The following is a 288,358-nucleotide window of genomic DNA, read 5'->3' as shown; positions in this document are numbered from 1 at the left end:
CCGACCACACACCAGTGGTCCGTGGTACAGTGACAGACCACACCAACTGGTCCGGACCATTCACTTTAGCACCCCCAAGTGGTACAGACCAATGCTCTGTACAGACCACTGAAATGGCTACAACCCCTGCTGGTTTTTACGCAGCGGCTCTGCTCCAGCTGCCGATATAAATCTTGGCGGTGATCCAACCCGTGATTTTCCGACATTGTTACTCCTCCTGATTTACCGACCCTTTTCCAGCGTGAGTCAGTGAGGCTGAAATTCGACTTTCTTAACAGAGCTACTTTATAATAATGGAATATGCTGAGAAAAAGTGTGAGTGCACCGCACACAGACCAGCCCCAGGCGCATAGACTGCGTCAAGGCAGCCAGAATGTAAGTAGGTCATCTGCTTTAGCTCTTTCAAAATAAAGTCCTCGTTGTAACGTTCACATTTTGAGTAATGCTTTACAGCTTCACTATTATGTAATCTTAAGATCAAAACAAGTATTTTGATACAATGCTTGCTGCTTCATTTGTTGAAACACCTTTTTCCCCTCCAACATCAGTGAGGCTACTTGTTTAAATGACATTATGAAACTTTTACTCAGAAGATACCCGAGAGACTGTGAATAATATGCTTGTTTTGTACAAGGATAAATGGTCTGTTGACTTATGGGATAAACCAAAACTAAGAACCTATCATCACATAAAAGACAGTTACGGTGTGGAGCCCTATATGTGAAGTTTGACTTGGACAGACGAAAAATATCTCTGTGTGCTCGCAGTTACGCTCTGAAACCGTTCCCTTAGCAATAGAGACTGGTAGGTTTAATACTACCCCTGAAGAAAGTACTGTAGACTGTTTACTATGCGATTTAGATGAAATTGAAAATGAGACTCACTTTTTGCTCTATTGCACTCTATTGCACTAAAGAAGAGGTTCTAAAGCAGGTGGAGAAATTCCTTGATCACCTGCAATTTGAATACAGGTCTGGCAGAGGTGTAGATGATGCAACTACTCTATTGCATTTCCTGTATCACCACACCATGAGGGGGCAAAAACTCGGTAACGCTTTACAATACTGGTGCAAACATGTGCATGAATGCATGCTTAACTCATGATGAATTAAGCCATTAATTGATGCTTACCGCATCATCAACTAATGAAAGGTATGTTTGATGAACACACCGAGTCATATATGAATTACTATTAATTAAGTAGGCTATGCCTATATCATCATAGTTAATTCCTCATCAACACATACATTAACACACTGTGTTCAATAATACCGTAATTCATGTGTTAATTACCACTATTAATGTCACTTTTCCCCAACCAATCTGCATTTTCCTTCCTTCTTAGCTATGTTTTATTCCTGCTGTAATTTGCCCTGTTTTTAATATATGTTCTTATTACGTGAAACTGTTTTTATATGCACTGTAAGGCGACCTTGGGTGTTCTGAAAGGCGCCTCCAAATAAAATGTATTATTATTATTATATCGACATCCAGCTCCCTGCAACCGGAACTTTAGCATTACCAGACCGCAATGCCGATAGCCCACATCTAGTCTGGGCACCTTCCACCCCGCTTTTTGTCATGGGGGCGTAAACCCCGGACCCAGAATTAACACCGGATGGCAATGCGCCTAACAACGTCTTTGTTGCCGTTAGCCTGACGCGGTGATGTTACCTAAACTAGAGTCTGATCAAAACAAAGCTAGCGTTACATAAAACAAAACGTTTATGCAATATGGCATCTCCGCCACCACCGCCTGACACACCGGTCAAAACGGTGAAAGAGGATTCTGATACTTGGGTCAAATTGTCAAGTTAACGTGAAAGTTGACGAGCTAGAAACGCTGCCATCCGGTCTAGGGCGGGCTCTAGGCCGGACCCAGTAGGGTGACAAAATCAATTGTGGGCAGGAGCCAGGCTCTTTCTCGCCGAGAAGAGCCTGGTGACGCGAGGTTAGCCCACATCAGAACCAGCTGAGCGAGGCGGTGTGCAGCATGTCAGGGACCGGCTGGATCTAACCTCTCCCAGCCATTAGCTTGTTCATCATGGGCATTCCTTCCTCTTCGAAGCTTGGTCCACTGCAGGGACGCAGAACATGTGGCCGGTGTTTTGTGCCTATCTTACCGGGTGTCTACCGCGTTGATACACGTACCAGCGGTGGAAATGGGCCATGCACGACCCAGCAGGCCAGCCACCCTCTACCACTACCCAGGCTAAGAGCCTCTCTCCCGGCCCGACACCCAGGGCAGCCCCCCTACTACCACCACCCATCCAGTCGCCTGCACCCGGGAAATCGATTGAGTTTCCCCCGTTGCATAACGAAGACGGGGGCCCCTATCGTTGCATCGGCGCAGTTTCTAGGCCGAGCGGCAGGCGCAGATCAAAGCAGTGGGCGTGGAAAGGCGCACTTGATATCGTCGTGCTGGCGCTAGATGCAGCCCAAAGCATTACAACCACGCCTTTTAGGCGTAAAATTATGCACCGTCATGCTCATTGGATAAGTGCAATAAACGAATCGCACGCTTGCCTTTTTAGCTCCAATTCCAGTGATCCCGCAAAACCAGACGAAAGCCAAACGCTCTGCCCCCCCCCCCTCCCTTCATCCAGCCTGTCTGTCTGCATTATAGGCTATTATTCCATATTATTATGCTTCTCAAACCAATCTAACTGCAGTTTCAATACTGCAAGCATGTAAATACGCTACACTATAGCAAGATCAAAGTGAAAATAATGTTCTATGCATCAGCTAGAAAAATATAGCCTATTAGATTGGTGAAAGTTTGTCCAGAAAGATATAATTTTCTCTCGCCTGCTGCAGGAAGGATGATGCACATAAATATACCCTACATTATGTCAAGTCATTGCATAAATGTGTTTTTATTGTAAAACTAAATGTGAAATAGGGCCAAGTTATTGGACTCGCGTTCCGAAGCGCGTTCCGCTGTTACTTCTCTAAATCACGTTAACTCGACAAGGGGTATATATATGCCCAGGAGGACATATATGTTTCACATAGGGTGGTGTTTTCATTTCGAGGTTTTATTTGGTCCAATATTGAAATGTTGACAATGGCAGGCTGTGTTACCATTACACATTAATTTAGAACTACCTTTTATATCTATTTTGGCTCATTTGGTGGCTATTTAGTAGCGAAATGAAGAAACACAATGCATGCTGGGAACTCAGAGAGAGAGAGAGAGAAGGGTGACAGAGAAGAAGCAGTGAAGGCAAAGAATAGGCCTGCTTTTCAAAAGCGCAAAGCGCTAAATGTAGGCCAGCTCCCAAGATATGACTAGGCTGGTATTTAGCGCCGACACGCCCACTTTGGGACTGCGCCACGCCCATTCGGCCTAAAGCGCATTTGGCAGCCTAAAGCCTATTGCTATCTTGCCGAAACAGGCGCAAGGCACGTTTTTTTGCGGTTAAGGCCCGTAATAGCGCCGATGGCCTGTGGGAGAATAGAGCCCGGGATGCGCTAGCCACGCTCCTCCTTGTCCGAGCTAGCCTGGTAAACCAAATGAAATGTGAGTTCACGTGACGGGCTGGTTTACCATGCTATGTCCGAGCGACATCTCAGGGAAAACATACTCGACTTCGGGGAAAGAGAGTTCTCTTTGTTTGACCGGTGCCTAGCTGGCTGGAAAGAGAGGCGTTCGGGGTGCAGCGGAGTCGCCTCTGCTGTTTACGGTAGTTTGTCAGTGGTGGTGGCCTGGCGGAGACACTGGCGCTATATGTATGACTGGGAAGCGTGTGTTTATGGGCGAACTGTGCTGTAGTCTATTAGATACTATCAGTAGGCTATCATTCTGATTACTTGTTACTAGTGTAGTAGTGTAGGCTACGCTATTTTATGGAGGTTCCTCTCGTGGCTCAGGCTGATCGAGTGATTGATGCTTGGTGCTCATGGGTAAACTCAAATTGACAGTAGCCTAAAAGAGCCCATGTGTTTACCCAATCTGTCATCCGCTGCATGTATCTTTGGGATTTGCCCCTGGTAATCCGAAATAGGCTAAAAGCGCACTGTGAGCGTGCTATTTGTTTGACATCCTGACCTGCAACATGTTCTCATATCAGACACCATTGTAGCTGGGCCACTGTCAAGGTAACCACGAGAAAACATGTTGTTTCCGGCCAAGACTTTCAGAATAAAAGTCGAAATTCATGTTGTAACCAGCTACGCAGTACTGAGCTCTGCGTGCTTTTATTTTTGATGGCAGGCTGAGGCAACGGAAGTAATTGTTTGTGTGCCATGTCTTTCTTGACACTTATCCTCGTGGTCGAGAGCAACTAGCTGGGTTGCACAAGGTGGTGTTCGTTTTGCAAATACCAGCTGCCTCCGTGTTCTTATTCTACAAAGAGTACAAACTGCAAAGCCTAAAAGTCGGTCACAGTGGTGGTGGCAGTGTCGAATGGATACCAATCGCAAGAGGAACGAGCGGGTTTGTTAGAGTTTCAGGTAGCTAGCCGTAGCAATTTAGCTAACTTGTTTGTTGTGTGTGCGTGCATGGTGGAGACCTGTCGCTACAGTCACGTTGGTTCGGGAAGTGAAGAGCAACACAAGTGAAAAAGGACGAGAGCTGGACCCGCCGGAGAGATCGAGCAACGCGGGCCGTGGGGAGGAGAGGGGAGAGGCCAGACTGTTTCCCCCAGCTGATACAGACAAGGGGCACTGGAGAGCGAGTCCTTGCTCCAGGGCAGACTTTGGGGGGACATGTTCACAAACTTGATAAATAAATGTGCTTTTATAACTCCAATGATGGTCTTCACTGATTACCTATATATTTTGAATTGTTCACATGACTATACTGTATAAAAGTGATTTCATGATCAGCATCAGCTAATGATTTGTGAGGATATCATTATGTCGTGACTTTACATTATGTGGCACAAAACTATTAATTAATACATAAGTATGTCGTGACTTTACTATTTGTGGCACATAACAATTAATTAATACATAAGTATGTCGTGACTTTACTATATGTGGCACATAACTATTAATTCATACATAATGATATAGGCACTTGTGAGGCACAACACTTAACTCATACATATATATGTGGTTCTTGGCATATAGGCCCCTATCGTTGCATCGGCGCAGTTTCTAGGCCGAGCGGCAGGCGCAGATCAAAGCAGTGGGCGTGGAAAGGCGCACTTGATATCGTCGTGCTGGCGCTAGATGCAGCCCAAAGCATTACAACCACGCCTTTTAGGCGTAAAATTATGCACCGTCATGCTCATTGGATAAGTGCAATAAACGAATCGCACGCTTGCCTTTTTAGCTCCAATTCCAGTGATCCCGCAAAACCAGACGAAAGCCAAACGCTCTGCCCCCCCCCCCCCCCCCCTCCCTTCATCCAGCCTGTCTGTCTGCATTATAGGCTATTATTCCATATTATTATGCTTCTCAAACCAATCTAACTGCAGTTTCAATACTGCAAGCATGTAAATACGCTACACTATAGCAAGATCAAAGTGAAAATAATGTTCTATGCATCAGCTAGAAAAATATAGCCTATTAGATTGGTGAAAGTTTGTCCAGAAAGATATCATTTTCTCTCGCCTGCTGCAGGAAGGATGATGCACATAAATATACCCTACATTATGTCAAGTCATTGCATAAATGTGTTTTTATTGTAAAACTAAATGTGAAATAGGGCCAAGTTATTGGAGGGACATCACAGTATAGCAGATGCCATTAGAAGCGCGTTCCAAATCACGTTAACTCGACAAGGGGTATATATAGGCCCAGGAGGACATATATGTTTCACATAGGGTGGTGTTTTCATTTCGAGGTTTTATTTGGTCCAATATTGAAATGTTGACAATGGCAGGCTGTGTTACCATTACACATTAATTTAGAACTACCTTTTATATCTATTTTGGCTCATTTGGTGGCTATTTAGTAGCGAAATGAAGAAACACAATGCATGCTGGGAACTCAGAGAGAGAGAGAGAGAAGGGTGACAGAGAAGAAGCAGTGAAGGCACAGAATAGGCCTGCTTTACAAAAGCGCAAAGCGCTAAATGTAGGCCAGGTCCCAAGATATCACTAGGCTGGTATTTAGCGCAGACACGCCCACTTTGGGACTGCGCCACGCCCATTCGGCCTAAAGCGCATTTGGCAGCCTAAAGCCTATTGCTATCTTGCCGAAACAGGCGCAAGGCACGTTTTTTTGCGGTTAAGGCCCGTAATAGCGCCGATGGCCTGTGGGAGAATAGAGCCCATAGAGCCTACAAGACATACATCCAGTGTTTGATGTCTGTTGGAGATGCACAGTGGATACAACGTCAGAGAATGTGTTGGAGTTGGTCTGGTTCGGGGCTACTACACGCATAGCCTATATCAGAGCAGCAACATCGGAATGATAGCTACTACAGCTGCTGAAATAGCCGTACCCGGCTAAGAGGTTCTGAAGGGGTCTCGGCCGGAGGTGTGGGACCCAGGCAAGGTGAGGGGCAGGGCGGGTAGCGGTTGGGTGGTGGTAGCCTGGGTAAACCCAGCCCCCAGTGACCTCGACCTGCTCTCAGACAGACCCTGGGCTGCCCTGGGTGTCGGGCCGGGAGAGAGGCTCTTAGCCTGGGGGTGGCTGGCCTGCTGGGTCGTGCATTTAGACACCCGGTAAGATAGGCACAAAACACCGGCCACATGTTCTGTGGACCAAGCTTCGAAGAGGAAGGAATGCCCATGATGAACGAGGTAAAATGGCTGGGAGAGGTTAGATCCAGCCGGTCCCTGACACGCTGCACACCGCCTCGCTCAGCTGGTTCGGATTGTGGGCTATCGGCATTGCGGTCTGGTAACGCTAAAGTTCCGGTTGCAGGGAGCCAGATGTCGATAGTGGTAATTAACACATGAATTACGGTATTATTGAACACAGTGTGTTAATGTATGTGTTGATGAGGAATTAACTATGATGATATAGGCATAGCCTACTTAATTAATAGTAATTCATATATGACTCGGTGTGTTCATCAAACATACCTTTCATTAGTTGATGATGCGGTAAGCATCAATTAATGGCTTAATTCATCATGAGTTAAGCATGCATTCATGCACATGTTTGCACCAGTATTGTAAAGTGTTACCAAAAACTCTGTTCATTGACTTTTCTTCCGCTTTTAATACTATCCAGCCACATCTTTTAGCAGAAAAGCGAATTCATTTTTTTTTTAAATATCTGTTTATTTTTCAAATAGGCACGTGACAATAACAGTTAGATTCATAACAAAATAACATTAAGCCCCACTTCCAATCAGATTCCCGTCTCGCAATTGCTGTTTGCGCGAGGCATGCAATATGCTGTAATTCTCTCCATGCGTAAATTATAGAGTGGATTCACTCGTGCCGAGGAAAGAGAGAGATGGAGAGAGCTTATTGACAGATCGTCTGTGGTGCCAACAACCCTCCGGGTTATGAAGGTGAATAGCCTATGTCTATTGTCCAACAAGTTTTCTCAATTAATTTCCCTCTTTGCGATGTGATACAAGTTTCTCAGTGAGTTATAGTTGATTGCTTCACTGAATTATCTGCTAATACCCAATTTTAGCAGCATAATTTGATGTCCTGGCATTGCAAGGCTGTGCGTAATGACATATCCAAAAGGAATTTTACTTTGCACTGCACTGCGCTGCACGGAGATTACGATGCGCTCCCACCGCAGCGAGGTATTTAGCGCGTAAAAGGTCTTAGCGCAAAGTAATTGCGCGCTGCTGACGATAGGATAATGCCATCTATCCCCACATTTTAGCGCTGAAACGCCTGCTTTGGCATGTGGCATGCCTATGCCCAGTACAATTATAACAGGCATGCGCTTGTGCCCGGCCCCAATTTGCATTGCGCATGGCGTAAAAAGACGCTAAACACTAAATTACCGCTTTTGCGAAGATAGGGCCCTAAGCTTTCTTTTCAGGCCCATGTGGAACACCTTACCAAGAAGCTGAGGAGAAAATTTGGTTTTCTGTATAGGAATAAGTCTTGTTTTTAATTCTATATAGAATTAAATATATATAGAAAATCCATTGTACAGTTGCTAATAATGTCTGTTTTTGATTAAGGCAATGTTGTGTTACAAAAGGTGAGTCCAAAAAATAGTGAATGGGTTTGTCCATATTATTTAGGTCAGAGCTCACACAAGCATTAAATGACACAAAGAGAATTCTACTCTCCAAGTCTCTTTTATTACAGAAAATTTCCACCACAGTTGATACTTTCATCATGTTTCGATAGCACATCCAACTCCCCTATCATCACACAGGCAATATCGTTTTACATAATATGGTACGTTTAAGCATTATCACTGCGTGGTATTAGCATATCTAAAGTCCACATGGCTGTATCTAAAGCATTAGTGGTGGCCAGTGGTGGGTAGAAAATCTGATATTAAAAAATAACTCCTGTTATCCTGGAGTAAAGAGGTGAAGTAGGCCTACAGTTTGAAAAGGAACATGAAAAGTTCCTTAATAAGCACTTAATTTTCTAGTTGCATTACTTAGCATGTGATAGGCAGAGTCAAAATCTGGTCTTGTTGGAAGCTCCAGTGGAACTCTAATAGTTCCATTTTCACCACATTCATTGGTGAAGAAGATCCCAGCAGGTCCAGTCAGCTTGTTGCCAGGAAACATGGTCTGGACATCGGCACCTGGGTTACCTTGGCACCAGTCCCAAGCCTGGCCGGCGATGAGGAGGCCACCACCCCCGGCCACGAAGTGCAGCAGCCTCTCCACCTGTAAGTAGGGATGGGCATCATTCATTTTGATTGACATTGATACCATTTTCAAACCTGCTTAACGATCTGAGTCTTTATCGATACCACCATCGAAACCCTTCTATTATTTGGTGGAAAGACGAGACGACTATAATTTCTTAACATAACTGGTATTGCTTTTATAAAGAAGGTAAATAAATAAATAAATAAATAAATAAATAAATAAATAAATATATATATATATATATATATATATATATATATATATATATATATATATATATACATATATATAGCCAGGACCCAATAGTCTTGATAGCAGTATCGATAAGCTCCCCATCCCTACCTGTAAGCCATTGTTGTATGCATCGCAGCAGAACACGCCCACTGAGTCATCATACATGGGCATGGACTTGACCTTGGTCCCGTCGCTAGACAGGATACCCTCCAGGCTCTCCAACCCGCACACGCCCACGCACGCATTTTCGTGGGGCTTCAGCCAGTCAATGGCATTTTGAATAAAACGGCCAGTGGCTGGCATAAAGCCCTGGGAGAGGTAGGTCTCATGGGAGATCACCACAATGCGGCCTCTGCCATACTGGGCGGCAGCGAGCAGCACGGAGCCTTTGGGGCTGATGGCGATGGGCAGTGCACGGGAACTCGTCAGCCTCAGGGGACCGGGCAGTGCTTTCCCCACAAACTTAAACTCGTCTATCCCCTTCACCAGGGTACGGTACACTTCATAGTTATCCATCTCTCTGCGGGCTGGACGGTACCCTTGGAAGTTCTCCATCTCTCTCCAGAATGGACGGTACCCTTGGTAGTTCCCCATCTCTCCCGAGGATGGACGGTACCCTTGGTAGTTCCCCATCTCTCCCGAGGATGGACGGTACCCTTGGTAGTTCCCCATCTCTCCCGAGGATGGACGGTACCCTTGGTAGTTCCCCATCTCTCCCGAGGATGGACGGTACCCTTGGTAGTTCCCCATCTCTCTCCAGGATGGACGGTACATTTGGTAGTTCCCCATCTCTCTCCAGGATGGACGGTTCATTTGGTAGTTCTCCATCTCTCTCCAGGATGGACGGTTCATTTGGTAGGAATCCATCTCTCTGCAAGTTGGATGACCTGTCAGAATATATCATAAAGTTTGGCTATGTAGCATAATTCAAAGAGGTCATCAGAAAACAAAGAAAGCAGTGTCTCCATGTTGAGCCATGCTTGAGGGCAGAATCAAAATCATTATTGGATTCATTACAATATGACAACATTCAACATTCAACAGATTGTGCAAAAAAAGTCTGTGAGTCTAACTGTAACCTATCCTGTGCAACATTATCAAACAACCTAATTGCTTTCAAACGAACAGCGGCATTATAGAAATTCAGTTCTTGTACATACAAGGGCTCATGAAAATAACATAATAACATGGCACTATTGAATAATATTTGGGAAAATTAACAAGCTGAAGAGCAAAGTCTTTGTTTTGAGTGCAAATATGCTTCCACAAATATATAATACAGCCACAAGCGGGGTCGAGGGTGGGCCCCGACCCGCCAGAACAGCACCCTCTCTGTGTTCCGGCACCTCTTCATTTACAAATTAAGCACCGGTGGCGGCCACCTTGGATTTCTCAATTTTGAGGCATTATTGCCATTGCCATTTTTGAGCTGGCCTACATCAGATTTGATTTCAGCACCAATTTCAGCACCAATATACATCAGATTTGCATTCAGCACCAATATGTGAAAACCATATTAGGCCAGTAAATCTGTGGGGAGAAAACCCACCTAACCGAGAACAAATTGATACAAAAGGGTTTTCAATTAATTCTGTTACCATTGGGCATAACATACTAAAAGTCTACCAAAAGGAAAATTCAGGAAACGGGTCATTTTCAAGATTGCGTCCGTGATGGCTGCCAAAATGGCCATCTCAATTACTATTCAACCTAGGAAGGTGGTTTTGGGGTCTAACCCTCGGTTTTATGGCTCAAGGAATACAGCTGAATCAGTGAAATGACCATCAGTTAATTATTTAATGGCAACTCCAAGATGGCGTCCCAAGAGGGGGCCCTAAATTCTGGTGAATAGGGTAAATTTTAGGGTCAACTATTAGATACTGTATCATCATGAAAGTTCCCCAGTTGATTACTTACATTAAGACATTATTTTTTCTACTAAAAGTTTTCTGAAATGTTTTGTTTAAATATGCAAATTTGCAGAAAACGAACCCATTATGCCAGTCAATATATGAAAAAAAAGAGCACCTAACCCTGAACAAATTCATGCAAAAGGGTTTTCAATGGATCCTGTTACCATTGTACATGTTAAATAACATACTAAAAGTCTACCAAAAGCAAAATTCACGAAACGGGTCATTTTCAAAATGGCTATATTTTATTTTACTATTCAACCATCATGAAAATGACCCCTTTCCCGAATTTAGATTTTCCTAGATTTTAACATGCCGAATAGTACCAGAATTGATTCAAAAACCTTTTGCATCAATTTGTTCAGGGTTAGGTGCTCTTTTTTCATACATTGACTGGCCTAATGTGTTAGTTTTCTGCAAATTAACAAGTTTGAAAAATACATTGTCTTAATGTAAGTAATTTCTATGATGGTACATTAGTATGGAAACTCACCTGTTTGCGTGATGTGTTGTCTGTAGATAGCTGTGTAGACTCAGCAGATGAGGATCTGGTCTGGTACAGAGGTCTGTCCCACGCCTGTATTTATTGTCCAGGACACTCCCACTCATGGGTAGCCCTGGGCATTGGGGGCGTGTTTTATGATTGATTGATTGATTGATTGATTGATTTCATTTGAAGGGTGCCCAACCCTCCAGGGTTTACAAGACACACACAAAAATCCAAAATACAATTAACACACAAGTCGCAAGTCTACTGCTCAAACAACAGAACAGATCATTGCATCACTTTCTAAAAAAAATGTTTTGTCTTTGCTCCCATGCCTGACAAATAAAATTTGCTATGAAGAAGGTTCCTTTAAAAAGAAAATACAACTCCAGTTTCTCATAATCATCCAACTGAAAAAAGTCAACATAAATAGAGGACATTTTACTAAAGAGTACTTCCCTTGCATCATCATATGAACTGCAATAGAACAACAAATTAATCTCGTTTTCAATTTCACATAATTCACATAGTAAACAGAATCTACCTTCTTCAGGGGTAGTATTAAACCTACCAGCCTCTATTACTAAGCGAACTGAGTACACAGAGATATTTTTCATCTGTCCAAATCAAACTTCACATAGGGCTCTACACAGTAACTGTCTTTTATGTGATGATAGGTTCTTAGTCTTGGTTGATACCATATGTCAACAGACCATTTATCTTTAGACAGATAAATGGGTATCACGTATCACATAATAACCTGTTGTGAAAAATAAATGAGAAATCGTTCGAATAAAATTCAATTCATTTGCCCAGGGATGACTATGGTCGATGTCCCAATTAAATATATTTTTAGTGAGTCTTTGGTCTAATAAAATAAAGGCTTTGGAGCTCCCATACGGCTGGATCGGGACAGTGAGGTAACACACAAAACACAGGGAGGAGGTGTGTCTTTACATCAATCAAATCACAGGGAGGAGGTGTGTACATCAATCAAAACTCAGGAAGGAGGTGTGTCTTAACATCAATCAATCAAATCACAGGGAGGAGGTGTGCAGCTTTACATCAATCAAAACGCAGGGAGGAGGTGTGTCTTTATATCAATCAAAACACAGGGAGGAAGTGTGTGTCTTTACATCAATCGAAACGCAGGGAGGAGGTGTGTCTTTATATCAATCAAAACATAGGGAGGAAGTGTGTGTCTTTAGATCAATCAAAACATAGGGAGGAAGTGTGTGTCTTTACATCAATCGAAACACAGGGAGGAGGTGTGTGTCTTTATATAAATCAAAACACAGGGAGGAGGTGTGTCTTTATATCAATCAAAAACAGGGAGGAGGTGTGTGTCTTTATATCAATTTATAACACAGGGAGGAGGTGTGTCTTTACATCAATCAAAACGCAGGGAGGAGGTGTGTCTTTACATCAATCGAAACGCAGGGAGGAGGTGTGTGTCTTTATATAAATCAAAACACAGGGAGGAGGTGTGTCTTTATATCAATCAAAAACAGGGAGGAGGTGTGTCTTTATATAAATCAAAACACAGGGAGGAGGTGTGTGTCTTTATATAAATCAAAACACAGGGAGGAGGTGTGTCTTTATATCAATCAAAAACAGGGAGGAGGTGTATCTTTATATCAATCAAAACACAGGGAGGAGGTGTGTGTCTTTATATAAATCAAAACACAGGGAGGAGGTGTGTCTTTATATCAATCAAAAACAGGGAGGAGGTGTGTCTTTATATAAATCAAAACGCAGGGAGGAGGTGTGTGTCTTTATATAAATCAAAACACAGGGAGGAGGTGTGTCTTTATATCAATCAAAAACAGGGAGGAGGTGTATCTTTATATCAATCAAAACACAGGGAGGAGGTGTGTGTCTTTATATAAATCAAAACACAGGGAGGAGGTGTGTCTTTATATCAATCAAAAACAGGGAGGAGGTGTGTCTTTATATCAATCAAAACACAGGGAGGAGGTGTGTCTTTATATCAATCAAAAACATGGAGGAGGTGTGTCTTTATATCAATCAAAACACAGGGAGGAGGTGTATCTTTATATCAATCAAAACAGTGAGAAGGTGCGCAAAAGACAGGTGAAGGTCTGGAATGATGATTCCTCCCTTGCCCTTGCAGGGGTGCATTGATTGCACAGATTGGTCTGTGTTTCCAGGATCCTCAGACAATATTGATGAACTAACAGATGAAAAATGCTTTTAATGAGGGCAATCTGTCTGAGGTCAAGGGAGCTATAATAAGGAGATGAGGTCAAAAAAAAAGCCCAAGCTCAGGTACAGAGACAAAATTAAAGCTGAGCTGAGCAGCAACAACCTAAGGGAAGCATGGAATCTATGACTGGGTCTAATGATAAAGGCCATAAGCACATCTCCATGTCTGGTTTTAATTCAGATGAACAGTTGGCTAATGAGCTAAATAATTTTTATTTCAGATTTGACAATCGTGATTTTACTGATAATATCAATGCATTAAAGACCCTGGAAAACTAAATAAAAAAAAATGTCTAACTATGTAATTTAGGGTCTTATGTGAGTACCGGTAATTATAAGCATCGAAAAGTTTGAGACATTAGTTTCAACCCAAATCCTAAATATCGGCATTTCAATATTTAAACTTTTTCGTGAGGCAGCTTTGAATTGGGCGGTGCTGAACTGCTTCGAATTCCCCTCATTAGGACATTAAATGACTGCAGGCATGTTGCTTTGACTTCTTTAATCATGAAATCTCTAGAAAAGCTCATTAAAGAAGAGGTTCTAAAGCAGGTGGAGAAATTCCTTGATCCCCTGCTATTTGAATACAGGTCTGGCAGAGGTGTAGATGATGCTACTACTCTATTGCATTTCCTGTATCGCCGCACCATGAGGGGGCAAAAACTCACGCCAGGCTGTTGTTCATTGACTTTAGCAGAAAAGCTAATTCATTCTTTTTTTAATATCTGTTTATTGTCATTTTTCCAAATAGGCACTTGACAATAACAATGAGATTAACAACAAAATAACATTAACCCCCCCCCCCCCCCCCCAACCACACATCTGACCTCAATATCCTCATATCAAAAGGGAAGAAAATCCAGGAAAAGAAATATAAATTTAAATAAAATACATCAACATTAAAAAATGAGGCACGCTGTAAACTCCAACACCAACTCAATAGTCTGCTCCAAAAGTCAACCCTCCCACCTCTATACACTTTCAATAGGTAAGAAAAGGGGACCATGTTTTCCAGAAACTTTCCGTTCTTCCTCTCAAAGTGAACTTGATCTTTTACATTTTTAAATGAAACATGACATCATTAATCCACCTAATGTGGGAATGGATCCTCACAAAGCTTTCCAACAAGCACGTGTCTGCATGACCACCACAGCATTCAGACTGTGATTTTTGCCAGAGGGCAAGATTTGCAAGATTGTCATCACTAGTGCAGTGCCTGTTCGCCTCGCTCTGTTGTGTCACTCATTCACCGGGTCAGTCTTTCTGTTCGCTCCTAGTCTCGACGCCAGACCCATGAGAGTTCTTACGCTGATACACTACGTTGCAGCATGTTGCAGAGCTCTCTCTGGGTCTGGGACACTTTCCCTCAGAGGGCTGGTTATGGGAGGGAACCGTTCACTTGGCCAGTCATATGCCAGTGATGGCTTCAGTCCTCTCCAATCAGTAACGACTTTGCGATCAGACAACACGGGAGGCGCAGCCCATTTGCTCTCTCATCGGTGCTACGACCTGTCACTCATTCAATCTCAACCCGCCTTCAAAACCAGCAGTGGCTGTTAACTGGCACAGACTCACTTACAGTATGTAGTATGCGGAGTGCAGCGATTCAATGTAATATTTGAGTCTGGGGAGAGACTAGTTCGCTCATAACAGAAAAACGTTGAAAATGACCCCTTCGTCGACAGAGAAAAAGTAGGATCAGGCGGAACAGTAATAGTATCGCTGGCAATCTTACACCTGCCATGTTGACACTTTCCTACAGATTTGCTGCCACCGCAAATTACTCACAGGCAGGTTTTGCTCTGGAGGACAGAGATCCCATCTCAATAGAGCTCAACAGTGACCACCCACTTTTTCTCAGCTCCCGTTTCATAACATCATAATTAACCCTAACCCTAATTCCCCAATTATTTTCTCCATAGATGTGTTGAAAAATCCTTATATAGAGTTTTAGCTATCATTTGTTTTCTCAGAGGTGGAGAGAGGCGGAGTGTTTCGGGGATGCGGCTCTAAGCTGTGCTATACGCTAAATATACCGCAGCTGTGTGAACCAATCAGATTGCTTGATTTGAGAGAGCTGTTTTATAAATGTATTCATACAACAGTTAGTTCCGGCCGAGCAATTTGATTGGACAAGAGCCGTGCTGTTTTAGTATATCATCACGGGCGCTTCACCGATGTTCTAAACGTTTCCTTGATTAGGCTGTGTTCAAACAGCGCTCGCACCCAGGGACAGCGATATGGATTTATGAATGGTAAGCTGAAATCGTCTGTGCTAACCTCAAAGTAGCTAACATTAGCTTAGCTAACTTGCAGTCGGGAAACTGCAGGCAGCAAGTTTACCCGTTGTTGCGTTTTTTTTTCTATTTTAATGTCCTAAATGTATCTATTACATGATTTTACTGCGTGTAAAGTGACTTTGAGCACTTAGAAAAGCGCTATATAAATTGAATGTATTATTATTATTATTATTATGATGTTGACATAGATTAGAAAGACAGACATACATGTAATAGATCTTTGCAAAGTATAACATAGGTAATGACTATGAAAAACAATGCCTATAAATAAAATGTATTATGTTGATCAGAATCTCTGATGAGCATTTGTTAATTTATCATGACAGACAGAACCACTCTGCTATACAGTTGGCAATAAAAAGAAAAATTCAGATTTTGAATCTTCATGCTGCACAAGGGTATACTGCACCATTTCTCTTATTTCTTTGTTAAGCATGGGGGTAGAGCAGGTCAGAGTGGTTTATCTTGGTGTAGCACAGAGGCGATAAGGTTTGGGACAGTGAATGACTCCCAACTTGAAGTCCAGACTGGGCTCCTCTCCACTGGGTGCAGAGAATGAGAACCTCTGGAGGAGGGAGGTGAAGAAGAGGAATAACTCCATTCTGGCCAGTTGTTCCCCAGGACATGCACGCTTACCTGGGAAGACATAATACCGTACCGTACTCTAGTTCAATTTGATTCACAAATGTTTCAATAGGATCCAATAAGATTCTACAAAAGCAAAATGCATCCCCCCAGCCTTGGGCCATATCAATTCATAATGGACCACCATTATAAATATACAATTCATGGCCAAACTTTGTTCAAACAGAACTTTATTTTCAACCCCCCCCCCCCCCGTGGGGGATTCTTTGGGAGTCAAGACTCATTGGTGGTGGACTGGGGAGGTGGGTGAGGCGAAACGACAGCTTCAGAGGAGATGATGAACAGCCGTGATGCCGGCTGCTGCTATGATCCGCCAGAGAGGGAGGTGACGTAGAACCCTCGCTATATACATTAGGATGAACTGACGTCATAACTGATGTCATACTTAAACTTGACTGACGTCACGGCCCACGGGCTGATCAGGTGATGCAAATATGGCGGCCTTCTGATTGAAATTTGGTATGAAACCTCACAAAATGAACAAAACATCTAGATTCCCCCATTGTATGTAGCCTAATGGTAGAGCCATAAAAAATCTTGAGTTTTTCACTCAATATAAGCGTGCTAGAACTTCAATGAAGCGTTGCAACAAGCAGATGGGATATACAGTATGTGACATTGTCAAAACAGTATGGAAATATGTATTTTCTAACTTTGAAGCTACTTAAGGGGGAATTTAGGTTTAACTCAGAGTGCACAGGGTTTTAAGTGTAAGGATCCACCATAGAACTGAAATGAATAAAACAATCACAAAAATATGATTTATTATTATTATTATTATCATCATCATCATCATCACTTGGTTAAAACAGCATGTAATTGACTTTTGGCTGAAACTACTGACCGGCTGAAAAAGGAAGGAAGGCCTCTCTCTTCCTAAATTTGCCATCCTGGTCCAGGAAGTGTTGAGGGTTGAAAGAGTGTGGAGTTTCCCACACAGACTCATCATGTAGAACGGAGTGCAGCATGGGCACGATCATGGTGCCCTGAGTTTAGAGCATTAATCAAGAAAGCAAATCAAATCTCAACATGTTGCTGTTTACAAAACAAGATGGTTATAAAGTGTCTCAGAAACAACAATAATTAAAACAATGGAGAAATAAACTAACAACGCCATACCTGCCAACATTGGGCTGTGAAAAAGAGGGAGATTTTCTGTGGTATCGCCGAATGACCTACCCTCAATGCCCCCGTAGGCCTATATAACCCTACACCACAAATTAATAGAATAAATACAAGGATGTAAAGTAAACCACTTTTAAATTAGTCTTAAATTCATAGCTCACAGTAAAATACTGATACAATTAAATTAAACAAACATACAAAATGTACACAGGATGTGATCAAAACTCAGCATCTAAAATTCACATCACAAAAAATTAAAAAGATGTTCTTGGCGACTATATGGCCATTTGCCTTGACACACCTCTCATGAGGAACGTGAATAGGCTATTTGTTAGCAGTTCCCCTCTGTGCTTCCACGGCTTGTTTGTGTTTGGCATGTTTAACGCGAGCATGTTTGTTTGCTAACGTCATTTCCCCCACCGTGTTCTACGCTAAAGTCGGCCCGACATACTGTAGCTTCTAAAACGCATGAGATTTGATGATGTGGGTAGTGTGTTCTTGCGTTCTTGTGTCCCTGTGAAACGTCATCAGTCGCAGCCCAAGTACTGTTCCAATACAAAGTTCACATTTCGCCAAGAACGATTAAAATTCCCGGATGTGTTCTTGACATGCCCACTTTACCAAGATGCTCTGGGTGGTGACTTGTGTCAACTTGGCAAGGCACATATCCCAGCATTCATTTCGGCATAAGTGGAGGCAGAATGCAGCAGAGAAGACGCCATAAGCTCCGGGAAGTTTTTTACAATTTAAAGTTTTATTTCATCACTAAAATAAGTGCCACTTTACGAACATTTATGGCGAAAAATGGCAAAAAGTTCCAGAGCACAATTGGCTGCATCTACATCAGCTGAGCTTTTTATTTGTGTAGTACTGCAGGCGGCCTCTGAGCTGGTATTGCGCAATACCCTCAAGAACGCAGTCTCAAACTGCCAATAGCGTCATGTGTGCTTGTGACCTCGCAAGTTCATTCTTCCAAGAACGACTAGCAAGAATGTTCTCCCCAAGAACACAAGAACAAGAATGCATTCTTGGTATTGAGAAACGGCCCTAGACAACAATCCTTATCACCTTCTTTCTCACAGGTGAATCATTTACCTTTGGGATGGTGTACTTGCCCAGCGTGGTGTTCTTGGTTGCCGCATGGGCCACATTCAATGGCAAGATGTTTCCCTTTCTCTGGATCTCATGGATGACTGCGTCAGTATAGGGCATGTCTTCTCTGTCGGTCACAGAGGGCTGCCTGGATGAACCAACTACAGTATCGATCTCAGCCTGGACCCTCTCTGCACATAGAAAGAACAGGAAACAATGTCTGATTTGGTGTCCATCATACATGGCTGTGGAGAAAATTAAGTCTATGACAGCCTAGTCTGACTTGACGGATGCAGGCTGCTGGACTAAGCTCTGCCAATGGTGCCGAGTCGACCATTGGCAGCGGAAGAAAATCCTTTTCCGCTCCCTGCAAGCTCTGCCATTGGCTCCGACTGCTCCCTGCATGTCAAATCTGTTGATCTCAAATGCCTCCGCCGCTGTGAAACAACAATGCTAGCTTTTTGCTATACACCCTGAAAATGGCACGTTTTTACGAAGATTTGGATTGTGCAATAAAGCAAGCTTACTTGGTACTTTTGGTTAGAGTTCTCAGTTCCAGCCCGAGCCCGATGGGACTCAACCCAGCCCGGGTTCTGGGTGACAATTTCTGCTAATTGGTCGGGTCGGGCTTCGAAACGGAGAGTCTGGCAAGCGAGACTAATGACAGCCACACGCAATATTGAACCTGCCACCCTACACTCACTCTCTCTAACACACACACGCACGCACCGGGGCCGGTTCCAGAACAAGATGACTAGGGATGCATCCTAGATAGGAAGGGGTGCACATGCACGGGCCGCCCGAAAAATGTGACATGTTATTTTACTAAAAATAATGCATTTTACCATCATTTCAAGTAGAATGATACCAGCCAAGCAAGAATATTTAAAATGTTTCAAGTGTTTTACTGAAATATTTGGACCATATAATGACAATACAATTATCTCAACCTTAAAAGGTTACATGTAGGTGCCAAAAAGCCATAAATTCACTTTAAAGAACAAAGAAAAACAACAATTATTATTCAAGTTTAAACAGTAAGTGTGCAGCTGCAGCATTTATATATAAAAAAACAAACATTTTACCACTCTTTTCAACTGAGCATGCAGACAATTAAAATAAGGGTGCAATGCGTGCTTTTGCACCCCTGTAAAACCGGGCCTGGCACGCACGCAGGCAGGCAGGCACGCACGCACGCACGCACGCACGCACGCACGCACGCACGCACACACGCACGCACACACACACACACACACACACACACACACACACACACACACACACACACACACACACACACACACACAACCTTGTATGTGTGGGTAGTAGATCATGTAAAGCAGTCCCCAGTATAGAGTAGTGGTTGTGGTCTCAGTTCCACCACCTAACAGGTCCAGGGTGCAAAAAGCCAAATTCTCCAGATCAAACCCAGAATCTGGATCCTCCTTCTGCTGACAACACACCAAAATTAACAACTGGCAGAATCAGTGGCTTGTCAACATTCAGAACCATTTCATTAGAAAATGCACAGAGGACAAACACACTATTTTAAGCCCAATACATTTCCTCACACGCTGGCAAATGCACACACACCTCTCCCATTTCTGAGAGGAAGCAGTCAATGTAGTCTCTTGGCGATGAGGGGTCATAGTCTTCTCTGTGTTCTTTGATCTTAGTTTTCGCAAAGGCAACCAGCTTATTTGTCAGAAAGAATATCCTCTGGTGATCTCCAGGGAGCCACTTCATCAGCCAGGGCAGCATGTTGTAAAGCTACAGAGCAAACACACAGACAGATAGTCCATCTTATTCTTGACAATATCAGGCTTTCAGATAGATTCATAACATGTAGCTGCTGTCCACCCTTTCGTTCCATCAATTCTTTTAGGGCACAGGATGATCAGGTTCAACATCACCTTCAGCCTCAGACTTGTGACAGATTTGTGATGAAGAACTCTAACATATCTGGTAGTTGCCTATATTCAGTAGCCACTACTGTCACACTGAATGGAAAATGGACCATGTTCGTAAAGTTACTAAAGTCAACCTCTTGGATAATGTCTGTCAGTCCACCCAGCCAGGGGCGGACTGGGATCATAATTCAGGCTGGGCATTAGATACCAAGCAGGCCAGGCCGATAGGGGCTGATGCGCGTGCCGCGTCGCCGGCGAAAAATTGGGGCCGTTTGAAGCCCAATTTGGGCCGTTTGAAGCCCAATTTGGGTCATTTGAAGCCAGATTTGGGCCGTTTGAAGCCCAATTTGGGCCTTTTGAAGCGCAATTTGGGCCGTTTGAAGCCAGATTTGGGCCGTTTGAAGCCCAATTTGGGCCGAGTCCAATTTTACAATGAGATACACCAATTTTAACCCTGTATAAAGTAAACCAGTAGGCGGCGCCTGGCCTGCTGTTCAGTGAGTGGCCTGACTGCGGGCACCAATTTTTTTTTTTTTTTTTTTTGCAGGCCAGGCCAGGCCAGGCCACCGGGCATTTGCCCGACGTGCCCGATTATGCAGTCCGCGCTTGCACCCAGCCCATCTCTCTTCTTAATATTTTTTCCAGTGCTAATTAGTGCTCATTTTAATTTATTTATCCTGGTTGCTGCTCCACCCTCTGCCGATCTGGGAAGAGCCAAAACTGGCTCCATGCTTCCTCCGAGACATGGGCAGTAGCCAGCTGCTTCTTTCCACCTGACAGGGGAAACTTCACCGGTAGGACATAGCACGTGAGAGGATCACGCTATTCCAACGAGTTCCCCTCCCTCCGAAAGGGCGCCCAGAATGACCAGAGGAGGCACCACTTCAGCGGTGCAATCCAGGATATTGCATGTTTTGGTGAGGGGTTCCTATATGGGGGAGGCTTCCAGGGGGCAGCATGCAGGCTCCGCACGGGGGGGGCCCTTTTGACGACCCCACCCGGGCGGTGGGCACTTGAGGGCATGTGGATGGGCACAGCTCCTTCAGCGCTCACAGTGTCCCAAGTGGGAATCGAACCCAGGACCTTCTAGCTGTGAGGCGACAGCGCTGCCACTGTGACCCCCACCACCCAGCCCATCTCTAAGTGAAGTATTTCTGGCTAAATGTGTGTTGAGGAATTTGTTTGTTCAAATTACACATTAGAATAAATTACACAGGTAGATTCTCTTGTGCCGTTGAAGTGGCTGTCTCTCTCAATTCTCAACTCGTATGTGAACAACCTACAGGGTCATCAGAAGAGGAAGCAAGGACCCTGGTAGACAAGCTGCAAGCACTCCTGGCAGGAGGGGATTTTGAGCTGCACCAGTGGGCAAGCCATCACCCACCATGTGTCAGCCATTTTTTTTTTTTTTTTTTTACCTTTATTTATCCAGTTTAGCCTCATTGAGATTAAGAATCTCTTTTTCAAGAGGGACCTGGCCAAGAAAAGCAGCATACAATTACACATCTCATAACATTACAACACTACATGGTACACACACATTCAGTGATTCATAAAAGCAAGTTAAACTATGAAGAAAAAAAACAGTTGCAACTTTCACCGTCCTCCCTACCTTTAACCATTGTTTTAAAAACATTTAATGAGACCAGCTCCTGCAATTTCAGGTCCTTCTGGAGCTCATTCCATGCCATCGGTGCTGAGAACTGAAACGCCTTTTTTTTTACCATACTCTGTGTACGAGCCCTTTTCACATTCAATAAAAAAAAAAAAAAATCCCTCAACCGCTGGTCTGACAGTGCAAGGTCCAGATAGTGCAGGCCGAGCCATGTTCAGGAGTCGGCACTGGTGCTTCCTTGGCACTGTCCATCTGACACTATCATCACACAATCTCAGAACCATTAGCTTCCCACAGACCACTCTGCACACATCATATTAGCCCGTCAATACGATTCCCTCGGCTAGCTGGTGCCCTTCGATATCTTATGGCCCATTTCCACCGCTGGTATCAGCGCGGCCCCGCCCAGCTCGTCTCGCTTTTTTGTCTCATTCCACCGATCAAAAACGTGGACAGCCCGGGTTGAGTCGGGGTTGAGTCGTGCTAGTTTTGGTCCATGCTTTGTTGAGGATCCAGCGCTGTGAACCCGGTACCATACCGTGACGTGAAAACACTGCAGACGACTGATTGGTCAGGCAGAATTGGTGAGAGGCCGCCGGGGTAGAGGCTTCCCTTCTCCCTGTAGCGCAACTCCCGTCCCCCGCGCAGTGCATGCATGTGAGTTTGAGTAACAACAAAGTGATATCCATTCTCCTAGCCAATTGTCACATTTGCCCATGTACACTGTAGGTCATTTAGAGGCACCAGTATTTCATAAACAGTTTAAAAGTTCTGTGTATGGATTTAATTTTAAGGTTATACGTTATAGCCTACTTCGGCTATGGGCGGAGGGCAGATATGCGGTCGCTATGACGACCAGGTGTGGGCGGAGGCGAGTAAACTTGCTATGGAAACAGAGTCTATATCAAGTAGAGACGAGTAAGACCAGGTCGAGTAGAGCTGTACTGTGCTGTTATATGTGGTGGAAATGAGCCATTATACCGTACATTGTGCACCTTATACCTTGTGCACCTTCTATTGTCTTTGTGTACAAAATGTGCTATATAAATAAACTTGCCTTGCCTTGCTTTCCCTGTAACTTAGAGACTCACCTGTGCCAATGCCCCTCCTTGTAATTCCACCACCTCATTCAAGTCCTGAAGGATCAACTGGTACTGCTTGTCACTGTACTCAAAGCGATCACCAAACACCAAGCAGCAGATGATGTTGGATACCGCATTGTTTAGCAGCAGCTGGACATTGAAGGGCTCACCTGAGAAATTAACAGATAATGCAATGCCAAAGGCGGAATTAAGTAAAGTCGTTGATGGGCTTTGGCAATGCTGTGTTGTTCATTGTTAGTTGTTCTACTTCAGGTTATTGCTCGTGTACGTTCAGAGGAATTTAAAAGAGTCAGTGGTGGTGATGGGGTATCCGTTTATGTGTATGGGTATTTTGGGATTTGGCATGTGTTGGAAGTACTGTATAAAGAATTTGGATGGAAGATTGAAGCTCACTGAAATGTACTTTGTTTGCACTGTGGATGAAATTTTAGTGAGCCTCAGTCAGCTTGTACATACAGGTCACCCCATTGACCTTGCATTCGTTTTTGCACAAACTTCCAGAGCTACTATGAGGAACAGCATGGATTGTGCTGAGAAAGAACTCTACCAATCAACATCATCACTGGTAAGTACCAAATACGGCTAGACTTTAAAAAATGTGAACTATCCCTTAAAATCATTGTCAATACTTATTCCTTATTCTTACTCAAGTATTTTATTGTACTTTGGTTGCATTTAAACCCGAGGTTTCCTTTACACTCACTTGTCAATTGTTTGCCTACAGTATATAGACTCACATTTACTTTCATTAATTTTAGATCCTGAATGATCACTATATTCTTTTATTGTTTTCACAAGTTCTAGGAGTTAAGGAGAGGTAAGATATAAGATGACATCATCGGCATACAGGGCTAATTTGTGACATTCCTGACCTAGTTTAGTTTAGTTTATTTTGTTTAAAAGGATAGTGTGCACACACATTTATCATTTGCAGATCCTATAGTTAGCCCCTTTGTTTGATCTTGCTGTCTAATTGCTTCAGCAAGTGGTTCCATACATAGAGTGAATGAGTGCAGACAGTGGGTCCACTTGTCTGGTCCCCTTATGGAAGCGTCTTGATAAAGTACCGTTAACTCTCACTTGTGAAACTGGCTTTTTATACACTAGAAATCTTGCACGCTATGCACGCTCAATTTCCTTTCCCCCTTAACTTACCCTTGTCCTCTTCTCCCTACTTCTTCTTCTTTTTTTTCTTTTTTTTGTAAATAAAGTTTTTATTTATTTACACACATAGACAGCATAAACATAAACAAACATTTTTACTTTCACTTATACATTTCCAGGCCTGTAATAAATTAACATACTTGGTTTCATGATATATTCACAAGAAAAAATAAAATAATTTAAGCAATATAATATAATATAGCCACATCACAGTGTCCCAGTCGTGCTATGAGCAAAGAAGCGGTCCCATGCAATTTTGAAATCCTCATTTCTATCATTGACTCTTGCCAACATGTGTTCATATGATACTATTTCTAACATGAATTCTACCCACTTTTTTAAATCTGGAGAGGATGTACTTTTCCATAATCTGAGAATCATTCTGGCAGCCGTGACCACGCCTACATTTATCACTGCAAAGTCGTACTTCGATATATTTGGCACTTCTGTTTGGTCCCCCAACAGGCATAACCTTGGTGACACAGGCACCTCCGAACCCAACCATTTCCCTATGTATTCTATTACGTTTTCCCAAAACGGGTAAACCAGTTTGCATCACTCCCATATTGGATGTAGAAACGTTCCCGTCTCTGCCTGACATTTCCAACATAAATTATTGGCCATCAAACTCATCCTGTGAAGCTTAGAGGGCGTAAAATAAAACCTGTGTATTAACTTATATTGAGTAAATTTCCCCCTCGCCTCCTTTATATATTTCCCCGTATTCGCTAATATCTTTAACCATTCTTCCTCACTGATATCACACCCCAAGTCCCTCTGCCAGATGATTCTCAGATTATTACAAATATCTGTTTGCGATAGGTTTAAAGATTTGTAAAATATAGATCCTACTTCTTCTTCGAATGGATTGCCGGCAGACTGGAAGCCTTGCGGCACATTACTGCCTCTCACAGAATATCACACAAATTCCAGACTCGGGGGTCCACCCCCTCCTCAATGTTCCTCTAGTTAGTACCTTGCTGATGAGCGATGGCCTCATTCAGATAGTGGCACTCCTGCTGGATGGATGGTTCGAGGGTCTTCTTGCCCACACCAAAGTTCCTGAGTGTATGGAGAGCAAATCTCCGCTGCAGCTTCCACTGATAGCCATTTGACATCACTATACCTGTTGGCAACATAAAACAGCATATAGACTGAAAGCAACTGGAACTGACTGAAAGCAACAGTGTTTAGGCTTTTCATCCCCTTTCATTGCACAAAAGAGGTGTTAATATGCAACAGTACTCTTGAGATGGCCTCAAAGGCAAGGCAACTGTTTTCCTAGACATGCACAGACATTACTATGCGCACTATACCTTTATTCCCAAACATCTCACGAAACAGCGGTATGTCAGGGCGTTCTGTGTAATCCTCCCCTCTTTCCACCAAGGCTTCTCTGACAAGCTTGTATCCATTGATTATCACAATCCTTCCTCCAAAGAGTCGAAGGCTGAAAGGGTTTCCATATTTCTCTGCAAACTGAGAGAAAAACAGCAGATTGTGGGTTTCCATATTTCACTGCAAACTGAAACAGCAGATTGTGGTCCAACATTGAGCGGCCTGTTCACATTTTAGAGCTTTGTAGAGCTCACTGGGAAAATGGGGTCGATGAGGAATATGAAAGGAATAATGTTAGATAGTATAACGCCAAGGTTAAGTAGTGATATGCTGGAAATGTGGGTTATACTCCATGAATGTTGGGTGCCATGCATTCATTGCCAAATCCACCACTGATTTTGGGATTTGTGATCAGATTGTTCTCACTCCTACTGTAACTTGTCAAATTCTCCTGTTCAGTTAGGAACCCTTCAGATAATCTCATTAGAAATCAACATTGCGCGGGCAAGGCGATCTAGTCACATGTTTAATGTGACAACAGTACCCTGTCTCGTCAGGGTAAGGCAACCACCAGCGGTCTTGAAAGTGACGAAAGTCTGATGTTGATGTAGGTCGCTGTTTTTTGTTTTTTTTAGGGCCCCTTCACACTGAGGGCACCTGTCCAGGTTGCCCATATGGTAGATCCAGCCCTGTATACTGGCAATGTTGTAAGGGTTACTTTTCAAATGTATTCCACTACAGATTACTGAATACATGCCCTAACATGTAATTTGCAACATATTCTATTAGATTACTCAAGTTAAGTAACATATTCTAAATACTGGATTACTTTTGGAATACTACAAAATTGTCTTACTGAGCACATTTGTCTGGGTCACTCTGAATGTATAGTTGACAATTGCTTAGATGGATAGAATACCGAATGGGCCAACCAGGCACAGACCCAGGGGCACAAGAGCAGGCCCCCCCTTCCCGACCCAGAGTCATACGTGATGATTATGCCTGTCACTAAGTTACATTTACTACCCTACAGTCAAAGGACGCATTTATGTATTTACTAAAGCCAGCAAAAAAAAACATAATTAAAATATTTGTTTTGAAGGTAGCCAATAGAGGTACACGGCCCTGCTGAAATGATCTGTTTGATCTATTTTATAATGCATGCCCACTCATACCTTGGTTAAATCCAGGTGTAGTTCCTTGGGTTTGATGCGATGAAGGTCACCAATCAGAGGAAGAGACCATGGTCCAGGAGGAAAGTTTCTCGGGGCTCTGTTCTTCAAAACATCAGCAAACAACAAGAAAACACACACAAATATCAGAACACTCCACGCATCCATCCATTCCAGGGCTATTACGTCATATAATGTTTCCATTTGGTCTTTTTTCAGGAGCAGGACACGCCAACTGTTTGTTAAGTTCTAGTACGAGTGGTGCTCGACTCATCTGGTCAATTTCTTAAGAAGGCGTGTTGGGGTAGTGTCATTTGTGTGTGTGTGTGTGTGTGTGTGTGTGTGTGTGTGTGTGTGTGTGTGTGTGTGTGTGTGTGTGTAGTGTGTGCGTGCGTGCGTGCGTGCGTGCATTTTTGCATGTGTGCAGCTAAATTTATGTATTTTGAGGTTGTAAACTGTTTGCTTACATTTGTAATGTTCATAAACACTGGAGTAATGGCTCAATATTTTCCATCTACAAGTCAAAATCTTCACAAATCAAATCTGCATGAATTGGTTAAATATTTGCTAACTGGAAGAGGTCAAGGTCCAGGCTTGTTTTCAACTTCACCAGTGTTACATAAGATTGTCTTTTTTTAAGCCTGCTATTTAGGCTCCTCCTCTCCTCAGAGGTTGTGGGCTTCAAGAGATGAATGAGACAACGTGCCAGCAGGGTTGTAAAATAAACTACATTATACATATCTGATGACCACTCAGAATCTTCAGGTCTCGCACTAAATAAACCAATAATAACGTGTGGCTCAATGGAAATATTATAGATGTCACTTAATTAGGGACTTAAAAACTGACACCCAGAATGGCTGGTTCACATTTACACCTATCACAAATGGGGTTGGTGTTCAGATCTTAACCAGTTTTTTTTTTTAGTAAAGTAGAGACGGTGGACAACCTTAAACTGAATAAGTCCATACCTACTACATGACATGCAGGAATGCACCTGTTCCAGCAACCTATCCCAGACATAATCTGAGAGGTGCTCACCCAGTTCCTGTTCCCAGGTAGCCCTGAGGTGATTTACACACTGGATACTCATATTGCCTATCCAGGCCCAGATTAACACAGTGTGATGCACACACACACCACACATTTAAGACACAATCTTAAATTGTTTTTTTTATCATTCTCACCTATCACTTTCTACATTGCTTCTGCATAATCAGCAGAGCACCTTACTGAGTTGATGTAGTATTTTATGTTGCACTATACGTTGGGATCTGGCATGGTTGCCATTTGTGATGTTGTGGTTCTATTTGGAGGCAGTGTCCTCATTTTTTACTTGAGCTGACCGCTCTCCGAGTTATTGTATTATCAGGGGCGGAGCGACCCTATCAGCCGAGAGGGGGCGAAGCTTCTAGGGGGGCCCACGCCGCCGGCCTTGAAAAATTTGCCTTTTTTGCATGTTTGAATCTGTTTTAGCCATATGTAGTGGAATCTCATTTTAAACACACCAATGTTATGGTCTATTGATTGAATTCCTCTCACACTCACACCACTGACTTTATTAAATAAAGTCATTTTAAGTCATTTTTTCACAACTGTAAAATAGCTGATAGCCCCTATATCCGAAAACACAATTTGTCACTCATTGAGCCAAGTAATATTATGTCCAAGAAAGCCTACAGTGAAGCCACTTTACAGACAAGCTTGTTCTGAAGAAGAAAAAGAAAAACACAGGTTGCCAGCCAGGCCTCTTCAGATGTTTCAGCACCGAGGCACAGCCCTCGGTTCAGCACCACCGCAGATGGACAGCGACAGGCTGTCACAGACAACACCCTGTCTGCCCCTGTCTCCCTCTCACACACAGACAGGCACGGACTGCATAATCAGGCACGTCGGGCCGATGCCTGGTGGCCTGGCCTGGCCTGGCCTGCAACAAAAAAAAAAAATTTGATGGGGGCTCACTGTGGAGTGGGCCCGGGGCAGGTGCACCCTCTGCCCCGGTGTACCCTCCGCTACTGTGTATTATAGCATATTATGATGCTTGTTATTGTCAGTGTCTTTTGTCTTGCAGTGTGCCTGCTGCAAACCAAATTTCCTTCCTATCAATAAAGTTGAAGTTGAAGTATGTTTAATATTTAAATGATGAAACACATGGCAGTGTTGGAGAGGTGCTGACCTAGGGTGACCATATGTCCCGATTTGTGCGGGACTGTCCCGCATTTTCACGGTTTTTCACGCGTCCCGCAAATTGAGACGTTGTCCCACATTTTGATTGGCAGTCTCCAGTTTTCACATGCGCGTTTATAAAATGTGGGTTTTATGAATTGGTTATGTGGAGAAGGAGAGGGGGCGGGCTGTGTCTGATGTCATCATGTCAATCAAACTGGAGTACACGGGGGCTGGGATCAAATGCACGTTAGGCCCACCGAATGCTGCAGATTTGACGGGGAATATTATGAAACATGAAGGAGGAAAGGGAGGAAACTGCGACAGCAGCAAAGAAAAGGAGATGCAGGCTGCATCATGCAGCTACAACAAGGACTGGGAAACTATCCGTGGGTGAAGCCAGTGCAAGGCGATTCTCAAGAGAATTTTTTGCGACATTTGCCAGAGTCAGTTTTCAGTTTCACATTGAGGTGAATACGACGTGAAACGACACAAACAATGCGAGACTCACAAGAAACGTGTTGCTCAAAAGGAGGCTTTCCAGTCTATGGATACATTCCTACTGAAACCCAAACAAGATTCCAACACAGATAAGGTAACAGCAGCTGAAGTAACTACCATTTTCCACACTGTGCAACACTCACATTAACCACTCCCAAACCATTCCAGCTGTCTCTGTGAGATGGGTTGTCTGCACTCCACAACTCAGTGACAAAAACAACACTTCTCTTAAGCTAGGGGTTCTCAAAGTGGGGGTCCCCCAGGGGTCCTTGAGGGTCTCCAGGGGTCCCCAGCAATATCTATATATATATATATGGAAATGTTTATTTTTTAAGTTAGATAGACGTTTATATCAATATCTTAGACTACCTCGATGCACGTGTCCCACATTGTCCCACACAAACGTACTCTTTGTCCCACATCTGGTTAGTTGGGATCTGGTCACCCTATGCTGACCACGGTGTGAGAAAATGGTTTAGGATACCCTGAACAAGACACTTGTGGAAACATTGGTATTTTAACATAAACAAAAATATTTTGCATATAAATATAAGTTAACATATATATAAGTTTGCGACTGCCTTCTTACACACATCATATTTAAATTGCGAAATGAATAGCCCCGATTAATGTTTTTATGTGCTATCATGTGTCATGGTTCCTGCATGTTCTAACAATCTGCAAAACACTTTTCTGACATGATAGTTTTCTGACAGCTTCCGACAGCATAGCCTTCTGACAGCATAGCTTTCTGACAGCATAGCTTTCTGACAGCATAGTTTTCTGGCAACAGTTTTCTAACAGCATAGTTATATGTTGTCACTAACGCCGATTGAATGGGGTGACAACAGTCGTACGAGAGAGACTGAGGGAGAGCGAGAGAGAGGAGAGGGAGAGACAGAGGGGGAGAGACTGAGGGAGAGCGAGAGAGAGGAGAGGAAGAGACAGAGGGGGAGAGAGAGCGGGAGAGAGACTGAGGGCACAGAACAAAAGCAGAAACGCCCTTATATAATTACACCCCATCATGTCTATAAGCCTGGCTATTTTATTGCATAATTGATCTAAATTGAAAGCCAATTGGTCCCGAATGCTGTCAGGGCCGAGCCTGGTAACCAGCCCCAATGAATCCTTCATCACTACTTTGACGATTCTGCGCCAAAGAACTTAAATTGATAAGAACTGAAGGTACAGTAATAACTTGTTCCACCGATTATTCCACTGCAGCCCAATGACAGCGGTCTGGTCCAATACCGGAAACAGTTACCGGGCGGAAACAGCCGCCATGACAGTCTCCCCACATCCATAAAAATGTTATTTTAGAGCCACAATATTGTTCTAAATATCAACAACTAGCCAACAGATATCAAAGCTGGTGGGCTTTATGGAAAGAGCATGACTCGAAATGGTTGATAGTTATATCAAACTGGTCATTCAGTGGCGTTTTACTGCCACACAACTAACGTGCTAACAGCTAGCTAGCCTAACATACAGGTGTGTTGTTGCAGCGCTCTGTAATGCGTTATCGGTAACATTAGATTAATTATTCATCTACCAGCCAATCTAGGTGTCCCGGACAGTACAGTATCTGTCCCGAAGAAACGCAGTGGATGGCCGTGGGTCCAGACCCATATGAAGAGTGATGACAACTGAGATTCATATGGGGCTGGATACCAGGCTAGCAGGGCTGGGTTGTGGCTGAACATCGTGCCTAATTCTTAGCATTCAAAGTGGATTGGATGAAATCCATCAGACATTCGCCCTTTGTAGAAAATAGTTTAGAAAATAATTTTCAAATTATCTGTTGCTGAAAACAATTAAGTATCTGTTTTTTGCACACACAAAAACGTATTGACAAGTGAGCTCTAATACCGTATTTACCTTACCTTTCTCAGTTGCCATTGTTTAATTGTCCCGTCGTTGCTCTGAGAAAGCCACATGAGTATGATGGTGCAACACCTTGCGTAACCCAATGAAACAAGTGCAGAATTATCTGAGCTGTGGTGAGATAATGTGAAATATATTTCAATCAACTAGACCCATATTTAAAACATGACAGTCTAGTTGAGAGGAAATGTGGCATTCAATCAACTAGACCCATATTTTAAATGACAGTCTAGTTGAGAGAGAATGTAAATATGGCAGTCTAGTTCCTGTTGGGCAAAAGAAGGCTGAAAGCAATGTTATGAATGAAGTGGTACAAGTTTTAATAGTATAGGTGATTTCCCAGGTCCTCATACTGATGGGTGCATGTGTGTGTGTGTGTGTGTGTGTGTGTGTGTGTGTGTGTGTATTGTTAGGTGTCTAGCTATCAAGCTAATCACCATGTTAAATATCATAGGTTTACCTTAACTTACCTTAACATCGACCCAAGCGCGCATAGCACGCCAGATGCCTAGTTAATCAAAATAACAACATTTCGATCCAGGTGGATCTTCGTCTGGTCAAACATTTTAAAAAACTGTTCTTACATTCCTTATATGGACATATCACCTGATGAATATCAGTCACAGGGTAGACACAGGTGACGTTCCTCAGGTATCAGGCACAAATTGGTTGCAATTATACAGAAAAATTACATATATCAGTGATGTCATCCGTGATGATGTCACCAGATGATGTCATCAGTGATGATGTCACCAGATGATGTCATCATTGCTCAAGGGACATCACTCAGGTAATTAGGTCAATCATTAGGTAATTAGGGCAATTAATAAGCCCTTCGAGAGCATTAAGCAGGCACAGAGCAGGCTGTGCCACACCGGCAGCATGGAGGTACGTTAGATCGCTCTTATCTCGTTCTCTCTCTGATATAATAAGCATAAGAGCGACTGTGTGTCGGAAAATAAGCCATTTACAAGACATAAATACAGGCATTTCACATGCCCTGTTTTCCTCGTTTTCAGGTCGCAGTTCAAACTGATTATCGTTTCTGCTGATGCTAATCAAACCAAGTTGTCAGGGTGACTTAAACATAAAGCTGGAAATAAGGTCCAGGGTGTGAAAAACAGGAATTATCCTTTAACAAAAGGCATACCTAGTGATGATATTCAGCATTTTCTGTTAAGCACATCAGTGTGTAGTCTGTTTTTAGAAAGATCCATTCATTTAATGGTTGTGTAGGTTGTTTTATTACTAAATAACATTAATGGTTTTGAATGCAGCATTTCATTTAGCAAGAGATTTGGGGGGTTTGCATTTTGTGTTTGTGGTTTTGAGAAAATGAGCCCTAGTTTCAAAACATGTTTAAAGCACTTGTGAAAAATTGTAATCCTAAAGCAGACACACAGATACAAGCACCTATATAGCTCTGAGTGACACTCATGCACATTGAGGTGTAATTGAATGAATCCCATGGACAAAGTCAAGCAACATGGAGTTACCACGTCTATAGAGTGCCAAAGTCGCGCCCTCCTCCGGGTTCGGCATGGGACCTAAGGGATTTCAGTCCCCATTAATTTTTCCGTAGACCTTTCCAAAAGAATCCAAATAAATATAGTGTAGCGGGTTGGGTTTGTGTGCTACTGTTCGTGTGTGTTATACTGTTCTGTGCATGGGGGTTAACTGTGGGATTGAAATGTCTGTGGGGATTTACGGGGGTCTGTGAAGGCGACATATAGCCAGTGGGTGGGGTGAGAGGGGGGTTCACCTGTGATTGGCTGGGGGGAGGGGAGCTGTGGGCGAGAGGGGAACAGCTCGGGGAGTTGGAGCGTGAGCCTGAGAGAGACGGCTGTGTTTTGGGGAGAGCTGAGAGCTAGGAGGGAGCTAGCGGGGTTTGAGTGTGTGTTGGGGGTTTGTTTTGGCGTGGGCTACGGCTGACAGTAGCCCTGGAACCTGTATTACAGAATAAAGTGCGGTAAACTAGATCCTGACTCACCGACTGGTTCCTGACAATGCTACAATAGGTTTACTTTGTCAAACCAAGTGATTCCGAATCAGGAGAGACCATAGAACATTTTACTCAGACCAAAACAAAAAAAGAGCGACCCCCACCATTTCCCACAGTTTTTTTTACGCTTTAGTTTTGGTCTGAGTGAAATATGTTATGTTCTCACTCTCCCCTGATTCTGAATATCGCTGAATTGCTTGATTTGACAAAGTACACCTATTTTTATAAGGCTTTTTCTAAACGTCTATGGAGAAATGAATGGGGAATGAAATATCTTGGGTCCCATGCCGAACCTGGACTTTGGCAATTAATATGGGTTTATTATAGTGTCGAGGAGTGTGTTGAGGTGTGTGTCTGTATTGCAAGGCAAACAGTGGTATGTGTGCAGCACCTATTGTTGATGAGGACAATTGCATGGTTATGGCTATCTTCATGCATTCAAAACCTGACAAGGTTACCATTACTAGTGAAGTCAAGCATGTACAGCAAGTTCAGGCAGCCACACATTGATTGGCAGTTTTAAAATGTTTATTAAAAAAATAAAATAGAGAAAAATTATATGGTACATAAAAATGTTCAAAACAAAAGCCGGGCAGTGGTTACCTCCGGCCACTGCTATCTAGGCAGCCACTTTGTGGCAGACAGCAGTACAATGCACACGTTTCAGCACGAAGCCTTCTTCAGCAGCGCGAGGACATTTTTTAGAGTGTTGTCCTGTTCCTTTTTTACTTATGATTTGTTTTGGCCTTGCACCTAAGTTGAATGTTGAGATTGAGTGTGCTCGCTATTGGTGAGTTTGGAAGCCACTTTGAGGGCCACTGCTCAGATGAATCAGCCAGGACCACCTTTCTCTAAGAGCAGTCGCCAGTTTACAATCCCTCATTGTATTGCAATGGAGGAGTGTATTGCATTTACATGTACATGTGTATGCCAGAACCTCAGCAGTCCCAGCCGCTCTCTGTCTCTGCCTGCCCTCCAACACCAAAGGCAGACTAGTACTGTCTCAGGTGAGAAGGAGCCAAGAGGGAACGACGTGGAGAGAGCCACCTAGGACCGCTGAGATGTACAGAGATTTCCGTATACAGACTTCTTAGGATACTGCATGTCAGTCTTTAAGCTCTCTGTCCAATGGCAGGTAATATATGACTGCTTTTTTAAGACCCTTTCAATTATTTGAAAGGGATATTATTATCAGCTATAGGGGTGTAAATCAGAAGTTTCATCACGATACAATATTGTATAGATTATTTGATACAATATTTGCTGATATTATAAAGTCACAATACAATTTCCATTCAATTCAGGGGTCTTTGATCGATATGAAACAATTTCATATGCCCATTTAACAATCAGAACAATAGCTACAAAATTTAAATCAGAATCAGAATCACTTTTATTGCCACATTTTTTTGGATGGGTTTGTCCATATTATTTAGGTCAGTGGACACAACACAGAGCTCACACAAGCATTAAATGACACAAAGAGAATTCTACTCTCCAAGTCTCTTTTATTACAGAAAATTTCCACCACAGTTGATACTTTCACCATGTTTCAATAGCACATCCAACTCTCCTATCATCACACAGGCAATATTGTTTTACATAATATGGTACGTTTAAGCATTAAGCACTGCGTTGTATTAGCATATCTAAAGTCCACATGGCTGTATCTAAAGCATTAGTGGTGACCAGTGGTGGGTAGAAATTCTGATATAAAAAAATAAGTAAAATTGAGACACTGGAGATATACAGTTTGAAAAGGAACATGAAAAGTTCCATAAAAAACTACTTTCGTAGCATTACTCTAGGCGCGTTATGCATACTCCAACCCTGGTCTCGTGGAAGCTGCGCGTTATGCACACTCCAACCCTGGTCTCGTGGAAGCTCCAGTGGAACTCTAATAGTTCCATTTTCACCACATTCATTGGTGAAGAAGATCCCAGTAGGTCCAGTCAGCTTGTTGCCAGGAAACATGGTCTGGACTTCGGCACCTGGGTTAGCTTGGGACCAGTCCCAAGCCTGGCCGGCGATGAGGAGGCCACCACCCCCTTTCACGAAGTGCAGCAGCCTCTCCACCTGTAAGTAGGGATTATTCTAATTGGTTTATTGGGTTTTTCAGTTCAAACATACTACATATATACAGTGACATAAGGAAAAGCAAGGCATGAAGCACCAAAAAAAAAGAATAATAAAAAATACTATAACATTTACAATACAGAGTTTGCAGGGGATACACTAAGTGCTGAGGATATGTTATCTGGCAATCACTGTCAAGAGCTTTGCTATCTCGACACGGCAGATACTATATTATAACATCCATAATACACAGTTATCATATCCATAGTGTCAAACCCTAGACAAAACCAAAAGCCAACACTTGAATCACTGAATCTCAATTAGGCAGTATTGGGAGGAGAGAGGTATTTTTGATCAAAGTACTCCAGAAAGGGATCCCACACTCTAAGACATTTCGGAGTCGAACCACCTATAGTGTATTTCAGTTTCAGCTTGAGCACCAGAGATTGTAACTCCCGTGAGGTGCTACACCAAAAATGGCAATGGCAGGGTCGGGATCAATGTCCTTCCCACAGATGTAGGATCATTTTTCAAAGATAGAGGACCAAAAAGGGACCAGGGACGAGCACGACCAGGACATGTGATGTAGAGTGGCTGGGGCCCGTTTACACCTACAACATGTCGAGCCCAAGCCGGGGTACATCCTGGCAAGCCTACTTTTCGATAAGTGAAGTCTGAGATTTCATTTGTGAAATCTTGCTCCCATAACTCCTTCAGATGATCAAGGGTGGGCGAAGTTACCATTTGGCATTTGAATCATGCTATATCATCTGGATATAAGGCCTCTGCCTATAGTGGATCGAAAAGTATACACTCTTCTATCCAGCTATCAGGTGGAGACGATGGGGATGGGACCTGCAGATATTTAAAAAGATGTGTTCCTGGAATGTCATATTCCCTCTTTAGTAGGGATGGGCATTGTTAATTTTATTGACATTGATACCATTTTCAAGACTGCTTAACGATCTTTATCGACACCACCATCAAAACCTTTCTATTATTTAGTGGAAAGATGAGACGACAATAATTTCTTAACAGAACTGGTATTGCATTTATAAAGAAAATAAATAAATAATATATACTGCTTTGGCATGTTTTAGTCATCCTAGCAAGCATCAAATTGAGAAATGATGTGACCGAAGGCCATGAGGAAATTCAATTCTTCTTTGTTGAGTTTAATGATGGTTATTGAGAGGAAATTCAATTGAATACAAATAAAAACTTTAGACAAGAGATGTATGTTTGTGCACCAGTGATTTGAAATGACAGGACTCTCATCTCTTGAGACAATGAGACATAATGCTATATTAAGTTATAGCCAGGACCCATTAGTCTTGATAGCAGTATCGATAAGCTCAGACCTTATTGATTTTGAGAAATGTGTTAGCGGGCCCGGGTCTCGATCTCCATCCCTACCTGTAAGCCATTGTTGTACGCATCGCAGCAGAACACGCCCAACGAGTCATCGTACGAGGTCACGGACTTGGCATTGGTCCCGTCTTTAAACAGCATATCCTTCAGGCTCTCCAACCCGCAAACGCCCACCCACGTCTTATCGTGGGGCTTCAGCCACTCAATGGCATTTTTAACAAAACGCCCAGCGGCTAAGAAGGCCTGGGAGAGGTAGGCCTCATGGGACAGCACCACAATGCGGCCTTTGCCATACTGGGCGGCCGCGAGCATCACGGAGCCGTTGGGGGTGACGGCGATGGGCAGTGCACGGGCACTCGTCAGCCTCAGGGGACAGGGCAGTGGTTGCCCCACAAACTTAAACTCTTCTATCCCCTTCACCAGGGTACGGTACACTTGGTAGTTCTGCATCTCTCTGAAGACTGGACGGTTCACATGGTTCATGTAGCTCTCCATTTTTCTGCCGGCTGGACGACCTGTCAGAATATATCATAAAGTTTAGCTATGTAGCATAATTCAAAGAGGTCATCAGAAAACAAAGAAAGCAGTGTCTCCATGTTGAGCCATGGTTGAGGGCAGAATCAAAATCATTATTGGATTCATTACAATGTGACAACATTAAACATTCCAAAGTGTAATGAGAGCCATACGTAGGGACACTGGGGTTACTTCCGTCTGTTGAAGCGCAAGAACAGACCGGAAGTAACTTCCGGGGGCCCCGTGCTGCCCGTTCCCCGTGAGTGTCCCTACAATATGTTTTCATCAATGGGATTTATTAGATTGTACAAAAAAAGTCTGTTAGTCTAACTGTAACCAGATATGGCAATGAAAAGGCAATGAAAAGGGTTCAAGCCTTTTCTGAAGGGTCGAAGGTGGGCCCCGACCCGCCAGAACAGCAGCCTCTCTGTGTTCCGGCACCTCTTCATTTACAAATTAAGCACTGGTGGCGGCCACCTTGGATTTATCAATTTTGAGGCATTATTGGCCATTTTTGAGCTGGCATACAGCAGATTTGATTTCAGCACCACTCAATACCTGTGAAAACCATATTAGGCCAATAAATCTGTGGGGGAAAAACACCTAAGTAAGAACAAATTTATACAAAAGTTGTTGTTGTTTTTTACGGTATCAGCAATTGTAATTAATACAATTCTCTTTGTTTGTTAATTGTTTAATTCATATAGGCTACCCATAGAATATACAAAAGGTTTTTCAATGGATTCTGTTACCATCAGTTAATTATTTATTGACAAATCCAAGATGGCGTCCCAAGAGGGGGCCCTAAATTCTGGTGAATAGGATAACAAATTTAACTAATAGATATTATCATGAAACTTCCCCAGTTGATTACTTATATTAAGACATTTTTTGTATTACAAGTTTTCTGAAATGTTTTGTTTAAATATGCAAATTTGCAGAAAACAAACCCATTAGGCCAGTCAATATATGAAAAAAGAGCACCTAACCCTGAACAAATTGACACAAGCGGTCATTTTCAAGATGGTGGCTGCCGGGAGCTTAAAATAGCTATATCTCATTTTACTATTCAACCATCTTGAAAATGACCTCTTTCCGGAATTTAAATCTTTCTATATTTTCACTATGTTATTTAACATGCCGAATAGTACCAGAATCCATTGAAAAACCTTTTGTATCAATTTGTTCAGGGTTAGGTGATCCTTTTTTTCATACATTTACTGGCCTAATGGGTTAGTTTCTACAAATTTGCATATTTAAACATACCATTTCAGAAAACTTGTAATACAAAAAAAGATTGTCTTAATGTAATTTATTTCTATGATGGTACATTAGTATGGGAACTCACCCGTGTAGTCTGTAAATAGGCAGCTGTGTAGACTCAGCAGATCTGGGTCTGATACAGAGGTCTGTGCTCCACACCTGTATTTATCGTCCAGGACACTCCCACTCATGGGCGTGGCCTGGGCAGGGCTGTTTTATGATTGATGGATTGATTGATTGATTGATTTCTGTGTCATGCCCAACCCTCATGGGTTTACAGCACACACACAAAAATACAAAATACAACAATAAACCAGCGCTAGATAGAATGGTACATTTAAGTTAACACACAAGTTGCAAGTCTACTGCTCAAACAACAGAATAGATCATTCCATCACTTTCTAAACAAAATCTTCTGTCTTTGCTCCCATGCCTAACAAATAAAATTGGCTATGAAGAAGGTTCCTTTTTTTCAAATACAAATCCAGTTTCTCATAATCATCCAACTAAAGACAGTCAACACAAATAGAGGACATTTTTACTAAAGAGTACTTCCCTTGCATCATCATATACACTATAATAGAACAAAACATCGATCTTCTTCCGGGGTAGCATTAAACCTACCAGTCTCTATTACTAAAGGAAGAGGTCCAGAGCATAACTGAGCACACAGAGATCTTTGTTGTCTGTCCAAATCAAACTTCACATAGGGTTCTACACAGTAACTGTCTTTTATGTGACAATAGGTTCTTAGTTTTGGTTTATATCATAAGTCAACAGACCATTTATCTTTATACAGAATAAACATATTACTCAAAGACTCTCGGGTATCACATAATAAACCTTTTCTGAAAAATAAATGACAAATCGTTCGAATAAAATTCAATTAATTTGCCCAGGGATGACTATGGGCGATGTCCCAATTAAATATCTTTTAGTGAGTCTTTGGTCAGACATTCTCACAAGTCTATTCCAGAGTCAAAGCATTTTACTTTTGTGTCTGATGCTTGGGGATTCCCAACCCATATCACCACTAGTGGCCAGAACTGAAGTGAATGTATGACCTTGATTCTAGGTCATACAGGTCATACAGGTCATACTCGTCCAGCGTCAAGCCCAGATATTTATAATGATCCATATAGTGCTAATGAACCCAAATTAAATACAAAAGAGCTCTCCCTTGATGTGCGTCTAAAATTTACTATTTGTGTTTTGTCTTGATTTACTATGTCTCCATTTTCAGCACCATTCGACAACAATGTTCAACATGATCCGCAGGTCATTTTCGTGTTTAGCAAGTAAGACTATGTAATCCGCGTACAATAGTATGCCCACAATCTGGTCGTCAAAATGTTTTATGAATAGCCCCGCATCTTAAAAATAAATAAATGAATAAATAAAATAAATAAATCAGTAAATAAATTAATAAATTAATAAAAATCTGCGGTATTACTGTTTTTCAAAGGCTGTGGCGGGCTCACTTTTTAAAGCTAGCTGCTAGCGTGATGACCACACAAAACTACAACCCCTACAGAATCCATTGTTAGCAACCATGTCTAAAAAGGGGTCTAAATATTCTAATGTGTCTGCCCTGCTGGGAAATGTACATAAACGGCTTTGGAGCCCCCATACGGGTGGATCGGGACAGTGAGGTAACACATAAAACACAGAGAGGTGTGTCTTTACATCAATCAAAACACAGGCAGGAGGTGTGTCTTTACATCAATCAAAACAGGGAGGAGGTGTGTCTTTACATCAATCAAAACAGGCAGGAGGTGTGTGTCTATATCAATCGGAGATGGTGCAATAACTTCACCCTGCAGTTATGCACGCCTGATATTGTCCATCTAAATTAATCCAAAAGCCAATGAGGATGTCGCAGCGAACACCATTTTCAGAGCGGTGCAGACACTGCAATCTACCTCCCCTGATGCCCCCAATATTATATTAGGAGACAGTTTTTTTTTTATCAATACATCAGCTGCCACACACGCCACAACAAAACTCTGGACTGCTATGGCTCCATAAAGGGAGCATATACTGTAAATCTGAGGCGGGCCCTGCCCTTGGATCTTCTGATCATAATACTGTGCATCTTCTACCCATTTACAAGATGGTGATGAGGAGGGAGACGGTGCACAAAAGACAGGTGAAGGTCTGGAATGAGGATCCCTTTCTTGCCCTGCAGGGGTGCATTGATTGCACAGATTGTTGTGTGTAGTTATATATCTGAGGGGGCAATTGCCCTCCCCCTTTTTTTTGCCTAATTACCAAATTCTTAGCATTCAAAGTGGATTGGATGAAATCCATCAGACATTCACCGTTATTTGTAGAAAATAGAACATGAAAATACAATCATTTTCAAATTGATTGATTGATCTGTTGCTGGAAAACAAGTATCTGTTTTTTGCACACACAAAAGCTTTTTGACAAGTTTGCTCTAATACCGTACTTTACCATTCTCAGTGTTATTTGTCTCAACGTTGCTCTGAGAAAACCACATGAGTATGATGCTGCAACACCTTGCATAACACAAGGAGAATGTGAAATATCTTTCAATCAACGACTCATATTTAAAACATGACAGTCTAGTTGAAAGGAAATATGTCATTCAATCAACTAGACAAATAATTTAAATTACAGTCTAGTTGAGAGAATGTAAATATGGCAGTCTAGTTCCTGTTTGGGCAAAGGAAGGCTGAAAGCAATGTTATGAATGAAGTGGTACAAGTTTTAATAGTATAGGACTATAGGTGATTTCCCAGGTCATATGGGTGCATGTGTGTGTGTGTGTGTGTGTGTGTGTGTGTGTGTGTGTGTGTGTGTGTGTGTGTGCGCACACGCGAGCGTGTGCGTGCGTGCATGTTAGGTGTCTAGCTATCAAGATAATCACCCTGTTAAATATCATAGGTTTACCTTAACTTCAACTCTATACAGGCCCAACACACGTACTGTCCGGCAGAGAATTGTAAGACAATGTACTAACCTAATGTGAGGAGTTGTGACAATCATTGCTGTATAGGCAATAATGGCAATGAACTGCCTTTCGTATCATTATGTCTTCCTTATAAACTACTACTTACTTATGTACAGTATTACGCTACTTTTTCCATTACTTTCACCAAAATAACCGCAGAATGACACCGCCATGCCGTAACATCTCGAAAAAGAATTCCAATCATCCTAAAGTCAGTGTCAACTGTCCAGGATTCTAAATGTTATTCTTTTCCTTTGTTATTGTCATCTATAGTGGTTATTTGCCTAAAAACACACAATTTGATCAGGAAATGATTGTATCTTTATTTAAATATACTTTGATTAAAAACAATGTCTTGGTATTAGTCATTTTTTAATTATTATTACTAGTGGACCCATGGGAGTTAGACGACCCTGGGAGTTAGACGGACCCCCTCTAGTCTGGAACACAGTGGTGTCCAAAGCCTCTGGGACACACTCAAATTCATCACCAATCACAGATGATATCACTTACCCTGTAATAAGAATGAGAAGTTTCTGTGTGTGTGTGTGTGTGTGTGTGTGTGTGTGTGTGTGTGTGTGTGTGTGTGTGTGTGTGTGTGTGTGTGTGTGTGTGTATGTGTGTTGGTGTGTGTGTGTGTGTGTGAGAGAGAGAGAGAGAGAGAGAGAGAGAGAGAGTGAGCAGAATTTTGTTCAGTCACAGCTATGTCATTTTACGTGCGATCGGGCTGAAGTCAGGAAGTGTAAAGAGCACCCATGTTGGGTGACCCAACAGAAAATTTAATCTGGCTGTTTTTTTGTTTTTGTTGTTGTTGTTGTTGTTGTTTTTTTAAGTGACTGAGCCCAGTTACTTTTTTGCCCCCCCCCCCCTTTTTTATGTTATAATTATGGAGTATCACACAATCCAAAAATGAATTCACAGATTGAGGGTCAAACTATACAACAAGTAAAAACAGTGTAGGACTTTGGCTCGACTGTACATTGTCTTGGTCTGATCACCTCAACAAATTAGTTGCCAAGATGGGCAGAGCAGTTCTAACATCAGTATTGTTTCGCCAAATTGTTTGTTCATTGGTTTTATGCCATCTGGATTATTGCTCGGTGGTGTGGGCATCTGGGTTACTGTAGAAAGTTACAGGTAGTACAAAACAAGGCAGCTAGACTGGTCTTGGGCTGCCCCCTATAGGTCTAGTGTAGCATGCATGCACGTCTCTCATGGCTTAGTGTTGAGGAAAGGCTTTCGGCCAACCTACTTATATATTTTCATAGAGTTATTCAAACTCAGACTCCTAAATTTCTTTACAATAACATAATTTATAGTTCAAATATTGATACACACTTCACCAGAGGAGCAATTGGTGGACAGATTACCTTACCCCGACCAAAGTCTAACTACATGAAGAAGGCTATAATATACAGAGCTATCGCTATCGCTGTCGTGGATATATATATATTATATATATATATATATGTTTGTTATATTATGTATATGTTATATACTATGTTAGTTGTGGGCCCACCACATGTGAATTAGAGCATACAGAGGAGAGAGAAGACCATCAAGAGTATAGAAAACCGACCTATTGAACTTTGGCCGTGATGAACAAACTATTGTAGTATGCAGCAGTGGGAGGACTTTCATTGATCTACAATATGGGTTAAAGTGATGCGCAGTTATTTTGCGTGCACTGCAATTAGGAAGTTACTGACCCGCCTTCAACAGCCAATATAGCCAGTTTAATTGAAAGAGAATATTCTGTTATACACACATGTGTATTGTACAATTCATATAGTCCAGATTCAAGATACAACATTCTACTTCTTCTCTGCCCCCGCGGTGCCGGAGCAGCCGAGCCAGTACTTGCCGATGGATCTGGGATATGCAGGGTCAACTTTCTTGGTCTTCAGGTCCACTCTGTAGTACTTATCTAGAAAGCAAACACAGACAATAAACCTGACCATTTGTTTTCAGTGCGGGGAAGACTTGTGAGTAGCAGTGGGATAAGCAGTGATATGTCACGGCTGCTATCCTTGTGTTTTTAGCAAGAGTTGTTTTGGAGGAGGAGTAACTCCTCCTCCAAAACAACTGTCGTCAAAATGTGATTGGCCAAACCTCCAATTGGTCCAACAGCACAAGACTGTGGTTGGTTGCACTGGGAAAATCCCAGTTAGGATCAGCAAACCTCTGGATGAATACTCATAGCTTAACAAGGAATAGTAGCTTGGAACTGTCATCACTGTATTTTTGCTGGTATAGATACCTCCCAAAACTCAAGCTGTCAGTAGTTGCATTTACAGTACATGCACACTTTTTCCTCAATCTGATTTAAATCAACCGGTTTAAAGATTTCGGGTCAACTGTTTGAGCCAGTTACACATCCTTTGCATCGAGCAGGCTACCTTAAACTGAGACCAGTAAAGCAGTAGCAGGCTGGTAGCAGGGCAGTGGCAAGGTGGCCTTAGGGATCTCAGGGCATCACGGCCAGAGGGAGGGGCAACGGAGGCCACTGGCCTCCATGTAATTCCCGCCCTGCTGCCAACTCTAGCTCGCATTGACCATGAGATTCCATCAATTTATTGTCACTTCTCACACACTCTTAACACCACAAGGGCATTTTCTCACAGTGAAAAATAAATTCATACTGTAATTATACTGGTAGCCTAAAGCGTGAATTATGCCAGATGGACTGTCGCATGGAAAAAATAGCCCCGGCGCCCAGATCTTTTCATCTGTCATTGATGTTTTAAAACCCTCATAAATAACATGATATATGACATAGTTGATCAGAAATGCAACAATTTGCCTCTCTGTGTGCTATATAGAAGGAAGAGACATCACCACAACGTTTACATTTTGCATTGGGGCTAGATTGGGGCTAGACTTTGGGGACAGTTATATTGAAATGAATGGGTAAGTAACTCCCCTGTAAGTAATGTTTGTGTAGATGGGCCATTGTATTTAATTGAGCAGTATTCTGCATGTGACCTGTATGCAGAATATATATTATGTGGGCCGACATTTATTTTTTGTATCATTGTAAAGCAACAGCACAGTAAAGAGGATATTAATCTAACATGATGTCTGTAGTTCTTTATAGATCTAGCCTCTTAATTTTGCTCTCAAAGTGCACCAGATTGAAGCATTTTACTTTAAAATGGACACGATTTTCTAAACGGAGGGGCACAGCCCCCCCTGGACCCCCCCACGCCACGCTAAAATGACCTCGGTATTTCACAAACCCTGGCTACGGCCATGCTGACGAATCAACTGTCCTTTCCATACTGCATTACCTCCTTTAAAGAAGAAGACACTCTGTAGGGGCTGGCTCCTCTGGATGAACTCCCAGTGGCTCCTGTCATCTCTGTTTCTGGAGTCGTAGTTGTCGCGGACGTTTTGCCGATCCATCCGTCTGTCCTGATCCCGGTCCTGATCCCTCCGTCTGTCCTGATCCCGGTCCTGATCCCTCCGTCTGTCCTGATCCCGGTCCTGATCCCTCCGTCTGTCCTGATCCCGGTCCTGATCCCTCCGTCTGTCCCAGCCTCGTCCGAGCCTCTCCTCCATTACCAGCCCCCTCTCCGCCAGCGTCAGCCCCAAGTCCATCCCTCTGTCAGCGAAGCCCTGGCCCATGCTCATCCCCCGCCCAGCCAAGGTCTCCCAGGAGGCGGCCCTCCTGCGGCGGCCCCACTGTTGCCCATACTGTTGGCCCCATTGCTGTCCATACTGCTGATATTGCTGATATTGCAGTTGCTGTTGCTGTTGCCGTTGCAGTTGCAGTTGCTGTTGCTGTTGCCGTTGGCCTTGATGTTGACCCCACTGCTGGTCAGGCCGGTAGTCATTGCGGGGTGGTGTGGAGCTCCAGGGGCCGACGTAGATCCTGCCAGCCAGGACAGCATCCACTGGTGACTTGATGCCCTTCCAGTCCTTGTTAATGAAGTGGTGGCCGCTGTGATGCTGGGGCACTGAGGAAGAGGAGAAATGGATCAGTCCAGAATTGACACAAGACCCACAAGACCCGTTCCTTGAAAACACCTAGAGAAACAGTGGTGGAAAAAGTTCTCAAATCCTAAAAGTAGCAATACGGTATGGAGAAATACTCCATTACAAGTAAACGTTCTGCATTCAAAAGTTTTCTTCAATAGAGCAGAACAGTCACGTGACATCTCTTGCCCCGGAAGTGAGTTTCCCATTCATTTTCTCCATTTTCAGCTCTATAAAGTATAGAAGTATTAGCAGTAGAATGTGCTTTAGTATCAAAAGGACTCATTCAAGAATGGTCTTTTTCAGTGTTAAATTACTGCTGCATTAACATGTAAAAACTATTTGAATGTTTTGGGTCTAACTACTCCATACAATGTTGGGAGTTTAAACTCTAGCACTGCTCATATTTTATGAGCTTATCATGCTGTATGTGTTGCAGGTAAAAACCTTATTTTGCAGCCAGATGTATGTAGTGGACTAAAAAAAGTACAATATTTCCTTCAATATTTCCTTCTGAAATGTAGTGGAATTCTCACCAAATGGAAATACTCAATAAAGTGCCAGACAGTACCTCAGAATTGTACCTAAGTTCGGTACTTATACTCCCCGCCTCTGCAGATACAAGCGATCTATAACAGCACAACTCACTGTCGGAGAAGAGCTGGCTGAAAAAGTGCTCATAGTTGTCGTAGTACATGTCAGTGTAGCGCCTGAACAGCGTGGAGGGGGACCTCGCTGACATTCTGATGCACTCTTCATGGGACGGTTGGTGCAGGAACTCATACTGGTAATACTGATCGTCTGCATGGTGAAAACAACAAAGTGTTACAAAATAAGAATCTTGTGAAGTTGTGATATGCAAGTGACTATGTAAAGTCAACGATGATCATCACAAGATTTGAGTTTTCGCATCATCACATGGACAAAACTTCCATAATACAGCAATGACTAAATGCACAGATAAATGGAGACGTTAAGCTTAAGACCTGGCTGTACCTTTGAAAAAATAGACCTTCTCTTTGCCATGGTGACTAGGGGCAGGAAGGGCAAATGCTGCGTCCACATAATCGGGAATCTTGTCAAAGCCAACATTGATTTGTCGAGGATAGTCATCGTCCAGCACACCGTCGTCAAACCTCCAGTACTTGTTTCCCTGTTGAAAGTTTGCCATGATTGTTAGCATCGCTGAATCATTACATTCTTCTCAGAGCAGAGATGGACTTAATTGGTCTAATTCATTTAAATTCATCCACAGGAAGAGGAGTTGTGTCTCGCTTCAGCGCTGCATCCCCACCTTAAAGATATAGGTCTTGCCCTGGCAGTTGACCCGTGTGAAAGCAGCATCAATGGGTCCTTTGATGCCCCACACATCCTTTATGAGCTTTGGATAACCAGGACGCACCGACTTCTGATCCAGTTCAAAGACGTACTCCCCTAGCACACACGCAACAGCAAGATGTACCAATGATTATACACTCCCAATCCGCTCCAACAGAACGTACACAAGTAAACTCTATCGAGGAACCCCAAGTTCTCTCAAATGTCAAATTTCTACAAATACAACATGCTCCCTTGATAAACCAATCGCAACATAATATACTTGTATTTTCCTCCAATCACTTACCCCTGAACGCGTAGATGGAGCCGTTTTTTATCTGCATGAAAGAGTCAAACGGCCTGCCGCTGCAGATCTCGGCATCTGGGTCAGGAGCCTCAGTGGTGGCTGTAGTGACCGGGGGAGTAGTCGTGACGGGTACTGTCGGGGTCACAGGGACGTCCCGTGCGGTCGGGACCTTCTGCGTGGTGGGGCGGACGTCCTGTTTGACGGGGACTCGCTGTGAAACGGGAGTCATCTGTGTAACAGGGACTCTCTGAATGATGGTGTCCACGAGTACCTCTGGGGCTGTGCTTCTTTCTGCTGTTGTTGCTGGCAGATCCTGCGGTGTAGAAGCAGAGGTCGGGGCGGGGTGGGGTGTGGGCTGTGGTGTAGAAGCAGAGGTCGGGGCGGGGTGGGGTGTGGGCTTGCGAGGGCTAACAGAAAGAGACTCGTCAGGCACTGTTGGACGGCCAGCGGTCGGTGTGGGAGTGGCCCCAACTAGGCCATCATCATCATCGTCATCCTCTGCAACGACAAACGTGTCCCCACGAGCTGAGGGGAAAGTGCAGTGATATCAATGGCTACACTTGTCCCTCCATTATCTTTACTGGGTCACAATCAGTGTTGGTCAAGTTACTTTCAAAATGTAATATACTACATATTACTAGTAACTTTAATTTGAAAGTAATAAGTTACTTTACAATATTAGTTTCTGTGTAGAGTAACTCGTTACTTATTATTACACTACATTTGCATTACTTTTACCAAAACAGCAGCAGCAGCAGAATGACATCACCGCCCCGGAACATCCCGAAAAATTATTTCAACCGCCTTGAAGTCGGTGTAAACTATCCAAAATTCTAAATGTTATTCTTTCCTTTGTTATTGTCATCTATAGTGGTTTTTAGCATAAAAACACAGTTTGATTAGGAAATGATTGTATCTTTTTTAAATATGTGCTTTGATTTAATAAAATGTAACTCAATTTGTAACTTGAGTTACTTGACAAAGTAACTGGTATAATATTACTGAAATCCTATAAGTAATAAGTTATATTACTGAGTTACTGCTAAAAGTAATACATTACATGTAATGTGTTACTTTTGTAATGAGTTACCCCCAACACTGGTCACAATATGAGTATTACTGACATGCTAGTAGAGAGAAGGCTTACTGTTGCTGCGGCAGATTGCCTCATAGTCGAAGCAGCAGCTCTGGTAATACTTGCACATAGAGTCACACTGGCACTTCTTCTGAGAGTCGAAGCCATTCTCACAGCGGTCCATACACGACTCTTGAGATGAAGTGCCAGAGTGGAGAGAAATGATCAAGCAGCTGGCAGTGCAGTGTTGCTACTGATGGAAATGTTAATATACATACTTATGTGTTGTGGTTGGGTACCGAAATCTGAACTTTTAAGGGAATACCGAATTACATCGGTACTGCCAAGTACCGATTCAAGTAAAACCTCTCTGTATGTACCAAATGTAGATACCTGCTGAGAGAGCATCTGTGTGGAAAATGTTCTATAAATAACAATGTTGAAATGTATAAGTTGGGGATTAAAAACAAACAAACAACTGAAATATGAATTATAAAGTAGCGAAAAAAGACACCATTGGGTACCGGTACCAAATTCCAGATAGCCTACCGGAACCTGTACCGGTATCGGTTCAAATGTGAACGGTCCCCAATCCTACTATGTGTGTACTACAGTAACATTACTCTATGTGTGTGCTTATACTGTTACAGTAAATCAATATGCACAGTAGATAAACTGTTGCTTCTTTAGTTTTCCCAAATACATGATATACAGTATAACAACCAGCAAAACTTTACTTTTCTTATATTATTGTTATTGTTTCTATACATAACGATAAAATGGATTTAAAAAATGAGTACTATACCTTCTGCAGCAAAAGCAACAGCTAGCAGAGCTAGCAGCCGGACGGCCCATAGCCTCATCCTCTCTCTGCGGATGTGTGAGTGGACTGAGTGGGAAAGTAACGGCTGTGTGCTACCAATCATTAGAAACATGCGCCCTCCACCCTCTGTCCGTGTTGACTTAAACCTGTTAGCAAATGTGAAACAGAGAGAGAGAGAGAGAGAGGGGGGGGGAGAGAGAGAGAGAGGGGAGAGGGAGAGCGAGAGGGAGAGAGAGAGAGAGAGAGAGAGAGAGGGAGAGAGAGGGGGGGAGAGAGAGAGGGAGAGGGAGAGAGAGAGAGGGGAGAGAGAGAGCGAGCAAAAAAATGGTTACTTTCAAACTGGACAAGTTGAGCAATACTACACTTCCATCTGTTATCCTCTGACCACTTGCATTGCAAAACAAAGGGGTTACTCATGTAATGTAGTCACAGAGCAGTGACCTTTCTCTCTGCAGTCTAATTCTATCAGTCAGCAACATCCTCCTGTATTGTGATTGAAAAGCTCTTTAATTTGATCTAATTGCTCACAAAAGACAGGCAGAGACTTGAGTTTAGATGTTAGTGTGGCGTCACTGAGGGGCCTCAGGGCAAACAGAAGAGCAAAGTACTAAAGGCTAGTGTGCTTTACTCAAAATGACAGAAAAAGCCCTGGACCCCACATGTTGTATGTTCAAAATCTGTGTGTGTGTGTGTGTGTGTGTGTGTGTGTGTGTGTGTGTGTGTGTGTGTGTGTATGTGTGTGTGTGTGTGTGTGTGTGTGTGTGTGTGTGTGTGTGTGTGTGTGTGTGTGTGTGTGTGTGTGCGCGTGCGTGCGTGCGTGTGCGTGTGTGTGTGTGTAATAAATGAGCAAACCTCCCTGCACTCCGTCTGTATGTCTGACACCATCGGCCTGACAGCATTCATATTTGGCACGGGTACAGGCAGTTTTTTTTATTAGGTCATTGGGGCCGACTAAATGGGCAAAAATGGCTACTGGCTAAAATGAGTGAACACAGGTTCAGCACCATGGAGAGCTCCATTTGTTAGCTAGTGATGGAGCACATCTGAGGGGAGTTAGAATCAGCCATGGACTTTGAAAACCCTCTGGGGGGAGAGAGAGGAGAGGCTGCATGCCAACTCTGTGTGCTCCAGTGGGTAGCCTATCAGAACTAGTAGTTTAGATCAATCCTCAATGGAAATGCACAGTCATACTGGTTTAGAAGGTAACACTGCCCACAGCTTCATCATTTCTTTTGGACAATATTAACACACATTTGGAAAAGAACATTGTGCTGTCCTTCCTACACATGGGGATCCCCCATTACACAATGGGGAACACAATGGGGAATTGAAACTTGCTGGGCAATCACATTTCTCTATGATTACTGATGACACAATTCTCTATTTCAAGTTTCAAGAGTTTTTCCAGTGCTACTCAATGTGCATAATTTTAAGCTTCTTACCTAAAAAAGACACAATTTAGAGTAGACTTAACTTTGTTAAATCTCGCCCTGATAGGAAACCTGAGAATTCCTTCTCTCCACATATGCACTTCATCTGGTGGTGGAAAATGCATACTCGTTTAAGACCTTGATGAGGTTGCTTAGCAGCTGATTTCCTCCGCCTGTGTAGATCTGAGTGCAGCCTTTGACAGAACAGTTGGTTGGGGTCATACAGTACCTGAAAGGTAGAAATTTCAAGTTTTAACTCTGGAAAACATGTTATAATCTGTGGTGTTTCACAAGGGCCAATTGTTGGACCCCTCTTATTCAATCTGTAAATGTTCTTTCTTGTTTACGCAATATGGAAAGATATCATAATTATTCAAATGAATCACTGGTCTCTGAGTATTTGAGTCATCTTAACTTGCTGAGTGATTGTAATTGTATGTGGATATCCTATCGTTTTATTCTGCTCAATAAAGATTGGACTGAATGACTTGTTACAGAAAATCTCTTTTCCCTCTACAGTGCACTGAGCAGGTTAGAAGCCTTGGTGTGATTATGCATGCCGGCCTGCATTTCCAAAGTCATATTAAGATCATAATTGTCCATCTAATAAAAATACTTTTAAAGTCAGATGTTCTCTGAAAACGTGTGCATGCCTTTACAAGTAAAAGAGGGCTTTATAATAGTCTAACCGTTAGACTATTGTAAAATATACTCAGATTATGGGAAAACCTAATACATTAAACATTACACTACTGCACTGGCTTCCACGGCACTAAGCTTTGACCTTAAGAATTGTCTGCTTGTTTACACGGCTCTACATGGCCTGGCAACAATACATTTCTGACTTGTCTGAGCCAATTAAGTCTCTCAGGTCATCTGGCACCGGCCTCTTAGATGTTCCAAGGATTAAATCAAACGCTGGTAAAGCTGGTTGTATAGTAGCTATAATGCTACAAGGTGCGGATAGCCTGTCTGTGGACTTGAGACATTAAGAGCTAGCCAAAAACATTTGACTTCTCCAAAGCCTTTGACGTGTGTTTGTTTGTGTGTGTGTGTGTGTGTGTGTGTGTGTGTGTGTGTGTGTGTGTGTGCGCGTGTGTGTGTGTGTGTGTGTGTGTGTGTGTGTGTGTGTGCGTGTGCGTGCGTGTGTGTGTATGTGTGTGTGTGTGTGTGCGTGTGTGTGTGTGTGTGTGTGTGTGTGTGTGTGTGTGTGTGTGTAAGAGAGAGAGAGAGAGAGAGAGAGAGAGAAAGAGAGAGTTGCTATTCTAAACACCCACTGTACTTTACCCCACTAAAATAATACTAATACTAATACTAACACTAATACTAATACTAATACTACTACTACTACTACTACTACTACTACTACTACTACTAGCCTACTAATAATAATAATAATAATAATAATAAAAATAATAATAATAATAATAATAATAAATGTTATTCTTACGCCAAGGAACAATAGCTAAACAAGTGATTACTGAGCATGAGTGGTATTTTTCACTTAGTGCATTCATAAAAGCAGTCATAAGTTATCAAAGCCAGTGAGGGTCTGACTCACAGGATTTTTCCTGCATCCCCACAAGAGGGCAGTCGTTTGAAATCCCTGGAGATGATGACGCTGTGAGGGGGGTGGGGGTCCTTACAGCTCTCCGCCAGTAGGCGTGTCTGTGGAGCTGCAGCCGGTGGGCGGTGCAAACCCCGAGGATGCAGCCGATGCAGCTGGCAGATGCTGATGATGCTGACCAACGGATGAGAAGGCTATTTTGGGATAAATCATATTTTCAATGGGCTACAAGTAGAAGGAACCACTGGGCTATATAGAGCGACGAATGCGGTGCATGGGAAAAGCTTACTAGGTCGACATATTTCAACAACAGACCTTTGTCTGGACAATTAATGCAAGCGGAGGAACAGACACCTATTGTCTCTTCCACCCTTCTGGAAAAAACAATGGTTTACACTGTGATAGATAGTTTGTAGCTGCTGGGCAGAGATTCAGTGGTGACTCGATGAGACTTTTTAGACCCATTGCAGAAATGTATCTGGGAGGCTCCGGTGAGTTATGAAACTTGTCTTATAACGGGCATTGCTAAAGAGAGACAAAAGAGCGCCAGGGCACGGCAAAGGACGCAAAGCGCACAACACCGGCTCATGACGCGACATGCGCGATTGTTTATCCGCTTTGCTCCTGGAGATGACAAGGAGAGGTGATGTAATTTGGTGAAAGCTGTCTGTCACTTCTGATGGGATATGCTAGCGGCCTGCTTGACGCATCGGGAGGACGCAAACAGCACTTAGGTTTGGAGGCCTGCTTTGTAAACAAAAACATATTTGTAGGCCTATTTGTTCATTGCATTGATTAGGCTATATTGAAGGCCAATGCGTACCGCACTGGTGATATATCATAGCCTATAGCCGATGTCTTGTTGAACTAGATCTGCCTCCAGCTTTCTCTGCCTGCTCGGAGTTTGTCGGTAGATGCTCATCTCTCTGACGCTCCTACTGTGGAGGCTCTATCGACATATCTCCATCATGTTCAGCTCGGACAGGCTCACTGTCCCGGAGTATGTCAGCCGACTCCAGTCCCGGAGGAGCGGCTCTGCTGCGGAGCCCAAGGCGGTCTCCCCGGGCATCAACGCCGACGTGCAGGCCGTTTTGGATAGCTCGCTCCCCGCCCTGCGCTCCGCCATGAAGACGCTGAAGTCAGCAAAAGATACCTGTGACGTAGATGATACCCGCAGGGCCATCGCGGAGACCTTCCAGCTGGTGGAGGAGGCATGGATCCTGCCCACCGTGGGCCGTCAGGTGGCAGAAGAGATATGCAACAGGATCCGCCTGGACGGAGGCCTGGAGCTGCTGCTGCAGCTGCTGGAGATACCTGCTGTGGAGATCACCTATGAGTCTGCAAAGCTACTGGAGCAGATCCTGGTGTCAGAGAACAGGTATGTAGCACTCATTAACACTCTAACACTCATTTACAACTTTGGTGTTATCAAGACACATATTATTTATGCCCCCATGATTGATAATAACCTCTGTCACTGTCTAGCTAGCCAATTAGGCTTTAGTTTTACTGGAGTTAATTTGCAAAAACTGATATCTCCATAAGTATTTTATAATTTTCTACTATATATTTATGTATTTAACGCTATATTACCTGTATAATATTTTAGCATATTTTATCTATTATAAAATGGAGCAAGTGGGCAATGTTATCTGTTTAAATTTTTGTCCCGGAAGTGAGGCTAAATCACCAAATATTTTGTATGTGCACTCCAGGGAGTATCAAACAGGTGTTGTTTATACATTTTATGAATGGCATTAGTCTGTTTTTGCAAATGAACTCCATTTTCTACACACTTCTCATATCCAATATACAAATCTCATTATGTACGTCGCTTTGGATAAAAGCAAATGACAAATTGATAGCCACTCCATTTAGACTCAGGAGAGACCATAACATTTGTACTTCTGTTGACAGAGATTATGTGGCACGCATGGGGCTGGGGGTGATCCTCAACCTGACCCGAGAGCAGGAAGACGCCCAGCTGGCACGCAGTGTCTCTGGGATCCTGGAGCACATGTTCAAACACACCGAGGAGACGTCAGTCCAGCTCATCTCCCACGGCGCCCTGGATGCCCTGCTCTTCTGGTGCCGAGGGACAGACCCCACTGTGCTGCGCCACTGCGCTGTGGCCCTGGCCAACTGTGCCATGTATGGAGGCCACCGCTGCCAGCGCTTCATGATAGAGAAACAGGCGGCAGAATGGCTCTTCCCGCTGGCGTTCTCCAAAGAGGACGAACTCATTCGCTTCTACGCATGCCTGGCTGTCGCCGTTTTAGCCGCCAACCGAGAAATCGAAAAGGAGGTGGTGAAATCTGGCACGTTGGATTTGGTGGAGCCATTCATAGCATCTCTGGATCCGGATGACTTTGCCCGGAGCTTATTGGACAGTGCAGACTGCATGCAGGGCAGGACAGCAGCTGACCTCCAGCACCTGCTGCCACTGCTGGATGGAGCAAGAGTGGAAGGGAAGTGCATCGCTGCCTTCTACCTCTGTGTTGAGACCAGCATCAAGTCCCGCCAGCGCAACACTAAGGTACTGCCACTGTCCACTTGACATATCACTCCTGTTTTCAGGTCAAATAACTGCTGGTTTTATTGTGACTTAGCCTGAAGGTCTCCTGGGTTAGAAATGAACTAATTATCATGTGTCCTCCTTCCCAGATATTTCAAGAGATCGGCGCAGTGCAGAGCCTAAAGCGAATCGTCATGTACTCCAGTAACGGCACAGCCTGCGCGCTTGCCAAGCGGGCGCTGGGCATGATGGGTGAGGAGGTGCCAAGACGGATCCTGTCTTGTGTGCCCAACTGGAAGAACTGTGAGGTCCGGACTTGGCTCCAGCAGATTGGCTTTAGTGCCTATTGTGACCGTTTCCAGGTGTGTAACATCAAAGATCTTGCACAGTAACCCACCAGCAGTTCAAATGGGGTCCCCAGCAAAATGAGGAATTGTTTAAATTGTTTCACAATTATTTCACTCATATGCTGGTTGCAAATATAGGTATAGATAAATTGAATGAATAAGGATGATGCCTATGTAACCAAGTGAATCAGATTTGTGTCTTGAGTGGTAGTAACAAGTTGTTGGTTAAACTCACTCCTGTTGTGGAAAAAACAGTAACCTCAGCAAACGAGCAAGTCCAGAGAAGAAAATGTCACATAGCACTCTTGAAAGTAAATGAAGTATTTATTAATCTGCAGATTGAGCAATCTCATTGAGACAACTTAAAACAGGTTGCTTGTCATTGAGAGAACTGCCTCCTCCTCACAGGGTGAGACTTTTTATACAGTAAGCAGGCTGGACCTTAAAATGGGGAAGTCCTCATGTGTACGTGCAGTCCTGCACACCAACAAATAAAGAGATGAAGAATCAGTTGTTTCATGACGTCTCTCTAGGACATGAAACCGAAAACCAGACAGGTACATACAGTATCCTTGTTTTAAACAGGGGCCTCTTGGTAGTCTGATGCTTATGGGTAGTTTCACATAGAACTGAAACTCCTGTCTGGGTCCAAAACATCCGTTAGCGTAGTTGGGCAAACATCTTATAGGTCACACATATACACATGTCTGTATTGTGAACGGTGATGCCATGGAGGCAAAACAAATTTCAGTGTGAGCTGACAATAAAGTTGTATCGTATCTTATCATTACAAACAATTTTTCCATCACACTCCCCAGTATAAAGCCCTGTTAACCCGCTCCGCCAAAGGAGTTAGCCAGTTGGCATTGCAGTTAGTGTGTGCACTTTGCAAGCTGGCAAACCTTAAGTTGGGTCATTGTGCAGACTGTCAACACAACGCAGGTTGCACCCATATGTTTCATAATTTTGTACTAAAAATGTAATCAAACAAAAATCTGAGATGGGTCTTACAAAATCTTATCAAATGGGGGTCTGCATCTGTTATATTTAGGAGTCCTTGATGAGAACCCCCTGATATATATGACCATATATATTCGTTAGTAGAAACACCGTCTGCATCTAGATGGTCCGGCTTGGACACATCATCAGTGATGATTCCAATCGTCTTATAATGTAGGAGCTCCAGGTGGATGGAGACCTGCTGCTGAACATCACAGACCAGGATCTGAGCACTGACCTGGGCATGACTACAGGCCTCACCCGCAAGAGGTAAGTGATAAAGATCTGTCAAGACGAGGGTTCAAAGTAAAACCCAGTTCATTCATTCATGTATTAAACATCGCCTCCGCTTTGCCTGGTCCTCCAGGTTCCTAAGAGACCTGCGTGTGCTGAAGACCTACGCCAACTACTCCACGTGCGACCCCACCAATATGGCTGACTGGCTCGCCGAGGTGGACCCTCGTTTCCGCCAGTACGCCTACGGCCTAGTCCAGTCAGGAGTGGATCGCAATAATGTCCAGACCCTGACGGACCAGCAGCTCCAGTGCGACTGCCGCGTTGAGAACGGGGTCCACCGGGCCAAGATCCTGGCTGCTAACCGCAGGCCCTTCAAGCCCTGCCTCACGGACTCCCAGGCCCCAGGACCTGACGTGTTCATCAGCTACCGCAGGACAACCGGCTCCCAGCTGGCCAGGTCAGAACTGAGGCGGGGTGAGGGGCCTGAGTCAGGGAGGGGAGGAGGGTGAAACTATGGGCATAAACGGGACAAGGTGAACAGTACAGTGGGTGGGAATCACCACACGACTGAGTCCACACAATGTGATATTATCAGGATACTTACGTCACAATACAATATTATTGCTATTTAAGAAATTTAGCAATATATTACCTTTTTTCAACTGCAAAGGAAAACTTGGTCAACATCTGTTTTATCTAATAAGATAAAGTTTCCAGTCACTTCAATAGTTTTTATTGCAGCAAAATGGAGTTGTCAAGCAGTCAGATTGATCACTTTTATAAAAACCTGTTATAAATGTTGCATTCACTTGACAATTTACATATATATGTGGATAACTCAGTTTTGACACCCTTATAACTCCAAGCCGAGGATTTGTTACTGACTTTCCTCTTCTCTCTCTCTCTCTCTCTCTCTCTCTCACTCTCCAAGCCTCCTGAAGGTGCACCTGCAGGTCCGAGGATACAGCGTCTTCATAGATGTGGAGAAGCTGGAGGCCGGCAAATTTGAGGACAAGCTGATTCAAAGTGTCCATCGCGCTCGTAACTTCATCCTGGTCCTGTCCGCCAACGCGCTCGACAAGTGCATGGGTGACACTGCCATGAAGGACTGGGTGCACAAGGTCAGACGTCTTCTATTCTCTAGACAGTATTTCAGGGATTCCATGTTGAAATATCAGGCCTGAGTATAGTAAGTATAAAGAGTATAATCTCCTCTTTAACCTTTCACTCCCCACCACACCGCACCCCCTCATCCAGATATTACAAATTCATGTTGATAACGATAATAAAATTAGGTATGAATGAGTGAATGAATGAACTTATTAGGTAAATAGTACAATGGCTGATAGTTGGAATAGATCAATTTCCATACTGCATACTGCATGTATACTGTACATTGATTTGTGTTTGGATAGTAATTTTTAGTATAAAAAAATTGCCTTAGTTTAACGACTGGGGCTGATCAAATCAAATCTGTCAATGTTGTTGCAACTCCTTGGTTGCCGATGCCAATCAGAAACGAGTATTCATCCAGACCATGGAACAGCCTTATCACTTCTGTCTCAAATTCATATTCCATATCTGAGCATATATGTTGGATTTGAAAGATCAAATATAGAGGTCAAACCGGAATCAAAGGACAAAAATACTTTTCGGCCACGGATGATTCTGGTGGGACCAGTCTGTCTAGATGTTACATTTCATTATTTCAGTGACTGACAGGATTTCTCCTTGTTCTTGCAGGAGATAGTCACAGCCTTGGGCGGTAAGAAGAACATTATTCCTGTCACAGATAAATTCATGTGGCCAGACCCCACGTCTCTGCCGGATGACATGAGGTCTATACTCAACTTCAATGGCATCAAGTGAGTTCATGATCATACTCTAATGTTAAAAGGCACATGTTGTCATTTTGTCAAGACATTACTATCTAATTGTGCTTAATTCCACCACATCGCTGTTTTATGCAATACAAGCGTCTAATAATCTGATTGTGTCACAATAAATTTAATTATCACAATCTATAACTGCCTACAACAACAACAAGAATAAACAGATTCATCAGATCTGGGAGGGCTGAATATTTCACAAGAGAAAAGATGGAGAAATATTTGTTTGATGTACAGCTTGATCTGTGTTTGAAGGAGTCAGACTACACAGTCCCTTTTTAAACCACCATTGTTAATATTTTAAAACCCCGTTGTTATGCTTCATGAATCATTAATGTCTACAAAGGGTTACATTTCATTGTTTGCGACATGCCACGTGCTTAGGAAACATTGCTTGGTGGACCGTTGGCTTGCTTGTAATGCACCTCTTCGAATGCCTGTGGCCTTCTCTCTGAACACAGATGGTCCCATGAGTACCAGGAGGCCACGATTGAGAAGATACTGCGCTTCCTGAAAGGAAACCAAGACCAGCCAGACTGTCCAGAGGACTCCAAAGGGCAGAAGAATAAACAGAAATAAACAGTTTGACCTCAGCTATTTACTATCTACCAATGATGCCAAATACAACATCGCCTATAATACTCAACTGGCCGGTGGCTTTGTACTTTGCTCCAATGCATGTGAAGATGAATTTGATGAGTTATGGTCAAATTATAATGCTAAGGACACTGATACTCACAACAAGACCATAATACTGTATAAATCTAATTACACCTAGTAGCTGAAGTAACACCATGGGATTCCAGCCAGAGATGGGGACTTGGACTTGTGACTTGGACTCGAGTCACACTTAAGTTACACACACACACACACACACACACACACACACACACCACCACCACCACCACCACCACACACACAGAGTGACTTGAAACTTGACTTTTTTCCGACGCATTAACATTAAGGAAATGTCTACTAATAATATCAACTAATCAATCCTGACACTGTATGCTAATACATGCTTTGAATTGCATAGTTTTAGCTATGCCTTTTTCTAAGCAGACCAGATGGCATCCAGCAGGTGATGGAATGCTCATCCATAAGAGACTTGATTTGTGACCAAAGACTTTAGACTTGACTTGGACTTCAAAAAATGACTTGTGAGCATTGCTGATTCCAGCTTGTAAGTAATAAACTCTTTACCTGCAGTCCCCTCATACTACTGTACATGTGTTATCAGGTTCCTTCTGTCTTTTTCTCAGGAAAATAACTGTTATTAACGGTCTGTCTTTATGTTTAAATTGAATCCAAAATGTTTGTTTTTTTTGTTATGTTTTGGTTGTGATAGAAATGGATTTATGTCCAGTGGATGCAGTGATTTGTTCCTGATGAGTGCAACAGCAGTGGGTTTAATGAATCCAAGGTCAAGGGATGACCTATTGTACAGGACATTATGATGTACAGGACATGATGAGCTGTGAGCTGAACATAACCCTTCTCCCAAATCTAACCAGACCTCAGTATGCTTCAGGCAGTCAACAATACCTGTGCAGTATCAAAGGTTTCTGATGTTAAAGTGGATAAAGGAAATGATATATGTTCGGTTCCAAAAAGATGCAATTTCACTTATAGTATCCATTTAAATCTGTATTTTAAGCTCCTTGAAAATGATTTCATGTGTTTCTCAGAATGCCTTGTCGTTGCAACATGCGGTAATATCTTTAACACTGGTGACTTGTGTACAGTCAAATGTTGAATACTTCTTCGGCTGCTTATGTGTGTATTCCACCACTGTGAAAAGCCGACAGAAAAAAGAAAAACGAACATCCTGCTTCATTGCTGAGATCAATATGTGATGATCACACAATTGTCAGGTGTTGCAAACTGACACTGGAAGTCGTCGAGATCGAAAGATTCATATGAATATTTATTGTTCAATAAAATGACATTACAGCTTGAATGAGATGCTTGTTCTGCAGCATTATATCTATAAGGCACACAGTTAATACTGTTGGCCTGTGTTGCTCCCCTCTTAGAAAAGGACCATTTAAATGTGCGTCTTGGTTACATTTCTTTTTATTCAAGTACTTAGGATTTCATTTGTGATTTTATGAAAAATGTTCTCAGTCACACATAAATATTTCAGTCCCTTAAAAAAAACAAGAAAACAATAAAAGTGTTGTACAAAAATTAGAAAGTGAAAACTTTCATTTAAACTTCACTTGAATTAAGCTTATCGTGTCAATAAGACTGAATTTTACAGTCCCCAAAACAAAGAACACAAACCGACCCTGCAGTTTTTTCTCAGGAAATGAATGAACTTATAAATACAATTATGCTATTTATCATGACAAAATATTACATAAATTACAAGATTGCACAGCTGAAGAATGGCTTTAAACTTATGATTCGACCCATTTGGAGCCCAGTGTCAAACGACGGGTCAGAAATACTCCTAACGCGGATACATTTGCAGTAGCAGAGTTTAATACTTCACTTAACCTGTGATCTTCCCTTTGTGCCTTTTAAAGCCGTCATGGCAGCTCTTGTTCCCTCACTGAACGACTGTGACCTGACCTCTGCATGTCTGCTGGCCGCGGCCTCGAGCTCCGGGACTATCCAGTGTTGTTCGTTCGTGGAGGAGGGAGTCTTCAGGGAGTGTGGACTTCACTGTCGGTTATATTGAGTAGGGGGTGGTAGAGGTGTAACTAATCTTTCTGTTATATTGAGTAGGGGGTGGTAGAGGTGTAACTGTAATCTTTCTGTTATATTGAGTAGGGGGTGGTAGAGGTGTAACTGTAATCTTTCTGTTATATTGAGTAGGGGGTGGTAGAGGTGTAACTGTAATCTTTCTGTTATATTGAGTAGGGGGTGGTAGAGGTGTAACTGTAATCTTTCTGTTATATTGAGTAGGGGCTGGTAGAGGTGTAACTGTAATCTTTCTGTTATATTGAGTAGGGGGTGGTAGAGGTGTAACTGTAATCTTTCTGTTATATTGAGTAGGGGGGGTGGTAGAGGTGTAACTGTAATCTTTCTGTTATATTGAGTAGGGGGGGTGGTAGAGGTGTAACTGTAATCTTTCTGTTATATTGAGTAGGGGGTGGTAGAGGTGTAACTGTAATCTTTCTGTTATATTGAGTAGGGGGTGGTAGAGGTGTAACTGTAATCTTTCTGTTATATTGAGTAGGGGGTGGTAGAGGTGTAACTGTAATCTTTCTGTTATATTGAGTAGGGGGTGGTAGAGGTGTAACTGTAATCTTTCTGTTATATTGAGTAGGGGCTGGTAGAGGTGTAACTGTAATCTTTCTGTTATATTGAGTAGGGGGTGGTAGAGGTGTAACTGTAATCTTTCTGTTATATTGAGTAGGGGGGGTGGTAGAGGTGTAACTGTAATCTTTCTGTTATATTGAGTAGGGGGGGTGGTAGAGGTGTAACTGTAATCTTTCTGTTATATTGAGTAGGGGGTGGTAGAGGTGTAACTGTAATCTTTCTGTTATATTGAGTAGGGGGGTGGTAGAGGTGTAACTGTAATCTTTCTGTTATATTGAGTAGGGGCTGGTAGAGGTGTAACTGTAATCTTTCTGTTATATTGAGTAGGGGGTGGTAGAGGTGTAACTGTAATCTTTCTGTTATATTGAGTAGGGGGTGGTAGAGGTGTAACTGTAATTCTGTAAATTCTTGGCTTTCGCTCTGTCTGCTGGGCGATTACTGATGGTTGGGTCTGGACACGTGTGAAAGGCTGATCTATCTGCTTACAGGGTCATACTGTGATTCTTTGATGCTGCCTTGCATATTTGCTGAGTAAGCTTATTTTTCTGCTTGCTCATCAACAAAAACACAGCAGCATGAGGGTTCAAAGTCCTGATGGTTTGAACACATTAATTTATATTTACTGAGATGGCCCATATATGTTTGAGTAATGTTTATTATATACCTTAAAGTCGAGCTGAACCCAAAAATGACTTCTTTTATTTTTCAAATACCTGGGTATGCAGTGCACCTATTTACGGTAATTATGTATGCCAAAACAAATAACAAAAATCTTTTTTTAGTTTCACTTTTTCACATCAAAAGTTCATTTTTCAAGATTTCATTCATAACAGTAATCTACAGTTTGCTGACATCACCTAGTACGATCAAATCTCTACCCCATTCAACCAATCATATCACGACATGGCAGCTGTCAATCAAATCTTCATTTCAGGATCATTTTCTCTTCCAAATGAAGGAGAAAATGGCACCTATTGCCTGTCATCTGGCAGAATTTCTAGCCCATAAACTAACTACTAACTTGGCCAATTGTATGGAACATACTAAATAAATCGGTATTTGTCTGAGAATGCAAAGAAATGTAACTGGCTCATTAAAACTCGCATTCCAGGAATATTGTATTTACCGCAATAGCGATAATGGCGCGCGCCTGAGAGCCTGGTTGTCAGGGGTCGCCCCTCGGAGATTCCAGGCGGGCGGGCAGCACCCATGCATCGGATTGTCCGCTTGTTCCACACAGAAGTAGCTGGCTGCCTGGTACTCGGCAGATCCCACTCGCGTAGCATGACAATCCCACTGATTTGGGGGTGGAACACGCCAGGATTGGCCAATGCCAAAGCCAGTCCCTAGAATTGTCAAATCAAATCATCGACATGCTACTATGACCCGCCTCTCAACCTGTCATCTCAGACAAGTTATGTTTTCAGTCTGAAACGGACTCCGACCCACGCGCCACTACGGGTTCAGGTCGACTTTTTTTTAATTACTTTTTTTATTACCCTTGTAATAAAATTGGTAATAATTGATAGCATAGAGAGCTTCCGACGATGCACATTATCTTCATGAAATCAGCTACATTTGTGTAATGAAATATCGGTAATATAGCTATGGCTTAACTTATGTTTTTTTAATACCAGCAAAGCCTCCTCTGTCTCCTCGTGCGACAGGGGAAGCTGTTCAGTAATGTCAGTCATGGGTTTGATACTTGGTCCTTTGGTCTTGATCCCTGATGGGAGTGGTGGAAGAGTCCCTGTGCTGGCTAACAACAGTCAGCTGCCCCATCACTGCATTTAGATTACAAGTTTGTCATCACAGACAGAGACAAAATGGCTGTCTGTCTTTGAGAGGCGCTAACCTCATAGACTACAGGATAAACCTTGACCCCTCTGATAAGATACGGCTCTCTTCCTCGGCTCAGATCAGGGCGCTGTTGAGTCTTTTCTCTCTCGTCTGGTCTTCACATTCCAGGAACCTAGACAGACAAACATGTAAAAACATTGTTGTGTGTTCATAGAAGAGTATTATGGACCCTGGCGTTCTGGTGCCAAGGGCATTTTCCAGTTTAGTGCTTGTTGTTTAACAACATTACTGAGAATGTCCTTCACTTGTCCTGACCGGCTGAGGAAAAAGTGTTTGTCACAGCTGTAAAGATGGCTGAGCGACGAGCCATAGAATTGAGGGGGTCATCCCTATGTTCCCCGGGTCCTATGTTCCCCGGGTCCTATGTTCCCCGTTTTCCCAAATGGTGTCCACCCGCTATGCCGACCACCCACAATGCCGACCTTAGGTTTAGGCGTGGGGGTGGGAGAGGTTAGGTTTTGGGTTAGGGTCTGGGGGAGGTTAGGTTTAGGCATGGGGGGAGGTTAGGTTTGGCGTGGGGGCTGGGAGAGGTTAGTGAAAAACGGGGAATATAGAACCCGGGGAACATAGAACCCGGGGAACATAGACATGATCCCGAATTGAGGAATAAGCACGCAGAGTGGCAGCAGGAGAGAGCTGGGCATCCACTCACAGTATGTAAACAGCTTTTATGTGGGCTTTCAGCTATGACTGAAAAAGTCTCATGGTAAGCAATCTCTGTACAGGCCGAAAATGTAATAATTGACCATGATGTAATAAAACCAAATGTAATAAATCCAATAACGTGAGTACGGCAATAAAATCGTCAACCCATAACATAATAACTTCTTATGTTATTGCTACTTCATTATTTTACAGGCGTGATAACAATATTTTTGCTAAATAATATATTAACATCAGCCAGTATTAACATATAAAATAACATAAATTAAAATGTATTTTAATTGTATTGTATTTTAACTATGTTGTTCTTTTTGGTGTAGAATTGTTTGTGCTTTGGGGTCGGCTCCCTTTGTGCACATTTTATGTGGTGTTGTGTAGTGTCCTCTAGAGAGAGAGTGGCGTCAGCGGAAGGACCAAAATGAGAGACCCATTAGCCAATGAACAGCCAGGAATGGGTCTCGCGCTACTTTTGCATGCTAAAATAAAGCTGATAATGTACCATTTGATTCAAGGGGGAAAAAACCCTTTCAGAGTACAACACAAACTGTCTATTTTGCTGCAACTCGACAGTGCTGCTTAATCCAGGACCTTGCTTCCTGGAACTCTTGAGAGTAAAAAACTGGTCCATTGGAGTGAATGGAGATGTCGGAACTCTTCTATTATACGGCTCTGGTGTTGTGGTTTGCTTCATGCTGCTTCTCATAATTCCCAGTATAGCTTGTGATACTTTGCTGTTTTCAGTGACACTCTCTGGTGCTGTTAAAGGAAGACTTCTTGTAACGTGCATTGTGGCATCTATGATCATGTAAAATGGTCAGTAAAGTGAGAAGTTACATCATGGGCCAAAATGCTATTATGACACAGGTTCAACAGGGTCAGGGTTCTGATCCGATTCACAAAATTCGATATCGTAGCAGACTGGAGTATCGGCCTTGGCGGAGGTCTGCACTGTCCAAGTGCACTTCTACTTTTATTATGTTTTGCGGTCTTCACAATTTCCATTGTAAATTCCTGTCTTACTCATTTGTAGACTTGAAGGGAACTCTTGAAGGGGAGCTCTTGAACATGTGTGGCTTTTCTGTCTGGAACACACTGTTGCATCAAACAACATGACAGGCCGAGGCCACGGAGCGGTGCCGAGGTCACGGAGCGGTGCCGAGGTCACGGAGCGGTGCCGAGGTCACGGTGCGGTGCCGAAGGCCACGGCGGACTCACCCGATGATTCCAGCAGGGAGGAAGAGGAGGATGGCACCAAAGAGGAAGGGGAAGCCCTTCATGAAGCTCAGAGTGGCTGGGTAGAGGGAGTTGAAGAGACTACTGCCCACCAGACTGCACAGGCCCTCCACACAGGCCACAGCGGCAAACAGGACACCTGGAACAAAACCACACACACAAGTATGTAAACAAGTGTGAATTCGCAATCGCTGTGACCACATTATGCAAATTTCCAAAATGCAGGATGGCAGGGCCCCTGAGCAGCCCACCCTACTCTGCCTCTGCCACCCTGCATTTTGAAATGTGTGCACCAACACCCCCTTTTAGTCAATTGGCATGAACACACCTTCACACACACACACACACACACACACACACACACACACACACACACACACACACACACACACACACACACACACACACACACACACTTGACCTCCATGCCAAATTTCAGCCCTCTGCCCCTGCTACCCTGCATATAGAAATTGCCTAAAAAAATCCCATATGGTACAATTGTACTCTAAGGATTTTGTTTACCATCTGAAAATATGAGTTCTGCCTGTGCTGTGCCTACTTGGTGCTTGTCTACAAACTGTATAATAGTGCTGTCATCGTTAGGTGAATGGGGGAAAAATCTAAGTGAACTTGCTTGATTAACCAATACTCTGTGGAGGGCCACATATAGTATTTTGAGAGAGAAGCCAAGGGCCACATTAAATCGGTTGTATGTAAACACACATTCCAATCATTCCATTCAGTAAATTCAGATGAACATTCTTGTGTAATGTTTGTTGTTAGGCTACTATTTATCATTTAATTAGTAGGTCCCCTTTCCCTCTTTGCTACTCTAATGCTTTGGGCATTGGGCCTGTCATATTTTATATAAAAAAGAGAGATAATTGATAGGAGCCAGGTACATGCAGAGGACCCTTATCTAAAACAGCAATGTCTAAATAGTGCAGAATCAAACAAGTAGGCTATCCTTCTTTGCCTTGTATATTTTCTTCATTTTGTCTGCTTTTTGCAAGTTGTATTTTTTTTTTTTTTTTTTTTTTTCAATTGGCCACATTTTTCTCTGTACTGTATATTCAAGAAAAAATAGCTCTGGTATATCGGAATAATATCGGTATCGGCAGATATCCAAATTCAGGTATCGGAATCGGATCGGAACTGAAAAGATGTGGATCGGCTCATCCCTAGTCCCAGATTGTCCAATTTTTATTCAGCTGTGCTTACAGCCAGTACACAGTGGTAACACACTGAGCCAGTACACAGGGTAACGCACTGAGCCAGTACACAGGGTAACGCACTGAGCCAGTACACAAGGTAACTCACTGAGCCAGTACACAGGGTAACACATGGAGCCAGTACACAGTGGTAACACACTGAGCCAGTACACAGGGTAACACACAGAGCCAGTACACAGGGTAACACACTGAGCCAGTACACAGGGTAACACACAGAGCCAGTACACAGGGTAACACACGGAGCCAGTACACAGGGTAACACACGGAGCCAGTACACAGGGTAACGCACTGAGAGCAAACTCATTTCCAGATGTGCTCTGGAGCCTGTTGCGTAAAAACAGACCTGACCTTAAGTCAAACTTGCTACAGTATAGACTTGATTGTTGTAAATCTGTAATGGGTTGCTTCTGTAGGCTCTTTCCAAAATCAAAGATTTCCCATTTTTTATGAAATAGCGACAGTTTTTAATTAATTTAAATTGTCTAAATCATTAAGTAAAATTCATCCGGATCCATGTACTTGTGAGGCTGTCATACAGAGTGTGACTGACCTTGCTCTGATGGATCCACCAACTTGGACAGCTTCGACCTGAGCACAGGAGCTGTAGTTATGCAGAGGAAAAGCGCACCGTATCCTGGAGAGAGACCAAACACACACACACACACACACACACACACACACACACACACACACACACACACACACACACACACACACACACACACACACACACACACACACACACATTTTCATTTGGACAAACTGCGTGGAGCTCAGAGGGGTCGAAGCCCTTCGATTATATATTTCTTTTTTGGGGGGGGGGGTTATATTTTTGCTCCCGTTGTCTTCCCAATTGTGCTTGGCCAATGTCCCTCTGCCGATCTGGGAAGAGTTGTAGACTGGCACACGCTTCCTCCGATACATGTGCAGTGGCCAACCGCTTCTTTTCACCTGATAGCGAGGGCGAGGTGTTTCACCGGCAGGACGTAGCGCGTGGGAGAATCAAGCTATTCCCGACCGACCAGAGGAGGCACTAGTGCAGCGACCGGGACACATACTGTACCCTTACCCGGCTTCCCACCCGCAGACACGTCCAATTGTGTTTGATATATATCTCATTTTTGAAAAGTCAGCACTTCAATCTCTAAAATATACATACAAGTGTTGTCATTTTGTCAACTAAACATTATTTAACAAGTACCACAATTTGATTGAAGTTTTGCTGTTAATCATCCTGTAATTGTAGACGTCACACATTCACATGTCGGAATGAAACTCTACACTCTAAGCTCGGAGCCTCTTGTAATCATTAACATGATTAACCACAATAATGTTATTGTGCAACATATAACCACCTGTTTTGAAACAGGTGTTTGTATAATAACAGATTGCCACTACATTAGTAAATGCAAATGTTTTACAATCCCTGAGAACTTTACTACATGACAGAGTACAATTTGTGGTCAATGTTAATTATTACCTGAGGCTGTGAGCATAGAGAAAATACAGAGGGGAGAGAACAGCTGAGGTTTCCCCCCCTGATTCACCTGCTGTGAGATTTTTTAGAGGTCGACCGATATGGGGTTTTTTCAGTGGCCGATGCCGATATCTAGAGAGCAGGGTGGCCGATGGCCGATTTCTAATGCCGATTATGCATTAGATAAAATACAATGATTTAAATATAATAATGAATGAGAGTATTTGGGTAAAAAAAAACAAGGAGGCTATAATTCCATTCCACTGCAGGCCAGGCAGTGAAATTTGGGCACAACATTAAAACGAACGGCTCTCAAATAGGACTCGGTTCCCTTCGTTCATAGCAAAGAGCCGTTCAATAGATTCGGATCGTTCGCGAACGTCACATCACTACCTCTTTCAACTGTATTATTCTATTAACAGAGAGTATGGGAGACGAATAGTCTTGCAAACACAGTGTTTGGGAGAAAATTTGTCTTGAGTATAAATTGTCACGCTACTTGTTTTTAGCCTGCTGTAATAATCGGCCTTGTGAGTGCAGGCAGCGGCCGATGCTGATTAATTAAAAATGCCAATAATCGGCACCGGTCTACCTCTAGTAAGTGCTGCCTATTGTCTTGCCTCATGCATGCAAGTAATTAAAAAAACGCAATTGAAGTAAAGGACTTGACTTAAAGGAGCTTGTCAGCACAAGCCTAATTCATTTCTAATTAATTAACGAATTGATTTCTATGCTACAGTAAGTAGTGTGGTAATCAGAGACTTGTGAGTCATCTTAGTAGCATTATCCTGTTTTTATTTTTGTGTATGAATGTTACCCCGAAGAAAACTTTTGACATGCGGAACCTATTTCTTTAACCATGCGAGTAAATTAATAATCTGTGCAAGGTGCGGCCAAAGCTCTGGTACCCAGTAACTCACCTGTGAACATGAGCAGGGTGGTGTCGGCCACAGAGATGACCACCAGCCCGGCGATGCTGGAGGCTATGCCCACCAGAGCCACCCAGGAGTCCTGCAGGCAGCACTGGAGGAGCCGCAGCCCCAGTAGACTGCCAGGAAACGCTAGGTGTAAAACCGCCGATCCATAGCCGATCAGCGCCGGGCCCCAGCACAGCGGCGCGCTCAGCTCATACAACACATACAGATCTCGGCAGCCAAAGTGGACGGTCAGCAACAAGAATAAGCACAGCGTGTAAAGACGCAGCTTGCACCTGTGAATAGGGATTGGGATTGAGACCCGGTATCGATAAGTATGGATCGATAGTTTCTCAAAATACGAAAATCAATAAGGTCCGAGCTTATCGATACTGCTATTGAGACTAGTCCTATAATGCGTCTCGAGAGACGAGTCATGTCATTTACCATTTATCACTGATGCACAAACGTACAGTATAATTGCAATTAAAGTTTTTGAATTGAATTACCTTTCAACTGCCGTTAACTAAACAAAGAATTTAATTGTCTCACCAGGCTAGGCAAATTTTATTGTGTTCAATTTTATTGAGTCACAGGCTCACAGTTAAGCAATAAAAGCAATACCAGTTATGTTATCTCTGGTACAGTGCTGAAGCAGGAAGTAGGCGGTCACTTTGCCTCTCTATATCAATAAAAATTGACGATCACCATCCCTACCTGTGAAACTTTCCACTGCCCTCGCTGGCACTGCTTCCTTTAGAGTAGAGGTGCCAGATGGCGCGGTGGTGACGGGTGGTGAAGAGCCTGGCACTGGGGTCTGGGACGACGGACTCCGGGACAAACAGGTAAGTGTACAGAGCCGCAGCCAGGTTGGTGGCCAGGACCAGCCAGAAAGGGTTGATGTAGCTAAATACAGGAGGAAACTGGTCGGCCAATAGCAATAAACCATGAAAGCCTCCATGAGATTAACTCCCATTACTTTTACTCCCGGAAATCAGTGTATCTTCAACGGTGATCTCATGCCACACCAGTAGGCCTAAATAAAAAACCCAACCAATAAAATCATCACAGATATTTGTACTGTACAGTCCTGTCTCTCCGCCTCTCTCATCAAATAAAACTGTCTCTCTCCCTGACTGATATTGGTTTACACTTTTGAATGACCCTTCACTGTGATACAGTATGTCCTGGCCCAACACCCTGTTTCAACAGGAAGTACATCAAATCAAGGAAGTAAAGTTGCTGATTTATTGGGGTCTTCACCGTGGTCTTAACGGATGTTTGTACTGACTGCGTTTACATGGACTTGAGTATCCCGGTTACTGTCGGGGGTTTTGGAGTATCCCGTTTTTGTGTTTGCGCATGTAAACATCATATCCCGATTTCAGAAACCTGGATAAGCCCTTATCCCGGTTTTGAGAAACCCGGTTGTGCTAGCTGGAGTACTCCGAAAGAAACCGGGATACTGCTGCATGTATACATCTTATCCTGGTTTCTGACCGGGGCTGACTACCTGCGCAGGCGCGGCTTCAGCCAAGTGACGTGACGTAACAGATCTCCCACCAGTCACGGCTGTGTATCTTCATCCACTGCCTCCTTGTTCTACGCGGTGGCAGAGAGAGTCTGACACCTGTCAAAGTGGCAGACACGTTTAATATTTCCTGTCGCCTTCTTCTCCCATTGTTGGCGATATTACGGTAGATAAGCCAAAGCTGCAAGGCGATGTTGGCATTCAGGTATAGTGCTAAGCCCGCTATTACCCAAAGTAGCCTCATTTTCAATTGCCACAGTCAACTTTTAACACAAAGAAGTTGTGAGTAAAGCAGCGCAGTGCAGTCTTGGTCCAAAATAGGTGAATGAATGACGTGCAGATAGCCTGTAGTAATCAGTAACCGAGATACTGGTATTTATCATGTATACAGGAATATGAATAAGTTGCTTTCTCTGTGTTCCATGTAAACACCATATCCCAAATATGATCAAAACCAGGATAAGCCTCATAACCGGGATACTCAAGTCCATGTAAACGCAGACATTTTTCATTTTGTGCAAAGTGCACATACATGAATAGTTCTTCTAGGAGCTGTAACTGTAGAACAATAACCGTTTCATGTCATACCCTTGTGCCCGCCGCCACTCCCCTCCGATGATGCTGGCCAGCATGCCTGCCACACCCAGGCACGCCTCCAGCACCGCCACCCTGAAGGTGCGGGACGTCCTGTCGCTGGTATCGGCCACGTAGGCAAAGCAGCCGGCCAAGACGAGGTTAAAGTCGCCCGTCAAGCCGCTGAGAAGCCTGCCCAGGAGGAAGCCGACCACAGGCAGCTCCAGATACATCACCAGGAGGTAAACCGCCGCCTGCAGGGAGAGGCCCAGGCTGGCCAGCATGAGCACCGGGCGGCGGCCTGCGATGTCGCTCCAGGAGCCCAGGAGGGGCACCACCAACAGGCCCATAGAGAAGCCCCCCAGGTTGATGTACATGCTCCAGTGGGCCGTCAAGGTTTCCACCTCCTGAAAACAGAAAAGATTTAGTCTGTGTTCATTCTGTTCAGTCCTCTGCACCAAGACCAGGGTTTTTCCCTGGCTCAAAATGAGACAGATGTAGTACTAGAGGCCCGACCAATATGGGATTTTTGAGACCGACACAATATTGTTTATTGTTTATTATGGATCCCCATTAGTCTGACTATTCAGACTATTCTTCCTGGGGACCCCGCAACATACAGAAAATACAAAACAAACAATACAATCTGGGGGGTGGGGGGAGGGTAGATCACATAAATATCTAAATAACATCAGTACTGTATGTATGTGTATGCTACCAGTCACGCTGCAGAAGGTCGTTATCAGCGATTCGTTATCAGTCATAGGTTTACGTTTGAACACTTTTTGGTGCTTAATTCTAACCCTAAGCCTAACCCTCACCCTAACCCTTACCCTACTAACCCTAAACCTAACCATAAGTTGTTTTATTTGCCTAAATATAAAGTTGTTTGATAACAGCCATTGAAACCTACTAGCAGGTTTATCAGCGATAGGAATGGGGCTGATGACAAACTGACTGAATCTATGGGTGACAACAGTCCGATCGAATCTATGGGTGACAACAGTCCAATCGAATCTATGGGTGACAACAGTCCAATCGAATCTATGGGTGACAACAGTCCGATCGGGTAGATTTGATGGGCGCCAAGGCCCTGTTCTTCAGATCCGGGTGATTCGATGGGTGATTGAATCCCACCCAGGTCTGCACAGGGCCACTGGCTGTCGCCTGTGTGTATGGGGGAAGGGGAGGGGACAGGGTTGTGGATGGTTCCTGCAACATGAATAAATGACAACAGGGGAGCAAGCCCAAAGGAACTACACTTTAGAAACATGCCCCTCCAAAAAATACAACCTGCATCCGCGACTACACACACACACACACACACACACACACACACACACACACACACACACACACACACACACACACACACACACACAAACACACACACACACACACACACACACACACACACACACACACACACACACACACACACACACACACACACACACACACACTACCCACCCACCCATATTTGTAAGCAACTTTACAGAAAAACAAGCCCAAAGTTGCTTATAAATGGACTTGGCAACTGTGCTACCAAGTGCAACGCTTGTTAGACAATAGTGTTTTCACCCGTCAGAGCTTTGTCGAGAGCTGGAGGCAGGACGGAATTTGACGGAGACTGCCGTACCACCTCGTAATTCTCTGTGCAGGAAAAATCCTGAAGACTGCTTCTCTACCTCACATTTTTCTTATTTTAGGGCTGCAACTAACTATCAATATTACTCCAAATGTACATGTGATGCAGTCAAATATGAATGTTAGAAGGCTTTTATTCTGAAATGCTACATCACTTTGCTCTGAAATTTTCTGGGTGACCCCCCCGGGGTGGAGTAGTATGAGTCTGAAGTGGAATGGTTCAATGATAACAGGTAGTTTTCTATCAATATTACTCCAAATGTACATGTGATGCAGTCAAATATGAATAGTTAGAAGGCTTTTATTCTGAAATGCTACATCAGATTGCTCTGAAATTTTGTGGATGACACCCTGGGGGTGAGTACTATCAGTCTGAAGTATAATTATTTTGTAATAACAGGCAGTTTCCTTTAACAATCCATTTGAATGTTCAGAAAACAGTGAAAACAAAAAAATAGTAGGCTTTTACTTTGAAATTGTACATCAACTCTCATAGCGTGCAATTGTAATTATAATATGTAAAAATTAGAACATTTAATTAGTATAGATTTGTTCTGGGAGTGCGCTTTTATTTTGAAATCAGTTCTCGCACGCTTTTACAGTAATGCCTACATGCACCACAAACCAAGTGGAGGCTAGAATGACAGTGCTTTCCGAGGTGAGGGCTGGCTTGACTGCAGTTAGTAAACAGTCCATGTAGTAAACACTGGTTACCTTCTGAAGAGGGTCATGGGGGACTGAGCTGTTCCCGCACCCCCCGCCCTTGGCGCCGTTGTAGTCCAGGTCTTGGCTGATGCGGTCCCACAGGTACTGCGTGGACAGCGACGATTGCAGGACTAGGGAGAACATGGAGAGGAACAACACCGGCTCCACCGACACGGCGCGCCTGGAACAGGCCACCGAGCGGACGGTCCCGTCTCTCTCCTTACGGCCAAGCAGGGGCACGTCTTCCCCGGTACATGTGAGCCCATCGTCGGGAAGGATCGCTGCGGTGTCCGGCTCATGCATGTCTTCGAGCAAACTTAGCTACTTTTGTTGACAGTGTAACGAAACATGCACAAACAAACTATTAACACTCCATATTGGATGGTCGCCTTTCTGCAATGCTATGCCGGTGTTCATTTGAGGTTTTAATTCTATTCCAATATTTACCCAACGTTACTTGTGAAGATAATGCAACTTCAGCAAAAGCAAATAACGTATAATGATAAGAACAGAAGTATTGTGTAGCTGTGGGGGCTCTGGGTAGCTGCATTGCAACATCTGCATCTGATTGGCTGCCATGGTTCTGTGCTGTTGTCCCATTGGCGCAACGATGCGTTTTCAGACCAAAATGGCGGCAGGCCGGTTGTAAAAAGACGTAAGGGTTCCAGCCATTTGTCTTCTTTACTCTTTGGTAAGCAGTAAAGTAAGCAGTTCATAAAGTTGTGCAGCGTGAATAGAGCGGCCCCACCTGGACGAGGATGTGAGCTGCACCTTTGTTTATACAGTGATTCTCAACCCTTTTCATATCAGGGAGCCCTAATTTAGTCCACGTTCTAAATTACGTTCATATGTAGTTACATTGTAACAGACCTGTAAAGTGGAGTGAGTCTGTTCAACTGTAGTTCATATGTAGTTACATTGTAACAGACCTGTAAAATGGAGTGAGTCTGTTCAACTGGTTTCAAGAGTTTTTATTTTTGAACGCACAAGCCTCAAACTTCCGGTGTTGCTTTGGTTTTCTCTGACTGACTTGACACAGTTGTGGAAAAGCGGGTTTGCTGGCAGGCCAGATTCAGCCCTTATTTCCCAGCCTCACTGCGCCATCTAGTGGCTCAGCCGCAGCAATGCCGTCAAAAGACATGCTGCCTTCAAGGCCTCCTGTAAACTCGTTTGAGGTCAAAGGTTATGTGTGAATAAAAACGACCTGTTTGTTGGTGCATTCAAGTAATACTTTTGATTGAATATGCTAACAAAAAAGACTAACAACAGCATTTTTATGTCAGTTGTTTCATTATTATTATTATTTTTATCAAGTGACAGAGTTATTTTATGCTGCAGAATCAGAATCACTTTTATTGCCACAGTATGCAAGTTACATACGAGGAATTTGTCTTAGTGTCTGTATGCAGCGTAGCGGTCCCATCAATATACAGAGATAGAAGTAGGAAGATAACTAAAGACAATCACAAGTTGCAAGTGCAATCAAATCGAGTAAATATATACAATATGTACATGAGTGGTGAAGTGTTCTGTGGATAATAAATATGAATTTATGTTGAATTTACATGAGATTCACAGACTGAGTTAAATAGGCGTTAAATAGGCAGTGGATTTACATGAATTTACAGTCAGAGTTAGATAAGAGTTTACATTGAATGTACATGAAATTTACAGGCTAAGTTAAATAGGCATTAAATGTGCAGTGGATTTACATGAATTTACAGTCCCAGTTAAACATTAAATTAGGTAGTGTGTCTGCGGGGGGGGGGGGGGGGGGGTGTTGTTGTTGTTGGTGAGGTCCTTGGTGGAAGGGGTTTCCGGGCTTGTTGGTGAGCCTGATGGCGGTTGGGAAGAAGCTGGTCTTGTGGCGGGTGGTGACCTCAGTCTCTTGCCGTGGGGGAGCGTCTCAAAGAGTTTGTGGCCAGGGTGGGAGGGGTCGGCCATGATCTTGCGAGACCGCTTCAGTGTCCTGGCTGCATGCAGGTCCTGGAGGGATGGCAGGCCGCATCCGATTATCCTCTCAGCGCAGCGGATGATGCGCTGAAGTCTGCCAATGTCTTTGAGAGTGGCAGCAGCATACCAGACGGTGATGGAGGAGGTGATGGAGGTGTAGAAGTGCATCATCGTGGCCTTTGGCACTTTGAATTTCTTCAGCTGCCGTACAAAGTACATCCTCTGCTGTGTCTTCCTGGTGAGAGCTCCGATGTTCAGCTCCCATTTTAGGTCGTGACTGATGATAGTGACTGATAGAATAGTGACAGTCGGGATTGACTACACTACACATCTCAAAGGTTTGGTAAGGGCTAGGAGGGAGGATTTAATCAAGATTCAAGATCAAGATTCAAGATTTTTATTGTCACTCCATGGTACAAGTACCACGTGTGAAATTCTTGTGCAGTGGACTCCGTTTACGACATAGTACAAATAGGCAACAAGCAATGAGTAATAGGCAATAAGAAATAGGCATCAATAAGCAATAAGACAGCAATAAGAAAAATAGGCATCAATAAGCAATAAGACAAGTCGGTGGCTTATACGACAGTGGCATATTCATTGCACATAGGTGCACGTGTCATGTGCATACGTTAGACGTGTTCAGACATTCCAAATTCGACGTTTTATACATACATGTGCAAATAGCATGTACCTTATTAAACATACACTTAAATTTACAATTAAACGTTAGGCACCTTATTAAACATACACTTAAATTTACAATTAAACGTTAGGCATCCGTAATAGTAGCAGCTGCAGTACAGTACGGTACGACTACTGCACTATTTTGTGCATATTAAGGAGTCTCGTGGCCTGCGGGAAGAAACTGTTCCTCAAGCGATTTGTGCGTGTTTTTGGAACCCTGTATCTCCTCCCTGAGGGTAGCAGGGAGAACAGGCTGTTGTGGGGATGGTTTGTGTCTTTGTCTAATCTAAGTGTGGCCAGGCCGTGGCAAGGCCAGAATTCACCTTAAACTGTTTACGGTAAACTGTCCCTTTAACACTCAAAACCAGATAAAAGCGCACAGAGCCTCATGACACGTGACCATAAATGATGCACTGAGACAAGGATTCCCCCAAGATTACAAGATTTATTGGCTCTCTTCAAGGTAGTAGAACACATTAAAAACAACACGATTATTCTAATATGTTAAGAACTGTAAAAGTATCCATGAAACTATACTCTGTAATATTATTTACAATATTAAAACAGTGCTGAATAACATGAATGGGGCGTGGCCGTTGGCAGTGAGCGGCACAGAATTCCCACACATGGGCACCCTTTTAAATATGGTCCACATCACACACATAGAGGGCGCAAAGAGCTTCGTGCACCTTATCTTTCTGTTGGCTGATGGACTTTTTAACTGAGCGGTCAACATGTGAGAGTGAATGGCATCCTATCAAATGTTCTCTTTTCCTCCACCGGATCTCAGGGGTGCATCCTCTCACCTCTTATTGATTTGATACACTCATTTCTGTTGAAGCCATTATGACAAGCGCCATTTTATCAAGTTTGCAGGCGACTCTGTCATAGGGCTGTGTTCCAATCTGCTAGTAGTTCCCCTTTGAAGTGGACTGCAGTGGACAGGGTATTCAGCCATGTGAAGTAATATGGCTGTATACCCTGTGCAGACAACTTCACTGGGAACTACTAGCCGATCGGAATGCAACCGCGTCTCCCTGCTTAGTTATGGAGCTCAACAGGCACGTGACTTTTCGTGACGTAATTTGAAGTTCCGCGCCATTTTCTCTATAGACATCTCGATCAATCCAAATATAACAAGTTTTAAGGCTCGAACCAAGCCAAAAAGTCTTGCAGAGAATCTTGAGTGACCAGAAAACAATCGGTTTAAGCGAGAACAAAAAATAACGAGGGGGGGAATGATATTTTCCCCCCGTTGTTATTTTTTGTTCTCCCTAATAACTGCATGCATCAGTTGGAATGGTCTCAAGTAGGGCCATATGTACGCAAAACAGAAAAAAACTGACGGAATCATGGAATTTGGTAATTACCCATGCACAATGTTGTTATCCAACGATAGGGACCAAGAGTATCACAAAATATTACAGTTTTACAATACAGAGCCCTTATTCACATGCCAGAGCCAAAGCTAAATCTCAAAAACAGTCTTCTTCGGCTGTGTCATTTCTGGTTTCAACTGCTCCACAAGCTCAGTGGTTGGGAGGGTGTACTGCACTGTTTACAATTTTGTTGCTTAACCTTCAGCTCTGGCATGTAAATAAGGGCTCGGTATTGTAAAACTACGTAATATTTTGGGATACTCTTGGTCCCTATCGTTGGATAACAATATTGTGCATGGGTAAGGTACATTTTTATTGTGATGGACGTTTAAGTCGCTTGAGACCATTCCAACCAATGTGTGCAGTTGACTGAGGACTTGCTACGGCGAGACTCAACCTGAAGAATGAAGGCTGAGTCTCGCGTTGAGGTTAAGTCAAGGTGTGCGGCAAAATGGCTCGCACTACCTTAAGTGATCTTCCTAACCTAACCTATACAAGGTTAGGTTAGGTCCTTGAGTAAGGCTCAGTCTATCCTGGCTGACCCTATCCATCTCCTGTCCTCAGTTTAAGTTGCTCCCGTCTGGCCGCAGATACAGTACAGTGTTTCCCATACCATTCTACAGGCCTGGCAAGCCAGCCAGGCCATCGACGCCCCCGCCAGGCCAGAAAAAATCATATATTTTTAAAATTATTTTCCTGCTCTCCCCAAACTTTCAATAAACCTTTATGGCATATTATTACAATACAACAATACTGGTGTTGACAGTAATAGAAGATGCCAAATCATTCAAAACAATAAGCATTTTGCTTTTAGGAGCATCGTGCCAGCGTGCGGCGCTGTTCCAATTTACAAAACGTGTCAACATGTGTCGTTGCCTGGGAAACGCACATCGCATCTCATAATAGTATGATGATACTTGGATGCCATTGCGAACATAGATGCGAACAGGTTAGCTAAAAGTTTGGTGTCGCCAGCCAGGGCCCCCACCGTTGCGGTCGGGGTACGTTTCGAAATGTTTCTCGGGGAAACACTGCAGTATGCCAAGATGGAAGACCAATAGACTTCAAAAGTCATTTGTTCCTGCTGACATTGGCTTTTTAAACTGTATGTAACTTTCACCTTGTTGTATTTCTGTGGTTTGATGATTTGTTTGATTGTTTATATGTTGTTGTTACTGCTGGATGTACCACAAATTGCCCCTCGGGGATAATAAAGAGAACCTTGAACCATGTTCATGGATACGATTTCAAAACTTTTCCATGACTTTTCAAGGTGGATCAATAATAGTATTTCCATGTAATGTGAGGCGGTGACTCTGAATCAATACTAGAAATGATGACCTAGGACAAATAGGACACAGCTGCTCTTTATATGGCTTTTTAGTGCTTTAGTGTCACTGCATCATAGAAGCTTAGCTATTGAACTAAAACAGGAATTTTCAATACAAATATTAATATAAAATACAAGAAGAAGCACTAAATTCAACACTTAGAGCTACATTATGTCAACAGCTACAGAGAATAAATTTGCTGTTATGTTACATTACGTGGAAGGTTATCCACATGAAGATTACTGTCACAATTTCATTACAGACAACACAATTTCATGACTTTTCAAGGTGGATCAATAATAGTATTTCCATGTAATGTGAGGCGGTGACTCTGAATCAATACTAGAAATGATGACCTTGGACAAATAGGACACAGCTGCTCTTTATATGGCTTTTTAGTGCTTTACTGCATCATAGAAGCTTAGCTATTGAACTAAAACAGGAATTGTCACTACAAATATTAATATAAAATACAAGAAGCACTCAAATCAACACATATTAGAGCCACATTATGTCAACAGCTACAGAGAATACATTTGATGTTATGTTACATTACATGGAAGGTTATCCACGGGAAGATTACTGTCACAATTTCATTAGACAACACAATTTCATGACTTTTCCTAAACTTCCAAGGATTTGACTAATTCCATGACTTCCCAGGTTGTCCATGGCCGTGGGAACCCTGAATTAATGTTTACTCTCCTGCGTGGATTTTCATGTGTCTCTTTAAGTTTCCTTTACGACCAAAACCTTTACCACAGACAGAGCAATTCAAATATTTATCTCCTGTGTGGACTACCATGTGTTTCTTCAAGTATCCTTTATGACCAAAACCTTTACCACAGACTGAGCAATTAAATTGTTTCTCACCCGTGTGGACTATCATGTGTGTCTTCAAGGATTCTTTTTGACCAAAACCTTTACCACAGACTGAGCAATTCAATTGTTTATCTCCTGTGTGGAGTATCATGTGTGTCTTCAAGTATCGTTTTTGACCAAAAGCTTTACCACAGACTGAGCAAGTAAATTGTTTATCTCCTGTGTGGACTATCAGGTGTCTCTTCAAGTCTCCTTTTTGACCAAAACCTTTACCACAGACTGAGCAATTCAATTGTTTATCTCCTGTGTGTACTATCATGTGTGTCTTCAAGGATCCTTTTTGACCAAAACCTTTACCACAGACTGAGCAATTAAATTGTTTATCTCCTGTGTGGACTATCATGTGTGTCTTCAAGTCTGCTTTTTGACCAAAACCTTTACCACAGACTGAGCAATTAAACGGTTTATCTCCTGTGTGGTTTATCATGTGTCTCTTCAAGTGTCCTTTTTGACCAAAACCTTTACCACAGACTGAGCAATTAAATTGTTTAGCTCCTGTGTGGACTATATTATGTCTCTTCAAGTCTCCTTTATGACCAAAACCTTTACCACAGACTGAGCAATTAAATTGTTTATCTCCTGTGTGGTTTATCATGTGTGTCTTCAAAGATCCTTTTTGACCAAAACCTTTACCACAGACTGAGCAATTAAATTGTTTATCTGGTGTGTGGAGTATCATGTGTCTCTTCAAGTCTGCTTTTTGACCAAAACCTTTACCACAGACTGAGCAATTAAATGGCTTCTCACCTGTGTGGACTATCATGTGTGTCTTTAAGTGTTTTTCATTACCAAATCTTTTACCACAAACTGAGCAGCTGAAGTGTTTCTTCCCAATAACTCCACTGTTTTTCTGTGAGTATAAACCTGACTGAGGTTCACTAGTTTCGATCCATTCATCACTGTCTTCAGTCTCAGAAGAGTCTGAAGTCTTGTCTGGATAGAAGTTCCTGGCTGGTTCTGATACTCCACAGTCATCTCCATCAGCTTCTGTTTTCATCTGTTCAATTGAGCTGCTGGCTAGAGGCTCCTCTCTGTTCTCCTCAGTTTGGCTTTGATGAAGCTGTGAGGACTGAGGTTGCTCTTCCTCATCTTCACTCTTCACAGGAACAGCAGTGAATGGGAACTTTGTGATATCAGCCTCCTCCAACCCTTGCAGCTCTTCTCCCTCCTGACTGATCCAGAGTTCCTCCTGTTCCTCTTTAATGTGTGGGAGCTCTGGGTCCTCCTGAAGCTGCTCTCCCTCCTGACTGGTACAGAGTTCCTCCTGTTCCTCTTTAATGTGTGGGAGCTCTGGGACCTCCTGAAGTTGCTCTCCCTCCTCACTCGTACAGAGTTCCTCCTGTTCCTCTTTCATGTCTGGGGGTTCTGGGTCCTCCTGGTGCAGACTGGGGCTCCACTCCTGCTGCTCAGCGGGAACCTCTTCTTCTTTCATGACCAACAGCTGCTGGAGTCTGCAGGCAAGGCTTCTCTGTGTAACCGCACACAGCGTGCAGCAGTTTTCCCTGTCTGTCGACCTCCTCTTGTGGACGAGTAGCTTCCTCCTCGTACTCTGCTTTCGTTCTATCAAACAGCCGAAATATCTCTTCAACAGCCACAGTTAGGCGCTGCTTCACCACCGCCCTCAGCTTCTGGACTTCACTTTAGACATTTTCATTTTCACACAGTGACTTTACTGACCAACTTTATCCTTCAAAGCTCCAATAGCTTCACAGCTAACGTTAGCTTCACAGCTAAACCATTCGAGTCCATAAGAGGAGCTTCTTCTTCCTCTTGAGTTAACGGAGCCCCGGTTCCACATATTCGTGATAATATCATCCACACATACGAGTCTTCTGTTTGTAAATTAAACTTATGAAAGGATATAAGCAGGAAATAATACGCTACTGCTAACCTTACTCTCGTTATTCCTCCACTCTTCATTCCAATCCCACCAAATTCAACCAGGAAGTAGGCGGTGCGTCTAACCCTACTGTAGGGTAGCCCAGGAGGGACATTCACTACCTGCTACAACAAACCCGACTTCCGGGGGACTCTGATGTCTGTGCGTGTGCGCCAAACAATTACGTTAATATCTTAAAAATGATGGCTACATGACATTGCTTATGTTTTGACATTCAGAGTGAGTGCAGAATTAGCTCAAGAGTTTGATCCATAGACGCTCAGAACCAATCACAGTGCGGCGTCGTTGTGACACCCGAAATGACGTCATTTGTGGTGGGACCATGGACAGTACAGGTGGGACCCATTAGAATGCTCTATGCAGAACCAATTACAGTGCGGCGTCGTTGTGACACCCGAAATGACGTCATTTGTGGTGTCATCATCTTCGCGGCTCAGGGCTATAAATATACTGGAGGTTGCATACTCACGAGTCTATCAGTCTACTACACAGTGACCTAAAAACCTTCAATCTACTACTACTACTACTACTACTAGCTACTACTTTCATTCCTGCAGTGACATGGGGGCCAACCGGTTCGAGCGGTTCGAGCAGATGTCCGAGGTGGAGAGACTGCAGTACCTGTCCAAAAAACTGCGCAAAGAAAAGCAGGGCAACCAGGAACTTCTGCAGAGAGAGAGGAGCAGGGTTGCGGTGTTGGAGAAGGAGAAGGCAGACCTCGTACAGGACAACAACGACCTCTACATGGTAATCCAGGCACTCACAGAGAAGCTGGAACACCAGACTGCACTCACAGAGAAGCTGGAACACCATGCTGCCCGTTGCCACAAACTGACGCACGAAGGCAGAGAAGGACAGACTGAGTCTAAAAAGAACAATGACCTCTACATGGTAATCCAGGCACTCACAGAGAAGCTGGAACACCAGACTGCACTCACAGAGAAGCTGGAACACCATGCTGCCCGTTGCCACAAACTGACGCACGAAGGCAGAGAAGAACAGACTGAGTCTAAAAAGAAGTCTCCCCTACTGAAGAGGGTTTTGCGATGCCTAAACTTCTTCAAGAGAACTGTACCAGCATCAGCAGCACCACCTCTGAAAATGGCTGTACCATCAACTGCGGTCACGCCATCAGCACCACCTCTGGAAATGACCACACCGGTGGAAGAGCTGCAGCTGCCACCACCACCTGCTTATGCATCGTTATACCCATTATTGTTACAATAAAAGTCCTTATATCGTCCAATATGCCTTCCTCGTCCTCTGTTTCTGTAAATGAATTGTATGTGGCAGTGGCACTATCTAGTCAACATTAGCATACCGGTAGCAGGGTTTAAATTCTGAGTAGGAATGAAATGGTGGTCCCCATGAGGGCTGAACCTAAAATAGTTTCGGGAACTTTTATTCCTACCAGTATGCAGAATGTTGACCTATTCACAGGAACAAACATACTGTCAATGTTTTGAGGAGTATTCCATATCTATATGGCCTGCAGTCCAAGATCTAACCTTTTCCCTTACAGGATGTTTTGATAGCACTGCTTCAAAGCTGAAGGTGCTGCAGACAGTCTAGGCTGCTCTAGTCTGCTGACAAGTCTCACCCAACTGCAAGAATGGCAGTCAGTGCTCAAAGATGGGAATCATGTTAGTGTAGTGGCAGTGGTATTTGGGTTTAAGCACAGAGTAGGTAGACAAGAAAGAAAGAAGTAGACATTCTTTTGACCTCCAGGATAGTTTATGCATTTGTTTATGCAGTTTATTTTACGTCACAAACATATGAACCAGCACTCATACAAGTGAGGGTTGTTGATAAGGAGGAAGATAGAGAGAGGAATATGCCTAATCATGAAAGTGTGAATTGTTAAACCAAGTTGGATTGGGATGTGTTTCACGAAAATTGGGAATTCTTCTGGTTCTGGAATCCAACGGCTGTATCAGGCTGGTAAAGCCATCCCAAGGTCCTGCAGTGTAGGGTGGGATAGGATAGGAGTTCTGTTGGTTAGGTTAGCATGCTCAGAGTCTAAATGCAGTGTAAAGTAAGCTATGCTATTATATAAATGTAACCGAGCCAGGTAGACTCGGCCAATTGTATTAAATGTTGACAACGCCACCTTGGGACTTTCACCCAAAGACTATATAAAGATCACTGTGTGACCACCTTAAAACCCAACAGGGTATTATTTACACCCGCACAGAGGAATCCACAATTTAGAATCAGAGACGGGAGAAATGGGATTTCCAATACACAATGATTTATTTTACCAAGTAAAACAAGTGAACAAATCTTTTATCACAACACGTTAAAACAACATGTTAATATCCAGGATATGAAAATGACCTAACACGACTAATAGCCAATCAATTGTTAATGGAGAAATCCATAAAGTGCAAGAGTGCTATGACCAAGTTGCTTTGGTAGCAGCAATGTGGTATAAAAACACACACACCATAAAATTAGAACCACGCGAAAACACAATAAAACAAATGCATGTGCAAACCAAAAGGAACCACAATATGCCACCAACCTACACCAACATGGCGAAGCCACTTCTTTCCGTTCTAGACACAGTTGGCTCCTAACAGTAATAGGCTAGTCCTCAGTAAAAGGTCATTAAAATCAACTGGGAAATAATTCAAATGAAAGCAATAAAAGAGTACAACTCAAGTGGCTTGGTTAATTTACAGGGAAGCAAAGCAGCAGCGGCAATCTCTGTTCTATAAGGAGACAAAAACATTCATTAGTCCCAATAAAAACACATGCATTAAAAAATACCAGTATACAAGAAAATGTGTACCTTGGCTGTGCACAACACTGCCTCAAGCGGACACACGTACGCTGGGCTTCACACTGTTTCTGACTATGAGGCACAAGGATACAAATACATACATGCATTAAAACTGATACCATTTATATGGGCACTATGAGATTGATCAGTCAAGTCTCAGACAGAGATTGTACCTTGGCTGTACCACCGTGTTGAGCGGGCACACACACGCCGTCTCCAAACACGGAAGCCACGCACGGACAGATCTAAAAGAATGTACGGCTTAACGAGCGCTTTGACAAGTGGGGTGAACATATTCACAGCCTAATAAGTGATCGCTCGCCACATACCTCAACAAGGAAGACGCCACAGCAGCTCAAGGAGGGAGTGAACACGCCACACAGCCGACAGCACCAGCTCACAAATGGGAGTGAAAGGTGGAAGGACGCAGGTGGCAGGTATTTAATCCCCAGCGGCTGTGTGTAATCAGGGGAGCTGACTGAGTGGGCGTGACGAATGCTAATGACGTAACCCAGAGGTTACATATTACCCCCCCTTTTTTCTATCGGCGACCCGCCGATAGGCCACCTATTGGCACTTATTAACATGAATCCCATGGTCTAAAATAAGCTGTGATGTTGCTAGAGCCCACTCCCCCAGAGTTCCCATCCCCACCCGTCCCTCTCCGTGTAGTCTCCGGGAGGTGGTGGATGTTAGGGTGCCGCCCAGCTGTTGTCCTGGCGGTTCTCCTCAGGGTCGTTTCACTGCCTCCAGGACCGTGTTCTGTTGGAGATGGAGACACAGGGGTAGTCAATGCCAATATTGGTGGACTTACTGATGCAGTTGTAGGAGGGCTCTGCTGGCTGATGAGGGGTCGGTGGGCAGGTCTCTCCAAAACCACCAACAGCCCGTGGTCATCTCCATGCTCCCCTTCAACACCACCATCCACCACACCCCTGGCCGGGAAATCCAGTGGGGCAGACTGAGGGCATAACGGAGAGAGTGCTGCTTTTAACATCGTTCTGTGCACTTGCCTTACATGGGTGGGGTCATGCAGTGGGGCTATGGAATATACTACTCCACCAGATTCAGGTGCTTTGACCACTCTGTAGACTGTGGGCATCCAGGCGTCCTGTATTTTATTTCGGCCCCGAACAGTGTGATCCCTCAGATAGACCTCCTGGTTTGGCTCCAATGGCTCGCTCAGCTTGAGTTGGTCATGCCTCTCCTTCCTCTGCTTGGCTGCCGACTCCATCCGATCCTTGGCACAGCCAAACGCCACCTGAAGTCGCCGCCGATGCTCCCCCACCCAGTCACACACATTTCCTGCTGTAGGTTCTGGCAGATGGCCTAGCAGAAAATCCACAGGCAGGTGAGGTTCTTGGCCAAACATGAGAAAGTGGGGGGACTCACCCGTCGACTGATGAGCTGTAGTGTTGTAGTTGAATACGAGCTGAGGTAGGTGTTCGGGCCAGTGGCTCTTCTGTGTAGGTTGTAGTGCCCGCAGCAAATTGTGCAAAGTCCGGTTAAATCTTTCACACTGACCGTTTCCCTGAGGATGCCAGGGGGTCGTGCGGGTCTTCTGTACTCCATACAGATCACACAGTTGCTGTACCAAAGCACTCTCGAAATTCCTCCCTTGGTCGGAATGTAGACGAGCTGGGACGCCATAACGATAGAACCACTCTTGGACCAACACCTTTGCCACTGTCGAGGCCTTCTGGTCCCTGGTGGGTATTGCCTGGGTGAATTTTGAAAAAACATCAGTCATAATTAGCACATGCTCCCTGCCATCCCGGGAGGGCTCCAACAGGGTGAAGTCGATGGCCAGAATGTGATTTGGTCGTGCTGCGAGTAGGTGACCCATGGGTGCCCGGATCTGTGGTTGGGCCGCCTTGGCAAGGGTACAGCGCTCACACTTTTGACACCACTCCTTGATCTCGTCATCCATCCCTGGCCAGTAGCATCTCTGCTTCACTAGCTCCGTGGTACGCTCTCCTCCTTGGTGGCCGTGATTCTGGTGAAGCTGGGTTAGGACCTCCACTTTGAGGCTCTCTGGCAGAAGAAGTTGGTGAACTTCCTCTCCTCCATCTGGGCGGAAGAGCCGGCGGTATAAGAGGCCATCAGCTTGAACGACACGACCCCACTGCCGCATCAGCCCCCGCACCTGGGGGTCCAGTCTCTCCTTTTCGACCCGGCTTGGCATCCTCTGTTCCCGCCAGAAGTGGAGGAAGGTCCCAATGGCCGGATCAGCTTGTTGCAGTGCCTGCAGATCAGTGGGGGTGCGAGAGGGTAAAGCAATTACCGCAGATTGGACAGCATGGTCAGGCTTACCCCCGTCACTGGCTAACTGCAGGGCCACCGGTAGAGCCGTCCCTGGCCGTGCACGGTCCATTGGTTTCCTTGACAAGGCATCCGCGTTTTTGTTGATACGACCTGGCCGGTACCGGATGCTGTAGTTAAAAGCTGACATTTCTCCCACCCAGCGTTGCTCCGTCGCTGCCAATTTTGCAGTGTCTAGATGGCATAGAGGATTATTGTCAGTCCAAACCACACATTCTTGGCCCCACAAATACTCCTTGAACTTCTCTGTCACTGCCCACTTCATCCCGAGAAACTCTAATTTCATAGAGCTATAGTTCTTCTCTGCAGGGTGTAGGCTTCGACTGGCATAGGCGACAGGCCTCACTTTGCCCTCTTGTTCCTGGGACAAGACTGCCCCCAAACCACAGTGACTGGCGTCGACCTCAAGGATAAAAGGGAGGGAGAAGTTAGCAAAGGCCAAGATGGGAGCGCTTACCAGCCGGGCCTTGAGCTCTTGGAAGCTATTTTCGCAGCAGTCTGACCAGGCCTCCCCCAGCAACACTCTGCGGCCCTTACGAGTTGTTCTCCCTTCCAAAAGTTCAGCTGCCAGACGATTCAGTGGTGCAGCCATTTTAGAAAACCCCTTCACAAAGCGCCTGTAATAACTGGCGAAGCCTAGAAAGGATTTGAGTTCCGAAACATTAGTGGGATGAGGCCAGTTTGCAACGGTCGATATCTTACTTGGATCGGTAGAAACACCTTCCTCCGAGATGAGGTGGCCCAGGTACTGCACTTCTTTTTTAAAGAAAGAGCATTTCTCCAATTTCACTTTCAGTCCCTCCTGATGCAACCGGCTCAACACAGGATCCAAACGGCTCAGATGTTCCCCCACGCTGGAAGAAAAAACAATAATGTCATCTAAGTACAACAGTAGTGATTGACAGTTTTGTGCGCCAAACATTCTTTCCATGAGGCGCTGGAATGTACCTGGTGCATTACAGAGCCCGAATGGCATCCGGTTGAACTCAAACAGTCCAAACGGTGTGCAAAAAGCAGTCTTTGGCCTGTCCTGTTCTGTTACTGGTACCTGGTTGTAGCCACTCACCAGGTCCATTGTGGAGAACCACTTGGCTCCCGACAGCGCGTCCAATGATTCATCTATTCGGGGAAGAGGAAAAGCGTCCTTTCTCGTCTTGCGGTTTAGCTGTCGGTAGTCCACACACAGACGAAGGCTGCCATCCTTCTTCCGAACAAGGACGATGGGTGAGGCGTAGGGGCTACTACTCTCCCTAATCACTTGGCTCTCTAACAGCTGGTTTATATGAGTTTTAACCGCCTCATAATCAGACGGGGGAATGCGCCGATACCTTTGTCTTACAGGTACGTCATCGAGTAAGGGAATTTCATGTGAGATCAGGTTGGTACAGCCAAGGTCTCCCTCAAACGCAGAGAATACCGACTCGTGTTTAAAAAGTAGTGCTCTAACTTGGCTCTGTTCCTCCTCTGTGAGAGCAGACAAGTCAAGGGCTCTGATCTGCTCCTGTACTGTGCAGGCCTTCCCAGCCTGGGAGTTAACAGTAGCAGTGACCCGTCCTGGCTCACTCCCACTCTCACTGATGCCTGTTGGTAGGCTTGCAACCTCTGCTTTTGTCAAAATCCCTAATGAGCAGCGGGGGTGAAGTGTAACTGCCGAAACCCCGACATTAACAATCGGAATGTAGGCTGTGCCCCGATTGACCCGAATGAGAGCAGGAGAGACCAACAGCCCTTCAGGTAGCTGACCCCCATTGGTCAATGGCTCTAATAGAACCCCGCTAGAGGACCCGAGCTGAGCGGAACAAGTTGCAGCTACCACTTTGATAGTGCCGCCTGGTATGCACACTCGTCTCCTGCCACGAACCCTAGCAAGGCCTGTCTGCAAACTAGGGGTCTGGACCTTGGCCTGGTGACAGCACTGGAGAGCTCGCTGCCATGGCTTGGGGGCATCCTGTACTGCTGGGAGACAAAACAAGTCGGGACCATATTGGTTAAAAAGCTCATCGTAACAGCCACGAATGATGTTCATGCCCAAAATACCTGGGACGTCAGGTGACGTTGACTGACCAGGGGGGTCTTTAACAACCAGCACACCTCGTCTGGGGATAGTTGTGCCACCCACCTCAACATCCGGCTCCAGATAGCCAAGGTACGGGATTTCTAACCCATTTGCAGCACGCAATTGTAGCCAATGACAAGACTTAAGTTTATCCTGAAAATGTTCCCTAAAGAAACTTTCCACTATAGTAGACACCATAGACCCTGTGTCAAGCAAGCATTTTACTTCTATTCCTGCCAACTTAATGGTCACCTGAGGGCAAGGGGCAATCAGCCGGGCTGTCACGGTCTCGCCTACTGGACCATCATGTATGGAGCCACTGAGGTCCCCTCCGAATGTTTGGCTCTGCACATTCGTGGGAGCTAGTTTCCCGCCTGCTGGGAAGTAGTGGTAGCTGCAACCTGTGGAGCATGAACAAAATTATTGGGCTGAAATGGTACTCTATCATTTTCACAATCTCTGGCATAATGACCTGGCTGCTGGCACCGTCTGCAAATGACAGTATTTTGCCGGGCAAACCTGGTGGGGCGTGGGGGGGCTTGCATCCCGAGAAGGCTCTGACTCAACTGATTAAGCTGCTCCTGCTGTTGCTGCAACATGGCTGCCAACTTCTCTATCTGGGAGGTGGTGGAACTAGTGGGTGCACGGTCCACCTGGCCCTGGAATCTAGAGTTCTGGGCGGCACAAAGAGACGGGACAGAATACCTATGGGCTCCAGCGTTTGGCCTACTCTCCTGTTCCCATCTAATGGCCTCAGCACGAACATCTAGCAATGACAGGAGAGAGTCAGCACGGACCAGCTGCTTCAGTTCCCTGCGCAAAGCAGAATCATTAACATTCTCGATAAACTGGTCACGGAGCAGCACAGCAGAGTTCTGTATTCTACTAGGGGCGCTAGCAACAACTTTCTCCATGAGACAGTAAAGCGCATGCGAGTATTCTTGCAAGGTTTCCCCCTCCAGCTGTTTACGTGAAAAAAAATCTTCCTGCAGGGAAACATACGATTCTTGGCACCCATACAGGTCTTTCAGAATCATAAAAATGTGGTCAGGGTCCTCCCGCTCAGCCCGGGGCCTATACCTGATCTCATCTTTAGCTTCTCCCTCCAGATGGTCAAAAATAAAATATGCCTGGTCACGGGGTCCCACATGTCTGGCTCTCATACTAGTGCGTACCTCCTCCACCCACTCATTTACCCCAATGCCATGGGCACCTCGGAACAAGGGGCATTTTCTCTCCCTAGGGAGGTAGAACACCCGTTCGGAGGGGGCAGAGTCATTGACAGTGTGCACAGTTGTTGCACCAGTTCCTGACTGTTCTCCAGACTGTTGCTGCAAAAGAGAGTCCCTTTCTGCCTGGAGCTTTTTCACATGCTCCCTCAGTTGCAGCAGTTCGTCCTCCATAGCCGTTTAGCAGTAGGGCACTGGATGCTGGGAGACTGTCCAGTTGAAGAACGGGTCCCACGTAGCGCCAACTGCTGCTTTGCCTTAAAAACACAAGCCACTTGAGTGTGGAACACAGTGAAAAAAGAAAAAAAATTCTCCCAATAATCACACACGTCTCTGACTGTGGATCCTGCCGACAGCGCCAATTTGTAACCGAGCCAGGTAGACTCGGCCAATTGTATTAAATGTTGACAACGCCACCTTGGGACTTTCACCCAAAGACTATAAGATCACTGTGTGACCACCTTAAAACCCAACAGGGTATTATTTACACCCGCACAGAGGAATCCACAATTTAGAATCAGAGACGGGAGAAATGGGATTTCCAATACACAATGATTTATTTTACCAAGTAAAACAAGTGAACAAATCTTTTATCACAACACGTTAAAACAACATGTTAATATCCAGGATATGAAAATGACCTAACACGACTAATAGCCAATCAATTGTTAATGGAGAAATCCATAAAGTGCAAGAGTGCTATGACCAAGTTGCTTTGGTAGCAGCAAGGTGGTATAAAAACACACACACCATAAAATTAGAACCACGCGAAAACACAATAAAACAAATGCATGTGCAAACCAAAAGGAACCACAATATGCCACCAACCTACACCAACATGGCGAAGCCACTTCTTTCCGTTCTAGACACAGTTGGCTCCTAACAGTAATAGGCTAGTCCTCAGTAAAAGGTCATTAAAATCAACTGGGAAATAATTCAAATGAAAGCAATAAAAGAGTACAACTCAAGTGGCTTGGTTAATTTACAGGGAAGCAAAGCAGCAGCGGCAATCTCTGTTCTATAAGGAGACAAAAACATTCATTAGTCCCAATAAAAACACATGCATTAAAAAATACCAGTATACAAGAAAATGTGTACCTTGGCTGTGCACAACACTGCCTCAAGCGGACACACGTACGCTGGGCTTCACACTGTTTCTGACTATGAGGCACAAGGATACAAATACATACATGCATTAAAACTGATACCATTTATATGGGCACTATGAGATTGATCAGTCAAGTCTCAGACAGAGATTGTACCTTGGCTGTACCACCGTGTTGAGCGGGCACACACACGCCGTCTCCAAACACGGAAGCCACGCACGGACAGATCTAAAAGAATGTACGGCTTAACGAGCGCTTTGACAAGTGGGGTGAACATATTCACAGCCTAATAAGTGATCGCTCGCCACATACCTCAACAAGGAAGACGCCACAGCAGCTCAAGGAGGGAGTGAACACGCCACACAGCCGACAGCACCAGCTCACAAATGGGAGTGAAAGGTGGAAGGACGCAGGTGGCAGGTATTTAATCCCCAGCGGCTGTGTGTAATCAGGGGAGCTGACTGAGTGGGCGTGACGAATGCTAATGACGTAACCCAGAGGTTACATAAAGGTCAGTATTAATATACTTAAATCACAGCGGGCTGCAATAGAAAGAGTGTCCCATCCCCACTGAGACCCTCTAGATTTTCCATATTTGCCCAAATGATATTCTAGTGATGGCTGGATATGGCGGGTCATCTCCTCCACCCACAGAAAGTGTTGGATTAAAACTTCAGCAAAATCCAAACTGGAGTTTTTATTAGTTCAAATGTTTCAATCTGTTGCTGCCTCCGATGTCCAAAGTTGCCTATAGTGTAGCTTAACAATGACAAGAAAAATGATTTTGACAATGTGGGTTTCCAGAAAAGACTAGTATTAAAGCCATAGTAATAGCAGAATGAGTTAAGGGGTGTGTGTAGGTGAACAGCACGGTCAGTGGCAGACAGTGTCCCTGCAGTCACTAATCAGTGTCACCCTGCTGTCAGCTCACAGGGTTTACTCCATTCAGCTGCAGTCAGAGCTGTGAGCCAAACAGGCTGAGAATGTGGCTCAGTTACCAGCAGCACAATGCAGCATGTACCAATGTGTTCTTAGTTAGCCGGCCAGGTTATTGCCCATTCATATTTCCCAGCCTCACTGCACCATCTACTGGCTCAGCCACAGCCGTCAAAAGACATGTTGCCTTCATGGCCTCCTGTAAACTCGTCCAGGGGTCAAAAGTTATGTGTGAAATGACCTGTTTGTACCGTGCATTCAAGACAAGTACTTTCGATTGAATATAGTAATGAAAAAGACTCTGTAACAACAGCATTTCTATGCCGGTTGTTTCATTATTATTTATTTTTTATCAAGTGACAGAGTTATTTTATGCTGCAGAATAGTGACAGTCTGGATTGCCTACACCACACACCTCAAAGGTTTGGTAAGAGCTAGGAGGGAGGATTTAATCTAAGTGTGGCCAGGCCGTGGCAAGGCCAGAATTCACCTTAAACTGTTTACGGTAAACTGTCCCTTTAACACTCAAAACCAGATAAAAGCGCACAGAGCCTCATGACACATGTGACCATAAATGATGCACTGAGACAAGGATTCCCCAAAGATTAGAATATTTATTGGCTCTCTTCAAGGTAGTAGAACACATTAAAAACAACACGATTATTCTAATGTGTTACAAACTGTAAAAATATCCATGAAACTACTCTGCAATATGATTTACAATTAAAACAGTGCTGAATAACATGAATGGGCCGTGGCCGTTGGCAGTGAGCGGCACAGAATTCCCACACATGGGCACCCTTTTGGTCCACATCACACACATAGAGGGCGCAAAGAGCTTCGTGCACCTTATTTTTCTGTTGGACTTTTTAAGTGAGCGGTCACAACGTGTGAGAGTGAATGGCATCCTATCAAATGTTCTCTTTTCCTCCACCGGATCTCAGGGGTGCATCCTCTCACCTCTTATTGATTTTATACACTCATTTCTGTTGAAGCCATTATGCCAAGCGCCATTTTATCAAGTTTGCAGATACTGTGTTCCAATCTGCTAGTAGTTCCCCTTCGAAGTGGACTGCACAGGGTATTCAGCCATGTGAAGTAATAAGACTGAATACCCTGTGCAGTCCACTTCGCAGGGAACTACTAGCCGATCGGAACGCAGAGAGCCAGGGCCCTTCCGGGTGACGAGTCGATCACATGCTTTTTTCAACTGACACCATTGGTTCTGTGCAGTGCTGCCTTCACTACACACACTACACACTGCAACAACATTGAAACTGAGCGTGGCATTAAAAATGAATTGAACGGTTGACTTCTGTATTCGCACACGTGCCCCATATTGCGTTTTACAATTCGCACTGTTCTATTTTTAGTAGCAAATGCGATCAAAATGATTGCGCTGTTGAGCCCTGGTTGTTACTGCTGGATGTACCACAAATTGCCCCTCGGGGATAATAAAGAGAACGTTGAACCATGTTCATGGATACAATTTCAAAACTTTTCCATGACTTTTCAAGGTGGATCAATAATAGAATTTCCATGTAATGTGAGGCGGTGACTCTGAATCAATACTAGAAAAAATGATGACCTAGGACAAATAGGACACAGCTGCTCTTTATATGGCTTTTTAGTGCTTTAGTGTCACTGCATCATAGAAGCTTAGCTATTGAACTAAAACAGGAATTTTCAATAAAAATATTCATATAAAATATAAGAAGCACTAAAATCAACACATATTAGAGCTACATTATGTCAACAGCTACAGAGAATAAATTTGCTGTTATGTTACATTACGTGGAAGGTTATCCACGGGAAGATTACTGTAACAATTTCATTACAGACAACACAATTTCATTACTTTTCCTAAACTTCCAAGGATTTTACTAATTCCATTACTTTTCCAGGTTGTCCATGGCCGTCAATGGCCGTCAGAACCCTGAATTAGTGTTTACTCTCCTGTGTGGATTTTCATGTGTCTCTTTAAGTCTGCTTTTTGACCAAAACCTTTACCACAGACTGAGCAATTAAATTGTTTATCTCCTGTGTGGACTATCATGTGTCTCTTCAAGTGTCCTTTTTGACCAAAACCTTTACCACAGACTGAGCAATTAAACGGTTTATCTCCTGTGTGGTTTATCATGTGTCTCTTCAAGTGTTGTTTTTGACCAAAACCTTTACCACAGACTGAGCAATTAAATTGTTTCTCACCCGTGTGGACTATCATGTGTGTCTTCAAGGATTCTTTTCGACCAAAACCTTTACCACAGACTGAGCAATTAAATTGTTTAGCTCCTGTGTGGAGTATCATGTGTGTCTTCAAGTATCGTTTTTGACCAAAACCTTTACCACAGACTGAGCAATTAAACGGTTTATCTCCTGTGTGGTTTATCATGTGTCTCTTCAAAGATCCTTTTTGACCAAAACCTTTACCACAGACTGAGCAATTAAATTGTTTAGCTCCTGTGTGGACTATATTATGTCTCTTCAAGTCTCCTTTATGACCAAAACCTTTACCACAGACTGAGCAATTAAATGGCTTCTCACCTGTGTGGACTATCATGTGTGTCTTTAAGTGTTTTTCATTACCAAATCTTTTACCACAAACTGAGCAACTGAAGTGTTTCTTCCCAATAACTCCACTGTTTTTCTGTGAGTATAAACCTGACTGAGGTTCACTAGTTTCGATCCATTCATCACTGTCTTCAGTCTCAGAAGAGTCTGAAGTCTTGTCTGGATAGAAGTTCCTGGCTGGTTCTGATACTCCACAGTCATCTCCATCAGCTTCTGTTTTCATCTGTTCAATTGAGCTGCTGGCTAGAGGCTCCTCTCTGTTCTCCTCAGTTTGGCTTTGATGAAGCTGTGAGGACTGAGGTTTCTCTTCCTCGTCTTCACTCTTCACAGGAACAGCAGTGAATGGGAACTTTGTGATATCAGCCTCCTCCAACCCTTGCAGCTCTTCTCCCTCCTGACTGATCCAGAGTTCCTCCTGTTCCTCTTTAATGTGTGGGAGCTCTGGGTCCTCCTGAAGCTGCTCTCCCTCCTGACTGGTACAGAGTTCCTCCTGTTCCTCTTTAATGTGTGGGAGCTCTGGGTCCTCCTGAAGCTGCTCTCCCTCCTGACTGATCCAGAGTTCCTCCTGTTCCTCTTTAATGTGTGGGAGCTCTGGGACCTCCTGAAGTTGCTCTCCCTCCTCACTCGTACAGAGTTCCTCCTGTTCCTCTTTCATGTCTGGGGGTTCTGGGTCCTCCTGGTGCAGACTGGGGCTCCACTCCTGCTGCTCAGCGGGAACCTCTTCTTCTTTCATGACCAACAGCTGCTGGAGTCTGCAGGCAAGGCTTATCTGTGTAACCGCACACAGCGTGCAGCAGTTTTCCCTGTCTGTCGACCTCCTCTTGTGAACGAGTAGCTTCCTCCTCGTACTCTGCTTTCGTTCTATCAAACAGCCGAAATATCTCTTCAACAGTCACAGTTATGCGCTGCTTCACCACCGCCCTCAGCTTCTGTACTTCACTTTAGACACTTTCATTTTCACACAGTGACTTTACTGACCAACTTTATCCTTCAAAGCTCCAATAGCTTCACAGCTAACGTTAGCTTCACAGCTAAACCATTCGAGTCCATAAGAGGAGCTTATTCTTCCTCTTGAGTTAACGGAGCCCCGGTTCCACATATTCGTGATAATATCATCCACACATACGAGTCTTCTGTTTGTAAATTAAACTTATGAAAGGATATAAGCAGGAAATAATACGCTACTGCTAACGTTACTCTCGTTATTCGTCCACTCTCATTCCCACCAAATTCAACCAGGAAGTAGGCGGTGCGTCTAACCCTACTGTACGGTAGCCCAGGAGGGACATTCACTACCTGCTACAACAAACCCGACTCTGATGTTTGTGCGTGTGCGCCAAACAAACGTTAATATCTTAAAAATGATGGCTACATGACATTGCTTATGTTTTGACATTCAGAGTGAGTGCAGAATTAGCTCAAGAGTTTGATCCATAGACGCTCAGAACCAATCACAGTGCGGCGTCGTTGTGACACCCGAAATTACTTCATTTGTGGTGGGACCATTGACAGTACATAATATGGACCACCTTAGCTATATGTTTTTGACACAGCAAAATGAAGCTCACTTCCCGATATTGTTTGATTTCGTTTGATTGGATGAATGGATTTTCCTGTTGCATTGTGGGAAATCTGTTCAAACCTGGAGCCGGGAAAACAGGAAAGGGCGTGAGCGTGGACGGGACTCGGGGGAGGGTTTCCTCCGCCACGGCATCCATCTTGTTCATGTTATTTTCCATGCTAGCCGTTAGCTTGGCTAACAAATGTTGCTAACGTTAGTTGCTATTGCTAGCCTTGCTCCATTGCTCTCACATTGAATACAATAGCCCGAAGAAAAACCAGAGTATTATTTCCTCCAGACCTCGCGCGGCGTCACCAGCCTGCCGCTTGCATCTTCCACAAAATCGAGGTAATCTTATTTTCTAACGTAACGCTAATTACATAGCATGACATTAACGCTAGCTACGTTAGACTAGAGTAGCATAAGTTAACGTTATACAACGTTAAACAGTATTGCATGCTGCACAGATTCGGACGTAGACAGAAAACAAACGCAGTTCTGTTTACCTAGGTTACCTCTTTGAGATGAGGCAGACTCAAAGCATACTCATGATCTACCAGCTATAGCGTTATATATCTAGCTAACGTTAGATCAACTATCAATCAATGAGAGGGAACAAGGGGGTTAAACTCCTCTGGATAGTTTATCCACCTCTGCATTTACAGTATTTACCAATTGCACGTAGTGTTGGGTAAGCAAACGTTAACGTTATACAGTGATTAACAGTGTCTAGTATTGCATGCTGCACAGATTCGGACGTAGACAGAAAACAAACGCAGTTCTGTTTACCTAGGTTACCTCTTTGAGATGAGGCAGACTCAAAGCATACTCATATGATCTACCAGCTATAGCGTTATATATCTAGCTAACGTTAGATCAACTATCAATCAATGAGGGGGAACAAGGGGGTTAAACTCCTCTGGATACTTTATCCACCTCTGCATTTACAGTATTTACCAATCGCACGTAGTGTTGGGTAAGCAGACATTAACGTTATACAGTGATTAACAGTGTCTAATTCGTTTCTTCCAGGGGTAGGCGCCGTCCAGTACCGATGGGACACACAACAGAGGATTATGATTTGTGACGATCAAAGCTATAATATTCTGTTCTCCTGAGATTAACGCTAAACTACATGTTACTGCTGATCAGTTGTTTCAACATAGGAAATTGCCATAACACACAAGCCAAATGCTGACATGAGAGATTTGCTTTGAACAAGTTGTAGCCTAGCTAGTATCTGCCAGTGACCGGAGAATATTGTTATATTTGCTTGTTTTAATGCTTTTGTCAATAAACATTGTCAACAAAGATAGCCTTGTTGTATATTATCATGTATCTGAATGTCGCAAATATGATCGCGCAGAACGATCCATTAGTTGTCTGGTCAGAGGCAGGTTGGATAAAATGATCAGATGTGATATAAAGATTGTTGATGTCGAGTGAACACGAACTACGAACCGAAGATTGGACCATGAGGACATGACGACGGAGAAACAAGCGATCAGCAGTCTGCTTCAATCAACGAATGCTTTATATTTATTGAAATGAAATATGGTGATATCTGGTGGTCTGAAATTACTCTCTCTAGCTAGGCTAACTGGCTCATATTATGTCATATTATTGTAATGTCTGAATCAGCGTTTCATAACTTTATAATAGCCTAACGTTACTGTATAGCCTGGATGACAAATGCTACCCATCCTTCCATTGGTGTATGCTGCCTTTAGCTTGTGGTATTATGGTACAGTAATATTGTCTAGCTACTAGACAGACAAGTTTATCTGAAATCAGGGTGACAAGATCCCTGCTGCTAGCTCGTCTGCCTTTCTGTGTCAGAGTATCTAGCATGTTTACAGTATCTTAACAGACTGCATTACATGCTACACCATGCAAATATATTTCGATATAATTCAAACAATGGTTCCAATCCTTAACCATACCATGGTGGGCTGGACTGTGTATTGCTGTGAAAAAGTTAAATTTGATTGTTTCAAGTGTTACACGTGGTTACACGTTATATTTTTAATTGAGCTTTGCGGAATACCTCAACACAATTGTGTATCAGCTTTAAATGTCCAATATATACAGCATTAAACAAACGACCAGCAGCATTCAAATGTGCAAAAACGTTATATTTATTGAAATGTGGTGATCATGTCACAAGTCACATTACATAACGATATAGCGTTAGGTGTTCTTTTGATCAACAGACCTCGGGGGCTCTATACTGTTGCTACGTTGCTAGCTAGCTAGCCGCAGATCAGCTCTGCCCGTCCACTAAAACCCGATTTCGATATAGCGTTTTAGGTGTTCTTTTGATCAACATACCTCATAACGGGGATCTATACTATTACGTGTGTCTACTAACATCATTAAAATATCATAAGGGTAACGCTGTTTCTGTTATTTTACTTTTAATCTCTGGCTACGTTGCTAGCTAGCTAGCTAGCCTGCCTTGGCAACTGGTTGGAATCATCTGGTTTCCTGTGGCTGGTGTAAATCAAAGAAAATCCCGCCCCCAAAGTTATAATTTTTATCGGCTCTTTTACTCGAAATGGGACCATAATTTAGAAAACGGAGCCCAGGAGAGCATGAAAAAGACTTGAAATTGTTTATTCAGACCATAAGCTCATTCGGAAAATGTTTATTTAAGACACAGAACGAGAGAGAAGTCGGCTCATTTTTACATTGGAGCCAATGTACGTGTCGTCACTTCCGGACCTGACGTGCGCCCCCCGGCGGGATTTTCGAATTAATGGAATTCCAGAACTGGCTTCATACATTCCCTAGTTGACTTGCCCACTGGGTGGGACCCATAGAATGCTCTATGCAGAACCAATCACAGTGCGGCGTCGTTGTGACACCCGAAATGACGTCATTTGGGGTGTCATCATCTTCGCGGTTCAGTGCTATATATACTGGAGGTTGCATACTCAGGAGTCTATCAGTCTACTACACAGTGACCTGAAAACCTTCAAACGATCTACTACTACTACTACTACTACTACTAGCTACTACTTTCATTCCTGCAGTGGCATGGGGGCCAACCGGTTCGAGCGGTTCGAGCAGATGTCCGAGGTGGAGAGACTGCAGTACCTGTCCCAAAAACTGTGCAAAGAAAAGCAGGGCAACCAGGAACTTCTGCAGAGAGAGAGGAGCAGGGTTGCAGTGTTGGAGAAGGAGAAGGAGAAGGCAGACCTCGTACAGGACAACAACGACCTCTACATGGTAATCCAGGCACTCACAGAGAAGCTGGAACACCAGACTGCACTCACAGAGAAGCTGGAACACCATGCTGCCCGTTGCCACAAACTGACGCACGAAGGCAGAGAAGGACAGACTGAGTCTAAAAAGAACAACGACCTCTACATGGTAATCCAGGCACTCACAGAGAAGCTGGAACACCAGACTGCACTCACAGAGAAGCTGGAACACCATGCTGCCCGTTGCCACAAACTGACGCACGAAGGCAGAGAAGGACAGACTGAGTTTAAAAAGAAGTCTCCCCTACTGAAGAGGGTTTTGCGATGCCTAAACTTCTTCAAGAGAACTGTACCAGCATCAGCAGCACCACCTCTGAAAATGGCTGTACCATCAACTGCGGTCACGCCATCAGCACCACCTCTGGAAATGACCACACCGGTGGAAGAGCTGCAGCTGCCACCACCACCTGCTTATGCATCGTTATACCCATTATTGTTACAATAAAAGTCCTTATATCGTCCAATATGCCTTCCTCGTCCTCTGTTTCTGTAAATGTATTGTATGTGGCAGTGGCACTATCTAGTCAACATTAGCATACCGGTAGCAGGGTTTAAATTCTGAGTAGGAATGAAATGGTGGTCCCCATGAGGGCTGAACCTAAAATAGTTTCGGGAACTTTTATTCCTACCAGTATGCAGAATGTTGACCTATTCACAGGAACAAACATACTGTCAATGTTTTGAGGAGTATTCCATATCTATATGGCCTGCAGTCCAAGATCTAACCTTTTCCCTTACAGGATGTTTTGATAGCACTGCTTCAAAGCTGAAGGTGCTGCAGACAGTCTAGGCTGCTCTAGTCTGCTGACAAGTCTCACCCAACTGCAAGAATGGCAGTCAGTGCTCAAAGATGGGAATCATGTTAGTGTAGTGGCAGTGGTATTTGGGTTTAAGCACAGAGTAGGTAGACAAGAAAGAAAGAAGTAGACATTCTTTTGACCTCCAGGATAGTTTATGCATTTGTTTATGCAGTTTCTTTTACGTCACAAACATATGAACCAGCACTCATACAAGTGAGGGTTGTTGATAAGGAGGAAGATAGAGAGAGGAATATGCCTAATCATGAAAGTGTGAATTGTTAAACCAAGTTGGATTGGGACATAATGTGTTTCACGAAAATTGGGAATTCTTCTGGTTCTGGAATCCAACGGCTGTATCAGGCTGGTAAAGCCATCCCAAGGTCCTGCAGTGTAGGGTGGGATAGGATAGGAGTTCTGTTGGTTAGGTTAGCATGCTCAGAGTCTAAATGCAGTGTAAAGTAAGCTATGCTATTATATAAAGGTCAGTATTAATATACTTAAATCACAGCGGGCTGCAATAGAAAGAGGGTCCCATCCCCACTGAGACCCTCTAGATTTTCCATATTTGCCCAAATGATATTCTAGTGATGGCTGGATATGGCGGGTCATCTCCTCCACCCACAGAAAGTGTTGGATTAAAACTTCAGCAAAATCCAAACTGGAGTTTTTATTAGTTCAAATGTTTCAATCTGTTGCTGCCTCCGATGTCCAAAGTTGCCTATAGTGTAGCTTAACAATGACAAGAAAAATTATTTTGACAATGTGGGTTTCCAGAAAAGACTAGTATTAAAGCCATAGTAATAGCAGAATGAGTTAAGGGGTGTGTAGGTGAACAGCACGGTCAGTGGCAGACAGTGTCCCTGCAGTCACTAATCAGTGTCACCCTGCTGTCAGCTCACAGGGTTTACTCCATTCAGCTGCAGTCAGAGCTGTGAGCCAAACAGGCTGAGAATGTGGCTCAGTTACCAGCAGCACAATGCAGCATGTACCAATGTGTTCTTAGCTAGCCGGCCAGGTTAGTGCCCATTCATATTTCCCAGCCTCACTGCACCATCTACTGGCTCAGCCACAGCCGTCAAAAGACATGTTGCCTTCATGGCCTCCTGTAAACTCGTCCAGGGGTCAAAAGTTATGTGTGAAACGACCTGTTTGTACCGTGCATTCAAGACAAGTACTTTCGATTGAATATAGTAATGAAAAAGACTCTGTAACAACAGCATTTCTATGCAGGTTGTTTCATCATTATTATTTTTTTATCAAGTGACAGTTATTTTATGCTGCAGAATAGTGACAGTCTGGATTGCCTACACTACACACCTCAAAGGTTTGGTAAGAGCTAGGAGGGAGGATTTAATCTAAGTGTGGCCAGGCCGTGGCAAGGCCAGAATTCACCTTAAACTGTTTACGGTAAACTGTCCCTTTAACACTCAAAACCAGATAAAAGCGCACAGAGCCTCATGACACATGTGACCATAAATGATGCACTGAGACAAGGATTCCCCAAAGATTACAGTATTTATTGGCTCTCTTCAAGGTAGTAGAACACATTAAAAACAACACGATTATTCTAATCTGTTACAAACTGTAAAAATATCCATGAAACTACTCTGCAATGATTTACAATTAAAACAGTGCTGAATAACATGAATGGGCCGTGGCCGTTGGCAGTGAGCGGCACAGAATTCCCACACATGGGCACCCTTTTGGTCCACATCACACACATAGAGGGCGCAAAGAGCTTCGTGCACCTTATTTTTCTGTTGGACTTTTTAAGTGAGCGGTCACAATGTGTGAGAATGAATGGCATCCTATCAAATGTTCTCTTTTCCTCCACCGGATCTCAGGGGTGCATCCTCTCACCTCTTATTGATTTTATACACTCATTTCTGTTGAAGCCATTATGCCAAGCGCCATTTTATCAAGTTTGCTACTGTGTTCCAATCTGCTAGTAGTTCCCCTTCGAAGTGGACTGCACAGGGTATTCAGCCATGTGAAGTAATAAGACTGAATACCCTGTGCAGTCCACTTCGCAGGGAACTACTAGCCGATCGGAACGCAGCCTCCGAGCCAGGGCCCTTCCGGGTGACGAGTCGATCACATGCTTTTTTCAACTGACACCATCGGTTCTGTGCAGTGCTGCCTTCACTACACACACTACACACTGCAACAACATTGAAACTGAGCGTGCCATTAAAAATGAATTGAACGGTTGACTTCTGTATTCGCACACGTGCCCCATATTGCGTTTTACAATTCGCACTGTTCTATTTTTAGTAGCAAATGCGATCAAAATGATTGCGCTGTTGAGCCCTGGTTGTTACTGCTGGATGTACCACAAATTGCCCCTCGGGGATAATAAAGAGAATGTTGAACCATGTTCATGGATACAATTTCAAAACTTTTCCATGACTTTTCAAGGTGGATCAATAATAGAATTTCCATGTAATGTGAGGCGGTGACTCTGAATCAATACTAGAAATGATGACCTAGGACAAATAGGACACAGCTGCTCTTTATATGGCTTTTTAGTGCTTTAGTGTCACTGCATCATAGAAGCTTAGCTATTGAACTAAAACAGGAATTTTCAATAAAAATATTCATATAAAATATAAGAAGCACTAAAATCAACACATATTAGAGCTACATTATGTCAACAGCTACAGAGAATAAATTTGCTGTTATGTTACATTACGTGGAAAGTTATCCACGGGAAGATTACTGTAACAATTTCATTACAGACAACACAATTTCATTACTTTTCCTAAACTTCCAAGGATTTTACTAATTCCATTACTTTTCCAGGTTGTCCATGGCCGTCAATGGCCGTCAGAACCCTGAATTAGTGTTTACTCTCCTGTGTGGATTTTCATGTGTCTCTTTAAGTTTGCTTTATGACCAAAACCTTTACCACAGACTGAGCAATTAAATTGTTTATCTCCTGTGTGGACTATCATGTGTGTCTTCAAGTCTGCTTTTTGACCAAAACCTTTACCACAGACTGAGCAATTAAACGGTTTATCTCCTGTGTGGTTTATCATGTGTCTCTTCAAGTGTCGTTTTTGACCAAAACCTTTACCACAGACTGAGCAATTAAATTGTTTCTCACCCGTGTGGACTATCATGTGTGTCTTCAAGGATTCTTTTCGACCAAAACCTTTACCACAGACTGAGCAATTAAATTGTTTAGCTCCTGTGTGGAGTATCATGTGTGTCTTCAAGTATCGTTTTTGACCAAAAGCTTTACCACAGACTGAGCAATTAAATTGTTTATCTCCTGTGTGGACTATCAGGTGTCTCTTCAAGTCTCCTTTTTGACCAAAACCTTTACCACAGACTGAGCAATTCAATTGTTTATCTCCTGTGTGTACTATCATGTGTGTCTTCAAGGATCCTTTTTGACCAAAACCTTTACCACAGACTGAGCAATTAAATTGTTTATCTCCTGTGTGGACTATCATGTGTGTCTTCAAGTCTGCTTTTTGACCAAAACCTTTACCACAGACTGAGCAATTAAATTGTTTATCTCCTGTGTGGACTATCATGTGTGTCTTCAAGTGTCCTTTTTGACCAAAACCTTTACCACAGACTGAGCAATTAAATTGTTTAGCTCCTGTGTGGACTATATTATGTCTCTTCAAGTCTCCTTTATGACCAAAACCTTTACCACAGACTGAGCAATTAAATTGTTTATCTCCTGTGTGGTTTATCATGTGTTTCTTCAAAGATCCTTTTTGACCAAAACCTTTACCACAGACTGAGCAATTAAATTGTTTATCTGGTGTGTGGAGTATCATGTGTCTCTTCAAGTCTGCTTTTTGACCAAAACCTTTACCACAGACTGAGCAATTAAACGGTTTATCTCCTGTGTGGTTTATCATGTGTCTCTTCAAGTGTCCTTTTTGACCAAAACCTTTACCACAGACTGAGCAATTAAATTGTTTAGCTCCTGTGTGGACTATATTATGTATCTTCAAGTCTCCTTTATGACCAAAACCTTTACCACAGACTGAGCAATTAAATTGTTTATCTCCTGTGTGGTTTATCATGTGTTTCTTCAAAGATCCTTTTTGACCAAAACCTTTACCACAGACTGAGCAATTAAATTGTTTATCTGGTGTGTGGAGTATCATGTGTCTCTTCAAGGATCCTTTTTGACCAAAACCTTTACCACAGACTGAGCAATTAAATTGTTTATCTCCTGTGTGGACTATCATGTGTGTCTTCAAGTTTGTTTTATGACTAAAACCTTTACCACAGACTGAGCAATTAAATTGTTTATCTCCTGTGTGGTTTATCATGTGTCTCTTCAAGTCTCCTTTTTGACCAAAACCTTTACCACAGACTGAGCAATTAAATTGTTTAGCTCCTGTGTGGACTATATTATGTCTCTTCAAGGCTCCTTTATGACCAAAACCTTTACCACAGACTGAGCAATTAAATGGCTTCTCACCTGTGTGGACTATCATGTGTGTCTTTAAGTGTTTTTCATTACCAAATCTTTTACCACAAACTGAGCAGCTGAAGTGTTTCTTCCCAATAACTCCACTGTTTTTCTGTGAGTATAAACCTGACTGAGGTTCACTAGTTTTGATCCATTCATCACTGTCTTCAGTCTCAGAAGAGTCTGAAGTCTTGTCTGGTAGAAGTTCCTGGCTGGTTCTGATACTCCACAGTCATCTCCATCAGCTTCTGTTTTCATCTGTTCAATTGAGCTGCTGGCTAGAGGCTCCTCTCTGTTCTCCTCAGTTTGGCTTTGATGAAGCTGTGAGGACTGAGGTTTCTCTTCCTCATCTTCACTCTTCACAGGAACAGCAGTGAATGGGAACTTTGTGATATCAGCCTCCTCCAACCCTTGCAGCTCTTCTCCCTCCTGACTGATCCAGAGTTCCTCCTGTTCCTCTTTAATGTGTGGCAGCTCTGGGTACTCCTGAAGTTGGTCTCCCTCCTGACTGGTACAGAGTTCCTCCTGTTCCTCTTTAATGTGTGGGAGCTCTGGGTCCTCCTGAAGCTGCTCTCCCTCCTGACTGGTACAGAGTTCCTCCTGTTCCTCTTTAATGTGTGGGAGCTCTGGGACCTCCTGAAGCTGCTGTCCCTCCTGACTGGTACAGAGTTCCTCCTGTTCCTCTTTCATGTCTGGGGGTTCTGGGTCCTCCTGGTGCAGACTGGGGCTCCACTCCTGCTGCTCAGCGGGAACCTCTTGTTCTTTAATGACCAACAGCTGCTGGAGACAAGGCTTCTCTGTGTAACCGCACACAGCGTGCAGCAGTTTTCCCTGTCTGTCGATCTCCTCTTGTGAACGAGTAGCTTCCTCCTCGTACTCTGCTTTCGTTCTATCAAACAGCCCAAATATCTTTTCAACAGCCGCAGTTAGGCGCTGCTTCACCACCGCCCTCAGCTTCTGGACTTCACTTTAGACATTTTCCTTTTCACACAGTGACTTTACTGACCAACTTTATCCTTCAAAGCTCCAATAGCTTCACAGCTAACGTTAGCTTCACAGCTAAACCATTCGAGTCCATAAGAGGAGCTTCTTCTTCCTCTGAGTTAACGGAGCCCCGGTTCCACATATTCGTGATAATATCATCCACACATACGAGTCTTCTGTTTGTAAATTAAACTTATGAAAGGATATAAGCAGGAAATAATATGCTACTGCTAACGTTACCCTCGTTACGTTCCCCACTCTTCAATTCATTCCAGTCCCAATCCCACCAAATTCAACCAGGAAGTAGGCGGTGCTCCCTACTGTACGGTAGCCCAGGAGGGACATTCCACTGCCGGTGTTATGCCGAGAAATGCCCCCCCCCCCCGCCGGCAAATGCCTCCACACCTCACGGCTACAACAAACCGAGACTACAACAACCCACATAGGATAAGCAATAACCACGCCCTGTGGCGCAGGGATTGGCCAGGAGCATTGAAGCTTGGGACTAAAGCACCTGGGGTTTTTCATCTTTTAAAATAAAGATGTTTAAAAAAAACTATTGCTTGTTACATTTTCAGTGCTGTAGCCTACCTTTTCTCTGGGTAAGAATTGAGCTTGAAATTAACGATATGATACATTATATTATATGAGCTATGAACGTGAACACAAAACCGTTTATATTATTGCATGTTTTTGTGGATTGTGTACATTGTGTAGATTACAATTATTATGCTCTCGAAATCGCTGTCCATTCTCAAGAGCTATTCAGTTGGTTCATGAAATCGCTGGGCTGCAGTGTTTGTGGTGTGGGAGATTCCAGCTGTCAAAAGAAGAAGACAACGCTCCTGGCCAATCCTGGCGCCACAGGGCGTGGTTATTGCTTATCCTATGTGGGGTTAGAAATCACGCCTCGCGCGTGGCGATATTTTTTTCCCATGATGGCGAAGGCTAGGCGAAGGATGACCCGCCCCTCTCTGCCTCTGATTGGCTGAGTGCACTCGGCATAGTGTCCTCTCTGCTGCTTCCCAGTTGAGTCAGAAGTAATCTCAAACGAGCCTAATATATTTAATTCAGTCACTAAGCATTATTTGTTCATAAAGTGAGCAGCAGGTGCAAAACAATCATTAAATCAACAAGCATGAGATGGCAGCATAGAATCAAAAGGTTGTGTGAGATCAATAGCCTACTTGAATGTGTCTTTTTTATTTTCATTCTGATGTCATCACCTTGTTTCTTCTGATTTAGTCTCACTTAACCTCGCGTCACCAGGCTCTTCTCGGCGAGAAAGAGCCTGGCTCCCGCCCACAATTGATTTTGTCACCCTACTGGTTCCAGCCTAGAGCCCGCCCTAGACCGGATGGCAGCATTTCTAGCTCGTCAACTTTCACGTTAACTTGACAATTTGACCCAAGTATCAGAATCCTCTTTCACCGTTTTGACCGGTGTGTCAGGCGGTGGTGGCGGAGATGCCATATTGCATAAACGTTTTGTTTTATGTAACGCTAGCTTTGTTTTGATCAGACTCTAGTTTAGGTAACATCACCGCGTCAAGCTAACGGCAACAAAGACGTTGTTAGGCGCATTGCCATCCGGTGTTAATTCTGGGTCCGGGGTTTACGCCCCCATGACAAAAAGCGGGGTGGAAGGTGCCCAGACTAGTCTCACTGGTCTCACCACAGACTAGAAAGAGATGCAGGATAGCTAAGCGAATGTGATTGGATGAACATTTGACGCTAGGCCAATCAGAGGCAGAGAGGGGCGGGTCATGCTTTCGCCTAGCCTTCGCTATCATGGGAAAAAAATTCGCTCCGGGGGACTCTGATGTCTGTGCGTGTGCGCCAAACAAACCTTAATATCTTATAGCTACATGTCATTGCTTATATTTTGACATTCTGAGTGAGAGCAGAAGCTCAAGAGTTTGATGTATAATGTGTGATGTGTTAAAGTTGTGTGAACTGTCGCAGTTTTTTAATTGTAGCTACACCGCACAGCTGGGGCTAGAGTGAGCACTCAAAGCTATAGTCCCATTGCCCGTTTCTCCCCGGAAACGCGGTTTGTTTACCAAATGCTGCTCGGTGGATCCCTCGTATAATAACATGAAAGAGGCAGTTGAGTGTGCTGTTGAGTCAGAATTGAACGAAGAGGAAAATAATGTAAATGAGGAAGTGAAGTCAACAGTCACATTTTGGGGAAGACAAGTAGGCCTAGGCCTACCCTGGTATAACCAGCCCCAACGACTGCGATTCATATGGGCTGGATACCAGGCTGGAAGACAAGAACATGTTCCTCTCATTTTGCAATATGGAGTTATGGAGTCTATGAAATTAGAATAACATCAGCCCATAATTCAAAGTACAGCCATGGGTGCTGTATGGTGCTTTGCTCCCATGTTCACATATTACAGTGCTAGTCATTCAGCTTAAATCCAAAATTATTATCTTGCTTTCAAGGAAAAGTATTTATTTTAAAGCATTTTTTGCATAGTGGATAGTTTAAACAACAAACATACTCTGATAATAAAAAACATACTGTAATAACGTTTTTTTCTTAATTAAGGTAGTGATGCACACAATTATTATTGTTGTAAAAACTAGATTTTTTTGCATCTTTATTATTATTATTATTATTATTTTTTTTTTCAGGGACAGTGCAACATTAATGAACATTTGCATGTAAATGTGCCGGATTGTAGCCTTAGATAATTTCCATCCGTAGTCCCTCGACAGGTAAGTCACTAAGCGCTCATTACTGTGGTGTTTGTGAACTTCCCGAGCGAGGCCAAGGCAATGCCTTATATTCTGTCCTGAAATGTTAATGTTTTGAGGAGCATTCCATATCTATATGGCCTGCAGTCCAAGATCTAACCTTTTCCCTTACAGTATGTTTTGATAGCACTGCTTCAAAGCTGAAGGTGCTGCAGACAGTCTAGGCTGCTCTAGTCTGCTGACAAGTCTCACCCAACTGCAAGAATGGCAGTCAGTGCTCAAAGATGGGAAACATGTAGTGTAGTGCCAGTGGTACTTGGACCTGTATATGGAGGCATGCTGGACAATGAAAGTTACAAATTAGAATTTACCAAACCACACTCATTAACTTTCTTCGTTATTTGATAAATGCTTCATGACTCAAAACACGTTTTTCTCTTCTCACCACAGACTCTCAACAAAGCTCAATTCAATTCAACACCATTGATTTCCTGTAAAGTCGCTCCCGGCCTACAAAAAGCTTTTCATTAGCTAAGCATAGTGCTTGGCTGAACGTTATTAATGCTGAGCAGCGGCCAGTGGGCGAACATTTGGGCTGTCGTCCCAGACACCTGAGTGATGGATCCCTGCTGTCAAACCTCCAATGACCGCCGCTTTACTGAAGAGCTTCCACGATGCAACCTCACATTGCAACCAAGTCACCAGAATTAAACGTTGGCATTTGACGTGTCTGCAAACCAGAGATACGTATAATATCTATGTAAATTTGAAACAAAACGTGCTTCTCCCTCATTTAAAATTTCAAAGCAACCAGTCAGAGTTATCTAAAAGATAACTAGCCAATCATAGCATACAACACAGGCTTTCAATACATTCTCACTCGTGACAAAGTGACGTCAAGAGTTCCTGACCGATCTGCAGTATATGACGAGTCGGGAGTGAGAATGTGTTGGGGCTTTAATAGTCTCAACACCAGACCCATGAGAGTTCTTACGCTGATACACTACGTTACTGCATGCTGCCGAGCTCTCTCTGGGTCTGGGACACTTTCCCTCAGCTGGCTGGTTATGGGAGGGAACCGTTCACTTCGCCAGTCATATGCCAGTGGTGGATTCAGTCCTCCCCAATCAGTAACGACTTTGCGATCAGACGACACGGGAGGTGCAGCCCATTTTTCGAACCACTCTCTCATCGGTGCTACGACCTGTCACTCATTCAATTTCAACCCACCTTCAAAAACCAGCAGTGGCTGTGAACTGGCACAGACTCATTTATGTAGTATGCGGAGCATGGCGATTCAACATAATATTTGAGTCTGGTGAGAGACTAAGACTTTAACTGCTGAATACTGGACGGATTGGCTCCAAGATTCGTGATGTCACGGAACTTGCTTGTTGAAAACGACTTTTCAGTGAGCTCAGAGAAACTTTCCACTTTCAGCAGACGATGGTGAAAACAGCCTTCTAGTGTCAAACTCTGCACAGACATTCTGCACAGTGAAGCTCAGACATCCAACTGAAGGAAGTAGGAACATAAAGAAAAACTGATTTTGGACTTTAGGGGATCTTTAACCATGTTGGCTATGTTCAGGCAATTATTAGTTAAGATTAGGATTAGAGAGTCAGGCATCAGTTGTCCGACGCTTCACCCTAGAACAAATCTGGCCTAAGTCAAAGTAAATCAAGGTTAGGATTATGGTTTGGGTTAGGCTTAAATAACGAAAATGTTAAATGTGACTTACTGTATGTAAATGTAGACTTTGACCATGCTGGGACGTGAACAGAGCTCTCCGGTGTGAAAGGCAAGGCCACCACACCCTTACTGGCCACCACGCTACTTCAATAGCAGACTCTATAGCGTTGATATTAGAAAACGTGACAAGGTATTTTTGGTTCCGAAACATTGACATTCTACATCCGTGATTGCAGAACCACATCCTGCCGTGGGACACGGACAGACACGGGCCCTCGCCCTTGTTGGCAGGTCAGGTCAGGGAACAAAGGCCGGCTCTGTGAGGACTGATTGAATCGGGTGTCCCGGCCGGCCTCAGGACGCTCCCGGGTTCCTTCAACGGGTCCTTGTGTGGCTCCCTCCCTCCGGGGCTCTGCAGTAATATCTGAAGGTACGGCGGTCATATGAGCCCAGCTGTCGAACGTGCATCCACTTAACTTTTTCCTCCGCACACGACCAAGTCATGCGACAGGGAGGGTGTGTGTGATTGAAATGTGCGTCTGGGAATGTGTGCTGGTATGTGGAAGAACTCTACATTTCATAACTCTCAAAGGTTTGTATGTGTGTACTGTAAACTGCTAGAAGGCCCTGGGTTTGATTCCCGCCTGGGACGCTGTGAGCGCTGAGGGTGTGTCCGCCCAATACTTTCAGTGCCTACTGCTCTGGTGGGCTATCTCGTCGAAAGATTTGTTTACATTCTGAAGTGTGCCCTACATAGACTAAGATGTAATGAAGTTTACTTGTCAATTTGGATTGGTTTAAATTGAAGATAATCCGAATCAGGCTTGACAAGAAAATGGGCTTGTGTGAACGTCATGGGATATTGCATGAACATGGATTCCAGTTTATATCAGCCCCACTGAGACCCTGCATATTTTATTCAAACGATCATCATGACTGTGGTCTCTCGAAGAGTTCTGATTTTTTTTTTAACCCTATTCCTATTTGCTACTTAGCAATGATGATGTTGATTGGTAGATTTCTTTTCTGTTGCTGTTCCTCATACTAGCTCCAGATATTTAGCCACAAACCTACAAGGTCAATGGGGTCACGCTCCTGTCTGTGCAAGCTGACTGAGGCTCACTGAAATGGCCTCCACAGAGTGCACAAAAGTAAGTTTCAGTGAGCCTCAGACCAACTTGCACAGACAGGAGGAGCATGACCTGAGTGATCTTGTATTGGTTTGTGGCTAACTATAAAGCTAACTATAAAGCTAACTATAAATAATACCAATCAACATCATCATTGGTAAGTAGCAAATAGGACTAGTGTTCCAAAAATCAGAACTATCCCTTTGAAATGAGCTGTACGTTAACAGTCACTTCTGTTTGCCGCCAATTTCCCTGTGTTTTGCCTCCAGCTAACAACACTGTGATGCAGCCATGACATAGACCGTCAAAGGGGTCTATAGCTGGTCTATATGGATCAAAGACTACAGGTGCACCGATGGCTCTCATTCTCATATCTCTTTTTTCAGCTTTGAAGAATGGAATCAGAGCATTAGTCGTTATTTGTGGTATGAAGTCATCGTTAAGACTATTGCATTTTGCAGCACCATACCTCCAGCAGCGGCCGAGACACCGCTCGACGAGGCTCAGGTTCAGGTTCAGCCGTCAAGCAAGCAGATGAACTTTGAACCTGGGTTGATCCAGTCGGGATGCCAAGGCACACGTGAGCACAGCATGGCTATCTCTCTTAACAATGTCACGTGTGGCATCACATGTCAGGGCAAACCCAGTGCCCCACAAAAGTTAACGTTTAACTGGTATTTTTTCGTTGTTTCACACAAAATAAGCAGCACTTAGGAAATTATACTCCCTTTTACTTGGACACATATTGGCACACACACACTCAGACACACACACCTTATTAATGGCAAGAGTTCAGCACAAAGGTAAATTGATATTATCAACAAAGAAAAAGGTTCAGCAGCCCACATGATCAAACAGTAGTTGATCATTGATGCGGTGTTGACCCATCTGCTGTGCCAGAAAAATAAGCGTTTGAAAGAGTAATGGTGTAGAACGTTCTTTAAATCAGCATTTTTCACCATATGGGCCACACACTACTATATGGTGCACGTGGAACATAATATGCATATAATTCATCGAAGTTGAATTTGAATGTATTCGTTTATAGTGCCGTGGACAGTCCCCTGTAAAAGTAACAGTACAGTCACAGTAAATGGGGCAGCTTTAGCCTACATGGTTAAATTCCAGCTGTTGTCCTCGGCCAGCTGACAAAAGGCAACCTAAACTACTTTTAAAAAAAGAAAAGCAGGCAAGAGAGAAAAAGACAATAAAAAAGATCAGTCCATAAAGTGTTCACTGAGTGTGACACATGGGCAAAACAGACCACTGTTTACTGGGTAGGCCTATTGCATCCCCGGGCCCTCACACAAGACACAAGTCTCCTAATATGGTGCCTGTGACACACAGAGACTTGACAGGGATGACTTCACAGTGAGGGATTCCCCAAATCAATTCCCTTTATAAGGGAGCACCCTAATATGGACACATTCACTAGCTCTCCCTAATATAGAGGAGAGGAACCTCCATGAGGACCAATGAGACACACACCATCCAATGTCAACTAAACAATAACCACCCAAACCAGTTTTACAACCTTTCCAACACACATGAAATGTAGATGGAAATGTATCACATGCTTTGTATTTTGAAGCCATGATCTGCTATATTTGATGTATGCAGGAATTGATTGGTCAATCTCAGACAGGAACTTTGGTCGGGAGAGACTTCAGTGGCACGCTGTGCATTAGACAGAACAATTTTTGGACAAAACAAACCTTGGCTTCCACATTTAGCTTCCAAGCTGTTTGTTGTCGGAGGCCAACCGAAATCCCAGAAAGGAATGTTTGCTCTCAAAGTTCAGGCTACCTTTTTGTTTGACTGTTTACTGGGAGAACTGCATGGAAGACACCAAGATGTCATCGTCTGCTTAGACGGCCAAAGCAAACACCAAGCGCACCAACTAGTCTACTAACTACACCAACATTTCCCTACTTAGGTTTTTCTTAGGAGTGTTTATTCACGTGCGTTTAGGGTGACCCTGGATGCATTTAGGGTGACCCTGGATGCCATGACCTGTGCTGCTTTTAGCCCGGGTCTGCACTCAGGGTCACGGTTGGGGGGTGCCGGTAGGTTAGGCTGTAGAATAGCTACATGTAGATGCTAAAGTCTGCTCTCTCCTTCTGTGTGTTTTTCTTTTCTTTTGCTATGCTTGTTTCATTGTCTGTTAATTGATTGTGTTTAGTTCGATCTGTAAAGTCTTTTGAGACATGCTTGTGAATTGACTATATAAATACTTGACTTGACTGGATTCCAACAAAGCCAGACAGACAGACAGACAGACAGACAGACAGACAGAGAGACACACAGACAGACACACAGACAGACAGACAGACAGACAGACACACGGACGGACGGACGGACGGACGGACGGACGGACGGACGGACGGACAGACAGACAGACAGAGTCTGCTTCATGTGTTGTGGGTTTGGTTTATGTTGACATTTCTGTCATCATAAATTGATTTCAAATTGTTGTTCTTCCACTGTTTGGAGGCTGAAAAGAAGCAAGCTAGTTCCAAACCATAGTGGACAAAAGCTTATTTGGTTGTATTTTTGTATTCGGTTTGTTTAGGTTCACATTGACCAATTACTGGCGAACCAGGAACCCTGGACTGACAAGTAGCTTGTTTATTAGACTGAGTTTTAACGTGTCTGCCAGGTTAGTGGTTTGGAGGCGGGGGAGTCAAAACAAAAACCATGAAGAAATAGCTATAGTTTGCCCTCACTTCATGCTAGGCTTTCCAAACAGTAACTTCTGGATCAGTTGTCAACATCTGTCACCTCACCCATAAACCACTGCATTTTGGGTTTGTTTCCTATGGTTTGATCAGATTACGCTCAACTTGGAAGAGGACCGACCCGTGTTTTCAGGTGTCTGGGACTTTGAATGACATTATTGTCTCACCTGCACAAAGAAAGCAAATGAAAGCAAATTGCCACACTCCAGAGTTCAAATGGACCACTGCAAACATGCTTGGTGTGAATGGGCACCTCAGACTGCTTCCTTTCAGACGGCCTGGATCTGCTTATGCTTTGCAGGCCTACAGAGTTCAACTACAACATAGGAGAGGAGCAGGCTGGGTTAGAAGACTGGACAGAGGCAAGGGACTTCCCCTGTTTCAAGTTCTCTACAGCCCTCTTTAGAGATCGCCTCAATGAAAAACTAGCTCTGAAAGCTGGACCGGTTACATAAAAACAGTAATGGCCATCCACACGGACAGAATGACAGTGTAGGCTAATTACATTATGATTCATTAGTGTCATTACAGCAGTGGTTGTACAGTGGACAGTCAGGGAGCTATGCAGAGGATGTTGACTACACTGGCCCATCACAGGTTTGCACGCTATTTAGTATAGGTCAGGTTGCATCTCTTAGGGTGGGTCTCGGAACTTCTCGGAAGTTTAGAGAAGCGAGCTTGTGACTGGAAGGTCGTCGGTTCAATCCCCGGGACCGGCAGGATAAATCTGAGTAGGGAAAGTGAAAGAGGAGCGCTTACCCCTCCTTCATTATCACCATTGAGGTGCCCTTGAGCAAGGCCCTTAACCCCAACTGCTGCAGTGGAGCTGCTCAGTGGCCAGCAGATCAGACTGCAGTTGTACCGGTCAGCTTCCAGGTATGAATGTGTGTTTGAAAGTGCGCTCCTGAAAAAGAGAGCATTGCTCTCATTGACACTCCTTCTATATATAAAACAAGTGTGAATTTGCAATAGCTGCGACCACATAATGTGAATTTCCAAAATGCAAGATTGTAGGGGCAGCCCACCCCACCCTGCATTTCGAAATTTGCCCCCCACCGCACCTCCCCCTTTTGTCCAACTGGCACGAACACAACAGACACACACATGTCTCTCTGAAACCCAACAACCAGTCCATACTAAACAGTCTCTTGGCCTGCCTCAACGACATTAAATGCTGGATGGCAAAAAACTTTCTACAGCTCAATGAAAACAAATGTGAAATAATCCTGTTCGGTCCCCCAGACGCTGTCTCCACCCTCACCAACAGTCTAGGCAACCTTTCCGCCCTGGTCAAGCCCTATGTTAAACACCTAGGTGTCATTTTTGGTCCCCAATTTAAGTTTGATAGACAGGTAAATTCAGTGGTAAAGGCATGCTTTTTCCAACTCTGCACTATTGCCAAGCTCAAAGCCTTTCTCTCCCCTGCAGACCTTCAGAGAGTCATCCACGCTTTCATCTCATCTAGATTAGATTACTGCAACTCTCTCTACACAGGCATCAATCAGTCCTCCCTGTCCCGTCTGCAGTTAGTACAGAACGCCGCTGCCAGACTTTTGACCGGAACCCGCAAAAGAGACCACATAACTCCTGTCCTTGCCTCCCTTCACTGTCTTCCAGTACGCTACAGAATAGATTTCAAGGTTCTCCTGTTTGTATTCAAAGCACTCAACAACCAAACCCCCCCCCCCCCTACATCTCAGACCTCCTATCCCCCTTGTACAAAATCCCCCCATCAGCTCAGCCTCACCCAATCAGCCACACCTGGGGCCCTGATTGGGCCGCACCTGGGCTCAATAAAGGACGGCTGACTGGGTGAGGCTCAGTAGGCTCCAGACAGCAGTGGAGGAGGCTGTGTTGTCCTTCCCTTGATGGTCACCAATGTGCAGATGCATCATTGCCAGTAAGTCTTGTTATAGTTAGTCATTTCCTTTGTATATTTGAATTAGATGTATTATTACTTTACAGTTGAAGTTTTCCCTTGTTCGTTTGAAACCTTTGTTAATACCTTTTTGTGTTTAGGTAAAATCATCTGTATCATCTGTTTACATCAACCTACACCTGTCGGATATTCCATCACACACCAAGGAATCTGTCTAAATAAAACCCTTGGCATATGTTCCTCTGGTCGTCCTCATTCTTACCGATGCCCCACTTGCTGAGGCTATACCTTTAACCAACACCTCAAGCAGTTTCTACATGGTCCTTCGAACCCGGATTGGCCTCAGCAAGTGGGAATGGACCAGAGGAACCAGCAACCAGCAGAGGGACCAAGGTGGGCACCTGGATACCATCAACAATATGGATATTATCCAGCCTTTTACTCTACTTCAGTAGCACAAACCTTCCAAACCCATCCCCCAACACAGTGTTGTTGCCATGTGGTCGGGCATACACCTGGGAGACAGCCTAGCCAACCTGCACCATATCAACTTGGTGAGCACCATAGACACCTATTGATGCAGGTTAGCAGGAGGCTTGACACGATAGAGCAGAGTGTGTACCGAAGAGGAGCGGCCCCTGCACCTCCTCTGCCTCGGGGGTTCCCTGCACCTCCTCAGCCTCAGGTGCTCCCTGCACCTCCTCTGCCTCATGTGTCTCAGGTGCCTCCTCTGCCTCAGGTGTTCCAGGCGCCTCCTCAGCCTCAGGTGCTCCCTGCACCTCCTCTGCCTCATGTGTTCCAGGTGCCTCCTCTGCCTCAGGTGTTCCAGGCGCCTCCTCAGCCTCAGGTGCTCCCTGCGCCACCTCCTCCGCCTCAGCTGTTCCAGGCGCCTCCTCAGCCTCAGGTGCTTCCTGCACCTCCTCAGCCTCAGGTGCTCCCTGCACCTCCTCTGCCTCATGTGTCTCAGGTGCCTCCTCTGCCTCAGGTGTTCCAGGCGCCTCCTCAGCCTCAGGTGCTCCCTGCACCTCCTCTGCCTCATGTGTTCCAGGTGCCTCCTCTGCCTCAGGTGTTCCAGGCGCCTCCTCAGCCTCAGGTGCTCCCTGCGCCACCTCCTCCGCCTCAGCTGTTCCAGGCGCCTCCTCAGCCTCAGGTGCTCCCTGCACCTCCTCCTCAGCCTCAGGTGCTCCCTGCGCCACCTCCTCCGCCTCAGCTGTTCCAGGCGCCTCCTCCTCAGCCTCAGGTGCTCCCTGTGCCTCACCCAGTCCAGGCGCTCCCTGTGCCTGACCCAGTCCAGGCGCTCCCTGTGCCTCACCTAGTTCCGGTGCCCCCCGCACCACCAGTCCCAGTGCCCCCCGCACTGCTAGTTCCGGTGCCCCCCGCACCACCAGTCCCAGTGCCCCCCGCACTGCTAGTTCCGGTGCCCCCTGCACCACCAGTCCCAGTGCCCCCCGCACTGCTAGTTCCGGTGCCCCCCGCACCACCAGTCCCGGTGCCCCCCGCACCACCAGTCCCAGTGCCCCCCGCACCACCAGTCCCGGTGCCCCCCGCACCACCAGTCCCAGTGCCCCCCGCACTGCTAGTTCCGGTGCCCCCCGCACCACCAGTCCCAGTGCCCCCCGCACTGCTAGTTCCGGTGCCCCCCGCACCACCAGTCCCAGTGCCCCCCGCACTGCTAGTTCCGGTGCCCCCCGCACCACCAGTTCCGGTGCCCCCCGCACCACCAGTCCCGGTGCCCCCCGCACCGCCAGTTCCGGTGGCCCCCGCACCACCAGTCCCGGTGCCCCCCGCACTGCCAGTTCCGGTGCCCCCCGCACCGCCAGTCCCAGTGGGCCCCCTGGCTCCAGTCCCAGTGCCCCCCGCACTGCCAGTACCGGTGCCCCCCGCACCGTCAGCTCTGGTGCCCCCCGCACCGCCAGTCCCGGTGGGCCCCCTGGCTCTAGTCCCAGTGGCCCCTGCACTGCCAGTCCCGGTGCCCCCCGCACCGCCAGTCCCGGTGGCCCCCCTGGCTCCAGTCCCAGTGCCCCCCGCACTGCCAGTTCCGGTGGCCCCCCTGGCTCCAGTCCCAGTGCCCCCCGCACTGCCAGTTCCGGTGCCCCCCGCACCGCCAGTCCCAGTGGGCCCCCTGGCTCCAGTCCCAGTGCCCCCCGCACTGCCAGTACCGGTGCCCCCCGCACCGTCAGCTCTGGTGCCCCCCGCACCGTCAGTTCCGGTGCCCCCCGCACCACCAGCCCTGGTGGCCCCCCTGGCACCAGTCCCGGTGCCCCCTGCACCGGTGGCCCCCCCGGCTCTAGCCCCAGTGCCCCCTAGACCTCCTGCTCGGGTGGCCCCCGCACCTCCATCCGCTCCCTTGGCACCCATCCCTCGGCGCCGACCTACCGTGGCACCATTCCACCACCAGCATCCAGGTCGGCCTCCGGAAGGGTGCTGCTACCTGTGTCATCAGCGTCTGGGCCATCGTCCAGGGTTGCTCCACCCTACTGGCCTGCCCCCTGGACGCCCTCCGGACCCGTGGTGCCCTTCAGCCATCCTGCCTGACCAGCCTGTGAACCCAAAACTTGTTTTTCATGGGGCGGCGGGACGCCCATCTCCCTTGGGTGATGTATGGCAGCCTTTTCTCCTACAGATAACCCTGGATTTTCTGGACCCTGACCTGAGTTTATTTATCAAATATAATGCTATATTTGAGGGGCGGCTGTACAAAATCCCCCCATCAGCTCAGCCTCACCCAATCAGCCACACCTGGGGCCCTGATTGGGCCGCACCTGGGCTCAATAAAGGACGGCTGACTGGGTGAGGCTCAGTAGGCTCCAGACAGCAGTGGAGGAGGCTGTGTTGTCCTTCCCTTGATGGTCACCAATGTGCAGATGCATCATTGCCAGTAAGTCTTGTTATAGTTAGTCATTTCCTTTGTATATTTGAATTAGATGTATTATTACTTTACAGTTGAAGTTTTCCCTTGTTCGTTTGAAACCTTTGTTAATACCTTTTTGTGTTTAGGTAAAATCATCTGTATCATCTGTTTACATCAACCTACACCTGTCGGATATTCCATCACACACCAAGGAATCTGTCTAAATAAAACCCTTGGCATATGTTCCTCTGGTCGTCCTCATTCTTACCGATGCCCCACTTGCTGAGGCTATACCTTTAACCAACACCTCAAGCAGTTTCTACACCCCTACTCCAATACCAGAGCCCTCAGGTCAGCTGATCAGAGGCTCCTGACAGTCCGGAGGTTCAACCTCAAGCTTAGGGGGGGCCGTGCCTTTGCTGCCGCAGCCCCTGTCCTGTGGAACAGCATCCCCACCTCTATCAGGCTCGCCCCCTCGATAGAGGCCTTCAAATCTAACCTGAAAACCCACTTCTACCTGCTAGCATTTCCCGATTCTAGCTGATTCATGCCTTGGTTTCCCTATGTGTCCCGATGATTGCTGACCAGATGTTGCCTGATGTTTTTTGTGTATCTACCCTATGTACAGCACTTTGGTTGACATGTGTCATGTTTATAATTAAATAAATCTAATTGATTGATTGATTGATTGATTGACACACACACACACACACACACACACACACACACTTGACCTCCATGCCAAATTTCAGCCTCATAAGGAGAAAACTGTGCCCGCTAAAGGGTGGTGAACTTTTTGTGGACCAACTGACCAACCAACCGACCAACAGAGTGACTTATACAGCTGCTGGTTGCAGCAAAAAAAAGGTTAAAAGCAGAGACCACCTTGCCTATATACACCATAAAATCCTCATTAAAATGTATTGAAGGGTGGCTGGTATAAAAGTTCCTGGCAAGAACTGTACAATTGGCCTACTGTATGTGAACTCAGGTGTTAAGTGCATATGTACTCTCATGTGTGTTGTGATGTAATATGGCTGCAACTAACGATTATTTTCATAATTGATTAATCTGTCGATTGGTTTCTCGATTAATCGATTAGTTGTTTGGTCTATAAAATGTCAGAAAATTGTGAAAAATGACGATCAGTGTTTCCCAAAGTTGAAGATGACGTCCACAGATGTCTCAGATGTATTTTGTCCACAACCCAAAGATATTCAGTTTACTGTCATAGATGAGTAAAGAATCCAGAAAATATTCACAAGCTGGAATCAGAGAATTTTGACTTTTTTTCTTAAAATTGTACTCAAAACGATTAATCAATTATCAAAATAGTTGTTGATTAATTTTCTGTCGATCGACTAATCGATTAATCAATTAATTGTTGCAGCTCTATACATAATGTGTTTTGGTATTTGTGTAAAAAGAAGCCATTTTGGAAAGGAAATGTATCAGTCAAGTTAGGAAATGCTGAACAATTGTTTATTTATTTGTTGCACATTTTACCCTTTATGTGTTTGTTCTAAAGGTTGAAGGTTATCAGTGTTTTCATATCAAGAACAATTATAGCCATAAATGTCAATGATATCATGTCATGTCATGTCAATGATATGATATCTACCAGCAATGCTGGAGTCGGGAAGGGGGGTCTTGGTTTTACTTCTGTATCTCTTTGACTTCTGATGGCCGTTTACTAAAGACTGTCCTGATCTGTAAAGCATCATGCTGCTGTGCTCATACATGTAACATGTAGACTAGAGCAATGACAGAGATACTAGGACTACTGACATCAGCTTTCACATGGACACAGTAAAGGATCTGATGATTGTGTTATGAGGACCTGCATGAGAAAACCAATAAAGGGTCAGTGGCCCCAGAAGACCCCCTCTCCTGCATCTCCTGTCTTCAAACAGAGGCCATGTGCAGGCAGGCATGTGATTAGGTGAGCCGGAGCAACTCGTGGCACATGATCTGACCTTGTAGAATTGCAGGTCTAATTATGAAACGAAGTAGCGTATGGATTTTATTCTGCTACTCAAATTGGCAAACCTCATACATACTCCTTTCACTTTCTCATTATACATTCACTCACTCACTCAGTCACACACAGACAGATTTGCCCATAGAGTAATACACAAAGAGCCTCTATGAAATATTTGGGTCACATATACTAAAATAGATTGTGGTTAAATCACCCAATGTCTGTGGGTAGCAATATTTCCCCCCAATATCCAAATTCATCACAACATACGTGTCATCCGTGGGCTTCTGGGCTGAAACAGTCTCTCCTTTCTTTTGAAACATTCACCAGCCAAGTCTCTATAGCCTACTACTTACATAATATATTTCCATCAGAGAGGTTGGTGCACTGGGAAAGGCATTCATACTAGCCCATTGGGATCAGTGTACATTTCCCAATTAATGTACCGTATATTGACTATTTTCATCAGAGCTTTCACTCTCTCCACTGTTGTCTCCGTCCTCACCTATACACTATAGACAGAGAACCAAATCAGATGGGGTTCTGTAGTCTCATATGCATTAATTAGAAAAAGTCTGGGAAGCAATTCAAAATAGTTTCTTTGTACACTTGACATTTTGGGGATATTGCTTATTTGGACATTTCAACTGCCAGAGGCTACTGAGCCCGTACTGAACAGTTGGCATCCGATAGCTGGCTCAAAAGACATTTTAAGGTGAATTTTTGTTGTGGTTTTGGGTGGGTTGGTGATCCTGTGGGGAGGGGACAGTGGGGATTTGGATGTAGTACCTATGTATGAGTGTATGTTTATGATTATGTAGGTGTATGTGTTTTTTGTCTCCGTTTTTCTTATGTTTATATGGAATAAAATAAAATAAATTTAAAATCAGATTTTCTGATCTGATCTGATCTGATTTATTTATTTATTTTTTGTAAATGCACAATATGCAGTATAAGCATAGTTGATGGAGTTCATCTAATTTGGAGAAGGTGGATGCAAATGGTGGTTACTGGTTTTCCTCTGAAAAGTCATATTTCAAAGTACCACGTTTTATGTTAAAGGGACAGTTCACCCCCAAATCTAAAATAAACAAATTTTCCTCTTGGGGATGAAAGTAGGCTACTGGTTTAATTTTAAACATTGATAAAATTCCTGGCGGTTGTATTACATTTCACATTTTCATTATTATTAAAATCGTGTTTGATTACAGTGCTTTGAAAAACGCAGCAAATGCTGTCTGCCTGTATTTTGATTTAGGCATGTACTGTACCTTTAATTGGTTTCTCTGGATATATAGTCTTTCGGAGCCCGGATAGCTCAGTCGGTAGAGCATCAGACTTTTAATCTGAGGGTCCAGGGTTCAAGTCCCTGTTCGGGCGACAGTGCTTTTCGCGGTGGACAGTACTGATTCCACGCGAATTGTCCATGGCATGAGCAGAACGACGAACCTGCTCCCCGCTCCGACCATCGATATAATAATAAAAATAGCATCTATTCTAGGCTAGTGGCTCCGACCTGCTTGGTGTGTCACGTGAATGCCAGTGTATGCAAAAGATAACCACAATCAGTCAAAACAATGTTTTGATTCTGTGTTTTGACTCTTCGGCAATACATCATCATCCCATGGGCCATACATCAGCACGCATTACTGTTTAGACTGCATCCTATTCATGCTCTCTGCCCTTCAAAATAAAAGCTCTATCACGTGAACAAGTAGTGACAGGGCGGGTTAAAGGCATAGTGAAACACATTAGCCAATCACCGTCTCTGTTTTGCGGCTTCCCATTCGACGACAACATTGCGATGTGACCCACAGGCTCGCAGAGAGGCACGGCGAGCTAACGTGAATGAGGCCGAGGCGCTGCTGGGCACAGTCACTGTTATTAACTGCAACACTGGGACTATTCACCAGCATCACACACACGCACACTATGGCGAAGCATCCTGTTTTACAAGGAGGAGACGCAGATCTGCCGCTCTGACTGAGCTTTATATCGGAAAAGAGTTAGCTTTCGAAGCTAACGTTAGCTAGATAGCTAGCTGTTACATGTCCTCGTTTTTTTCCTCCTGGCAACTGACCTCCACCACCACAACACATTGGTGATTGAGTAACATTTGCTTGCTAGCTTGGGGTGATAATTCACATTTCCTTGACGTCAGCCCCCTGTGGTACCTAATGGACGGCTCCTGAATATGATCCATAATGAGTCAAAGAGATACCCTGGTTCATCTGTTTGCTGGAGGGTGAGTATAACAGATAGCTTACATGCAAGAGCTGAGCTAGCTAGCTGTGCGGAAACGTTCAGGGTTCATGTTAGCTCGTTGCTGGGCTGGCCAAGGTAACGTTACACATGTAATGGTCATGGAAGGTCTGTATCCATGATTTTTGGATTTACGCTAGGTTAGCTGCTTATGTTACGCGGAACAAAAAGCAAGTGACAGAGGTCAGCTAACCAATCCTGTCCGTGCATGTGCACCCGCACTAGCTTGTTTTGTTCAATGTCACAAGTTGCAACGGCATTTCAACGAATAAATGAGTTGGTTGGCCAATAATATATATAAGGTTACACCCGTTTTACCCCCAAAGACTCAAGGTCACCAGCCTGCTCAGTTAACTGTAAGATAATGACGTTACAGCCCCTGTACAATGTTTAGAAACTAAAGGCAAAGCATGCGACCAAAGTGTACCAACGCAGGTGCGCCTGTAACTGATGCAACAGCTCATAACTGGATTTGTCACCGAATGCAGTCTAGCCTATCTCTCTGTACTTGTGTGCCAGCTCTGGGTGCAAAATCGATAAAAGGAACTGTTTCGCCAAAGTTGTATTCATGCCATTCTGCAACAGTGCGTGGGAAGTACCCTCATGATGCCCCCTCGTTCAAGAGCTCTATCTAATTTTTTGCTGGAAGGTGCTCTGCAGCCTCTTAAACAGGTGGAATCCAATGCCTGTGTTTTTGGCAGGCCCATTGCAAAATTAAGATGTTTTTGAATGATTTGATGATGGGATCGAATCATGCCGTCCTGCCTCAGACAGACTTTCCAGTCAGTGAGTTGAGAGGATAAGGCTTACTGTAATTAAGCTATGTCATCTGAGGGCAACTGAGCACTTAACCTTGCCATTGTTTACAACTGACATGCATGTAATTTTAAGCTCTTCACATTCTCTTTTTTATTTCGTATTCCACAGTGTGGCTGCATTGGTGAAGGATTAACATTCAACAGTATATGTCTTGACAATGGAAATGGCTTGACAATGATAACACAAATATAATATATTGTAGGTCTGGTTTTATGAGCCTCAACCTGGGCACCAAGAGTATCAGTCTGACGACTAATATGACTCTGGGACAGACGGCCGATATATCAGGGCTTCTTTCATGGTTGACTTGCCTATACCAAGGTCCTTTTGAACAATACATATTGTGATCTGACCCGGTGGCTTGTAATTATACTTCTCTGCTCTCAGACATATAGGCAGGGCTTAAAATTCACTTTGCAAACTAGGGGGGAATTCCCCCCTTATGTTCTTCAGATAGGGGGGATTTATAGATTTTCGGGGGGATCTATAGACTTTAAGGGGGATTTTTTTCAGGCGATATAACCGACAAATACAAGTCAAGTCAAGTTTATTTATATAGCCCTAATTCACAAGCATGTCTCAGAGGGCTTCACAGAAAGTATGTCTAGCTGATTCTAGCTGACACAACAGTAACAAGAATATACAGAATAAAGATAACATTTGAACAATTGATAATATAGAAAATATAGAAATGAAGAGAGAGCAGAGGAGAGAGCAGGAGAAGGGGGAAGAGCAGGGGGAATGTGAGAGAGTGATGGGGTGGGGAGGGAATGGGAGATGTTGGAGGGTATAGGAGGTGGGGAAGGAGCAAGAGGAGAGAGCAGGAGAGGGGAAGGGGGGGGTGTGGGGGAGAAGAGAGCAGGGGGAGGGAGGAGGTGGGGAGAGAATGAGAAATATAGACGCACATCTTGCAAACGGACATATGTCAATTTCTTAGCAACCAAACTATGCCTAATTTAATTGGCTGCAAGCCTTTAGTAGTGAGTCCTTTTGCCAAATAAGCACATGTTCACATATAGAGCTTATGGGTGCCTTGTTTTAGGGAAGAGTGGGTGCCATGCTTTGAATAGTGGCGAAATACTAAGAGCATGGGTGCCATGCTTTAAATAGTGGCAGAATATTGGAGGGGATAGAGTGGGTGCCATGCTTTGGAGTAGAATGTGTACTATGCTTTAGAGTAGTGGGGGAAGGGGGGAAGAGGAAGAACACGGGAAGAGGAGAGAGCAGGAGAGTGGAGGAGGGAGGGAGAGCGGGGGATGTGAGGGAGGAGAGGGGAGGTGGGGAGAAAATAGGAAATGTGGAGGAGGAGAGAACAGAGGAGGAGAGATGAGGGTGCAGGGGAGGGAGAGCCAGGGCAGAGGTAGGGTCTAGGGTTGGGGGAGGGGAGGGAGTAGGATACGGGCCCGGATTAGGGCGAGGGTGGGGAGAAATGGGAAATGTGGAGGAGGAGAGAACAGAGAAGGAGAGGTGGGAGGGTGCAGGGGAGGGAGAGCAGGGGGAATGTGAGAGGGAGGAGAGGACAGAGAGGAGGAGAGAACAGAGAAGGAGAGGTGGGAGGGTGCAGGGGAAGGAGAGCAGGGGGAATGTGAGAGAGGGGAGAGGACAGAGAGGAGGAGAGAACAGAGAAGGAGAGGTGGGAGGGTACAGGGGAGGCAGAGCAGGGGGAATGTGAGAGGGAGGAGGTGGGGAGGAAATGGGAAATGTGGAGGAGGAGGGAACAGAGAAGGAGAGATGGGAGGGTGCAGGGGAGGGAGAGCCAGGGTAGAGGTAGGGTCTAGGGTTGGGGGAGGGGGTAGGATACGGGCCCGTATTAGGGCGAGGGTGGGGAGAAAATGGGAAATGTGGAGGAGGAGAGAACAGAGAAGGAGAGGTGGGAGGGTGCAGGGGAAGGAGAGCAGGGGGAATGTGAGAGAGGGGAGAGGACAGAGAGGAGGAGAGAACAGAGAAGGAGAGGTGGGAGGGTGCAGGGGAAGGAGAGCAGGGGGAATGTGAGAGAGGGGAGAGGACAGAGAGGAGGAGAGAACAGAGAAGGAGAGGTGGGAGGGTGCAGGGGAGGGAGAGCAGGGGGAATGTGAGAGGGAGGAGGTGGGGAGAAAATGGGAAATGTGGAGGAGGAGGGAACAGAGAAGGAGAGGTGGGAGGGTGCAGGGGAGGGAGAGCCAGGGTAGAGGTAGGGTCTAGGGTTGGGGGAGGGAGTAGGATACGGGCCCGGATTAGGGCGAGGGTGGGGAGAAAATGGGAAATGTGGAGGAGGAGAGAACAGAGAAGGTGGGAGGGTGGGAGGGTGCAGGGGAGGGAGAGCAGGGGGAATGTGAGAGAGGGGAGAGGACAGAGAAGGAGAGGTGGGAGGGTGCAGGGGAAGGAGAGCAGGGGGAATGTGAGAGAGGGGAGAGGACAGAGAGGAGGAGAGAACAGAGAAGGAGAGGTGGGAGGGTGCAGGGGAAGGAGAGCAGGGGGAATGTGAGAGAGGGGAGAGCAGGAAGTGGCAGGGATTCAGGAAAATAGGGGAGAAGAGGAGAAGGAGCAGAGGGGGGGAGAAGGAGGAGAGAGCAGGAGAAGGGAGGGGGGGGGTGGGATGTGGGGGAGGAAAGAGCATGGAAAGAGAGGAGGTGGGGGGGGGGGGAGTGGGAAATGTGGGAGAGGGGAGAACAGGAAGGGGGAAGAAGCGGGGGAAGGGGGAAAGAGAAAGAGGGGGGGGGGGGGGAGAAGATCAGACAACTGACTACTCTAAGCATTAACCAGAGCTAACTGGGACATAGTATCTAGCTAATCTACAGCCTAATCTGGCCTATCCTACTCTGCTCTAGTCTGATCTTTGCCTGAACACTATAACAGGTCAGCCTTAGGCTGTAGCTAATCTATCGCCTACCTAAGCTGTTCTAAACCAACCGGCAGCCCTCGACCAGTGATGAAGAGCACCGATGCCCCCCGCCCCGGCCCCCGCCCACATAAGGCGTGGGAGAGAAGGCCAGGCCGGGACACAGCGGCGTCCCCTCACCCCCAGTGAACGCAAGAAAACCTTTCCACCATATGGTGGCAATCCACACATGGATCGCCACATGGATTGCCTCAGTGACTTGGCTGAGGAGGAACCTTGTGAGGTCGTTGTGCTATAGGGGCCCATTGCTGCGGCCCGGGCGGACCCAGCCCCCACGCGACCCGCTCCCCCAGCCCCCAGCCACCAGCATAGTGACTGAGAACAGGTCTGAGAGCAGGCCACGCGGGGGACGGGCCCACCCAGGCCACAGCAACGGACCCCCATCCGGGGACTCCCCTCCGAGACAGGCCGAGAGATGCCGGGCTAAACCATGTACAGACTTTCCGATAATGAAACTCTGTAAATGGTTTATTATGGAAATAAAATTTACAAGAGAACAGAAAATTGAAAATGTAAAAAGGAGTCCAACAGAAGGGATATAAAAATGTAGTTTTTAAATTATCCTAAGATCAGGGAAGGGAGTTGAAAATCTAAAAAGTAGAGTCCAAAAAGAAATAGAAAATGTAGTCTTTAAGTGTTTGTAGGTTTAGAGAATACTAGTTAATTAGCTAGGTGAAAATACCTGCTTCTCCTGTCCAATAAGCGATAATACTGTAATTTCACATTTTTGTATTTAAAAAAGGAAGTAGTTTATGCACACCTGAGTCTAAATTACTATGGCTTTTATCATGTTTTTTCTGCAGACTAAGCCATAGGCTTTTGGTTCTATGAAAGCCTTTATTCTTTGTATTGAGTGATACACTCTACTAAAACACTAATATATTATATCAGAAGTGTTCCTTGTTTTGTGTTCACAATAGTGATGTCAGTTAGATTTGGTTAGGTCAGAGCTATGGAATATTAAATCATCCATCTTTGCTCACTACATCTGCCTTTCTTACTGTCATTACTGGCAACTAAACCTGTTCGAATTTTGCATTGGGGAGAGTTCTATTGAAGTGACTATAAACCATCTGTGTGTCGTTTCACTTTTTATTGAAAATGCTTCCACCAGATTTTCACGGCTGCTTTATGAGAAATGTAATTTGACTGGCACTCGGCATAAGGAGGATTAACGTTTTAACATCATTATCGATATCAGATTCTTCATCGTCAATAACGTAACACTAAACATCACTGACAGTGACGTTACTCGGTGTTGACGTTTCAACTAGAAGTGCCTTGTTGTCCAACTTGTCCTGTTTGTCCTTGTTTGTTTTTTCGGAGCAGGTCCCCCTTCTGAGGACGTACAGTGTAGTTTTCCTTTATAACCAGCGATCTATCATGTTTGCAAGCAGCTGTATCCACAGAGAAATCAGCAGAGGAGCGTTGATGTCGCGAGCGGACTGAGGGACGTGAAATTTTTTCCCCCATCATGGCGAAGGCATGACCCGCCCCTCTCTGCCTCTGATTGGCCTAGTGTCAAACGTTCATCCAATCACATTCGCTTGGCTATCTTGCATCTCTTTCTACAGTCTGTGCTCAGAGACTCAGTGGGTCAGACAGACAGCCGTTTCGCTTGCTAAGCACCGTTCCGCACAAACATAGATCTGCGCAAACCATTGCGGGATTACTCCTCCTTTATAAATTGAAAATATGCGGGAATTCAGGAAAATGTGAGGGATTCCCACGATCCCGCGCCGAATTTTAAGCCCTGATATAGGGTAGCCTGCCTCTGCCAAAACTATGTTGACAGGACTTATCTCTCACAACTGCCGCCCATCTCTAGTATTGATTGAAAATGAACCCTAACTGAAGATAACCATTGTTGTGCTGCTCACTCTTTTGACAGCTTGTAAGCAATCACACTACCTGTTATTATGATCCAGGACCAGAACAGGGCACTTCCCTGAGATGATCCATCGCAAACTGAAACCCTTGATATAGCACATTGCTGCTAAAGGGCTCCTTAGAACAACATAGGCTATGATCGGATTTAATCATTTTAACTCGATTGTTACCTGCAAATACAAGTTGAACAGTTAGTTTTATTCTTTTGCAGCAGGTACCAGAGGGTGGGGTTTGACACAGTACACAGGCCAATAAAATGAGCAACAGAGCATCCAATCAATTTATGTGTTTGACAAGTTGACAACTAAACCCAAAACACTGAAGCAAAGACAGTCATTACTGTATTTGCAGCTAGTATTATACTCTGTCTGACGGATATGTGAACTGAAATGCATGAATGTATGGGTTTGGGATATGGTGAGGCGCTGAACAGAAGCTGACTGACTGTGACTCCCTAGGAAACACAAAGCATTCCTGACTGGCTCTCTGTTCCCTTCCCACACTGTGCTATTCCACATCTGCATGCCAGGGATCTTTAGAATTCCACAAACCACACCATTGGCTAATTGTTTTGCATTTGGAATTGGCGCTTTGCACACCTATGACCATCCGGACGGGCAAAACATTTTCTGCTGACGTCGAGGAAGAAGAGCACACACAAATTCAGTCAGTTGAGAAATGGAGATGGTTGTCTGCTAACGCTCTCGCCCCATCTTCTCCCCACCTCCCACTTTACCGCCCCCATCTCCCACTTCACCGCTCTTCCCTCTGGAACACATTTCCTCTCCTCTCCCCACCTCCTCCACCTCTGTCTCTGCCAGGTGTGGGGGAACGGTAGGCGCCATATTGACCTGTCCGCTGGAAGTAGTGAAGACCCGTCTGCAGTCATCCACCATCACCCTCTATGTGTCTGAGGTTCAGCTCAGTACCGTCAACGGGGCCAGTGTGGCCCGCATGTCCCCGCCGGGCCCCCTGCACTGCCTCAAGTGGGTGTTCAACATTGATCACATTGCCGGTCACTTATAGCAGACTTACAACTAGGACTGTCGTGTTGAAAGATTTCCCCCCTGCGATGATTTAGGATGGCTCAACGTGTATGTGACAACTGTCAACAATACAGAAACAATAGAGTATTAAACGAGCAGTGTTGCCAACTATTTTCCAAGGAAATTAGTTCAGAAAGTCCATAGAAGTCGCCAGATGATGTCACGTGATAATTAGCATATCAATATATAAGGCTGCACAGCCTGAATGTGTTATCAGAATCAGAATCAGAATCAGAAAGACTTTAATGATCCCCGGGGGGAAATTGGGACAAGTTACAATTGCTCGTTCACATAACACACATAGCATAAAATAAAATACACAGTAGTAATGCGATAGTAAAATAAGCAGAATAAGAAGAAAGAACACAACATAGCATGGAATAAACAGTATAAACAGTAAACAGTATTAAATGCGATAGGAGCAAAATAGTGGAGTACGTCTAAGTAAGCAAATACGTAGAGTGCACACCGTGGCGTAGTCCGTTTTAATATCAAGTGCTGACTCCGCCCACGCGGGGCTGTTTCGGCGTACACTGTGCCTATGCTGTGTGTAGGAAGCTCTGTGGTCATCAGGCCTCTCTGGATTATTAGACAAGCTAGTAGAGAAAACCAGCATCAGCCATACGCCAAATGCTTTGGGATTCCACACATTAACGTTGCTCCCCTTGGTCAGAAAAAGATGACAGATTTGTCGCTCCTCGCTTTTGAGAAATAAAGACTCCAGGAGGTCTGAAAAAGACGCTAATGCGGAAAACATGCTACAATGTCAGGCTCGGCATGGAGCCTTGCCGACGGCAGCTAGACCCCTATATACTCAAACAGCAGCTTGACGAGGGGTCACACGGGAGTCCCCAGCAAAATGAGTAAATTGTGTGATTTCACTAGGATTTAAATGACTAGAAGTTAGCACAAGGAGATAATCTAGTGCATATACTTAGTAATAGCTTTCACTCTCTCCTGTTATCTCCCAATCTACATTGCACTGTTCGCGTCAACTGCGTCGAGTCACATTTTCTGGGAGCCAGCTGCGCCAGTAGGCTCGCCGGCCATGGCGCATACGGCGCAGGCTTTGATGCTGTAGCATGTTTTCCGTTCAAGTCGAGTGACAAAGTCGGGAAGTTGGCAACACTGAAAACAAGAAGTTAGTGCCTAGCCTCATGAGAAACTGTAAACATAGGATGGCTGTGGCATTTTGCATGTCTGTAGTCTGGTATTGCAATATTGCAGTTATAATAATAATAGTTATAATAATAATATTAATAAAAGTTATAATATTGCAACAGCCGTACCTATAACTACCATGTCTCCCATGTGTCACTATCTTCTGGCCACATATAGCAAAGCCATACGCTATAGCCTTTTACTATACACCATACTCATTAGTGCCTATGGTTAGATTTCATTCAGCATTTATAGCTGATGGTTATTATTATTGCATTATTTTGCAGACTGAAAAGGTATAGTGACTGAAGCGCAGACATTTGCTTGGTTGTAAACGGCACATAACCATTTGGGTTTGCAAAGTTGCAACCAAAATGGGTGGGGCTATTCTTGGTGTGCAGCCCAGCTAATGGGTCCTCCTCCCTGCCCTCACAGGGAGGTTTGGCTGCAGAGTCGTGGCTCCTTCAGCAGAACCATATTGTTGTTGTTGTTGTTGTCGTTTGGTCCGGTTGATGTCCCCCTGTCTTCAGCAGAACCATGTTGTTATCATTTGGTCCGCTTGATGTCCCCCTGTCTTCAGCAGAACCATGTTGTTGTAGCCGTTTGGTCCGGTTGATGTCCCCCTGTCTTCAGCAGAACCATGTTGTTGTTATCATTTGGTCCGCTTGATGTCCCCCTGTCTTCAGCAGAACCATGTTGTTGTAGCCGTTTGGTCCGGTTGATGTCCCCCTGTCTTCAGCAGAACCATGTTGTTGTAGCCGTTTGGTCCGGTTGATGTCCCCCTGTCTTCAGCAGAACCATGTTGTTGTAGCCGTTTGGTCCGGTTGATGTCCCCCTGTCTTCAGCAGAACCATGTTGTTGTAGCCGTTTGGTCCGGTTGATGTCCCCCTGTCTTCAGCAGAACCATGTTGTTGTAGCCGTTTGGTCCGGTTGATGTCCCCCTGTCTTCAGCAGAACCATGTTGTTGTAGCCGTTTGGTCCGGTTGATGTCCCCCTGTCCTCAGCAGAACCATGTTGTTGTTGTCGTCATGTTGTCCGCTTGATGTCCCTCTGTCTTCAGCAGAACCATGTTGTTGTTGTCGTCATGTTGTCCGCTTGATGTCCCTCTGTCTTCAGCAGAACCATGTTGTTGTTGTCGTCATGTTGTCCGCTTGATGACCCCCTGTCTTCAGCAGAACCATGTTGTTGTAGCCGTTTGGTCCGGTTGATGTCCCCCTGTTCTCAGCAGAACCATGTTGTTGTTGTCGTCATGTTGTCCGCTTGATGTCCCTCTGTCTTCAGCAGAACCATGTTGTTGTTGTCGTCATGTTGTCCGCTTGATGACCCCCTGTCTTCAGCAGAACCATGTTGTTGTTGTCGTCATGTTGTCCGCTTGATGTCCCGCTGACTTCAGCAGAACCATGTTGTTGTAGCCGTTTGGTCCGGTTGATGTCCCCCTGTTCTCAGCAGAACCATGTTGTTGTTGTCGTCATGTTGTCCGCTTGATGTCCCGCTGACTTCAGCAGAACCATGTTGTTGTTGCTGTTTGGTCCGGTTGATGTCCCCCTGTCCTCAGCAGAACCATGTTGTTGTTTTCATTTGGTTCGCTTGATGTCCCTCTGTCTTCAGCAGAACCATGTTGTTGTTGTTGTCATTTGGTCCACTTGATGTCCCCCTGTCTTCAGCAGAACCATGTTGTTGTTGCCGTTTGGTCCGGTTGATGTCCCCCTGTCCTCAGCAGAACCATGTTGTTGTTGCCGTTTGGTCCAGTTGATGTCCCCCTGTCCTCAGCAGAACCATGTTGTTGTTGTCCTTCTTCAGCAGAACCATGTTGTTGTTGTCCTTCTTCAGCAGAACCATGTTGTTGTTGTCCTTCTTCAGCAGAACCACAACTCCACAACTACTTACCCATAGGGGAAGCTGCACACAGCACACGCATCGGTCCCTTTAGCCAAGCAAGACATTTCACGAGAGGTCCAACTGCAGTTAGCATACACTTGTTTTTCTTGTGAGGTTTTAGCCCCAACCATGAGTTTGTTCTGACAGGCCTTTTCCTATTCTGTGTCCACTTGCGCAACTGCCCCTTTTAATTTGTTAACATTTCCAGTTGTGATGTTGGAGGAAATCTGAGCCACTCCATGAAGAAGAGGTTATGTCAGGACTGCTCCAAGTCTCTGGAAAAAGAGTGTGTTTGGTGGCACCATGCCTCTCCTCAAATTCACAGATTGAATCAGATATTCTGAGGTGCCAGGTCACTCTGGCAGCAGAAGTGAATTTTCTTCACTGTTTGGTTAGGACTCACTCTCCCGGCCATCCTTCGGCTTATTGAACTGTCAGATCAGATGACATCTTCTATCTACCACAGTTTGCCACATATCTGTTTTTTGAAAACAGTAATTATTATTATTTTATTTTATTTTTGTACTCCATAAACTAACCCCTGGCTGAAGTAGAGAACCACATGTCTTCTACATTCCTTGTAAACTGGCTATAGATATGCATGTGTCTGTCTTTATTTGTGCAATCTGGTCTGTTATGCAAGGCATGATGCCTACGCCATATTTAGGATAAGCCTACTTTTGTTTGCACATAGTTTGAAATGGCTACAAATGTGATAAAGATCATGTTTTAATGCAAACCTATTGTTTAGGGGGGAGGGAGGAGAATGCATGCATTGATTATATGTTTTGGAATTTCAACAGTATCAGACACAAGCTGACATTTGAATACAAGTAGAAAAATGCTTATCTGACAAGAATGAATAGCTACCTTTCACTTCATTGTCCTTGGAAAGATGCTGTGAGGTGATTCACTTATGTGGGATGGAGTGTTGGTATCGCTCGAGTATTAGAGTAATAATGTGTATTTTGTGTGTTGTTGTTGTTTTTCCAGGTTGATCTTGGAGAAAGAAGGACCTCGCTCTCTCTTCAGGGGCTTGGGGCCTACCTTAGTGGGCGTGGCACCTTCCAGGTAGGCTGACCCCTGCCACTTAACTCATTGAGTGCCATGGACGTCTTTCGACGTCCAATTAAATAGTGACGTAGAGTGCCACGGACGTCTTTCGACGTCCAATGCGTTTTTTGACGGTGGGACGTCGATCAAAGCCTTCCGCATTTCCTGTACAACTATTGTAGCTATTGGAGGTCTATAACCTATTTTACAGAACCCTTAGGTGGCGACAGTGCTCTCCAGGTTAACAGAAAGGCAGAGAAAAACAGAGAATAAGTCGTTGGGGAAACGGAAATCGCATCGCATCCGTATGCATCGATATGCATGAAGCGTTTTAACGTTAGATGTGCCCGCAACAGCCAATCTGCTCCCACAATTGAGCTCCTCCGCTGCGACAGCCCATTCGCATGATCAGCCGTGGAGTTATTATTCTCAACTGGAAGCATAGGAGCTGGTGACAAGCACACGCGGAAGGCTGTAAAAAAGCTGGATGTCCCTTCACCCTTCACAGTGCAGAGCAAATTCAGCAGAGAGCCACCTCCCATACAGGAGGAGTCTGCAGTTGAGGCGGGGCGGGGCGGGGCGGGGGGGGGGGGGGGCACGCAGAGCAGCACACAACACTGACCCAGACAGACCCAGGCAGCAGGACAGGGTTGGCAAACGCAAGCCAGAATATCCGATGCCCACCAGCAGCAAATCAAGAAAGCAAAGAAGCTGCAACCAGCAGCGCACGCAGGGGCCAGCGCTGCTGGTTGCAGCTAAAAATATTATTCTGCCAAACAAAATTCCCTGGCCTTCACTGTTTTATTGAAGGAAATTATTTTTGAGGTGTGACTACATCAGAAAATTAGCTTCAGAGTCAGTGATGTGTTTGAAATGTTTAATTTCACAAAAGGGCCATTATCTCAGCTTCTAGAAAAAAACTGCTCTTTTTTGTTAAATCAAGCTATCTTCTCCGGCTGATAACTAAAGAACGGAAAATGATATCAATAAACCTGTTTTTGCTGATGATAGAAAAGAGTCTCATCGTTCTTTTTGCGTGTTCATTGTTTACATAGTAATATCACACAATATTCTGTGGGCCTCGAGAAATCACTGAAAAAAGCTCTGAAACTCTGGCACTGGGAGCGTCCATTCTCCAAAAGTGGCTGGCACTCAATGAGTTAAAACACAGCCTCTTCATCACACCCTTAGCGTTGTCTACCTCCCTTGACTATGGGCTGAAAGGCTACCAAGCATTCATTTTGCAATGAGGGTAGTTAGGTGTTAGCAAGGATGTCTCAACGTACAGTAACATGAGAGATTTTTGCTATCATAAACAAGTACTGTCTATTTTATTGTTTTATTTATTTCTGTTTTTGCCATAATTCAGAAAAGCTGTGTGAAGTCACTCTCGCCATCTGCCATTGGCACACATAGGACAACTCAACTGGCCAGTGGCCTGCCTCATAAAGCCAGTTCAATATAGTCAGTCTATCTTTGCCTACCTCACAAAGCCAGTTCAACATAGTCAGTCTATCTACCTCACAAAGCCAGTTCAACATAGTCAGTCTATCTGCCTCACAAAGCCAGTTCAATATACTCAGTCTATCTGCCTCACAAAGCCAGTTCAATATAGTCAGTCAGGAAATATGTAAGCATGCAACTAGAATATAAAAAGTAGCAATACAATACAATTTTAATATTTAGAAACTATTCATTAGAAATTAGAAATATATCAAAAATATTTAGAGTTAGAGTACTTGGACCTAACATTTTAACCCACTTCATTTCTTACCCTGATGTCCTTTAATTATCAATACATTTAATAATAGGTACTAATATTTTCATAGGAGTTGTAGTAGTAGTAGTAGTAGCAGCAGCAGCAGCAGCAGTATATAGCATTATTAACAGTAGTAGTAGTATTTGGACTACTTGAAAAGAACAGTGAAATATAAGTGTTGCTGCCTTGGGAGGAATGCTGGAGGAAATTTGCAAATAGTGTAAATTCTTATCACTGCCCGTCAGTGTTTATTCTTCTCATTGATACAACATTGCGTCTTCACACTTGAGGCTGTGAAAAGCTTTCATATTCATAAAGTCCACCTCACGCTGCCCAGGGCTGTGGTGATGGAGTATGTGCAGTCTGTTGCATCAATCACTGTTGGAAATCCTATGAAGAGAGGATTTCAGCACGCTTAATATGCAGGCCTAAATTTAATTCACTATTTATAACGGTGGTCAACTAAGCTACCTGCTGCCTGTTAGAAACCCTTTAATATAGCCAGAGTGAGCCAATGTGCTTGAAATGCTCTAAACAGTTGACTGTACCTGACTATTCTACATGTGTCTGTATTGTCTACAATCGGTATGCCTGACTATTGTCAACTGTAGTCTCTTACTGCATGTCTGTACTGTAGACATTCAGCCTGCATGATTGTCTTTTTATCTTATGTTGACTGTACTTTTTCATGATATGTTTGTATTTTCTATGTTCAGGACCCTAGGGAGACTAGAGCCTCTAGTCTCCCTAGGGTCCTGAACATAGAAAACATAGTGTCTGCTTTGAATTCCTTAGTTTTAGCTATGCAGTGTTCTAAGCAGACTGGATGGCATGCAGCAGATAATAGAACGCTCATCCATAAGAGACTTGAGACTTGACTCGGACTTGAGCTCAAAGACTTGAGACTTGACTTGGACTTGAGCTCAAAGACTTGAGACTTGACTTTCGACTTGCAAGAAATGACTTGTGAGCATCTCTGACTAGAAGTACATCTGTGTGCTTCTAATGGGGATCATTAAATAAACTAAAACGAAACATGACTGTATTATATCTGATGTAGTCTGACTCACCGGAAGCAGGCAGTGGGGATAAGCGCTGCCATTGGCTCCGACCAGTTCAGTTGAAACGAAGGGAAATCCCTTCCCGCTCCCTGCGTGTCGCTCTCAAATGCCGCCTCCGCTGTGAAACAACAAACAACGCTAGCTAAGAAGCTAGCAGACCTACACGAGATTTGGATTGTGCAATAAAGCAGGCCTGCTGAGTGAGAGAGGAGCCAGACTCTCTCCTGCACTGGTACAGCGTGAAACAGAGATTTTATGAGTTAATGTAATAAATATTATATCTCTGATATAATAAATCATCAGAGAAAGCAAAGTGGTTCTACCGGTCTCTAAACATAGTCACTTGGCTAACAGCCCTTCTTATTATTCAATCGTCGTACTGTTCTTTTTATTACTTGTCAGAATGAAATATTTCTGTTCATATCGGGATCCTGTAGGAATGGTGAGTGGTGACTCCATGTTTCCAGAGAGCTGATTGGTGACGAGGCAAGCTTTAGAATAGATAGATAGAGAGTGAGAGAGTACTTTATTTATCCCCGGAGGGAAATTCTTGCATTCCAGCAGCAGTAACACCAATGACAGTTACATAACATACTTATATCAAAAACACACAAAGAAAGAACACGCAAAGGTAGGTGTCAGTGAACAAAATAGAGGATGCATGAACTAATGTGGCCTAAATGAATGTTGGAGATGAGGTTATACATAGATAGACGCTGAGAAGCTTCTATTTTGGTGACAGTACGCCTACTGTACACTCCCCCCAAAAAGTGACACAGTATCCTGTATGGTACATTAATGTCATGGCACACCTTGAGTTGTTTATGTAAAAATAAGCAAAACTAGATAACTGTGTTCACTTACCCACACGTTATGCCTGCTGTGTCGTGAGCTTAACCTGTTGCAGAGCAGGTTAGCACCAAAGTGCAGCATAGGTTACCATGGTGAACAACCCCGGTTAAAAAAGTGAGCTACCTTGATGAGACCGAAAAGCCAGGGTTTTAAGCCCAAAGAGGATTCACTAAGCTGGCTGCATGAGACAGGCTCTGTTCTGCTGAAGTCTCTCTGTGTATCTACTAGATATCACACATTACCTAACTATGGCATCACTCACTAATCTCTGATTTAATTAACATTTAATGTGCACACACATTGACTCAATACGAAGTGTACTTGACTCAGTTAAGGGCACATGGGCTTAGCTGGAATTAGATAACGTCGTTATCAGGTCTCTGTGTGACCGCTGGCCTAAGCAGAGGTTTTAATGCAGTTACATAAGGCGGTCACTCTGAAGGATCAAACATGATGGAACCAGGAGTTTCTCAATGTCCGCGCTAAGTGGATCAGAGCAGCACAGCTAACACAGCCAGTTAAGCTTGAGCTGGATGGAGCGGAAAGAGTTGCGTTAAGTGACGCTAGCCTAGCGTGCTAAATTGCAGCTAACGATAATTGCCTCCGATGGTAATGATAGGGGCAAAATGGCGGCTAATGGCCAAGGGCAGTGGCTAATGCTGCAGCAAGCAGGTGCTAGTGCTAAGCATATGTAGAGTGTTTTGTTGACATCTGGTGTGACGACATGCTGATGTAGGGCTGAAGGTTTTGCGCCACCTGGGCATCCTGAAGCGTGACGCGTGGTTGTACAAACTAATCAGACTCACAGTCACCAGTGCTAAAAGCACTGCTAAAAGAGGGAACAGCAAAAGCAGCAAAGCCACTTGTATTCAGACTTGATTATGAAAATGGTAACTTTGACCTATTACTTAGTAGGGATGTCACGATACTCTAATTTCTACATCGATACAGATACCCAGGAAAATATCGATACTCAATACAATTTTCGATAACTTGCGGGAAGGGGGGGATGACGACACATCAAGAAGCATAAAAATAAAGTTAGACAGATGGACGGACAGATGCACAATTCTCCATAATCTAGGCCTGATCAAACTTTGAATTTAGACAGCAGATTAGCCCTGCTCTAGCCATCAGAACACGTTTAGCTTGTTGAAGCAACAGATACCCGCCAATGATAGGGAGGGAACAATCTGTGATTTTTCATTCAAAGAAAGCACTGATGGTATCGAAACTGTTGCAAATGAGTATTGTATCATTTTCAAATTTTCAGTATTGAAACTTTTCGATACTATCAATACTTTTGACAACCCTATTACTTCGTGAAAACAAGTTAAGACCTATTCTTTCATACTTAACTAATACTGAATAGCTTCTTTGTCCAATTAGGCCTGATACACCAACACTCAGTCCTGCTGTTTCTGCTCTTGGTTGACAGTTTTATTTGTTAATGTGTAATTAATGAGCTACATTGCTGCTGGAGGCACACTGTTGTTTTTTGCATTAGAAAAGTGAAACGAGTCACCTGCTATGCACCAAAGAGAAGAGGTGGCATGTTACTATTTTGTTTGCAACATTGTGACATTTACTTATCCTTCCTTTCACCTCTCACAGAGCCATTTATTTCGCTGCGTACTCCACTGCCAAAGAGAGGCTGAATGGCGTTCTGGAGCCCGACTCCACGCAAGTGCACATGGTCTCTGCTGGAATGGCAGGTATGTTTCAGACAACAGATTGACCAGCTACACCACACCTGCTTCTTTCAGCTCCAGCACGCTAGCCAGAAATGCCAGCGGAATGGACCTGCTTCAGAGCTGGACGTTCGTTTTTTTTCCCAATGTTTTATTTAAAAAATGTCTAAACGGTACACAAACAAAACACACGAACAGGCTCGAACAGAGAAAAAAACAAAAACATTATTAACATTCAATATTACAATGTGGTGCTACAAGTGGTGCTTATGTACTTATAAGAGATATTGTCCAAAGGATCCCACGCAAGGGGTCCACGAGCAACTAGCCAGGCGAGTCACCTGTCACCCCTGACCTCATCAAGGTAGGCCAGGAACGGGTCCCAGATGGCTGAGAATTTTTTTAGTGAATTGGTCCTCAGGAACCTAAGTCTCTCCATCCATATAACCGAGGTCATGTCCGTCAACCACATTTGAAAAGAAGGTGAAGAGGGGGATTTCCATTCCTTCAGGATGAGTTACTTGGCAACAGTTGTCCGAGCTGGACGTTAATTAAGACGAAAAATGGTATTAGGTGGTTTTAGAACTTCAAAGCTAATTATGTTTAAATATCCAATTTAATTTGTGCTAGCTTTGTGTTGCCTGCCTCTACCCCACACATCCATTATAGGGTTAGGCTTTTGGCATGTATGTGAGGCTTCTATCAGCCTTTGCTATCATTTTCATGCCTTTCCTGTTAGTAAGCAGGCAATGACAGAACTGGTTTGTGTTGTGTTTGATGGAAAGGATCTGTCTTTACAAAAAAAAATTCAAATCTAAAGTACACAACCCTGCACACCCCATAGACCCCGTGTACTAAAAAAAAACAAGCTTATCCTGTCTGCTCCACCCTTTGCCCGAGATGGATGTCAAGTTTATCAATTTTAAGCCATCTTAACACATTCACTGCCAGCCGTTTTTTTTTTTACTGTAGGTAGGTTCTGCCAGAGGTTTTTTTTGAGGATTCTGGCTCATCTTTCAAGACCCGAGGATTCTTTTCTGCTAAGATTTTGTGAACACACAATATCTCAAAATAACTAATAGAATGTGTGCTTTCTCTGTCTAAAAGAGTTAGTTTGTAGAGGTAGTAGTTATGTAAGCATTAGCAGTTGAATACAGCATGGTTTCAGCGTCTGAAAAGTTATTTTGAGATAAACGGCTTTTTGTGAAATTCGATAGAACAGTCACTTTAACCATTCATTTTTGGCATCAGTAAGACGTCAGACATCTAAACAATAGTTTTGAACAGTAATTTCCTCCATAACAGCAGGAAACACCCCTTTCCTTCAAACTCCTCCCTCCGTGTGTGTTCTTCTTGGCTGCAGCGAGCGTGTCTGTAACCTCGCGTCACCAGCTCACTGCTTTGCTGCTGCTGTGCCTGTCTGCCTGTCTGCCTGGCGGCCGCTGTGCAAGTCTGGATCGGCTCGCTCGTTTCTTGTGGTTTGTGTTGAGAGCTTTGATGAAGCTTTTGCGATTCTGGTCTTATTTATGCTGCGTGTTTCAAAGTGTGTTCCACCCGTAATCTATTATGCAAATTTGCAATCCCGCACCGCCAGCAATCAGCGCGAAAACGAAAGCGTTTTCCCCCATCCATTTTCATGAGAATGGCTTCCTCACACATGCTTTTTGCTTGCCTTCCTCTAGTCTGGGAGAGCACTGTCGCCACTTAGTGGGTCCGTGGAATGGGTTGTACACGTTCGCTGGCTTCAATATTTTTATAGGAGACGTGGGGAGCGTTGATCCACGTCCCACCGTCAAATTTTTTTTTTTTTTTTTAAGCCGAGATAACTCGTCATTGGCAGTGAACCGTTGGATTCTGTAAGCCGAGATATCTCGTCAATGGCAGTGAACATGTTAAGTGCTTACACATTAAAGTGCCAATATTAAATACACCTTCATTATTCTCTCGTGCTCTGTATGTCAGTGGCAGCCTGCAGGTCACTTTCCTTTTTAGATTAGACTGTGTCACTCGGATCCTCTTGTGAATGCTCTGTTACAATGTAGGTCAGGTAACCTACTCCTCCAATGGTTGGTCTATGTGTGGGTGAGTGTGAATCTGAGGGGTTTGTGTTGACACTTTGAGCATAGCATGACTCAGACCTTCCAGCAGTCCAGTCAAGGTCAGGGTTTGTCAGCACACTCTGCATCGCCCTCAAGTGGCCATCCGCATATTCTGCAGCAATGTGAGGCCAGACTGGGCTGAACTGAATTTGCTCTGTTCTGAGCTTGATGAGGCGTGGACAGGCCAGCGAGAAGCCTCCTCGGCTCAACAAAGGCACGTAGAAACAGGATACAGACAGCAGAGTATACGGATGGCTTCTGTCATGGCTAACAATGGACTTTAAGTCAGTAAGAAGATGACCCCTGAGCTAAAACAGACACAGATATTATTAGAGTTTGCATTCACACATACTCGCATGTGCAAACCTACGCTGGCATGCTTATGGAGGAGAAACATTGTGACCACAGATATTTCCTAAGCAATCAATCCTTGGTGTTTTGTTTTTTTGTTTTGTTTTTGTGTTTTTTGAAAAAATGATGTCCGTTTTTTTTCTTCTGAATAACACGTTCTCAGCTGTTATTCTGCAGTCACGTCTCTGGGCTGCTTAGTGAGGGATGGTCATTTCAAAAGGGTGAATCTGCCGAGTTGAATCCATCACTGTCAAAAGAGATGGAGGGAGTGAGTGTGACCTCACCCATTGGTTTGTGGACTTCCGTTTTGAAGCCTCGACTTTGGCATTCTGGCCGATGCCATCTTGGTTGGAGACCAGGGGTTTCCCACACAATGCCACCTGCTACTGGTCTGTGATCGGCAAGTTGCGTGATCAATGGACAGGACGACCTGTCTATTTGACTCTAAAACAGCTGAGTTATTATATTTAAAAAAACGTGTTCAGTTCAGTTGTCACGAGCTATATGTATATTAGTTATAAAGACCAAAACCATTTTTTGAACCAGGCTGTAAATGTGTGTATTTTAGCTGTAAACTCTGACATTTTAACATGGGGGTGAATGGGGATTGGAGGAGCCAGCCTCAAGTGACCATCCGAGGAACTTCGTTTTTTTTGCATTTCCGCATTGGCCTCAATGCGACCAACTGAGACTGCCCCCTTGCTTAAAACCTATGGATGGTGGGTGGGGAAGTTAGTCAGAGGCATGCCGGTCAGAGTGCTACTGTACACACAAGCCTCTGTCTGTTTTAGGCTTTTACTCGACCATAGCTTTCTTCTCGCAGGGGCGTGAGACCCCCGCAACACCAGGGGGCTCTAGCTGCATCTGTGAGGAGTTAAGGAGTACTCACCACAGATCTGTGCTTCTGTTATTTCTCTCCATCCTCCGTTTGTCTCTCAACATTCCAGCACTCATTTCACATGTAGTCTGGTCATTGGATAAGACGATAAGATTTTTACGGCTGTGTTTTACTGCTGTGACATACTATATTTTGGCATTCAGGCTCTCCCTTAGTGTACACAGGGCATAGTTTATAGTGGAGCTAGTGCTCTCTCTCCCTCCCTCCCTCCCTCTCTCTCTCTCTAAGCTCTCTGATCTTTGACTCTTTACATCACATGTAAGCTTAAAAAATATTCCATTTTCAACTCGTGTCCCGTCATCAACATGAATGCAGCATAAAGATTCAGAACCTTCACGTATCTCGTCCAGAGCGTTAGTTTGTCGACAGTCTTTGTTGTGCCACTGGCAGCGTAATAATTTAGCTGATAGTATTTCTAGCTTTTCTCCTTTAATTCAGCAAGTGCTTGATCCTGTGTGTGTTTCTCCACAGGGTTCACAGCCATCACAGCCACCAACCCAATATGGCTCATAAAGACTCGTCTACAGCTGGAGACCAGGTAAACATCACGACAAACTGACCAGGGTGTGAGCTATATCAACTGACTTTCCCCATCAGAGGCTCAAATAGATGTCTTATTATGAAAATCCTTTTATACGACCACACAGGAATTTCAGAATATTCCTAATTTAATTCAATAACGTGACAAATATAATATGAGCATCTGACCTTCTATGGAATGCTTTGTAGGTCCCAACCTCGTGGAAGTTGGATTTAAAAATGGCCAGCAAGTTGGTTTCTCCTTTTCACTTCCACCCTTTTGCTTCCTTATTGTATTTTCTCAGGAATCGAGGGGAGCGCAGGATGAGTGCGTTTGAGTGCGTGCGGCGGGTGTACCAGGCAGACGGCCTACGCGGCTTCTACAGGGGCATGTCTGCATCCTACGCCGGCATCTCAGAGACTGTGATTCACTTTGTGATCTATGAAAGCATCAAGCGGCGCCTCCTGGAGGCCAAGGCTGCACAGCACATGGACGAGGAAGAGGAGGCCTCCAAAGATGCGTCGGACTTTGTGGGGATGATGCTTGCCGCCGCCACCTCCAAGACCTGTGCCACAACCATCGCGTATCCTCATGGTGAGAGCAAAGGCTTCTAGCTGCAGGGGAAGGCAACAACTGACGTTTTCTTTTGTATAGTGTCGGATTGTACACATCTCCGTACCTTTTAGCAAAGAAATGGCACAATTAGAATCTGAGTTCAACGTGTTAATACAAGGAGTTTCATATTTGAAAAGCCTTCACAGACAGTCTCTCATCTCTGAGTATCCCAGAGTACAGGAACTCTTGACCGTCTGTAGACTGGTTCACCCTGTTAATATTTATCAAGAGTAATTATTTTATCAGACTTCAGTGCAGAAGCAGTGCCGATCTAAAAAGTATGATGGAAGCAAAAATAACATCTTAAAGTCTTAAAACAATGTAACACTGTTAACAAAACAGCAACGCCACGGTAAGGTTGAGATATCTCCACAGTGATGATGACAGTGGGAAAATGTTCCGTGATCTAAATCATTAATGGTGTTAAACAAAGAGTACCACCTGCTTATTGATGGAGCTGCAATTTTGCACCGACATTCAAGAATCATACAAGGAGAAATCATCATACAAGAGGCAGAGACCAACTCCTCCATCGACGGCAGCTTCCATAGACCAGAATACCATGCAGCCACAAGACGTGGTGTTTTGAGTAAGGGGCGCGACCAGAGACCTTTAATAGATAGAGACACCCCACTCCAGGCTCCGCCAATAATAATAATAAATTGTACTCTTCCGGTCTCCTAAATGGGCGTGGTCAGACAGCTTGTGATTGGCTGGCTGTCAATGGTATGAAACTTCATTGGCTGACCAGTCTCCTAAGTGGGCGTGGCAGTGGCGAAACCTACGTCCATTTACAGGCGTAAATGGATACAGGAAGTGACTGGAAGTTGGGGTGTCTATCTATATTAAATGTCTGGCGCGACTGTCACTTTTCCTCACCTGGAAAAACCATTGCTCTCTTGCTCTTAAGCCCCAAACGCACTGGGAGCGTCAGACGCTCGCGTTTTGAAGTCCACCCATTGTTTTAAACGGCCGAACACGCACCAAGAGCATTCCGTATTCCGAACCTGTTTCGATTTTGGAGCGTCAAATGAGGTTCCAGCAGCGACCAAAGCGCTCTGAGCTCCCCCCCCCATCCCTCTCTGCCCACTTCCATCCCCGTCTGTCTCGATATGCTCCTCAAACAAATCTCACAGCAGTTTAAATACAGCAAGCATGTCAATACGCTACACTATAGCAAGACAAAGTGAGAATAATGTTCTAAACGCATCGGCTAGCAAAATATAGCCTATCCCTGGATGTCATGATGAGATTAGATTGGTGAAAGTTTGGACAGAATGATTGCATCATTTTCTCCCGCAGTGCTGCCTTTTTTTCTCCCCCTCTGCACGGCAGACAGGTAGGATGATCCAACAGCCTCTGAATGACAGGGGCTCAAATCTATGGTATAACACGTTTTTTTTCATCTGTCATTGTGCCTGCCTACATATAAAGTAGTGGCCTTTACCCCCAAATACAGATTCTTCTGTCATTCTGTGGTGTATACCAGTGGTTCTCAAATGGGGGTCCGCGGACCCCCAGGGGTCCGTGGCACTTTGCCAGGGGGTCCGCGAAAACTTTTCAAGTAAAAAAAAAAAAAAAAACTTTTTTTTTATTTTTTTTATTTTTATTTTTTATTAAAAAGAAAATGCTACATGTTACTTGTTCCTTCTCAAACTACTTCCTACATGGTGCTAGTCTATCAAAATATCTTGGCTGTCATTGATTGTGTTGCATAGTGGTTTTCTGGACTGTTGACAAATTGTGATATTGTAAGTCGCTTTGGACAAAACAAAAGCATCTGCTAAATGCGTAATGTAAATGTAATGTAATAAAAAAAAAATATATATATTTTTTTTTGCAAAATCTTCATAGTTCAACGAAAATAGTTTATGCTTTAAATCTAAAATGGTTCATGGATTACATTCTAATAACAAACCTATCAAATTAAAAGTCAAGCACGTTACCGTGGAAACAATTAAGCTTAGCCCAAAATCACAAATCAGAATGAGGGGGTCCCCGGTATATTTTCTATCTTGTAAGGGGTCCTTGGCTGAAAAACATTTGAGAACCTCTGGTGTATACATTTCAGATCTGATGCTTGCAGTGTGCTATAGGGGCAGAAATTGTTTCGCTCCCTGTGCGTTTCGGCCTTTAGTAAACTATTGCTGTTGCTTTCTCTACCTACCTACACATAAGAACCCACAGTTGAATGAGTCATCTTCACACCTGCTCTTTCTATGTTGTCAAAAGGCTTTTTGAGCAGTGTAGGAAATCATTCACTCAGGTCAAAGTAGACGAGGCAGGTTGAGGGAAAGTGGATACCCTAAAAAGTACCTAACTCCTGAAATGCGTTGTCCATCACAGATTGTGGATATGTAACGGTGTCAGAGTAGCAGTGGGTGGACTCCAGCTTTTAACCCGTCCATATCCTCTTGTTCCCTGCAGAAGTGATTCGCACCAGGCTACGCGAGGAGGGCACCAAGTATCGCACCTTCTTCCAGACTCTAACGACAGTGCCCAAAGAGGAGGGCTACCGCGCCCTGTACCGTGGCCTCACCACCCACTTGGTACGGCAGATCCCCAACACCGCCATCATGATGTGCACCTACGAGCTGGTAGTCTACCTCCTGAACGGTTAAACCTCCACCCAGCGTCCCCCCTTTTTAGAGAGTACATGTAACCCCGCCCCGATGCGGAGAAGGACACAGAGAGAGAGAGAGAGACTGAACGCCACCAGCACAGCGGATCCCCCTCAGCAGAAGAGGACGGAGACGGCGTCCTCACCCACCTATCTTTTGTCTTAGCGTTCCCGAGTGGTTGTTTTTAAATGAGGTGGGGGTTTCGGTTTCGTCTCCCGAGGGACACGGCACAAGGGACAGGGATCGGTTAGGGTCTTCGCGTTGATTCGGAGATCTGGTTTTAGCAGCGGTGGCGAATTGGTCGAAATTCCACTCTGTTTTACTCCCTCGCATTCTCTCTTGAGTTCTCATAGATACGTTACTTGTGCAAAACACATTGAAGAGAGCAAAGTGATATTTAAAGCCTCTAACAAGACTAATAATGAAAGAGAAGCAATCCTACTTCTACCTGGTGGATAGAAGGACCTCTCCAACAGAGGGTTTTGTGAGCCTATTTTTCTTTCTTCTTCTTTTTTCTTTTGTTACTATTGCGCAGCATTCCCTGCATCTCTCACAGTACCATTCGAGACCCAAACTGTGAAGTGAACCAGAATCGTGGTGGTTAACCACGACAAATATCTGACATGGCCGGTGAGCTTAGTGTGAAAGGTGGAGCCAGCTGTGCTCTAGGCTTGCTGAGTGTGAATGAATAGAGGACACGGGTGGGAGGCAGGGAGGTGTAAAATGTGAACAGAACAGAGATGCACAACAGCTGTCGAGGAAGGTGGAGTTTTGGTCGAGTCGTACACTGGTATTGGGTGATTTGCACTTTTACATATTGTGAACACACACACTCACCTAAGGGTCTTCGGCAGAGCTAACCTGCGAGGCATAGCCGGTCTCGATATCCGGACAATGTGGGGGGCGTTTACATGCATTTACAGTTCCTTGACACTAAAATATATACGTGAAACCCTTCTATATGAGGTCTTCGTGAATATCTGCTTTCTGATATATCCAGCAAGAAGGCGACATGAAGACATGTCCTCTGGAACTCTAGTGGGTGTGTGTTTGTGTTAACAATGTGTCGAGGAATAGTTCTGACAACCGGTAAGAAGCCACCAAATTCAACCTGAACATAAACCATTCGAACTACTGGAATGTAAAGAAACATGAGGAGTAACCTTACTAAAGACAACTAAGTGAAACACTGACCAATGTTGTGAATAATGAAGAAATTAACTGAATAAATTATCAAACAAAAAAATAACACATTTTAACAAAATGGTAATATTGATAGCTATATTCAATAACTGTCTACACAAGATGTGACTGTTGCAAATATTTTCAGGATTTTCTTTTTTTGGGGGGAGGGGGGACTGTTAGTAGTTTCCCCTCATCAAACAACGGTGTTGTTTTTAATATGCACTTTTCCATTGCTCTCTCAAATTCTCTTGTCTATTTGTTTCTTAGTCGTAGAATCTGGGCTGGTTTCACAGGCGACAGTCCTCTGTTGAGTTTACTGTGGAGGTCGTCTTGTACACTTTAGCCAGCGTGTTCGGGAAGTGGCTAGTAGGAATCTGCTCTTTTTTTTATATAAGCGCACATGCATGAAATGCAGACCGGAAAAAGACAAATCCTATTTTGCCCGATTCCCTCGCCTCATTCAGTAGAGGATGTCTGGTTATAAAATTGTGTTTTTTGAGAAAACGGAATCAGCGCATTTCAAACCGCTTTCAAAAGATGAACCCGTTTTTGTTCTGTTTGTTGTTTTTTTGGACTGTTTTTGTTTTTGTATGTTGGAAAGATGCTTGCTCTCTGCTTTGGCCTCCGTATATATTTTTTTCTTTTCTTTCTCAGCTTTTTTTTTTGTTTTTTGTTTTTTGGTATGTTATGTTCAAACCAGTGTTTTGTTGTCACCTCATCCAGCCTTGTAACCATGGAGATGAACTTACCTACTGACCTTTCCCCCGCTCACGTGACCCGAGGACTAAGAGCCCTTTTCTGGCCTGTGTTTGCATCATTGTATGCATTTTAACCACGAGCCACCACCTTAAAAGGGCACGACTTCGCCATTCAATGCTAACACAAACAAACGTCCCTAACAGCCCGAGCTATTTTAACTCCTGTTGATAACGTATCTAAATATTCACTGCTAATTAGGTCAGAGTGCTGATGTGCGGTGTAAAGCATTCCCGCCTCGTGTTGTGGAGGGGAAGGGTATATCTCAGCATACGCAGCTTAACTATGCTTACTCTCTCAGTGCCATCTTACTTGAGACGTAAAGATTGTGTGTCTCCAAACAGGCTCAAGACGCTATCGAGGATTCCAGTGAAATCTCACTGTGAACTCTGCATTTACACAACACACATGAAGGATGCATTATAGCCTCATTTTAGAGTAATTATCAGAGATGTGCGGACGGTTATAGACCATACCACCGACACACCGAAATACACAATGTAGTAGTGCTTTAAAGTTTAGATCACAGTGCCGGCTCCACCCCCATGGGATTTGGATGCAGGATCTGATGAATGCAAGTCAACGCAAATAGTGTGGAGTCATTTGTGCCTAGCCTGCTTTGGCTGCGTCTCTCCACTTACATGCCTCTCTTTTCCTCTTGTATCAGTTTGTCTTGTTTGTCAGACAAAGCATTATTCACTGCCTCGTATGGTTATTCTGTTTGTCCCCAGATGTTTGCAGAGCATATATTTACGCGTTTATTTTTGCGTGCTTGCTTGCAACCATGTCATTTCTCGTCTTGTTTTCTATGTGTGTACAAAACCATAGGCATATGCACTTGGTTGAATAGCCACAAACAGTGTTTTTATTGGACTTTTCTTTTTTTTATTTGTTGCGTGTTCCTGCCCCATCTCCATGTGGTCATTGATGAAGCCTGCTGTCTGTCAGCGTGGCTCAGTCTATGCATTCTCATACCTGTTTTTGTAAAACAAAATTCAATAAAATGGAAAGAGTGCAAGTATTCTCCGGTGTCTAGGTGTTTTTTGTTTTACTTGAAAATAGGAATGATCAATATGTCTACGTTATGTATGTAAATCAATGTGTAACCACCAGATGGTAGTGCAAGCACCTGACATGCTGACACTATGCAGGTTTCTCTGATTGCCTCAGCACACCATCAAGTCAATGGTGAAGATGCTGAAAGATGGCAGCCAGCTGGGGTTGACCTCATGTTCCCGATCTGACTCCAGAACACATGGTGACATCAAACCCAGAGGCTGCCATCAGCTTAAACTGCAACATGACTGTCATGTGAATGTGATTGATTGCTTGTATGATATATTTTTCAAAGCCAAAATTGAACGGGAAAGAAAAGCCAAAGAGCTCTGAACTAGGGGTGACGAGATGCATCGATTCAATGATCAACGATCCAACTGCATCAATCCACAGTGAAAACATCAATATTAATCACTATGACCCGCCATAAAAGAAATAAAAAATTATGCTTTTATTTAAAAAAGAATGGATTGTTTTTCATTTAAATGTGTAAGAGCTCAACAATACAATTTTGTCAAATGATATTTTAGTTGCTTTTGTTTTTACTGATTGTTTAACTGATTGTCGGCATAATCGTATAATATCGATCACCAGCCCCCTGAATCAAATTGCATCGTATCGTGGCAGACTTTGTGATTGCATCGTTGTCAAATGAATTGAGATCGGATCGCATCGTGATCAAACTTGTGATTCCCACCCCGACTCTGAAGACGGCACCACACAGGCTGTAAAACACATACCCCATCCCACATTCGCAGGCAGGCGTGAACAGCAGCACCCGGGCCTGTAACACTTACTTATTCCACGTCATTCTGAAAGGAAACCTTAGATTATCTGCCCAGAACACGCTCCACAATACGCCAGCAACACCAGTGTTGTTGAAGTAATACAAAGTGCCTTGAGGTGTTGACTGGGCCTCACTCCAGTGGATTGCGTATTAGGGATACACAGTGAAAACACAGACGGAGCTGCTAGGCTGTTCTGATTGGCTGCGTCCTTGTTTACCTTCTGAACTGGAGTGGAAGGGGAAAGAGGTCAGAGGGGAAGGGGGGGATATGATTGTCATTGTCATCAACGGGCTTTGTGCAGCGCTCTCAGGTTCTGGTGCCTCTCTTGTTTTCTTTGCAACGTTTTCCTGGGAGTTTTTTGAGGGTCGTATAGGCTGCTGCGTCCTCATGTTTGTCCTACATTCTGTTCTGATTGCTGATCAGTTAGGATTGTGATGTGTGTGATAAAGTGCTATACAAATGTATGCATTTGAAGTTGAACTTGATCTAAAAAAGAAAAAAGCCTAAAAACAAACTAACATGGAAACTATCAACTTAATGCATGTAAACACTTTTCATTCTTTACATGCATAATTAAGCTTTTGATCATCTTATTTTGGCAACTGCTCCTTTTGTGCTGTCTTGGCATGCTCTATTCAATTGCCAATTTTTCTTCATGTTGTCCACACACACACACACACACACACACACACACACACACACACACACACACAGTCACACAGTCACACAGTCTCTCTCTCCCTCCCCTAACTTCCCCCACAGAGGGAAGGAGTAGAGCATGTATCAGACCTTAAACCAGGTGCACTCTTAACAAGAAGGGTTCAGCACCAGAAAATTGTTCTTTAACTTTGTACCATAGCAGAACGCTTTTTGGGTGCTATAAAGCAGTTGTTCTCAAATTAAGGTCCGGGGACCCCCAGGGGTCCTTGAGGGGGTTCCAGGGGGTCCCCAGCAAACTGATGAAGCATTAAACTTCACCATTATTTAATTTATAAGAAGTTAACACAATGAGGTAGAATGTAGAATAATGACTGTTTTGATCATATTTTCTCTGTTATCTCTGCAATACAGCTAGTCATGGAACTCTGGAGAAAATCATATCTGACAGTGAAAGAATATTCTCAGCTTTGGGTCGGAGAGACAAAATCTCCCCAACGGGGTCCGATGCCCTGATGTGTGGACTCAATTTGGGGCCCTTGATATGAAAAGGGTTGAGAATGACTGCTATAAACATAGATCATTAATTGTAGTCTAAGAACCATTGAAAAATGTATGAAATGCTTCAAATCAGTAAAATAAATGTATTCTTTTTCTTTTTCTTTTTTCTTATTTGCCATCTGGTTCCATGTGCTCAGGCTCCATCCTCCCATAGCTTTGGAGACTGTCCACAGTGCCATCACACCTCGCCCAGTAACTGGAGGCTCTCACCAGCATCTAGAGACACTTTCCACCAGGTCAGTTACCAACTGGCTTGAACTCATGAACCTCAAAGCACGCCACATGTATGTATGTATGTATGTATGTATGTGTATGTGTATGTGTATGTGTATGTGTATGTGTATGTGTATGTGTATGTGTATGTGTGTGTGTGTCTGTGTCTGTGTCTGTGTCTGTGTCTGTGTCTGTGTCACTGAGGCCATTTACACCTGGCGCTAACATGCGTTTTCTGTGATCAGATTGCAATCAGATTGTATTTTATCACTTCAGCCTGATTCCATTTACACCTGGCGTTAACATGCATTTTCTGCATCTGATTGCAATCTGATTGCAATCAGATTGCAGAAATGGTTGTCCTCTCAATCCGCAAAAAGTTGCTGTATCCAGAATGAGAGGACACATTGCATTACACTGTTGTGTTCAATGTGTACACAATGCATCCCTGACCACCTCTGGAGGTGGTTTGGCCGATCAGATTGCAATCCTTCTTCAATGCGTTTTGGGGGTGTTTACACCTGGCATTTCAAGTGATAAAACACAATCTGATTGCAATCTGATCACAGAAAACACATGTTAGTGCCAGGTGTAAATGGTAAATGGTTGTGTCTGTTTGCCACCTGCTGCTGTTAATAGCCAGGGGTGAAGCACTTGGTAGCCTTGGACTATAGTGGAGCAGAGATTCCACACATCCAGACAAACCATCTCACTCCAGATATCTGCTGCTCCTGTCCACACTGCGCTGCAGCATGGGAGAGACAGCCACAACCGCAGCATATGGATGCCATGCATTCAGCATTATGCACACCACATTGCGTGCTCGTATAAAAAATGGTCTTGTTCTCTTTCCTTTTCCACTTCTCTCTGACATGATCGGTCTGTGGTCAGGGGGAATAGTGTCAAAGGCACCAAAGCCCATTGCACTTCTTAGCTCTTGTGTGTGTGTGTGTGTGTGTGTGTGTGTGTGTGTGTGTGTGTGTGTGTGTGTGTGTGTGTGTGTGTGTGTGTGTGTGTGTGTGTGTGTGTGTGTGTGTGTGTGTGTGTGTGTGTGTGTGTGTGTGTGTGTGTGTGTGTGTGTGTGTGTGTGGGTACTCTACTGTTGCACTCATTTTAGATTGAGAAACTTTAATGATCTGTGCCGGCTAACCAGGCCACTGCAGCAGCAAGTAATTACAAGCATACATCAAAGAAGAATAGGATGTAATTTAAATAACCGACAATTCCACCACTCAGACATATGAAGTCAAAAGGATAAAGGGTGTGTGTGCGCACAACAACAACAACAACAAAAGCACCATTCTGGATCTAATGGGAAATTATGATCAGTCATTCAGCTTAACATTTGAATGTAAATGGAATGCATCATGCACAGAACACACCAGCAGGCCTGACATGGGCTTTGTGTGAACCCTTGTTTATCCTTCCACCCACCATGGTGGGCTGCGAGAGGCACACTGGGGAGGGTGAAATCAGGGACTCTCTCTCTCTCTCCCCTCTCTCTCCCTCTCTCTCTCTCACACACACACACACACATTACAAATCGCCCACATATGGGAGGCAAAGTGATGGGGAGTTCAGCCAAGTCGAGACAAAGTACTACTCTTCGTTTTTCTAATGAGCAGAAATCCTCGCGGTGATTCTGTGACATTGTTTGACTGTCAATACAACATCCAATTATGAGGGGAGAGAGAGAGAGAGAGAGGGGGGGAGAGAGAGAGAGGACAAGACAGCATGGTGACACCAGAGGATTGGGTAGAGAGAGAGAGAGAGAGAGAGAGAGAGAGAGAGAGAGAGAGAGAGAGAGAGAGAGAGAGAGAGAGAGAGGACAAGACAGCGTGGTGACACCAGAGGATTGGGTAGAAAGAGAGAGAGAGAGGGGGAAAAGAGGGGGATGAGGTTGGAGGGGGTTAGTGAGAGGGAAGACATAATGAAAGGCAGACAGAGGAGAAAAAGGGAAAACATCTGATCTGAGGCAAAGTGGCTTGTCTGCAGACTCGGGATGTTTCAGTGTGTTCTTCTACTGACAACAACTCGCTCTGAAGTCTGAGAGGCACTGAGAGGAGGCCACACACACGCACACACACACACGCACGCACGCACGCACGCACGCACACGCACGCACACACACACACACACACACACACACACACACACACACAGGGCACACAAAGGCACACAACAATTATGTGTGCCTTCATTGGGTATGTAGGTTATGTGTATTTAGAGCATTTGGATAGAGAATAAGAAATCAATGGTGCTTTACCCTGACAGGCTGGTGATCTTTACCCTGACAGGCTGGTGATCTTTACCCTGACAGGCTGCTGATCTTTACCCTGACAGGCTGCTGATCTTTACCCTGACAGGCTGCTGCTGATCTTTACCCTGACAGGCTGCTGATCTTGGCTGTGTTAAACTCATCGATTTCAAGTCTCAATATCTCATTGGAATTGATTTGAGGCGGCTATTTAGGGAGGCAATGGTCCCATTTCCTCATTCATATCCTCAAGGTCTTTATTACTAAGCCTGTTTGCTGATGTTTAAATCCGCTGTCAGGTGAATTATAATATACCGGTAATTACAAATAGGGAATGGGACTGGGACAATCTTCTGCCCAGACTGCTTTGATGCTGCCATATTCACTATGGCATCTTGTCCTAAAAGCTTCTCTTCAAATGCTGTTAGTGCTAATTAATATGGTGAGTAGGAGAGGACATTTTTGAGCCAATGGTTCCCAATCTTTATCATTATATTGAAGAGCAAAGATCGAGCAAAAAAGAGACAGAAATGTATTTGAAAGGCATTTCTGAAAAATAAAAATGTAAAAAAAAATCTAACCAGGCGGGCATTGAAGGCCGACGTTACCTCTATAGGCTGACACTTTGCTGACATATTTATCACACTGAGAAAATAATATGTTAGCCATCAGTTGCACTCCAGAGATGTACTGAATCTGTGACGGTTAAGGTTTGGTGGCAAATGACATTATACCGTATGAGGGAATTTGCCATCGCTTATAGGCTATAGGCCTGGGTTTGGACAATTGTTGCCTCTGGCTACTCTGACTCTGTGAACCACTGTTTTATTCCATTGTGAACATCATTTAGATTTACAAGTCTAATTCAAAATAAAGTATCACAACAAATCACTAAGACAGCAAACAAGACAAAAAATACAACTTCATGTCATAATTGCATTGCACATTAACAGTCCCTCCAGGAAATAGTGATTTTGTGATCGGAATAATTAATGCAAATTCAACCAATCTCCGCAATATTTGCGGGGGCTTGCAATTTTTCAAAATTCCCATGATTTCTCTGCAAAAATGGCAAAACAGTCACAATATCATGTTGCAACTTGAGGAACCCGTTTAACTGGCTCCTCAACTTGAGGAACCAGTTGAGGAATCAGTTTAACTGGTTGCTCAAGTTGCAAGTTTTGCCAGTTCCTGCAATTTTACAGCAAAAGAAAACTTATGAAACTTCGCAAAATCATTGCAATTTTTGAGAAAAGTTGGCAGTTAGTAGTAGTAGTAGTAGTTAGGAAAAAAACCAACACAATTCTTCTCCTCAACTTGCAATTTTTGGCAGTTCCTGCAATTTTCCCGCAAAAAAATCACATAAAACACCACAAATTGCACTGCAGTTTTTGAGAAAAGCCGCTGCAAAATCAAAAAATTTTTGATCACAACAATCACAAAAAAAACTCCTGGAGGGACTGATTATAGGCCATCTGCTGTTTTTGTTATAAGTTTGCTGTGGGAATATTGTCTCATAATAGCCTAAGGAAATTAACAACATACGCAAAAGAAGATAATTTTCACGTTCAAATTAAACTAGCTCTACTAATACTATAAATCAGGGGTTTTCAAAGTGGGAGGCAGGCCTTCCCAGGGGGGCTCCAAGCAGTTTCAGGGGAGGCTCAGTGAACAGAAGTGAAAAATATTACATTAGTTATCAAACGTAGATCTCATAGAATAGCCTAAATGTGTGTGATTTGGTTAAAGAGATATTTCAGAGATACAATAGTTTGAGGGGGATTTGACTGTTTTTCCCACTGTCCCAGAGTCAGAAACTAACAAATGCCTTCAGACAGACCCTTTTTTATGTATTTGGTGTAGTGTGAAGTATGTCAAACAGTAATATCAGGCTATCTTGGCTCACTTGTTGAGTGTCTACTATGGGATCAAATAACATAATCATGATCCCATAGGCATCCAGGAATTGAGCAAGGGGGGCACCTTTGCCTTCCACCCTCCACCTCTGGCCTGGCCTACCCTTCAGAGATGTGTCACGCTAGACAGAATTATACAGGACGTTTAGCAATATTGCCTACAAAATAAAAGCATAAGTCAACTTTTGTAAGATTACAGAACAACAAAAATCGCATCAAAACACTTTATGGAATTGTAAATTGTTAAATAAAAGAATACAATAGCGTAAAATAGATGCGTAAACGGTCGCCGGATATTATGTTTGTCAATGCGTGTTTTTAAATTTTTATAGAACAGAGCGGGGATGTGTGTTTTATTCTGTGTAGCTTGACGTCGTCACCTTTTCCTGATCCCGACCCTGCAGCCAATCAGCGGCTGTCAGGGACACATGAACGGTGATAGTATCCACGGAACAGAACAGGCAGGAGGAACAAAGAGAGCCGCCCGTCGCCTGCTTGCAAAACCTGCTTTCCCCTCGTCAACTCGACCAGAAATCCATTTTAAGCTAATTATTTATGCTGTAACACTTCCCAATAAGTACTGAATGACATCAACTGTCCGAAGTCCGACTGTTTGCTTTTGCTTGGAAAGAGGAAACTTGGCGTCGTGAGAGGTTTGTTGCGTCGCCTCGCGACGCTTGAATCCTTCTCTTCATCTTGGCTTCGCATTTTACATTGGAAGGTAAACATCTTCTCTTCTGCTCGACTGTAACGTGAATGTGTTTCAGAAAATAACTGTAACGACAGGCCACTTGTGCTGTACTGCTATCACGTGTATTGCGAGAAACAGAAACATCTATAACTTTCACCCTGTGCTTTCTGAGGTGTTAGCCCGTCCGTTCTAAGGTTACGTCCGTTCACGCAAGTATGGAGAAAACTGTACGCCAAACCCCATTTGAAATTGTGACCATTTAATGCTGCCTTGCTCCTTGGAAAATGAACAACACGCATACTAGAACATAATTGTCTGAATCATAGGTATTCAGTCTTGCGGTGGTGGGGCATAGGCATAACACAGCAAGCCGCACTTAATATTTAATATACATTTGAATTATGAATTCGTCTGTTACGCCGTGATGGATTATTTATATACCAGAACAGAAGATCCAAACTCTTATGTAGTTTTGCTCTACACGGTTGTCAAAAAGCAAGGCAACATTAAACTACTATAGATATTTGGATGGAGTGTTTTGTGGCCGCAAGGGATAGTTTGATCTGATGTTTGCCTCAATGCAATTGCAAACCAAACTGATGTTTAATAATTATAACCATTTCATTTCAGTCATGACATCTGTCTGTGAAATGAGTGTAACGACTTGTTTGTTAACATTAGGCTATGGTCATTTTGAAGCTGGCAAGGTTGGGCCAACTTTATTTTAGATTTTGAAACTGTGCAGCAGCATGTACATGGTTGTTTTATTTTACTTCACTCAGGTGGGCAAACAAGACAACGTCCCGGGCCGGTAGTCTTCTGTAGGTCCAATGGAAGGTGGACTATTTGACTGCATTTAATGCCAATTCAAGTTGATCTCTACTTTGCCTGCTATTCAAAGGCTAAATGCTTTGCCTGTAACCACACACCATCTGCTTTGCCCTCCTGGGCATTGGCAGGCTACTGTCAAGTGTTATGAGGGATTTTGTGTGGGTGTACCGCAGCAGATGGTAACACATAGTGGGATAGTGTGTCTATGTTGTTCTAACCCCCAGTTGTAGTTAGTGTAAAATATCAAAACGTATCTACAGTAATGCGGCAGCAATTTCTTTAGAATGAGCCCATCATCATAGGCAATGTGCCAGTTGGCTTGAATTCCCACTGGCCTCCCCATACAGTTGAAAGTCCACTATTGTTCTCAGATGCTCTCCTCATAGAGCCACCATTGACCCCCCCGGACTTAAGTACTACTGTCCATCTGGGGTTTGACCCTGTGACCTCTGTGACATCAGTTGACATGTGCCCCCCCCCCCACTGTAGCCACCTGGGTGGGTGTCATGAGCAGTGCACCCAGGCCCCTGTGGGTCACTGTAACATGATGTGTGTAAACAATGCTTTGAATTTACCTGGAGTTGTGCATGCAATGATGCACAATTCATAGTTGCTGCGAGGAGACATTTGCCACCCAGCGGTTCGGCTTGTTTTTATGCCTCCGCCGGCGAAGCCAGGCCGAAGGCATTATGGATCCGGGTTGTCCGTCCGTACGTACGTACGTACGTACGGCCGGCCGTCCGTACGGATGTCCGTCCGTCCGTACGGATGTTTGTTAACGCCATATCTGAGGAACGCCTTGATGGAATTTCATCAGATTCGCCTTAAACATTCACTTAGGCTCAAGGATGATCTGATTAGATTTTGGTGGTCAAAGGTCAAAGGTCAAGGTCACTGTGACCTCTCGAACGCCATTTTCAAGCTTGTTAACGCGATATCTGAGGAACGCCTGGACGGAATTTCATCAGATTCGCCTTAAACATTCACTTAGGCTCAAGGATGATCTGATTAGATTTTGGTGGTCAAAGGTCAAAGGTCAAGGTCACTGTGACCTCTCGAACGCCATTTTCAAGCTTGTTAACGCGATATCTGAGGAACGCCTGGACGGAATTTCATCAGATTCGCCTTAAACATTCACTTAGGCTCAAGGATGATCTGATTAGATTTTGGTGGTCAAAGGTCAAAGGTCAAGGTCACTGTGACCTCTCCAACGCCATTTTCAAGCTTGTTAACGCGATATCTGAGGAACGCCTGGACGGAATTTCATCAGATTCGCCTTAAACATTCACTTAGGCTCAAGGATGATCTGATTAGATTTTGGTAGTCAAAGGTCAAAGGTCAAGGTCACTGTGACCTCTCGAACGCCATTTTCAAGCTTGTTAACGCGATATCTGAGGAACGCCTGGACGGAATTTCATCAGATTCGCCTGAAACATTCACTTAGGCTCAAGGATGATCTGATTAGATTTTGGTGGTCAAAGGTCAAGGTCACTGTGACCTCTCGAACGCCATTTTCAAGCTTGTTAACGCGATATCTGAGGAACGCCTGGACGGAATTTCATCAGATTCACCTTAAACATTCACTTAGGCTCAAGGATGATCTGATTAGATTTTGGTGGTCAAAGGTCAAGGTCACTGTGACCTCTCAAACGCCATTTTCAAGCTTGTTAACGCGATATCTGAGGAACGCCTGGACGGAATTTCATCAGATTCGCCTTAAACATTCACTTAGGCTCAAGGATGAACTGATTCCATTTTGGTTATCAAAGGTCAAAGGTCAAGGTCACAGTGACCTAACAAATGCCATTTTCAAGCTCAGTAACGCCATATCTCAGTAACACATTGACTAAATTTCTTCACATTTGGCTCAAATATCCAATTCTGCACAGAAACGCCTTGATGCAATTTCTTCCAATTTGGCTCCAACATCCACTTGGACTCAAGAATGAACTAATGGCGGAGGCATAAGTCCGCGTTGCGGTCGTTCTAGTTTAATTTTGTTTTTGTTTTGTTTTGTTGCATACCTATTGTATCTTCATCTGTATGTGGGTGTTCAGGGCTGCCACGGAGGATTTGATTTGAGAGTGTTCTTGGATCCCCTATAACACCGTCTGCTCTGCTGAACAATATAGCACAGAAACCCTTGAGAAAGATGTGGATATTGCAATATATGCGCGGGTGAGGAACACCACCCTGTGTGTTGTTCTGCAACATTTTGCTTGTTTTTGTCACTCTATATGCAAAGAGTATGTAACGGTGTTTGTTTTGTAATGTGGAGGTGAAAGTATTTCCTTTTCCATCTGAGTTTTTACTGGAGAGAAAAGTCTTGTGCGCTGGCTGTAGCTCAGGAGGTAGAGCGGGTTGCCCACTAAAATTGCTTTGGATAAGAGCGGTTGGTGATTCGATCCCCGGCTCTTCCAGTCCGCATGTCTTAAGTGTTCTTGAGCAAGATACCCCAAATTGCTCCCGATGGTTGGGCCAGAACCCCGCGTGGTAGTTTGCTGCCATCAGTGTGTGAATTATGTAGACATATTGTAAAGCGCTTTAGATAAAAGTGCTATATAAATGCTGATGACCATTTACTCATTCATTCGTGCATGGAAAAAATATAAATATATAATATATATATAATATAAAAATGGCACCTTCAATACAAATGAAATGCACAATCACAGTAGCTGCAATAACCACCTGACAAGGAGGAAGCCAAGCACTGTTTTGGTCCATTTGGATGATGCACCTGCCGGGATATTTGGGTAATTTATTTTATTGTGACAAAGGAGGTGGCGACGATTGCCACGCAACTCCCAGGTCTCTCCTGTGTCAAGTTAGCAATCAGTCTATACCCACTGAGCAACTCCCCGGTCTCTCCTGTGTCAAGTTAGCAATCAGTCTATACCCACTGAGCAACTCCCAGGTCTCTCCTGTGTCAAGTAGCAATCAGTCTATATACCCACTGAGCAACTCCCAGGTCTCTCCTGTGTCAAGTAGCAATCAGTCTATATACCCACTGAGCAACTCCCAGGTAGGGATGTAACGATAACCGGTTTGAATGATAACCGTGATAAAAATTCCTTACGGTAACCGTACCGTTTCAAATTTTCATTCTGGTTAAAACGTGGTACCGTGATTACAGTGCATTGAAAAACATGGTAAATACTGTCCATCATCAGCCAAAGTTGGCAACAATATCCCAGATCCAAACGTGCAGCCTTTGAGAAATGATTTCAGTGAGTGTATCAATCCTTTTTGGGTCTGAGTTTTCAATCTAAAACCTCGTAAAATGATTTCAGTGAGTCTCAGTACTTTTTGAACATTTTCAGCAATTTTTTTACCAATTTTGGTCACGATAATCGTGATGTGAAATTTTCATACCGTTACATCTCTACTCCCAGGTCTCTCCTGTGTCAAGATGCAATCAGTCTATTCCCACTGACAGCTGCTGACTCATTGCTTATTCTGCGTTCAGTCTGCCGTTCCTGGCTGTCCTCTCTCCCATGTTCTCTTGCTATCATCTCCCTGTGCACTTCTTCATGTTTTATTAAGTTTCATACGTTATGTGTTATACCAAAGGTTCCCACATTTTTCAGCCACCAACCCCCAAAATAACGGTGCCAGAGGCTCGTGACCCCCACTCTCCCCGGAGGTGGTTGAAGCATACAAAAGTTTGCGCATTTTGTAATCAAAACAAACCATTATGGTTCAAATGTGCTCCTTTTAATAGTTTTTACATCTCGCGACCCACCCAGTGGTGTCCCACCACGACCCCCCTGGGGGTCCTCCTGACCCACACTTTACGGAACCACTGTGTTATACGACACATTGATGATTACTCAGTTGGAGGGATTTGTCATTCAAAGACATGATGAATTAAATGGTAAATAAATAAATGGACCCAGGGTGCACTGAAGTGTGGAGGGTTCACCCCCCTTGTCTCTTTTCTCTTATAATAACACAGGTGTTTTTAATTGGAGCATTACATCACCCCGCCCCCACCACCAACCCACCCACCCCCCTCCCGGGTTGTTATCGGGACACAGCAAATCGTGCCATGTGTAGTAGTGAGAGACAGCAGAGTAGCCAGTTTCCTTGCTACCCTCTGCTCAAAGCTGTGCATGTCTCTTTCCTGCTTGTGACAGACGTGATGAATGCTTTTTCTTGGCACACACACACACACAAACAGTGCAGCGTCAGCTTACCAGTTCCTCTAGCACAGGGGTGGGCAACATTTTTTTTCCAGAGGGCCATACTGACTTACATCAAGTAAGTGAAGGGCCACACATTGGAGATCATACCTGCCAACACTCCTGATTTTCGCTCGAGTCTCCCTATTTTTAACCCTCTCTCCCGTTGTGATTGGTAATTTCTTGTTAATCTCCTGATATAATAGTGATACAAAATCCAATGGCTGTAGCAGATGAGATTTATTAACATAATTCTGCCTTTTATTGAGTTTTTGAGGTGGTTTTGTTTTTCTTTGACGGCCTTGGGGGCCGGATTGAGATGGGCCAGGTCCGGCCCTGGGGCCGCATTTTGCCCATGTGTGCTCTAGCATGACACACACCTATTTACACTTCCAGTTTCTCTAGCATGACACACCTACACTTCCAGTTTCCTATCTTATGTCAGGGCTTTTGAGTCTTGACCCATTGTATCGCCACTTCCTGTTCAAAACGCCGGCTGTTTTACCTGCTCAAACTAGTCTAGACTAGACTAGTAGACTAGACTAGGTTTATGAGTCACAGGAAGTGTAAATACAATCGAAACCTCAGATTGTATTTGCACTTCCTGTTGGTCTCTCAAGCCAGACGGTCTCCTCTGAATAAAGGCTGAATTATGCTCACCCTGCCGTGAAGGGCGCGGGGGTGGAGCGAGGGGCGGGCGCGTCAAATTACGTAAATTTGTTGGGCGTGGTTATTCGCTAGCTCCAGCGGCCGCTCGCGTTGTGCCTGATTTTTTTTCTAACAGCGCGAGCTACTCTCCAAACATGGCTGCTTTCGAGCCACTGAACCCTGAACACTGAGCTGTGTTTTCACCACATTTCTTGACCCATGTGGTAGGCTATAAACTTAGATTTGCAACTGTTCGTTTTTAGTCATTTCACCAAGTAAATGTGTTGTGTTGAGAGCATGATTGAGAGAGATTAAAAGCAGCACAGAGTAGTAGGCTATCAGGGCTGAGTAGTAAAAACGGCTTTCAGTAAAAACAAGTTTGGCGAGTCCTTCATGTGCTGATGTGCGGTCGTTTGAGAGTGAAAGCGCACTCAGTACTGCACAGAGTTTCATTGCGACTTTTTGCGACACAATACATGCTGATCACTTTCTGAGTATAATGGCATCTGCCCCAGCGCGAGGTCTGCACGGTGACTCACGGAGACTCGCAGGGCCCCACCCCCACGGAGCTTTGCTCGAGCATAAGAGCACCTTAAGGTGAATAACAGTCCTCATTGAAGTTACAAAAAAAGATAGAAAATAAGAAATGGGTTGCGTAACAGGCTAGACTAGTATAAAGCCTCTCAAACACGGGTCAATTTAAAGAGTTGATTCAGAAAAGGTTAACAGCAGCAGTGTTGGCGTATACCTACTCAAACAGAATGGCATGGCATTGAGCCTACATAGCCAAGGCTCCTCTTCTAAATAATAGCTGCCATGCCTTATAGTACTTAATATATAAAAGTGAGTACCGGTAGTACTTATAGTACCCAGGAATAAGTACTCATACTATAGGAACTTAACAAATCACTCCATGATTTTCACATCAGGAGCCATTTTTCTTCCTGACAGAAAAGTCTGATATTCATTGTACCACCACATGCATGTCATTAAAGTATCCATCAGGAGGACACTTCTTCTGTACCCGTTTCTCTTGTATAGTAGAGCGATTTCACACACACACGCACACACACACGCACACTCACACGCACACACACACACAGTGGGACACAGGGCTGTTTGAGCAGGGCAGCACTGTAGGCAGTGTGCGTGATGCTGACTCAGTAGAATGTTAATGTTGTGAAATGGCATTAGGAGCGAGCCGGCACTAAGCGGGCCGGGCCCGGGCTTTACGGGACAGCAGGTGCTTGTAAGAGGCCAGCCGGGCCTTCGTCATGTTCACACTGTGTCATAGAATCTAATCACTTGGGCACCTCGTGTTCACTTCAAGGCCATTGAAATTATTTGGGATTTGTGCCACTGGTTGAAAATAGGCTACCGTAGTTGTAGTTGTCTTTTCAGTAGAGCTACCACGATTAATCCATTAGTCGATTGACAGAAAATTAATCGACAACTATTTTGATAACCGATTAATCGTTTTGAGTACAATTTTACGAGAAAAGGTCTAAATTCTCGGCTTCTTAAATGTGCATATTTTCTGGTTTCTTTACTCCTGTATGACAGTAAACTGATATTATCTTTGAGTTGTGGACAAAACAAGACATTTGAGGGTGTCCTCTTGGACTTTGGGAAACACTGATCGTCATTTGCTACCCTTTTCTGACATTTTATAGACCAAAACAACTAATCGATGAATCGAGAAAATAATCGACAGATTAATCAATTATGAAAATAATGGTTAGTGGCAGCCCTACTTTGGAGCCACTGCTGCTACACTTTGGTGTTTTTTTGTGTGTGTTGCCTCACTGATGTGTGGCGGAGAACAAAGATAAAGGGTTTTGCATGCGCTTGTTTTATTGCCCTGTCGCTGCCAGTCTATTCAAATAAAGTTGATTGGACAGCAAGCGCTGCATGCAAAGTAGCAGCATTTCCCATGAGCCTCTATTGTCAGTGCCAACGAGCAGTGGGCGGTGGCTGTTCTTTGTGCTTCTCCTTAATGAGATGGATCTAGACTGGAGTAGAAAAGACAGTGCTACGCTCTGCAGGTTGTCACTTGTAATGAATTGACATCTGCCCACCCTGGCTCCAGTGTGTCTCAGGTGTAGTAGGGGCACCATGCCACTGGCCAGAGATGGGAAGTAACGAAGTACAAATACTTCGTTACTGTACTTAAGTAGATTTTTCGAGTATCTGTACTTTACTTGAGTATTTAATTTTCTGACGACTTTTTACTTTTACTCGTTACATTTTAACACAAGTATCTGTACTTTTACTTGTGTACATTTTCAAAACAGGTTCGTTACTTTTGTTTAAATGCACGAGAATGTAATTTAAAAACGAGTAGAAACGGGAGAACGGAGCAGAAGTACGGTAATAGACGAGTTTCCCAGCGCTGCTGATAAAAGCTCATTCCAGCTCCGCCAATAGTATGACTTGGCACTCTCCTCCGGGGCGTGGACAAAGAAGAGAAACACAGATTTTCTCTGAGGGGAGACACACGCAGACATAGGAGCCGTGCAGACAGCCAGCATTTATTAGCGCTCCTCTTTTTGCAATTAATTCTCTATAAGTACGCGTTTAGCGCGCATCTCTTTCAAGAAGCATTTCATCGCGTTTAAAAGCTGGTGGTGTTTTTTTTAGCGCAGCGCTCTGGGCGCTGAAAGCTGAGGAAAGTTTAACAGGAAAAGCACCCTGCTCCTCTTCACTCCTCCCACCTCGAGTCTTCTCCCAGGAGAGGAGGATTTTCATCTTGCTGCTTCCAGAGTTGCCAATAATCTGGCTTTTCCAAGTGTTCTTTTTTAAATAACCGCATGGCCCCTTATGGTGTTGTTCTAACACATACATTCAGTTTGTGCACTGTCAACATTCAGCTAATATGGAATATGGTGGTGTTCTAACACCAGAGACAGTTCTGTCTTAATAATAAACCTTGAATTTGTGAATGTGATCAACCTGTGGACATTCAGTTCCTTATCCATTAGGTATCAGCAGAGATGGGCAGTATTTCAAATACATTTGTGTATTTCGTAATTTGTATTTGGCTGGACCGAGAAAAATAAGATGTAATTTGTATCAAGATACTTTCAGACCTTGTATTTTGTGTATTTTAAATACATAAAATACTTTTTTCTTTAATTTTATGTTATTTGATTCTCAAATTGACACATTCTTACCATTGACACAGGTTTAAACTGTGGAGGAAAGAAATGTGACATGTCACTTCTACTATAGAAACACAGCATCAGGCAGCCTACACAGTATGTAATGGAGAGAGTTCCTGGAAACAGGCGAGTTGAATTCACAGTTGAAGACTTGTAACATTACTCACATTGGGTTGCAAACAGGAAAGAACATGAAGTTTCTTCTTTCTTAACATTTTCACAACACAACCGACTTATCTTATCTTCCTCTCCGCCTTACCACTTCTCTGAACTGGGGATAAGGTACGCTTTGAACAAACTCAACGACAAATCAGAGGCAGAGTAGGGTGGGTCTTGAGTCAGACTTCACATCACTTCTTCGTCTAGTATGAAGCCTTGTGTTGGTGGAAATTCCCCCAGAGATAAATTACTAATATAAATTGATGATTAGATATTGCATGCACTGGCCTATCTGCAAATTAAACGGTTTACTGCATATTCAAACCTGTGTATCATATTGTATGTATCAAGACACAACTAACTATCTTCTTAATTAAAATTGGCAAAGTGGGGTGGCAGTGTGTGTGGCGGCAGTGTGGGTCATGATTGTGATGTCATCAGTGATGTCACTCGATCAATTGTGATGTCATCAGTGATGTCACTCGAGCCACTGATTGCGCAACTGTGATGTTTACTCAGGCAGTTGTGATGTCATCAGTGATGTCACTCGAGCAACTCTGATGTAGTATGAGCCGATGGCGCACATTTGCACGATGGCACCAAGGTGGGTGGGCGGTGTCTGTCTGTCTGTCAGTCATGATTTTGGGAGCCCGTGGAGCCGGCGATTTCCATAACTGCAGCCATGGCGCATCATCTCCAGGGATACTGTTATGATGTCAGATATTTAGGGCTAACATGGTCAAAGTTCCAAAGCTTGAGGTTAACATGTAGAAATGCTGCCTGTAAGTCAAAAGCCCTCACAGAAGGTGATTAACAGCTGAAGTGAGGGAGAAATTAGCTGTGCTGAAAAACAGCTAAAACTGAAATGAAAGAACTGTAATGTGTTAGGGTACACAATAGGGTTGTGCGATGTCACCTAAATAACCATCGCGATGGTTCCACAGTGAAACATCGCGATGGACGTTGGCATCGTCGTTGACGGGGGGTGGGGTTAATTAATAATTTATGAAGTCCATGCGGTGCCGTTTGGCTGCGCCACTGCAATGTACGTTCACGTTTACAACAGGACAGCTGAGCTCTACATGTCATGAGAGACCAGCGGGCTTGGATAGGCTACTACTACACAGAGCCAGGCAATTCAAACAGTAGGCTATCACTACCAGCAATATTGAAAGGCGCAAAACAATCAAACGTTAACGTTACAGATCGTGACCAACAATGTGTGTGTGTTTCATTTAACTAGCTGGCAGAAAAGGGGCAGAATTAGTGGTGGCTAACGTTAGATTTGTGTGGGCTCAGTTTTGAACCTAACATTGGGTTACCTTAAGGAGGGATAGAAACACAGCATCAGGCAGCCTACACAGTATGTAATGGAGAGAGTTCCTGGAAACAGGCGAGTTGAATTCACAGTTGAAGACTTGTAACATTACTCACATTGGGTTGCAAACAGGAAAGAACGTGAAGTTTCTTCTTTCTTAACATTTTCACAACACAACCGACTTCTGCTTATCTTATCTTCCTCTCCGCCTTACCACTTCTCTGAACTGGGGATAAGGTACGCTTTGCCGCTTGTTTAATGCCGCCTGTGCGTCCCCCGTGTGTCGCGGTTGAGTGGAGATAGCCTTTTTTATTATTAAATCTGCCAAATTTTTGATTCAAACAGATAATCACGATGGTCCGATGTAGAAGTGTCAGAGGTCGATGGGGGTCGGCCCATCGACGATGGTCGATGCCATCGTCCATGGTGCTGCCAACCCTAGTACACAAAGGAGAATACTGTCACAGAGGACTAAGAGATGATTTACCATCTAAGGAAACCAGAAAATTTCACATTTGATAAGCTGGAATCAGAGAATTAGGACATTTTCTTTACAGAAATGGCTCAAAATGATGAACAGATGATCAAAATAGGCAATTAATGTAATATTTAGCAATGAATTGATGGATTGACTAATTGTTGCAGCTCTTTATCAGTTTTTATAAAATGTATTTTTATGTATTTTCAAAATACAAAATACGTATTTGTATCTCAAATACATTTTTCAGACGAGTATTTTGTATTTGTATTGTGATACATTTTTTGAGCAAGTATTTGTAATTTGTATCAAAATACTTTATGATGTATTTTCGCCTATCTCTGGGTATCAGTATCATATCAGTCTCGAGTATTGTGATTCTGCACTTTGTAAGGGACACCTTGTATCCAGCAGTTAAACTTGTCTAACTATTTGCACATTCATATATCATGGAAATATTAATGAGGGAGGACTAGATATGATTTTAATGGGGGTTTTTTGTGTGGAAAAACCATAGCACACTATTTAAAGTAGAGTTTTAAGATGTGTAAAACATTTGTAGGGGATCTTTTATCCTCAAATTATATTCTATGATGTGAGGTTCAGTCATTCAGAAAGATACGGTAAAAATACTTTTACTTTTACTCGTTGGGTACATTTCAGAGCCTGTACTTTTTTACTTTTACTTGAGTAAAATAATTGAATCAGTACTTCTACTTTTACCAGAGTAGTTTTTTACACAAGTAACTGTACTTCTACTCAAGTACAGAATGTCAGTACTTTTCCCATCTCTGCCACTGGCCTTCAGACTATTAGTATTGATTAGGTGGAGAGTAGAAGATCTTTTTCCACTAAGAGGTTTTCTGGTAGTAGGCGTTACCTAATTGAAGCGCCACCTGCTGACTGGTTTTATGCTGCAGCTGGCAGAGTTTGCGTGCTTATTATAACAGAATGAGCTTACTGCACGCGTCAGCCCAGAGATGCCTCTCGCTGCCGGGGAGTGATGTTGGGCAAGTTACTTTCAAAATGTAATATACTACATATTACTAGTTACTTTCTTTTGAAAGTAATAAGTTACTTTACAATATTACTGTCTGTGTAGACTAGAGTAACTTCTTTCTTATTACATTACTTTTGCATTACTTTCACCAAAATAACTGCAGCAGCAGAATGACATCGCCGCCCCGGAACCATCCCGAAAAATAATTGATACCGTCTGAAGTCAATGTAAACCATCCAAAATTCTAAACGTTATCTTTTTCCTTTGTTATTCTCATCTATAGTGATTATTTGCATAAAAACACACAATTTGATTAGGAAATTGTTATATCTTTATTTAAATATGTGCTTTGATTTTTTTTTTACTCAATTTGGAACTTGTGTTACTTGACAAAGTAACTGGTATAATATGACTGAAATCCTATTGTAATAAGTTATATTTCTGAGTTACTGCTAAAAGTAATATATTATATGTAGTATGTTACTTTTGTAACGAGTTATCCCCAACACTGCCGGGGAGTGATGTGAAGATTAGACTCTCACCTCAGCTCTTCAGGCGGTGCTGGATGCTCCTCCCTGTGGAGAGAGAGGAGATATGTAGTGCAATTGTTATGTTACGGAAGCCGTTTATGTGCCACAGATCTGAGAAGAACGGAGTGAAGCGCTCCTCCTGGAAGAGGCTTCCACCCACACTTTTCTATACTGGTACACCGAAGCTCTGCATCCTGTGTACACAGTACTCGGCTACTAACTCCTATGAACTACTATTAACTCGCATGAACTACTACTAACTCTAATAAAACTCGGATAATGCAAACATACTAATTTCCATAAAAGGATGATTCCAATCGTGTTAAAAACGCACACACAAAAAAAGTAAGTAAAGTCGCGCAGCTTGGCTACGGTTGTGTCTCGTGATGAAAGCAGTTATTTCACACAGTCCAACAGCACTGTAAAGTGCAAATGAGGTGGTACAGTTTTTAAATAAGCTGCAGGAACACTCATGCGTAATCACATAAAGGCAAAGCATCCTACCATACGGAGCTGTCGCTTCAGCCATCTGTGCTCTCGTTCACTCACTGAACCCCCACACACACTGCAAAAAAAGTCATTGAAAACTGTTCGTTTAGGGGGGAAATGAGTCATTAGTTACTAAATTGCTCATTATTTATATCCCTATTGTTACGATGTCAGTTTTCAGCTTTTCAATCAAACTCGTGTCTCGGGGGAATTTGAGCACTATACCGACTAGTGCAACATGAATGGACAACAATGAATGAGGCTGATTTGTCTCAGAGGATGCTTCATTGTAATATTATATCACCTTACACAACGCGTTTGATGAACATTTTGAATGTTCAGAAAATTCAGTATAAATTCAGCTGTTTACAACAGTATCAATAATATACTGTTGTTAAAACAATGTTAATTCAGCATGTCATATGCTTTCTTTCAGATTGGTGGCCAGGGGTCTGGTGTTTCTGCCTGATTTGTGTGTGATACTGAGTGTCTCTCTTGGTCAGTGATTTATCTAAGAGTACAGCGCATGTACTTTTTCCTTCTCTCCCCCTGTAGCCAGGTCATGCAGATTACAGCATGCAAATGACACTTGCTGTTTTGCATGGATCCCAGACATTAGACAGGCCCGAACAGTGTGCAAGATCGAGAGATTCTGCGAAATGACGTAGCAAATGGTAGACAGTCAGGGAGACACAAAGACTGAGGCGATGGGTGGAATGATAGTGATCAATAGCACTGATCAAGAGAATGGATGCCAGTGGCCAGTGAATGCTGATAGCATCACTCATCCAGCCATGTCATTAATCAAGGCTTAGAAGGGTAATTAACCAAAGCCCTTAATCAGTAGAACTTACAAAGATAGATAAGGGACATGGTCGTTAGGCTTGTGCCGATTGGCGATCAGATCGCATATCAGCGATTGAAGGGATGATCACCAATTGTTTTTTCCTACAGTGATCTTAAGGAACTCGCTATCATAAGATGTTATAAAAAATGATCTATCCAATCTGCACTCTATACTGTGCATTTAGAGATGTTTCTGGTGGAGCGTACACAGAACCCATCTTGTGCTGTCTTGCTGTTATTAGGATGCTTTAGCAAAAGCTGCCAATATCGTGGCCTGGCGAGGTGCGTTTTGGCTTATTAATTGGCTTACAGCACCTGCGGTGCTAGCGCTAGCTTGAGGCAGTTTTGCAGCCTCGGAGGGATGGGGAACCCGTAAGTCTGCAAATAACTTAGTGGTCTGCACGTCCTTCGCTGGCACACATCTTTTACATAGCTTGCAGATAGGATGTGTAGTATTTTTATGCTCACCTTTGGCATCTGGGTGAAACCCAAAACATTCCCAAATAGGAGATCTTGCCTTTTTCTTTGGCACTACCTTGCTACCATGCTGGCATTTAACTGGCGTGCTGCGACATAAGCTGCCCCGCCCCCCTCTGGAGTTTGGTTGAATCTGTTCTCAGTTTTGTTGGCGTTCTTCACATTGTCTTGTTTCTTAATTTAGCCTCATCTTTATTCATTCATGTTTTAATCATATTTTGTACAGTACACAGAGAATACCTGAAAACCAGAGCTCAGCTTTGTTTTCCACCCTGTGCAAATGAAGCTGCTAAATCTTCTTTGTCACGCCGGTGCTTCTCATGAGGTTATCAGGGCTCATCACTCTAATGTACCAGAAACCTGGACGTAAGAAGTTTCTTCTGCAGTGTTTTGAACCAGACGTCCTCCTCCCTCAGCTCCCACCCCCCCCCCCCCTCCCCCGCCTCGCCTCTGCCTTCTCCTAGCAGCTGCCCCCCCTCCCCTCCCCCACGATTTCACTTCCTGCTCATTCGTTTTTCAACCATAACACAATCTCCCATGCAAAACACTAGCCGCCGAGCCACTGGGTCATGGCCTGGGAAGAATCATCTTACCTTAGCTGACCTCTGTACTAATGAGCACAATGCAGTCACACATGGTTTCCGCCTTGGTATCAGTGTAGTGGAACAGAATGGAGGGCATTGAGGGTGTATGTACAGTTCCTGACCCTGTTGAAGCAAAAGCCTTACGGGGGCAGATTGGGACACTGTTTTCTTACTCTGGAGAAGTACAGTGCTTGGCAAGAGGTTAGGAAAGGGCTTCATAATACAAGCTTTATACATAGGGGGGTCACCAGTGTGGGCAAGCTCTGAGGTTTCCCCACGAGGATGCGGAAGTAACCCTGAAAGCTGTAATTCCTCGAATGGCCACTTGAGGCAGGACTCAGAAGTCCCGTCGTTCCTGTTCACCCCCCATGTTAAATGCCCCACTTTGTAACAGTGATTAAGCATCTTTACATGGTTCTGGTCTATATAGCTAATTTCACCTTTTCATAACAACTGTATGGGGGTCGTTTGGAGTAAAATAGACGATATACAAGGGGGTGATTGACAGGTCGCCTGTCCAGTGGTCACGCAGCTTGTTGATCATGGACCAATAGCAGGCAGAGCTGTGGCTCTGGGAAACCCCCCATCTCATGTGAGCTGCGCAAAGACCCCAAGATGGCGACAGACAACACTTTGCTGCAAAACGTGAGTCCAAAAAATAGTGGATGGCTTTGTCCATATTCTTTAGGTCAGTGGGGGTCACACACTGTAGTACAGTGATGCAAATAGCCTCATTGATGGTCAGGATAAATTGCGAGTACTGTGACATATGGGGAAACTTTTCGTCCACTTCAGCTCAGATACCTCCCACTTGGTGTTGGAAATTGTGGAAGTGTTCTATTCACGCTACGTTGCTGCTGCAGTTCATTTATTGATTGATCCCCCCCATGAATAGAAATGGCTTTGCATGTGGCCATTCCAATGAGTTAAACGTGTGTGTGTTTGTAGCAGCGACATGTCAGCCATTCTTCTGGCTCTTGTGATATGTACAGTTGAATCGGTCCAGGCGTCCCCTGCAGTAAGCCATCGTTTAGCCCTGCTGCACTGGCATGAATAATTCAACTGTCTTATACAGTATGTGCTCACTGCTGTGCTTCACTCTTTAGGGATGGGCATTTCTAGCAAAAAAAAATCATCGAAATTCGCTGGGCCAAAGTCGATTTTCGACGGAATTCGCCCACCTCAAATTTGACATGGTCTTCCCTAATTCTCAGCTCCTACGGCAACGTCACATTCTTAAAGAGACAGGCGCCGGTAAAAATAAAAAATGATAAATAAATAAATAAACGACTTTCGACTTTCAATAATAAAAGTCGATCTTGATAATAAAAACGATTATTCGGAAATTCATTGCCCATCCCTATTACTCTTAGTCTATCTGTCTTATGTGCTCACTGACGTGCTTTACTCTTTAGTCTATTGCTCCATTGTCATTCCACAGCTCGGCTCCCCCCAAACACACACGTTTGCAATATCCCAGTCACCAGCTCAGTGGCCTTGTGGTTTGAGTGTTCACCCTGAGACTGGGAGGTTGTGAGTTTGATCCCCGGCCGAGTCATACCAAAGACTATAAAAATGGGACCCATTTTGCCTCCCTGCTTGGCACTCAGCATCAAAGGGTTGGAATTGGGGGTTTAGATCACCATATGATTCCCGAGCGCGGCACTGCTGCTGCTCACCGCTCCCCCAGGGGATGGGTCAAATGCGGAGAACAAATTTCGCACACTCAGGTGTGTGACAATCAGTGGGCCTTTACCTTTACCTTTACCCTTGTTTAGACTAGACTAAAGCAGTGTATCCGAAGAAACTTGACCCTATATTACTTTTGGAATGCATAGTTTAAGATGGTGTCCCACACTTCTGTTTTGGAAGGTTATGTTTTTTGAGTTGTGCACCCGAGGTGGGAATTCTTTTTTAGCATATTCCTTCAATATGTTTGCGGAAGGGCTTTTCAAGTGATTATCTTAGCCTGGAGCTAAAGGAGCTGTTAGCTCCAGGCTAAGAGCGCTTTCACACTTGCGCAATCCTGGAACATTCCAAAGTGGGCTAACCCCGACTTTAGCCCGGGGCTAGCTGGCCCTAACCTTGCTTGCAAGATGGATAACCTCGCGAGATTAAAAGAGATTCTCTCTCTTAGGCTCGTCTGGGAAAGTAGTGGGTACATGGTCTTTGTAGTTCTTTTCACTCGTCAACATGGCTGCCGCCGCGGAAGTGACAGGCAGTCTGAATGAAATTGAATGTAACGTTCCCAATTCTATGTATTAAATTCTAAAAAACGACCCTCAACATTTGGGAAGGCTAAGCCACACAACTAGTTCGTTATAATCTAACGTCATGCTTCGAAAGCGACTTTACGACGGTGAGGACTCAATCAATGATAGACACCTTCCTCTGGTCGCAAACGTGACGTCGGAGGCATGTCGATCTAATTGGTTGAAGTTAAGACGCACCCGCGGTGATAGACAGATGGGTCATCCAATCACCTGCCAAGTTGCTTGGAAAAAGTGCCCGCCTCCGTCAGCGGGTCGGGTTACTGCATTCCCAGATCGACTGGTTTAGTGAAATGTAATGTGGAGCTAAACCGTCCATCTGGCAGCGTCAGGTTAAGCTGGCCCTGCTCTGGAGCAGGATGTAGCTTAACTTAAGACGCGGCGTGTTTGGCAGTAGCTAATATTTATTTTCTCAGTGGTGCATAATATGAGTCCACGACCTCATCTATAGCACATGAGCTAATTTAGCTGCTAAAGTGACATGGCACGTTTGATCTGCTAACATGCATGATGCCATCCAATTAAGCTCTGTGTCATCAGGAGCTCCTGCGGCCGCAAGTCATTTTGGAGGCTGTGCTCCCTATTAGCAATCTGCTAATTGGCTGTTTTTTAGTAAAGGGACTATGTGAAGCAATTCAGAGGCATCTTTCTCCTCTCTCCAGAGATGGCAAATAGCTTATTTGTATTATTGTGTTTGCCTTTGGTCAGCACACAAAGCACCCAGGTTACATTGCAGGTTACAAACAACCTGGAGGCTTTGATCTGAGGGGCCCTTTACATGAGGACAGTTTCTTGAAGAAACGACACAATAGCGTTTCCTTCACACCTTCTCCCTGTTTACATGAGCGCTGTTGAATTTGTGCAGTGTGATCACCTTATTCTTTGCCCATACAAGGATGCTTCTGCATGACGTAATTTCGTAATCTTCTTTCCGGTTTTAAACGCGGAAGTAGAGTACGCTTTCCACAGTCATTTAGACTTGCCAAAAAGCTTTTTTCAAGCTAAAAAAACCCCAAACTGTTTTAAAGTTTTAATATTTGTCGGGTGAGAATGTAACATATATGTGACCAGTTTATCAGAATAACGCCTATTGGAAATCTTTAACGAGCAGCGAGGACCGGGAGCGCTGAGTGTGCTATCTGTCAAACCCTACTGTAAGCTACTGGCAGTGAGAAAACACTGTCGACGTGCTTTTGTAACTAACGTTAAATGCCGACCGGGTACAGCCATCGGCTCCTCGCAGCAGTAACGTTCTGAACATGTAACTGAAGTTGGCCGCAGTGTAGCTTAATTCTGAATGTTGCCAAACTTCATTCATACTGACGTTTTATTTGGTTGCCAACTCGCGCACGGCTATGGCGTAATCGCGTGTGTCGCGTGGGCAGGCACGTCAGAGTTTCTGAAATGTGCCGTTCCAAAGCGATTACATGGAGCCCTCAGCGGGAAGCGTATCAAACAATTCCATTCTAGAGGGTGGTTTCAAAATGTGTCGTTTCCTAAGCACGAATTCGCCGTCGCCGTCTAAAAGGGAGGCACTAACGATAAAATAATTCCCCGTTTCCATACGAAACCGTCCTCGTGTAAAGTGCCCCTGAGTCAGCCAATTATTTGAATCAGGGAAGAAGCATTTGCCTTTATGGCCCTTCTGATAAAGGTTCTTTGGTTTTCAATACCAAACTGGATCGAATAATGATTACCGGTATCCATTTTATGTGCCCATCCATACTTGGGTAATATAGAAATGGACCCAAACTTTGGTTTCAAAGCGAAAATGTGACGGCAAAATATTGATTTGCGGATGTGAAAAGCAATGTGCGTTATAGTAGCTATTTAAAAAAATCCAAAATGGGGCAATGAGACGCATCTTTCCTCGAAGTTTAGGGGGAAAAGCCTCAACTGGTCCTGAAACTCTTTCACACCTGCAAAAATAAAGTTAGTTTATTGTATGATTTTCTCGCCTTGTTCTCTAAGTACTTTATTCTGGCCAGTGTAGAATAATCTGCTCAGTGCATACATTCCTGTCCTTTGGCTAAAAACAAATTGACTGTTAAGAAGATTGAGTGGCTACAGTAATGTAATCTCCGTGTTGTGCTAGCCTGTCCGTTTGCTCAACTTTAAGTCTCTGGGGTTTTGTTAATGGCACCCCCACAGTCTCACATGAGCTTTTCTAACAGGAGCTACATTTCAATAGTTGCTGGTAAGCACCAGAGCAATATAGAAGACAGGGTGGCACCAACGGAGGCCCAAAATGCGTGACTCACGTAGCGGACGAATAGCCACTGGAAGGGGGCTCGCCTCGCGCTACGTTTGAATGCATAAAATAAAGCTGATATTATGCCATTAGATTCTTTAGACGTCTGACCCTTTCAAAGGTACATCACAAACGATCCATTCTGCTGCAACTCCACAGCGCTGCTTAATCCTCGCAAAAGTTTGAGGTAAAAAAAAAACGGGTCCATTGGAGTGAATGGAGATGTTGCAACTCTTCTATTATACAGCTCATGTTCGTGTTCGGTTGTATGTGTGTTTGTGTTCAGTTTTGTGTTCACTTTCTTCATTGTAGTAGTGTTACTTTCATTATCTCAAGGCAACTTCCTGTTCTGACTTTTATATAATTTAGGGGGGCATGTCTCATGGTATTGGCTTACATGACTTTAAGAACCCTGGTAGAAAAGGGTATGATTTATGAATGTAGGTAGGTGGTGGGGGTGCTGCTGGGGAGGATACAGTATATGAATGAACCTCAGTTTGGGTGAGGATCAAGGTTGGGGAGGAGGATGCAGACCCGGCTAGGGTGAGAGCCAGACGGGAGGAAAGGAGGTCGGGGGCAGAGGGCTTGAAGACATGGGGTTTTTCCACTTGCCATGGAAAATGGTGGCTGGGACCATGCCTGCTGCAGGTGTGGCTTGGTTTCTTGGTGCGAGCTATTTTCGGAGCTTATTTACAGCTTCTAACACCGGGGGGGGGGGGGGCTGCATTCAGGTCAGGAGGACCGAAACGAGGGGGAGGAGCAGAGGTCCACCCCGGGGGGGCTCCTGACGAGGTGATTCATCGGCACGCCGCGCGCCTCTTTATTGTACAATTTAATGAGTGCCCTGATGGACGCCCTATTCATCCACGGCTCATATACAACTCAAACCCTACAGGAGGAGTGATGGGTTGCCTGGGAAATGCTTTTGTAGACTGAAAGGCAGAGAGAGATGTGGCCGGCTGGAGTGAAAGAGGGCAGATAAGGCAGGAAAAGAGATTGAGGGCCATTGTCTCCTTTGGGGTCTCCTACTGATAAATGGCTCCGCCCCCCTCCCTCCTAACCATCATTAAAGATGCCAAATCATTAAAAGCTGTGCTTCCCCATAACAACACCACCCCACACACCCACCCCCCTCCCGCTCCCAGCTGGCCTCTCTGCACCTCTTGTCGAGCATGTTAGTTAAATTGCTTTCCAAAAGGGTGTTGGAGTTAAATTGGAGCCGGGCCTGAATCGCTGTGCACTGATCGCCCTTTTTAATTAGCGGTGGAGAATTAAATGCAAAGGTGAGGATACTCATTAGTCATTATTATCAACTTCTGCGGGTTTATGGAAGCACGGCCTTATTGGCAGTAAAACAACAAATACCTGAGAAATACATGTGCACTGGTCTGAAAACAAGCGCGTGTGTGCAATAAATTGGAGTAATTGCAAGTTCATAATTGTCTTTGGTGCATCGAACGAGGATTTAGTGGCGTTTGACAAAAGATTTTTCTTTCCCCTGTCGTTTATTCTAGGAGCAGGGAAATATAGATGTGAAGGAAACTCTCTTTAATGAACTGAGGACTGCCGCCTCAGCTGTTACTGTTTCGATCTATAAGTAGAGAAAGACGAGCACACTCGGAGAGTGAAACAATGAGGTCCGGTGCACGGCACGAGTACACAATCAATAGGAAGAAAAAGCCAGCACTCAAAAAGTCCTTTTAAATATTTAATTTACCTCAGTCAGGAGCGGTACAACACATACATGTTTCGGCACTAGGCCTTCCTCAGTGTGGAGCTGTTACTGTTTCTATCTATGCCATTGACTGCATCCTTTGCCTTGTGTGGATATTATTGACAAAGACAAGACGTATGACTTGCCTACCTCAGAAAAGGTCAACTTTTCTCTGATTGGATCAAAATTGGCGCCGACCTCGAACTATCCAATCAGAGAAAAGTTGACATTTTCTTGGAAATGGACTATATGTATTTTTTCACCCCGAATCCAAGGTGCGTTTGTTTGTGGCACGACGCGTGCTGGCGGTGGTGTGGAGTGAGTTTTCTGTGTTAAAAACTGTTTGCCCGAAGCACCCCGCCCGGCCAGGAAACTAGAGACTGTCTGACGAAGCTACAACTCATGATAGCTGGCTGACTGTGCATGTGGAGAGAGAAAGAGAGCGGGGAGGAGGAGGAGAGCGGGGGGGGACAAACAAAAACAAAACAAAAGAAACCTAAGCATTCGACCACTGATTTGGATGTCGATTACTATGGCAACGATTGAAGCTTCCATTTTGGGGAGTCAGCCCTACATCAGACAGTTTTGTTTGTGTTGTGAGAGCAAATACTACTACATTAATGCACCCCACAAAATTGTTGCATCAATTTCTCACTGGCCTGATGGCCAGCTTAGCCAGCAGATGACAGGCAGAGCACACCACTCCATCCATACCATGTCAATGTTTGAAGAGGAGTTGTCATAAAAATGGGTGAACATCAAGTTTGCACTGGCTTATGAATATTCAAAAGAGGTAGAGGTCTTCTCCTTTGTGTCTTAGTGTCTCATCATGGTCAGTGGTTGAACTGGACGCAAAACAACACAGTAAAACTCGTAGTCAAACTTCAACCACGAGGTTGTTAGGTAGGTTATGTCAGATCCAATTGCCAGATGCCTGCAATTGTGCCACTGAGTGTTGAATATTTGAACTCATTAAGGTGCCCTACCCAGTTACCCACTGTATGAGGTCATGAGTCATGACTACATGTTTGTAGGGGTGCGGGGGGGGGGGGGATCGATACAGCGTAGTATCGTGATATTTTGTGGGCAATATATCGTATCGTATCGAATGCCAAGTATCGTGATATTTTATTATACAAAATGTCAAGTGCATGCAACATTTATGACAGGTTTTTATGACAGTGTTGGTCAGTCTGTCTGCTTGACAATCCAATTTTGCTCCAATTGAAGTGAGATGAACAGACTGGAAACTTTATCTGATTAGATAAAACAGATGTTGACAAAGTTTTTACCTTTTGGGACATCATTTGCAGTTGAAAAAAGGTAATAAATCACAATATATCGCAATATCGTAATACTCAATATATCGCAGTACTATCGGATCGTGACTTAAGTGTCGTGATATCGTATCGTGGGGCATCAGTGATTCCTGCCCCTACATGTTTGTGTGTTGGGTTATCAAAACCACACCCTTTAAATGTGTGCCACCAATTGAAAAAAGTATCCTCACATTCTTGCTTCATCCCAATTGAAGTTCCTCCTTTCTGTCCTTTTTTTTGTCAACAGGAAGTGGCCAGCACGTTGAAGCTGTGACCTGCTGACTTGGCAGTGATGGCGTTTTCTCAGGACGCCTGCTTTCATATGGATTAAGAGGTTAGAACCCTGCTCGTCCACTATTCATTACTTTATTCATCAACACTGGCCTCGATTGTCTTTTTACCGCTTATTCAGACTCCAGATCAGGCCAAAGTGCTGCATTTTGTGAGATGATAATGGTGCTGATGGAAAGATGACTTTCTATTCATTCAGCAGAGAATGAATGCATAGTGACCACAGCAAGTGATATGCCTTTGTTTGAAAAATTGACAATAACATATCCTACTGGTGACGGCAAACGGTTGAGACGTGGCGACAGAGTCACCGAGTCATTTCAATGACCATTCACAGTTCTATAACCCAGTTCTGGGAAACCTGATCCGACTCGGTTTGGGCTGACAGCAGCCACAGGGAAATAGATCCGAGGTTGCTGCTGAATATTTCAACAGGGCCTAGCCCAAAAGCAGCTGATACTGTAGCAACCACAGGCTCAGAGAGGTTTGTCTAAGGTTTCAACATTATGGAAGCCTACGTCACGTCACTCACCTCATTGTGACAAGCGCTGTTTCGGAAGTGCAATAATACAGCATCTTCAACGGACCAATGTGTTTGAGAAATGTGCTTGGCTCGATGTCGAGGTTAGTAGCGATGGTTATTGGTTGTAGATTTTCAACTCCAGGCTCCAGATTTTGACGTTGGAAAAAGGCAGTGGTTTTCTTGGACTCAAACAACCACCTGCATAATATATTGATGAATCCGCAGCAGGGCTGCACAATTAATCGTATTTTCATCGTCATCGCAATATGAACATGTGCAATAAACACATCGCAAAGACAAAAAGTGGTTTTTATTTACATGCGTCATGCATTCCCACTCAGCATCTGATCATTTTGTCTTGTGTTGTAAATCCAGCGTACACCTTTCCCTTGCAACAGTGCGCTCCGCCCCTCCGCCAAAGCCCAAACACGCTGTGTGTAGTTTCAGCTAGAGTCAGTGTGTATTTCATTTCTTTATTCAGTGGGCATAGGCTATGTTTGGGGTCTATGTTAGCATTATTAAAGCAGAAAGACATACTACTGTATAGCTAATATGCATACTTTAATATTTGTTTATTTATCGCAAGTCGTATCGTCATCGCTATATTGAACAATGTTATCGCACATCGCAGATTTTCCTCATATCGTGCAGGCCTAATCCGCAGCATTAATGGTAGGAAGTGTGCTGTCTGTACAGAGGGAAAGCAGTACTGTAGGTGGAGGGAGGAGGAGCTGTTCGTTATGTGCAAAAAAGACAAGTTCATGTGTTATTGACCTCAAACCTTCGCTGTCTTTCATGCGTAACGCCTGTGTGCCTGTGTGTGTGCGTGTGTGTGTGTGTGTGTGTGTGTGTGTGTGTGTGTGTGTGTGCGCCTTGTTCAAATCTACAGAAAGTTGGCCACTGTAAAAGCCTGTTGCAGTTATTAATATAAATGCCAAAAAAACTACCTTGCAGAAACAACATGCCTATTGTCTGTATGCAGGCTCCAGGTGAGCACGGCAGCCATACGACGAGCAGGATTTTCCTATCTGGTTAATAGCCACTATCCCTAGTGTCAAGCCTAATAGATTGGACTACACACTATCAATGTCTTAGCCAATCACGATGGCCAGAATTGCAACAGACGTTGCCCATAATATAGTTGGATGTCCTCCTCGTCCACTGTTAAGAATGAATGGAATTTTCTCTGGCTTTCTGCAGCTCGACTTGTAATCCGTGCTGTGCAGCCTATTTGATAATCACTTCAGTGTGTGAAGGGACCGTTGGTGCGCTGCCTGGGAGTGTATGTGAATGCTTATGAAAGCGTGACACAGATGCGAGTCAGCGCTAAAGCAGCCAGAACCTCATCTCGCCCGTTTTCCAGTCTCATCCAGTAGCTCTGCTCAAAGAGGAGACTGTCATGTACATGATGCCTCACCAGACTACTACTGAAGCTAGCATCCATCCAGGGATATTCAGGAATTGTGTATTGATGATGCCTGGGGGTTTGTTAAAGTCCCTGGAAAGCAAAAATAAAATATGCATTTTGAGTTCATCACACCACAGGAACCTATGTTAATAAGGGCCGGCATAAGCGAACTAAGCTGCGGCTTGTCTCCAGCCCCCCCCCCCCCCCCCCCCCTCCATATCCCAAGAGCACTTGAAATATGTCAATAATAATCACGAACACTCAATATTTTGTTGTACAGGCTGGCTAGCTTTTGACGCAAGCTAACGTTAGGTTACAGTCTCTGCATTGATGCAGCACAAAAGTAATGTCCCAAAAAAGGACCTATCCTTCTGGAGTAGAGCAAAGGAAGCAGAAAAGGGGAAGATAAAGGTATGATAGCGTTACAGGAGGGTGTCTGGTTGATAGATTGACAGTAGATCTGTGAATGATCAAGCATTGTTTTGACAATAGGCATAAAGGCCTTGGGCCGGCCCTGATGCAGTGAAAATTTTATTCTCACCTTCTCTTTTTCTTTCCCTATTTGTGCACGCTGTGCTACCTAAACATAAATAAACAAACTCAAATTCACAATAGCTGTGACCACATATGCAAATGTCTCATTTATTTGGGAAGTTGATCCTCGAAAATGTTTTAACGATCAGAAGTGGGCCTTTTTTCGTTTCGTTCTGTTTTTTTTTCTCTTTGAAGACCAAGAAGAGATGTCAACATTTAACCTATAGATTAATAGCGTATATGTAAGTAGACATAAGATCGAATGGAGATTTGATACAGAAGTGAATAGACGCAATATATAATTGTGTGCACAAGAAACATACCAATAGATATGTGACTTTATTGTTGTTTCAATAAAAATAAATTTGAAAAAAATAAGTGGGCCTTATGTTACCGTGCCTTGACACGGCACGTCCTCCCCCCTCTCTCCCTCTGTCTCCTTGTGTCTTTGGTGTCTAGATAGTGGCCCTATTTGCAGTATTGACGCGTGTGGATGTGAAAAGCACTGGAGCCAGACAGAGGCTTTTATGTAGCAAGGTAAATAGGTAGAAGCTGGCTCTCTGAATCGAGCTGTGGCTCCGACCTCCAGACACATTTTTTCCTGGGTAAATGGAGACACTGAGACGGCACACAGAACTCATCTGCAGCCTGTGGGCGTGTCTTTGTCTGTGTGGAGCAGGAAGTCATTTGGACAAAATGGTCTGTTATTGACCCAGTCACTTTTTCACCCATCACCTCGGCTCGCCAGCCACACACTTTGATCTCCGTATCGTCAAGTCGGCTATCGTCTGTGTGGGCATGAAGGCAGAGCAGCTGAGCTTTTAGATTTATATAAGCTTTTATATTTTCAGCATCAGGTAGCTACTTTTTATACTGTTGACTTTCCCTCAAACTGAGTTTAATATTCCTGTGAAACGCAGAGCCATTTCAGTGATTCTCAACATATCATATCAAGGACCCCTAATTTAGTCCGCAATGGAGCCCCGGACCCCCATCTGATGACTTTTTGTCTTTCTGAAAATATTAATATTAGTAATGTTTGTACTCTTATATATGATTTTGTCCAGAATCCCATGACCGTAATGTACATAGAGAGATAACCATGAAATGATGATCAAAACAGTCATTCTACATTCTCTAATTGTAACTTCTTCTAAATAAAATATGCTGAAGTTTAAAGTCGAGTTGAAATGAAAAATGCATTTTTAACTCTTTTAGATCACTTCCACTGTCATGTAGTGCACCTATTTAACAATATATGAGGGGGGGGGAGCTTCTTTCTTTTGATTTTTTATTTCAAAATTCAATCATGTTTTCTTCCTGTAAAACAAAATCTGCAATGTGCTTATGTCAGCGCTTGTACAAACCAATTTCAATGAGTAATACCATGACATCCACCTGAAAATTCCAAGAATGCTTTGTTAAATGGGCTAACATTCCTATCCCATAAATGTTGATATGACTTCACAAATGGGAATATCTTAGTTGAATGTAGATGCAAAGGGTATGTAATTGCCTTGTTAATAACATGCATTCCAGGAATATGGCTATTCACGATGCCGCAGCTCTCTGCCCGGGGTAAGTGCTCTGGGGCTGAGCCAGTCCACGGCGCTGTATTTGTCATATTGCTCTTGTAACATAAACTGTTATTGAAATGTGGCCGGGAAGTTTCAGATTTGACCGGTAAAATGAATTCTTTAGGCGACAGCTGCCTCACCTCAGCTCGGGAGGCACTGCAGGCCAGGCCAGGGCACCTGACTCAGTCTCTCCTGCCAGACACGCCCACTTTTCAACTGTCAAATCAAATTCCTCCAAACGCTATTTCCCGCCTGTCTATCCTTTTTCACTCAGAAATACGTCATGATAAGGAAGTCAGTTACTTATGAAATGCCACAACAATGTATCAATTTGCTGGGGACCTCCTGGAACCCCTCAAGGAGAAGCAGTGCTTGTTTAGACGACACCCAGCCAGCGGCCCCCTGTGGGCTTTTCCAATATGGCTGTGTTGAGATGTGACCCCATGTTTAATCATCATGCCCTCCTGCCTAACAATCAATAAGACCTCATTTGCCCTGCCTCTGGTGTGTGTGTGTGTGTGTGTGTGTGTGTGTGTGTGTGTGTGTGTGTGTGTGTGTGTGTGTGTGTGTGTGTGTGTGAGACCAGGCCTCTGTGTGTATGTGTGTGCGACTGTGCGCGTACATGTGGATGTGTGTATGCATTGTAATGAGTATGTGTGTGCGTGCCTATTAGCCTATCATTCCAAGCTCTTGAATTCCCAGTCTTTCCTGTCTGTATCTTTCCATAATGTTCCTTCTTTGACTGGACTTATCTCCATCACCCTGCTTTACACCTTCCCTGTCTGCTTTCCATCCCTGTCTCTTCTCCATCACCCTGCTTTACACCTTCCCTGTCTGCTTTCCATCCCTGTCTCATCTCCATCACCCTGCTTTACACCTTCCCTGTCTCATCTCCATCACCCTGCTTTACACCTTCCCTGTCTCTTCTCCATCACCCTGCTTTACACCTTCCCTGTCTGCTGTCCATCCCTGTCTCATCTCCATCACCCTGCAAGTTTACACCTTCCCTGTCTGCTGTCTATCCCTGTCTCATCTCCATCACCCTGCTTTACACCTTCCCTGTCTGCTTTCCCATCCCTGTCTCATCTCCATCACCCTGCTTTACACCGTCCCTGTCTGCTGTCTATCCCTGTCTCATCTCCATCACCCTGCTTTACACCTTCCCTGTCTGCTGTCTATCCCTGTCTCATCTCCATCACCCTGCTTTACACCTTCCCTGTCTGCTGTCTATCCCTGTCTCATCTCCATCACCCTGCTTTACACCTTCCCTGTCTGCTGTCTATCCCTGTCTCGTGTGTCCTTGTGATCTCCCACCTGAGGGGCGTTCGCATACTGAACCCACTTCCTGCTGCTGGAGTCCATGAGTCTGCTTCACTAAAACATCTATTTTCTTTCCTTTTCTTACTGCAGCTCTCTCAATCATTCACATGCCTTGACTGTGCTAAAGTGCAGTGTGTGTGTGTGTGTGTGTGTGTGTGTGTGTACACACACACACTGTTCTGACCCACTCTTTTTGTTCTCTGCTTGAGGTCATTGAGCTTCCCGCTGCACGGCTCTATCAAAACACCAGGCCACGTCAAAACAAGACAGGCCAGCGGCCAGCAGCAGCAGGCTTCAGTGTGGGCGGGGCCGGGGGTATGAATGTGGTGAGTGTGCACTTTCTGCACAGTGAAAAGCTCCAGAGTGTTTCTCTCTCTCGCTCAAGTTCATTCGGGCAAGTTGTATTCCTGCAGGTATGTGGAATTCAGCACACTAGTGCAGTGCCCCTTCGCCCCGCTGCTGCACACAGCGCTGTTTGCCTGTTCGTTCAAAGTTTATTCATATTCAACGTGTCGTCGTGTCCAGTGCCATGTATATAGAACAGTCGCGACATCTCTATTCACTCCAATGGACCAGTTTTTTTACTCAAGTTCCAGGAAGTAAGGTTCTGGATTAAGCAGCACTGTCGGGTTGCAGCAAAATGGACAATTTGTGATGTATATATATATATATTTTTTTTAGAATCAAATTGTACATTATCAGATTTATTTTAGCATTCAAAAGTAGCGCGAGATCCCTTCCTGGCTGTTCATTGGCTAATGAGTTGTCACACATTTTGGTCCTCCTCTGACGCCACTCTCTCTCTCTAAATTGCTCTGGTCATGTCCAAAAGGCACCTCTGGCCCTTTTCCAGTTTCGGCATGGCATTTTCATTCCCCATTCATTTGTTCATAGACTTTTTTTGCTTATAAATGCTTATAAAAATAGTTTAATCAGAATCAGGAGAAGACCATAACATTTCACTCGGATCAAAAAACTCATGTTATGGTCTCTCCTGATTCTAAATAAAAGCTGACTGGCTTGACCAAGAAAAACTATTTTTATACGCATTTTACAAAATGTCTATTGGAAAAATTAATGGGGAAGGAAATCTTCAAACTCTGAAGAGTTTGGCACTCAATACCAAACAGCCCCCCCGGCAGCACTCAGACACAGAGCTGAGCGGCTCGCTGTTCGCTTGTTTACTCCAAGTTTATTAATATTGATCGTGTTGCACGCCCAAATTGCACCACGCTGCAGCAACAGCCCCGCCCAGTGTGAAGTCGATTAGACGAACGTTTCTCGAGATATGCGAAGGACACACAACACAAACATACACACACTCACATAGACATCTCTTGCTTTATAGTATGATGAAGACACTCTTAACTGACGGAGGAGTGCGTGCATGTGGAGAGGAATGCTGCTGTGCGTGTGTGTGTGTGTGTGTGTGTGTTAGGAGGGGGCAGCAGCAAGTGAGGAGAGCTCTCTTGTCTCCCAGGGGAGAAAGATGAGAGGGAGAGAGAAGCACGGAGAGATAGAGAGATATAGATAGGCAGAGAGAGAGAGAGAGGGGGGGTGGTGGCAGAGACCAGGAAAGACATAAAGGAACATGGCTGTAAAAGGGGGAGGCTAAGTACCTTGTCATAACTGAGCTTATATCACACTAACAAGGGGATCCTTATCTTTACATTGAATCATCATCACGTATATATCATCTTTCTACTGTTCCCTCATTGCCTACTCTCTGGCTTCAAATCCATAATGTGGGTGTTTTGAGTTGGTAAAAATACGCAACTTCAGTTTAGTGTGTGTCTTGTTGGACAAATGGTGTTTGTCTTCTTATACCTCCAGATCTATTCTTAAGCTATTCTTGATCTTTTCTTCTGTCTCTAGCCCTTTTCAGTCACGACTAGCTTGGTAGCAACCATGATAATTGGCGTTCAAGGTGTGGTGCCGTGGAAACCAGCAAAAGCAACAACAAAAAAACCATGCCAGATCTTTAGCTAGGAGGAAAAATTCATTGAATTACTATTACTATTTTCCCCAGCAAAAAAGGGGGATAATTTATTTTCACTAGAATGCCATCCAATGGCAGCATGGTCATGGGTTTCCTACACTTAATGTAATAAAGCATCTCAAAGTAAAAGTGTGTGAGGGGGGGGGGGGGGGGGGTGTGGTCTAATGTTTCAGTTTCGGGGGCTTGACATGAAACAGTTTGAGAACCACTGATCTAAAAGGCTGCCCCCATCTCATCTTTCACACTTCTCGCCTGTGTGCGTGGTCTGCTGTCCTCTGTCCAAGGCAGTGGGGAAGATTGGAAATGAGCTGGTAATCTGCCAATGTGGGAGATGTGTGTGTGTGTGAGACTGTGTTTATTTGTGTGTATGTGACTGTTTATATTTGTGTGTGTGTGCGTGCGCCCACGCTTCTTTCTTGCAGTTCTTGGCTTCTCTGGAAGCGCAGGATGAGTGTCCGTTCAGGAGAGTGGCTCGTTTTGTAATGTTTGGGAAATACTTTCAGTGCGCTCCTCACTAGGCCCTCCCCTTCTCCCTCCCTCTCCCTTCTCCCTCCCCCTCCTCCCTACCTCCCTCCCCTCCCCTCCCCTCCCGCCCCCCTCAACCTCCCTCCCTCCCCCTCCTCCCTCCCCTCCCCTCCCCTCCCACCCCTCCTCCCTCCCTCCCTCCCTCCCTGCAGCGGCTGTTTTCCTGTCTTAGCTTGGAACTGGAGCCAGGCTGTTTTCCCCATCTCCGCGTCACAAGCAGGAACTGGCCGACTTACCGACGTACACAAACACACACACAGCGTCTCTTTTTGCCTATCTGCCCTGTTCCACCCTCCTGCTCTGGCTGCTGACTGCGTTCTTCTCACCCTGCTTTGAGCAGGGACTTTCTCCTCACATTGCTGTGTGACTGTCTGGGAGAGCTGCTTTCATGGTAAGACGTCTCTCTTCCTCTCTCTCCACCTCTTGTTGTTTGTGTTTCTGTGCGTCTGTGGCACTCTCTCTGTCTCAGCTTTCCCTTCTCCTTTCTGGTCAGACTGTTCTCGTTTCTGGTAAGACTGTTATTTTCTGGTCAGACTGTTATGCCACAGCAACAAATTCCCAAAGTCTATTTGACTTTTTTTGTTCTGCTACAGCTTTCTCACTCTCAGGGTGTCTGCATGTCCCGGATACTTTAACATGTCATGAATAATGATTAAATCTAGCATTTCTAGTAATTCCGTGCTAGGGGTCTTAAAAAAGTTTATGGTTTCTTGGTGCTCTGTTTTTCCAGTTAGAAATAAGCTGAGTCAGGCAGGCTCTTGTCTTCATAGGTCTACAGTTGTTTTTGTTTGCACTTTTATGTCATTTGTGAACTTGGTACTATATATATATATATATATATATATATACAGTATATATATATATATATATATTTCTAAATGGCATGAAAAGATTTGCCTTTTTTCAACAGCTGTTTAAGTCAGATAAATTCTATTTCTTTGTCTCAGCTCAATGCTAACTTGAGTTGTATTTTCTCATGTTGGAGTCAGCATGTTGGGGGGGAGAATTGTTTATCAACTGCCCCAGGCAGCCACCCTGTCCTCCCCAGCATGGCTGTAGCCGGCCTGGGCCCTTCAGTGTAACGTTTCACTCTGGGTGGCTGACTGGCTAGAGAGTGAGACATGTAATGTTTCTCTCTTGGTGGCTGACTGACTGGAGAGTGAGACATGTAATGTTTCACTCTGGGTGGCTGACTGGCTGGCTGGAGAGTGAGACATGTAACGTTTCACTCTGGGTGGCTGACTGGCTGGAGAGTGTTACAGTCCATAAATTGGCTTCTGGATCCTCCTTTACTTGTAAAATGTGGGACAGCTTAATTGACACTTGTGTCAATGATCAGGGAAACCAAATACTGCCCAAGGCCTTTCCATCCTTTTTACAAGGGGTGGCAATCACAGGCTCATTCACCATGTGATCATACTATATCAATTCTTTAGACAATGTTGATCAAATATTTGCTGATAACTCACAGTCTGCCATGATATGAACATAGCTTTTGGCTAATTCAATCAGAAAGTTGGAGGTGGTGAAAAAAGACGGATTTTTGATTGGCAAATTTACGACTACTGTATTATATTACTGGGAAAATTAATGGCATTACTGTACTGCAGTGATACTCAACATGCGGCCCGCGGGCGCCCCCTGTGTGGCCCGCGATGGAATTGCAAAGAAAACACACAAAACAGTTTTTTTTACAGTGCACCTGAACGCAACATGCAAGATACCCGCTGAATAAGTGTCCAAATGTTCATGTCACTCTGGCCAATACTCCACTTCTGTTATAGCATTTCATTCTGGAATATGGAATATCTTTCAATAATCTATAATTTAGCTGCTAAATTGTCAAATACTGCCGTCTGCTCGCTACCCAGGCACTTATCTATGTACTTAACCTAACTAACTTAACCTAACTAACTATCCGGTGTGCACAACATTGTCAGACTAAACTCCGGCTGACACCCCAAAAACCTACAATCCGCTACAGAAAAATGTATAATGTTTGTTTATTAACTGGCCCCTGGCCTTCTATCATTTGACGAAAGTGGCCCCCGGGCAAAGCAACCCTGCTGTACTCTCTCGTAACGGACAAGCCCGTCTTTTATTGTCACACGAACACCACAACACATGCATGCGGCCACAACACACTCATGCTGACGGTGGCCGGTGAAAAGTGTCCTCTGCATTTAACCCATCCAGGCATGTCCTTTCCTCCGGGGGGCAGGCCAGGAGCAGTGGTCGCTTTCTCGTACAGCGCCCGGGGACCAACTTCGGATGTTGTCGTCACTGGTCGGATGACGATGACGATCTGATCTTCTGCATGTTTTTAGTGGGGGGGGTTATATACGGAGGAACCCCCTGGGGGAGCACGGGGAGAACATGCCAACCCCACACAGAGAGAAAGGCCCTTACGACGAGATAACCCACCTGGGCAGTAGGCACTGAAGATATGGGGGGGAACACAACCACAGCGCCCACAGTGTCCCAGGCGAGAATCGAACTCAGGACCTTCTGACTGTGAGGCGACAGCGCTACCGACTGTGCCACCGTACCCCCGTAACGTGTAACTGAATAATTCCGTACCGCCGAACAGCACAACTATGATCATCATCACATCCTTACTGCTCACATGGCACGTTGTGTTACAACCATCCCCAAATCCCCGCCCACTATGTCATTTATTTGCCGATTGTGTGCAAACATTGCACAAGTCCAACCCCTAATGTCTATATGCTTTCCCCCTGCCTCGTCATCTTTGGCTTTCTCTTATGGCTCAATATAGTCAATCCTATGGGGGATCCTGGCTCTATCGATCCCCGCTGGCAGCCGATGAGCCGGTGGTCAGACAACAACAATGTCTTGTGCCTGGGAGTCCATTTAGAAAAGGCCCTGTAATGTGTGGACAGTAGCTCCCAATGGAAGACTTGAGGGATGGAAGGAGGGAGTTACAGGATGGAAAGACGACAACAGGGCACAATCTGGATTATAGAGGAGGATTGAGCGGAGGAAGGTTGTGATGGACAGATGATCTGAGCGAGTGAAAGAAGGGATGGGGGGGTAGTGAAAGGTGACTTAAGGGCGGGACATACTCCAGGCGCGCTCCCAAACGCAGTGGGGGTGAGGCCTCCGCAGCCGTAAGCGTGTGTCGGAAGATTTTTCTAGCAGCTCCGCTTTGTAGGGAGAGACAGGAAGAGAAATGAAATGAATAAGTAAGTACCATGTTTTGACCACATTTCTTGACCCATGTGGTAAACTTTGATTTCTGACTGTTCGTTCTTCGTCATTTCAAGTAATGTGCTGTGTTGAGAGAGAGATCTAGGGCTATTTACATTCAATCAAAACAAGATTGGCGATTCTATTCATGTGCTGATACAATCGTTTGAGAGTGAAACCACAGTCTACTGAACATAATGGCATTCCACAGACTTTTTTTTTTTTTTCCTTTCCCCAGATTTCTTTTATCCCAGTTTTATCCCCCATTAGTGCTAATTTTAATTTATTTATCCTGGTTGCTGCTCCACCCTCTGCTGATCTGGGGAGAGCCGAAACTGGCTCCATGCTTCCTCCGAGACATGGGCAGTAGCCAGCCGCTTCTTTTCGCCTGACAGGGGAAGCTTCAGCACAGGAATGCGAGCAGCATGTTGCGGGCTGCACAAGATAACGAGAGCCACAACACACACACGCGCACACTTTTCACGAACACATTATCACCGGACGGTGAAATGTTGCCTTTAGGACACATAAGAACAAAACAACACGTGGGGCCACCGAGTAGCTTTCCAGACTCACCCGGTCTGTACCACCCGTGTCAAGTGACTGCAGTTAGCAAGTAACAGCCAGGAAGTTATGCATAGCAGCGCCACGCTGAAACAGGAAGTTGGGTTGTTCTGCCTTCAGAGTAAAAGCATAAATTGTGTCACTTATGAGAAAAAAATATTTTTGAGCTGTGCAGGGCAACAAATGGTTAGAGAAGTATAATAGTATTTAAAAATCGAATCTAAAATCTAATTTTGAGAGAAAAAATCTGTGATTTTTTTTTGCTGATCCGAAAAATCCATGATCCGTGGCTCAAAATCCGTCACGCGATCCGATCCGTGGGTTTTCTGATCCGTGCCAGCCCTACTGAACAGGTGCCCCTAATGACCAGAGGAGGCACCACTTCAGCGACCAGGATATTGCATGTTTTGGTGAGGGGGTTCCTATATGAAGGAAATCCCCAGGGGGCACAGGGAGAACATGCAAACTCCACACAGAAAGGCCCTTTTGATGACCCCACCCGGGCGGTGGGCACTCGAGGACATGCGGACGGGCACGCACTCCTTCAGTGCTCACAGCGTCCCAGGTGGGAATCGAACCCAGGACCTTCTAGCTGTGAGGCGACAGCGCTTACCACTGCGCCACCGTGCCCCCCTAAAAGTCCATAGACTTTTAATTGCGTTTCACTGACTTTATCATGGGCCATTCACGCTATGTAAACAGCTGTGCTCTGAGTATGAACACCTCGGCCCGAGTGCGGAGTGCGCTCCCGGTTTGCGGAGCTCCGCCTCGCGCTGCCTTCCTGGAGTATGTCATAAGCTTAAGGGAGTAGTGGGAAGAAGCCATGGTAGGTTGAGCCGTGGCAAATGCAACCGAAATCTGAACCCACCTAGAGAGTCAAAGGACACACTGTGCTTCTGTATTTTTAGCCCCGATGAAGACCTGAGGGTCCAAACAGGCTTTTTAATTGATGGTCCTTCCATGTTTGTGATCTTTCCCATTGGAGTGCCTGGATCGTCCTCCTGCTTCCACACTGTGTCTCTTGTTTGAAATACATAATGAGTTTATTGCCTTGCGTCGACAAGTTATCTGCCCGTTCTTTTCATCCCCTAGCTATGAAGCTAGCCTATCAGTTTGTCATTGACGAGGGAGAAGTTGTGTATACATGCGTACATGCTCATAGCCATGTGTTCATTGCACCCAGCTGGTGTTCCATCACCAGCACACAGATAAGAGTGTGTGTGTGTGTGTGTGTGTGTGTGTGTGTGTGTGTGTGTGTGGGTGTGTGTGTGGGTGAGAGAGTGGGTGAGACTTCAAAGCGCGTTCGTCACCAGTCTGCACTTGTGTGGCCTCAAGCTGTGTGTGTGGCTTGTGTGTCGGGACTAGCAGGGCATGTTTGATATGCTAACAATGATCGTCACGCTACCAGCGGCCTTCCTCATGTCACTGCCTCCCTCGCTCAAGATAACATGTTTATGCTCTGGATTAGTGTCGACCCATATGGTGTTTTTTTTATTGCCTATATGCCAATATTTAGACTCGGAGAGCAGTGCGTTGATTTCTTTTTTTTCTTTTTTTTGCATCTGATAAAATACAATTTATTTATATATGTTCTATTGCAGATTGAAAAATCTTAAAGGAGAATTCCAGCTGGATTTATCTTTTACAAGTCACCGCGAACAGAATTTTCTGAAAATAAAGCATTATAGAGCTAGAACGGCCCACGCAACAGCCTAGATCAGAGACCTTAGGGGCACCTGCTAAGCATTATGCGTTATGTCCTGTAAATAGCTTATTTTCTGCCACCCAGCGGCTCTCATTATCGTTATGATATGAACGATACTGGCTGGCATAAATGTGAGTCGCTCTATTTATACACCTCAGCCTGACGATATGAAAATTTCACATCACGATTATAGTGACCAAAATTATCACGGTTATCAGTATTATTATCACGGTTTGTTAAAATGTGCTGAAAATGTTCAAAAAGTACTAATACACTCACAGAAATCATTTCAGCAAGTTTTATATTGAAAACTCAGACCCAAAAAGGATTGATACACTCACTGAAATCATTTCTCCAAGGCTGCATGTCTGCATCTGAGAGACGGTTGCCAATTTTGGTTGATGATGGACAGTATTTACCATGTTTTTCAAAGCACTGTAATAATGGTAACACGGTAATCGCAGTACCACGGTTTTAATGATAATGAGAATTTGAAACGGTACGGTTATCGTAAGGAACTTTATCACGGTTATCATTCAAATTCAATAAAAAATCATTACATCCCTATTTGAGAGTTCAGCTGCAGTCGATCAAGCCGCCATGTTTGGCGTGGAGTAAACACTGGATATTTCTGTGATTTTGTGAATATGGGACGATGGCATCAGAATCAGAATCAGAAAGACTTTAATGATTGGGAAATTGGGACAAGTTACAGTAGCTCGCTCACAGAACACACATAGCATAAAATAAACAGTAGTAAATATTAAGCAAAATAAGCAGAAGAACACAACATAGCATAGAATAACAGTAGTAAATGCAATAGAAAAAAAATAAGTAGAATGTCTAAGTAAGCAAAATACAACATACCGTAAATTCCGGACTATAAGCCGCACCGGTGTATAAGCCGCACCTTCAAAGTTGACAATTTTTTTCTTATATAAGCCGCACCGGACTATAAGCCGCGGGTGTTTTAATGGTATTTTTTTTTTTTTTTTTTTTTTTTTTTTTTATTAATGTTTAATTACCATATGTAAGGGTTCATGCACAGAGGGGATTGTAGAGGAAGCTCCCATTTATTAACATTTCAACAAAACAACATAACACAACACCACCTGTGTTGTTTTTTACAGTGCACACAGTGTCATACAGTGTGGTGAAAAGAGGGCAAGAGAGGAAATTAAAACTTATTATAGTTATATAGGATTTATAGTTAGAAAGAGTGCTAAAAAAGAGAGATTTTTTTTTTTTTTTTTTTTTTTTTTTTTGAAAAAATCCATAGATAAGCCGCACCGTTATATAAGCCGCAGGGGCCAAAAAAGGCCAAAAAACGGGAAAAAAGGTGCGGCTTATAGTCCGGAATTTACGGTACTTAGAGTGAGTGAGAAAAGGAGAAGATACTGAATAATGACATCACAACAGTATAATCCTAATGTTAATTTAAAATTAAATATTCTTCTAAATATGGAAAAAAGAACAAAAAACATCACATTTTCTTCGATTCCATTCCTTACAGCATTTGAATTTCGATGGCCGGCCATATTGATTTGAATGGGACTAATGTTATCTGGATTATAAACTATGAGGAGCGTGGTCAGCGGGAGCGTCTATCTCTACACATGTGATGTACAGCAAGCAGATACAGGGACGGCAGTCAGGGTAGTCTCACGTGGTCAGAGCCAACACAGCAAGGTCAATACAGCGTTTGTTTTCTCATTGTCTCTATGATATAATAAGGATATGAGCCGGTGCGTGGCAGAAAATAAGCTATTTACAGAACATACATGCACGCTTAGCAGGTGCCCCTACGGCAGGCCTACTCAACTGGCGGCCCCAGAGTTTGATATAATTTTTTTTTTAAATAAATGTTTGGGTGCGGGACAAAGATCTATGACTGGCCCGGGAGAAGCTTTTTTATTTCATTTTTCCTTGTTTATTACATTACAGTGTTTGATTTTCATCATAATCTGGTTTTCCATAATAATAATAAGTTCAGTGTTTATGCCTGTGTTGCCGTCTGTTGTAGTGTAAAACGACTAAAGGGAGAGCAGGTGCTTACATGAAAGTGAGTGAGAAAAGGAGAAGATACTGAATAATGACATCACAACAGTATAATCCTAATGTTAATTTAAAATTAAATATTCTTCTAAATATGGAAAAAATAACAAAAAACATCACATTTTCTTCGATTCCATTCCTTACAGCACCCCCTATTTAATAATAGTTCCAGCACGGCTGCGAAAATGTGGTGGCGCATTGTGTCAAGTGTACATAATGGCTCGGGAACGGTCTGGCCCCCGGCCCCTTAGGTTTCTGACAATGTCGCCCCCTGAACAATTGAGTTGAATAGCCCTGCCCTACGGCCTCTGTTCCAGGCTGCACTTTGAGAGCAAAATTAACAGATTAGACTATGGTGGCACCGGGCCACCAGCGCGTCACAAACAAGCAATCCAAAGTTGATTTCAACAAACTGTTGAAAGTTTTATGCACATTTTTCTTCTTTAAATTGAGCATTTTAATGTTTACTACTAATTTCTAACTGGATATATATTCAGAGCAGCCCACCGCCACCAAGGAGAAAAGCAGAACCTTTTAGTGAGGAAGAACCACAGAGGATCAAAGCTAGGTGGATGGAGACTGTTTAAATTCAAGCACCAAAACGAATAAACTATATTAACGGAAACATCCTTAGTCTACCCGACGTATAAATGGCCTAGTTTTGAAATATTGCAAAATAATCATTGACATAAATAAAGTGTATTGCTGCATGATGAGATACAGTGGTTCCTACGGATCCCCCTCACACAGTGTAAATATAGTGTGCCGGCCGGGTAAAAAAGGAATGAAGAAGCTTATGCAAATGGGACGATTACGGTAATTCTCTCCCGGCTCTGCTGCAGCATTTTTAGCCAGGTCAGCTAAGCAAGGATGGCATAAGATGTCACGTATAGTGATGAGCATATACCATTACTGAGCCATGAGATGCTTTCAATGTTGTTTTTTTATGCACATGCTTAATCGAAATTCAGATTGGCAGCATTTGCATGCATATAAATGTTTGTGTGGGTGAATAAACTGTGAAATAGGTAGCAAAATCAGTTTGACCTCCTTTTTTTAAATGGGCTGTTGATTAAGTAACTTTTACTCTCCAACACTCACCTGCCCTGTCCACTTTACGCTCCTCTAACACTCACCTGCCCTGTCCACTTTACTCTCCTCCAACACTCACCTGCCCTGTCCACTTTACTCTCCTCCAACACTCACCTGCTCTGTCCACTTTACTCTCCTCCAACACTCACCTGCCCTGTCCACTTTACTCTCCTCCAACACTCACCTGCCTTGTCCACTTTACTCTCCTCCAACACTCACCTGCCCTGTCCACTTTACTCTCCTCTAACACTCACCTGTCCTGTCCACTTTACTCTCCTCTAACACTCACCTGCCCTGTCCACTTTACTCTCCTCTAACACTCACCTGCCCTGTCCACTTTACTCTCCTCCAACACTCACCTGCCCTGTCCACTTTACTCTCCTCTAACACTCACCTGCCCTATCCACTTTATGTGCTGTAACACAGTGCAGGTTCTATTTTTCTGGTGTTTCTTTTTTACATGTTTGGGACTGTTGTGCTGAATATGTTTGGTCGGTGTGCCATGCTTTCAAACAATCTCCAACATCTGCCAACATTCACAGACAATTGTCTGTTGGTGTTTGTTGGTGTTTGTTTGAGAATGTTTGATTGGTGTGCCATGGCCTTTAACACTCACCTGGTCTGTCCACTTTACTCTCCTGCCATCAGTTGTATTCTGTCTCCTCTCCTTCATCTTCTTCCTTTAGTTCTCCTCACCTGTCATCTTGCTCACTGACACTTCTCATCAGCCCTGACCTTTTCGTCTTCTAGCCAGATTTGACTCTGTCCTTTCACTAACCTTTAACATAAAGCCAGTCTCCTTCTCTTCTGCCTCTCTTCCTCTCCCATCTCCTCCAGTCTCCCTTGTACGGTGAAGGGGACAGAGTCTGACTGATTGGAGCAGTGTGGTTTGTGTACATTGGTGTCCTGTGTGTGCACACATCACTGACACACAAGGTCACACATGTGTTGATAGGTGTGTGTAGTCAGACTGTCTGCTCTGATAGATACTTTGCTTTGATAGATACACACAAGCAGGGAGTGTGATCCTTCAGGCCTGGCTTCTCTTTGGATTATTGCTGTATCTCACATGTATTTGAGATAAACTGCTCACTCTGATTCTGGGAGGCTTAAACACCATTGATTTCTTCTTCTACTCCTCACGTTCTTCCTTTCTCAATTCCTGAATAAACTCTCTCTCTCTCTCTCTCTCTCTCTCTCTCGCTCGTCATCTAATTGTTTGACCCATTTGGGGGTTATCATCACATGAGGAATTGCCAACCCAATCTTTGTGTGCGAGCGCAAAGCGCTGTACGGGCTTATGTGTGTCTTGTATGACCCAGAGCCAGTGTGATCACAGTCTCATTGTACCCTGACTACATTAAGCCTTGTGATGATGAAGAGTCCCCTCATTCCCTCTGAAATGGCTCCGTGCCTCATTTCTGCGAGAGCAAATGAATGACTGTGGAAATGGCTTGTAGCTTTTTATAGGGCACAGCCATGAGAGACGTGTTGCGCAAATGAGACTGGAGGATGCGTTCACACATGGAGAGCAGTCTATCCTGTATTAGGGCCCGACCCATACTGGATTTTATTTAAAAAAAGAAATGGCAATGATCCCTCAAATAACAAACACAAAACACAAAGATATAATGCAGGCAGGATATTTTACAGTTTAACAATACACTTTATTGTCCTATGACATCAGTGCACAGAAACAACAAACTTCACTGGGAATTATAAGATTATAAATAACAAGAATAAAAAATAAATAAATAAAACAAATGTATATATAACTAGAATTTCAAAAAGGATACATAAATGCTGCCTATATATACTGTACATAAAATACATACATAAAATTCTGCCTATATATAACTTTAAAAAATAAAATATTGGAGCATATCGGACGACGACAACACACGCCGATAGCGATATATCTGTGATAGGCCAATATCGGCCAATAATATTGGTCGGGCTGTATACTGTATGTTCTAACAAAGTAGTTGCTGCCCCTTCATAGCTCCGTCTTCTACATTTCCTATCCACCTTATTTCTAGCTGCCATGATGCCTTACGTGAAATATGGGAGCTTGTTCCAGTGTCATCCTCCCAGCCCCCCCCCCCCCCCCCCCCCCCGTTACGTTACTGACACAGACACAACAAACTGTAGCCCGTCTGTAAACGACAGCTGCAGGCGAACGGAGCAAATCATGTCCAGCTTGGCAAAAATCTCGTCGATAAATATCCCGAGTTGTTCAACGAGCAACAGAAATAGCGGATGTGATAGATAAAATTGTTACATTCCCTAAAATAAGTCATCAAACGACTGTTATTTATTGTGACAAGCAACTTTTTTTCCCAGTGTTTTAGCGAGGAAATGTGCCAACTGCAACAATCAGTCACGTTCTAGACTGGACCTTGCACCCATCATTATTTTACAGCCGGGCATTCAAAAATAAGGTGGATATGCATTGCCTGTCCTCCCCTTACTCATCCCTTTCCCTTTCCCCATCTGCAACACAGATAGGTGAACAGAAAGTGGAAGCACTCTGGAGAGTCTGGAACATAACTTGATGTTGAATAATCTGTTTGCCTGCTCTCTCCAGTGTGATCATGATTTGCCACATCTGCCTTTCACAAACACTGCAATCACATTTGCCATGAGTGAGCAGCACCAGGCAATATCTCCACCAGAACTCATGATAGGACGTCTCCAAAATGTGTTTAGAGAGCAACGTTCTGAATTCGTTGAATTTAAATTTCCCTGTGAACACGACGAGCCCTTTCTAAACCGCACTCAGCTGTGATTATATATAACTCGCGTGTTTACTTACGCCCACCCACTCCCCTCCGCCATGTGTGTCCGTCCCAGGCCTCCCTTGGCGGGTCAGTACCAGTTACTGTTCTGTTCTCTGCTCTTTCCCTGGAAGAACCATGTGGATTCTTTTCCTGATAAGCTGATCGGGAGGGAGGGAGGGAGGGAGAGCCGGGGTTGCGTAAATCAGTGGTTCCCAACCTTTTTGTTCTATGTACCCCTTGAGCTGTTAGTGCTACACTAACTGTTTTATTAGCACACTGATAGAAAATGAATGACTGCATGTTGGCAGGCTTTGGCTGAAAAGAGGGGAGTGTGTGTTGCCAGTGCCACACAGGAAGTGAGGAGGCAAGGTATATAGACTTCCTGTGTGTATTTGATTACTGGAAGGTTTCTCCAAAACCACATGAAATCACACAGCCCTAAATACTCCACTCCACTTCCGTTCCATTCTTTGTGGGTGACATTATAATTGTGTGTGTGTGTGTGTGTGTGTGTGTGTGTGTGTGTGTGTGTGTGAGTGTGTGAGAGAGAAAGAGAAAGTGAGGAGAGAGGACATGTTGTGAAGTCATTTCTATAGTGGGTGGTGTTGGTGAGTGTGCTCTCCTTGGCTTGTCAGGCTGTCTGGAGAATGTGTAAATGTGCGGTAGAGAAGCCAACAAACATTTCCAGGCTGTTGCAGCCTCGTTTTGTTTAGTGCAGTAGTTGTCACAGTACCTTCCACCTCATCCAATGCCAAAGCACACACAGGGAGAAACACAAGTGTGTGTACTGTCTGTGTATATATATACAGGCGCTGCCTTCACGAGCCTATGTGGCTGGTAACTGAGGAGGTCAAAAGAGTGTGTTCTTCTGTCTGTGCCTTCAGAAGTCAAGAGTTCATCCTCCCCTGTTCCTTCCACTCTGATCTTCCCTCTTCTCTGGAGCACTGGCTGGAAGCTAGCACAGAGAGTGCCAGGGCTTGATGCATTTGGTACAATGGTTGTGTCTCTCTCTTTGTCTCTCAGTATTAAAAAGTGTGTTCCCTGAATGTATCCAGATGGTTTCTGGCTAGGGGTGTACCGTATCATTATCCATATTTCATGGCTGAAAGCGGCTCCATCATGGTGCAGGACGGGAGTGACTTCAGTCGTGTGGAAGTAGTTTGGTTACAAAAGAACATGTACAACAAACCATGGTAATATTTGAAGGCAAATTGTTACATTTATGCTGACATATAAAACTAGAACAGTTATTTTGTTGCAATTCTATGTTCTTGAAATGAATAATAAAATGTTTATCTTCAAATATATCTTCAAAAATATTGTTATTGCAGAAATACCCAGAAATATCGTGATGTTATTTTAGGGTCATATCGCCCACCCGTTCTGGCTGTTTATTGCCAAATTCACATTGTGAATTGCAGTAAAAGCACAATGTTTGTTTTTTGATGATTGATTATTACCATACATATATACATAAAAACAGAATGTTAACTTTGAGTGGTTTTAGCACATTAATACAGACTTCAAACACATGGTCAGCGGTGTGTTGGAAAAAAATAACAGACACCAACTTTTGGCTGCGAGTTGCTTGGTTGATTGACGCGTAGATGTTATCTTGGTATCAATCCCAGTACATGACTAAAATGACTTGAAATACATTCAGAAATACTTAAGAACACCCAACTAAATTTGTGTCAGGATGCCCTAGTGGTCAGTGAGGTCGCCCCTAAAAAGAGAGCTTAGATTTGATCCTCCGTGCAGCCATACCTGCTGAAGTATCCAAGACAACGTAGCCCCTCCTTGGTCTGAGAGTCAGAAGGCCAGGTAGTTGCCTATGAAATAAATGGGTTTGTGGAATAATGGCTTATTTCTACTAATTGCTGTGTGCTGTGTGACTGCACCGGGTCACTCCTGGTTAATTGGTGTGTATGGTTCAGTGAGCAGAACATGTTAGCTCTACATACATTTGATAGATATTGTTTTTCTTTGTGTTTCAGCAGCGTGGTTCACCCCTGGCAGAAGACTGTATGTGTTTGACAGCGCCTTTCCACCTGGGACTCCCTGTGTTGCCATTGCGCCCATGAGGTAACGTCGGGACCTACCCCCCCTCATCACCACCCTTGGTCCGCCCCTTTCCCTCCCCTCCGTCCCTCCCCCCCTCGGACCCGCCCAGCCATGGGCCAGAAGATCTCGGGCAGTATCAAGTCGGTGGACGTGCGTGGCGAGCCCTCGTACCGGCCGGTGCGCCGCGAGCTGCGGGGCCCGGACTTCTGTCGACCCCCCAGGCTGGACCTGCTGCTGGACATGCCGGCGGCCAGCCCCGAGGCCCAGCTCCGCCACGCCTGGAACCCCGACGACCGCTCCCTCAACGTCTTCGTCAAGGAGGACGACAAGCTGACCTTCCACCGACACCCCGTGGCCCAGAGCACAGACTGCATCCGCGGCAGTGTGGGCTACACCCGAGGTCTCCACGTCTGGAGGGTGCACTGGCCGGCCAGACAGAGGGGTACCCACGCCGTGGTGGGCGTGGCCACCGCCGATGCCCTCTTACACTCGGTGGGCTACACAGCCCTGGTGGGCTCAGACTCAGAGTCCTGGGGCTGGGACCTTGGCCGGAACAGACTCTACCACGACGGCAAAAACCGACCCGCTTCCACCTCGCCGCCCACATACCCGTGTTTCCTGGAGGCGGACGAGTCGTTTGTGCTGCCAGACTCTCTGACTGTGGTGCTGGATATGGACGAGGGCACGCTCAGCTTCATGGTGGACGGACAGTATCTGGGAGTTGCTTTTAGGGGGCTCAAGGGCAAGAGGCTGTACCCCATCGTCAGCGCTGTGTGGGGGCACTGCGAGGTTTCCATCCGTTACGTCAATGGACTGGATCGTAAGTACCACCGCACCTCACAGAGAAATATAGAAACCCCCGAAGCTCCGATTTCAAATCATTACCTTTAATTAACTAGTGATTTATAATAATATAATAATAATAATAACATTATTATTATTATTATTATTATTATTATTATTATAGTGCAATACGTGTGCCCGTTCCCTCCCTCCCTTTCTCTCCATTCACCCCCCCCTCCCCATGGGTACATCTACCCAGATGAAGATTCTGCACCACCCTCCCCCATGGGTACATCTACCCGGTCCCATTCCCCCCATCATATACTGTATCTCCCACTCTTTTTTTTTCAGCGTCAGAGTTTTAGCGAGGAAATGCGCCAACTGCAACAATCAGTCACGTTCTAGACCAGACCTTGCTAGGGATGGGGCCGATCCGATCCAATATCGGTATCGGGTGCCGATATGGCCCTAATTCACGGATCGGATCGGATCGGAATTGGATTTTTTTTTTTTTTTTTTTTTTTTTTTTTTTTGCAATTCCAGCACACAGCTGGCCGTAATTTGTGTAATAATGTATAATAGTATCCTTCTTTGCCTTGTATATTTTCTTAATTTTGTCTGCTTTTTGCAAGGTATATTTAAAAAAAAAAACTTTAATTGGCCAAATCTTTGCCTATACTGTATATTCAAGAAAAATATTGGTATCGGCATAATATCGGTATCGGCAGATATCCAAATTCAGGTATCGGAATCGGATCGGAAGTGAAAAAAGTGGATCGGTGCATCCCTAGACCTTGCACCCATCATTATTTTACAGCCGGGCATTCAAAAATAAGGTGGATATGGCCGTCCTACCCTTACTCATCCCTTTCCCTTTCCCCATCTGCAACACAGATAGGTGAACAGAAAGTGGAAGCACTCTGGAGAGTCTGGAACATAACTTGTTGAATAATCTGTTTGCCTGCTCTCTCCAGTGTGATCATGATTTGCCACCTCTGCCTTTCACAAACACTGGAATCTCATTTGCCATGAGTGAGCACCATGCAATATCTCCACCACAACTGATAGGACGTCTCCAAAATGTGTTCACTTTAGCTCCCGCCGTGGGCGCATTTCTTTATTTTTTCTCTCACACTGCACTCGGTCAGGTCCCCCTAAGCGCACTCCCCAAGTTTGAAGTCGATCCGAACAAAGGTTCTGGAGATACGCGAAGGACAGACATACAGTACATACAGACAGACGTCCATACACACCTCTGGAATTATAGTATAGATTATTATTATTAAATAATTATAATCGTGCTGTGAGAACACAGCATGTGTTCTATGTGCACAGTTTCTGTGATCCTTTGATAAATGAGGGCCTGTTTGACAGGTTGAATTAGGAGGGTATTATGTTTAAATTATAGTCATCTTGCATTCTTGTGTTTTGTGCATACCATGAACACCTTCCGTTCCCTTCCACTGTTTGTGTTCTGCCACAGTGTTCAATATTAGAGCTGCGTGATTGATCAAAAATAGTAAATTGCAACATTCAGTTCAGCAATTTCCAAATTGATAGAGATTGCATTTTCTTCTTCCTAGAGGGAAATAAGTCTCAGCCAGCCTCGCCTCCTGAACAAGTCATTCTTGTGCTCTGCAGAATCCCCTGCTTACAAATCACCTTGCATGTCAGAAAATCTTTCATTTTACTCAAACTCAGCAAATCCTACGCATTGGCGTCCGTCACTCGGGAGGAAATGTGCGTGTGCGCGTGTGTCGGGGGGGTTTTCAACATTCACGTGCTGAAACATAAATGATGTAGAAAGCTCTATCCATGTATATTGCAGTATTCGCAAAAAAAGTACATGCAATTCAATATGATTTGTTTATGAATATTTCCCTTCTGCCTCCCCATTCCTGGCTCTCCATGTTTCCCCAATGAACTCGTCACCGTGGGGATTGCAGCCTCATCCCTGTTCAAGTTTGTCATCCTCCCTCGTCAAGATCCATACTATTCACCTTATTCCTGGACTTACGTTTCCCATGATTCTCAGCGCTTGCCGGTTGTCAACTTCCTGTTTACATTTTTTTCACTAGCAAGGACGTGCGCGCCGCTGTCAAAGAGTGGGAACGTTTGGCTTATTTGATCCGAAATGGCTAAAAATAGTAACGTTGTCTGGTTGCATAGCGGCGATATTTTACAAAAACGAGGTGAATGTCAATTCACTCATACTGTCTGGGCTTATTTTAGCCGAAGTTGCTAAGAATAGTCTGCGGTTGCATAGCGGCCGCTTTTGTTTTGAAGGCTAAACGTCCAAACCGGAACTCTTATTTGGTCATAGAACGGAGCTGTAGCGGTCTCTCTCTTTCAAGATTCAAGATATTATCACTCTGTTGTACAATTATGCACGTGTGAAATTATTGTGCCGGGGGGCTCCATTACAAGACATAGGTAGGTACAAAGTCACAACAATTATTATGATTATTTTCAGTCTCTTTCGCTATGAACGGTCCTGGGCGGAAACAGGCAACCGGCAGCTGGAAACCGGGAGGGAGGGTGTCATGGAAGCGCCCACGGTCTCATCAGGAAACTCGTGAATAATATATAATTTACTGATCTCTAATGCAGCTCAATGTACCATAAACACATAAACATATTGAGTTTATTTTATAGCCTAATAATGGTGTCATATTATTATATGGGAATAACTCGTATAGCCTTCTCTCCACCCAGTCATTCTCCATATGAAGCCTAGTGTGGTGCAGTGCTGCCATCAGTGTTTAGTGTCTTTGCATGAAAGTGTGGGGGAGGCAGATGTGGTGGTGGTGTGTATTTTCTCACAGTACAGACGTATTCTGTTTAGGGCTAAAACATGGAGTAGGCCTGTATATATACAGGTTATGAGGCAAGACACTGTAGTAGGCTGTGTGTGTGTGCGTGCATGTCCGGTTTGCTTGACAAAATGCTCTTGTTTTGGAGAGAGGCAGAGAGAAAACCGATTGGATCAGGTGGCCGAGATTGACCCATCTAGACGGCAATAAAGAAAGCCCAAACGTTTCCACGGGGACGTACACTCCAGTCCTACACTCTCTTTACACACGAGGACGTACACTCCAGTCCTACACTCTCTTTACACACGAGGACGTACACTCCTACACTCTTCCATACGGTCCAGATTGTTTTTCTTGAGTGTTGTTTGTTTGTAAGATGGAAGTTTCACATCTATTGAGGTGATGGCGTGGCTCATTCCAAACTGCTTCCAGCTGCTCTGGGCTTGTAGTCAATGGATAGGCTTTAGATTGGAGGCACATTTGAGGATACAGCAGGACTCGCAGTTGTCACTTCTCAGTTAGCATCTGTTTGCCTTCCTGTGTGTGCGTGCGTGCGTGCGTGCGTGTGTGTGTGCGTGTGTGTGTGTGATGAGAGCGTGGAGGAGGTATATTCACAGTGGGTTTCTCTCTCTCTCTGTACTCTGCTCTGCGCTTCTCTATAAAAAGACCACAGTGAGAGAGAGCTTTGTTTACCCATAGGAAGCAGAATCAACATGCTCTCTCCCGCCTATTCCTAGTCTGCTTTTGACTTTTGTGTTACCACACTTTGACTCAAGTCTTGATACAGTCTTCATCGAGCTCTTGTACACACACACACACACACACACACACACACACACACACACATTACAGCTGACCTTATGTGTCTTTCTAACCCACTGATGTACCAGGACTTATCTGTTGCAATGCTTGTCCTAAAGTTCCCTTCAAGATGTCTGTCTGAGTCATCAGACACCTTTTCATTTTGTTCTTTCCTGTCCGCCCCACGTCCTGTCTGTTGAATATGATCCTTCCTACTGGTGGAGTCGTCACATTCATGACTACCCCCCCTCGCATTGTAAAATACCTGTCATCCCTCCCTCTATTCACCTTATTCTTTGCCCACACATGGACGCTTCCGCATTACGTCATTTCGTAATAGTATTTCCGTTTTGACTTGCCAAAAACCCTGCAGGCAACATGGCCGCGCACACTCCCCTCCTAGTGGCAAAATTTCTCCCCCATAAACTAACATATCTTGGCCAATACGTATGTAACATACAAAATAAAACAACCCGTAATATCTTTTTATTTAATTTTATGTAGAATGCAGAGGACTGTTTAGTTAAACTTGCATTCCAGGAATATTGTGCTCTAAAGATGACGTTAGTGGAGTCGAGACTGTTTCGTCCTGAAACCCACATAGGTTAGGCGTAACCTATGTGCGATTCGAAATAACGCATCCGAGATAGAAACGTTATGAATATAGCCACGTTATAAACAACAAACTAACGCTGGTGATCGTATGGAAACAGTGTTACTCGAAATGGTTAAAAGTTATATCAATTTGGTCATTCAGTGGCATTTTACTGCCATATAACATAACTAGCGGCTAATATTAGCCACAGAAGGCAACTAGCGCTGAACCGGAAGAACAAATACGTTTGCGTTGAACGCGGAGGAGAGAAAAAGTGGGCGTGGTGAATAAGGTGAATAGAGACACTGCGGAGCGCGTCATCATTCAGAAGCCACGCCCAAAACGGGGGAAAACACAAACTCCCGTCCAATCCTGGCGTTCTCCTATGCATGGTCGGGTCTTGCACAAAAAGATTGTATATACGGAAGATGAACACTCCAACTTACTTCATTGACAGCAACATCCACATTTTTCTTCTCGCCAATTCTCAATGGCTTCCTTGTTTTGCTCAGGAGTACAAAAAAACTTTACCTGGCGATTTTTTACATTTGTTGTCTGCGCAGCCCACCACACAACAGCTTTTAGCTATGTTTAATTCAAGGAAAATGACGCTGTTGTGGAAATGAACGGAGCTTTTCCCCCGTGATGGGCGTGGCCTATTTCATGCAGTGTCTCTATAGCACACATGTCACTCAAAGAGCCAAAGCAGGGCCGTGGTGTGTAGGGCAGTGCAATAAAATCAATATGCAATATATCGCGATACTTTTTTCCGCAATACTGTATCGATATTTCAGAAAAATATTGTGATATATATCGCCATATCGATTCTTTTGCAAAGCCATGTGTTCAGTGACACAATAAGAATACTTTTTATTTCAGTGCGTTCAGTAAGACACTCAACACTGAGTAGTTTTGACTAAATTTGTCGACTTAAGTTAACAATATAAAATTATGTTCATATTATTACACTACCTGGGTGGTACACAGCGTGTTGTGTTTTTAGCTATATTTTAATTTCCAGTAAATTATGTAGAGTATTGCAATGTATCACAATATGGATTGTATCGCAATGTATCGTCATACAATCGTATCGCGACCCACGTATCGTATCGTGACGTGAGGTCCTTGCCAATACCCAGCCCTAGTGGTGTGGCGTTCCAAACTTCCGACAGTCAGGCATGAACACCGTGCCCATGGCTGCCAGCCGTGGACATGAGCCAGAAGAGAAGGAATTCTGGAGGAAGTCCCATTGTGCCTCTGAGCTCAGTGTCTGGCCTCATATAGTGGGGAGTGTCAGGGACTGTGTGTGTTTAGGCAGTCCTACTGCACATGATGTAGAATGGCCTATATTTAAGTCTGTCCCCAAACAAAAATGTCCTGGTCAACTAGTGGTCGTTAGTCCAAGCCATTTGTCAACGAATCGTCACATGTGGGTCCAGTTTTGCAAACCCGCACCCCAGACCCGTTAAGAAGACTCACGACACGACCCGTCACCTGTGATTAAACACGCAGGCTACATACTAGGGATGGGTAGTGAGGACCGGTTCTAAATCGGTACCGGTTCCTGATTGGTCAGTATCGGCGTATCATTAAGCTTCTGGACAAACGTTATTTGGTATCGGTATTTTGTTTAACCATCCCCTGATGATGACGAAGCTGCTGGCATCAGGCGATTATCTTTGACGTTGCTTAACTGCATGTTTACACTCATCTCCCATGCACTTGCAACAGGGCAAAGCAGACCCTAATATCAGTAGTATATTTGGAAGAAGACTAGTTTCATCATGATACAAGGCCCAATATGGCGCTGTTGAATCACCCAACAGAGTCTGGAAGATGAAGCGACCACCGGACCAGACCAGCGTTTTACCACAGAGGCCTGCAGCCGAGGCAGGCTTCCCAGTGATGAACAAAATAACTTTTCATGTCATGTCTTTATTTTTTGCACCAAATTATGAAGAGTAGTATAAGTATCTGTATCCATAATAGGGATGTAACGATAACCGGTTTTAATGATAACCGTGATAAAATTCCGTACGATAACCGTACCGTTTCATTTTCATTATCGTTAAAACCGTGGTACCGTGATTACCGTGGTACCGTGATTACAGTGCTTTGAAAAACATGATAAATACTGTCCATCATCAACCAAAGTTGGCAACAGTCTCCCAGATGCAAATGTGCAGCCTTGGAGAAATTATTTCAGTGAGTGTATCAATCCTTTTTGGGTCTGAGTTTTCAATATAAAACGTCGTAAAATGATTTCAGTGAGTCTCTCAGTACTTTTTGAACATTTTCAGCAATTTTTACATTTTTTCCCCCGATTTTTTTATCCCGAAACTGGCTCCATGCTTCCTCCGAGACATGGGCAGTTCCAGTTCACAGCGTACCAGGTAGGAATCGAACCCAGTTCCTTCGAGCTGTGAGGCGACGGCGCTTACCACTGCACCACCGTACCCCCCTATTTTCAGCAATTTTTTACGAATACCGTGATAATACGATAACCGTGATAATTTTGGTCACGATAATCGTGATGTGAAATTTTCATACCGTTAAAGGTCCTTGCACATAGAGTCCGTTTTTTCGTCCGAAATCGATGCACGAAAAAAATAAAAATACGACCTCATTTGTGTCAATCATCATTGACACACCGAGTCCGACAATTACGTCCGTCATTTAAGTTTTCGGACGAGGTTCGATTTTCTGCGTTTTTCCGCATCCATGAAATCGTTTTGACAGGTGTTTGACCACCCAGAGCTGCCGTAGTGTTGCTATTCACAATGAAAAATGGCGTCTGAGAAGTTAATTCAGTTAGTCTCCCAGCACAAAGCATTTTATGGCAAAGCAGGAATACAGAGATTCGGAATTAAAAGACAGAATGTGCTGGGTGATTGCAGACCAGCTTGGAATGCGGGACGGTGTGTGTGTGTGTGTGTGTGTGTGTGTGTGTTTGGGGAAGGGGGGGGGGGGGAGGAGAGAGACAGAGAGCCACACAGACACACTGCCAGTTGTGGATCAGTAGGATCGCGGTAGTTTTCTTTTCGTTGCGAATCTTCGCAACGAATATTGGATAATTAACGCATCGGACTCAGTGGGCAAGGTATCTGTGCGTGACGTTTTTTTCCCGGATGACGGATTAAAAAAACGCAGCGAACAATTCGGACTCTGTGTGCAAGGACCTTAAATCTCTAATCCATGAGCTGTAATGGTGTCCATATCAGTTCATTATCAGTATCAATACCCATCCCTACTACATACACAGTCATTAAACAGTTTATTATCCAGTGAGAGGCTCGATAAGGGAGGCTCATGTTATCTGCCCCACTCGCTGGCTGTTGGCTCCAATCAAACACTTCACTCCATGGCTCTTTTGAATGTTTATTTGTGCAGTCAGGTAGCATCAAACAATGCATTATGCATACAACAATGTCAGTTATGCAGAAACAAAGCATATAACCTATGTTCAAGTTACAGACAATATGAAAGACTCCTCTCTCCCTGCTGCCTGCCTGGCCAGGCGGACTACAATCTGTCGTCTGGACTACCTACCTACAATCGATCAGCTCCAACTCCATTCTCGTGTCAGTTGGACTGTAAACAATAACCGTGCTGCACGGCGTGGACATCCACTATACAGCGCAAACCCCGGAATATGGGCCATCTGTCCCAGAGTCATATGTTTGTCTCCGTCTCTGTTTGTCTCTGTCTCTGTTTGTCTCTGTGTCTCTGTTTGTCTCTGTCTCTGTGTGTCTTCGTCTGTCTCTGTGTCTTTGTATCTGTGTCTGTCTCTGTGTCTCTGTCTCTGTGTGTCTCTGTCTCTGTGTCTCTGTTTGTCTCTGTCTCTGTGTCTCTGTTTGTCTGTCTCTGTTTGTCTCTGTGTCTCTGTCTCTGTCTCTGTTTGTCTCTGTCTCTGTTTGTCTGTGTCTCTGTCTCTGTTTGTCTCTGTTTGTCTCTGTGTCTCTGTCTCTGTTTGTCTGTGTCTGTGTCTCTGTCTCTGTTTATCTCTGTTTTTGCATCTAATGAAGCTTGAAGATGGAGAACAGAGTTAATGGTCATGTCTAATGGTGTAAACTCATGAGCCCGAACTCTCTTCCAACTGTACTTTGTCCCTTTGTCTCATTATAGAGACATTATAGAGATATAAATCAAGATGATATTCATCTCTGCTCATCCGCTCAACATCTGTACGGTGTATATATGAAATCAAGTCAGCTCGGATGCCATAAAGGTTAAAAGAGCATGAATGCATTGTAGCAGAAAGCACATGGGATGTCAGAGTGTGACACATGGAACACGGCATACGGCAGTAATGATGCATAATCTCCATGTAACATGGAACAGAATGGAAGCATCAGTATGCGTGCGTGGAGACGGCAGTGGTCTCCTATTCCCAGAGCTGCCTCTCCTCACAGTACTTCCTCTTATAGCTTCTCTGTGAGGACGATTCACTTCTATTGACTCTTTGCCTTTTTGGTCTTTCATTTGTTTTGCTATAGTCTTTACGTTCCTTTCTTCTCTGCCTCTCCTGCTTGATTCATCCACTTGATGCCCTGGGAGGCGTGAAGAGATAAGTGTCTCTCCATTCTGTTTGGATTGTCCCCTAACACCCTGTGTTCATATGCAATCCTTTAATCCTTCCTCTTACTGAACTTCTCTTTTTTTATTAATGTTAAACAAAAAACTAATAATCAAATACATACAAAAGCAGAGACAGAGTCTAGTGATTGGGCAGGGGAGGGCACCTCTGGCTTTGTCCCCAAGACATTTGACATCCAGCCCCTCTGCGATGTGGCCAGGGCCCCGAAATTAGAGCCCGCCACCCGCCAATGGCGGGCAGATTTTAGGTTTGGCGAGTGACACGAGAGGTCTGTCCGCACGTGGCGGGTCCCAAAATAGTCGTCATGTAATATTAAAACTGTGTAGCCGGCTAACATGAGTGCTTCCTGAGGCTGTTTCATTCTGGCTCTCCAGTATAGGCTACCAAACGTGACTCTGGAATGAAATGCAGTCATTGACAATTGACAGCCTACGTCGGGCGAATCAATCAATGAATCAATCGCTCGCACTTGTTGCCGACACTCGTATGATACAGTATATATGAGGAGATAATAGTTATCATGTGTGTTTTGGTGCGCAGCTGGCTAACACGAGTGCTTTGTGAGACTGTTTCATTCTGGCTCTCCCGTGTAGGCTACCAAACATGACTCTGGAATGGAATGCAGTCGTCAATTTAGCGGAGGTAAAAAGCGTCTTTTAACCTCTGCTAAATTGACAGCCTACATCGGGCGAATCAATCAATGAATCAATCGCTCACGCTTGTTGCCGAGCTCGTATGATGAGGAGATGAATCAAAATGCTTACCACCAATAAAGCCGAAGGGGAGCCGAGAACAAGTGCAGGAGAGCTAACGCAGGTGCCAGGTGTGGAGTGGGAGAGAAAGGTGCGTAGCCCAAGTTGTGCACTGTCTGCACTGACACTGTCGCAGTTATTACTTTTAGCTGCGTTGTTTTTTTTTTACAACAATTTAAGCTCAAGATTGACTTGACATGTATTGATAAGATTGACTTGACATGTATTGATTACCGTAAATTCCGGACTATAAGGCGCACCGGTGTATAAGCTGCACCTTCAAAGTTGACTATTTTTTTCTTATATAAGCCGCACCGGACTATAAGCCGCGGGTGTTTTAATGGTATTTTTTGTTTTTTTTACAGTGCACACAGTGTCCGCGGTGTGGTGAAAAGAGGGCAAGAGAGGAAATTAAAACAGAAGTGGATTTATAGTTAGAAAGAGTGCTAAAGAAGAGAGAATTCCGTTTTTTATTTTTTTATTTTAGTTACTCACAGTACTATTGACCAGTCCAACTCAAAAGATATTCGGCAGTTTCACTTTGAGCTCTTGTTCCGCCGCTGTCCATCAATGGTTATGACGAGTCTCGCTGGGTACAGTACGCCAAAGCGATATCCATTGACTTTAACCTTTTCAATGATGCTGTTGTATGTTGCGCGTTTCTGTTGCACCAACGCGGAGAGGTCCTGCCGGACGAAAAAGCGCGTACCCTCCCAGGTGAGGGGCTTCTTCCCCGCAGCCTGGAGGATGAGTTGACGGTCGGGCCAGCGGAGTAGGCAGATGAAGATGGCCCTCGGTGGCAGGCCGGGGTCTGGACGTGGCCGAGGCGCCCGGTGTGCCCTGTCCACCTCTGGTGGTTTCTCGCCTTCCTTCAGGTCCAGGATGTAACACAGGATTTTGCCACGAAAGCGTCCATGTCACCAATCTCAGCTCCCTCTTTTACATTGATCAGGCGAATGTTATTTCTTTTACTCCTGCTGATTAAGTCATCAACCTGCGTGTGCAGCGTTTCGATGTTTTTGCATTTTATCCACTTTCGGACTCACTGTGTTGTTTTTGTCCTCCAGTGCGCTGATGCGCTTTTCCGCATTAGAAACTCTGTTCACGGTTGCATTATTTTCTTTAGTGAGTGAGTGGATGGACTTCTGCACGTTTTCAAACTTGTTTTCAAGCTGCTCAAACCTCTGAGCGATGTCGGACTTAATCGATAGTGTTTCACGGAGTAAAAGTTTAGCCCAAGCCGTGTATCTCCAGCCTCCAGCAGGTGAGTCATTTCCTCATTCATGGCGGTGATTGCTTCGTCTTTTTCTTTCTGCTTACCTGTGTTGTGTTATGTTATGTTATGTTATGTTGTTAAAAGAGGGCAAGAGAGGAAATTAAAACAGAAGTGGATTTATAGTTAGAAAGAGTGCTAAAAAAGAGAGATTTTTTTTTTTTTTTTTTTTTTAATCCATAGATAAGCCGCACCGTTATATAAGCCGCAGGGGCCAAAAAAGGCCAAAAAACGGGAAAAAAGCCGCGGCTTATAGTCCGGAATTTACGGTAATCAATCATCAATCAATATATTAAAATAATTTGCTTCAAATTTTACTCTGGCCTCTTATTTAAGTGTGTATTCTTCAACGTAATACCTTATCTACTTGAAATGTACTGAAAATAAATTTTATATATATATATATATATATGTGACACAAAAATGCGTTTTCTTTTTGGCCGGTAAGAAATATGCTTGGCGGGTAGATTTTTTCCATCTACCCGCCACTGGCCAGTGGGTTAAAAAGTTAATTTCGGGCCCTGGCCCTGGATCAATTTGTATACCTCTGACTTGCTCAAGTCTAAGTACAAAACAATGGAGGTGTTTGATCTCGCTCTCCTCCTCCTGCTATCCGTAGAAAGCTGTGTTTCTAATCTGCCACAAGAAGACTTATGACACCACAGTGGCCCTGGCCAGGCTACTAATGAAGTGTTTAATTTACACCTGAACAAGGCAGACCAGAGGACAGGAAGTGTTTCATTTACACCTGAACAAGGCAGACCAGAGGACAGGAAGTGTTTAATTTACACCTGAACAAGGCAGACCAGAGGACAGGAAGTGTTTAATTTACACCTGAACAAGGCAGACCAGAGGACAGGAAGTGTTTCATTTAGACCTGAACAAGGCAGACCAGAGGACAGGAAGTGTTTCATTTACACCTGAACAAGGCAGACCAGAGGACAGGAAGTGTTTAATTTACACCTGAACAAGGCAGACCAGAGGACAGGAAGTGTTTCATTTACACCTGAACAAGGCAGACCAGAGGACAGGAAGTGTTTAATTTACACCTGAACAAGGCAGACCAGAGGACAGGAAGTGTTTCATTTACACCTGAACAAGGCAGACCAGAGGACAGGAAGTGTTTCATTTACACCTGAACAAGGCAGACCAGAGGACAGGAAGTGTTTCATTTACACCTGAACAAGGCAGACCAGAGGACAGGAAGTGTTTCATTTACACCTGAACAAGGCAGACCAGAGGACAGGAAGTGTTTCATTTACACCTGAACAAGGCAGACCAGAGGACAGGAAGTGTTTAATTTACAACTGAACAAGGCAGACCAGAGGACAGGAAGTGTCATTTAAACCTGAACAAGGCAAGGTTTTTTCATCTTTTAAAATAAAGATGTTTAAAAAACTATTGCTTGTTACATTTTCAGTGCTGTACCTTTTCTCTGGGTAAGAATTGAGCTTGAAATTAATGATATGATACATTATATTATATGAGCTATGAACGTGAACACAACACCGTTTATATTATTGCATGTTTTTGTAGATTGTGTACATTGTGTAGATTACTATTATGCTTATTATTATTATTACTATGCTAAGGAAGGTAGGTGACCATAATTCATTTCAATGTCCGCTCTCGAAATCGCTGTCCGTTCTCAAGAGCTATTCAGTTGGTTCATAAAATCGCTGGGCTGCGTGCCCTCCAGTGTTTGTGGTGTGGGAGATTCCAGCTGTCAAAAGTGCTCCTGGCCAATCCCGGCGCCACAGGGCGTGGTTATTGCTTATCCTATGTGCGAATAGAAATCACGCAGGCAGACCAGAGGACAGGAAGTGTTTCAAACTCCTCTAACATGACATGCTTGTAGTCCCCTGTTTTTCAAATGACCCCAATTTCACACCCTTCATTGTTTTAACCCCCCCCCCCCATTCTCTACTGTCTTTCCTGCTTTCCACCTGATCCTGTTCAGCACTGATCCTTTCTTTCAATGTTTACACACCTAATTGTGGCGGCAAGTTGCTGTGGAAACGGCTAAGCTGGCTTTGTGTGGACAAAGCTTGTGCACTAGTTAGGGGGCAGCTTGTGCACTAGTTAGTTTACTTAACCCATTGATACCTGATGCAGCATTTGCATGTGTATCCCTCATTTGTGTGTGTATCGCGGTTCGCGGTCTTAATGGGATACACACACAAATGCTGCATCAGGTATCAATGGGTTAAGGCTCGACATATACAGAGGGGATGTGTTTCTTCTGTCTGTCTGCAGCCCAGACATGGCTGCTAGCCATATTTGAAGCAGAGATGGAAGCAGTCGCAGCCTAACCTCGCACAAACTTAGACGAATTACAGCCAACATTGGCCTTTGACCAAGAAATGTGATATCGGCCAGCCAGTATCGTCCATCATTGATTATGATGGATATGTTTGTTTCACTACATATTTTATTTGAAATTATATTGATCAATATTACACTGCTCGTCTATGGGAAGACCTGAATTGACTGTAATGCCACATTTTGATTGGACTTGGAACAAGTTTGCATGGTAATGATTATGATCATCTTCGTGCTGTAGGGCCATATCAAATCAGTTTTATTTTTTCCAAATTCCATAATTTTTTTTCCCAAATTCAGTTTTTCACATTTTAATTTAGGGGTTTGGATCGTTTGTTTTTTCTTTTTCTTTTTTTTATGATTGGCTTTATGACAGCCTCTTCTCAATGTGAAAAGCAAGTTGTGAGGTGGCGTAAGGGTCCCACCCACACACGACCGATCCCCTTTTGAAACACCACAGTCGAAAACACATTTATTTCTCTAGGCCTATTTTACAATTTCCACAAGATCAGGTCGCTACACGGCCTTCAAATCTGGTTTGGCGGGACTCCGGCCCGGTGCAACACACACACACGCGCGCACACACACACACACACACACACACACACACACACACACACACACACACACACACACACACACACACACACACACACACACACACACACACACAACACAACAACTACAACAACAGCAACCTGGCCAGTGGTTGTGTGAAGATGTGTGCTTCCATCCTACCTCTGCTCCTGCATTATGTTTGTGTAGTCTTATTGACTGTATGACAGCCTATAGCTGCTAAACACAGCTGTGCTGCAGCCTTGAGACTAGAGCTGGGTATTGGTTCAAATTTCAAGAATCGATTCGATTCCGATTCACAAGGTTCCGAATCGATTAATCCCGATTCGATTCGATTACGATTCGATTAATTTCAATATCGATTTGGTTAGTGATACTAAAACATGTTTTTTGAGCTGTAACCTGAATTACATGATTGTCCAGTTATGTAACACAGGGGTTCCCAACCTTTTTTGTGCGACTGGTTGTCAATTTTAATGGTTTTAGTTACACATATATTTGCTCACCAGGTGGTGACAAAGGGTAAATACGGTAACAGCCTTTTCATCTGTCAATAAAGACACTTTCACAATTATCCACAGTGATTTGATTTCAGCCTATATAATTTCTAAAAGTAGATATTAATGATCAATTAATTAATTAATTAATTATTTATTATTTAAACATTTCCATTTATGTAGCCTACAGTATTTGTTTTTGTTTCAACTACAAACATAAATAAACGTAAACTTGAAACTATGTTTCAACTACCACACACAGCTTATAATATTATAGCCTATGTTTATAAAAAATAAAAAATAAATTTAATAAAAAAATCGATCTCTGGACATATGAATCGATATCAAAGGATTAAAATTAAAATCGATTAAAAATCGGAGAATCGATTTCTTTGAACCCAGCCCTAGTTGAGACTATTGTAAACAATGTCAGAGCTCGCTCTGCTTTTTCTGCATGATATATTCAGTGAAGAATAGGGGTGGGACAAAATATCGATACTCATGGTATCACGATATTTCCACTTGCGATACGTTATCGATACACTGGCACCAAGTATCGATATTTTATTAAAATATGCAGGATTTTTAAACTGATTCCCCCACAGCCATTTTGATAAACAGAGTCCTAGGGTTGTCAAAAATATTGATACTTAGGTACTTACTCGATACTAAACATTTTAAACTGATACAATACTCATTTTCTACAGTATCAAGTTTATCGATACCAGCAGCCCTTCCTCTGCCTCCTCCACACAAACAGACACACGCGCAGACACACAGCCACACACAGCACTGCAGCTGTTAGCTACATTAGCTAATCCCACTACTGCTGATGTAACCTACTAACCACTTCACCAACACCGGGCTCAAAACGCCAGTGTGAGTGACCAAATGTTTCACTTGTTAACCAGTCGGAGTGACGCTCTTTCCAGTAACATATTGGCTTTGAAATCTGTTGATACATGGACCCTGCTTGTAGATTGCAGCTACATTTAACGTTAAACGCATTGCCGGTGGAGGTACCCGGATGTAGCAGACAAAGAGTATTGAAGGCAAGAGACAAAGCCTATATTGTTGTTTTTTACAACAGCGCTCCCGCCTTGATGTTGCAGTGGAACCACTGGGGGGAACAATACAGTCGTCAGTTCTTATCAATTTAAGTTCTTTGGTGCAGAATTGTCGAAGTTGTCCTGCTTTGCTACTGCGACCGAATCAGTGGGGATAGCAGAGCGTTTTAGACCCCAATGATGGTTCATTTGGAATGGATTAATTGGGGCTCGTTTAGGCTAAGAGGCACACTGATGGCAGTATAACCTACACTGTGATTTATATATAACTGAATCCTGGACATGCAGAGCTGGTGTTTGGGCTGTCTTGGGCTACACTCTGAGCATACTTGGGGCAGCAGCTCAGCTTGAGGGAGGCTTTGGAGCGAATTGTAGCCTACATGAAACATGAAAGCTGGAACATCCCCACCCCCCACTAACTACTTAAGATAATTAAAAAATATATTGTGAATATATGCCATTGTTCTCTTGTTTTAATAATAATTTAAAAAAAAAGTCTGTTAATGTGTAATTTCTCCTATCGAAAATGGTATGAGTGAGTGAGTGAACTCAGTTCATGTCAATTCTGCTAATAAATACATAATACCTGCTTCTTGCCTTTTAGGGATATTTTTTTCTCTTCAGTTACACAGATATCGTGATGTATCGTAGGTAAAATTTCTTCCAATATATCGATTATCGCAGAATCGCTGTATCGTGATAATATCGTTATCGAGGGCCAAGTATCGTGACCGTATTGTGAGTTACTCCGCGATTCCCACCCCTAGTGAAGAAATTATTTTCATATCGGTGCATATCTGCAAAACATATACGCCGTTACCAATGGGTCTTTTAAAGGGCAAATCATGCCAATATCGCCCTTTAGTGTCTGGTACAGATATTCACCCTGCTAATGTCAATGACAGGAACGGTGCAGTTTGTGGGAATGTTAATGAAATATACCAGAGGGGTTTAATTTAATTTGATTTCGCCAAGGCAACACAACATCCCACCACTGACAGACCTAAGAAAATGTGCCTAACTACACACCGTTTACAAACAGCCCATTTAGTTAAACGAGCCAGCTGGCTACCTAACATTAACATTGTCTTACCAGCGCCATCTGGTCCATTCGAGCTTGCAGCGGAGGTCGGCGGCATTGTGCATCTGCTGATATCAAGTCTCTCATAACAGTCAAAGTATGAGTCCTTTCATTTGTTTAGCGTTACAATATAACAGGGAGCAACGTTGATGTATCACACCTTTCTCTGGCTGTAGCTGACCATCCGTCATACACAGGCAAGTGTGTTGCAAACTGCTATAAAAAAACACACAAAAAAAACACTGTTCCTCCAGCTGAGGCAATATAGCGGAGGGCAGATATGTGGTCGCTTAGACGACCAGTTGTGGGCGGAGGCAAGTGAACTTGCGGTGGAATCAGACAGTCTATCAGGTGGAGACGAGTAAGGCCAGTAAGAGAGCCGTACTGTGCTGTTATGTGTGGTGGAGATGAGCCATTTTGCATCTTTTTTGCTTATTTGTGGCATCTGCTAAAGCAGTGATGAATGATGATGCCGCGATTAGAGACTCCGCTATGTCCGCATTTTCATTCAACATACCCAGAGCAGCTTTTAGATTCTCTCTGGCCGTGGGATTTTGGAGGTCAAAGTTCAGCACACGTGAAGTCTGATGGCAGCCTGAGCCTGGCATTGTGTGCCTATAAGTAAGTGTGCGTCAGATACTGTGTGTATCGATACAGTCTAGTCTAGTGTGAGCGTGGTCCTCGTGCATAATCAATTCTGTTTACTTCGCTTCCATTCCCAGAGCAGCGTGGAGCAACACTGCAGGGAGCAATGGCCAAATTGACTGGAGTCTGTCTGTGCTTCTGTCTGGCCCTCACCGGCTTGTCGGTGAGAGCCAGGTAATAGGAAGTTGGATATTGGAGGAGGAGGAGGAGGGAATTTGGATTGGCAGAGGACTGGTTCACCGAGCAACTGGATTCAGCTCGGAGTGGATGACTCCATTTGGACACTGGCCTTTCCAATTAGGGAGACAGCGATGGTCTGCTCCTGCTCCCTCTGCTCACTCACCTGGCTCTTCCGTTCTTACCTTGCGTATCGTTGCTCTCATTCTGTCTGTCTCCAAAATAAATTATATTCCTCTCTTAATTTTGCTTTCCTTTTGACCTGTCGCTGAACTACACTTCGGGACTTAAGGGTGTGTCTGCAACTTAAACGCTGTATAGGTGCAGACAGAACACAACGGTCATCTTAACTAGGTCACACAGCGTCGACACAGTTGTATCTGAATCTATTAGATAGCGGGAAGCCTGGATGGGAGTCAGCAGCCTCACCTGTACGTTTGTTAGCTTGGCACACATTTCACACAATGAGTGATTGGGGGGAGGGTTGAAGGGGTAATAAATTGGAACATGAGTGCCAAAAAGATAGAGCTTTCATAGCCGTCATTTTTAAGTGACATAAGTGGGTTGTGTTTCCACTTTCCATCATGTTGAGCAGTACCACACACACAATCTCACACATACGCAGTGTTGGGGGTAACTCATTATAAAAGTAACATATTACATGTAATATATTACTTTTAGCAGTAACTCAGTAATATAACTTATTACTTATAGGATTTCAGTAATATTATACCAGTTACTTTGACAAGTAACTCAAGTTACAAATTGAGTTAAAAACAATTTTAAATCAAAGCACATATTTAAAAAAGATAAAATCATTTCCTAATCAAACTGTGTTTTTATGTAAATAACCACTATAGATGACAATAACAAAGGAAAAGAATAACATTTAGAATTTTGGATTGTTTACACTGACTTCAAGGCGGGGTTTTTTTTTCGGGATGTTCTGGGGCGGAGATGTCATTCTGTTGCTGCTGTTGTTTTGGTGAAAGTAATGCAAAAGTAGTGTAATAAGTAACGAGTTACTCTACACACAGACAGCAATATTGTAAAGTAACTTATTATTTCAAATGAAAGTAACTAGTAATATGTACTGTAGTATATTACATTTTGAAAGTAACTTGCCCAACACTGCACATACGTGCACGTTTATTGGCACACCTGCTTCTCCCACTCGCTATGTGAAGTCATTTGGAGGTGGGTGTGTGCGTTACCTGTCTCACCTCAGTGAGAGCAGACTGACTGGCGCGCCACTGTCCCAAATGTACCTCCTCTCCTCCACCTTGTTCTCGATGAAGTGTTAGGTAGGGTGTGTGTGTGTGAGTGTGTCTGCCTGCCTGTCTGTCTGTGTGGGTCTCTCTCTAGGCCAACGGAGCATCAGATACTCAATTGTCCTTAACCACACTTTCCCAGCAGTAGGCCGAGCGCACTCCATCTCCTCTTTAAGTGTGCCATAAAGCTGTCAGGAGCTCTTCTCTGACCGTTACAGAAAGACTGAGTGCCTCGAGACGGAGAGGGCGAGGGGAGGGATGGAGGCTGAGACGGAGAGGGCGAGGGGAGGGATGGAGGCTGAGACAGAGAGGGCGAGGGGAGGGATGAGACAGAGAGGGGGAGGGGAGGGATGAGACAGAGAGGGGAGGGATGGAGGCTGAGACAGAGAGGGCGAGGGGAGGGATGAGACAGAGGGGGAGGGATGGAGGCTGAGACAGAGAGGGCGAGGGGAGGGATGAGACAGAGAGGGGGAGGGGAGGGATGAGACAGAGAGGGGGAGGGGAGGGATGAGACAGAGAGGGCGAGGGGAGGGATGAGACAGAGAGGGGGAGGGATGGAGGCTGGACGCTGACGTGACAGAGTGGATGGAGAGAGTTGAGGGATGTGAGCAGAAGGCTCCGCTGTTGTCTTCTACTCCATTTAACTGAAGCGCTTCCAGATAATTGGCATGAGTTAATTATTAATTAATCTTGCCTGCTCTGTTTGATTTCATTTTTTTTTTAATGTTTTAAAAAGTCACTCAGGCTTTTCATGTAGGGAACATGATTGCATGCAGGCTGCTTCAAATAGGCAGGCACAAAGAACTTGTACAGTATGACCTGTTTCAATGTTCTGTCTGTGTGTGGGTGTGTGTGTGTGTGTGTGTGTGTGGGTGTCTGTGGGTGTGCATGGAGATAGGGATGGGACCGGTCCGATCCAATATCGGTATCGGGTGCCGATACTGACATAATTCACGGATCGGATCAGATTTTTTTTTTTTTTTGCAATTCCAGCGTGGGCCGCACAGGCCGTAATTTGCCGTAATTTGCCCATGTATAATAGTATCCTTCTTTGCCTTGTATATTTTCTTAATTTTGTCTGCTTTTTGCAAGGTATATTTAAAAAAAAAATCTTTAATTGGCCAAATCTTTGCCTATACTGTATATTCCATGAGCACAGTTATGGAAATGTTTGTATGAGTACAGGATTACAGCATCTCCTTATAGACGATATTGTCTGTTATTCCCTCTTCATCACCTTCAATAAGTACTTTTATGCTGCTGGCTGGTTACTATGGTAACCACATATATGCGGTGGGCTCCGGGGGGGGGGGGGGGGGGGGCTGCGAGGGTACGGTGACTGATTGATAGACGTGGTTTTAGGGCCAGTTCAAAGCACATCCATCTGTGGGGGGTCCGGTCCAGCCCACCTCCTCAGGGGGGTCCGGTCCAGCCCAGCCCACCTCCTTTGATCTCCAGGTCCTGTAGTCATGAGAGCGCTGGACCTCAGACGGTCAGAAGGGGCAGAACCAGCTCGGGATGTGATTGTGTTCCCAATTGTCTGTCTGAGTCCCTGATCGCCACATGCATGTGTCTCCTGTAGACCAAAGGGTCATAAGGTGCCGGAGGGCTGTGATGTGATCGTCCTACCAACGTGTTTGTCTAGCTGCTGTGAAGAATTCTCATCAGTTGCACCATGCGTGTGCTCACTCACAGCACCTCCTCCTCCTCCTCCCTATTAAATCCACAGATCATTTTGTAAATGTCCCCTCGTTCTCGTTTTGACACGTATTGTATTGATTTGGCGTCCGAATGAATTCGCCCTCCCAAGGTGCTCTCATCATGGATTTTCGTGAAATATGTGGCAATCAAATGAATTGAGAAAGTCACAACTCCAGGCGCGACGTTCTTTACACCCCATCAGCTACTTTGTGCCGGCGCGTCTCTCTCATGATTCCCCCTCTGTGCTGTTTGAAAGGTCTCTCTCTCACCAGCCCGCAGGAGAGGAATTCAAACAGATGTTGTCGCCGCGCATTTTATTGCAAATGCCGACATTGTCCCAAATGACCGCACAGAGCAAAGCATTGGGGCTGCCGTTGCTAATGGTGATAAGATCTTTTTTTCAGGCTCCCGTTAAAATGTATTGTCCCCAAGGGGGAAATTAGTCTTGGGCACAGGACGACACAGTTGCTTGCTTCACATAAGAAAACATCGCCGAACATCACAAAACATAGAAGCGTTTGACACAGTGTTAGTTAGGGTTGCTTAGGGTTGGTATGACTGTCTGTGCCAGAGGGGCTCGTTTGAGTATTTCTGCAACTGCTGATCTCCTGGGATTTTCACATGCAGCCGTCTCTCTCTAGAGTTCACACTGAATGGAAAAACCCAGAACATCCCATGAGCGGCGGCTCTGCAGACGGAAACGCCTTGTTGATGAGAGGTCAGAGGAGACACTCACAGTCACTCACATAATAACCTCTTTACAACTGTGGTGAACAGAAGAGCTTCTTAGAAGAACACAAGACATGGAACCTTGAGGTGTCTTTGGTAGCCGGTTGACACTGAGCTGAAAGTTAATGGCTGGCTACCCAGTAGTGATGCGCGGGTCAGGGTTTTTTAAGGCCCGCCCCAACCCAACCCATCATTGGAGCCAGCCCGCCCCGCCCGGCCCGTTAAAATATCTGAAAATTCCGAACCCAGCCCAAACCAGCAGCCCGCAACGGCCAATTTAATGTAATATGTCTCCGGACTCAGGAGGAGCACAGCAGAGCTTCCAAGGTGTGCATAGGGCTGGGCGATATATCGAATATACTCGATGTATCGCGGCTTGTGCCACGTGAGATGTAGAAATGACTATATCGCGAACATTCGAGTATAATTGTCACGCATTGTTTATAACTTAAGCCGCCGGCATGACTCGCTTCACGTTTCCTCTTGTCAGCTCTCCCTCTCAAGGGAGAGCTCTGTCACACTCAGGAAGGGAGGGGGAATCACATGGATACGTCAAACGCGTCAAACCGCGTCACACACCTATCCCAGCAACCAACCCAAGCAGCTGGCGAAACATGGCCACCTCCAGTGTGGCTGTTGACTGTTTCAAATTATAACAAAACAACCACTATTGCAATTTGCAATACATGTCCCGCAAGGTTTCTGAGATTAGGGGAAAGTCTGAGCTGGCGTTACGCTAAACCAAACGTGGGGAGGAGGCAGCGGATTTGTTTGGCGTTAATGTTAGCTGTTGTGATGGGGGCTAACGGAGCTAACGTTAGCTAGCTAGTTGTGGCTACCTATTTGCAGGCAGCGCTCCACAAGCTTATTGTGACCAAAATCCCCACATTTAAAGCACTTCATACTCCCAGAGCTGGCGTAAACCATAGATAACCTCATGCATTACTCAAAATGAAACGTCCAGGGTTTGTGTCTCCAAAAGCAACTAACGCTAACGTTACATGCAAGGTAACGTGAAGCTAACGTAGCTAGCTGCGGGGCAGTCATGATCTATAAGGAAAACGAATGCCTACATTTACAGAAAAGTCAACATAGTGTCTTTTCTTTAATCTAGAGGCATCATTTTTCAGTCAAAAGTGAAACGACACAGATATGATGGCGTATAGTGAGGCTTTCCATGCCTCACTATAGAACTGGCCCCAATGCAAAATTCAGACAGCTTATATGTTGCCGTCATGTCAATAAGAGTCTAAATTGCCTTTTATGTTTTATCGGCAGACTAAGCAGCTAGGCTTTCGGTTCTATAAAAGTCATTATTTTTTGTATTGACTATTGAGTGATACGCTTTACTAAAACAACCATATTATATCACAATAGTGATGTCAGATTTGCTTAGGTCAGAGCTATGGAATATTAAATCATCCATCTTTGCTCACTACATCTGCCCTTTCTTTCTTCTTCTTTTTTACCCCAGGTGTGCATAAAATACAGGTTAAGAACTTATGGAAAAGTCATGGAAATCCATTGGTCAAAATGTGTATGAACCCTGAAGGGTTAAATTGAGCATTTATGAGAGATTTCAAAAATATCGAGATATATATCGTGTATCGCGATATAGCCGAAAAACATTGCGATATTCTTTAGAGGCCATATCGCCCAGCCCTACCGTGGGCAAAGTAGCTAATAACTCTGTCTCTCTCCCCTCTCTCTCACACACACACACACACACACACACACACAGACACTCACATGCTGCCTGCGCGACAACAGTTGTAGCCTACTGCTCTGGATGAGTTGTGTGGCTGCTTTCATGTCGGTCTTTCTTCAATTAATCCATGGTCTTCAGCGCGACCGACTACGCTTCCCCAAAGTGCGGATGGCGTGACCGCAGTGTTTCAAATGGGGGAAGCAGGTATAGAGGTAGGCACTAGGCAGGCTACAGAAACAGTTCTTATTCTTCCCCATTTCTTTTAATTACCTCATGCGCTCTCAATTGGCCATGTTGCAGTAGTAGGCTACTAAACGTAGTAATGCAGCAGCAGGTGCGCACACGGCTTGCAGATACGGCTAGACTCGCTGTCTGATTTCTTTTAATTACCTCATGCGCTCTCAATTCTTCACAGCCTACTCACGTTGCAGTAAATTTGACAAATAAAGCAACATTATTAAATAATTTAGAGCAGTGAAACACGCAGAGTAATTAACCTTAAAGACGTGACCTCTCTCTCACACGTAGGTACACACAATCAGACAGACTCCTGCTGCACTCTATAGCCTACATGGAGTAAAGAAACGCTTCAATGAGGTAGCCTATGTGCTCTCAAAACAAACATTTTGGAAGGATTATTCGCTGTAATTATTATTTGAAGTGTCCATAAAACTAATGCCACCGCAGATTTTCTGTTGTGGACTCGACTGTGATTTGTCATGTTCTGAGCCTGCCCCACCCGCACCCGCGATATTTTCATAATTTGCCAACCCAGCCCGCCTGCGGGGCAGCCCAGCCCGCGGGACCCGGCGGGTTCTGGGTGACCCGCGCATAAGGTGTTCTTAATAAAGTACTCGGCGACGGTGAGTGTACATCAGCACTGTGTGTGTGTGTGTGTGTGTGTGTGTGTGTGCGCGCATGTTGTCAGTGCTGCTCATCTCCTTCACACAGTGTGTAGTAGACTCTGAGCAGCGTGAATTCAGCCCCGCCAGATGGTTCTTCCAGGTGGAGCAGCCTGACATCCATGAAGGGCAGTAGCTACGGGAGGCTGCGTTTATCTGTCTGATAGGCAGAGACGTCACGTCGCTGACCTCCAAGACTCAGATGGACTTTTCCCCTGTTCACACATTGACCGTAGTACTGAAATGTCTCAAAGAAATCTGCAAGTTTGAACTTGTTCGAATTCAATATAGTATTCAGATAGCTGCTGCTTCTAATTGACGCCTGTGACGCAGTGGCATGTTCTGGCTGGTGGGATTGTAAGTGGATATACCAACAGTAACTGGGTTTCCATCCACCTCTGGATATTCGCATTTACCCAAAATGCGAATATAAACTTGAATGGAAACACCAGAAATTCGAATAAAGGTCGAAATATCGCATAAATGTTTTTACGCTTGGAGGGGGTGGATTTATCAGCGTATCGACAGTAGGAAGATGCGAACTTTTGCAATGGAAACAGATTTTGCGAATTAACGATGACGTACCAGATGTGACTTCACTTCCGCTTCATGCTACTCCAGGGGGAAATGGTGGCGATTAGCGCCAGGCAGTCTGAATGAAATTGAATGTAACGTTCGCAATTCTATGTATTAAATTCTAAAAAACGACCCTCAACATTTGGGAAGGCTAAGCCACACAACTAGTTCGTTATAATCTAACATCATGCTTTGAAGGCGACTTTACGACGATGAGGACGGTGATCATCACCATCACCGGGTGATGACTCAATCAAAGCAGGTCTCCGCTGATAGAGATCTCTTACAGGCACACAGGCACGTTACGCCTCCTCCTGACGAGAAGCGCCACCGACTGCTCAACCTGCCGACTCCCAAAACTCGCTAAACAAAACTGAATGGAAACATGCATAAATTCGCATTTTATTTTGCGGATTTTCACAAAATTCGCTTGAATTATGCGATACATTTGGATGGAAACCCAGTTAGTGTATTAAATCTAGCTGTAAAAGCATCCAAGACACATTGAACGTCCGATCACTTAAAGCAGAGACTCATATCCACACATAGCATAGCCTCACTGGCAGTGGCAGGACAGGCAGGTTTTATGCTGTGTGGGACAGAGCATAGCGTTTTATTGGAGAGGGGCAGAGGGCCCTTGATGCTGATGTACTTGCGTAAAGCCGGTACATATAGCAGGTACAGAATCAGAACTTCAGCACACGGATCCAACAGGGAAAAACACCCAAATAAACCTGGTAGCAGACGGCTCACATTGTAATTGTATCAGACTTTACAAAACTGGATTGTCAGGATATTGGTGGATGGGGAACAAGCGAGACATCATCCTACTGGGGCGGCTGTGGCTCAGGAGGTAGAGCGGGTCGTCCACTAACCGGAAGGTCTGGTGGTTCGATCCCCGGCTCCTCCAGTCCGCATGTCAAAGTGTCCTTGGGCAAGACACTGAACCCCAAATTGATCCCGATGGCTGTGCCAGCACCCTGCGTGGCAGCTTGCCGCCTTCGGTGTGTGAAGGGGTGAATGTAGGCACATTGTAAAGCGCTTTGGATAATAGTGCTATATGAATGCAGTCCATTTACCATTTACTGTCAATTTGCAACAGTACATATTTGGAGAGGAAGTGATGAGCGCGGCAACCTGTGACAAAGTTAAAGAACGCTATCCCGTTTCAGTGTTGATCCTGATGCAAGTCAAGAGACATAATCCAAGACTAATCGCTTAGTGTCAACACATGCTCTCTAGTTCTTCTCATTGGTTTGATGATCCTAACCATTATCTCTCTCTCTCTCTCTGTCCATCACAGCGGAGCCCCTCCCCCTCATGGACCTGTGCAGACGTGTAGCTCGACTGGCTCTGGGCAGAGAGCGCATCCATCACATCGACACCCTCCCTCTGCCGCAGACTCTCAAGAACTACCTCCAGTACCAGTGACCACAACCAGTACCAGTGACCACACCAACCGCACACACAGACGGCCTCCAGTACCAGTGACCACACCAACCGCACGGCGCACACACAGACGGGGGGGGGAACCCAGGCCCCTTTGTTGTTACGGTCGACCCAGCCTCCCACATGAACATTTTCAGAACCATTGGATGGTTACTAAGGCTGAGGACGATGACATTGACTATGATGAAGAGGTAGTGAAGATGGTGCTGCAAGGGGGTTTGTTTACACCAAAATGGCAGGGGTGGGGGAGGGGGTCACCATTTTCGATGTTTTTATCTGTTTTCAGTTTATTTTTGTTGTTGCTCACTGCTGTCTTCCTCCTGGACAGATGACGAGAGGAGCTGACAAATGAGATTAAGGAGTGAAAGAGAGGGATTTAAAGAGAATATTACAATCCAATCTCATGCTAAACATGTACAGAGTGTAAGTGCGCGTCAGTTGGCGAGGCCTTGGAACGGCAGTGTGTCCCCACCACGTCCGCTCTGCACACAGTCTGCATAAGCCTCGGCTGAACACCTCGGTATTTATATTCATATTTATATTCCCAACCACACAGCGGGATCTGCAGAGATGCCACAAGCCCTCAAAGCCACAGGAGAGAGGAGACAAAAAGCCCATACACAACCCTGCCCCCAGCTGCATACATACTAACTGACCCCGCCCCCAGCTGCATACATACTAACTGACCCCGCCCCCAGCCGCGTACATACTAACTGACCCCGCCCCCGGCCGCACACATACTAACTGACCCCGCCCCCAGCCGCACACATGCTAACTGTGACCCCCCCAGCCGCACACATGCTAACTGACCCCCCCCAGGCGCACACATGCTTACTGACCCCCCCAGGCGCACACATGCTAACTGACCCCCCCAGCCGCACACATGCTAACTGACCCCCCCAGGCGCACACATACTAACTGACCCCCCCAGCCGCACACATGCTAACTGACCCCCCCAGGCGCACACATACTAACTGACCCACCAGCCGCACACATACTAAATGACTTGACGCTTATGTTCATGTTTGTGCGTGCACTTTTGAGCACACATGGATGGATTATATATGTATATGATAGAAAGATTGAAAGCCCTCAATGTCTGCGGTAACAAGACAACTCTGACAAGCCGGCAGCTGCCACCTACAGGCATAACACTGCAACTCCAGCCTCTCTTCATTTAGAAATGTTGAGTCTCCTCCTCCCTCGCTCCCCTCCCCCCCTGGCATGTCGTGGACGCGGGACTTGAAGGACTGTCGGCTGTGTAGCTCCCTGATTGAGATCGATCCGAAGGTGAAGCCACGTCTTGGACTGGTAATGTGCCTGCTCTTGAGATACTACACACACACACACACACACACACAAAGCACACGACACCTCTTATGTCATATTGGGAGACAGTTTTCCCCCCAAGTTTAAATGCTGCTTTTCTATCTTTTTCTTCCACCATCTTGCCCTCGACCCCGTTTTTATCGCTCATGTACTTTTTTTTTTTACTTATGATTTTGAGGATTTACTTCTTTTTTTTTTTTTTACTTATGTTTCTCTTTTTGTCTATGGATGTTGAGATTTGTCTGCAGGACAGGAGGTGAGTGGGACCAGAAGTCTCGCTGGTGTAGGTGGAGGAATGTGCTGCCATGAGCATCTTTTAAAAATGTGAATAAAAATAAACTCGACTAAACCCGGACTGCCTGGCTGTGTTTGCTCTTTGCCACTTCCTCATCCAGGCCCCCTCCAGGACAGGAGGAGTATTCATCCCAAGTTTTGGCATCTTCATTCACTCGTGCCTTATTTCAGTGACGTGCTCTTTCAAATTTGCTATGCACATTTTAGCAGTGGGCGTGACCGTATCACCGTTAATATCACCACAAACCCAAACTGCACAACATGAAGCTTTTGAACCGGTGTAGCCGGTTCCAGAATCTATTATGCTGGAGGATCCTGTGCTGATGTCAAAGCCCCGCTTGGTGTTTAGTTGAGATGAGCTGGCTCTAAACTGGATTCCCCGTCCCAGCCCAGAGCAGAGCAGAGCAGGCTTTGAACACAGAACAAAGGCCGTCATGTGATCAAAGTTGTGCTCAGCTTGTCTTTCTCTGGCACTGCCAACAGAAAACCCATGAGTGTCTCACTGCAGAAAGCAGCCTGTGCTGATCATGTCATCATCGCACTGAGAGGCGGAGCTCCCTCTGCTTTTAGCTGTAGCCTCTCTGTGACGGAGGAGACCGCCACTAAGCAGCAACATCGCTGCACAATTAGCTTAAGCTTAAGCTAGGGGGCTCCATTACAGGTCAGTGCAAGTTACTACAGTAGGTAGGTACATAATCACAACAGTAAGTATATCTATAGAAATTTGACAATGTGGCCTCTCTGTTCTGTTAATACATGGGCATTGCACATGATATCACTGATGTCATCAGTGATGTCCTAAGGGGGCACTAACCTCGCGTCACCAGGCTCTTCTCGGCGAGAAAGAGCCTGGCTTCCGCTCACAATTGATTTTGTCACCCTACCTGGTTCCGGCCTAGAGCCCGCCCTAGACCGGATGGGCAGCGTTTCTAGCTCGTCAACTTTTACGTTAACTTGACAATTTGACCCAAGTATCAGAACGGCAAACACCAAAACAAAAGATGGACGTACCGAACAAAGTTTTTGAAGAAGTTCTTTTAGAAACATTGCGGATTCACAGTCTCACGTCTTTTAAGCCAATACAGAAGCTTTGCATCAGACAATTAATCGAGGGAAGAGACGTCAAGCTAACGGCAACAAAAACGTTTTTTTGGCGCACTGCCTTCCGGTGTTCATTCTGGTTCCGTGGTTTACGCCCCATGACAAAAAGCGGGGTGAAAGGTGCCCAGACTAGGGGGCACACACAAGGAGGCATTGTGACATCACTGATGATGTCATAAGACTGATGATGTCATTAGTGATGTCATAAGGGGGCACACAGCGCCTGCATGTTAACTTAAGGACAATAACATTTTGTGAGCAACACACACTCGCGTGTGCCAATAGGGCAGGTGAGGCCATGCAGCAGCCGAGCTGCGGGCGTGGCCGCATGGCGGCCGAGCTGTGTATGCCAGCTGCAGGGCAGGCTGCCTGTATCTTTTATAAAACGGGCAATGTGGGCTCCGTTTGTTCCCTGTTCTCGGTTTCAAGTTTTGTCCCACTGATGTCATAAATTGCTGATGTCATAAGATGCAAAGTTGTGACATCGATGTCATAAGAGCTGCGTATGCGAGCTGCAGGGTGGGCTAGCGATGAATCGAGCGCGCGTATTGCGTGAGATGCCTAAAAGTAGCCTACGTAAATAAGCTTTATGCTTTTATGTAATAGCCTAAAGGTCTCATTATGCTTTCCGCATCAGCGAGGAACGCGAGTGTCCGCGCGGAAAAGTGACGTCAAATCAGCAGACACGCCCCTCCGCAAGGCTCCGTGCGGACGGTTTTCGAGCGGCCGTGCGCACGCCGAAATTTGGTTAATTTCACTTTCGATTAACCGACGCTAATAATCGATTAACCTATCGGTTAATTCATAATTTTTAAATATTATTATTATTATTTTTTTTTTATATTAACTGATAGACCGACAGCAATAACCGAACAACGACGTTAGCGACGGTTAATCGATTAACGGTTAACCGTTGACATCCCTAATTCCTACACTGTTCACCTGATTTAGATGTAAATAAATACCCTCAAATTAAAGATGGAATTCTGCAATGAAAGCACATATTGTTTGTTTAATTTCAAGTCCATTGTGGTGGTGTACAGAGCCAAACTGATGAAGATTGTGTCCAATGTCCAAATATAAAAGGACCTAACTGTACATACACATACCGGTATACATAGGGCCTACATACATACCGGTATACATACATACATAAAGGTATACATACAGTATGCATACATAGTGTATCGGCTGGAAAGTAGATGTGTGCTGACAAGGATGGCTGGAGTCCTGTTGTCTCCTACAGAGTCAGGCAGAGATCCATAATTCATGGAGGAAAACTCTTCCCTTGTGTCTGCTTCCCTCTGAGGGGAAGTCGTGTAAAAGCTAAGCTTTTATATTTCTCTCCTCCCTCTATTTCCACTCTTCCAGATTAGATGCGGAGACGTCTTCAAGAGCGCATGAAGCCTTTTTTTTCTCCACCTGCTGGAGGAATTTTGACACGCTCCCAGATACGACTTCCACATTCATGTCCAATCTAATATTCCACACCCATCTTAAGAGGCATCGTCTCTGTTGAGTTTCTGCGACTGTTGGTTTGTAGTTTGTGTTACTTTTAAGTGTCAGAGTGGCAGAAAATTACCCTTTTCAACATGGAAATATTGCAGTAACGGTATGTCAAAACATATCCTGTGTCTAAGTACACACACACAGCATGGGATTGACACATATTGGATAGGCCAATGTTTTTGGTGGCAGATATTGCTATTTTTGAGCTGAAGCTGCTGATATTTTGTGCTGTTGAGCGCCATTAATTTGTCCATTCTCATACCTCAAAAATGTTATTTCCCCTGATTTTTAATTGTATCCTAGCAGCACAGAAACAGACTGGCCCATATCAGCAAACATATCGCAAATATAGTGATCCAACCCTATATGATGATAATAATAATATACATCATAGCTACTTGGCCCGCATCACTGCAAACTCACTCAGCTGTGTGTCAAGAGCTCAAGCACTCTTCCTGTAAGTGCTAACTGAATTTCCTCTTCTTTCACTAGAATGCGGCGCTGCGCTCACATCCAAGCTATATTACACAGCAACTGCACCGATAGTTTGCGTTCATAATGTAGTTACATGGTACTGGACATGTAAAATGAAGCAATCTCTATTCAAATGTAGTTCATATGTATTACATGGTACTGGACCTATAAAATGAAGTGAGTATATTCAACTGTAGTTCATATGTATTTACATGGTACTGGAGCTGACGTCGAAGCTGCGGCCTGGGACAGAGATTGCTAAAACCCAGAGGTGGAATAATTGAACCACAGAACTTCTGATTGCAAAGTACACAGCTTTAACCACTCTGCCACCGGGGTTTAATAGTGGAGTTTGAGAGGATAACCTTATGTCAGTCAGAGTTGTTGTCACTTCGTAGCTGCAAAGCTTTGTTATTATACACAGACCGGGGACAGAATATTGATACTTTGTCAGTTGTAGCTTGAAAGACACGCAATATTGATTGGGAGTGAAACTGTTGGGGCTTTAACTGCTGAATACTGGACAGGGATTGGCTCCAAGATTCATGATGTCACGAATCTTGCTTGTTAAAAACGACCTTTACAGTGAGCTCTGCACAGACATCATTCTGCACAGTGAAGCTCAGACATCCAGTTGGATGTCTACTCCTCTATTGTAAACAATAGCTTTATATATATATATATATATATATATATATATATATATATATATATATATATACCGTATATATACTTTTCAATTTTATCAATATATGAACAAAACAGACAAGCTCAGACACAGGAAAGGAAAACAAAGAAAAACATACATATAATATCAACAGTTATTACAATGTGCTACCCTCCATATATGTGCTTGTAAGAGGTCTTATGCATGGGGTCCCACACGAGGCGTCCAATAGGAACCAGCAGGGCAAGTCACCCATCACCCCAACACCTCGTTGAGGTAGGCCAGAAATGGGTCCCAAACAGTTAGAAACTTTCCAAGTGAGAACAACAGCTGTTGTTGATGCATGTGTCTGTCACTCTGCATATAAACAGTTCTGTAGCATATAACCAAGTGTAAGGGCATCAGGTTTCAATGTTCCCTTTACCTGTCCACCTAGAATCTACGCTTATGTGAAGGTGTGAGTCATACCCTTATCTTATTTAGCGGTAACACACACACACACACAGCAGGGGGAACGCTGCACAAACCTCAACCATAATGGTGCTTTTTCTTACCCGCCTACGTCTTTTTCTGTCTTTCTCCTCAGTTTATTGCTTTTTTTTTCTTTGTAACTTTTGGGATTAGTTGAATATTTTGTGTTGGAGGAGTAGGTATCAAATTCCTTTTTTCTTTCTTTTTAGTTGGAAAAGTATAATGTGAGTGAGAAGTACACTATATATAAGTGAGGGGGGTAAAGTTCAACAACAAAAAATAACAATGGGGACCCCCCCCCCCCCCCTTCTATATTTTTAGTTTTTACTCCAAGTGAAATGTTTTATGGTCACTCACGATTCAGGGTTGGCTTGGTTCCGGCCTTAAAACTCCTTATATAGGCCTAGCCTAAGGATTTTTCAAAATGTCTATGGAGAAAGTGAAGGGGAAACTCACCTCCGGGGCAAGAGATGTCACGTGAGTGACTGTTCAACTCTATAGGGGTGTGTTGTTAATATTTTATACTTCCAGTTGGACCTCCTGCCTGCTATCTCAACCTTTACAAATGTCACCTGCTGCCTATTAGGTCCGTGTTACTGTAAGGGTGCATCTGAAATGAGTTGTGATACACAGCTGTGTTACTGCAAGCATGCATATAAAATGAGTTGTGATACACAGCCGTGAGGGCACACACTCACCGAGCTTCATTTGCGGCCATAGCCTGAAGGCATCACCACACATTTTTAATTCAAAACTGGTTCACTGGGTTCTGGACCTGATGTAAAAAGTTGGAGCAGTGAAGTCCTAAGCTTAAACCATCCGGATCTGTGAGCTCACATGACCAGATGGTTTACCAGGCTATGCTTTAGAACTGGAAGGACTCTTTGTGCTATTTTACTGCTGCCATCTTTTGGTCATCTGCAGTTACTGCAACACTGACTCATTGTACTCCAAATTGAATGAAATGCATGATCAGAGGTAAACCAGTGTGCAGGAAAGAAACAAGTAAGGCAGAGGAGTACACACACACACACACACACAATGTGTGCCATGTGTGCCTTGGCATTAGTGTTTGAAAAACATGTTCAAGCTCAGTGTTGTACATTAGGCTATGATGTATAGCTAGCAATTCAAGAGATTTGACTTGTTTATCAAGACAGTTAAAGTACATCATCTATTCCTATATATTATGATGGGTCTGTTTTTTCCTCTCTAAACAGCTTGAGTCAACCTGTCGTCCTCTTTTCTCTCTCTAGATACCCAAACAGATCTTGTGTCAGAGAATGTAAATGCGATGAGCTTCCTTGTCCGCTGCTCACCTGGCTGGCAGCAGAGCTGTGGCACATCTGTCCAGAGCTACTGGGTGAGAGACAGCTGATCAGATTTGCCCCACTATATTTGTTGTGCAATTAAGTCCCCATGGTGTTTGTAATTCATCCTTTTTCTCCATTTCAGACAGGAAAAGTGATATCTTGCTGGTGGGAGAACTGAGACATTTACTTGCAAACATGCTATCCCCCCTCACTGGGCTGACCTCAGATCTGCTGGGGCCGTCACTCCTCAACAAAGTCACTGGTGAGAAATAATACAGGAATAGTGGGTGCCAGCCAGGTCAGGCGGGTGCTGTTGTAGAGCTATGTATTGAAGGTAATAACTATGTAGCATTTTCGTGTAGTGCTATAAATGGCCTTTGTATTATTTCACTGTGCTAGATTCATATTCTGTACATTACATATTTAAATGAATGGTGTATTTTCTTATCTTTTAGAGTTCCTTGTGTCAGAGTTGCAAGCGGCACGCATACTCAAGTATAAGGAATCGCATCCTGAGGATAAGACCATCGGAGGGCAATCTGAAGAAGAGCAAAGAGTGATAGATCATATTCCTGAACACGATGAGTTTTACGAGGAAGAGAGTGAGACGGTGTCTGAAAAGAGGAAGGCGGAGACGCAGGAAGAGTTAACATTAGTGTTTCAAGCCCTTGATATGGATGCTTCCTCTCAATTTCCAGATGTGTTGAATGAGGTGAGGCCGATATGAGAAAGCGCCTTAGTTATGCAAAAATTATGGTTAAAAATGGTGAATAAGTAAAAGACCCGTGTTTTAACGCAGGTGGAATCAAGACTTGCTCTCCTACCATGTGGAAATATGACCGAGCCGCTTCTAAAGACCAGTCTCAACTCAGAGCAGTGGGTATGTTACCATGGGTTACGTCATGTAGTTTGTCCTACATCTAACATGCATATTTCAACGACTTTACTGTGACTTAACTTTAGTAGCGAACAACACATTTCAGAAACATGTTGTAGTTAGTCACAGTAAAGTCAATCCAGTGTACAGTAGTTAATTTTGCTCTTCACTCGTCATGTTCCTGCAATCGACCAAAACCTGATTGTTAATACTGGCTGTGTGTGGGGAATGCTCTTCACTATGCGTATTGACCATATTTCACTCTTTTTCCCCCCCATCCATTCCTTAGAGGCAAGTTGAAAAGATGAATGAAGTTCTGGTAAATGATTATCAGTGTCGGCGGCAAATGATGGTGAAACGCTTTCAAGTTACACTCATCTCCTTTGCATGGGGAGAGAAAGAAAAGGTAGGCATGTTAGTGTTAGATCAATGTGTGGTAATTAAAAATTACTCACTTTGAAACATTCTCAAAGAATCATTCATCTCTCAAAATGACTCACTTTTGAAACATTATTCTCAAAGGATCATTCTTCTCAAAATGATTCAGTTTTGAAACATTCTTCTCAAACTGACTGACACAATTCTGCTGTCTAAATCCAAAATTCGCCATATCATCATGGTATGATTCCACTGAAAGCCGATAAACAATAATATTGAGTCTGGGCGATACCCAGACTTACAGGAAGTGAACCCACCAGAGACGCGTGATTTCTAACCCCACATAGGATCAGCAATAACCACACCCTGTGGCGCCGGGATTGGCCAGGAGCAACACTGGAGGGCACCAATCATGTCCACAGGGCGTGGTCATTGCTTATCCTATGTGGGGTTAGAAATCACGCATAGCTGTGGGCTTCAACTTGGATTCACGCGAGATCTCACGCGACGCGGCGATGTTTTGATTTCGTCTGTTGCATGCCGGGATTGCCTACCGGAGCGATCGCGGATTGGCTGATGTGTGGGCGTTTGAAATTCTGCCTCTTTGATCTGATTGGCTTGTTCTCTAACGGCAGGGTATATTACCAGGGTATGTTTTTCTGGAACTCGTAGTCGGAGTCGGATAGTGAAGTAGCTAGCTACATAGCGATTGTACTGCAGTGCTTATCGTGTTTTTAGTTCATCTGCTCGATTTCTACGTTGCATTTCCGAGGGTCGTTGCCATCTTTTTGATTGTGAGAGAGTTTTGTGAGTGCAAACATGCTGTCACGACTGCGCGGTGTGTTAAAGCCCCGAGCTTCTGCAGCGGGGAAGGAGAACCTTAGCGTTACCCCGAAAGCAACCAACAGAACCGTGCTGGGAGCCCTGCAGCAGAACAACCAGCACAGCCAACCCCAGACGAACCAGCGCGCCTCCAAAAAGGTTGGTTTGCTAGCATAGCTCTTTGAGTTAGCGTTAGCTTGAAAATGGTTAACTTTATTCAAACAGAACGGGGCAAAAGCTAATGTTGTTATCGAATGCATTAAGATGGGCGGCCACCGGTGGCCATGGTAGCCCACAAGCAGAACCAGGTGAGCGAGGCGGCGTGCAGCGCCAGCGTGTCGGGGGGCCGGCTGGAGCTAAGCTCTCCCACCCCTCACACCTAAACCTAACCTCTCCCAGACCCTAACCCTAAACCTAACCTCTTCCACCCGCCACGCCTAAACCTATGGTCGGCATAGCGGGTGGACACCGTGGCGGTATCTCGGGGCAGAAGCGTCATGCCCCTCGGATTGTTTTGTTTTGCAAAATTCATGGCATGGCGGTCATTATTAGTAGTAGCTAGTTTGCATTAACGCTACGTTGAATTTTAGTTGAGATCTGGGTGATATTTGGTTTGAACGTCTAAGACCTAATTTCACGCTCTTTTCAACCGGCTAAAATGTGGTTACAACGTCAACGTGTCAAAAAACACAATTTGGTTAATCATATTGTTAAAACGTTTGTTGTAGCTTGAAATAGAGACAATATTGATAGTGTGTGAATTGGCATTTGTCCAATTTATTGTGTAACTGAGAGTTGAAATCTGGTCTACATGAAAACTACATTTCAACGCATTTTACGTCACATGAAATATCATAAATATGGGACTATAAATATGGGACTATATATAGGCTATGTGGTGCCAGCAAAAAGCTTCCAGGACACATATGGTTAATAGTTTAGCGCAATACTATAAAATAATGAATTTAGTTCCTGCAGCAACGCATGCACAAGTAGCTATACTAGCTGTGACTGACTAGACCAAAGCAAGTCTGCACCGGTCTGCACCAAGTGCAGATGAGGTGGTCTGGGCACGCTATGTTATTGTAACAGATTGTATACGAGGTGTGTACCCCCTGAGTTTCTGGTGTTAAATGAAGTTAACCTCTGAAGCCTACAGCCTACAGACTATAGATGCACACACACACAACATAATTTTAGTCTGTTACATAATATTATAGTCTTGCACACATCACATAAAATAACCTGTCCTCCCGATCGACAAGTTGTGTGCGAGATAGAGTATATATGTGCCCGGCTCCCCATGTAATACAAGAAAAAGTATAACTCATTCTGTAGAGCATTCTGTCGTTCAGACAAATAAATGAAAGCTGCTCATTAAATACCCCTCCTTAAATGTCAAATCTACTGAGGTTATAGGCGGCTATTTCTGCTGAAACGATGTTGACAGTAGGCTAAATTAATGGACATAATAAGAAGCTTTACAACCTGTCAGAGGCCCTCGCTGTCGCTGCTTTTCTCACAATACGCCCACAGCAGCTTCTTCACTGATAAGCGCTCGGCTGCATGTGCAAAGCTGAAGCCAACTTGTGATTCTTATCATCCCAACTTTTCCTCGCTGAGGCTGCTTCTCATGGCTGTTTGGATCTTGTTATGGACCATTGTTACATAAAAAGAACTGGCCGAGGGATGTCTGCGTTGACATTTCGGACAGTGTCTTGTGTCAAGCCAAAGCACTGTCAGCAGTGGGATGCTGCAGGTGCGGCTTTTGCATGGTGCGTTACAGTTAAAGAGCATCTGCTGTATTTTTTCCCCTTTTCACCAAACACTCAACATAACAGCGGGGCGAAAATATATATTTAAGTCTATATTTAAGTTGTAGCTTATAGTAACATCACTGGCTATAGGTCACACAATATTAGGATATTTTATGTAAGGAATTTTTTAGCTCATGCTAGTGAAAACTAATCGCATATATTTTTTTTTGCAGAAACCCTCATCACAGGTTTCCTCGACGCCACCCACCTTCCGGATCCATGTGGACAGGCCTGATGGAGCCTGTGCAACGAAGCAAGTGGCCCCCAAAGCTGAGTCTCCCCTGACCATCGACAATGCTGTGGCCCGGCCCCGACGGGGCCTCTTTCTGGAGCTGCAAACTGTGGCTACTCCCTCAAGGTATCATTCTGGAATTGCATTGATCTTGCTTGACACCTCGTTTGTCTGATTTATCAAATGTCTTCAAATGGTGTAAGGTTAGCATTTGAATACAGAGGCAAACTCCCACTATTTCGGACAAGCCTAGTTGGAACAATATTTTGCATTACAATTTAATACTTTAATTTGCCTTTATTCCTGTTGCAGGTCTCCAGACATCATCAGCACACCTCAGCTAGAGATGATGAAGATGGAAAGGCAGATGGTGGAGGCCAAAGGCAGAATAAACGAGCTTCAGAAGGAGCTTGATCTGAAAATGGATACGGTCGTAACCAAGACTGCCATAATCAAACAGAAAGGTAGAGTATGAAAAAGCACACTTATCCCTTAGTTTGTGGTTGGGTAAAGTAACGATGAGGTTCATAACAGAAATTGGTAAAAAACCTCCCTGTATTTTTTAAATACGTAATATTTAATCAATTGAATTAGTTTCCTCAAACTGTTAACTCCACCTACCTTCCCTCCTACTGTACATTTACTTTGTTTCTCATCTCACTCTGTAAACGTCTATCTATCTATCTATTTAACTATCTATTGATCTTCTTTACAGATGACCATATCCTCCAATTAGAACAACTTGTTAATACGATGAAGGGACAGCGGGAGGACCGGGAGGAGGTGACCAGTGGAGAAACACTTGAGCTGGAGACCAAGAACAGCAGGTAAGCACCAACATGCATGGTGGTACTTGTGGTGTGTGAATATCTCCTTTTTTCTTTTTCTTTTTTCATGAGTGCTGGTTATATGACGAGACTATTTCTCAGATTGTTAGGTTTTCTTTTATATCAGACACAGGTTTTTGTTCCTAGCTGACATGTTTCGACGGTAATACTTCCGTCTTCTTCAGAGGTGTCACTAGATGGTGTGTGACGTGTCTTTAACAGCTGATGTTGTTTACAGAGGCGTGATCGTCCTGTCAGATTTGACAGGACGACCACGCCCCCCGCTGTCATTTCGCCGTTTGAGAACGCTGCTCCAGGTGGTGGAAAGCATGTAAGCCCCCTCGTCCCGGTTCATCGTCGTTTGCACCCGGGACGAGGGGGCTTACATGCTTTCCACCACCTGGAGCAGCGTTCTCAAACGGCGAAATGACAGCGGGGGGGCGTGGTCGTCCTGTCAAATCTGACAGGACGATCAGGCCTCTGTAAACAACATCAGCTGTTAAAGACACGTCACACACCATCTAGTGACACCTCTGAAGAAGACGGAAGTATTACCGTCGAAACATGTCAGGTAGGAACCTGTGTCTGATATAAAAGAAAACCTAACAATCTAAGTAAAGTATAGACACTATGAACCTTTTTGGAGACTATTTCTCATTTGTTGCTCAAAGAGAAAAAGCTACAGGACATCTGATTAAGCTGTTTTTATTAATGTATAAATTGCCTGACCCACAGTTTGAGAAACACTCCTCACCTGTCTCTTCTAGGTTAGAAACACTCCTCACTAGTGTTAATTTTGTCGGCTATTTTTTAATTTAGTCTTAGTCCCGTGTTAAATGTCCTTAGTCTTGACTCTTTATCATATTTAGTCAACCTCATCCTGTTTTTATTTAGTCAAGTTTTTAGTCGACTATGGGGCGGTTTCGCAGACTAGGCTTAGATTAAGCCAGGAGTAGGCCTAATTTGGACTAGTTAAACTAGGACATTTAAGTGGCTTGCATGAACGTGGCTTAAATCGGACTTAGTTAATCAGCGACTATGGAGTCCTGGAGTAAGCCTAAATGAGAACACCTGGGTCAAGCCTCATTAGGTTATGTAGGAGCAAAGGCTGTTGGTCTAATGGTTTTTATTTTTATTTATTTAACCTTTATTTAAACAGGTAAAAACACGTTGAGACCGAGGTCTCATTTTCAAGTGTGACCTGTTCAGACAAGTACAAATTACAAAGACATAAAACAATCAATACAGTCAGTACAAAAACAAAAAGAAACAAAACATTTAACAAATACATGTTAAAGGTGGAAGAGATTCAGCATGAGCACACCATAGAAGCTCTCTCTAAATCTCTTAACAATAATTTAAAACTCGCAAGGGGAATCAAGCTGGACAGCTTCAGACTCTGCTGAAGCGTGTTCCAGGTCGAGGGGGCAGAGTAGGAGAAGGCCTTTTTTCCGTGCTCAGTACGGACTGAGGGGATGGAGAAAGTGATGAAGTCCTGGGACCGTAGGCTATAACTGGACTGATTACGAGATAGGTAGGATGTTAAGTAAGGGAGCAGCAGACCTATAATGGATTTGTAAATGAATATGTACCAATGTATGGTTCTACGCATGGAGAGAGATGACCAATTGACCATGGCATACACAGTACAATGATGTGTGATGGGTTTACAACCAGTTATAAATCTTAGTGCACCATGATAAACAGCGTCCAGCAGATGGAGACAATATGCAGATCTCTAATGGTGCTCAATCTCTAATGGTGCTCAACAAAACCCAGAATACAATTGAAAACACCATTACTGGAGTGAATCTTGAGCCCAAACAATGGCAGAAGCAAAAATAACTCGCTCAAAAAACTATAGTGAGTATGAAAGAACTACTAACACAAATTGTGGCAAACCATCCAGTTATACGAGGGATCAGCCGAGCAGCATTTTGCATCAAACAAACCGCGTCACTGGGTGGCAACGGCAATGGAACCCTATGCAGCCCAAGTGGCGTGAGGATTGAGTGTCTGACTCTAGCCGACTAACTCTGTTTACATTTTAAAAACTGCGACAGTTCACACAACTTTAACACAACGTGCATATATTATACATCAAACTCTTGAGCTAATTCTGCTCTCGCTCAGAATGTCAAAATATAAGCGATGTGATGTATGGTTTTTGTTTGTTTGGCACAATTTGCAGTGAATTCAATGCCTCAAAGTGATCACAACTTAGAGAGAACTGGGTACAGGCCTTCCTCTTTGAGAAAGAGAGGAAAGTCTAGGCTCAAGCAAAGTAATGATCTCCAATGCATTTTCTTTGTACATACGAAAGCGGTCTCGGAAAGTTATTTCATCAAACCGATTCAATGGATTACTCCTATCCATAAGTACTGGTCTGGCTGACCCCTGTAGTGCATATTGGTCTTCATTTAGATATTCCAAATAGTCCATGCTCCCAAACAGTCCATGCTCCCTTTCACAAACAGTACTAAGCAGAAGTTAAACCTGCCGCTTTGGAGGATTAATTTAAGCTTCAATTTAGTCCCAGAGTAGCTTTGATCCAACCTCTTGCAATCAGCTTTGTTTAATCCAGAACAGGCTAAATCTACGACTGTTTTAAGATAAGGCTGTGCAAGTGACTTAGAGTTAACCCAGCTCAAACAGCATTTTAGTCTGGGACTAGCCTTAAGCCTTGTCTGCGAAACCGCCCCTAAAAGTTTTAGTATTTTAGTCTAGTTTTAGTCACCGGAAACTGTTGAATCTGCTGATGCGCTTGCACTAGTAATGGTAATTCGAAGCAGTTTTAGCAACTCTTTCCCAGGGAAAGTAGCTAATGCTGACTCTGCCCACCTGGGCCAGTGTCGGCGTATGCCGGTAGCAACGACAACTGGACTGCTCAGCCCGCAGCTGAGGGGTAGAGAGCTGCGCGGGCCTGAAATCTCGGCCCGAGCCCTCCCCGGCCCGTGACATGCAGGCCCGTGCCCGACCCGGCCCGGATGAGTCATGAAATTAATTGGCCCGAGCCCGTTGCGAGGCCCGACATCAATATCACGATATGACGACACATCTCTCTCTCCCTCTCTGTGCATGCTGCCGCGCCGCTGAACTCGTTAGTCCAAAACGTTGCTAGACTGTGTTGCCTATGAAGACAAACACTGCAGCTTTCTCTCTGTCTCTCTCTCCCCCTCTCACACATGCTACCGTGGCCTATCAAAATCCACACGTCTCGAGAAAGAGAACGTTAGATCGTTTAATTGCCAACAGCAACAATGCCCACAAACTGAAACATTATGTCACTCAAGCATATCGAAATTAAAACAGCAGACTTACCGTTTATAGCTGCATTGAATAACGTCACATTAGTGTCCTCACAATGTATGGTAGATGGGTTCATTTTGAACAGGTTGAAATGAGCTTTCCCTACTGCAGTGGGGACTGTTTAACTCTCCCCTCGCAAACTTTGTTTTATGTCCATCGATCTTATTTCTCTCTCACGACACGGACACGGACACACGCGGCTTGTTTTGTTGTTGTTTTTTACGCTGACGGAGTGGCAGACTAACGTCACGGTGAGGGTGTGTGTGTGTCTGTGTGTGTGTGGCTGTGGCTAGGCGAGTGTCTGTGCAGTGTGCGCTCCTCCTCTTTGTGTGACTGCTCTGCTGTGTAAAATCAAGCGAGTAATACAACGTTATTTTATTTTATTATTGAAAAACGGCCCGACCCCGGCCCGGCCCGGACCTATTAATTAAAAAAAAAAGAAAAAACGAGCCCGGCCTTGGCCCGTATTGGCAGGCCCGAGGGGCCCGCGAGGGTACCCTCGGGTTTGCAGCTCTCTACTGAGGGGGAGAATGGAGGGAGGCTGACTGTGCTGTGTGGAAAGCACTCAGACCTCTCTGGATATAATGACGTAGACAAGCAAGGGAACACAATGCCTCATACACATACCCTTCGCTAAGACTGGGCAGGTTCTGTTGTAACTACTACTGTTAATGTTTTTAAGACAGCTTAATGTCAGCTACATCTATGATGCACAGGAACCTGAACTGCTGCATTGAGGAGGGGAAACAGCCTATAATTAGTGTTCATTTTGTCATCTATTTTTAAATTTAGTCGTAGTCTTAGTCCTGTGTCAAATGTCCTTGTTAGTTTTTATCATATTTAGTCAACCTCATCCTCTTTTTGTTTAGTCAAGTTTTAGTCGACTAAAAGTTTGAGTATTTTAGTCTCGTCTTAGTCAATGAAACTAAAAGTCTGAACATTTTAGTCTCATCTTAGTCTTGGGGGAAAAAGGTAGTCGACTAACATTTTTCGTCATAGTTTTCGTAGACGAAATTAACACTACTCCTCACCTGTCTCTTCTAGGTTACAAACGCGACTGGATGAGGTGATACAGCAAAATCAAGACCTCAGGAGGGACTCTAAACATCTGGAGCATGAACTGGATGCAAAGACAAAAGAGAATGAAGTTCTCTTTCTCCAGGTAACGAAATAATGACAACTGAAATAATAGTGATCTTGTTAATGGAAAAAGTTCCAGTGAAGAGTTTTCCAGTGAAACAAAGTTATAGCATTCTCCTAAACCAGGCATTCCCCTGGTTTGGAACCCCTGGTTCCCCAGGGAATGCCACGGCCCACTTTGAAATCTGTTGGCAGACCACTCATGGCCCACCTGCAGTACCCCCACGGCCCACTAGTAGGCCGCGGCCTACACTTTAGGAATCTGTTAAACAATTGGACTGAATGGTGACCAACTTTCAAACGTTAAAAAATAAGAGGGGGAAAAAGCCTCCATGCAGCTTGTCTGGTGTAATCCAAGTGTCCAGATTAAGCTCCAACGACATGCCATGATGTCATTTACACCCTGTTTTTAGCTGAAATCTTCACAGTATCTGTGAGCTGAATGTCCCATTTTCACTTTGACTTTAAAGAGTGTGGTGCAGGTAAAACATTTTTCTTTACACTAAGTTAACTTAGGACTCAAGATTCTTATGAAAATACACCCCAAAAAAACAAAAACAAAATTAAAACAAAAAGGTGACATTATAATGCACATGTAAAAAAAAAAGCCATCTGTGCAGATAACACCTGTGACGGCACTCGGGCTACTGTACTTACTGTAATAATAATAATATAGAGTCAATGTGTACAGCAGAAAACTTTCCAAAACACCAGACTTACGATAATTATCGTATTTGTACTAGGGCTGTGAATCTTTAGTGGCCTCACGATTCGATTCGATTCGATTACGATTCATCTGTCTTCGATTCGATTCCACGATGCATCTCAATACAGCTCAAAGTATTGCAGCTCCAAGTATCAAATCCTCAATTTTCTATATTATTACTGCACATGGCTACTTTTTCATCAATTAATACAAGCAGTCAGATAAATATCTTCAAGTCCCTTTTTTTAACGTAGAAAGTGCTTTAAAATCTGAATGTCAACAGAAATTTAAACGTAAATATTCATCTGTCAACGATTCGATCCGATTCGATTCACACGTCCGCATCACGATGCATCGATTATACGATTAATTTTGACACCCCTAATTTGTACGATAATTTACCTCCAACAATGATCATTTTGACCATCTGGTACGATAATTCAACACTGCCCATGCATGTCAGCACTTAAGCAGCTGCAGCAGAGAAAACTCTGTGCCGTCATGTTTTCCCCGGAAGGCCACTATTTAGTTTGTTTGTCTGGGCTCTATGGTTAATTAGTTTCAGTAGTCAAACGTAACTAGTAGTAAAACTAGTTCTAGTTAGAAGGTTTTTGTGGATTTTGGTTTGCAGGGACTTTAAACTCACCGCTACAGGGAAAATTTAATCTAAAAACAGGATGTAAATCTTCTCATGTCTTTTCAAGGTTTGAAGTTGGTCACCATTCACTTTGCATGTTTAGGAGAATGCTGCAATTGTGTTTCCCTGGAAACCCGACCCTCCACCAGCAATGGGGGGGGGTCGGGGGGGGGGGCAGTAGATAATGACTGAATTTTCAGTTTGGGGTTAATTTATCCTTTAAGCTGGGCCTATTCTACTTTTTGTTTTTGTTAATTTGCTTAGGATATAAGACAAAATCCCAAGTATTAATGCTTCCTTTTTATTTGTGTCAGATCAAAAGAGTGTCTACACAGCTGGCCACCTCCAAGGCTGAGGTTAAGACATGGACCAGCACTCTGGAATCTGCTCAGGTGGAATGGAGCAGTCTACAGTATAAACTCAGCCATACTACAACTCAGAAGGTCAGATTAAAGCCTTACATCTGAATTTTGCCCATTAGGACATGATGCAGCATTTGCATGTTTAAAGGGGCCCTATTAATGCTTTTCCATGTTTTGTCATATACCGGTATACTGTTACAATGTTGGATGTATATATTAAAAATGGCCAAAGTTTAAAATAATTAAGTAAACATGATAACGTGAATGTTATCCTCATTAGGAGGGGACAAAACTTGCAGGATTTCGACTGCGCTGAACGAGAGGTTACGAGATTTGAATGGGAACACAGGGTCTATCTAGTGGCTCATTTCCACCACATGGTACCATAAAGTTTAGTACTACTAGTACAGTACTACAAGTAGTAGTACTAGTTTCCACCGCAAATAGTACCCACTCAAATGTGCCCACCCCCCGCAACTGGTTGTCATAGCAATGCCACAATGCTGCATGAAACTGCTGAGCTGCCTCTAAAAGTGTGTGTGTGTGTGTGTGTGTGTGTGTGTGTGTGTGTGTGTGTGTGTGTGTGTGTGTGTGTGTGTGTGTGTGTGTAAAATTTACAACAATATATGGCAAGACATACAATAAGTAATAGATCTCTGGTAAACTGGGGGAGAGAAGGGATTTTGGATTCTATCGAACGTCACACCCTCTTCCACAGAACCAAGGGATTTCATCCGCCATTCATTTTCCCATCTACATTTCGTAAAATGCTTACAAAAATAATTATACTTGGTCAAACCAAGCAATTCAACTGTATTTCACTCTGACCAAAATGAAACTGATTTTTCCTATAATCATACCATCAAAATCTATAACCGTTGCATCCCTACTGTGGACAGATTTTGTGAACGTGATAGTGTCAAAACCGTGCAAGATGCAGTCACAAAACTTTACAGGGGTGTAGTTGAAATCAACATGAAGGTAGAGTTCGAAAATGGGCATTATCCGACCAAGGGGGCTGCCCCCACATTGCCCCCCCCCCACACCCTTACACATTCCGTTTTAAGTCGCAGGCGCCGTGGCTGGTGTGATCCTAACGTATGATGGTCTCTACTGAAGTTTACTAATATCATCTAATGTCTTTTTTTCCTCAGGAGCTCCTGGATGAGAAAAATCGGATCCTACAGGGCAGGATTGCCAAGTTGGAAGATGAATTGAGCAGAGTCACAAAGGAGGAGATTGGCGAGAACATGGGCCCCGTAATGGAGGTAAAGTGTATACATATCTGTAATAGGGCAAAATCTAGCCTAAAAAAAAATTGTTGTCAATGGGCCTTAAGTTTAGTTTTAGCTTTTGGAGAAAATATTTGAAAATGGATTGACTGGTCAAGATATAATTTGTATGAATGAAATTGAAAAAGTATATGAACTATCTTATTTTTCCTTTTAGTAAATCTGATTTTTAACCACTGCACAACTCCTCTTTCCCCAAACTGAACAGATAGAAAAGGACAATGCAATCCTCAGTTTGAGGAAGGAAGTAGAAAAAATGAGTGACTCTCTGAAAAAGGCAGAGGAGCAAGTTGGGTCTCAGGCAGCGATGCTCGTCAGACACCAGCAGGAGAGTGCTGATCAGAAAGAAGATCTGCGGCAACAAGTGGCTGCCTCTCAGGCTAAGGTACAGTGAGTGTGATCTCACACAGTCCCCACTACACTGTTTGCAATTTATCTCTTGTGCATATTTCTAACTTAATTGTTGAATGTCAATAATATAGTTGGATAGTTGGATGACCAGTCTGTTAGTGTTCACTCGCCATGTGATCTTCCTACATGTGCTGTATTAGCACTAAGCTATGTTGTTTATTCTATATCACAGTACAAGGAGGCAGTGAGTTGCTACAACAGCAACAAACAGCTCCTCCAGCATGAGATCAAAGATCTGAAAATGCGGATGGAAAGCATGTCTGGCTGCCTGAAGAACGCGGAGGAGGCGGGTCTGGCTAAAGACCAGCTGTTGACTCATAATCAGCAGGAGCATGCTCAACAGATAGAGGAGCACAGAGCAAAGGTGAGTGTTATCTCACACAGTCCCCACTACATGGTTTGCAATTTATCTCTTGTGCATATTTCTAACTTGTTGAATGTCAATAATATAGTTGGATGTTTACTGACCAGTCTTGTTAGTGTTCATTCTCGCCATGTTATCTTCCTACATGTGCTGTATTAGCACTAAGCTATGTTGTTTATTCTATATCACAGTACAAGGAGGCAGTGAGTTGCTACAACAGCAACAAACAGCTCCTCCAGCATGAGATCAAAGATCTGAAAATGCGGATGGAAAGCATGTCTGGCTGCCTGAAGAACGCGGAGGAGGCGGGTCTGGCTAAAGACCAGCTGTTGACTCATAATCAGCAGGAGCATGCTCAACAGATAGAGGAGCACAGAGCAAAGGTGAGTGTTATCTCACACAGTCCCCACTACATGGTTTGCAATTTATCTCTTGTGCATATTTCTAACTTGTTGAATGTCAATAATATAGTTGGATGTTTACTGACCAGTCTGTTAGTGTTCATTCTCGCCATGTTATCTTCCTACATGTGCTGTATTAGCACTAAGCTATGTTGTTTATTCTATATCACAGTACAAGGAGGCAGTGAGTTGCTACAACAGCAAGAAACAGCTCCTCCAGCATGAGATCAAAGATCTGAAAATGCGATTGGAAAGCATGTCTGGCTGCCTGAAGAAGGCGGAGGAGGCGGGTCTGGCTAAAGACCAGCTGTTGACTCATAATCAGCAGGAGCATGCTCAACAGATAGAGGAGCACAGAGCAAAGGTGAGTGTTATCTCACACAGTACCCACTACACTGTTTGCAATTTATCTCTTGTGCATATTTCTAACTTGTTGAATGTCAATAATATAGTTGGATGTTTACTGACCAGTCTGTTAGTGTTCATTCTCGCCATGTTATCTTCCTACATGTGCTGTATTAGCACTAAGCTATGTTGTTTATTCTATATCACAGTACAAGGAGGCAGTGAGTTGCTACAACAGCAAGAAACAGCTCCTCCAGCATGAGATCAAAGATCTGAAAATGCGATTGGAAAGCATGTCTGGCTGCCTGAAGAAGGCGGAGGAGGCGGGTCTGGCTAAAGACCAACTGTTGATTGATAATCAGCAGGAGCATGCTCAACAGATAGAGGAGCACAGAGCAAAGGTGAGTGTTATCTCACACAGTACCCACTACACTGTTTGCAATTTATCTCTTGTGCATATTTCTAACTTGTTGAATGTCAATAATATAGTTGGATGTTTACTGACCAGTCTGTTAGTGTTCACTTGCCATGTGATCTTCCTACATGTGCTGTATTAGCACTAAGCTATGTTGTTTATTCTATATCACAGTACAAGGAGGCAGTGAGTTGCTACAACAGCAACAAACGGCTCCTCCAGCATGAGATCAAAGATCTGAAAATGCGATTGGAAAGCATGTCTGGCTGCCTGAACAAGGTGGAGGAGGCGGGTCTGGCTAAAGACCAACTGTTGATTGATAATCAGCAGGAGCATGCTCAACAGATAGAGGAGCACAGAGCAAAGGTGAGTGTGATCTCACACAGTACCCACTACACTGTTTGCAATTTATCTCTTGTGCATATTTCTAACTTGTTGAATGTCAATAATATTGTTGGATGTTTACTGACCAGTCTGTTAGTGTTCACTTGCCATGTGATCTTCCTACATGTGCTGTATTAGCACTAAGCTATGTTGTTTATTCTATATCACAGTACAAGGAGGCAGTGAGTTGCTACAACAGCAACAAACGGCTCCTCCAGCATGAGATCAAAGATCTGAAAATGCGATTGGAAAGCATGTCTGGCTGCCTGAACAAGGCGGAGGAGGCGGGTCTGGCTAAAGACCAACTGTTGATTGATAATCAGCAGGAGCATGCTCAACAGATAGAGGAGCACAGAGCAAAGGTGAGTGTGATCTCACACAGTACCCACTACACTGTTTGCAATTTATCTCTTGTGCATATTTCTAACTTGTTGAATGTCAATAATATAGTTGGATGTTTACTGACCAGTCTGTTAGTGTTCACTTGCCATGTGATCTTCCTACATGTGCTGTATTAGCACTAAGCTATGTTGTTTATTCTATATCACAGTACAAGGAGGCAGTGAGTTGCTACAACAGCAACAAACGGCTCCTCCAGCTAAGCCAGGAGCGGGTGGCTGCACTACAGCGCACCTTCGAAGTTGAGGAACTCGAAGTCGCAAACGTCACTAAAAGGAACAAGCAGCTGGAGGATGATCTATCTGACGCAGAAAGTGAGGTGCAATACCTCTTGAGGCGTTTGGAAAAACAGGTTGGTACTGGTACACACACATACTGTACGTTGTCTTGAATACGGCCCTGCATATAATGGCTCTCATGATTGCACTGTGATTCTTTCAGGCTGCACGAGGGGAGACCACAGTGACAGCCCGGGCCTCTGTCTCTTTTGACCCTCAGCGTTCTCAATTCGAGGTCTCATCGGGTGTGAAAATTCAAACCCGACCACGACGCCGACCCCACTAAGTTGAAGCCTGGGCCGGCGAGCGCAGCAAGAGAGACTGCCTCCTCCTGAAACACCACAAGCCAGCTGTCTCACCGAGCCTGAGGCCACGCCCCGCCAACCAGGAAGTATCTTGGGACTATGGAAAGTTGGCCTTTCGCAAAGTTAGATATTTATGACCTTAGGGTCAAACAAATGTTGAGTGAGGATGCAGCCTCCTGGGAAGATAGCTGCCATGTGTTCATGTCGTCTACAGGGGAAACACAAATCTGCCATGCTCTGAGTGACTGTGGCGACCATGTTGTCGCAATGAACAGAAGACGCATCGCCTTCTCTGCGAACAAAATTGGCAGCAGAAGGTCTACTCATCACACACAGGGTATCCAGGTGGATTCAAACAGGTCACAGCTCCCCCTAAAGGACCCAAAAGCTATAGTGAAGTTAGCGGTTTACGGCATGCTGCCCAGGAACCTGCTCAGACGCACCGTGTTGCAGCGGGCTGCACAGACGAGCTACCAGAGGACATCCTGGCCACACCTTATTTATACAACTATCATTACAAGCTGTGTAGCACTCTCCTGAGAAATGAAAGCATTGCTGCTGCTGATAATGATTAACACTATTTGAAAAACTGTCATAAGCATGTTTTATTGAGAACTTCGTTATATCTATTACATGCAACATTTAATATTTTGGATTTGCACCAAGACTCGAGTGACAAAACAGGTGTCAGATCCCTGCGGTATCCTGCTCTGTAAGTCTTCTAAGAGCTGCTTATAAATAGGAATGTTTTCTGGGATGATACTATTATATAGAATGTGGTCTCTACGGTTGCAGAAGAGCAGGCAGTGGCCAGTGGATGAAAACACATTACAGAGAGGTTTGTTTGTTTTCATGATCCAAGTGCTTTATTTGTTACCCTATTCTTGTTACAAGCAAACTGTAATTTCACAGGAATGGGAGGCTTGACTAAGAAATGTGTTCTCATACCACAACTAATGCTTTAAAACTACTCTGCCCTGTGGTCACACTGGGTACTGCATCACTGTCTGTCTCCCAACTGCTTGGAGTCGATGCAGGGTGCCAAATCACCTGGCTGTGATGTCTGGATCATGACTAAACACTTCTGCAGAGCCTTATTTGCTGGTGTTAACTCAAGGATGGAGAAGAGTAAATGAAAATAGTAGACCGAGATTTTAGAGAACAAAATTATTCGTGAGAGATTAAATTTGAGCATCTCATTCTAGGCATATGAGCACTAGTAAAGACTGAATTTACATCCTACGAATCATCAGTGAATAAAAGGGAGCTCGGGCTCTGTTTCTCTGTCTGTCCCACTGATGTCATAAATTCACTCACACACACAAGGCTATAGTTCAGTGATGATGTCACTGATGACAGAACTGAAAAGGTACAAGATTTCATTGAAAAATTGTCAGTCAGACAAATGGCCAGACCTGTCATGTTTCCAGTGCTACATGAAGACGTCTTGACGAGGATTTGTTTTTATTTGATTTTCCCTGTTCACATGTCATGATTTTTTTTTTAACTCAAGCCTGTAACATGTATTAATGATTTTATTTTTTATTTTTATGGCCAGGTCTTTTCTGTCTTGTGTGTAGTATCTATTGTAAATAAACAAATTAATAACTTGGTGGATACTCCTGTGGATTTCTTAACCCTGCATGGTTCTAGCTGTGAACTTTAACAATGTCTTTTCACTTTGACTGTTTATCGTGTGCTGGAATTTTATGATTTCTATAGATGGTTTTAACTTGACAACAAAAACATTCTAAATTGAACCCCCGCTCACTTCCTGTTGCAGTGTTTGCTATGGACATAAAAGAAAAAAAAACATTCAAGTGCAGGACTGACCATTCCGTGAAAACCGTCTATACAGCTGAGCAGCGAAAACAAAAGTAACGATGTCGAGTGAATATTTCTGCAGTTTGCCGAATGCTGAGAAAAAGGAAGTGCTGTGGGGTTGCGCTCTGGTGAAAACCGTCTATAGCCTGGCTATGATTTATATGAATCAGACAGACAAAACATCAACAGAGCAATCCTCCACTGACCACGTGGTACCCAGCCAAAAATATCAACCAATCACATCTTTTGCAGGAGCAATGGATTTACAGAGAGACAGTTTTCCTTTATTCTGATTACCATCAAATAAAGCAGCACTATATTGCACACACACACACACACACACACACACACACACACACACCACATTTAGATGGGGGTCAAATTAACTTGAGTTCAGTTCCATTTAGTTACATCTTGTCTATGCACAGATATAGAGAGTGTTATCAAGTATTAAAACTGGAGCAGGGAAAAATCATCAAGATTTAGTGTACGAACTGTTTGTTAATTCAAGGTTAGATAGGCAGGGGAAAACTATAAAGTCCATGTGGGTGCCAGCACATAGGAATCTCAGGTAATGAGAAAGCAGACAAGGCAGCAAAGGAGGCGATCAGGAGAGAACAGGTGGACATTGACATCAAACTTTCAAAATCAGAGGGGAAGAGCATAGTATGGAGGGAAATAGTTAAACAGTGGCAACAGCAGTGGGATAGGGCAATAAAAGGGAGACATCTGCATGTTATACAAAATAAAGTGGGAGTGGTGGGGAATAGTGGGGCTAATAGGAGTGAACAGAGAGTCATAAGTAGATTGAGAATTGGTCACAGCAATTTAAATAGAACACTTAGTATAATAGGGAAGCACCCAACTGGGCATTGTAGATCAAGAAAGACATGTATGTTAGGGTTAATACTCCTGGCAGTGCCCCTGACCAAGGTACTGGCAAAAGAACTGGAGTTGGTCCCCGGGCGCTGCACAGTGGCTGCCCACTGCTCCTAGTTCTAGGAAGGTTCCTAGTAGAGGATGGGTCAAATGCAGAGGATGAATTTCCCCAAGGGGATAAATAAAGGATAACTTAACTTAACTTAACTTAGTCAGTGTCAAGTAGCCTAAGGGAGACGGTGGAGCATGTACTGATCTCATGCAGGAGATATGAAGCAGAGAGGGTGACAATGATGACTGGACTGCAGAGACTGGGTCAAATAGAGGGCAGTGTGAAGGGTATAATGGAATGTGTGGGAGTAGTGGAGGGGAAGAAACTAGTTGTCAGTGTTTTTAGAGGAACTTGACTGATAAAAAGACTAATGGAGTCTGGCAAGCGAGACTATTTTAGGGGTAAAAAAATAAAACAGTGACTACTATATAAAATGTGTCGCTTCAATTTTCATCTTAAAAAAATCAAACGCAACTAAGAAAACATCATCCTGCAATGAATATGTTTGAACGGTTTCATAGCATTTAGGTGATTGATCTAATTATCCATGGACATAGCTTTGATGTCAAAGGTGGAGGGGACACATTTTGTAGAGGCCCACATTCTCAGGCCCATTTTTTTTTATGTTTTTTTCTAAACTTTTGGCCATTTGAAGCCAGATTTAGAGGAATATCACATTTTAAATTAACATTAGGATTAGACTGTTAGATTAAACTATTCAGTTTTAACTTCCAATCATGGAAGTTGGAAACCCTCAGTGTTTTGCTTCCACAAACCGCACATCCGGTGGTGTCTTGTTAACACAATACCGCCCCCGTCTGGCAGAGTCAGGCTAAAGGGCTGAACCTATTAATACAAAAATAAAATAAAAAGTGATGCATTCCAGGCATTGAACTGTACAGAATCTGTACCAGCCTTTTTTCGGGTCAGTGTATTTCCGCAGGGCACAAAGAAAGTTGCAGCCGTGCACTTAATGATCTTGTTTTATTGACTTTTATCACTTTGTTGCTTAATGTTTAAATGTTCTCTTGACACGTGAGTATGTTGCATTTGAAAAGTTGATAGTCTCCCTCCCTCCTACACAGGTTGGTGCTGCCATGATCTCCATAGATAGATGGCAGAGGAGGGAATTTTGTTGGAGGGAGAGGTGACAGGAGGAGAGGTCAGACAGGTTAGAGGGGAGGTCAGACAGTGGGGAGGCGGGGGGGGGGGGGGTAGTGGTGGTGGACAGGTTGGAGGAGAGTGAGGTTGTCCTCTCCTGCGCCTTGTCCTCTCTCCTGCCTTAATGCCTTGTCCTCTCTCCTGCCTTAATGCCTCTCTCCTGCCTTAATGCCTTGTCCTCTCTCCTGCCTTAATGCCTCTCTCCTGCCTTAATGCCTTGTCCTCTCTCTGTCCTCTCTCCTGCCTTAATGCCTTGTCCTCTCTCTGTCCTCTCTCCTGCCTTACTCTGCCCTCTCTCCTGCCTTAATGCCTTGTCCTCTCTCCTGCCTTAATGCCTTGTCCTCTCTCCTGCCTTAATGCCTTGTCCTCTCTCTGTCCTCTCCTGCCTTAACGCCTTGTCCTCTCTCAGGTCGAGTGCCTGGCAGAGGAGAAGGCCAAGAAGAAGGTGGCTTTGAAACGTCACAAGGAGCCGGAGCAGAGGAGCAAACTGGAGGCTAGAAAGAAGAAACAAGCAGTGAGACCATTGCTCATTTTTGTCTCATAACTAAACTTGGTCTGTCATAGCTCAACTTGGTCTGTTGGATTCATATTTGGTTTTCCACCAGATACATAGCAGTAGCTAAGCCCAGCCACTGCAAATCGATCTATAAAGTGATAACCTGTTTTGACAGACATTTATTGTTTACCTCCCACTCCACTATGGAGTACAGGCCAGTAACTGATAGGGGCTGTATCACATTGTCCTCACAAACTGGGGGGGACATATTGCCTGTGTTTTTGGGCGTGAGTCGGTAATGGTTACCAACATAAACTGGGCATGGAGAAGATGCCCAATAAACAACACTTGTTTTAAAAAGCACTTTTTTTTCTGTCTTCTTTTTTTTCAGGATATAATTTCTTCAGAAGATAATGTGGTGAGGGAGAAGGCAGCAGTCGGTTCTAAAACCAGAACAACTAGCAAACGAACAACGGCCAAGTAAGACACATTTTCTTATTTTATTTGTTGCTTTTTACCAATAGTGGGAGTTCTGGATACTGATCTTTATAACATTGGACCCAAAAGAGGCAGATCATCTCTCTGTGTTTTATTTATTTTGTAATGGTGTGGAGATTGGGATCTTTCCTTAGAAGAGACTGAATTTCCTAATGTTGGTTGTGGCTTAACTACAGTATAAGCTGTAGGGATAATATCTGCATCATGCACATGGATTCAACTAAAATTCTACAAGACTGATCTCATGTTATTTATATGCACAAAACACATTTTGATCTTCAGCGCATGAATATATTGTATTATGACATCCAAACTTCAGTGCTCATCTCAGCTCTTAAAGTTTACATGGTACAAAAGCACTTTTAAGAACCAGATTGAAGATCTGCCTGTGTCAGAGACCTATAATGGTCGGTCCCCACCTCACAAGAGCATTATTTTTGTAATAACCTTTGGTCCCATGGTGAGAGTGAAGAAACTCATGCATTTGTCTTCCTCCAGGCCTAAAGCTGCATTGGGGCTTCGGTGGAGGTAGAGCTGATATCCCCTCTGCCCAGCCCAGTGGTGCCCGTCCCCCCGGCTCAGAAGAAGATAGACGGCAAGGCTCGAGCCAATACCTACTGTATATATATACCTATATGAATACCTACTGTATATATATACGGTACCTATATGAATACCTACTGTATATATATACCTATTAGGGATGGGCATTTCTAGTAAAAACACTATTCGAAATTCGCTGGCCAAAGTCGACTTTTAATCGAAATTCGGGAAGGTAAAAAAAAAGTAAAAAAAAAAAAGTTTTTTTTTTTGTGTGAGTGAAATGTTGCATTGTCTCCCCTGATTCTAAGTCTAAGGCTTTATTAATTAATAGAAAAAGCTTCTGCTGTGGATTTTTAGCTCAAACAAGCATTGCACCACTGAAGTAAAGAACATGTTACATGACATTGACATTTTCGAAAATAAAAAACAGTTTTGACAATCATGAGTGGTTCATTAAATATTTAGTAGGCTCAGGTCTGAGTGCCAAAGGGGTGCCAAAGTCACCCCCTCTCCCTCTTCATGGGATTTCATCCGCCATTCATTTTTCCATAAACCTTGCTTAAAATGCTTATAAAAAATGTTTTACTTGCTCAAACCAAGCGATTCGACTATACTTAGAATCAGGGGAGACAATGCAACATTTCACAAACACACAATTTTTTATTATTTTTTTACATTATTTTTTTCAAATTTTGACTTTCAATAATAAAAGTCGACCTTGATAATAACGATTATTCGAAAATTCGATGCCCATCCCTAATACCTATATGAATACCTACTGTATATATATACCTATATCAATACCTACTGTATATATATACCTATATGAATACCTACTGTATATATATACCTATATGAATACCTACTGTATATATATACCTTTATGAATACCTACTGTATATATATACCTATATGAATACCTACTGTATATATATATATATCTACTGTATATGTCTGTATTTTCTACAAGTGGGCTAAATGTTCAGTTGTAAGTCAAAGCCACATGTGCGATGTAGGGCTGGGCGATATGGACAATTTGCTTTTCATCATCAATTTACATCAGAATTGTGTCAATGATATAAAAAATATCTTCATATCATAATAAGATTCCACTGAAAGATGATAAACAATATAATATTGAGTTATTGCCCAGCCCTAGGTTTAGGTAAGGTAAGTAAAACAACGGTTAGGTTTAGGCAACAAAGAAACTTGGTTGGGGTTAGGTTATGGTTTGGGTCAGGATTCAAACCAGGTGTTGAATGGGTCCGCCACTCCTTCTCCCTAGTGCAACTTTGACCTACTTAAACCTCAGACTGTTATGTCAAGACCACGGGGGGTCACAGCGAGGCAACCTCCAGACAGTCCTTCAGCATATTACCTTTTGCATCAGCAATAATGACCCAGAGGGGGCGTGACAAATCTGTCTATTTGAACTCCCCAGGAGTGAGACCAGGTTGGGAATACAGCTAGATGTTTAGTTAACATCTACATCATGTTTAGTTAACTATTTTAAATGGTTTTAAAATCCAATTGTTAACATGCATGTTACACTCTGATGACATGATAAAACACTTCAAAATGTATTTTGTCTAAATTCAGAATTTTATTTAGAAAAATGAATAGTCAAGATAGTCACAATAGACAAATCTAATTCCATACTTTTCCATACTTGCCTAGGAACCCTGTTATACGTACTTAGGTAATGTTACTGATTTGCATAATATATTCATATCCATATCCTAAGATGTAAACCAGTCACTCAAATGGTTTGACACCATATTTTTCTTCATGTTTTACCATTTAGAATATACTAAAGATTTCAAAACTATAAAATAACACAAATGGAATAATGGTATGACTAAAGTAGCTGCCCTGACTTCATCACATTTTTTCATGACATTTCATATTATTCTGAAGCAGTGTGGGAGCCAAGATTTAACAGCAGGGGGGCCGCCGCTGCTAAATGTACAGTATATAGAGGAAACCCTGAGGACACATGGGGTACCAAAGGCTTTATTTTGAAAATAGCACTTATAAATACTAAAAGATGTCAGAAAACACATGCAAGTATTAAAAATACAAAAAAGGCTTACAAAGAACCGTTTTACAACTTCTCTATGTATCTCAGCACGGGAGTGGCAAGGTGATTGCTACTGGCAGGGTGCCACTCGTCTATGGAACTCTGCTCTGCTGAACTATCATTTCAGAACATTATACCATGTGTGTAAGCATCCATGACTACCAACCATCATTTCAACCAACCTAACCACACCCAGTAGTGTGCAAATCAGAATTCCTGGTTTCAGGTTCGGCTCAGCATAAACCTGTACATTCCAAACATGTCAATACAAACTATTTTCAGTTACGTGTCAGTGTGTGCTGTACCAGTTTGCACCTAGGGTTTAGTCATAAAAAGGGGGCGTGGTCAAGGTGATGTAAGTTTGTTGTGGTGCATTTATGCTACAGTATGCTTATTTCATATCCAAAAGCCAAGAGACCTCTCAATGTAGCACAAGTCAAGTTCTGTCAATGGACTTTCATCCAGTGTGGGATTCATTTTATCCAATGAAGGTGAGGTGGGACATTTCCATGATTCACTTCTACACCCCTTTATACATACATCTGTTATTTTCTACTGCCCTTTAATATCCATCTTCCACAAATGGAGATTTTGGAAACATACATACAGTACAATGGGGGGTTATGACATTGGGCTGTGCTGTTGACAGTTCAGTGACACCGTTCTTTTCCCTTTTCAACAAGATAATACAAGAAAAGAAAAAAAAAGGACATATGCACACAAAAAATGACAACAGCATAGACTGTAGGTCTCCTCTGGCCCATAATTCTCCTGGATTCCTAAGTTCCAAAGAATGAAATCAGACCCGAGTAGTAGTACTGTCTGGGAGTAGACTGATCTCTACTGATGGAGCTGTGGATGAAAATGACTGATACTGATCGCCGACTGTGTGCCTGTCAAGAATGATAGCCTGGGGCAAAAAGAGAAGGAAGGGACTTGTGAACAGGAGAGAAACAAGGAGCATCAGCTCAGACACTTTTCCACTTGACTGCCACGCATGCAAAACTGTCAAGTCAGTTCTCTTGATCATGACAATCAGTAACCTAGACTTGGATTTTCTATCTCTACAAGCAAGCAGGGAGGAGAATCTAATGACAGGGCTGTATTTATTTATTGTGCAATTCTGGAAATGCCTCTTACAAATGGCCGCTGCCTGATGCCAAAGAGAAGCGTTGGATCCTAACCTTGATAGAGGCTTTTCTGTGTGTTAAAGCCATTCTGCTGTTCCTCCCCATTTTGTGAGGGAGACCCTGTGGGGAATAAAAAAAAACATTTCTTAATCAAATGTAGACAACTCACAGACCAGGGTCAAATAAATAATAATCATTGTTTGCTTGAACCTACTTGAAGCACCAGATGAATGGGGTAAAGTGTATAAGTGGTCATACTAAATTCACTTTCAAATACTCAAAAACTTTTTCCTACGATTCTTGCATTGTCCAATTTGGCAAACCACACCAACTGGTCCGACTCGAGCAGTAACGTCAACATTCGTCAAGTTTAAACAGCCATAAGTGCAGTTACTGAACTGCGGAAATAGACCCAATAACAATTAAATACGAACAGGAGTATGCAACAGCGGAGTTTCTCGATGCCGATTGGCTGAAGGACTGGCTACTTCCACTCACTGAAATGACTGTACAAACTGTTGTAAAAACTGTTCAATCAGGAGAGGCCAGTTGGTAGGATTAGACAAACTTTATTTAGCAATCGGCGTGCATGGCAAATGCTTTGGCGCTTGACTCCATTGGCCAGTGGCGCTGCTCTTGAGGCAGAGGAGGGCGCCTGCATGGGCTAGGAGATCCCCCCCCCGTGGGGGATCAGGAGTCAAGACTCGTTGGTGGTGGACTGGGGAGGTGGGTGGGGCAAAACAACGCTTCGGGGCCGGCTTCAAGGGAGATGGACTGCCGTGGGCTGCTGCTGCTATGGTCGGCCAGAGAGAGAGAGGTGACGTAGGACCCTTGCTATATATATGAGGATTAACTGACGTCATGTTTGACGTCATAGCAGACGTCATACTAGGATTTTTTGACCACGTTGAGATCGGATTACGCGTGAGTGGCCTTCTGCTTGAACTATGGTCTGGAGACCTCACTTCAATCAGGAGAGGCCAGTTGGTAGGATTAGACAAACTTTATTTAGCAATCGGCGTGCATGGCAAATGCTTTGGCGCTTGACTCCATTGGCCAGTGGCGCTGCTCTTGAGGCAGAGGAGGGCGCCTGCATGGGCTAGGAGATCCCCCAAAAGGAAGATCTGATTACCGGAGGTTAATTGAGATCTGCAGGCGCCAGTAGTTGATTGCACTATTCCGGCCTTCGACCTTTTTAGCGGCTTACAGCTATTTGCGGCTGGCGCTCCCAACTCGGTCGGGCCTTCGATCTTGCTTTTCCTGCCTTCGACCTTTTTAGCGACTTACAGCTATTTGCGGCTGGCGCTCCCAACTCGGTCGGGCACCTCGTGATAGCGCTTCCCAGCTTAGCCTACCTGGCCGCCTTGGCGCTTCACGATTGTACTTTTCCTGCCTTCGACCTTTTTAGCGACTTACAGCTATTTGCGGCTGGCGCTCCCAACTCGGTCGGGCACGTGATAGCGCTTCCCAGCTTAGCCTACCTGGCCGCCTTGGCGCTTCACGATTGTACTTTTCCTGCCTTCGACCTTTTTAGCGACTTACAGCTATTTGCGGCTGGCGCTCCCAACTCGGTCGGGCACCTCGCGATAGCGCTTCCCAGCTTAGCCTACCTGGCCGCCTTGGCGCTTCGCGATTGTACTTTTCCGGCCTTCGACCTTTTAGCGGCTAACGGCTATTTGCGGCCGGCGCTCCTAACTCGGTCGGGCCTTCGATCTTGGTACATTAGAGTTTAGCTTGGCGCTTCCCGGCTTGGCCTACTTGGCTGCCTTGGCGCGACTACCCTGACTTTTTTGCTCTCTCTTTCTCTTTCCCCCCCAAAAATGAGCCGGGGAGTTTACTGCGCCTTGCTGGCGCCGTGCTTTCGGGGAGCCACCACCAACGAGACATTTTCTTTATCGGCACGGAAGTCCGGGACATTGTTTGTTGCCATGCTCACCGATTTAAGGGAGGAGGGTTCTTTGGGCCGCCAGTATGGCCGCCTGCTCCGGGCGGATGTAGCTGGAGAATGCCGATGACGACCAGCGGCCCATTTGCTGGAGGGAGGCGGAGGACACTCCTTGCTCGGCGGCCGAGGTGGCCGCTCTGATCCTGAAGGAGTGGCTGGAGTATTTCTTTGTCGGGAGGTTGCGTTGCTGGAGCGTTTGCCTGAGGTGCAGGGTGAACCAGGATCTTGTCATGTGGTGACAAGGTGCGATGAGGAACAGGGGGGCCGAGGGGCCGGTCCGAGGCCTGAGCCTGACGTAGTGAGCCATGGACGAGAAGGGGCAGAAGGGGGAATTGTTCCGGGCGATGACGATGTGCCGATGAGGGCCAGCGGCCCGTTTGCTGGAGGGAGGCGGAGGGCACTCCTTGCTCGGCGGCCGAGGTGGTCGCTCCGATCCTGAAGGAGTGGCTGGAGTAGTCCTTCGTCGGGGGTTGCATTGCTGGAGCGTCTGCTTGAGGTGCAGGGTGAACCGGGATCTTGTCGTGTGGTGACAGGGTGCGATGAGGAGCAGGGGAGCCGAGGGGCCGGTCCGAGGCCTGAGCTTGACGTAGTGAGCCATGAACGAGAAAGGGCAGAAGGGGGCTAGTGCCTTCCTGTATGCTATTGTGTGCTGGGGCAGCGGGGCTCTCTGGCTGCGGTGTCAGAGAAGAGAACGTTGTCCAGGCTACGCTCCATCGTGAACAATGACTCGCGCCCACTCCACGGCGTGCTAGTCGAACGCAGGAGTACGTTCAGTGAGAGACTGATTCCACCTAGATGCAGTACGGAGAGGCACAGGAAATCATTCCTGCCTGTGGCCATTAGTCTATTTAATGCCTTCCTTAAAGAGCACCTCGGAGACGCTCAGTCTCCCTGAGACTGAGCCAGCCGATAGGTTAACTGTGCCTGGCTGAGCCACGTGTGGCGTATAGGGCAAGCCGACTTAATATAGTCCCGGGTGCAATAATGATAATTGACACGGAATGTATACTTACCTGACGTGTTTTGTATTTTGCATTTGCGTTGCATTTACTACTGTTTATTTTATTTTAAGCTATGTGTGTACTGTGAGCGAGCTACTGTAACCTGTCCCGATTTCCCCTCGGGGATCATTAAGTCATTCTGATTCTGCTTCTGAAGAAATGCCAGAGGCATTTTACTTTGAAATTCGTTAAGAACAGGAGGTGGTGTATTAAGACCGGGTAGCTTAACACGGAAAGACGTCAGCATTCCCTGGGCCGTCTGGCTTCGGTCCGAAGTTATGCAGTAACACTCATTCTAGCTGCTGCTCAGACAAGCTCCGTGGGCCAGGGGTGTTAGAATGGCCCCTTGCGTGGTTATTATTATTATTGTTGTAATTATTATTATTATAATTATTATTATTATTGTGACTCCCGCTGGCCATTTGCCAGAAGCGATTTCCGCTTAGGCGTCGGAGATAGGCAGGCTGAGATGCCCGCTGGGTAGAATAGTCAGATCGCAGGCCAAGCGCACGAGGTAATCAATGACTCCACGCATGTCCTTCATGTCTGTTTTGACTTAATGCCATCAGGAAAGCGCTTTAGACAGCCTGCCTGCGAAACAAGCAGAAGGAAGTTTGGTTTGGTTCCAGAGGCCATTCGACTGGTGAACAGCCACAGTACGAGAAGTGGTCAGTTTATCTAGACTAGGTCTGTACCTTGACCTTTTGATTTGCACCCTTGAACAAGTCTAATATGCACTTGGATTGTATTGACTGAAATTAATTTGTATTGATGTGACACCTATATTCCTTTGTGGTGTTGGATACACTGTAATCAGGGATCTTGCTTTATCAGTGTCATTTATTGTATTTATTGTCTTGTTTTTTGTATTGTTTTTGGATGTGTACAGAGTACAGCTTGTTTGCAGTATTCATGCCTTAAATTGGCCTTTGCAGGACTAATAAAGTTTTTTTTTTTTTTTTTTTTTTTTTTTTTTTTAATAAATTGAATTGATTTTACTGGACTGGTAGATTGCCCGTTTAAATGCTGAAGTACTGATACTTTCCTCATGGGTCCTTTCGCGTCCACGGGTGACTGGTCCTCCGGGGTATGCTCGGTGTGCTGTGGTCGTCAACCCCGTCCTTGGTAGAGCAGGTAGCTCTTGAGAGAGGCGGGCAGGGGCAGTCCGTGGATTCCGCTCGGGCGGTCCCTTCCTAGAGCCGCCCGCACGGAGCGCCTGCACAGGTCCATCAGAGGGAGGGGATCCGGATCGAGTCCGTTTATGTACCGGATTCGTATTTCGCAGTGTCACTATGAAACCTAACGTCCCCTCGTCCATGTCCAAGACGACTAACAGAGCGAGTCTGGTATTATGAAGGTGTCGTCGGGCTCCAGGAAGGGGGGTGATAGTGGAGTTTTTTTTTTTTTAAGATTGTTGTTCAGATAAACCCCCTCAGATCGGCTAAAGTTAAGAAATTATCATTGTCATCATCACAGGAGCTTCCTAATTTAATTTATCAGTCACCATCAGTCACATGGGGTTGATTGAGAATGAGAAGGCAAGAGTATATAGTGCCTTTTTGAAAACGGCGCTGCGGCCATTTTGGCCTGAAATACGGCTCCTTGCTGGGGCAGAAGCTTAGTCTCCAAAATGGCGGATTGGCTGTGTGCTGTCGCATCTTTACGATAAAAGGTCTCTGGTTACCGTGAACCTCCGTTTCGCAAACACCACAACAAGGAGGGAGACAGCTACTTTTCACACTCTGTTTTGGATTAAGAGGATGTCCTGAAGTGTGACGGTGGATTAAAGACTTGATGAAAAACGTCATGTGATCTGGTGGATTATAGTCTTCGTGACAGAAAGAACAGGATGGAACATGGATGCGAGTTTTACTGCCGAGTGCGACTTTCTGCTTGACTGCATGTAACGTTAAACTTTTATCGTCCATGAATTCCTGGGAGTGCTTATTCTTTTCGTGAATGGATTATTTTACGTCGCTGGATTTGGAAGGGAAGCAAATTGCACTACATTTCAGCTGTTGCCGCCAGAATGAACCGTTCGCCCCATGGACCTTTCGGTCTGCCCAGAGTGCCCGAGATGCCACGGCGCTCCGGCTTCAGCGCTTCTCCAAGCCGGTTCCCGTCAATCACCGTGAATCTGCCCGGCGGCCTGGGGGTCAGTGCGACCAGGAAGTACGTGGCGTCTCGCGGCGGCCCCGCGGCCTCCATTTCCCCAGCGGCTCCCGGCTCTGGGGGCGGCTGCCTCTACTGGTCTTCGCCCGCGGCCTCTCGCACGTCCGCGCCGATCGGCCTCTCCCTCCGGCACGCTCGCACGCGTTCTTGGGCGTCCGCGGCGCGGCGCTTCGTCTTCTGCTCTCCTACCGGGGCCGTCGCAGTGGCGCGCGGGGGGCTATGTTGGCAGCCTGTGGTCCGGTCGCTTCGCCAACGTCTTCGTCAGGCACCTCGGAAGGCAAGTACGCTCCGTGGCCGGTCCGGGACAGGGGACCGATGACTGAACTCGACATGCCAGGAATGGGAATATCCACGGGTAGAGAAGGCTTGTGGGTGCTGATTCGGTCTGCGGATCTGGTGCAAAACAACGCTTCGGGGCCGGCTTCAAGGGAGATGGACTGCCGTGGGCTGCTGCTGCTATGGTCGGCCAGAGAGAGAGAGGTGACGTAGGACCCTTGCTATATATATGAGGATTAACTGACGTCATGTTTGACGTCATAGCAGACGTCATACTAGGATTTTTTGACCACGTTGAGATCGGATTACGCGTGAGTGGCCTTCTGCTTGAACTATGGTCTGGAGACCTCACTTGTCTGTAAAAAAAATGCAATGCTCTAGTGGCCCACCAGGCGGGAGTCTCAAACAGTTTGGGAACCACTGCTCTAGTCTAGTACACTGGTGGAGGCACACTGAAATGAACCATGAGGGGCTTTCATCCTCCTTACCCCAGCCATTGGTAGACACGTCGCGGTTGCAGATCTCATTGGCCAGCCTCTCGAAGTACTCTGGCAGGTCGGCATACTCGTCTCCATAGGAGATGACCTTGATGCCCTTGTCCAGCATGTTTTCACGCAGCTTCTTGAACTCGCCCACATCTTCCCGTCGCACCAGCATGAAGTGCTCCAGGTCCGACTTGTGTTTGACCGCCTCTAGGAACAGAGCCTGGAACGTGGTGTCGTCCACCGTGCGCCCGCAGCCCAGGAACACAAAGGACTTGGTCTCGTACAGCTTCTGGATCTCGCGCTGTTGAAAGCAGCAGGGGGAGAACTATTATTACATTTCATCCATGCTACCGTTTCAAGTGGACCGACGGGTGGAGACACTGTGGGGGATGGGGGGGGGGGGAGGCAAATGGGCAGCCATTTCGAAGAGCTGCAACCTGTACCATAAAAGCTCATTTTAAGCCTATTAGGACCAATGCGTGAACCCTGTTTCCTGATGTACAATTTCAAAACTAAGCTGACACTATTATCCAGAGTCACTTACAATGAGTGCAACAGTAGAATAACCTTACATTTCTTGATCAGCAACATCACAACAAACAACCAGCAGCATAGTTGAAGTGGCCCAACGATTTCAATGCTCACCATAACCTCAGTGTTCCGCAGTACATTCTGGTAGCCTGCAGGGTGCAGTACGATGCCACTGGGGTTGGTGTAAACGCCGTGGATGTGCAGAACACTTAGCCTCCGCTTCTCCTGAGCCCACTCCAATACCTGCGCACGAACACACACGCACACGCACACACTCTTAACAGTCCATTGCACTCAATCCTGTTCTGGCTGGGCAGGGAGTAAACTCACTTTGAGCAGCAGTGAGAGCATATTAGCCTGATGGAGACGAGGCATAAATACCAAGACTGAGAGGCAAAGTGGCTCTGAGTCAGTCTGTGAGTCAGTCTGTGAATCAGTCTCTGAGAAAACTCAGGCCCATTGCCATTGCTAAATTTGGTATAAAACAAAGAATAAAACCCTTCGGCTTACAGTAACTACTAGCAGCTAAAGCTGTTGAGATGCAATGGGGAGGATGGTAGGAAATGGACTAGAGAAAATATATCCTTCTTGTTCAGCATCCTCGTGTTTAACCAAAAGCAAATATTGTTCAATCTGTAAAATGTGAGCACAGCTGAGTGATGGCTAGAACTTTAACCTTGTGCAAACCTGCTCCACCTGTCAGAGACAAAAGGCTCTTACAGGTCAAAGCATTAGCTTTTCTCATCAAACATGCTCAGGGAAGAATTCAACTCAAACCAAATGTGACATAGCGTATAATGTAACTCTGACTAGAAGATGAAGTTAGCCTAACATACAGCACTTGCTTTAGTCACCTTTGTACTCATTTGAAAAAGCTGGCTGCTTCAAAGATGACATCAAAGACAATCAATCACCCCCCCAAAAATACATTTCAAGCACGGTTTACCTTCTTCTCGTCTGTGAGGTCCAGGGACTCCAGCTTGGTGCCCTGGTGAGCAGCATAGATCTCCAGCAGGTTGTCGAAGTTGGTGGTGAGGACCAGTGCGCCGCTCTCCATTAGCTGCAGCACTGAGCGCAGCAGGTGCTTCCCAACATGGTCCATCTTGCACTCCAAATCGTCAAACACCTCGTACAGACAGTCCTTGAAGAATGTGGAACGCACGTTGCCTGTTCTCTGGAAAACACAACAAAATACAGAGAAATTGTTGCTATTTTTAAGCAGATTGTGTGCCATATGAGCTATTTTATACCATGTGAATTTTTTTTAATTGTGTCAACTTTTCTCTGCATTGAATTAGATGTTCACACTAGATGTTACAAGGATATACAGTACAGCGCAATAGGGCTGCAACTAACGATTATTTTCATTATCGATTCATCAGTCGCTTATTTTCTCAACTAATCGATTAGTCGTTTGGTCTATAAAATTTCACAAAATGGTGAAAAACTTTTTCCTCAAAGTGCAAGACGACAACATCCTCAAATGTCTTGTTTTGTCCTGACCAACAGTCCACAACCCAGAGATAATCAGTTTACTGACATAGAAGAAACCAGAAAATATTCACATTTAAGAAGCTGGAATGAGATCATTTTAGTTTTTCTTTCTACTTTGTATTGTATCATGAGGAAGTTCAACTCATGCATGCCATCACTTGTAAGAACTTCAACCATCTCACAATAAAGTGTAAAACTAGAACGACCGCAACGCGGACTTATGCCTCCGCCATTAGTTCATTCTTGAGTCCAAGTGGATGTAGGAGCCAAATAGGAAGAAATTGCATCAAGGCGTTTCTGTGCAGAATTGGATATTTGAGCCAAATGTGAAGAAATTTAGTCAATGTGTTACTGAGATATGGCGTTACCGAGCTTGAAAATGGCATTTGTTAGGTCACTGTGACCTTGACCTTTGACCTTTGATAACCAAAATGGAATCAGTTCATCCTTGAGCCTAAGTGAATGTTTAAGGCGAATCTGATTAAATTCCATCCAGGCGTTCCTCAGATATGGCGTTAACAAGCTTGAAAATGGCGTTTGAGAGGTCACAGTGACCTTGACCTTTGACCACCAAAATCTAAACAGATCATCCTTGAGCCTAAGTGAATGTTTAAGGTGAATCTGATGAAATTCCGTCCAGGCATTCCTCAGATATCGCGTTAACAAGCTTGAAAATGGCGTTCGAGAGGTCACAGTGACCTTGACCTTTGACCACCAAAATCTAATCAGATCATCCTTGAGCCTAAGTGAATGTTTAAGGCGAATCTGATGAAATTCCATCCAGGCGTTCCTCAGATATCGCGTTAACAAGCTTGAAAATGGCGTTCGAGAGGTCACAGTGACCTTGACCTTTGACCACCAAAATCTAATCAGATCATCCTTGAGCCTAAGTGAATGTTTAAGGCGAATCTGATGAAATTCCGTCCAGGCGTTCCTCAGATATCGCGTTAACAAGCTTGAAAATGGCGTTCGAGAGGTCACAGTGACCTTGACCTTTGACCTTTGACCACCAAAATCTAATCAGATCATCCTTGAGCCTAAGTGAATGTTTAAGGCGAATCTGATGAAATTCCGTCCAGGTGTTCCTCAGATATGGCGTTAACAAGCTTGAAAATGGCGTTCGAGAGGTCACAGTGACCTTGACCTTTGACCACCAAAATCTAATCAGATCATCCTTGAGCCTAAGTGAATGTTTAAGGCGAATCTGATGAAATTCCGTCCAGGCGTTCCTCAGATATCGCGTTAACAAGCTTGAAAATGGCGTTGGAGAGGTCATAGTGACCATGACCTTTGACCTTTGACCACCAAAATCTAATCAGATCATCCTTGAACCTAAGTGAATGTTAAAGGCGAATCTGATTAAATTCCGTCAAGGCGTTCCTCAGATATGGCGTTAACAAACATCCGTACGGACGGACGGACGGCCGTACGGACGGACAACCCGGATCCATAATGCCTTCGGCCTGGCTTCGCCGGCGGAGGCATAAAAATAATGTGCCAACTGACCCACAATCTGTTTCAACAGGTCAGACTTGGGGATTTGCAATGTTCAAGATCTCAAATCTGCACAAGGCATAAATAAATCAGTGTGTATTGACTGAGAACCATGGCTTTAAATAGCTGTAGAGCAGGGGTGTCGAACCCAATTTCCCCCCGGGCCACATCAGCATTATGGTTGACCCTCAAAGGGCCGGTTGTAATAATAATAATGATGATTGGATTTATATAGCGCCTTTCCAAGTGCTCAAAGCGCTTCACAGAATCATTATTCGTTCACACCATTCGTACCGGTGGTTCGAAAGCGTGGCAGCCACACATCGGCGCTCAACGGCCCCTCCGACCACCATCATTCATGTCTACATTCATACCAATCATACGAGGCAAGGAGGGTTAAGTGTCTTGCCCAAGGACACAGCGACAGCAGCTGGGAGGGAGCGGGGATCGAGCCGCCAACCCTTGCGTCATTGGCCGACCCGCTCTACCTCCTGAGCTAAAGTCGCCCTGCGTTGTAAATATAACAACACAATATAAATCTATCTATAGCCTACTTATCACTTATCATACTTATCATAATTGCCTCTGATTCAATTATTATTGTTTTTTAGTAATAACTTAATAATTAATAACTAGCTCTGAAAGCAGAATTATAGGGAAAACAATGGCAAACAGACAGCTAGTAGCCTACAACTATTATTCCATTTAACAATAGCTATTTTAAGCCATATTGCAAAGAATTGTATTCCCGCAAATTGTATTCTTTGCTAGCTCTCGCGGGCCACATACAATGAGGTGCCGGGCCGGATCTGGCCCCCGGGCCTTGAGTTTGACACATATGCTGTAGAGGCACTAAGTGAGAGGGGAAGTATGGCATGTTACCAGCTTGCTTACAATGGAAATGACAACCCGTTCATTCTCCCACACCCCCTCCCATGTGTTGACGGTGTGTACTCACTGACTGACTGCACAGTAGGACAGTTGCCATTTTTTGTTAACAAGAAAAACAATCACTTTTCTGGAATGCATGGGCCGTGAAAGACCTATCTAATAGCTGGCTTTTTGCCATTTGAGGTTTACTGTTATCCAAAATATTTGTCAGTACTATATGAGTCAACTTTTCGCATGGGTGGCCCCAGTACGAATTCAACTGGTGTCATTTCCAATTGACAACAAAAGACATTTAACTTGTCTGAACATAAGCAGAATAGCCTCAGACTCAGGGGCAGTATGATACTGTATATCAGGGGTTCCCAACCTTTTTGGGTCACAAAAATCGACATTCAAATTCCCGTACAACATCGGTAATATCATCAGTGACCGTCACATCATGTAACAGTATGCTGACTTTTTTCTCAGAATTCTGACATTAAAATCTGAATGGTGACTTTTTGTCTCCGAATTCTGACTTTTCCCCCCTCTGCATTCTGACAGTAACCTCAGAATTCTGACTTTAATCTCAGAATTCTGACTTTAATCTCAGAATTCTGACTTGTTTTTCCCCCTGACATTAAACTCAGAATTGGGAAGCACTCGTGTAGAACGGACTGTGATGTCAGGTACATTACAGAATACAGAACAGCTCACAGGCTTTTAATGGGATTGCCCTCCTGAGGAGATCTTTCTACTAATCAGACCACATGATGCCCTGAGCCTGTGTGCCTCTGCTCTCACGAGAAGAGGGTTCATCTGAGCCAGCTTTGAGTCACAGGTGAATTGAATGTCAGCATTCCCTTCATTTTCACTCAGCCGCAGGGTGACATGAGGGTCATTTTAGCGGTTTCCTTCAAAAACAGAAAGAAACACTGGCCGAATATTTAGAATGAATGTTTGATCATAATAAAGTATGAAAAACAAAAATCATTTTGGGAATGGAAACGTGCTTAAACCCGGGACTAGGCAGAGACAGACGTGGGCCCAAAACTAAAATGAACCATTGCTGCAGACAGAGAACACACCAAGTGTGAGTGCTCACACGACCCGAGCAGTGCTCTGATTTTAGAAGTGTAAGGGTATATTAGAGGGTATATTAGGGCCACACAACTAGGGGTGTCAAATTTAATCGTATAATCGATGCATCGCGATGCGGACGTGTGAATCGAATCGAAGACAGATGAATCGTTGAATCGTCTATGTTTACATTTCTGTTGACATTCAGATTTTAAAGCACTTTAAAGTAAAAAAATGGGACTTGATATTTATCCGACTGCTTGTATTAATTGATGAAAAAGTAGCCATGTGCAATAATAGTACAGAAAATTGAGGATTTGATACTTGGAGCTGCAATACTGTTGGAGCTGTATCGAGATGCATCGTGGAATCGAATCGAAGACAGATGAATCGTAATCGAATCGAATCGAATCGTGAGGCCAGTGAAGATTCACAGGCCTACCACACACACACACACACACACACACACACACACAGTCCCTCAAATCCTGCTAAATGCACAACATGCTTCTCTGTCAATACCTGTAACCCTGTGTGCAATACTAAAGCTCATTACTTATTATGCTGCTACTATTGGGCACCTTTTCCACTGTACATATTAGAGCCCGACCGATATATCGGTTCGCCGATATTGGCCGATAACCGATATATCGTATCGGCCGATATGTTGGCCGATATTTTTTTATTTTGTATTTTTTAAGTTATAGACAGCATGTTGTGTATATTTGATATTTTTTCTTAACTATTTGTTCTATTTCTTGTGTTTTTGTATTTCTAGTTATTTATAATTATTCAATTCCCAGTTAAGTTTACCGTTTCATTGCAATGATGTCATTTTGGACAATAAAGTTGATTGATAAGCTGTAAAATATCCTGCCTACATTACATATTTCAATTCATGTCAACTCATATCTTTGTCAAGTGTTTGATATTTGAGGGATCATTGCAAAAAAATCTTGTAATATAATGTGTATATATAATCGGCCGATATATCGATATCGGAATTTTTTTACTCCCTAATATCGGTATCGGCATCGGCCTCAAAAATCCAGTATCGGTCGGGCTCTAGTACATATTGTGTTACTGTTTACCTCATTATTACTGCTGCTATATCATGCACCCTATCACACTGTACATATTCTATTACTCTGACTGTCACTTATCTGCAAACCATGTCAACACAAAGCTCACTTACTGCTGCTACCTCTCATGCACCCTGACCCTGTACATATTCTGTAAACAGCCAACTTAAGCTACCTCACCTAGCTGACAAGTCTGTTTATACTCTGTTAATACTGTTTATATATATGTTAATACTATCTATATCCATTAATATCTGGATCCTTTTGTAATATAATCTCTTTAGATCCTTTATATCTTATTTGTTTATGTCTTGTATATTTGTTCTTATCAATGTTAGATGAGCACCAACCACACCAAGACAAATTTCTAGTATGTGTAAACATACGCTGGCAAAAAAAAAAAAAAAATCTGATTCTGATTCTAACATGGTAGAACACACAATACATAAGTGTAAGTAAACAATGCTCAAGTTTCATCATATCTCTGAATTAACTAATATATGATATTGTATTTACTTATAACGGTGTACTGTAATTGTTACCATTAACTGCTAATAAATGATTAGGTCTGCTGAAATACTCCACTCTCACACGCTGCCTCCTGCTCTGCAAGTGGCCACTTGTGTGACACATGGTGCAACATGTGGGCAAGTACCGAGGGGAGCATGATGGGGGCCTGAGTGCAAAGGGTTTTACAATTCCACGTGGCTCCTCCACTTCCACGAGCAGAAGGCTGTTGGCTGTGGACAACACCGAGGTCTGCTGGCAGGACACCGGAGTGGCTGCTAACAGACGATGTGCTGTGTCTACAAGGATGAAATCTCACACTTAGCTGGAATAGCTAAATAGACGAGCGAGAGGAGACAGAGAGAGCACTATTTATGAGTAGCAGAGAGGAGGGCAGGGCTGCGGTGAGCTGAGGTGAGCTTTTAGCTCCGCTGGCCTCCAGAGATCACAGCTCTAATGGGCTAAACAGCAAAGACTCCTTTCCACAGGAAGGAGCTCATTGTCCTCATCTAGCTCCGTTGACTGTCTCGGGACTTATGGAATAAGCAGGTGTGATGCAGGGACACTACTGTGGCGTGTGGCTTCCAAATCCTCATCTTGCAACTAATAGGGATGATTTGTCATCCATTCATCTGACCACAGCTTTTGCTAGCCCTGGTTTACCCTACGGTGGAGAACACGCTACCAGCTGGTACCAAATGGATGATGCACCGACATTATCAGCAGATACTGGCATTTCACAGATCTTTTACAACTAAATAAGCATGCATGCATATTACCTAGTACCTACCAGAATCTTATCGTAAATAACAATCCACTTTTAGTTAGTATACTGTGTGGTCTTTTTTGTTCCAGTAGCCAAATGCACTAGACTGTGCTGCACCTAGAGGCGGTCAAATTACACTTTGAGACAAATATGACAGATCATTCCAGAATACCAAATCAAGGACTAACTTGGGCAGCCTACTGTTACTGGCATTAACTGGACTGAGGGCAAGTCTCAAACTCGGCCTCAAGTCTCCTTTAGGTATTTAGTGAAGAGGCCATGTCAGGTGTGTTTCTGGATGCTAGATTTTGATCAGCTTCTCAGAAGTTATGCCACGGCAATGAACGCTGTCTGTGGCTAAGTCACTCACTCCTATGCTTAAGAGGCATGTTGACCCAGCTCTATGCCTTGATGGAATTCACACACTTCAGGCTACAGCAAATCAATTAAGGTCTAGTGCAGTGATACCCAACTTGCGGCCCGCGGGCCACATGCAGCCCGCGGGCACCCCCTGTGTGGCCCGCGATGGAATTGCAAAGAAGGGTGATTTTTTTTTTTTTACAGTGCACCTGAACGCAACATGCAAGATACCCGCTGAATAAGTGTCCAAATGTTCATGTCATTCTGGCCAATACTCCACTTCTGTTATAGCATTTCAGTCTGGAATATGGAATATCTTTCAATAATCTATGATTTAGCTGCTAAATTGTCAAACACTGCCGTCTGCTCGCTACCCAGGCACTTATGTACAGTATGTACTTAACCTAACTAACTTAACCTAACTAACTATCCGGTGTGCACAACATTGTCAGACTAAACTCCGGCTGACACCCCAAAAACCTACAATCCGCTAGAGAAAAATGTATATTGTTTGTTTATTAACTGGCCCCTGGCCTTCTATCATTTCACGAAAGTGGTCCCCGGGCAAAGCAAGTTGAGTATCCCTGGTCTAGTGTGTGTGATTGAACATGTCTGTTGAAGTGCAAGGGGAGAAAATGTTTGCAGACAGTTACTGTATGTGGACGGGTAGTCACCTGATTCTCATGTCTTCTCTCATAGGTTATACAAGCTGTGTGTTATCCAGTCTGACTGGAAAATCTGGTGCTGGGGGCTTCTGGTTCGCATTATCCTAATACTTACAAAACTTTTCTTTTTTTTTTTGCTGTAGCCAACAGCAGTGGGCTGGAGTCTGTGTGACTGTGGACTGAAATCAAGACGATGGACAAAGCCATAAAAGCACTGTTTGTTCCCCTAGTGACAACAGGCCGAGAGCTGAAACAAAGCATGTTTAGCAATGTCAAAGGTGCGATGAGACATGACTAACACAGGAAGCAAACTGTATTAAGGCTCACATCTGCCAGTCCTGCTCCAGACCAGCTGATCAGAACACTGATCGTCATTTGCTACCATTTTCTGACATTTTATAGACCAAACAACTAATCGATTAATCAATTATGAAAATAATCGACAGATTAATCGATTATGAACATAATCGTTAGTTGCAGCCCTAGTTTAATTTCCCATTCCTCATAACCTATTGGTGTATTGATTTATAGGAGGTTGATGAGAATTTATACGCAACTGAGCAGGTGGTGACTGAGTCAGGGATTCCCTCAAGTGCATTAAACCAGAAGCTTTACTTGGGGTCCAGTTACTTCGCTTGAATTCCACTTGTGCTTTTGCACACAGGAATTTACTTAGGTTTTTGTGAGTGACATGGATGCTATTATTGACATCAAATTATGTTAACACATTGACTGCCAGACGTTTTTTTTTGCTGTAGATAGCTTCTGCCAAGCCGTTTTTTGAGGATTATGGCTCATTTTATAAGAGCCGAGGATTCGTTTCAGCTTGGAGTTTGTGAACATACAATATCTCAAAAGTACTAATAGAATGTGTACTTTCTCTGTCTAAAAGAGTTAGTTTGTAGAGTTAGTAGTTATGTAAGCATTAGCAGTTGAATACAGCATGGTTTTAGCGTGAAAAAGAATATTCAGAGATAAACGGCTTTTTGTGAAATTGGATGGAACTGTCACTTTAACCATTCATTTTTGGCTCTCTCTCTCTCTCTCTCCCTCCCCCTCTCGCTCTCTCTCTCTCTCTCCCTCCCTCTCGCTCTCCCTCCCTCTCTCTCTCTCTCTCTCTCTCTCTCTCTCTCTCTCTCTCCCTCCCTCTCGAGTTGCTTCAACTCCGCCCTCCGTGGGCGGACAAGCTTGTCACCAGTCAGTGCTTTGCTGCTCTCCTGTGCCTGTCTGCACAGCCGCTGTTTGAGGAAGTCGGGATGGACTCACTCGTTTGGAGTTTTGGTTGAGAGAAGCTTTTGCGATTCTGGTCATATTTATGCTGCGTGTTTCAAAGTGTGTTCGTCCACCTGTAATCTATCACCCGATCATAGTAGATCGGCTGAATCTATTATGTAAATTTGCAATCCCGCATCGCCAGCAATCAGCGCGAAAAGGAGAATGGCTGGGCTGAGAATGGCTTGACAAGTTAAAAAAATGCTTTCCTTCCTCTAGCAAGGAGAGCACTGTTGCCACTTAGTGGGTCGGTGGAATGGGTTGTAAACGTTCGGTGGCTCCAATAATTATATAAGAGATGTAAAAGGCTTAGATGCACAACCCACCGTCAAAAAAAAAAAATCGATGCCAAAAACGTGTAAACACGTTGTTGGCAGGGAACAGCTGGATTCTGAAAACGTGTTCATACGTTGTTGGCAGTGAATGAGTTAACAAGAAAAAATAATGGCGGATATTAAAATTTACAAGGCAGCACTGCCTCACTGAAGCACAGTTTGGAGACGATCCCCAACACATAACTGAAACATCCCAGGGCCCGGACAACTACTCCATAATCTATATTACGTGCATAATACACTCTGAATAGTAATCCCCAGCAGTTTAACATTTTAAAGTGTTCACTCTGGGTAAGAGTGTCTGTTATAAAACATACATCAGCTTATATCTGTGTCGAGTGAGAAAAGGACCCACCTAAAATATACAGCCAAAGAAAAAAGCTCTGATGTCACCCAATGAGCAGGCTGGATCTCAGATCACATTTGATTAATATTATCAAAAGAAGATCACGCCACACCACTCCTGACGTTTCAGGGAAAGCCTTGATAAATGTGGCTAATGATAGATTCCAATCTCCAAGTGGAGGCAATCAGTCACAACAGCCAACGAGGAAGAGCAAGGCATGACTGTGCAAAATCTTTCTCAAATCCAAACAAAACAGGAGGAAGTGCAGATCCTGCCTGCTCATTGTGGGTGCGCACCTGATGCCACGTCAACGGACCTCAGAGCTTATCTGTGTTGACTCTCCTAAAAACATGCCTCACAGACACGTCTCATTAGCTATAGGCCGTGTCCACATCTCTTAATGAGATAAGAGCTAAGATGTCCCATGTCAATCCACGCGAGTTCAAACAAACTGTCCCTGGCTGAAGAAAGTGAGCTGGGAGTCGCTCAACCAGCTCCGTGTGTGTATGTGCAGAAAGGAAAGTGACTCAACCAGGCTTACCGGGGAGAGTTTCTGAATGAGGTCATGGGCCACATGCACCAAATTCTTATCCTCCTGCAAGTGTTTCTGGAACCGCCGGCTCTCTTCCTCCTCGAGTAGGTCAAAGTCATTGGCTGCATCGAGCAAGGCCTGGATAAGTCCCTTCCAGGAGCGGAGAGCAGGGACCTGGGGGGCCACTGCAGAGCTTACCCCCGTGCCGATCACCAGGACCAGCTCGGGGGCGCGCTTAGTCTTCAGGCTGGGCAGCAGTTTCCTTTGGGGCAGGCAGAGATTGAGTGACGATGGTTCCATTGATGGTGCTTCCCAAATCCTTCCAACAGCATGAAGGTTAAACAAAGCGTTTTCAAGCCCACCTTTATTTGGGTGGTGAAGATGTAGCACTGACAACATTAAGAAACTCAAAAAAAGCAAAGATTTTTTTAATCAGTCTTGTTGACAAAATTGATGCATGAGTCATGGGCAGAGACTGTAGATCTGGCTCCAAAATTGCACTTGAGCTTACCTGGGCTTTTTGGCATTTGAGTCCCCATCCTGAGAATCAGCTGCAGGTCGCTTCTCCGTTTTCAGTGCTGCTACAACAGAGGCCATTCAGCTCCTATAACAGAAACATGATCAACCACATGCTAAGTGTGAAAGCTTTGGATTAGTATGGCCATATAGATAAGATGCCTACAAAGGACAGCACAATATAACCAAGCCAAAGTTGGTTAAATGTACATTAAATGTATTGGATGGTTGATTGCCATTTGTGCAGTTTCTCAATCAGTAGCATTTTAGGATCCCCTCAGCAACACTACAATAATATGAAAATGACCAAATGACTGGCATGGACCCGTCCACGTTTTAGAAAGAGGAAATTATTTATGAATAACGTCATTTCCATACGCCCTGGCAACACAACTGCCTGACGACATGTGTCATGGCGTGCTGATTATTTGAACAAACTACCCCATTGTTCCATGGGACAGGGGGAGGCTGGTTGAATCACAGAAATAACGTTACATTTCACATAATAATAACTTTACTGCCCAGTTACAGGGCTGCACTGAAGTCAATGCCTCGCCCGGCCTGACACAGCAAAAGATTGACAGAAAGTTAGTTACTGAGTGAGTTTGCTTGAGAACAAGAAATCGCTGAGACAACTCAACTTCAAAGTCGGAAGAGAACATTTCACAGAACAAATCGATAACGTTACAGCTAACTAACAACTAGGTAGCTGACGCTAAATAGCTACGTCAACGTTATAAGTTAGCATGAAAAGTTGCGTATACTTACACGGATAAGCACCCAATGTGTACTTCTGTTCCGAGTAGGAATCTCTCTGATTTAGCTAACGTTAGAGGAGAGACGAGTTTAATTAACGTTGAGCTAGACAGCCTGGGTAAGTCGTAATACGGTGCTCAAGTCAAAGTTAGCTTTTTGTTAGCGTCAATGCTAACCCAATGATAAGCTAACGTTGGCAGATAAATTGCATCCCCAGCGAATAACGGACAGACATAACGTTAATGTTAGCTCTAGTGTCGCCAATGTTAAAAGCCGCCGCCGGTAACTTTACTTGGTTTTGTTTTACGTGTCATACTGAACGTGGCTAGCTATCTGTTTTCTTAACAAATATATTCAGTTCTCAGTTGATGTCCCCTGTGTAAACACACTACACAAGCTGTCGACCCTCTAAACTCTACGTGTTCAAAGTGTCGCGAAGCTATTCAAGTCACCGCCTGGGATTGTGTGTGCTGCTCAGACAGACCTGAGACAGACAGGCTTACATGCTGCGTTCGAGTGCGGTACGAAATATCGTCGCTATGTAGTGTTTTTTTGTGTGTAAACGAGCCATTGGAAATAGTCTATGGGAAGATGTGTTTGGGTCAGATGTAAGCCCATGTCCATTATCTGTTTAATTTTGTTATTTCTGATTCGGAATAACTCCTGAGCTTGTAGGAGCTTGCAAGGAGCACTTGAAAGCAGCAACCCCCCCATCCCCCCCCGCCCCATCCACACACAAACACACACACACACACACGCGCACACACGCGCACGCACACACACACACACACACACACACACACACACACACACACACACACACACACACGCACACACACACACACACACACGCACACACACACAATTTTATTGTACCCTTTCCGACTCTGCAGGGTTGTGCCTGCCTCGGCTGAGTGAATCGCAAGATTTGGCTTGGCATAGACACAGACAACAACAAAATATTATCAGACACTAGACTAGAACAATTTAGGCATTTATTCTAGTGATGATTTGTATTGGCATATTCATAATGGCTATAGGCCCTTCTGGCCCCAAGCCCATAAGAAGAAGCGTAGTAGGTGTTTTTATTTGTATTTATTCTGCAGCCTCACAGCTGGATGGTCAGTCAGCATTGGCGGCGCAGCAGGTGAAGATGAGCCATTTGGTTGCCCTGCCCCCCTCCATAAACTGCCGCCTGTTGCATCTGCAGTGTGCACCTGTTACGCAAATTGCAGCCCTCTGGAGACAGTGGCACGTCACTTAAATATCTAATGTAGCAGCATTCAGAAATCAGTTAGGCTATATGTTGCACAATTTGTTTCAACAGCAGTTTTTATTTCAGTGTTGCGCACAGGGGCGTATCTACGGGTGGGCCTGGGTAGGCACACGCCCACCCACTTCTTGCCCTGGCCCACCCAAAAAATTTTTTTTTTTTTTTTTTTTTTTTTTTTTTAATTGGTTGTTTTCTAGAGGCAAACTTGCTGCTGCATTGCTAGCCAATGGTTTTGTTACTTTTGTAAAAACGCAGGGCACATCATCTCCAGAGTCTAATGCATGACAACTTCATGACATCTAGGAATTTTGTTCTCTCTGTGGATAAATAAACCAGAGGGTGTCTTGTTCAAACTTGAAGCAGCCTCAGTGTTGTTATTTTTTAAACTCACAGCAGTATATGGATCAGTGGTTCTAATTTCTGTATAAAGTAACAGTATACACACAAGTATAAGCATTCATGTATGCAACATTTGGCACCTATATGTAACCTTTTAAGGTTGAGATAATTGTATTATCATTATATGGTCCAAATATTTCAGTAAAGCACTTGAAACACTTGAAATATTCTTGCTTGGGTGGTATCATTCTACTTGAAATGATGGTCAAATGCATTATTTTTAGTAATGCATTTGACCATCGGGCGGGCGGCCTTCGGCCGGCCACCCGAGTGGGCCCGGCCCTTGGCCGGGCATCTGCACCCCTTCCTATCCAGGCCCACCCAATTTGATCCAGGCCCACCTATAATTCAATTTCTGCATACGCCCCTGGTTGCGCATAGGGCAACCGAAACACTAACATATTTTACTTCAAGTCTACTGCCCTCTGCAACACTTCACTCTGCCATCTCATGTGTGCTCATGTCATAAAAGTAAAAAAAAATAAAGAAAAGTGTGTGTGTGTGTGTGTGTGTGTGTGTGTGTGTGTGTGTGTGTGTGTGTGTGTGTGTGTGTGTGTGTGTGTGTGTGTTTGCGTGCGTGCGTGCGTATGTGTGCGCGTGTGTGAATTTCAGACCAGGCACAGCAAAACATCGTTTATGGAGCAATAGAAATGCACATATTCCGGCTCTTTAAGGGCAAAGTTTCTGTAACTGTGAATAAATACATTTTTGCCCTCGAATCTCACAAACCAAATTCTTGAAACGAGGTCTGCGAGGTCTTGAAACATCCACAAGCTGACTTTTCCAGGTGGTGTGCATTTAAAGTCATTGCTGCCACATCAGCATAAACTCTAGTCTAGAGTAAAATGTACTAACAGTCTGCCATCTACCGTTTAAAATTAAAACTGCACTATGAAGTAGAAGTAGGTTAGTAGGGCAAAAGTTATAGGCCTACCCCGAGGCCTTCAGTCGACTCTTCGCAAAAAAATATATAAAAAAAATGTGTACTTCAAATTGTTCAGTGTTTAATCTGATTTCATAGTTCCTAAAACAGTGAAACAATAACCAGATGTAAAAAAAAAAAAATCCCATGTACAATTAGTTAGTCTTTGTGCATGTCAGTAGATAAAACATTAAAAAGCCCACACAATGCTGAATCAATTTCAGTAGATTTATTTTTGATTGAATCATGGGTCAAAAGTTTTGAACACATTTCTCAAAATTCTAAATAATTTCATATTATTCGTTGTTTAAGTGAGAGATGATCCACATACACCTATGTTCACCTGGAGAGTACATAAGTTATGCTAATTATAGTGCAATATACAGAAATGTGTATGTGTGTATATATATATATATATATATACATACATAAATCTGGAATCTGTACTTATGTGTATGATGAACTCTACTGATGTTTACTTGTACTGTCATGTCTCACCATTTGGTGTATGACACGGAAATAAAATCAACCAGTCAATCAATCAATCAATCAATCAATATTATACAGTACATATTTAGTCATAGCCCACACCCCTGCATGTCCACAATGATTACAATGAAATAATTTGAATACATAACTGAATCAGCAGACATACTCTTTTCCCCTATACAATTCAATGTATTTGAATGTACAATCAACGATTAAAGGCATACAATTTATAAATGAATATTTTGGATGAAGATGTAAAGTATCATCTATGTATTGTGTTACTGAAGCAATGCTAAACACCGCTCTCTACCGGATTTCACTTTCTGGGGGGAAGGGGGATGTGTGTTCATCAGCATGGTTTGGATTAGTCATTGGGTCTCTTATGACTGATAAAAACGCTCCATGTCGACTTCATAACAGCAGAAAAGGCTGCTCAGATTTCTTCAGTAACACCAATGCGCTCTCACAAGCAGACCAATATCAATCATTCTTCTATTCACATGAAATATCCCAAGTTATAACAGGTGAAGTAAGGTCACAATGAAGTTCCTGAATAGTTTCAATCCCTCATCAAAGCACACAGTTCTCACCCTCCTTCCCTTCTGAAATACAGCAGTCGTGCAATTTCACAATAACGTGAAAAGCTTTTGAGTTTCTAGGCTGGCAGATCTTAAGTTATATTTTACCTTAGTAGAACGTTTTCTTTTATCTTGCGTGCCCGGCCCCGAACACAGGTTCATGAACAGTCAACCCCTGATATAAGCTGCCTTCATAGTCAAAATGATCAAGATAAAAGCGACATCATATATTAGCGGTTGACCGGTTCGTGAACTCATATGCGGCACAAGCATGCTAAAAATTTGAAATGTCTTGCCAAAGTGAAATATCGCTTTAAGGCCACATAGGATTAACAGAGTTCTGGTAAAGGCTGGGCTGGGCTTTAATAGTATCCGATCCTCCTTTTCCCTTGTAACCCTTCCTTGCCCTCGCCAGTCAAAGTCTATGAGGGAAGCCAAAGAAAACTTGCAAGTGAAGGAGAAAGAACACCTCTTGCTTCAGAGAATCACAGCACAGCCCGTGGCTTGCTCTTATACGGAGAGGGAGCCCTCTCTGAAGTTGGTCTTCCCTATCAGAACGTTGAGGAGCATGGCCTTGCCCTCCCGGCTCTCCTTCTGAGCCTGCCTGATGATGTCACTCAGCCGGTCGTCGTCCTCTCGCCCAATCAGGTAGCCCTTGCCTCCGTAACCGTCGGCGACTGTGTGATAATCTGCAAAAGGAGAAAACAGATGCTTTGTTATGCGTCTGTGCATGCATCACACGTGAAAACACAAACACAAGTGTGGGATACAAGCTGGACTGTAAGTCTGACATCTCAAAGCCTTCATGAAGACAATGCATTATAGGGCCCAAGAGTCCTCACAACAGATAGTCAGTCCCAGAGCTGTGTATATAGAAGAGTCACGACATCTCCATTCACTCCAATGGACCAGTTTTTTACTCTCAAGAGTTCCAGGAAGTAAGGTCCTGGATTAAGCAGCACTGTCTGGTGGGGGTGGGGGGGATCGATACACCATAGTATCGCGATATTTTGCCTGACGATATTGTATCGATATTGCAAAAAAAAAAAAAAAATTGCAGGCCATGCCAGGCCACCGGGCTACTATAAACTTTAGTTCCAAGGCCAGCAGTAAACAAACGGTAGCATATTTTAATTTTGTTTTAACAGTAACAGTTTTGTCATAACAGTAATTTAGTAATTCCCCAGTTACTGAATGGGCTGCACAAGATGTTTTGTGCAAGTGAAGTGAAGTTGCATTGTTCAAAAACTCACAATCTAGTTTAGAGTTAATTTAATGATGCACAGCAGTATAATACAGACGTTTCAGCCTAATGAGGCTTTTCTTCACACTGAAGAAAGCCTCATCAGGCTGAAACGTCTGTATTATACTGCTGTGCGTCATTAAATTAACTCTAAACTAGATTGTGAGTGCTGCCATTCTGTATATATGCAATTGCTGTATAGAGTGTTTCTCATGTTCCACTGGGCTGGCACCCAAAGAAAAGAAGACTGGAGTTGAGCATGCCATTTCTTGGACTAATTGTTCAAAAACTACCTAAGTACAGTAGTCCACACACACATCCAGTTAAGGTGGACTGTAAGTAGACTGTAACAAACAGTTCAGTTTGTCAGGTGCATGCAACTATGACATGACTTTATGAAAGTTGTTGGTCTGTCTACTTGACAATGTTGCTGCAATAAAATGGTTGAAGTCAGATGTACAGACTGGAAAATTGTTCTTATATAAACCAGATGTTGACAAAGTTTTCCTTTGGGGACAGCATTTGCAGTTGAATAAGTAAGGAATCGCAATATATATCGAAATATCGCAATATTCAATATATCGCAATATTCAATATATCACAATATCGGCAATATCACAATATCGCAATACTATCGTATCGTGACTCAAGTATCGTTTTAGTATCGTATCGTGGGCATCTGGTGATTCCCACCCCTAACAGTTTGTGTTGTACTTTGAAAGTTTTTTTTAAGAATCAAATTGTACATTAATATCAGCTTTGTTTTAGCATTCAAAAGTAGCGCGAGACCCCTTCCTGGTTGTTCATTGGCTAATGAGTCACACATTTTGGACCTCCTCTGACGCCACTCTCTTACTAGATTGCTCTGGTCAGTCCTATTCACAGTATTCCTGTGATGTCACAATGCATTTCCTACCTATATGGCGGTTTACAATAATTGCAATCACCTGTTAATTGATTACAATCACCGGTTATTTTCCTACCAAGATGGCTGTGTGGTGATATAACAGAATGCTATCAACACAGAACACGTACCTGTAAAGGCAAGGCCACATGCCACGTTGCTGCCAAGCATGGGCACCTGCTCTCTGGAGATCTGACTCCAACACGCATCGTTGCCCACGACAGCTATAACTGGTGTCTGGGGAGGAAGAGCATGAGAAGAGAATGGGCAAAATATCTGAGTTACTGTATTTGACTGGTGGGACAATTCAGGAGTATTAAATCATTATAGTCCATAATAGGGTGTGCCTCATATGGGTTTTTGAAGGTCTTTAAATGTGTCCAAAATCCATCAAAATGTAGCATTACAATCAATTCAGGTTTCCCCAAGGGTTTCCCATAGGCACCCAGTGTAGTATTGATCAATTAATATACAATAAATACATAATCACACAAACTGCATCATATATTCATCATATTGGATGTGGACAACATTTACTGGCAAATGTCAGATAAAAAAAAAAAAAAAGGCCAATATTGGCCCGATAAATTGGCAAAGTAGTATATCAGTCTGACCCGAGTGCATATGGTGAAATATATGAACGTGGTCAAAACTAAATGACCTTCTCCGCCTCACTTTAGTTATCAATACTCCATAATATACTTGAACATTCAAACAACACAGGGATATGTGTTTCCTCTACTGTCTGGGCCATGTGGTTATGACCCTTTGACTCCTTACTACTGCTTTCAATAGTTATTCTACCTTTGCACAGTGGGTTTGGATAAGAGAGTCAGTTACGGTAAATGCAAATGTAAGATAGTGTGTTGGCAGTTGTACCTTGTGTCTGGTGAATGTGTCAAACTCTGCAACACTGTAACCTAAGGAGCCGTCACCATAGACGATCCATACCTGAAAGTGACAGATAAAGTCAAGCAAGTACCATCTCATTCATGAAGAGGAAGAACTGTTCAAGTGACGAAGAGACAAACAGACATTCAGAAAAGTCTGAATCATGACTATACCTCAGATTCGGGGCGGCACAGCTTTGCCCCCAGGGCAAACCCTCCTCCAACTCCCAGGGTCCCAAAGGCACCTGTAAGGATATGGAACAATGAGGTCATGTCAGTAAGACTAATTTAAAGAAGCATGTTCGATACTGGCAAAATGCAGGGAAACACTGTCCATAAAAACTATAGTGTTGCTGTATGCAAGTTAATTACTTACAGACGGACATATTGCAATTGTTTATTATTTTTAATCTAAGTTAGGTCACAAGCCCTCTTCTCTAATGTTTAACTGCCAACACCCATTGTCTTAGTCTCAACAGTTCTTCTTCAAAGTCCCATGGGGCTCGAACCTGGATCCAGCCAGCGCAGAGGTCCTCTCGGCCTCATGATGTAAGCAGCACTGCCCACAAAGTCGCCCCCATCAGCAACAATGATGCTGTCCTCTGCCATCAGCTCATCCACACAGTGGAGAACTTTCAGAGGATTCAAGTGGTGGTCTGTCTTCTCGTCAGCTTTACCCCTGATTCAACAAACACAAACAAAACCAACTGATTTATGTATGGGACAAATGATGAGAGTGTGTGGGAGGGACACGTGAGGACTTTTTTTTTTAGCTCTACTCTGTCGGTTGGTTGGCCGGTTAGTCGGTCCACAAAAAGTTCACCACCCTTTAGCGGGCACAGTTTTCGCCCTCGGAGGCTGAAACTTGGCATGGAGGTCAAGTGTGTGTGTGTGTGTGTGTGTGAAGGTATGTGTGTATGTGTGTGTGTGTGTGTGTGTGTGTGTGTGTGTGTGTTCATGCCAATCAGCTAATTTTTTTAAGATTCGATGAATGTCTTGTTGTACACCGTCACTTTTCTGGATCACCTATGGTAATGGTGACATCATTGAATTTGATACTACTCATACACCAGGTAAAGGAATATGCAATTAGACCACACATAATCATTTTAATTGCCAGGAACAGGGTGTACTTGTATAGATGTACAGGAATTTACCTGGGTGACATTTCTGTAGAGAAAAAAATGACTATTTGCATTTCTTTCTACACTATATACTGACACACATGGTACAAAGAGTTGAGCCCTGTTTACCTGTTTGCATTTTCTTTGGTGACGTCTCCTGCCTTGAGGCTCTGAGGCCATTCCTCTGGGCATCTATGGCCCTTGAGGCCTTTAGAAAGCCGTAGTAGGAATGAACCAGCATCCCCTAAAATAGAACAAGATTTACATTTGAGGCATTCAGCTTCCAATCTGATCCAGAAGGACTTATGATGAATGGAGCAGTAGAATACATTTACATGGCCAGATTGCCAACATTACAAGTAAAGGGATCAAAGCATCACCTACCACCAAATATTAGTAAAAGTCAAAGATACAATTCCAAAACAACACGTCATAATAAATATTAGTAATAATAATAATAATAAATATTGTCCCGACAATGATCACGTATGACAGATGTGCTCAGTTACGAAATGAGAGCCAGGGAGAAAATGTAGAATGTTTTTGAAGAGCATATTGTTCCTATTGTACTTCATCAAGCAATAGAACTGAACAGTCACGTGACATCTCTTGCCCCGGAAGTGGGTTGGAACCAAGCCAACCCGTGACCTACTGAATCATGAGTGACCATAAAACATTTCACAAAATAACAATTCAGTAGGTCACGGGTTGGCCTGGTTCCAGCCTTAAAACTCATATAAGGATTTCTTCTTAATGTCTATGGAGAAAATGAATGGGAAACTCACTTCCAGGGCAAGAGATGTGTCTGTGACTGTTCAGCTCTATACCAGCGATCATGGATCATGACGTCAAGTGTGGGGTTGTGAACGTACCCTGAATTGCAACAGTGGGTTTCCAGAACATGTCTGCGTTTTTCAGCAGCTGCGTCTTATCTCTGTTGACAGCGATGATCTTGCTGCGTCTGTTCAGGACACGGCCATAGCTCAGCCGGAAGTCACACACGGTGCCTGGAAACACAAGACACAATGCTAACATGCCTCTAGGAATTCTGGATAATTTAGGGTACTTTGAAAATACATCTCAATGTAAAGTAAACATATATTTTTTTAAGATAGCTGGTTTGAGCCCCAGCCACACCAAGCCGATGGTCGGCCGTCAGCAATGTCTGGGCCCTCGGTCAGCGTTTGTTGCCCTAGTCTTTGCAAGTAACCTCGCGTCACCAGTAGAGGTCGACCTCTAGTCACCAGGCACTCCCTCAAAGGAGAAGAGCCTGAGAAGATCCATTCATGGCTGCCTCCATCTTCCTCTCTAAGCCCCGCCATGCAGATCCAGCGGTGTTTCTTTGTTTGCTGCAGTATTTTCGCTGCGCCATAGAAAGTTGGTTTTATCTGGTGTTACACACATTTATTTACTGTAGGTTACTTTGACGACCTGTTTTCAGAGCAGAATTGTTTTTCGGAGCACAAAAGTTACGCATCCGCCGGGTCTGCAAAGCCGGATCTGCTACCGGAAGAGCAGATGCTACGCATTTTGGCGCCAGACTACACGAGAAGAGAGGGCACCCACAAAACATTCTTATTTTTCAACTTGATCTCTTTACACAAATACTCTCACAACAACGACGTGGCCTTCGGGAAAGCCGCTTGAGCCTGTCGCTGTATGATATCACCCATTTAGTGCGATTTCTCCTTATTTTTCACCTCCGCCATTTTCTTTATTATTCTCCCACAATCAAAAGACCAGGCAAGGGCTGACAACGGCAGGCAGCGCCATTTGCAACTTTTTATCAGACATATTTGCGATTAGAAGTAGCTATATTTCGAAGCTGTCTAAGTGGTGAGCGAGAGTGGTGTGAAAATGGTAGGCACATGGTAGACACAGTTTTGTTTCATGTATGTATCTGCTTTGTATATCCACAGTCACAGAATGTACGTGCTAGTTGAGCAACGGCTGTAGTCTTTGCGGTGTGTTCAAGTGCAACTTTTTGGCACCGACACGACACAGGCGACGCAACAGTCGGCCTTCGTTGCCACTATTTCTTTGCCGTCGGCCTGGTGTGTCTGCGGCTTTAAATCAATCAATCAATCAATCAATCAATCAATCAATCAAGTTTTCTGTCCATTTAAAAGTAATTGTCAAAGTCTTTGCGATTAATATTAGCAGTGGAGAGGTCATAACTCTACGTGTGACTGTGAAGACTTGACTGTAAGAACGTATGTCTGACCTGCCAGCAGCACCAAGTCAGCCTCCTTCAGAGCATCTCGCCTGTTCTGTCTGATGTGGATGGGACTGTCTTTACCCAGCATGCCACGGGACATGCCCCCAAGGAAGCAGGGGATGCCAAGGGACTCCAACGCGTTCCTGTAATACAAGCAAACATGTTTAACCAGATGACGATGCCTTCAGGGCAAAATAGATAGAGATAATTACCATTGTCACTACATACCAAGATTCATAGGAAAAATAGTTGTGAGGTGAATGGACCTGAAGCCACTCAAGTACTTTTATGCATTTCATTGTAAATTTAGCAACATCATAAGCAGCCAAACAGTAAGGCGAGCAAGGATTAAAAAAAAAGCTGTTCCCAGGCAGTAGCAAAGTAAATAAGCCTGTAACCTTGAATATCCATATATAACAGACATGCTAGGTAAAAAAAGAGTGATGAAGATCAGGTGTACATAGAATAGGAAGGTGGGGGAGACATGCATATCCTGTACCTGATGTCATCGACAGGCGTTGGAGGAAGCGTTGCCTGGCTGCCCAGGAGAATGACAGGCTTCTTGGCTCGGCTCACCAGCTCTATGCACTTCTGCACCTGGTTTTGTATGAAAGCAACACTACATTAAAACATTAAAACAGGTTGAAAAAGTGTGATACTTCCATACAGGGTTCCTACACATTTCCCATTTAAAAAATTCCATACTGTTCCATACTCAAATTTCTTGGTAGATTTCACAGACCATATTTGGCATCGGGATACCAACAGGTTCTCATTCCCAGAGCGTCAAAATAAGGCGATTTGTCACGCCCCCCAGCATCATTATAACATTGCCGACACACCTTTCGCGTCATGCATGGAAATTCCATACTCTTACTGTGTAGGAAGCCTGTCCATAGTGAGGGAGGTGTCTGACTGCTAAGCTATTATTATATAGTTCATGCAATGAAGTCACTTAAAACCTCACACCTCAAAATATGACATACAGTATTAAGAAGCTGGTTGAGATTTGGCCTAAATAAGGGTTTATAATGATGGATCAGGCTGGGAAACTGTCACAGAAAAGTCAACCATTATCAGCGGATATTACATAAAGGTAATGTTCTTCCACAGTTTTCAGTATTCGAGTGAAAAATCGAACATCATCAGGACCCTGAAGTCAGCTGAACTATAAAGAACATCGACAGTCTTGCAGTACCTGGTCATCTGTGGCTTGTGGGATCTGAACAGGGAGCGGAGACACATCTCTGCTCTCCCAGGCTCCAGCAAACAGGTTGGAGAGGTGGTTTTGGAGGTACCTTACATGAAAGAGACCATCACATTATGTTATGACATATTTTTGTATTTGACATTGGCCTTTTCTCACACTGCACAATTGTATTCTACATAGATAGTTATACGCATATCAACTCTAATAGAGATGCCGCTAACATACCAGGAGACAACTTTCCCCATCAGGCCTTTGGGAGGGTTTTTAACCATGAACTCTTTGGACACCAGGTGGAAGGGGTAGAGGGTGTCGATGGGGAACTCTATGAAGACGGGCCCGGGGGTTCCGGACTGGGCGATGGCCAGTGCCTTCCTGAGCGTCGGCACGATCTCCCGGACCGTCCGGATGGAGGCGCAGAACTTACACAGCGGCTTGAACAGAGACATCTGGTCGATATCTTGCAGTGCTCCTCTGCCCTGAATCACAGCCACAGTTCATGAAGAGGTTAGACAAGGAAGTGGACTACATTTAAAAGGCTCTCATACTGTATAGAGACACTGCGTAACGCGTCATCATTCAGAAACCACGCCCAAGACGGGGAAAAACGGAAACCCCCCCCCCAATCCGGGGGTTCTCCTATGTCACGTGCATGGTTGCGTGTTACACAAAAATATCGTATATACGGAAGATGAACACTCCAACTTACTTCTTGACAGCTAGATCCACATTTTTCTTCTCGCCAATTCTCAATGGCTTCCTTGTTTTGCTCAGGAGTACAAAAAACTTTAACTGGCGATTTTTT

General features: G+C 44.1%; 8 protein-coding genes across 11 annotated transcripts in view; 3 read left to right on the top strand and 5 right to left on the bottom strand.

Moving 5' to 3' along the window:
• Positions 1 to 16,330: 16,330 nt before the first annotated feature.
• LOC310776183 (cytochrome P450 2J2-like) lies at positions 16,331 to 27,238 on the bottom strand (the record flags this gene model as incomplete). The annotated part of the gene is made up of 9 exons (XM_083636364.1): positions 16,331 to 16,506; positions 17,360 to 17,501; positions 18,736 to 18,923; positions 20,042 to 20,180; positions 20,326 to 20,502; positions 23,349 to 23,509; positions 25,501 to 25,650; positions 25,841 to 26,003; positions 27,038 to 27,238. The coding sequence occupies 9 exons, from the start codon at positions 27,236 to 27,238 to the stop codon at positions 16,331 to 16,333; spliced, it is 1,497 nt and encodes a 498-aa protein (XP_083492490.1).
• A 16,280-nt stretch (positions 27,239 to 43,518) lies between these two features.
• Positions 43,519 to 49,418, bottom strand: vtna (vitronectin a). The gene is made up of 8 exons (XM_083637367.1): positions 49,273 to 49,418; positions 48,540 to 48,659; positions 47,393 to 47,917; positions 47,063 to 47,202; positions 46,765 to 46,921; positions 46,417 to 46,569; positions 45,081 to 45,749; positions 43,519 to 43,717 (listed from the first exon to the last, which is right to left on the bottom strand). Exons 1-8 carry the CDS (start codon positions 49,400 to 49,402, stop codon positions 43,605 to 43,607), a joined length of 2,007 nt encoding a protein of 668 aa, XP_083493493.1. The 5' UTR covers positions 49,403 to 49,418; the 3' UTR covers positions 43,519 to 43,604.
• A 3,259-nt stretch (positions 49,419 to 52,677) lies between these two features.
• Positions 52,678 to 59,213, top strand: sarm1 (sterile alpha and TIR motif containing 1). The gene is made up of 8 exons (XM_083637582.1): positions 52,678 to 53,665; positions 54,205 to 54,823; positions 54,952 to 55,164; positions 56,327 to 56,418; positions 56,516 to 56,842; positions 57,317 to 57,506; positions 58,129 to 58,250; positions 58,736 to 59,213. Exons 1-8 carry the CDS (start codon positions 53,202 to 53,204, stop codon positions 58,851 to 58,853), a joined length of 2,145 nt encoding a protein of 714 aa, XP_083493708.1. The 5' UTR covers positions 52,678 to 53,201; the 3' UTR covers positions 58,854 to 59,213.
• Positions 59,214 to 65,278: 6,065 nt separating this feature from the next.
• Positions 65,279 to 73,682, bottom strand: slc46a1 (solute carrier family 46 member 1; the record flags this gene model as incomplete). The annotated part of the gene is made up of 6 exons (XM_083636596.1): positions 65,279 to 65,439; positions 67,083 to 67,166; positions 68,930 to 69,219; positions 69,641 to 69,829; positions 71,043 to 71,434; positions 73,389 to 73,682. The coding sequence occupies 6 exons, from the start codon at positions 73,680 to 73,682 to the stop codon at positions 65,279 to 65,281; spliced, it is 1,410 nt and encodes a 469-aa protein (XP_083492722.1).
• A 48,956-nt stretch (positions 73,683 to 122,638) lies between these two features.
• Positions 122,639 to 148,909, top strand: LOC310777129 (solute carrier family 25 member 36-A-like). The gene is made up of 7 exons (XM_083637392.1): positions 122,639 to 122,789; positions 129,215 to 129,379; positions 133,472 to 133,549; positions 138,818 to 138,918; positions 142,714 to 142,780; positions 143,067 to 143,356; positions 145,805 to 148,909. The coding sequence occupies exons 1-7, from the start codon at positions 122,749 to 122,751 to the stop codon at positions 145,996 to 145,998; spliced, it is 936 nt and encodes a 311-aa protein (XP_083493518.1). The 5' UTR covers positions 122,639 to 122,748; the 3' UTR covers positions 145,999 to 148,909.
• A 7,051-nt stretch (positions 148,910 to 155,960) lies between these two features.
• Positions 155,961 to 227,188, top strand: LOC310777323 (SPRY domain-containing SOCS box protein 4-like). Of its 3 annotated transcripts, none has more exons than XM_083637652.1 (4): positions 155,961 to 156,108; positions 178,585 to 178,671; positions 199,921 to 200,804; positions 226,154 to 227,188. In XM_083637652.1, exons 3-4 carry the CDS (start codon positions 200,096 to 200,098, stop codon positions 226,279 to 226,281), a joined length of 837 nt encoding a protein of 278 aa, XP_083493778.1. In that variant the 5' UTR covers positions 155,961 to 156,108; positions 178,585 to 178,671; positions 199,921 to 200,095; the 3' UTR covers positions 226,282 to 227,188. The 3 variants fall into 3 exon arrangements, with proteins under 3 accessions (XP_083493778.1, XP_083493777.1, XP_083493779.1); XM_083637651.1 differs by having other exon boundaries at positions 199,918 to 200,804; XM_083637653.1 differs by lacking the exons at positions 155,961 to 156,108; positions 178,585 to 178,671 and adding an exon at positions 186,886 to 186,905 and having other exon boundaries at positions 199,918 to 200,804.
• Positions 227,189 to 256,289: 29,101 nt separating this feature from the next.
• Positions 256,290 to 276,748, bottom strand: fam118b (family with sequence similarity 118 member B). 2 transcript variants are annotated; one of them, XM_083636437.1, is made up of 8 exons: positions 276,319 to 276,748; positions 275,546 to 275,638; positions 275,044 to 275,296; positions 265,178 to 265,405; positions 264,346 to 264,474; positions 263,704 to 264,001; positions 257,832 to 257,941; positions 256,290 to 257,601 (listed from the first exon to the last, which is right to left on the bottom strand). In XM_083636437.1, exons 2-7 carry the CDS (start codon positions 275,629 to 275,631, stop codon positions 257,871 to 257,873), a joined length of 1,065 nt encoding a protein of 354 aa, XP_083492563.1. In that variant the 5' UTR covers positions 275,632 to 275,638; positions 276,319 to 276,748; the 3' UTR covers positions 256,290 to 257,601; positions 257,832 to 257,870. The 2 variants fall into 2 exon arrangements, with proteins under 2 accessions (XP_083492563.1, XP_083492562.1); XM_083636436.1 differs by having other exon boundaries at positions 257,876 to 257,941.
• A 2,415-nt stretch (positions 276,749 to 279,163) lies between these two features.
• ilvbl (ilvB (bacterial acetolactate synthase)-like) overlaps positions 279,164 to 288,358 on the bottom strand; it is an 11,643-nt gene continuing 2,448 nt past the window's right edge. The window contains exons 4-14 of the mRNA XM_083637147.1: positions 287,782 to 288,032; positions 287,545 to 287,644; positions 286,846 to 286,943; positions 286,353 to 286,489; positions 285,001 to 285,135; positions 284,258 to 284,372; positions 283,514 to 283,683; positions 283,179 to 283,249; positions 282,994 to 283,065; positions 282,246 to 282,351; positions 279,164 to 280,656 (exon numbers count right to left, since the gene is read on the bottom strand). Of these exons, the coding sequence (XP_083493273.1) occupies positions 280,478 to 280,656; positions 282,246 to 282,351; positions 282,994 to 283,065; positions 283,179 to 283,249; positions 283,514 to 283,683; positions 284,258 to 284,372; positions 285,001 to 285,135; positions 286,353 to 286,489; positions 286,846 to 286,943; positions 287,545 to 287,644; positions 287,782 to 288,032 (1,434 nt within the window). The 3' untranslated portion in view covers positions 279,164 to 280,477. The remainder of the gene's footprint in view (positions 280,657 to 282,245; positions 282,352 to 282,993; positions 283,066 to 283,178; positions 283,250 to 283,513; positions 283,684 to 284,257; positions 284,373 to 285,000; positions 285,136 to 286,352; positions 286,490 to 286,845; positions 286,944 to 287,544; positions 287,645 to 287,781; positions 288,033 to 288,358) is intronic.

The sequence above is a fragment of the Poromitra crassiceps genome (genome assembly GCF_964638095.1).
Source record: "Poromitra crassiceps genome assembly, chromosome: 5".
NCBI lineage: Eukaryota > Metazoa > Chordata > Actinopteri > Beryciformes > Melamphaidae > Poromitra > Poromitra crassiceps.
Note: the sequence above shows the minus strand (reverse complement) of the source record. Positions and strands in the feature narration are given on the sequence as shown.

Coding starts and splice junctions, on each gene's coding strand:
- vtna (XM_083637367.1), bottom strand. CDS start 49,402: ATGTTTCTAATGATTGGTAGCACACAGCCGTTACTTTCCCACTCAGTC. Junction 46,570..46,764: donor GAAGGTCTATTTTTTCAAAG/GTACAGCCAGGT, acceptor TTCACCATGCAG/ACGATCAGTATTACCAGTAT. Junction 45,750..46,416: donor CAGCCAGCTCTTCTCCGACA/GTGAGTTGTGCT, acceptor CCTCTTCCTCAG/TGCCCCAGCATCACAGCGGC.
- sarm1 (XM_083637582.1), top strand. CDS start 53,202: ATGCTCATCTCTCTGACGCTCCTACTGTGGAGGCTCTATCGACATATC. Junction 55,165..56,326: donor CCTATTGTGACCGTTTCCAG/GTGTGTAACATC, acceptor CTTATAATGTAG/GAGCTCCAGGTGGATGGAGA. Junction 56,419..56,515: donor ACAGGCCTCACCCGCAAGAG/GTAAGTGATAAA, acceptor CTGGTCCTCCAG/GTTCCTAAGAGACCTGCGTG.
- LOC310777129 (XM_083637392.1), top strand. CDS start 122,749: ATGAGTCAAAGAGATACCCTGGTTCATCTGTTTGCTGGAGG. Junction 142,781..143,066: donor CGTCTACAGCTGGAGACCAG/GTAAACATCACG, acceptor GTATTTTCTCAG/GAATCGAGGGGAGCGCAGGA. Junction 143,357..145,804: donor AACCATCGCGTATCCTCATG/GTGAGAGCAAAG, acceptor TGTTCCCTGCAG/AAGTGATTCGCACCAGGCTA.
- LOC310777323 (XM_083637652.1), top strand. CDS start 200,096: ATGGGCCAGAAGATCTCGGGCAGTATCAAGTCGGTGGACGTGCGTGGC. Junction 200,805..226,153: donor TTACGTCAATGGACTGGATC/GTAAGTACCACC, acceptor TGTCCATCACAG/CGGAGCCCCTCCCCCTCATG.
- fam118b (XM_083636436.1), bottom strand. CDS start 275,631: ATGGCCTCTGTTGTAGCAGCACTGAAAACGGAGAAGCGACCTGCAGCT. Junction 264,475..265,177: donor ACCTCACAGACGAGAAGAAG/GTAAACCGTGCT, acceptor GTTCGTGCGCAG/GTATTGGAGTGGGCTCAGGA. Junction 264,002..264,345: donor TGCGGAACACTGAGGTTATG/GTGAGCATTGAA, acceptor TGCTTTCAACAG/CGCGAGATCCAGAAGCTGTA.